Below are 288,358 nucleotides of genomic sequence, written 5' to 3'. Positions count from 1 at the left end.
TGCAAGTTTGTGTGTTTTTGAAGGGTTTTATATTCCTGATAATGAATCCTAGGGTCTTGTACGACTCAGCTACCATTTTCAGTATATGCGAATTGAATGTAAGCTTGTGGTCGAATAAAACCCCGAGGTCTTTCATCTCGCAAACTGATCGCAAATCACTGTCACCTAGTTTGTAAGTGTAGTGGACGGGAGTTTTCCTTCTAGTGAACGACATCGATACACATTTTTCTACATTTAAGTACAGTTTATTTTCAGTCGCCCACTCCAATACACTTTTCAAGTCTAGCTGAAGCTGTTCACAGTCGTTTATGTTTTCAATGGCTTTGAACACTTTGAAATCGTCGGCGTATAGCAGACAGCTGGAATATTTCACTTGTTCAGGCAAGTCATTGATGAATGCGAGAAAAACCAAAGGGCCTAAATTTGACCCCTGAATTATTCCTGAATTTACAGGGTATTCCCGAGAAGAATGTCTCTGGAAAGAAACGAACTGCTTTCTATCACCCAGATAGGAACTGAAAAAATGCAAGAGTTGTTTCGAGAAACCGAACAGGTTTAACTTACTTAGTAGAGCATCGTGATTAATTTTATCGAATGCTTTTGCGAAATCTGTAAATACTACGTCCATTTGTCCGCCCGTGTCAAGTTCTGTGGACACTCGCTGAGTGAAGTTAACCAAGTTTGTGACTGTGGAACGTCGTGAAAGGAAACCATGTTGTTTGTCTGATATAAGAGGTCTTAAAAATGTTGTTAGTCGATTACATAACATAAATTCGAAAACTTTTGCTATCGCGGATAAAATAGAAATAGGCCGGTAGTTGCTTATTAGTGTAGGATCCCCTGATTTAAGTATGGGGCACACTCGTGATAACTTCCAGGCGGATGGAAATATAGATGTTTTAATAATCAAATTATAAATAAATAGAAGTGGTTGCTTAAGAACTTCTGAACATCCTTTTATCACATACGGTGGTACATGGTCTGGTCCTGCAGATGCTTTAGGTTTCAGCTTTTTAAGTGCTACTTCAACCTCTTCTAAAGCAAAGTTGTCAATATGCAACGTATCGTTAGTGTAAGATGGAGCGTTAGGTATGCGATATTGTGCCTTATGCGGGGAATATACTGATTGGAAGTAGTCCGCAAAGCCTTCTACAATTTCATCTTTAGTATCTAATACTTTATTTTCATATTTATAAGAGTCGCAATCCCTACTATTCTTTCTCCTATTTTTAACGTATGCCCAGAAAGATCTAGTGTCATTGTTGATACCTTGTTCCACTGTCTCAATGTATCTTCTGTGTGCGGACTTAATTTCAGATTTAATTTGCGCTCTCAGAATTTTATATTGACTGTCATAATGTTCCGTAATGTGCTTCCGCTTTCTGTAATATTCTTTTTCTTTCAGTTTTCGAATTATGCTATCTGTAAACCAAATGGGGTATGTTTTGCCGTTACCTGTTTTTATCGTGGGAACCGATTCGTTTATAGCTGAATAAAGGTTGCCGTAAAAACAATCTACTGCAGCATCAACTTCAGTGCATTCATAGAGAGAGTTCCAATTCGTATCCCTAAGCCTCATGAACAGTCGTTCGTAGTTCGCTTTTTTAAAATTATATGAAGTCTGGGGAGTAGTGTTAGGTTTAGCCCGTTGCAATGTAAATCGTAGCTCTATTTCTAAGGCTGGGTGGTGTACATCCTCTGGCAGTAGCGGGTCTGTGCTCCTTGTGCATTCAATATTTGAAATATTTTGATTAGTCATTACTAAGTCTAATGTTTTTCCGTTACAGTTTGGAACTGAATTACATAAGAAGAGATTATGAAGATTAATAAAATTCCTTAATTGTTGACTTTGCGTATTTGTGTTCAAATCACTGTTAATGTTATTTATTGACGGTATGTTGAAATCACCGACAATGACGACATTACTGTCGTGTAGCTCGTAATGGGATTCTAGCCATCCAAATATTTCACTGTAGACAGCTGATTTTGAGGAAGGAGGTACATACACATTACCGAAATACCATACCTTTCCTTGAATGACAACTTTCAGTAAGAGCCCCTCAAAACTATTTGTGACCTGTTCGGCCTTGAGCACAGTTAATCCTCTCCTGACAGCAGTGAGCACACCCCCACCCCTCCTAGTGCTACGGTCAGCCCTGTACACTCTGTACTGCTCACTACAGATCTCACTATCGAACACAGTAGAGTCCAGCCAAGTCTCTGTTAGGGCCACGAACTGATATTCATTGGCCTGAATGTTCTGACTCAGTTCATCAAGTTTTGTTTTTAACCCGCGCACATTTTGATAATAAATATTAAGCCTAGTGTCATCCATTAATTTACAGCTTATTTAGATCATCCTGGTTGTTAATTACAACTACTTTGGAACCCTGAGTTTTACGCATTTTAATCACTCCGTTTCTTACCCATATGTACGCGTAGTCCTTCTCTCTGCGGATGACTCGGGCCTGGGCTAGCAGTTTTCTTCTCTGCGGTGACAGGCTCTCGTTGATGTAGATGACATTGTCGCCTGGAAGATCTGCGTGCCTGGTGGAGAGGTTTCTCTTCACTCGCCGTCTTTCCATGAACAGATCTTTGTCCATTCGCCTTACCAGCTTCACTATAATTCCGCAGTGTTGTTGGTGCGGGGCTTTGGGGAGGCGATGACACGCGTCCACCATTTCTTCTTTTACCTCTATGTCCAGAGCCCGTCCAATCTTCTTAACTGTGTCCAGTACACTTTCGTTTTGAATATCAGGAACCCCCTGGATTTCAATTGTGTTCCTTCTTGAGTACATTTCCGCGTCATTCACTCGGCACTCTAGGGATTTTATTTTTTCCCTTAAATTGCAGTTTTCCTGAGTCAGGTTTTCTATGTGATTAAAACACTTATCGAGATCAGTTTGTTGCTTTGAAATAAGCTGGGCCGTATCGTCCAACTTCTTATGACACAGTTCGAGTGAGTTCCCTAAATCAGTCTCTCTTGTCTTTTGGTCTTCTTTCATTTGACGAATTTCTTCGGTTAGCTCTTTTAGAAGAGAAAATATACTATCTAAGGATGGGATAGTGTTCCCCACTGATTTCCTTTTACTGTTGTCTCCTTCATTTACACTGCAACTTTCACAGGACCACACACTATACCTATTCAGGTTGTTCACACAATTCTTGTGGTACCACTTTTTGCACTGAGCACACTGTACCTTAAGGGCTCTTCCCAGCTCCAAACCACATTGCTCGCAAGCGCCCATTCTGCTATGTCCACAACAAGCTCCGGAATTAATACTATTACGGGATTCCCGATAAGTAAATTCGTGTTTTTCTTTAATCACTTCACAATAGATATCACACACTTGAACACGTTGTATGCGTACACTCAAAATCCCGCTGTTAAACACTTGAAATTACACACTTTCGAGGAGCTCGTTTCGCGCGTGCCACTCACTCAGACGCCATACAGTTATGTTATTTTTCTCAACCAATTCTTCCGTAATGTAATGTAAATTGCTATTAAGTCACCTCTGTAGTATGGGATTAGCCCTTGTATTAACGGCCTAGTGCCAAGTAGGTCTTAAGCAAAGTGTATTAGGAGTGCAAGTTCGCCTCCTCTCAAATTGTATTTTAGAGGTCATGTATTAACCTTCTTGTCATTTAACAGACCTCAGTAGGTTGGGTATTTTACCCCTGTGTATATGTCCTTTGAGGACAGCTTAAAGGTGGAGTTCGGAGTGGCCTATGATAGGCTTGTATTTTAGGGGGAAGTTGCCCTTTCTTGAAAATTGTGTTTCTGCCTCAAGGAGGCTTTTGGGTGTAATTGGAAGCAAATGTTTCTGGCATGTTTGGGGGTTTTCGGCCCCTTTGTTGTATGGTGTTCATTGTAAGGTTGGGCTCATTGCTCAAGAATTATGTTTCTGACTTTTGAAGCCCCAAATGGGATACCTATGTAAATGTATTTTTCAATCGTGTTTCGGCTACTAAGTACCTGTTCTATTTGTTGTTACCTAATTTTGAAAAGAAAATATAACCTTGTTAAATTTTAAAATTAATTTCACTTTAGTAGCTTGAGACCTATTCACCACCCCGCACCTTCTTTCATGCATAACTACCACAAAAACACGGTAACAAGTGGTAGCAGAGCGTGGTTGAATGGGTCTCAATTTAGCCCCTTTTGACGGCTAAATATTGTTTGTTCCGAACTCTAACTATTTTCCCAGTTGCTGGAATTTTTTGAGTTTTTCAAAATTGTTCTGTCACCATGCCCGGCCCTCGCGATGTTCTCCATCTTAATTATTTGCGCAAAGAGGAGTTGATCTATGAATTAACTATCAGAAATGTGCAATCTGGAGGCACGGTTGCAGTAGACACTAACAAGCTTAGAGAGTCCCTAGATTTGCCCATTTCCATCCCCAATTTGGGAGAGAAAGAAATTGATGACTCTCTTTCCACGATCGTCGAGAATATTACTGGGCTAGCTTCTGTAGTTAGTTTTTTTGATGAAAATGATCCGTCTCCTAATCAAATTAAGCGTGTGCAAGGCAGGCTATATCATTTTTCGAATAGGGTTAACGATCTGTTGTCTCTAAAACTGAATGACGTTCAGAGGAAGGAAGCTAGTACGCTCCTGGAAAATATTTCCGAATTATCTAGTAAGGTCACTCTATTGTTGACTGGGGAAGTTCCTCCCAAATCTGATCAACCCACCATAGTGAATGCAGGTAGTGAGGAAGCGCCTCCCAAGGGAGAAGTTAATAGGATAACCGTTGCTGCTCAAACTATCCCTGCCCCATTGGACAACGAATCTGAACGTCGTGCATCATTGAGTAACATCCGTTCTGAATTAACTTCCTTGCCATTGAAACCTTTACCTACTATGTCACCTGGGTTTAGCAGCTTGCCTCATCCATTGGCAATGTTGCTCAGAGGTATTTCTAAGTTTTCTGTTAATACCACCAGTGATGTATTTTCATTTTTAAGATTTCTAGTTGAATTTCAGGATCATGCCCTTGTGTTTTCTCTTTCTCCATATCAAATTTTGCAAATTATTTATCCGTATGCTATTGGTATTCTCTCAGATAAAATCGTAAGAGCCATTGCCGAGCAATCATCTATTGAGGATTTCCATGCCCATTTGCTAGCTAATTTCATCCCGGCTAGGGCCAGGTCCTCCCTTATTCAGAAGTACTATTATCGTGTACAGCGCTTGGATGAAAACTTGGCTGATTTCATACAGGACATTAAGTTTTACACTAGGGTGTTTGCCCTTCATTTTCCTGAAGATCAGATTGTACAGGCTATTGTAGAAGGCATTTCACCATCTTATAGGTCATACTTGTGTTTCGCGGCGTGCCCGCAAACTTTCTCTGAACTTGAAGCGTTGGCCGTCTCAGCGGAAGGAGTTAGGTACGCCGATTCCTTGCGTGTGGCAAAAGAACCCCCTCCTTCGTTTAGTAATACTCGGCCTCCACCTCGCCGACCAGTCACACCCCGTAAATGTTATGCTTGCGGGTCGCCTGACCATCTTCGCAATAAATGTCCATTGGTCAAAAGTAGTAGGGCAAATAATGGAGCTGGTTCAGCACAAGGCTGTTTTAAATGTGGGGCCTTCTCACATATCGCCAAGAATTGCCCAAACTCGAATAGCACCCCCTCCTGCTCAACTTCTGGTGCAAATTCTACCTATGCCAATAATAAAAAGTGACTAGTGGCTTCGGCTGAGTCGACTAATCCATCTTCCCGAGACTCAGCCCCTGGTAAACAGGTTGTAAATTCAGAGGACGATCAGCCTTCTAATTCATCTTTTGAATGCCCTAAAGAATGTCTTAGGATTGCGGCGGATACCCCCGCACCTGTTCCTTTTCTTAAGATTGAGTTAAATAACGAGCCTATAACAGCTCTCTTAGATTCAGGAAGTGTTTGTTCGATTATTTCGGCTGAATGGTATTCTAAATTGAAAACGGTTTGTAAACTTCCTGACTATGTCTCTTCTCCTGTTCAATACGTATCGGCTAATTCATCTCCATTAGAAATTCTAGGTTCCTTACTGTCAAAATTCGTATTTTTAAGTTTACATGGAAAGTTATATTGTTTGTGGCCAAGCAATTGCCTTGCCCCATTATATTGGGAGCTGACTTCATTTCTCACACTGGTCTTGTGCTCGATCTCCAGTCTAGGTCGTGCACATTCAAATTTGCTTCTAATTGTAAAATCCCACTATTAAAGTGTAATTCTGTGTCATGTTCGTCTATTTCGCCTACCCAGGATGAGATGTTGTTAGTCCTTAGACATCTAACTGAGGAGCAGGCTGATAGTATTCGCAAACTGTGTCAGTCATTTCCCGAGGTGTTCTCTGATACTCTTGGTGTTACTGACCTTATTGAATACAAAATTGAGGCCACGGATTCGATTCCTGTCCGTTTTCCACCTTATAGGCTATCTCCACCTAAAATGAAGGCTCTGAAAGAAATCATCGATCAGATGTTGAAGGACGGTATTATTAGGCCCTCTAAGTCAGCGTATTCTTCGCCTATTTTTTTGGTCCCGAAACCCCAAGGAGGCTTCAGGCCTGTCATTGATTACAGGGCTCTCAATCGGAAGGTGGTGTTGCAATCTGTGCCCCTTCCTGACCTTCATTCTTGTTTTTCATGGTTTCGTAAGGCCAAGTTCTTCACCATCTCGGACTTGAATCAGGCCTATAATCAAATTCCCCTTGCCGAAGAGTCTAAACACCTTACAGCGTTTGCCACGGACTGGAATTTATACGAATACAACCGCGTGCCTTTCGGGCTCCCCACCGGAGCAGCTGTACTCACTAGGCTACTAGATAGGGTCTTCTCCGACATCAAATTTGAGTACTTATATCACTACTTGGATGATGTCGTCGTATTTTCAGAGACTTTTGAAGAACATCTAGATCATCTGCGAGAAGTTCTCGATCGCCTTCGTAAGGCTGGGTTAACGGTTAAGTTGTCCAAGGTTGCCTTTGCTAAGCCCTCTATGTCTTTCCTAGGGCATATTGTGTCACCTGATGGTGTAGCAGTCGATCATTCTAGAACACAGGCCATTCGTGATTTTAAACCTCCCAAGGACATTAAAGGTATCGCCAGGTTCATTGGTATGGTGAATTTCTTCAGGAAGTTTATTCCTAACTTCGCTAATAGAGCGGCGCCCTTAAACCTTCTTCGTAGGAAAGGCATCAAATTCGAGTGGGGACCTTCTCAACAAGCCGCTTTTGAAGACCTTAAATTAGCTCTTTGTAATGCCCCTGTACTTGCTATGCCTGATTTCTCGAAGAAATTCATTGTCCAAACCGACGCATCGTCGTCAGCAGTAGCTGCAGTCCTTCTTCAAGAGACTGAACTAGGGAGGCGACCCATCGCCTATGCATCTAGGACTTTGTCGGCTCAAGAAGCCAAGTATTCCATCTATGAGCTCGAAGGTTTGGCAGTCTTATTCGCCTTAGAGAAGTTCCGTCTCTATCTGGAACATGTTAAATTCGACCTGGAGACAGATAATCAAGCCTTAAGCTGGGTCTTAGGTAGGCCGCGTCGTACTGGTCGTATAGCCCGTTGGGCCATCCGTATTTCTGCCTTCCAATTCGATGTCAGGCATATCAGAGGTACTGAAAATGTTGTTGCTGATGGACTCAGCCGTATGTTTTCAAACGACGTTGAGAACCATGAACCGGTCGACCGTTCATCACCTCCCGAGTCCACACTATTTGATGTTAATGCCATTTTAACTGATGCCCCCATGCTCTTTAGGGATATCGAGAAATACCAACATGAAGATCCGACGCTGGCTCCGATAATGGAAACCCTTTCTTCTGGGGAACATGTTGTCCCTTATGTTCTGAGGAATGGTGTTTTATGTTGCCCTTCGAGGCATGACAAGATGATGAAGGTTGTCGTTCCAGCTGTTCTTGTGCCTATGATCTTCAAGTACTATCATGAGACCCCATTAGGGGGGCATCTTGGAATCTTTAAAACTCGTGAAAAGATTCGTGAAATGTTCATCTGGAAAGGTATGGACGGTGAAATCCGTGAACTAGTAAAGGCTTGTAAATCCTGTTTGATTAGTAAACCAACCATGTCCACCAAGGTAGGCCTCTTGTCTTCTCAGCAAGCGTCGCGCCCCATGGAACGCCTGTATATTGATTACGTAGGACCATTCCCCCAGTCAAAGGGTAATGCCAACAAGTTCATCCTTGTGTGTGTAGATGGTTTTACCAGATTTTCTTGGTTATTTCCGACTAAGCTGGCTACCGCTCAGTCTACCATTACTTGCTTAAATTCTATTTTTGCTTCTTTTGGTCCGTGCCAATATATTGTATCTGATAATGCTAAGGCTTTTACATCTAACTTATTTCGTAAATTCTGTTTTGACTTATCCATCTCTCATGTAACTACTTCTGCTTATTACCCTCAACCATCTCTGGCTGAACGGGTTAATCGTAATCTCAGATCCGCACTTATTGCCTATCATCATGAAGATCATTCCAGGTGGGACACGTCCCTGCATTGGTTAGCTTTTGCTTTGAATTCGGCGGTTCATGAATCTCATAAGTTCACTCCAGCTTCCTTGATGTTCAAGTTTATTCCCAACACGCCGCTCTCTAACCTTTGGTCTCTGAGTGACATTCTACCCGAGACAATAGATCCGGATAATATTAAAGATCTTTGGAAGAAGGCTAAAGCCAATCTTATGGTATCTCATGAAAAGGTTAGAGAAAAGTATGATTGTGGACGGAGACCCACCACTTTGAAGGTAGGTGACCAGGTGATGGTCAAGAATTTTGTTCCCGCGGGCAAGCTTGCCCCCAGATTTCATGGGCCTTGTATCATTCTCGATTTTCTTACGCCAGTTACGTTGTTAGTAAGCAATCCAGCCACCGAGAGGATATTTAGGGTTCACCTGTCACAGGTGAAACCAGTGTAAATTTTGTGTCAACTTGCTTCATATAATTTGAAAGGATATGAAGGTTATATTTTTTTTTTGAGTTCAACTTTTAAGGCTTTCTGCCCCTTCTATAATATTTTGGTCTTATATGTAAGCCTCGTGTAAAACCTTCCCCGATCCGTTAAACTGCCATTCTGTCCTTGCCTCGGCCATTACCACGCTCCCGTCTCCTGCTTCAATACACACTGTGGCTTGATTTGAGTAAATGCCATGGATATCTGCACGCCGCTGACCCCTCAACCTCTTCACCAAGCCTGTGCCCTAAAAAAAAAATTATGATGGTCCAACAATATTCTGCCGCCTAGCTTTAATGTTTCAGTGCCCCCGCAGCCGCGCGGCGCCGTGCAGCAACTGGGTCCGAGGACGGGCCCCCTCGGCCCCAGCGAGGACGACGTGTGCACGGCGAGCCGGAGCTCTCCTCCCGGCCAAGGCTGATGTGCGGCGCACGACCTGCTACTTGCCCGCAGCCTGTATATGTTCACCGCGGGCGCGGCGTGCTTCAACACCTCTGCTCCCCTCATAGTGCGGGCGAGCGGTATCTCAGGGTACTTGAGGGGTCCGAGCGGCCTCCTTTGGACGCAAGCCGCAACGGCCGGTCTGGCCATCCCACTTCATCACCATCAACTACATGAACGGTTACTATAAGTAATGACTACACTTGGGAATTTAACTGCAATATTTGGTGGACTATGCAAAATTTTTCATCACTTTTAAGTATTAAAAGTTTATCTTCAGAACTCAACTTCTACAAACATAAAGACTGTACTTCACCTGCAACAACAAATGTTGAAACTGAATCAAACCAAATTAAGAAATCTTATAAATGCTTCTGCAATCAATCTTCATATCCACAGCATAACTTGGACCTTGTTTCAAACAATTTCATGTGTCACCCCTGGAGGAACTTTTGGGGGGGAGGTCTGTACCGGGCGGTACACCACCACGCCGCTAATTTAAAATGTGCGCCTGTTGAAACTCCTCTGCTGGAGGAGGGCTGAACTTTATCTACGCTGTTAATTCTTTACCTTCTCAGAAGATGTCACCACGTGGAAAATTTTGAGTTTTTGAACTGTGTCATTTTTGATGTGTTTTTGTTTCGCCTGAAGTAAGAAGTGTAAACTTTCTCTCCTAGAGGACACTACTGAAGATCAACAATAGTGCACCCTAGTGCGGAGTCAAAGAACTATTTTGTTGGAGAAATTTTTATTTCAAATGTTTGTTTCTTGTTAAATTTCTTTCTGTTATTGTTTAAGTTGGCTGTATACCCCTCTTTTTCCCCTTGTTTTAGATTTATCCAATCCCGAATTTCTTTTAGTAATTTCCGACCAATCCGATGTATTTCCCCCCAACTTGGATATGTTTCTGTAACCTAGCCAATAAAATAATTGTGGGCGGGTGTTTTCATTCCCCTAACGCCTAGAACCTTCCACGAGAGGATATAAACTGCTGATTTTTGGGTCTCTGCGCCACTTCTGTTCCATCTTTCAGTGTGTTAAGTACATAGCGGGGGGCAGGAAGCGCCTCTTTCTTCGGCAGCGGTCAACAACAAGGTAATGGCCGATTAATAACTTCTTTCTTTGCTAGCTCAGCAGTTTAACTTTCGGGGCGGGTTCTAAGCGTTCAACCATGTAACCTTTTCCTAAAATGTAACTACTCTTTTCATATATTCTCTTTTAAAACGACATATCGGGATAGAGAGTGCTTAACCCTCTCGAGCTCCCACTCACATCGTCTTGAGGTGAACTTATTTTTCTCAACCAATTCTTCCGTAATGTAATGTAAATTGCTATTAAGTCACCTCTGTAGTATGGGATTAGCCCTTGTATTAACGGCCTAGTGCCAAGTAGGTCTTAAGCAAAGTGTATTAGGAGTGCAAGTTCGCCTCCTCTCAAATTGTATTTTAGAGGTCATGTATTAACCTTCTTGTCATTTAACAGACCTCAGTAGGTTGGGTATTTTACCCCTGTGTATATGTCCTTTGAGGACAGCTTAAAGGTGGAGTTCGGAGTGGCCTATGATAGGCTTGTATTTTAGGGGGAAGTTGCCCTTTCTTGAAAATTGTGTTTCTGCCTCAAGGAGGCTTTTGGGTGTAATTGGAAGCAAATGTTTCTGGCATGTTTGGGGGTTTTCGGCCCCTTTGTTGTATGGTGTTCATTGTAAGGTTGGGCTCATTGCTCAAGAATTATGTTTCTGACTTTTGAAGCCCCAAATGGGATACCTATGTAAATGTATTTTTCAATCGTGTTTCGGCTACTAAGTACCTGTTCTATTTGTTGTTACCTAATTTTGAAAAGAAAATATAACCTTGTTAAATTTTAAAATTAATTTCACTTTAGTAGCTTGAGACCTATTCACCACCCAGCACCTTCTTTCATGCATAACTACCACAAAAACACGGTAACAATAATAATAATAATAATAATAATAATAATAATAATAATAATAATACGGTAATAATAATAATAATAAAAAAATTCTTTCTTTCTTTCATTCTTTCTTAATCTGTTTACCCTCCAGTGTTGGTCTTCCCCTCGAACTCAGCGAGGGATCACACCTCTACCGCCTCAAGGGCAGTGTCATGGAACGTGAGACTTTGGGTCAAGCGGATATAGCTGGGGAGAAGGACCAGCACATCGCGCAGGCGGCCTCACCTGCTAAGCTGAACAGGGGCCTCGTGGGGTTTCGGAAGACTGGAAGCGATAGTCAGGGAAGTTACAATAAGAAGTTTTCGTTCTTGGCCGGACTGGTTGGGAGTATTTGTTCCTTTACTTGAAGGGTGCATATACGCGGAGCAGAATTCCGCGATAACGTGCGCTACCGCTTATTCTTACAACTACAACTACTGAATGTCATTTAAGTTTGTTTGTGTGTTGGGTAGATAACAATTCTTGCACTTTTTTTTAGAAACGTAATTGATTGTGATTTAACTATATCGTAAGAAGAATGGCCGATTATGGTAGAGGAGTAAGAAGAATCCGATTCTCTTATTCTTTTTTTTGCTTTATGTCGCACCGACACAGATAGGTCTTATGGCGACGATGGTATGGGAAAGGCCTAGGAGTGGGAAGGAAGCGACCGTGATCTTAATTAAGGTACAGTCCCAGCATTTGCGTGGTGTGAAAATGTGGAAGCGACGGAAAACGGCGACAGTGAGATTCGAACCCACTGTCTCTCGAATGCAAGCTGATGGCTGCTTGGCCCAAACCATACAGCCACTTGCTCGGTAAAAATTCATTTTTGTGTAATTTTACTCCTTCTTTATAGCATTTTCACGAGTTTATCTACTGAATATCGACATATTTTTGTGTTTTTCCCCAATTAAGAGCATTGTGTAGTTCAGCCCATAAAGGTGACATCTAGCGGCGTATTCTGAAGTACTCAGCGAACCCATCAGCTGGCAAGCATTTCCAGGCTTTGTCACCCTATCACGTAGGCAACGTCCTTGCACAGAATTACCGTAGTCTGTACAGCTCTTCAAAGCATCAGTGCGTCCTTCCTGTCTCGCATAATGTAAATATCTAGGATTAGCTCATTCTTTCAATTACCACAGGATCATTATGCAAACGGCGGTGAATTTGTATATGGTGATGCTGGATTTAGAATGTTAAACTAGTAGTATACCTTGTAATATTTTCTTTCCATGGAATTGCTTGTTGTACTTTTGTTGTTATAGTTTTGTTGTTGTTGTTATTGTGTAATTATGTTTTAACTTTAATTTATTACCACACTACTGTAAGTGACCATTGCCAACGGGATATTTCCCAATTGCGATGTTTTTGTTAATAATAATAATAATAATAATAATAATAATAATAATAATAATAATAATAATAATAATAGAATTCACATAAAAGAGTGGTGGTGGTAGTGGTGGTGATTATTGTTTTAAGAGGAAATGCAACTGGGTAACCATCCAGCTGTCAGCGGAGAGATGGCGTGGAATGACATTAGTAGACGAATAAATTTGAGTGGCGTCTTTAAAAGTAGGAAAGATCACAATATGAAGGAAAGATCACAATGTGAAGATTAGGTTGGAATTCAAGAGGACAAATTGGGGCAAATATTCATTTATAGGAAGGGGAGTTAGGGATTGGAATAACTTACCAAGGGAGACATTCAATAAATTTCCAATTTCCTTGAAATCATTTAAGAAAAGGCTAGGTAAACAACAGACAGGGAATCTGCCACCTGGGCGACTGCCCTAAATGCAGATCAGTATTGATTGATTGATTGATTGATTGATTGATTGATTGATTGGACACTAATCAGAGAAAAAATGAAGGGGTCCGACACTTCAAAAATGAAGGTATCGGCCAATGAAAGACAAGGGTCACAAAGGGCGTGAAAATAAATGACTCCCTAGGATTTTTACTTTACAAAGGTGAAAAAAATGAGTGTAGGTATCCTCCTAATTCAATACATCATATATTCCATCATGAGACAGACTAATCAAATTCAAACTTGTTTCGGCTCGTTTGAGCCATCTTCAGTGAAAAAGGCGGGGGGGGGGGGAGGGAGGAAGGTTTGAAATAATTTACATAATACAAGCTAAAAATGCCAAAAAGCATAATGAAGGAACAAATGAAAAAACGAAAGAGAGCCCAGACGGAAACAAAATTAGCACAATATACAATATTCACATCATCACGTGGAGCAAAAAACAACTCGCTGCTATAAAATTCAGTGAAACGGGGGTTAATACAAAACATAATTGAAACTAAAAGCTGTGTTAACCTAATAAGAGAAATGAAAACAGATGATACAGATGGAAATGAACAATAAGTGCATATGGTGAGGTTGTGGACCTCTTAGTTTACAAAATATTGGTTTTGTAACAATACAAAACAGGATGAAATCACTGTCGAAAATTCAGGCAGAAAATCTATCTTTGTAGAAACCCATCGCATCGAATTGGCTAGGAGGGGAGCTGGAGCGAAAAAATTTGAGAAACCAAGCCTGACATAACGTCTGTGACAAGAAAAAACACCGATGAAATTTAAAGCTTTAGAACAGCAGCATTCTGAATATCTTCTCAATCTAGCGGTCCCATTCTTGATTATCGTTTCATAATATTGGCTGGTTGGTTTGCCTAATTATGAAAGGTCGGAAGGGATTGAGAAGCTGTGTTAGAGAGATGACAGATACGTGGTAAACTGTAAGTGACCTAGTGGAAACCGTCAATACGGAATGATTCTAATATTTTGTAATCCCTAGGATTCGCAACCTAATACCGTTGGGGTCGGAAAAGAACAAAAGTTGACTAAGGGATGTCGGATAGGATAAATGAAAGTGAGGAGCCTGGCACAAGTAAGTGGAAGCATGCCAGACTCAGCTAAGGGCCCGTGATCGCTAAACCACGCTCCCAAGTTAAGAGCCCATGGAGCTTCTTTCCGTCGCCTTACGATAGGCAGGAAATATTGTGGGGATGTATTCTACCTAGAGCAGCAGCATCTATCAGAGCGACATGTAAAATTAAAGACCTCCATAAACTCTCTGTAAGAGCAACGCAAAACTATTCCATGCTGCAATCAGCTCTATTGCTAACTGTGGTATCGAAATTATTTTGGAAAATCTATCATTACCCGATCTACGAACTTTAGAAAAAGTAAAGGCAAGATTCCTAAAGCAAATATAATACGTACGGTACCATTGAACACCCAAGCCGGCCCCGCGGTGTGGCGTATAGGGGTAGTGTGCCTGCCTCTTACCCGGAGGCCCCAGATTCGATTCCAGACCAGGTCGGGGAGTTTTAGCTGGATCTGAGGGCTGGTTCGCGGTCCACTCAGCCTAAGTGATTACAATTGAAGAGCTATTTGACCGTGAGACGGCGGCCCCATGAAGATTCGTCGTGCCGACCAGTCGACACCTCATAATCTGCAGGCCTTTGGGCTGACGAGGGGAACCCGCGAAGTGTAACAACCTGATTTCCCAAAAACTTCGCTCAGTAAAAAACGGGCCAAAATAAGCGAAAGCATGTTTCAGCTTGTCCGTAGACACTCGACCGTTTCCGAGAAAATGACGGTCGAAATTTCCAACGTGCTGTATGTGCCTCCACACTTTAGCACCCCGTGTTCAAATCCCGATGTCTACTTACGTCCATTGACGGTTACTACACGAATGTTTCTTATAAGTTAGTGGATACAAGGGCGTTATATTCATTGTAAAATTACAACTGTATTTCACAATAAATGTTATGCATTTATTGTATATATGGTATTTTCCAGGGATTACAATGTTTTTAAGTTCATTTTTATATTAACGCTTCAGGGAGATACGGTGCATTCTTATCTTGTATGAAACTGATCGTAGAAACATTCGAAACATATAAATTTCGCACACCATGAGAAATGCGCGAAGGCAGGTTTGCCACAGTTACATTTTTTGGGTGGAAATGTTAACATTACTGAAGATTTCACGTGCTGGCCACAAGTTTGCGACAAACCACAAATAACGGTTTTTTTTTCAAAAACCTGCGTTTGCAGTTGATTATGAATCAATGCGTGGATTTTTATTGCGTCCAGTCTAGTCGTAATACCATTTGCTGTGCAATGAGTGTAGAACAATTGAAGTTTAAATTTATTTACCAGACAGAACATTTCAAAATACATTCGTGTAGTAATTGTCAATGGACAAAATCAAAACAATTAATCGGAATTTGAATACGGGGCGCAAAAGTGTGAGATCGCTGCGCCACCGCTATGCGCTGTTAGGCACGTAAAGCACATCGGAAACTTCGCCCGTCATTTCTCGGAAACGGTTGAGTGTCTGCGGATAAGCCGAAACATGTGTTCGCTTATTTCAAAACCAGTAGCGACGCTAAGGAGCTCGAGGTCCCCCGCAATAACTGAAAATGGGCCCATCTTTTCCTGATAAGGAAAGTTACAAGATTATTTCGCACTTCAAGTTGTATATTATTACAATTGTACCCGATGCATTTACTGGACGTATTCAAAATGGCGCCTACGGAAGGTAGAGGCCAGCCAAGGCAAAGAAATGTATAACAAGATATCGATATTGATGTATGCTAGGAGGCCATGACTAACATAAACCTACCACTATGAAGGCGGTGTACAATGGTGCAGAATTGATAGAATTGTTTTTAAAAAAATAAGAAGGATAAAATATATTATTACAAAAAACTGACTTGAAAAATTGACGTGGTGAGAACAAGACGTTCCGAACTTCGCACTCGAAAATAAGCGAGATTGGCGATATTTAGCAAGAAGTATTAAGCTAAGAAGAAGGAAATACTGAGCGAATTGAATAGATAAGCGTTAAAATACTGGAAAGAGCAAGTAAAATCCTGAAGCTTTGAATAATACGTCCAGATACTCAGACGCAAAGCCGTTTGAAAATAGGAACTTGATTGAGACGAGAGAGCTCGAGATTAAGCCACTCTTAGTGAAAATAATCACTAGGAAAACCAAATAAGGAAGCAATCACCATAAAAATATATATTCTACGCAGAACTATGATGAGCTTATATTTTTCAGAATCATCGCATTTTGTCTACTGTCTTGCTGAGCAGATGATGGCTTGCTAAATCGGCATAGACCAACCTGGAGGGAGATGTCGTCCTGGCCGTTAAAACTACCCGACCCGTGTGGAGGAGGTCATTCTACCTGACATACCACTGGTGGAAATCCTACCCAGTTCCCGATCCAAGGACTACGATCACACCGAGGAGCAACTAAGGCCCGAGATATTGAATGGCGAGCTAAGTAATAGTATTAAGTAATATAATTTCTTATGTGGAGTATTACCAGTATATACAGTAGATCTGAATAGCCTAAGCATGAGATAATTAAGTGTGCTTATGAATATAAGAAAGTGCAGTGTGAAATATTTAAGTTGACATCTCGTTACGGAGTAATAGCGTGTTACTACATTACTTTATCCAAGGATGGAGGAATACCATTTAAAAGTACGACATAGTGCAACAGTTGTTTTCAAAGAATCCCGGTTAGTTAGGAAGGTCCATGTGTGATGTAGTACTAGTCAAACCCGGTTACGTCACAGAGGGACGCATGCTAAATTGGTTAAGATAAGTTACCATACTCTTTGCTGTATGATTTTATTGAAAGGAAAGATACTGAATTTGGGGTTATATACGGAATTGCTAGATTGAAATGCGTTTTTGAGGAACGAATACTGCGCTTTTGATGAGATACGTATCGTTGTGTAATTAATATTGGAGGTTAAACGCGCTAATTGTGAATGCTAAATGAATTAAATATGGGTTAATATTGAAGGTTAATAGTGAGATAATGGAAGTGTGTATAGTATTTGAAATGATATATTGCGCAGAGTAATAGGAAGTAAAGCGTATTTGATATATTTAATATGTAATGTTGGAGCACATGCAGTGCGATTACAGAATATAAGTATGCCCCAGGATGGAACTACAGCAAGGTATGAACAATAATATTACGTATATTTTAATGATGTGTGAAAGTGGTTTGACAATAATAACAACCGGTGATGGGTAAATGAATACATGATTATGTTATATACTGAACGAATGGATATTGCATGGAAGAATAAGCTTGTATGCAAGTAGTAACGTAATGTAGTGTCGAAATATCTTTGTGTTGGCATTAGCACACCTATATATGATAAATGCTTACTGGCTGTATGTATATCGAGCTGGAATATGATACATAAGAAATTATTTAGCTAGAATAGGGAATTTATTTGACATTTACGTAGGATGTCATCGATGTTTTGTTAATATGAAATATTATTAGAGCGAATACTTAGTTAAGAGCCGTAATTTAAGTGGCAATAGGACCGAGGTACTTAGTGCGTCATTCAATATTTCATTTTCTTCATGCTAACCTGCACCAACGAACTCAGATACTTTTCAACATAACTTAAGTCATTGATATTTGTACTCAGGACATATTATTCAAATTCAATTCATTTTCGCAGAAAATTAAACAACGTGATGGTTGTATTTTCAATGAGGTATATAATTATACCGTGAATGATGGAATAATTTATTGATATAACGAATTTCGTCCGTGGCCAAAAAACTGTGATTTAATATATTTAAATGACCAAATGTAATTTTTAAAGGAAAGATAATTCATTTCAGGAATACGTTACTCAGTGTATTAAGATGAAAGCTTAGTTTAGAAATAGGCAGCGCTGACCTAAAATATTTGATTCACTGATTAAAATATTTATTTATTAAGTTGATAATTGAAGCTTAAGAGTCAAACCTGATATTAACCATTTCTTTTGCGATACTTGACAATTTAATAAATGTGTTTCTTGATTAGTTTCTTATATAATGAAGTGAGTTTTCATTCATATTAGTAGTTAATAGATTTACTTAGTGTGTAAGGTTCTCGTTGTGCGCACATATTTTTTTTTAAGAGGATGACTGAAGTTTGCGTTCACAAAACAACTACTGAGCGTATGGTATCGTTACTTTCTCTGAACCGCGTATGATATCGTTACTTTTTCTGAACTGCGTATGGTACCGTTATTTCTCTTCGGACACACGTAAAACCAAACATAGAAAAATTAACCATTTTTCTGGAGGCATGGATACCCTGAGATATATTTAACTGACTAGTTGGGAATTACTGTGGTTACCCTGACCCGTAGGGTGCACAATGAACAGCAATAATAATAATAATAATAATAATAATAATAATAATAATAATAATAATAATAATAATAATAATAATAATAATTGTTACCGAGTTTTTGTGGTACTTATGCGTGAAAGAAGGTGCGGGGTGGTGAACAGGTCTCAAGCTACTAAAGTAAAATTAATTTAAAATTTAACAAGGTTATATTTTCTTTTTTAAAACAAAGAAATAACAAGCATGGCAGGTACAAAGTAGCAAGTCCAAAGGGTAGTTACAATATTTACAAGATTTGGGCTTCGAGCCCTGAAAACACAATGCTTGGGCAATCAGCCCAATTTTACCCCAACACAAGTTTCAACAGAGGGGCAGAAAACCCCATTCATGCCTAGGAGCCCTTGCCCCAAATTACACTGAAAAGCCTCCACGAGGCATACAACACTCAATTTTCAAAAGAGCCACTCGCTCTCAAATTTAAGCCTCTCCCAGGCCACACCAAACTCCACCTTCAAGTTGTCCTCAACGGACATAAACACAGGGGTAAAATACCCAATCTACTGAGGTCTATTAAATGAAAAGAAGGTTACTTAAATGACCTCTAAAATAACAATTTGAGAGGAGGCGAACTTGCACTCCTAATATACTTTGATAAAGACCTACTTGGCACTAGGCCGTTAATACAAGGGCTAATCCCATACTAAAGAGGTGACTTAAGAAGAGAACTATTTGTTTTACGTTAACGAAGAATAGGTTGAGAAAAATAAGTTCACCTCAAAACAATATGAGTGGGAGCTCGAGAGGGTTAGCACTCTCTATCCCAGTATGTAGCTTTAAAAGATAATATATAAAAGGAGTATTTACATTTAGGAAAAGGTTACATGGTGGAACGCTTAGAACCCGCCCCGAGAGTTAAACTGCTGAGCAAGCAAAGAAAGAAGTTATTAATCGGCCATTACCTTGTTGTTGACCGCTGCCGAGGAAAGAGGCGCTTCCCGCCTCCTGCTATGTACTTAATACACTGAAAGATGGAACTGAAGTGGCCCGGAGACCCTAAAATCAGCAGTTTATATCCTCTCGCGGAAGGTTCTAGGGGTTAGGGGAATGAAAACACCCTCCCACAAACTTTTTATTGGGTAGGATACAGCAACATATTCAAGTTGGGGGAAGATACCTATGACTGGTCAGAAATTAATAGCAGAAATTCGGGATTGGTTAAATGTAAAACAAGGGGAAAGAGAGGGGTATACAGCCAACTTTAACAATAACTGAAAAAAATTAACAAGGAAACAACATTTGAAATAAAAATTTCTCCAACAAAATAGTTCTTTGACTTCGCACTAGGGTGCACTATTGTTGATCTTCAGTAGTGTCCTCTAGAAGAGAAAGTTCACACTTCTTACTTCAAGCAAAACAAAAACACATCATAAATGACACAGTTCAAAAACTCAAAATTTTCCACGTGGTGACATCTTCTGAGAAGGTAGCGAATTAATAGCGTATATAAAGTTCAGACTTCCTCCAGCAGAGGAGTTTTAACTGGCGCAAATTTTAAATTAGCGGCGTGGAGGTGTACCGCCCGGTACAGACCTCCCCCCCCCAAAAGTTCCTCCAGGGATGACACATGAAGTCAGTTTGAAACAAGGTCCAAGTTATGCTGTGGATATGAAGATTGATTGCAGAAGCATTTATAAGATTTCTTAATTTGGTTTGGTTCAGTTTCAAAATTTTGTTGTTGCAGGTGAAGTAAAGTCTTTATATTTGTAGAAGTTAAATTTCTGAAGATAAACTTTTAATATTTAGAGATGAAGAAAAATTTTGCAATTGCCACCAAATATTACTGTTGAATTCCCAAGTGTAGTCATTGCTTATCGTAACTGTCCATGTAGTTGATGTTGATTAAGTTGAATGGCCAGACCGGCCGTTGCAGCTTGCGTCCAAAGGGAGGCCGCTCGGACCCCTCAAGTACCCTGAGATACCGCTCGCCCGCACTATGAGGGGAGCAGAGGTGTTGAAACACGCCGCGCCCGCGGTGAAGATATACAGGCTGCGGGCAAGTAGCAGGTCGTGCGCCGCACATCAGCCTTGGCCGGGAGGAGAGCTCCGGCTCGCCGTGCACATGTCGTCCTCGCTGGAGAAGAGGGGGCCCGTCCTCTGCCCCAGTTGCTGCACGGCGCCGCGCGGCTGCGGGGGCACTGAAACATTAAAGCTAGGCGGCAGAATTGTGTTGGACCATCCTCTTTTTGAGGGCACAGGCTTGGTGAAGAGGTTGAGGGGTCAGCGGCGTGCAGATATTCATGGCATTTAATATAATTCAGCCACAGTGTGTATTGGAGCAGGAGACGGGAGCATGGTAACGGCCGAGGCAAGGACAGGATGGCAGTTTAACAAATCGGGGGAGGTTTCACACAAATGCTTACATATAAAACAAAATATTATAGAAGGGGCAGAATGCCTAGAAATTGAAAACTCAAAAAAATATAACCTTCATATCCCCTTTCACAATAATATGAAGCAAGTTAACACGGAAATTACACCGGTTTCACCTGTGACAGGTGAACCCTAAATATCCTCTCGGTGGCTGGATTGCTTACTAACAACGTAACTGGCGTAAGGAAATCCAGAATAATGCATGGCCCATGGAATCTGGGGGCAAGCTTGCCCGCGGGAACAAAGTTCTTGACCATCACCTGGTCACCTACATTCAAAGTGGTGGGTCTCCGTCCACGATCATACCTTTCCCTAACCTTTTCATGAGATACCATAAGATTGGCTTTAGCCTTCTTCCAAAGATCTTTAATATTATCCCGATCTATTGTCTCGGGTAGAATGTCGCTCAGAGACCAGAGGTTAGAGAGCGGCGAGTTGGGAACAAACTTGAACATCAAAGAAGCTGGAGTAAATTTATGTGATTCATGAACCGCTGAATTCAAAGCAAAAGCTAACCAATGCAGGGACGTGTCCCACCTGGAATGATCATCATGATGATAGGCAATATGTGCGGACCTGAGATTACGATTAACCCGTTCAGCCAGAGATGGTTGAGGGTAATAAGCAGAAGTAGTTACATGAGAGATGGATAAGTCAAAACAGAATTTACGAAATAAATTAGATGTAAAAGCCTTAGCATTATCAGATACAATATATTGGCACGGACCAAAAGAAGCAAAAATAGAATTTAAGCAAGTAATGGTAGACTGAGCGGTAGCCAGCTTAGTCGGAAATAACCAAGAAAATCTGGTAAAACCATCTACACATACAAAGATGAATTTGTTGGCATTTCCCTTCGACTGGGGGAAGGGTCCTACATAATCAATATACAGGCGTTCCATGGGGCGCGATGCTTGATGCGAAGACAAAAGGCCTACCTTGGTGGACATGGTGGGTTTACTGAGCAAACAAGATTTACAAGCTTTTACAAGTTTACGGATTTCACCGTCCATACCTTTCCATATGAACATTTCACGAATCTTTTCACGAGTTTTAAAGATACCCAGATGCCCTCCTAATGGGGTCTCATGATAATACTTGAAGATCATAGGTACAAGAACCGCTGGAACAACAACTTTCATCATCTTATCATGCCTCGAAGGGCAACATAGAACACCATTCCTCAGAACATAAGGGACAACATGTTCCCCAGAAGAAAGGGTTTCCATTATCGGAGCCAGCGTCGGATCTTCACGTTGGTATTTCTCGATAGCCCTAAAGAGCATGGGGGCATCCGTTAAGATGGCATTAACATCAGATAGTATGGACTCGGGAGGTGATGAACTGTCGACCGGTTCTTGGGTCTCGACGTCGTTTGAAAACATACGGCTGAGTCCATCAGCGACAATATTTTCGGTACCTCTGATATGTCTAACATCAAACTGGAAGGCAGAAATACGAATGGCCCAGCGGGCTATACGACCAGTACGACGCGGCCTACCTAAGACCCAGCTTAAGGCTTGATTATCTGTCTCCAGGTCGAATTTAACATGTTCCAGATAGAGACGGAACTTCTCTAAGGCGAATAAGACTGCCAAACCTTCGAGCTCATAGATGGAATACTTGGCTTCTTGAGCCGACAAAGTCCTAGATGCATAGGCGATGGGTCGCCTCCCTAGTTCAGTCTCTTGAAGAAGGACTGCCGCTACTGCTGACGACGACGCGTCGGTTTGGACGATGAATTTCTTCGAGAAATCAGGCATAGCAAGTACAGGGGCATTACAGAGAGCTAATTTAAGATCTTCAAAAGCGGCTTGTTGAGAAGGTCCCCACTCGAATTTGATGCCTTTCCTACGAAGAAGGTTTAAGGGCGCCGCTCTATTAGCGAAGTTAGGAATAAACTTCCTGAAGAAATTCACCATACCAATGAACCTGGCGATACCTTTAATGTCCTTGGGAGGTTTAAAATCACGGAAGGCCTGTGTTCTAGAATGATCGACGGCTACACCATCAGGTGACACAATATGCCCTAGGAAAGACATAGAGGGCTTAGCAAAGGCGACCTTGGACAACTTAACAGTTAACCCAGCCTTACGAAGGCGATCGAGAACTTCTCGCAGATGATCTAGATGCTCTTCAAAAGTCTCTGAAAATACGACGACATCATCCAAGTAGTGATATAAGTACTCAAATTTGATGTCGGAGAAGACCCTATCTAGCAGCCTAGTGAGTACAGCTGCTCCCGTGGGGAGCCCGAAAGGCACGCGGTTGTATTCATATAAATTCCAGTCCGTGGCAAACGCTGTAAGGTGTTTAGACTCTTCGGCAAGGGGAATTTGATTATAGGCCTGATTCAAGTCCAAGATAGTAAAGAACTTGGCCTTACGAAACCATGAAAAGCAAGAATGAAGGTCGGGAAGGGGCACAGATTGTAACACCACCTTCCGATTGAGAGCCCTGTAATCAATGACAGGCCTGAAGCCCCCTTGGGGTTTCGGGACTAGAAAAATAGGCGAGGAATACGCTGACTTAGAGGGCCTAATAATACCATCCTTCAACATCTGATCGATAATTTCTTTCAGAGCCTTCATTTTAGGTGGAGATAGCCTATACGGGGGAAAACGGACAGGAATCGAATCCGTGACCTCGATTTTGTATTCTATCAGGTCAGTAACACCAAAACACCTCTGGAAACGACTGGCACAGCTTACGAATACTATCAGCCTGCTCCTCAGGTAGATGTCTAAGGTCTAACAACATCTCATCCTGGGTAGGCGAAATAGAAGAACATGACGCAGAATTACACTTTAATAAAGGGATGCTACAATTAGAGGCAAATTTGAAAGTGCAAGACCTACTCTGAAGATCGAGCACAAGACCAGTGTGAAAAATAAAGTCCGCTCCCAATATAATGGGGCAAGACAAGAGCTTGGCCACAAACAATTTAACTTTCCATGTGAATTTAAAAATACGAATTTTGACCAATAAGGAACCTAGAATTTCTAATGGGGATGAATTAGCCGAAACATATTGAACAGGAGATGAGACATAGCCAGGTAATTTACAAACAGATTTCAATTTAGAATACCATTCACCCGAAATAGTCGAACAAACACTGCCTGAATCTAAGAGAGCTGTAATAGGCTCGTTATTTAACTCAATCTTAAGAAAAGGAACAGGTGCGGGGGAATCCGCCGCAATCCTAAGACACTCTTTGGGACCTTCAAAAGATAAATTTGAAAATTGCTCGTTCCCTGAATTTACAACCTGTTTACCAGGGGCTGAGTCTCGGGAGGATGGATTAGTCGACTCAGCCGCAGCCGCTAGTCACTTTTTATTATTGGCATAGGTAGAATTTGCACCAGAAGTTGAGCAGGAGGGGGTGGTATTCGAGTTTGGGCAATTCTTGGCGATATGTGAGAAAGCCCCACATTTAAAACAGCCTTGTGCTGAACCAGCTCCATTATTTGCCCTACTAGTTTTGACCAATGGACATTTATTGCGAAGATGGTCAGGCGACCCGCAAGCATAACATTTACGGGGTGTGACTGGTCGGCGAGGTGGAGGCCGAGTATTACTAAACGAAGGAGGGGGTTCTTTAGCCACACGCAAAGAATCGGCGTACCTAACTCCTTCCGCTGAGACGGCCAACGCTTCAAGTTCAGAGAAAGTTTGCGGGCACGCCGCGAAACACAAGTATGACCTATAAGATGGTGAAATACCTTCGACAATAGCTTGTACAATTTGATCCTCAGGGAAGTGAAGAGCAAACACCCTAGTATAAAACTTAATATCTTGTATGAAATCAGCCAAGTTCTCATCCAATCGCTGTACACGATAATAGTACTTCTGAATCAGAGAAGACCTCGCGCGGGCGGGAATAAAATTTGCAAGCAAGTGTGCATGAAAATCTTCAATAGATGACTGTTCGGCTATGGCTCTTACTATTTTGTCAGAAAGAATGCCAATTGCATAAGGATAGATAATTTGCAAAATTTGACATGGAGAAAGAGAAAACACAAGGGCATGATCCTGAAATTCAACCAGAAATCTTAAAAATGAAATTACTTCACTGGTGGTATTAACCGAAAACTTAGAGATACCTCTGAGCAACATTGCCAATGGGTGAGGCAAGCTGCTAAACCCAGGTGACATAGTAGGTAAAGGTTTCAATGGCAAGGAAGTTAATTCAGAACGGATGTTACTCAACGATGCACGGCGTTCAGATTCGTTGTCCAATGGGGCAGAGATAGTTTGAGCGGCGATGGTTTTCCTATTTACTTCTCCCTTAGGAGGTTCTTCCTCACTACCTACATTCACTATGGTGGGTTGATCAGATCTGGGAGGAACTTCCCCAGTTAACAATTGAGTGACCTTGCTAGATAATTCAGACATATTTTCAAGCAGCGTACTAGCTTCCTTCTTCTGAACGTCATTCAACTTTAGAGACAACAGATCGTTAACTCTATTTGAAAAGTGATATAGCCTAGCTTGCACACGCTTAATTTGATTAGGAGAAGGATCATTTTCATCAAAAAAACTAACTACAGAAGCTAGCCCAGTAATATTCTCCGTGATCGTGGAAAGAGAGTCATCAATTTCTTTCTCTCCCAAATTGGGGATGGAAATGGGCAAATCTAGGGACTCTCTAAGCTTGTTTGTGTCTACTGCAACCGTGCCTCCAGATTGTACATTTCTAATAGTCAATTCATAGATCAACTCCTCCTTGCGCAAATAGTTAAGATGGAGAACATCGCGAGGGCCGGGCATGGTGACAGAACAATTTTGAAAAACTCAAAAAATTCCAGCAACTGAAAAAATAGTTAGAGTTCGGAACAAAACAATGTTTAGCCGTCAAAAAGGGCTAAATTGAGACCCATTCAACCACGCTCTGCTCCCACTTGTTACCGAGTTTTTGTGGTAGTTATGCGTGAAAGAAGGTGCGGGGTGGTGAACAGGTCTCAAGCTACTAAAGTAAAATTAATTTAAAATTTAACAAGGTTATATTTTCTTTTTTAAAACAAAGAAATAACAAGCATGGCAGGTACAAAGTAGCAAGTCCAAAGGGTAGTTACAATATTTACAAGATTTGGGCTTCGAGCCCTGAAAACACAATGCTTGGGCAATCAGCCCAATTTTACCCCAACACAAGTTTCAACAGAGGGGCAGAAAACCCCATTCATGCCTAGGAGCCCTTGCCCCAAATTACACTGAAAAGCCTCCACGAGGCATACAACACTCAATTTTCAAAAGAGCCACTCGCTCTCAAATTTAAGCCTCTCCCAGGCCACACCAAACTCCACCTTCAAGTTGTCCTCAAAGGACATAAACACAGGGGTAAAATACCCAATCTACTGAGGTCTATTAAATGAAAAGAAGGTTACTTAAATGACCTCTAAAATAACAATTTGAGAGGAGGCGAACTTGCACTCCTAATATACTTTGATAAAGACCTACTTGGCACTAGGCCGTTAATACAAGGGCTAATCCCATACTAAAGAGGTGACTTAAGAAGAGAACTATTTGTTTTACGTTAACGAAGAATAGGTTGAGAAAAATAAGTTCACCTCAAAACAATATGAGTGGGAGCTCGAGAGGGTTAGCACTCTCTATCCCAGTATGTAGCTTTAAAAGATAATATATAAAAGGAGTAGTTACATTTAGGAAAAGGTTACATGATGGAACGCTTAGAACCTGCCCCGAGAGTTAAACTGCTGAGCAAGCAAAGAAAGAAGTTATTAATCGGCCATTACCTTGTTGTTGACCGCTGCCGAGGAAAGAGGCGCTTCCCGCCTCCTGCTATGTACTTAATACACTGAAAGATGGAACTGAAGTGGCCCGGAGACCCTAAAATCAGCAGTTTATATCCTCTCGCGGAAGGTTCTAGGGGTTAGGGGAATGAAAACACCCTCCCACAAACTTTTTATTGGGTAGGATACAGCAACACATTCAAGTTGGGGGAAGATACCTATGATTGGTCAGAAATTAATAGCAGAAATTCGGGATTGGTTAAATGTAAAACAAGGGGAAAGAGAGGGGTATACAGCCAACTTTAACAATAACTGAAAAAAAAATTAACAAGGAACAAACATTTGAAATAAAAATTTCTCCAACAAAATAGTTCTTTGACTTCGCACTAGGGTGCATTATTGTTGATCTTCAGTAGTGTCCTCTAGAAGAGAAAGTTCACACTTCTTACTTCAAGCAAAACAAAAACACATCAAAAATGACACAGTTCAAAAACTCAAAATTTTCCACGTGGTGACATCTTCTGAGAAGGTAGCGAATTAATAGCGTATATAAAGTTCAGACTTCCTCCAGCAGAGGAGTTTCAACTGGCGCAAATTTTAAATTAGCGGCGTGGAGGTGTACCGCCCGGTACAATAATAATAATAATAATAATAATAATAATAATAATAATAATAATAATAATAATAATAATAATAATAATAATAATAATAATAATAATAATAATAATAATAAGTTACACAATTTAGTTTTCAAATCCGCAGTAATTCAAATAATAGACGAAACACACACAATAGAAATGATATTCCAATTATAGTAACCAAAACACGCTGACCGTCACAATATTACGAAAATCTCGTTCCTAGGACCAAATAATTTACTATTATTTACAACTCAACCTTCAATCGTAGGCCTACCTAGCTGCACTTACTGCCGATAGTTATAAACAGGCTCGAAACTTCAGTATTTAGAGTTTAGATAAGGAGGATATCTTTGTTATCGGATCTTCGCTGACAACCGGATTCTCAGAACTAGCTAATTACTTCAAAAGCCTTGTTGATTGTTGTGAGTGTCAGCAAGGGATGGTTATTATAGGAACAGGTTCGTAAAGCCAGATTCTTTCAGAAATAACTACTGTATCCGTAATGACGTCCGCCTCTGTGGTGTAGTGGTTAGTGTGATTAGCTGCCATCCCCGGAGGCCCGGGTTCAATTCCCGGCTCTGCCCAGGAATTTGAAAACTGGTACAAGGGCTGGAACCGGGTCCACTCAGCCTCGTCAGGTCAAATCAGTAGAGGTGGGCTCGATTCCTACGTAAGCAATCCTGGAAGTGTTTTTCCGTGGTTTCCCACTTCTCCTCCAGGCAAATGCCAGGATGGTACTTAACTTAAGGCCACGGCCGCTTCCTTCCCTCTTCCTTGTCTAACCATTCCAATCTTCCCATTCCCCCACAAGGCCCCTGTTCAGCATAGCACGTGAGACCACCTGGGCGAGGTACTGGTCATTCTCCCCAGTTGTATCCCAGACCCAATGTCTAACACTCCAGGCCACTGCCCTTGAGACGGTAGAGGAGGGATCTCTCGCTAAGTCCGAGAGAAAAACCGACCCTGGAAGGTAAACAGATTAAGAAAGAAAGATTCGTGTTGACGAAAGAAGGTTTGGAATAATCCTCTGTAATGCAAACAATAATATGTTGTGTTCTGTAGTTTTATCAATACGTAAAATTATTCTTCAACTACTGAATTAAGAAACAGTCATGGGCCCCTCACAAGCCATGGGCTCCCCCGGCCCGCGGGCTCTGCGGGGTTCATACCGCCGCCACTGTTACTCTTCCCGTCGTGGGCAGTGGTTGCTTGGTAGACTATGGCCCTTCGGGGCTGTTGCGTCAGGGGGTTTGGTTTGGTTTGGTTTGATTTGAACACGCAGTCGAGATTATTGTACGGGCTCTGTAACTGAGGAGTTCAGACTCCGCCTACCGTTGTTACTCACTAGGTAGTGTGTTGAACTACTTGAAGAAAGGAGGATGAAATGGGAACATATATGGCTCGATTTCTACGCCACGTACGCTGTGATAGAGTGGAAATGGACTGAAGCAAACTATGAACTTTGACATATATCAAAAGGATGGCAGTTCATGGATTCCTTCTTTATGCACGACACAACGATTTCAGGAAGCCAGTGACAACGGGAAAGTGTGATCGATATCCAACGTAAGATGTAAGCAAATTCATACAAACATTTGTATGTGAAGCATGTTATCAGAAGCCCTGATGTTATTGTAACTGAGTTTCCCAAACTAATACTTGACAAACATGCAAGGAATATTACGAATGACTGATTTCGTGCAGAATTTCATAAGAGCGCCTTTAAGTCGAAAGGTGCTAAAATGATCACTCACAGTATGCAGCAGAGTATTTACTTACATACTTAATTCGTTTACCCTCCAGGGTTGGTTTTTCCCTCGGACTCAGAGAGGGATCCCACCTCTACCACCTCAAGGGCGGTGTCCTAGAGCGTGAGACATTGGGTCGGGGGATACAACTGGGGAGAATGACCAGTACCTCGCCCAGGCGGCCTCACCTGCTATGCTGAAAAGGCCCTTGGTGGGGATGAGAAGATTGGAAGGGACAGACAAGGAACAGGGAAGGAAGCGGCCGTGGCCTTAAGTTAGGTGCCATCCAGGCATTTCCCTGGAGGAGAAGTGGGAAACCGCGGAAAACCACTTCCAGGATGGTTGAGTTGGGAATCGAACCCACCTCTACTCAGTTGACGTCCCGAGGTTGAGTGGACCCCGTTCCAGCCTTCGTACCACTTTTTAAATTTCGTGGCAGAGCCAGGAATCGAATCTGGTCCTCCGGGGGTGGTAACTAATTACGCTAACCACTACACCACAGAGGCGGACTAAATTAGTATTAATACAGTTATTTATTAAAACGCGAAGTGAAAGGTTTTTGTTCCCATAAGTGCGATGTATCTATTAATTCGATTCAAATGTGATGAAGTATTTATCCCCGCCTTATAAGACAATACCGTTTAACAGGTCTAAACACTGCAATCTAGCAGTGCATTCTTAATTAAACAACGCCGAGCCACTTCTCAGACCAGCTCTTTGACGGCCTTGAGTATAACGTAGGTAACGCATCAACATGACATGATGTAGCCGTCTGGTAAGTACCAAGTAACTGTTTTACCTGCATTCATGAAAGTATCTAATAGTAATATTATTATGTTAGTAGAAGTTGAGTGCCGTAAGTAACTGCAACATCTAGAGTTCCACTTTCCGTGTTATTATGAAAAGAACATAAGCATGTGATATTCAATGTAGTATGAAACAAGAAGTGCACTTTATTTGCCTTCGATACCTACTACATTCAAATAAAACTAGTCTTTACATTTTCTGACTCCTGTATCCCTCTTCCTCAATTTTGCTTTCTGGATAGCCCGCAGATTTGTGTATGTAAACTGTCATTCTGGTGTCCATTTTAAATGCAATATAATAATGGTCGGAAGCTAAAACAAGAGTAAATTTGGCGTATCTTCCACAACTGTTATTAATAGGCTAAAACATCGGGTGCAGAAAAACTTAGTTTCGTAAATTAAGGTAGTGTTAGATGACACAAATACAAGTATTATGAACATAGGAACCATAGGTCTAAGGTCATTTCATTAGTTTCGGCTCCCTGCCCCCCAGACGTCCCCAAGGGCTCTTAACTTTGGAGTGTGGGTTGGCGATCACGGGGTCCTTAGCTGAGTCCCGGCATTGCTTCCACTTAATTGTGCCAGGCTCTTCGCTTTCATCTATCCTATATGACCTCCCTTGGTCGAATCGTGTTCTTTTCCGATCCCGACGGTATTAGAGCACTCGAGGCTTAGGGAGTCTTTCATTTTCACGTCCTTCGTGGCCCTTGTCTTCCTGTGGCCGATGCCTTCATTTTTCGAAGTTTCGGATCCCTTCGATTTTTTCCCCTCTGATTAGTGTTATATAGAGGGCGGTTGCTCAGTTGTACTTCCTCTTAAAACAACAATCACCATCACCACCACCTACCTCCCAGACACTCGAGCGCTAACGAGGCGCTGTCCGCCTGGCTTTCTTCTGTCTTCGTTGTGTTCTTATGTCTGCCCGGCACCACTCCTGCACATCGTGTCCGAGAAGCACCGGGAATTTTCTCAAGAATATGCGAATCATTAATTGCGTCCATGTGAATTGTGCTGCCAAGTCAGATGGGGATATTTCGAACACCTGCTCTGAGCTACTATACGTTTGTCGTTTTCACTGTCTGCAGCTAAAATGTAAACTAAAAGCAAACAGTGTGTCATGTTTACGCTCGAAAACCTGGGAGTCTGGCAGCCGAACTCAGATATTTAAGCGCGCGTAGAGCTGAATCTGATCACTGCAGACCTGTGGTTCCTATGTTCACAATACTTGTATCTGTACCCCTCTAACGCTTCTTTAATTTACGAAGCAATGTTTCCTGCACCCTACATATACACACACACACCCAAGACTATTTCGCTGCACACTCGAGTTTCTTCACTGGAACTGCGCTGTAATGTGTCGCCTTTTGTTGCCTGTTCAGATCCAAGACTGTTGCACAAGAATGTCGAGTATTATACACTGACTGAGCAAATGTCATGGGATAGCGGAGCATTGATGCGCAGGTGTGTTGTCTGCGCACCACACGCCCCCTGTGCCAGCGGCAGTTGTATAAGAGACCTTGTGAGCAGTGGCTGTGCATGTGACAGATGTAACATGGAACGTCGTCGTGAGCTGACACCGTCCGAACGGGGTATGGTGGTCGGTGCCCGACGGATGGGAAGTGGGATTTCGGAAGTGGTGCGGGAATTCGGCTTCACACGATCAACCGTGTCCAGGGTGTATCGTGAATGGTTGAATGCGAGTGTCACCGTCCACAACAGACGAACGACCGGCCGTCCAGCCACCCTCGACGATAGTAACCGGCGATCTGAGACGGATTGTCAATAGTGACAGACGGGCAACCGTGCAACAAATCACGGATCAATTCAACACAGGCCGTGCTAGACACGTCTCTCAGTAGACAATCTGTAGGAACATGGGATCTATGTGGTATGGGAGCCGGCGCCGCACACGGGTGCCACTGTTAACCCAACGTCATCGGACACAACGACGCGCATTTGTCGCCACTCACCAGGGATGGACACTGGAACAATGGCGTAACGTGATATGGTCGGACGAATCACGATTTCAACTGCACCATGCCGATGGGAGGCACCGTGTATGGCGCAGACCACATGAAGCGATGGATCCCGCCTGCCTCGAAGGTGTGGTGCAGGGCGCTGGTGTCTCTGTTATGGTCTGGGGTGCATTTTCCTGGTATGGAATGGGCCCCCTAGTTGTTCTGGAAGAGACTTTGAATGGTACGCGGTATGTTGAGCTGCTCGGAGACCATCTCCACCCATTTTTGGCCTTCCACAGCCCAGACGGTTCTGCGGTGTTTCAAGATGATAACGCGCCGCCACATCGCTCCCACGTCGCCCGGGAATGGTTCCAGGGACATGCAGCGGAGGTCCAACGACAGCCATGGCCACCCAGGAGCCCCGATATGAACCCTATCGAGCATATCTGGGATGTCCTGGAACGCAGGCTCTGTGCCATGGATCCTGCACCCACGAACAGACCAGCATTGGCGACAGCTCTGCAAACGATTTGGTGCCAGCTCCGTCCAGAGGACTACCAGGGACTTGTCGACTCACTTCCACGGCGTCTCACTGCAGTCCGCAGGGCCAGAGGAGGCCCCACACGCTATTAGGTGACTATCCCATGACATTTGCTAAGTCAGTGTATATACATTATACATATGTGAAGTCTGGATATTAATTTAGTAATGCAGATTGCAGATTTCAGAGATATATCGTAAGGAACACAGCTGTTTTTTATATGCTGCACATCTCATTATAATGAATGAAACTTATTTCTTTCACACACACACACATACACACACACACACACACAAGTAAGAATTAACAAATTAGGTTTCAGAGATTTCACGTAGCTATCAGCTTGTACTCGGGAGATACTGGGTTCGAAGCTCCCCTGTCGGCAGCCCTAAAGATGGTTTTACGTGGTTTCCCATTTTCATATGAGGCAAATACCGGGGCTGTAGCTTAAATACTGTATGTGTTGAAGCGACGTAAAGCAAAAAGTGAAATTCAGAGAGAGATATCGTACGCAACACAACAGGTGTTTATAATATACCCTACATCTCATTACAGTTATTGAAAATTCATTATTTCACAAAAGTAAACATGTGCCCTGGAACAATAGCGCGAGATATTAACACATTATAGGCGTATTTTATTAAATTTTGTATGTCGTCATTTCGAGAATCAATGGTAAAACTGAAAGAAAGGACTTCACAAGAGCAGGACAGTTTACATGTTACGAAATATTTAGCAAAAGGCATGATAAAGCGCAGCGCCCCAGTAAAGAAAAGTCGTGTGCGATTTATTATGTATAAGTATTTTTAATAATAATATTTATGAAAGATAACCCTATTGTTTTAGCCTCAAACCATTATGATCTTCTATTCAAGTTACACAAAACCGTCAAAATTTACTGATAATAATGTACGGGCTACTCTCTCTTTTTCACTTCACCGTGTGCCAAGCTCTCTGAACACTGGGTAGTAACGTACAGCCGGTAGGGTCGGAGTCCATGTATACTCACTCAAAATAAGAATGAGCGCATAGTATTGTATGTTCACCGCATTTAATATTTTAACAGGCTTAATTTTAATTATTATCAAAATATAACTTGTTTCCTATGTAGTTAGAAATCATGTACAGTAGATACCCGCAAGAAAACATATATATAGGTTTAGTTGTTTTTGTGAAAAGTGCACCTGCCAGAAACGTTTGCTCTATCATGCGGCTGTACCTTAATCAATTCAGGCAGTCATAATTCGTAATCTACAAATTCATTGTCTAAGCTGCCTTCATTCAGGCCGACGCTGAGAAAATGTAGGTCTGGGTTCAGTGCCACTGTTGGACCAAACGTTGAGATGGGAGGGGGGGGGGGGGGGCGAATAGGGCACCACAATTTAAATTAATAAATTATTACTGTTATTGTGTGTCCGACTCGTTGGCTGAATGGTCAGCGTACTGGCCTTCGGTTCAGAGGGTCCCGGGGATTTTAATCGCTTCTGATTAATTCTTCTGGCTCGGGGACTGGGTGTATATGTCCGTCCCAACACTCTCCTCATCATATTCAGACAACATACTACACTACCATCCACCACAGAAACACGCAATAGTACTTACATCCCTCCATAGAGGGTTGGCGTCAGGAAGGGCATCCGGCCGTAAAACAGGGCCAAATCCGCATGTGCGACGCAGTTCGCACCCGCGACCCCACAGGTGTGGGAAAAAGCGGCAGGAAAAGAAGAAGAAGAAGATTACTGTTATTGTGTAAAGGAATACCTCATGCTGCTACAGTATTTCTTCATGTGTACAATATTTTTACATCTGTCTATTGGCAAACTGTAGCTTCCGCTGAAGTCGCAGTCTCATGTATGGGTGTGACAACACGGAAACTGCTGAGGTATGGGTAGCACTGGGTACTGACATTCAGAACACTAGTGCATCTAGATTTTATTAAAGGTGCTACTCATAGGGCTGCTTTTGCTGCAATAGCACTCTCTGACGTAGTGAGGAAAGCAATAGAAAACTCTCTCACTCTTCATCATGTTTGTATTGTACCTCACTATAGTGCTTCATAGGTTTTTATGGTTTACCAAGGTGACAGACAGACAGACAGACAGACAGACAGACAGACAGACAGACAGACAGACAGACAGACAGACAGACAGACAGACAGACAGACAGACAGACAGACAGACAGACAGACAGACAGACAGACAGACAGACAGACAGACAGAACATTAATTTCTTGACGATCAGAAATACACAGCCTTAGGCCTAGCCACCTAAGATGTTACATGGAAATTAATTCTAATCCATTGAAGATATCGATATTCTGCTTTCACATTCTTAAGTGATATTAGGGGTCTCGTGGATAAATATGCCACATTTTCTTGGGGGTTATTAATAACGAAGCTATCGACACCAATTTTGGATTAAAACTTAAAACAATTGTAATGTCTGACACTGATGAATCTGATTGGTAGTAGTGGTGATTATTGTTTCAACAGGAAGTACAACTGGGTAATCGTCCTCTTTTAACTCTAGTTAGGAGGAAACTGGAAATGCTCTGACACATTGAAAAATGAAGGTATCGGCAAAACAAAGGGAATGGCCACGAAGGGCGTGAAAATAAAAAACTCACTGCTCCTCGGAAATTAATACCGGGGCCAGAAAAGAACAAGAGTTGACCAAGAGAGGTCGGATAGAAAGGATGAAATGATGGAGCCTGGCACGAGTAAGTGAACACAATGCCAGGGCTCAACTAAGGGTCCCGTATTCGCCAACCCATGGTCCCAATTTAATAGAATCTGGGGCCCCTATCAGTCGCCTATTACGACAGGCAGGGAAGGTATTCCATTGCCCCCACCCACAGCACAGGGGGAAGCAATCTAATTCCTTTTCAGTCATGAATATAATATGTAATTATCGCGTGTGACTGTTAATTAATTATATTGTTAATGTAAAATGCGTAAATGAAGTCCTATCTTATGCATCATCTTTCCTACCGGGTGAGTTGGCGGCTTTGTTAGGGGCGCGCAGCTGTGAGCTTGTATCTGGGAGATAATTGGTTCGAACCCCACTGTCGGCAGCCCTGAAGATGGTTTTCGCTGCTTTCCCATTTTCGCACCAGGCAGATGCCGGGGCTGTGCCTTAATTTTGGCCACGGCCGTTTCCTTCCCACTCCTAGGCCTTTCCTATCTCATCATCGCCATGAGACCTATCTGTGTCGGTGCGACGTAAAGAAAGTCGTGAAAAAAATCATCGTTCCACTACTAGCAATTAACTCCACCTTTGTCGGTGTGTGTTGCATCGCCGCGCCGTTAATGTTGTGTTGTAAACCAGCGTGACTTGTACTTTCATATGGTGTATGTGTGTGTGTGTGTGTGTGTGTGTGTGTGTAAAAAGTGCGTACAGTGGGTTGTGACGGAGCGCCACTTGGATTAAATGGGTATAGCGAGCTTTCAATGTGAATACATTGTACACTTGTGTGCAAAAAATCGAAATAATGTTACTTCTTCCTTAATGTTTCACTTAACTAACGTCTGACTTCACCCAGCCATTATTGCTTCTCTCTCTGTGACTGGCTTGAAGTAAATCTGGAAAACAAATATGAACCAATGAACAACGTTGCATTCTGTGTAAAATGAAGAGTGGGCCAGAAATAGCTCCCCTTGGAGCTATCTCAGTGTACTATGATTAGAGACATCATGCCGCTAGAAGCATGCCAAAAGGGGAAACATATACATACATACATACATACATACATACATACATACATACATACATACATACATACATACATACATACATACATACATACATACATACATACATACATACATACATACATACATACATACATACATACATACATACATACATACATACATACATACATACATACATACATACATACATACATACATACATATCTTTATCACCCACCCTAGTGTACACCATCGGTTTACAGGTAATAGAGACAGAGCGAAACACAGAACAAACAAACAATAGGCACTACATCTCTCCTAAAACTACTTAACTAAATTATCTACCCCTACATCTACTCATTGTCCTCCCATACGTACGCGGATAGCCAGCATACGTGCAGGAAGCACCGCACTACAATCTATCCTATTTCTCTACTCCTACCTACCACCTAAAAAAGAAAACTTCAGTAGACTGGTCGCTGCGTCAGCCATGGTATGCAATACATGCCCACCAACCCGTTGACCACAGCCTCCAGCCTCGCCACGTGAGAACTGATCTCATATCTCACCTACACTTGCTGACAATGTATTCCTACCCTACCATGTGTGACAAGCCAGCTTGGCGGAAACCAGGCCCAACACATGGCCTGCCACACACCAAAAGGGGAAACGAGCTTGTCACTGGAGAAGGCGAGGCTATTTCTCGCTGGCAGTTGTAGATGGAACTGGAATCTTTGACGCTTTCCAACCTAGACTCTGTTTGTGAAGATTCTTCAGTTGAGTCGGATACGGATGGAGCATCATCTTCGAATCAGTCGAACAGTGGACAAATCTGTGACACTAACGCAGAACCAGATATATAAAAAAATTGGAATCTTCTGTTTTAATGCCAATACGGTAGATTTTGCGACGAAGAGTATGACGCTAAAGCTTGGTATGATTCGTGTGACCCTAGAATACGCTGTTCCCCAAAATAAGGCCTACATAGATTTGAGGCAACCGAGAGATTTGTTCCCTAAACTTGCTGAATAAATAAGAATGAAACTTGTTCCCTCTTTTTATTACATTCACAAAAGTATGTCAGTTCAATTCAGTGGTCATTGAAATACAGAGGAACTTGTTTACTTGAATTTGGCGCCCTGGTGCGATGGTTGCTCCTAAGAAGGTAGGGGAGGCTCATTCGAGAGGGCGGGGTGTAAAGTTGTCGCTCTGCTTGGTTTAGTGTGCATCATGGAGTGGACGAACGTTTGAGCGCGCGTTCGCTGTCGAGGCACACTTTTCTAATGGTCGCTCAATTATCGCCATGCAACATGCATTTCGTATCCATTTCAATATTGCGCCCGGTGGTCGTGTTCCTGGTTGACAGTCGATTTTTTTATGGGTAAAGAACTTCACGGAAACTGGTGATGTGAAGAGAAAGAACTGGGCTTCCATTAACAGCAAGGTCACCCCAAAGCATTGAAATGGTAAGGGCTTCTCATGTGCACTCTCCTGAGCGCTCTGCCCGCAAACATGACGCTGCTGTTCGGTTCTATGTTCGATCAGTGAGGCGAATCCTTCATGAAGAATTGAAATGTTATCTCTACAAAATGGCTGGAGTGCAGGAACTTAATCCATGTGATTTTGTTACTTGAGAAAATGCACGTGAGGCACTTCTTGGCATGCCTCACGACACACTTGTTTTCTTCAGTGATGACGCTCATTTCCATCTTATGGGATCAGTAAATAAGCAGAACATGCACTATTAGAGCCCTGAGAACCCCAGACTACTTCATTAGCGCCCCTTATATTCACAACGTGTAAATGTTTGGTGTGCACTATCGCGAGCTGGAATAAAGAGGTCCATGTTTTTTTGAATAAAAAGCGAACGGGCAATGTCAGTGACTGCTGCCCGTTATGTCCACATGATTCAGGAGTTTTTCCTGCCAGCACTAACGAGATGGATGTGGCAGATGTATGGTTCTAGCAGGATGGTGCCACACACACACTACATGTATCGGTGACTGTTTTGCAGCAACACTTCCCAGGATTCCTCATCTCCTTGAGGGGTGATCTGCATGGCCTGCTCGTGCGACTACTTTTTATCGGTCTATCTAAAATCAAATGTTTAGAACGATCGTCCTCAGACCCTGCCTCATCTGAAGAACAATCGTCAAACTGTCGCCAACATATACGTCGATATGCTGGAAAGAGTTGAACGAATGTTCCGAGTTTGATTAACGCATTGTGTTGAGAATAATGTACGCCATCTGCCTGGTATCATCTTTAAAACTATGTAAACGTAAAATGTACAATGTTGTACTTGATACTGTTCAAAGAATTAAATATATATCTACATTACTTTTAAAAAAATTAAATTTCTAAGCAAGCAAGTTGCTGTGCAAGAATTTCAGCGATCTCGCCGTCTTTTAAAAGCGCCTCCTGAAAAACCAAGTTTTTTGACATGCCGGGTTTTGCCTTAGTACCACAGAAATAATCTTATTAGAAGATAGGTGTTTTGAAAAGGTAATTGAAAATATATTTTGACACCTACAATTGCTAGGCCTATAAGCAAAAAATATACGCCAAATACAGTCGAAATAAGTGCCATTCAGTGAAGATACTGTAAACGTTCCTGTTGATTCAATTATACCTTTAAGCTGCATCAACATTTATGCAATATTTATTATAATTTAAAGATTGAGAAGCTTGTTTTAGCAATTATGAGTCAAAGAATTTTGAGAAGTAAATATCATAACAACAAATTACTACAAATAAAAAAACAGGTAGACAAAAAGAAATTTGTATTTACAGCGTCGGCCCCGCAGTAGCGTGCCTGCCTCCCACCCGAAGACCCCGGATTTGATTCCCTGTCACGTCAAGGAGTTTTACCTGGATGTGAGGGCTGGTTTGAGGTCCACTCATCCTGTGTGATTGCAGTTGAGGAACTATCCATTAGTGAGATAGTGTCCTCGGTCTAGAAGTCCAAGAATAACGGCTGAGAGAATTCGTCGCGCTGACCACGCGTCACCGAGCCGAGCAGCAGTCGCATGGTAGCCTATTGCCCATTAGGGCTGCAGTGCATGGAATTCGGGATTTTGTATAGACATTTTGTTTGTGCACAAAAGGATCTTTCCAGGGTATGACTGCACACCTGAATCGATGCTGAAACAGTGGCGGGAAAATCAAGTGTTATAGATTCATGGGACTTCATAATTTTGAGTGTATTCACAACAATTTTGGTTTAGATATCAATAAGGTACTACAAAAGCCGACAATGGGAGCACTTTTTAAGAGCAGGGGTTCGCCCTGAGGGCATTTACACATAGCATGCTATGGAGGAAGCAGGAAACGAAAGTTCTGATGACGAATGGAAACTTCTGTTGGTTGCTGAATATGAAGATGGAAGTGATAAAGCAATATTGTTCAAGTAATAACTACCTTACCTTCTCATATGCGGAGCTGTTCAAATACTCGTAACACAGCTGACAAGATGTGACAAGCGGTAAAAGTAATTACGTCAATACCTGAATAAACATTCTACAATAGTAATCATGAAGATGTTTCTCCGTAATAGTACAGATGAATGTGAATTCTTCGAAATTAGGTAATCATGAAAATAGGAACGTTAGTATCATCAGATAATGATTTCCCCCTCCATTAAGAAAGCAGTTTCTGAAAGTTGCATACAGGTCTTGGAACTTCTGTAAATATGAGTATCTCGATACTAGATCAAAATTATTTTTGATAATCGGAAGACATGCTTTATCTTTAGGCCCTATACATTTTTAACAGCTCTTTCAAATCAGTTGTTTGCACGCATATAATGGAAGTCACTCGAAATCAAGAAGTCTTACAAATTGAGATGTATGTTTAACGGTATTTTTCTGTAGATTTTTGGGAACTTCAACACTGATAGATATGGAGAAAGAGGGACACATTAGGCGTTTCCGCGCCGTTAGAGGACGGATGCACACGAGCTTGGTTAGCTCTTCCGTATGCAATGAGAACTTGGTTTTGTCTATTACACTTACTGCAATGGACTGAGCGTCAAAGTGCAGAACCACCAACATAATTCAGCACAAGTCGACACTGGACAGTGGATCTTGAAGAAATTATAACCTCCTACTTAGAATTATCCAACGTTCACCTGAGTGTAATAGACAAATGGAATTCACTTTGGCAAAGTGGAAATAGGCCAAATTCTATAGAAACTATTCAAAGTTTGCTGTGCCATTAATCAAGGAAAATGTATTGTAAGCTAGTTTGTGAAGCACTGCTTAAAAATATAGAAAAGAGATTCAAAAATGTATCGAATTTTTCTGATATTGAATAATCAAATGGCAATTTTGCATCACTGTCACACCCCCGTTTCAAAACTAAAATAATGGTTTTCTTGCATACCAAGAAGTGAACAAGCTCGGTTTAAGAATGTGTTCATTTCGGTTCTGCCGATTGAATTTAAACTGTATTCTCATCAAACAACGATTAGTGTATGTTAAATTGTTTGAGAAACAGGTGGTATTAAAAGTCAACATCAACTATAATAAATGAACGTAAAAATGATATTCTTCAATGTGAAGAATTTATTTGATGGTCAAACTTTATTCCACATCTTTGTATTCAAACATCAGTCCGACTTCTTGGCTGCTGAGCAGTTGGCATTGAGGCTTTAGGTTCAGAGGATCCCAGGTTCGATTCCGGCTAGATCGGACTTTTTAACCGCGTGTGGTTTATTTCTTGGACTCGGAGATTCCTCTTCATATTCAAACAAAATACATTAGACTACCTGTCACTATAGAAACACACAATATTTAATACATCCTTCCATATAGCTTTAGGGTCAGGAAGGGCTCGAGATCCGACAAGGGTGTGGGAAAAGTAGTAGTAAAAGAGAAGAATAAGAATAAGAAGGAATATTTCAACGCCAGTAATCTAAACTGTAATCGTATCAGAATATTATTACAGATTATTACAGATTAGTATAATTGAAGAACCCGCGCAAGAACCAGACAAATCCACTTTTTGGTAAGATATCATAAAATAGTTCTATCTGCCAGTGCAAGAACTGTACTGCTTCACTGATTTCGTGCGTAATAGGAGTGTAAAAGGAGCTGTCGGAGTTGTTTTAACTGTTTCTGCCGGCGCATGGACCCAGACAGCTCCTGGAGCTGTGGTTTTCTTGCAGCGGGTATAGTTCAATGTTCGACCAATGTTTGCCACAAGATTATCGTACCCTGGTACAGAATGCGAGTCGCAAGTTCATTGTTTAAGATACAACACGAACAATGTTTTTGGATAACACAACTCACTTCAAAACCTTCTTCAAAACAACTGTTAGTCCTCGTAAAGGTGCAACGCTGACTGCGTCAAAAAATAGATACGTTGTATACAGCAGCAATGGACTGTCGTGCAGTGTCAATACAAGTATCATGGTAAGGGATGTCCTTGTTTTGGAGAAAGCAGGAGCTACTCTTTCTTTACCAGACGCATCAAGTGTTCTACATCGCAATGTCTTTAAAGTCAACGCTAATAAGGCAAAAAACATTAAAGATATTCTGTAGCTTCAAAACATATTCCACCTGACTGTTCGTGGTCCTACAACCAGGTATAGTAATTTCCACTGGGAGTGTTGATGTTGATGGTAATGATGTTGGTGCTGAAAAATGATGAACTTCCTGTGAACCTCATTTCCTTGGTGTCTATAAACCATGTTTCATTGTAACGATATATATATATATATATATATATTTGCTATTTGCCTTGCGTCGCACCGACACAGATAGGTTTTATGGCGACGATGGGACAGGAAATGCCTAGGAATGGGAAGGAAGCAGCCGTGGCCTTAATTAAGGTATAGCCCCAGCATTTGCCTGGTGTGAAAGTGGGAAACCACGGAAAACCATCTTCAGGGCTGCCGACAGGGGATTCGAACCCACTATCTCCGGGATGCGAGCTCACAGCTGCGCGCTCCTAACCCCACGGCCATCTCGCCCGGTATAACGATATTTACTCTCACAGTAAGTCTGCTGCCTAATAAAATTTACATTGATAACTCAGGTAAAAAGTATTTGTTAGTCCATTCTCCATAGTGAACATAGTTTACCGGGGCATGAAACAAGACAGCTCCAGAGGTTGTGTGATTAAACTGAGAGGAGTCCAGTAACTCAGCCTGTATCATTTACACTTCAATATGTATCTCTCTACTGCTTCTAGCTACTGTACGTAGATACCCCTTACTTTTTCAACATATAAGTTAATTATTTTATGAAGTTTTTGTGTCTCCTGAAAATTTTTATATTTTGGAGCTATCTGGTTCTTGCGCCGGGCTCTTCAATTGTAATTTCCAAAGACTACAAATTACTTTGAACTCGTAATCGGACTTGTTAATGATTGCGATTACACACTAGTCATCGAATTTGGTGGCAAGACCTTGATTACATTCTGTAATCGTGTTATCAGGAATCTTAAGAGTTGATGTCAAAGTTCAGTAAATAGATAATGATTAATTTACTTGCATCTAACGAGCCGTTTCCGAGCGACGTTTGTATGGAACTTGGAGCCGACAAGTGTAGGATTCATTGCATCGGCAGGAGGAAACTGATTCACGACTTAGGAAAATCCTACGAATGATGATTTATTTTTTATTTTATTTTTTATTTAATTTACGTCACACTGCTGTCCCCTCGAAGGAGGATTAGCTTGATCGGAGGCCCAGGTTCGATTCCCGGCTAAGTCAGGGATTTTTACGTTGTTCTGAGGGCTTGTTCGATGGTTACTCAGCCTACGCGATTGCAATTGAAGAGCTATTTGACCGTGAGATAGCGGCCCCGGTCTAGAAAGCCAAGTATAACGGCCGAGAGTATTCGTCGTGCTGACCACACGACACATCGTAATCTGCAGACCTTCGGGCTGAGCAGCGGTCGCTTGGTAGGCCATGGTCCTTCGGGGCTGTTGCGCCATGAGGTTGGGTTTGGTTTTACGTCGCACCATCACAGATAGGTCTTAATGCGTCGATGGGGCAGAAAAGGCCTAGGAGTGTGAAGGAAGCGACCGTGGTCTTAATTAAGGTACAGCCCCAGGATTTGTCTGGCGTGAAAATGGCAAACCACGATAAACTATCTTCAGGACTAGCGACAGTGGGGTTAGAACTCACTATGCCCCGAGTGCAAGCTGGTAGTTCCGTGACTCAAACCACGCAGCTACTTGTTCGGTAACCTATAATCCGTCCTCAAGAGTGTGACGATACAAATACACTACTGTCGTGGTACCAACCGTGCAAACTGGAAATCCCTAGGGGGACGAAATTAGGTGAGGGGGCAGAATTTGGCAACTCACCTACATGCCAATAGAGTGGGCTAAATGATACGTGCGACTTGCTACGTTTACATTTAAACCTCTTAGTGCCTAAAATTCCTTTCCCTATCCGCCCGTTGAGGTTGACGTTAGGAAGGGCATCCGGTTGCAAAACTCGCTACGAAGATTCATCTCGCTTCATACCCGACCCCGTAAAGAAATAAGGCAAGGATTGGACCCACACACTATATTCGAGCATGTTTAATGTTTAATCCATTAAAACCCAAAAAGCCAGTCGGCCGCACGCTTCGGGGCGCGTAGCTGTGAGATTCCATTCGGGAGATGGTTGGTTCGAATCCCACCTTCGACAGCTCTGAAGATGGTTTCCGCAGTTTACCATTTTCACGCCGGGGAAATACAGGGCCCGTACCTTAATTAAGGCTACGGCCTCTTCATTTCCTAGCCCGCCCCATCCGTGCATCTCTGGAAACCTTCGATGTGTTAGTACCACATTAAACCACTAGCTAAATAAAGAAAATTAAAAGTCCTATCAAAAAAGAAAATTCAGCTTATAAACTTAAAATTCAGTTTTCTGCAGAAAGAAAAACTCCATTAAATTATTTTTGTAGCTCTAATAGTTTCTCCAGGAAATTGCGCTTTTATATGTTTACTCTTTGGGGTCCAATGTTGGACTCTTTCCGTTCCGGTCCTATGTCGTACCCAGTCCAACACAACTTTAAGGTTATATATTTCGTATGTTGGAGCGAAAATGGCGCCGAGCTTTACACAGTATTTAGCCTGGACATTTCTTGGTTCCGTGCTGTCATCTACTGTTAATTTGTTTTAATTGCGTTGCTTTATCCACGGCTGACTTGAAGCGTCACTCTAGCTAGCTCCTTACCGAGCTTGACAATCGGGTTCATGCACTGTAATCGGAGTAGTTTCATAGCTCGACACGTGGCGCCGGCGGCCTAAGTTTTTGCGGTAGAAATGCATACTCGTCTATGGAAAAGATATTTACTTTGATTGCCGATTTATCGTAGTTTAGAGGTATGGATAATGTTATATAAGTTAATACTGTTAAAATTATGAATCCTAAAGGTTACTTTTATTGATATTTGCGAAAAAATGCCCTGAAAGTAAACTGAGGGGAGATGGAGTAATCCTGCTGACGTTCTGATACTGACTTTGATTGCCGATTTATCTTAATTTAGAGAAATGAAGGACAATATTACATTGACTATTACTGTTAAAATGATTAATTCTAAAGGTTACCTTCGCTGATATTTTTCCAAACTACATCGTGAAATGAAACTGCGGAGAGATGGAGCAGTCCAACTGACGTTACTTAACTGTGAGGAATAGTAGTAATCACTTTTATTATCCATAGCATTTAGATACATAACATAACATAATTTACCAGGATACTTTTGTCCTCCGATACTCAACTTGAGATTAAGAGTCATTGTTCTATCAGAGTTTCAAAATTCTTCAAGTGCTGCTGTCAGAAAGAGGGCGTGTGCAGAATATAAAAGTCTTATTTTTTCTACTTAAATATTTGGTGTATGGATAACATAAATATTTTGACTTAAACATATTTCCACTTACAGCACGGTCGACTGGATCCCTCGCTGCACTCCTTATACTGGAATGTTATCAATAATTTTCTAAAGAAAACCGCACTGAGAATGTTGTCCACATGTAATGACATACTGCTAGTCTCAGACTGATGACGTTATAGAGTACGTAAGTCAGGGTGGATATATGGTTTACTCATATATCAACTTTAGATTCAAAATTGCCTGTACCTTCATTACTGGCTGTTGAAGAGCTTGCATCAGGATTTTGAAAATGAAAACAGCTTCCACTCTTTTGCATTTCTTGGGTAAGGGTGGTGTTGTTCTAGTATTTTTTTCTAGTATTCTGGTATGCCTGGTACTTGAACTTTATAACTAGGATAGTTAGGGAACGCTGGAGGTACAGAACCTTTCTTTAGTACTCTTCTGCTTTTGCCTACAAATGAATAATCATGTTCTTTGACACGAAAGCTACAGGTAACAGAAGAAGCAGAATTAGTGTTAGGGACACAGTTATTGAGAGAAATTGCTTTGAGCCACTCCTTAGTTTTGTCCTGATCTATAGGGAATTCGTGAAATGATAGTGTCTATTTGCTATTTTTCCTGTTCGAAGTATATAAAGGCACACATCAATGCATGTTCGAATATTTCCAAACACCGTTAAAGAAAAAAAAAATACTAAACAATCTAAAAACACAAATTAGCACATACATTATAATTCTTGTTTAGGACGAAGTTATGGTGAGAAATCACTATGAGCCACTCATTACATTTCTTCTTGTTTGCAAAAATTTCCTTTCGAAGTACAAAAAGGCGCACAACAATATCATATATTCCAGTATTTGTAAACACAATGTAAAAAACCAAATCACCACATTACACAATAAAAAAATAAACTAATTAGCGCATAACTATCAACTCTCAATAACAAGCCTACATATACCTCATTACGAACACATTACCAACACTTACAACAGCTAAAACATATAAATTAAACTCGAAATGCGGTAATTTGCGGTATACTGCTTCCCGTCAGTGGCTTAGGAGGCCAACTCTCCAGCGGCATTGTGGTGCAATATTGCAGCTTTAGCTGGGTTTCAAAAGCTATTGTCAAGACCGGTATAAGAAACGCAGCGAGGGATCCAGTCGGCCGTGCTTTTTCTTTGGAGATAGTTCATCGCTGTTGTATTATTTGTTATCACCATGACGTCCACCAGTCGTGGCATGGACCTGAAAATATTTGTGGAGAGTTGTGTGACAGTGGCGATATTGAAATGGACTTGTTGACTATTCTGAAAGGGAAATTAGTATTCCCGAATCTGAGAACAAGCTTTTGAGCGAGGAGGAGGAACTTTAGGCGGAAGACAGTGACGAAAACAGTGTTTAGTAGGGGTTGATGAATGAAGAAGACGACGATCGGCATTTTTCTAAGTATTCATAACATTGCTATGGAATACACGCATCCTAATACAGGAAAGAAGCCAGCAGATTTAGGGAACAGTTTTCGGATTTATAATATGCAGTAAAATCAGAAAATAAACCTGAAGTGAGTCACAAGTCTTTCAGGGATCTGATTATTATGGGGCTTATGGGGGACATTACGAAACAAATTACCTGTGAGGGCGGCCGACGGAGCAGCTGCGATCAACAATTTTGTCTGAATGAGAAGCTACGTATTATGTAGATGCTTGTGAGGCCAAAAAAAAAATAAGGATTGTGCCGTGTGTTCCGTCAGTAAATTGTAAGGATGTAGAAACGTGACATTATTTTAGTATGAAACTTGTCCAGGGAACCCAAGGTACCCTAACAAAAGCCTCCGGAAGTACCACACTTTCACAAAATATTGCTGATAATATTGTTAATATGATGGATAATAAAATGTGAAGTTCATATTTTTAATGTAAAAATTCAGCATTTTAATTATCTATTTCCTTCCCATACTTGCGTAATGTTAAATTGGACTTGTACCAGATGCAAGCGGGCAATTCATTGGACCTCACAGGGTTGAAGCACGTTCCAGAACCTCTAGAACTAATCAACGGCAGACTGTTGTTGAAGTATACTCTGTTTCTACTGCTGATCCTCTTCTCCGCTAGATGACAGCACTGCTGCAATTGTTCAAAACAGGAACTAAGTAGGTCGAGTCATAAGTCATGGCAACTATTTTGTTTTCTCGTGAATAGGGGAAAACACGGAAAAACTAAGATATGCATTTGATTGGGAAACGTACGGTATGCACTTGCGTATGATGCCACTAGATGGTGTATGTAAACAACAGTATGGGTTTAAGCATGCCCCCCAAGTTCAGTGTATGAGTGAGAGCGTCACAAAATGGAAGTCAACAAGCAGGATCAAGGATCGTATATTAAAATAGCAGTTCTCCGCGGCAGAAATGCACGCCAATGCCATGCAGAGCTGCGGGAAGCAAAGTCAAGAACCCATTACGTGGACAATGGTTTGCTAACAAAGAGGACATCGTAACAGCATTTCGGAGAGAGGTGTCACACGTTAGCGATACACATGCAGCGAATGGTATTCAGCGCCTGCCCCACCTCTGGCAACGCACAGTGGAAAACTTGGGTGATTATTTCGAAGGTCTGTAAGCAGTGGAGATCTGTCCTTTGTACGTAGTCTTATCTATTTGCTATCTATACCATAATAAAACAATGTTTACCAATGGCCTGTTTTCTATCACTTTCCTACGAGAATCTCCTGAAGTCAGAATTTGTCTTCAGGCATTATGCATAAGTACATGCCCAATGATTCCAAATGCACATCTCAGATTTTCCGTGTTGTCTCCTGTTCGCGAGGAAAAAAACATACAATTAAGAAAATGGAAATTGCAACACCATGAAGGCATTAGTCGTTTGTGTTGATTTTCAAGGTATGGAACGATGCCATGTAGGTATGTAAACGATCAAAGTGTCAGACCCATTGGATTGTTGCTACAGGTCTCCCCACATGATTGGTCGCGGAGGAATCAACTCCAGTATACGGACTCTGGTGTAGCGTAGTTGATTTGCAGCCTGTGCAGTGAAGTGTTCCCCGTCAGACATGCCCCGACGACAGAGAAGAACACGCTATCAACAACTGTCGCCGCTTGAGAAGGCTCAGATAATTGGGCTGTGTGAGGCTGGATTATCGCTACGGACTGTCGCTGCACGTGCTGGCCGACAGGCATCTACGGTACAACGTGTATGGCAGCAGTGGTCAAATGAATGTACCCACACTCGTAGACCTGGTACAGGCCCAGCGTGACAGACAACTGTGAGAGAGGATCGCCGCATCATTCGGATGGCCCAGATGGAACCCCATGCAACAGCAGCGCAAATACGAGCAGCTGTGGCACCCCACGTTACACAACAAACACTTGGTAATCGCCTGCGTGCAGCTGGCTTACGAGCCCGTGTCCCTGCAGAAGGTGTTTCATTGACCCCACAACAACGACGTGTAAGGATGGCCTGGTGTCGAGAAAGATCGACGTGGGTCGACGAATGGCGCTTCTGTCTTGCCCGCAGTGATCGCTAGAATCGTGTGCGCCGTCGTACCGGGGAGAGGGGCCGCCCAGATCTTATTGTCGAGAGGCACACAGGGCCAACACCAAGCATTATGGTCTGGGGAGCTATTAGCTTTAATGTGAAATCACAATTAGTGCTTGTTGAGGGCACTATGATTGCTCGACAGTACGTTGATAGAGTACTCAATCCAGTGGTTGTCCCTATGATGGCGAACATTGCTAATGGGATGTTTCAGCAGGACAATCCCCGGGTTCACACTGCACGCGTCTCCGGAGAAGCTCCCCACGACATCACAACCTTAGAAGGCCCGCCATATCCCCGGACCTCAGTCCTATTGAGCATGTGTGGGACATGATGGGTCGACAACTGGCCATCCGTCCTCAGCCACCCACAACTCTGGAACAACTGACCCGTGCAGTGCAGCAAGCATGGGCAGCAATTCCTCAGGAAGCGATCCAGAGCCTTATTGACTCCATGCCTCGACGAATTCATCATTGTATTGCAGCTCGTGGTGGGCACATCCTGTATTGATTGTTGTCCAAACTTGCGGTCAGAGGGGCCTGAAAGTGTAATCAACGAATCACAACCGAACACTCGTCCTGCATGTTCAATTGCAGCAATGTAGCACCACCCAGAAGGAGTGGACTCATTTTAACTTTACGTTTGTTACGTTTTTGATAGTATTTATTGGGATATAACGTATCAAGGTGGTCGGTCATCTAGTGACATGGATAGCTAATCATATAGACCGATCGTATGTTTTAATATATTTGGTTAGTTGAAAAATTACGCACATCATATTGATGTACCTAGAAGGAGTGGTGCAATTTCCATTTTCTTCAGTGTAGTTGCCATGACTTATGACTCGACCCTCGTAGCTAAAGCTTTTTACAATGAATACAATACACTACATTAACAACAACTTTAATAAGGAAAATGTATTATCACACTATACCCTGATGATGAAGAAACCTCAAACCGAAAATAAAGTACTGTTTAATACTTATTTAGTAGACTACAATACCCCTGCTCTAACTTACAAAGTCGTTAAATCATCATATATTTAAAATTTCTTGCGCTCTTATTACTTAATTTCTCATAGTTCATGCTTCAATATTGTTCCGCAATATAACACGTAAATGACATTCTTCATACAGTACATGTTGCCAGAATCACCAACATATACTCTTCATCGTGATTTGGTCCTTTCTGAGATACCTCCATTGAATTGTTAAAATTCCTGAAGACTTCATGTAAGAATGTTTCTAAATACAGTAAGATTGTCTATAAAAGAGGCGACTTTATGAACCTCAGAGGAACTCCTCCTTTGGGGGTAGTGACGACGCCTCTTGTGTTCATCTGAAGTGGAACTGGGGTGTCCTCACTGGCCTCGACCACGAACTTGGTGAGAATATGCAACACTCCAGCCTTGGCCGACATAAGTCCAAATCGCATTCCTGTGGACAATAAAACAATATAGAGTACATGCATTAGTTGGGTAACGGCCCACATTCGTCCAAATCTCAATTCTGCGGTTAATAACGCATCATTGTGATTATACAGTATATGTTACGTGTACAGGCAAATTGTCGACATTAAATGACCAATGTTAACATTACCTGAAAACAGCGGACGATGCTACGCGAAAGTTATTTCTTAAATTGTGTAAAACTATATTCCGATAAATAAATAAATTGATTAACTCATTTTAACTTTACGTTTGTTATGTTTTTGATAGTATTTATTGGGATATAACTTATCAGGGTGGTCATCTAATGACATGGATAGCTAACCTTATAGTCTGATCATAGGTTTCAATATATTTGGTTATTTGAAAAATTACGTACATCATATTGAACCTATAATTATACGATGATAAATAATTGCAGATATGTTTTATTGCGAGATTGTCTCACCCTTGGAATAAAACTCACAGCAGCGAGCGAGACACCCGCTCGTGAAATGCCGGAACGCTTCAGAAGATTTCGAGTACTGACTAATATAACAAAGTTATTCTGAGGAAACACAATTACCGCACTTTTCTCGGAGACAAGCGACGTGGTTTCTCCGCACAGATCTTCACATCGAGTGTGTAAATGTTGGTGGAGGGGGTTCCTTTTATACCATCTGAGATGACGCTACCCTGATCATGAAGTCTGGACCAATCTTCCTGAGATTTATTCCAAAAATTCTGGCAGAATTACAATTCACAATGGTGTTATTTTTATATCTTTCCCATACTTGCAACGGGCGTAATACATTTATTTCTGACATGTAACTTCGCGCGTTTTCTTAGGGATTGACCTCGGGACGTGTCGCAAATCCGCCAGAACAAACGCCAATTTCTCTCCAGGCTTAATTACATTTAAATTTACCCTGTGGATTCTGTCTTCATTTAATGTTTATTAATAATTTCAGTTCTTTATTCCTGGATTTACCGAGCTAGATAGCTGTAGTCGCTTAAGTGCGGCCAGTATCCAGTAATCGGGAGATAGTGGGCTCGAACCCCACCGTCGGCAGGCCTGAACATGGTTTTCCGTGGTTTCCCATTTTCACACCAAGCAAATTCTGGGGCTGTACCTTAATTAAGGCCACGGCCGCTTCCTTCCCATTCCTAGGCATTTCCTATCTCATCGTCGCCATAAGACATGTCTGTGTCGGTGCGACTTAAAGCAAATAGCAAAAAAAATATTCCTGGATTAACTATGTTGCCAAAATCTCTCGTTATGGAGGTTTCCTATAAATTGTTAAATTAGTCAGTACTCGAAATCAACCGAAGTGTCCCGGTATTTCACTAGCGAGTGGCTCGCTCGCTACGTAGAGTTCTGTCTCACGGTCTTGGAGGGTGAGATACTCTCGTCATAAAAAAACATGGCTGCACCCAAAAGTTATTTGTAGCTGAAATATTTATCTGTAATGTTTTATCAACGTAGAATTATGGGTTCAATATAATTTATACCCCAGGTGTCCTAAGTCTGCCGCAATGGCACCATTGTGCTGGATGTAACATTCTCTATTCAATGATACACACATCATGAGTCAGAGCTACATTCAGAATCCGATATTACACCCGCTCAACCGCTGAGTCTCAGATTAGCATTTATCTCAGGGGTGATCGGTTCTTTAGTAAATGTCTAACAGACATCTGTATACAAATAAGGCGCTCAAGTAACTATAGACTGGGGCATGCAAATTTAAGTAGGGTGAAGGGCTCATTCGTAGACCCTCAACTGAAAGACTCCACAATAGGACTAGGAAATTACGGAATTGATAACCATTGGCATGACTAACTATCTACAGTAAAAATATAATGTAAATGAAATTGCGACAAGGAGTAATTTATTCAAGTAATTTGGAAAATGTAATGACAAACTGTCAAATATTACACTTAACCAATCAGAAAAAGGAATGATTTTGCGCTTTCACCGTTTTACCACATTGATGGTGGGAATAAAATTATATGAGGTCGAACAGCGACCCGTATGCTTGTACAGGTAGACATGAATTGGCCGAACACTTGATCCATATGGATCGAATCAATGACTCGTGTGCTTAGACACGCAAACCTGAAACCATCTGAGGAGACGCGGGCACGAGCACAACCTGCCTTGCGGTCATCTTCACGTTCCATTACATGAGTTACCTCCGGGTATTTACATATAAGATGGTCCGGATTCCTATCTAGAAATATTATTGTAACAAAAAGGGAAAACTGCACGGAAGGATCCTAGTCTAACTATCCAGAGTCCCGAGCATGCCACTGATAGCTCGTCAAATTAGAGCTCAACTTAATATTTACCATTGTCAATGCGACAATAAAAGTATTAGAAGGTGATTCCAAAAATCTCATAACTTATAGTCCTGACATTTACCATCCATGCTCTCATTCACAAAGTTATGAGCCTAGGCATCCAAGAGTAGCCTAACTTGTTGGTCACCAACAACTCGACTCACGGCGGCTACATTATTATTATTATTATTATTATTACTATTTGTTATTCTTATTATTATTTACTATCGTCGAAACTTCGGTATCATGGTTATTATTACTGGTATACCACATTTATTATTATTGTTAATACGATCGTCAAAACAACAATATTACGATTTCTATTACCGGAGTCAAATATTATTATTATATTTATCATTAACATGTATATAATTGTCGAACTTCAGTATTATAATGGGTCCCTTCTAAATTCATTTAATCTGTCATGATTTATCATTCCACTTTACCCTACCAACCTCCCTGATCTCTGGGGTCGTAATATATCAAATAACTAAACATGCAGCCTCTACTTCTCATACGTACTACAACGGGGTGCGATCCCTACACTTTTCGTAACTCAGTCTTAATCTGCCTACGTCCCACGGGCTGATAATTCCATTTTCCAGTACCCAGACACTAACAATTCTCTGTGTTTCTCGAAGATTCATTATATATCTCATCTTAGCTGCACAATGGAGTGTACTTCATCGTAGTTTCCTCTTTAAGATCGCTGATGTGGACATCTCTCTATCCTCATACATCAGAGTAATATTACTCAAGTATCATTCACAGAGTTCACGACTGATTATTATCGACGACGTAGTACGATCCATTAATTCATTATCTACACGTTATTCCTAATTTCTCCCTTTACACTTGACTTGTTGTCTGAGGTTAGTCTCCTAGAATGATCGTCGGGGTGTAACTTTATATTCACATAAATTTTAACAATCATGAATACGTAATTATTACGTGGTTCCAAACCACTATTAGCACAATATAATTTAGACCATTACATTATTTAAAATTCATTAGAACCGCGATTCAAAAAATAAGTTTAGATCATTATTTAGCATTCATTATACCCGATGGCATTATGCTAACTCATTAATTAACACTAATTTAATTAAAACATCTTTTGGAACCCAATCAGAAATGTAGTACGTTATTAGTAATCCCTAGTCTCTGTAGTATTTTATACATTTAATGTTAAAATTTAACACCGTTTACATTTTATTATCGTGTTTTAATCCCGATAATTTAATCCATTTATAACTAGCTGCAAAATCTCGGCATTTATGTATTATTATTATTATTATTATTATTATTATTATTATTATTATTATTATTATTATTATTATTATTATTATTATTATTATTATCCGAGCTTCGGTACGTAAACCACACTTTTAAATACACCGTCATTTTCATATCTCTGGATTTATCGTGACAACTTGCCTAATTCCTGATACTAAAATGCAACTTTGAACCAAAGTGGTCAAGAAATTCATTCAAATACCTGAGTGAGCGTAACACTCTTCGCAATAAACAATAAACAAATGAATAAACCCAAAGCAAATTTATAAACAACAAACAATCATTAATTAAATGATTTAACCCATATTAAATTTATGTACAGCAACAAACTTGAATTAAGTGATTTAACCCATATTTACAGTTAATCTAATTATGTCCCTCCGTCTCATCTTATTTAAATCATGGAACCGAGAAGCGGCCCATGCGTTACGTTAAGTAACCTTTATTAATCTATTTATTTCCCAATTTCATCGCGATAACATTCCCACATGATTAGTCAAAATATGTACTCATCAATCTGTAGACTTCTTGCGTTGGAGGGACAAAGGGCTACTTACTCTTACTCTGACATGGTGTCGTGCGTCAGGAAGTGGAGCTCATTTAATCCTATGCACTGATACATCACACACAACTTAAACTAAATTTAATACAAGAATATATACATATTCTGACTCATAGGTGCCTAAGACCATCTACACCTTCACTGACACTTTCATCGTTCCTGCCCACACTAGGAACTACTGATACTAACGACGAAGTATCGTACTATGCGACCCGACGCGGTTCGCGACTATCAAACCCGGCACTCCCGGAAATCGTTGTCTAGGCCGTCTAGTGTTCGCTACGCTGACTCAGTTTCTTCCACATATGACGAAGTTTTACCTTCTGAAATGTAATAAGTACGAGCAAGGCACATTGCCTTCTTACAAATGTTACCGGCGTCTGCCGACAATTGATATTATTTTCAAAGACGTCCTACGTTTCAAAGATCATCCTAACAGTCAAACTGAACTGACCACCGTTTATATCACCAATATGAAGTGAAAGTATTCGTGTTATAAACTGTAACTAGCTTAAGTTCGGCGCGGAGATATTGTCAATAAGTGGCAGAGGTTCCACCTTAAGCTCTGTTCGCCTGTTGTGTGTCTAGTCGCTCCGGTCCGTCTTATTTATATTTATCTACCCTCTTCTTCCGGTTCATCAGATGTCAATCCCGAGATAGAGGGGGGTCTTCTTAAATTGGTATTTGGTAGCCGACCTGGATATTCAACTTTTTACCACAGAACGGTCTGATAATGTAACCTCACACGTCGTAATCTCATCACGAATCTATGATAGATTAATAAGATGTCAATAGATTTCAGTCTTCCACGTTTCGCGGGCTTATTAGCGTCTTAACTAGCGTGGTGTAGCTCTGGCCAATATCAGTTGAGCTGGGGAAAATTCCTACAAGTTGATACCTTAATTTATTAAAATTATTTTCGGTGATCATGAAGAACATCTTCTAAAATTCCCACATTTGAAGTTGTGTGATTCGAATATTTTGTTTATTATTAATTGGAAAGATGGCCGGATTCATATTTACAGATTCAAAGCTCGTACACCTGGAGAAGGTCCAGAAGTCACCAGAATTTTGTCATTGGCCAGAAAGGAAAGCGGGTCTTTTAAATGTTACCGTAGCCAACATTACTAATATATGCCCGTAGGCTAGAGAAAATTTGTTTCATCGTTTCTATGAATCTGTGACGTTGTGCCATATCGCCTTGTGCAGGATTAATAGCCTTCTTTTCCTGGTAGCAATTAGCGTCTTTGCTACATCTCGTAAATCAGAAAGCGGGCACTTCGTGTGAATTATGCTGAGATAAACAGCTTAACTAGCCTTCGGAATCTTCATTTCTATTGTACATATAATTTTCCTGGCTCCAGGTCCGTCTGAATATTCTTGCAGGTGTGGCAACATTTCACCGGTGAGCGTCTGCTTCCCAATATATATTTCAGTATTCCAATATCCTGTCAATCCATATCAAATCAATGTGAAGCAAATTGAGAAATTCTCACATTTTCGACCCCACATAACTTCGTGGACTCAGGGTGAGATTTCTAATGGTGTCCGACAAGAGACCGGAATTGATAATTAGGCGGTCAAAATGCCAATTCGTCAACAATGTATTCCAGCTTGTCTTTTTACATAGTCACGTAGGCGCAAACTATACTTGCATTTGCTGTTAGCACGTCTGTTTGCGAACGAAATGAGACCAGAATGTGTTATATTGGTTGACGTGTTAACTCGCTATGGTGTTCCGAAGTGCCCCGAGTACACGTAATGGAGTGCTCACAGGGGCAGCTTGCATGATCGCGGTAAATTTATATAGCATTTAGCTGAGGGCTTGAATTACCTAGCGACATCGGTATATAGAATATGTCAACTATAGTTTGCTGATTTTTGTAACGCCAATTTACCGTGCATGCACATCAATAACAACTCACTCGTCCCCATTGTGCCTAACTAGACATATTTCTTTACTCCCTCTAGTGATATGAAAATGTACTCACCAATGCAGTTGTGTGGTCCTTCCCCAAAAGGCATATATGTGAAGGGTACACGCGACTTCTTTCCTTCTTCATTGAAGCGCTCTGGATCGAAGCGTTCAGGGTTGGGGTAGTACTGCGGGTCTGTCTGAATGCCTTGCAGGGGGATGAAGATTGGAGTGCCCTTCTCAATAGTCAGTCCTGTTTCAGGAATGTGGTAGTCCTTCAAACATACGCGATCCAAGAACGGTAGCGTAGGATATTTCCTCAGCGTCTCTGGAACAGAGGTAACAAAAATATTATGTTAGGTACATGATGCATGATACGTGACCGTTGTTTTGGTATAATGCATTTAGTCGAGTAAGAGTATGACTTAATAACCAGACAGCTATTGGACATGTTCATTAGCATTGGAGAGTGAATGTTATCTTGACCTGGGGCTGTGTTATTGCTTGTCTTTAAGGCTTTAATCTGTTCTAGAAGCTCAAATGGACGAAATATTGGATGTAAGTTCCTTTCATGGCCATTGAATGGTGTGGCCTATATGAGATAAAACAGGTGGCATCTGTCGCAATATATATCGTATTTCATTGATGTGGTAGCAGAAGTAAATTTCGGGCAATTCTGTGCGTTTCCCAAACGACTAATTTTCCTCTACAATGTAGCAGGAGAGATGGACGAGTTGAGTGAGTTAGGATCTTAGCCCCAACAGTTTGTCCTTTTAAGTTTAAATAAGCGTTTTAATTTCGCTTGAGTTTGTTGTACGACGAGGAGGTTTACCTCAGAAGCACCCTGTTCACATTGAAGAAGTGCCTCACCCCTGTCAGGCAACGCAGCTTGACATTCTTTATCGCACCAGGGAGTTGGTGATCGTTTGCTGTAGGCATATGAAATTGGGTAAAACTTTTACTTCCTGCAGCCCAACGTTTATAACATTATAGGGAAGTGAAAATAATGTAAATCTTACTTGGAATTCCTTTTAGAGGAGAGATGTGTTCATTGCCATGTCTAGGAACCAACCAACCCGCCCCGAGAAATATATTTACTTTTATAACCTAATAAAGAGCAGTAGCCGCCATCATTCATGGCTCAAGTAGTTTCTTGCATTCTCATTGGTCATGGTGAACGGAATATGACGTCATTGCCATCAATGCTGATAAATACATTGCGTTACCAACCCCGGCTGAATAAAAGCACAAACAAAAAACACCATGTAAAATTACAATGCGGCTTTAACCGTCCGGACCAATGGTCTTGTCCAGGTCTTATCCTAACCGTCCGCACGGCAAGAACCAGTCCAGACCAATCGTGTTTCCACATGAAACTAGAGGCGTAGGGCCGCTTCGCGGCTTCTAACCGTCCAGACCAATGGCCTTGTCCACGGCAAGAATCCTAACCGTCCAGACCAATGGTCTTGTCCACGGCAAGAATCCTAACCGTCCAGACCAATGGTCTTGTCCACGGCAAGAATCCTAACCGTCCAGACCAATCGTCTTGTCCACGGCAAGAATCCTAACCGTCCAGACTAATCGTCTTGCCACCAGCTATCGAAGCACCTCACTCATTAGTTCCTCCGTACAGAGGTTGGCAGCTCTGAGCATAGCTTCACAACATCCTTCCCGAGAAGGCCGCGAGTGTGTAAACAAACGACAGTCGGTCCGCGCGCAGCTGAATGTAGCGAGTGCTGGGCTGCGAGAAGTAAAGCATTGATTGAAATTGTTCCAGACTAGCATTTATCTCAGGGGTGATCGGTTCTTCAATAAATGAGGCAACTACAAGGACGAACGGGGCATGCAAATTTAAATAGGGGAAGGGCTCATTACCATGGGCATGACTAAATATCTATAAAAATATAATTTAACTGTTTTCCTTTGAAATAGCAAAAATGAGCAATTTATTTTAGTGATTAGGTAATATTATGTTATGACATAAATTCAAATACGACACTAAACAACCCAAAACAAGTACAAGCTGTCTTTTCACAATCCTACCACTTTGATAGTGAGAATAATATTATATGTCGTCGAACAGCGACCCGTATACTTGTACATGTAAACATGAATCGGTTGAACACCTGATCCGTATGGATCGAACCACTGACCCGTGTACTAAGACGCGTAAACCCGAAACCATTTGAGGAGACGCGGACAAGAACACAACCTGCCTTGCGGTCGCCTTCGCGTTCCTTTAGATGAGTTACCTCCGGGTTATTCACATACGAGTTAGCCCGGAATCCTATCCTAGAAATGTTATCGTAACAAAGGGGGAAACTGGACTCAAGGACCCTAGCCTAACAATCCAGAGTCACGAGCATGCTAGAAGGAGCTCGCCAAATTGAGCCTCAATGTCTTTTCAGGAGGTAACTCTAAAAACCTCATATAATCCTGACATTCACCAGCCGTGGTCTGACTCACAAAGTTATGAACGTAGGCATCCAAGGCAAAGCCAAGTTGTTGGTCAAAACGAACCCCACTCACGGCGACTACAGCTATTATTATTATTATTATTATTATTATTATTATTATTATTATTATTATTATTATTATTATTAATGTCCTATTTACATTCGTTTACTCTGTCATGATTAATGATTCCAGCCTACGGTTACTCATGCGGACTATCAACCTCTCTGGTCTCTGAGGCTGTAGTACTTCAAATAACTAAACATGCAGAGCCTATCTTTCTTATACGCACTATAACGGGGTGCGATCCCTCAGACTTACTCTGCCTCTATCCCACAGGCTGATCATTCCATTTTCCAGAACCCGGGCACTGACATTCTTTGCGTTTCTCGTAGACTTATTTATATATTTCATGGAAGTTTCACATTATATTTCCTTGTAGCTTCATTATAAATATCCCTGATGCGGAAATCCTTATTTCCTCATACATCAGCGTAATATTCCTAAATTATTATTATTCACAGAGTTCACGACTGATTAGATTCCATCGACGACATAGTACGATCTATTTATTCATTAACTGCATGTTATTGATCATTTCTCCTTTACACTTGATTTGTTTTCTGAGGTTAGTCTCCACAAATGATGGTAGGGGTGCAACTCTATATTCCCATAACTTTAGCAATCGTGAATATGTAATTATTCCGTGATTCCAAACCACTACTTTTACAAGAAATTTTAACCATTATTTATAATTCAGGAGGACCGCAATTTAACCAATAAGTTTAGACCATTATTTAGCATTCATTATAACCGGCGGCAAAATTCTGACTCATTAAATAACATAAATTTAATTAACATAATTATCTTTTGGAACCCAATCAGAAATTTTAGTATGTCGTTAGTGTTTCCTAGTTAGCCAAGTATTTTATTCATTTAAGATTCAAAGTTTAACACTCTTCGTATTTGAATATCGCATTTTAAATCCCGATAATTTAATCGATTTATAACCACCCGCAAAATCTCGGCATCTCGGTATTCTTATTATCATTATCCGACCTTCCACACGTAAACCACACGTTTATATTGTTATGGAATGATTAATCGTGACAGAGTAAACGAATTTAAATGCTACTATAATAATATATACCAGTAATAATGACAGTAATACTGAAGTTTCATCGATCGTAAATATAATAATTCACTGGCAATTTCATATGTCTGGAATTAATGTAACAACATGCGTTATTCCTAACACTAAAAATATAAAATTGATCAAAGCAGTCCAGAAATTCATTTCAATACATTGATGAGCGCAACTCTCTCCGAAACACAACAGTAAACAAATGATAAACCCAAGTAAATTTATGTACAACTTTAATGAAAATATTTAATTCATGTTTACAGTTAATTTAATTATGTCCCTCCATCTTGTATTTATGTTTAGTCATCAGCCCAAAGGCTGGTTGGATCCTCAACAGTTCCACCATGAGCTGTCATAGATGGCCTAGGCATCACTGAAGAGGCGTACTAGGGAAATAAGGAGTGAGGTAGTTTCCCGTTGTTTTCCTCACCGAGCCAGAAGTTGCTATTACGTATCAGTCTGCCAAGCCCACTGAAATGCATGCACCAACCGACCCTATGAGCAACAGTTTCACACCATTCATAGCAGGGACTGGCTGCGGAAGGAATGGCATTACTAGCATCACGCATACCTCAGTCACTTTCATTTTGTCAAAGCCAAGGATAAGACAGAGACAGATCAATGAAAGTAACAAAGTTGCTCTAGCCCATACCTGAAGACTTAGTGCAGTGTAAACACTAGGTCCCGCCAGCAAAGGCATCCCTCCGTCTTATCTAAACTAAATCATGTAACAGAGAAGCGCTCCATGTGTTACGTCAAATAACTATTATTAATATATTTATTTCCTCATTTTAATGCGATAATATTTCGACATAAATAATCAAATTTTGGTACTCATGTCTTTTGTAAGCTTCTTGGCTTTGAACGGATAAAGGGCTCAGGCCCCCATCCGCCTTAATCTGACATGGTAGTTGCCTTCAGGACATGGAGCTGTTAACCTATGCACTTATATATCGCACACATCTTATTCAAAATTTTACACAAGAATATACAAGTATTCCGACTTCTAGGTGCGTAAGACTATCTACACATTCACTGAATTGTCTTCGTTCCTGCCCGAACTAGGAACTATTGATACTAAGCTACGAAGTATTTTATTATGCAATCCGACGCGCTTTGCGAGTATCGAACGCGGCACTCCCGGAAATTGTCATCGTCCAGGCCAGGGCCTCTCAAACGCCCAATATCTCACGCGTGCAAATCGAGGCGCGAGAGCTCTCTGCAATGTGCATTGGTACCGCTCGGCTTAGACCAACGCTTCGTCTCTGGACTACTCGGCTAAGCTCGGCTCAACTCGGCTCGGCTTTGGAGCGCTAGGGAGCAAGTAAGGAACAGGGAGACAGGGTGAGCGAGCGAGACAGGCGTGGGGAAAGAGAGAGGCAGCGCTATTGTACCAAATCGAGGAGTGGGGGTCTACACTCTGGTCAACAAAGCGAAGTCGTCTTTTGCACCGTGCGCAGTGCATGCACCAGGCGCATGTACCCTGAGAGGCCCTGGTCTAGGCCGTCTATTATTCACTACGCTGACTCGGTCTTCCTCCACGGATGAAATATTACAGCTAGATTGTTTTTACTAAGGCTATAGCCTAACTCCCCTCCAAGCGAATGCTGGAAATGTCTATTCAGAGTTTAAAGATTGATGAATTCAGGCTAGGCACAAGTGCTTCCGGTGTATGGTGGTAATTTATACCTAATTCAATCACTTTCTACGTGACGAGAATCATAATAACATCAAACTGAATTTATCACTATTGATTTAACCACTGCGAACTCAAAGTACTCGGGTTATACACTGTAGAGAGCTTAAGTGCGGAGCGGATAATTTTGCGCTGAGCGGCAGAATTTCCGCCCTCGACTAACTCATCAAGCGTTGTCTGTGGGGTTTGTCTGCAGGCCGTATTTATATTTTCCTGCCCTCTTCCTTCGGTCCATTTGAGGCCATCCCAGAGAGAGGGGGGGCTTTTTACGTAGGTATTTGGAGGCCGGCCAGGCTCTGCAAATTTTCACCACTGAACGGTCCGATATTTTTAACTCACACGTCGTAATTTTATCAAGAATCGATCATGGATTGATAAGATACCAATAGTTTTCCGCACTGGCGTAGCCAAGGGGGGAGGGGCAGTGGGGCCGGCCCCCACCCCCAAAATGTTCCCTGAAACTAGAGCGAGGATCAGCCGTTGTTTTACGTACGGTACGAACAACTTAAAAACTTACGCCGAAATGTTAAATTATCGTAGCGGCAAAGAATCTACTAGCAAGGCTCAATAGGACCATACATAACCATATCGATTGTTCTTAGTTCGGGAAGGAACGCAGATCAGCTATTGAATGTGTATAGAGTACATGAACGTCAGAACTATTATCATAGTTTAGGAAGTCATACAGTTTTCTGAGATCACAAGGTGGTCGCTTGGGCAGTGGTCACCACATCAGGGAGATACGAGCAGATAGCTGTCGCCATAGAGATTACTTCTAGACAGTAGAGCAAGGAATGTTCTTTCTGTTACAGGCATTCTCAGTTAAGAAGATCAGCCGGGCTAAAATCAGAAGAAAATACCGAGCCACTAACTGCTACAGGAAAACGGAGCCGAAATTTCTGCTCCATGCGAGCTGACACATGCGCTACCATTCATGGCAATAGAGCAACTGAAAGTTCCAGCGCTCGGGAAAAATATCGCAGACGGTGGTCACTGCTACTGTGCCGTTTCATTGTTCTGAGAGCAATTGCGCGGAGTCGAACTGCATACGATTACCGCTAATGAAATTAAATAGTACGCATAAGATGTTAAAACATGAAGGAAATATGGAATTGCACGAACACGAAACACGGCAAGACTCACCTAGCCAAATCATATGAAGAGCGCATTGAACAGGCTTTGGCTTATAAGAAGAAAGATTCGACTAGAATATACAATTTTAGTTAAGAAATACATTCATTAGCAATTACAATTGAGATAAATACGCAAAGCTAAAGCAGACATATTGGTGGACTGCACAAAATTAAAAAAAACATAAATATCTATCTAAGCCGATGCTTAAGACCATTATCATACAAGAAGGCATTGCATTTGTCAGTATGTTTTCACTAATCTCTTCTATGATTTCGTATTTCCCGATTGCGCAAGACACCTACGTCATGGACCTGTAAAGAAGAATATGGGGGAGCTGTCCCGAGGAAACCCAGCCGACTTGACGGGCAAAGCAGAGCTCGATTCCCGAGGAAATGCCGATGACTGGTGGCGGAACAACGAGGCTGACCAATGCAACTGATGGCTAAACAGAATTAACCCAATCCTGGCAGGCGGAGAATAAGATAAGTTTCAGAGTAATATCAATTGAATTCCATAGTGTTCATGACATATCAATTTAAGCTATTTTCTCGCGAGCGACCCAATAGTGTTTCGATTTTAGGAAGGAATTAGGCAGTTTTTGTAAGAAAATAAGATCACATCCAATTAGGGAATAGACTATATTATATGATAGTGTGATTTTTACGATATCAATGTTATAGTATGTCATGCCATAACATGTGTGAAATATTTTAAGAATATGATGCTGTATGAAGTTAGGGGAAATGTAGGATGTCGTATTTAACAAATATAGGTTACCTGTTGCCATAAATGAGTGAAATGAGGTTAGATAGGGATAAACAGATAGACGGAAGACATGTTGATATTGAAAATGTAAATATTGATCCAGAGATTGATTTACTTCAAAGATGAAGAGAATGTTTGCGTCAATGTGGGTTGTATAAGATGAATATTGAAATGTGTTACGTTAGATTTGAAGTGAAATATGAGAATTGTGATATGAGATGATGTTATATGAAGACAGGAAGGAAAGAATTGAGAAAAGATGTTAATGCTGCGAGGATATAATTGAAATGAATGAAATATGAGAAGTGAAAGAATAAAATATTGGCACAGACGCGGATCATTAATATTTATTGAAGCAGTAGAGATGTTTCGTTGGTAGACAGTCCATATCACATGATAAATGACACCATAATACGATACTTATGAACAATATGGCAGGAATTGGTCATCAAAATAAACCCTAATATGCATGATTATTCGTTTAAACGAATATTTCAACATTAGATACCTACTTATAGGTTGCATTTGATAGTATATCAAGTATGGCAGGCATTTATTGGCATTTATAGTCATTAATACATCTCATTAATAATATTGAGAGGTTGATAGTCATTCCCAAATCTTCATTCATGTTATTCCCTATACTTAGTTGAACTTTATAAGGTCATCCATTGGATTTCCAATTCAATTGAAAAGTTATTTGGTTATTTATGATATGTTTATTTGATTTTGAAACCTAAGAGGTGTTTTAATGCAATGCTAATCACTAGTAATATTTTAATTTCGAACGAATTGTTGCCCATGAATGCTACATAGGTACGAAACTGATATTATTTTTTATGCCAAGTTCATGAAAAGTTTAATATGAGCAACGAAAGTCATTGCCCTTGAAATCAAAGATGAACTTATGATCAAATGAAGAATGTTTTGTGTGAGTAAGATTGAACAATTAATTTAACTGGATTTAGCTCACGCGAATTTGTAAATAACTTATTTCTTTTATTTTCTTGTGTAATGTTAGACAAATATGAAGCGGCTATCCATTTCAATGACGATTATATTAATTCATACGACGACTAATGATTATATACAAATAACTTGAAGACTGTAATCAGAATCAATTGATTTATTTTGGGATTTTCAAGCAGACACTGTACCATTTGTCCATCATATTTCCTTTTAATGAATAAATATTAGTAAATAAGGTATAATTTCATATCATTTATAGTTAGTTGGAATAGTACGTAAGTTAGCGTTAAGGTAAATTTATGATAAACGATATCACTAGTGAACGTTTGGTGGAGACGTCCATCAATATATATATATTTGGATCGAAGAAATGCGTACTTGCGTATCTGCATCATCTAGAATCCACGTAAAAATACAAAAAAGGAAAATAATTAAATTTAACTTCGATATTTACCCTGAGATGTCTACCGACCCTGGCTGGAGTTTTCTTCCACGCCAATCATCTTGGACGCGGAAGATGGTGCACTACGAGAAGGAATATTTAAACTTCCGCATAGCCCCCCCCCCCCGCGACCAATCAGAAAATTCAGCATTCGCTAGGAGAGAAGACAGTAGGGCCAAGTCATGCTCTGCAAATACGCGGCTCGGCTAACTTTACTATTAATTAATGCTGATTACAGAACCACAACCGTGAGTATTTTCGAAGACCATCGCCATAAAGTATTGCAATAACTTCTATAATCTAATGTGTCGATTTCCATGAATCAACCCTAGCAATCTCAGAAATGGCTAGATCCCACAATCGATTCTTGATCAAACTGCAACAGGGTAGTTAAAGTAACCTGTAACCCCAGGTAACCCCATTCATTGATGCAAGTTTCAAGCTTCAGGTCGGTCTACAAAGGCCGATACCAGAGAACCATCATCTCTCGTTCTGACTTGATCTCAGATGAACCAGGTAAAATGGCAGGAATACTATAAAATAAGGCCCTTGCCGAACGAGACAACTACTTCCCAATAGTCGATTACGGAGTGAATATCTGCGCGCCGAGTCCCTTCAATCACTTCTGAACAGTCGATTGCAGGGTGAACCTCTACCCCTTTTCGAACAATTATCCACTACGCACTTAAGCTCACTTGTGAACTGTTCAGTTCGAACGTTATTATTAACATCACGTAGGGAGTGTTTTCAATAAATTATAAATTACTGGCAGACGCCAGAACTAGCAATAGTGATAAAGACAAGATGTTTAACCTGCATGTTTGTATAATTAGACAATGAATAGACATGTGTAGGGACTTTCCCAGCATTTGAAGGGAGTGGTCACGGTTCCAGCAAATATGATCTAGACGTATTAGTTAGACAGTGGAGCTTCATCATTTGTATGGGCTTGCGAGTCAGAGCGTGTCGGGCCGTATAACGTGATACTCGGCGTAGATCGATAGTTCTTGGTTTGGGAAGAAACAAAGGTCACCTAGTGAATGTGTTCAGGCTATAGGGTACATGAACGTCAGAATATTTGCAAAATTCTTGTGTAATTTGTTAGGTTAAGATATGTTTGATACGCGAGTGCCTGGGATTAATTCAGCTCCATGTCCTGAAGGTCAATACCATGATGGCTTAAGTGGATAGAGGGCCTCCGCCCTTCGTCTGTTCACCGCCAAAGAACCTAAACAGATTAGTACAGTGATTTGGTGAATTATGTAGAAGTATTATCGCCTTAACGGAGAGGGAAATAAAATGTATTGATAATGTTCACTGCACATGGACCACTTCCCGGTCCCATGATTTAGCTTTAAATAAGTCGAAGGCGCATGTTTAAATGAAAATAATGGGTTGAATAATTATTTGAAGCTGGCTTTTGTGTATAATTCACTTTGGGTTTATTATTAGTTTACTTTTTTTGGGGGGGGGGAGTTCACACCCGTCATGTATAGAATTAGACTCAGCTCTGTGCTGATTGGATTTGCATATTTGCACGACCACTTTGGTTAGCGCCATATTTACCTTTCTTATTGTTAGCAAGAAGGCATGTTGTTACGTAAAGTCCAGAGGTATGACATTGCCAGTGAATTTAAATGTGTGTTGTACGTGTGGGAGGTCTGCTAATAATAAATATAACTAATATGCCAATATGTTGTCGGTGGCGTTAAATAGCGTAAATTGTTGGGTTTAAAATATGAGATCTAAACGTAAACAGTGTCTAAAGTTTGGATTTTAAGTGGTTAAATATTAGAGTGATTGTGTCCGGCTCCATGGCTACATGGTTAGAAGTGCTGGCTTTTGGTCACAGGGGCGCCGGGTTCGCTTCCCGGCAGGGTCGGGAATTTTAACCATAATTGGGTAATTTCGCTGGCACGGGACTGGGTGTATGTGTCGTCTTCATCATCATTTCATCCTTATCACGACGCATAGGCAGGTCGGCTACGGGTGTCAGTTCAAAAGATCTGCACCTGGCGAGCCGAACTTGCCCTCGAACACTCCCGGCACTAAAAGCGATATGCCATTTCATTTAGTGTGATTAAGAATCATTAATGTTATGCTCAGTTCATGAACCCGGTTTCTAAAGTTTAGTGTAAATTAAAAATTTGTGTTTATTCATATGTCAGAACGCTGCCAGCGGTTATAATGAGTTGAATAATGATCTACTCGTAAATTTATTGTTTAAATTGTAGTTAGGGTACAAGGGGGAGTAATCACATATTCGCGATCGTTAAGATTTATGGGAGTATAAAGTCAGAATACGATCCGTTGTGGAGACTAACCTCTGGAAAACAAGCCAACTGTTGTGGGTCAAATTGAATAACATCCAGTTATGAATAAATAGATCGTAGTGTGTCGTCGATGGAACGTAGTCTTGAACTCTGGAAATGATAATTGAGGAATATTACTTTGATATAAGAAGAAAGAAGTGTTTCTGCATCAGGGATATTTATAAATGTGCTACGATGAGATAAATAAGGAATCTACGAGAGACAAGGAGAATATTTAGCGTCCAGGTGACTGAAATATGGAATTATCAGCCCGTGGGACGTATGCGGATTAAGACTGAATTACGGAAAGTGCAGGTATCGCACCCCACTGTGGTACGAACGAGATGAATAGGCTGAATGTACTACGACCGACAGATTAAACAGGTGGGACCAGTAATACCAGTAATAATAATACTAATAAAAATTAAAAACTTAAAAAAATATTTTGATGTTCGCAAGCTAATAAGAACATCAGTCACGTCTGCATGATCGTTAACTAATAAGAATAATAGTGATGTTGCAATTACCGTGAGATAATATTAATAATAGTAATTCAATGATCGTAAACTAATAATCACAATAATGATATAATCATATGGTAGTGAACTTATAATCGCGGTCATAAGATTGATGAGGAACCCTTACAACAACAACAACAACAACAACAATAATAATAATAATAATAATAATAATAATAATAATAATAATAATAATAATAATAATAATAATTTGTGGTTGCCGTGAGCCAAGGTTCACAAACCTCGTGACTGAGACCACGGCCAATGAATGTGAGGGACAAATTCCGAGACTTCCTGGGTCGAACTGACGGTGTAAAAATAATAAGACAAGGCTCGTTCTCGTGAGCTGATCCTGGCATGCTCGTAACTCTGCATGGTTAGGCTAGGGTCTCTCCGTCAAATCCCCTTTGTAACTCATCTAGGGAAACGTGGAGGCGACCTCAAGGTAGCTTAGAAGTGAAGCTTCCACGGTGTGAAGAATTATTTAATTTAATTTCCGGATTGAACCGTGTTGTACTTGTACGCACATCACGTACAGTTTGCCGGTGTTTCGAATACATTGCAGTATTCTTTGTCAAGGCGACTGAAATACCCCTACTCGATCCGAGGTAATCAATCTCCCAGGCAGAAATTACACTACTAGAGTGGCCTTGATCTTGGCCTTTTATATCCTAGCCTATCTGGCTGACGTAAGCCCTGGCTGTCTCGCGAGGATTCTGCAAAGTATGCGTCACAGCCAGGTAGTGGGGACTTGCCCGCGCTGTTATGTAATGGGGTTGCAGCCCGTGTGTTTATGTTGTGGTCTGTATGTCTTAAACTATGAATGATAGGCATCCAAGAATTAGTGATTTTATATCCTTCTTCTAAATTTATGTTGTTACGATGTTTCTTGATTTCGATAGCCTCGCGGATTTTTCTTTCCAGCAGCTATCCCTTGGAATCCACCTCAAGGTAGGTTTGTGCTCGCGCTCTCGTCCTCTCAAATGGTCATAAGTTCGACCCGATCTGTAATTGTGATTTTCGGGTTTGTTTAATTTGTTGTCGTTGTGTTTGAAATCTATGTCAGATCATAAACATTGCATAAGTAAGTTAAATAGACTATTCATTTGTGCATTTCAAAAGGGAACATTTCCATTATCTTTCTCTTGTAGATAGTCAGTCATGCCTACGGTGAGTAATCATGTCTTCTTCCCAGTCTTAGTGTGGAGTCTTTCAATTGAGTCGTCATGAATGAGCCCGAAGACCTGTTTAAATTCGCATGCGCCGTTCAACCCTGTAGTATTACTTGAGCGCATCATTTGAAATATACATTTGATTCCCGACTTCAAAAGATGAGCCGAACACTCTTGAGATAAATATTAGTCTGGGACTGAGATGTAAACGGGTACAATAGGTCCAAAGGAGTTGGCAGAACACTGACCGTTGTTCTATGTCTCCCACAGTCTGTGAACCGGAACTCTAGTCTTTGGGGAGGTAGGCCGTTTAGTTGTAAAACGAGATAAGATACCTTAGAGGTACTAGAGAAGGTAGAGCTTGGTAGGGTATTGGTGGGAATTTATTAAAAATGTATGTAAACGAAGGGATGGAAATTACTGTGTGATATACTTGCCGACTGAGAGTTGTACTGCTTCACTGCTATGTGCATGTGGATTTCATTTCTAGTGCATACTCAATAGTGATGTTAAAATGTGCCATATTGTGATTAATCCAACACTATCGTTGGTATTCTGGACAAGATCGGTCGTCTGTACGACGTGGACCAGAGCACTAAATACATCTTCGATTAGGTACCTAGTTATGTAAAGGGATTCAATGTACAAGTGGTATGTTGAGATTACGGCTGAAGTGCCTCACGATAGGCAATCCTCCATATTGTGAGTGTCAGTAGTAGTTGTTTTGTGACAGCTCTGGAGCCTCCTCCTCAGCAGGCTGCCCTTCCCGACGTCAGACCATTACGATCAAGGCGACAAGCAAGCGCAGGGTCAAGTGGGCAAGATGGCCACCACGCGCATTCCACCTCATGCCACGTGCTACGACCTCTGACACCTTCAAACAATAGGATGTCGTCATCTTATGGAATACTGTTGAAAGAGGCTACTGAAAGGGGCACCTGACGTGACATCCTATTGTCTGAAGGTGTCAGAGGTCGTAGCACGTGGCAAGAGGTTGAATGCGCGTGGCGGCCATCTTGCCCACTTGGCCCTGTGCTTGCTTGTCGCGTTGATCGTAATGGTCTGACGTCGGAAAGGGCAGCCCACTGAGGAGGAGGAGACTCCAGAACTGTCACAAAACAACTACTGCCAGTTGCAGGTCAGTCTAGATACAATTTTAAAAAGATAAATAAATGCGCACCGTGAATGAATCGCACAAGCACAAGAAATTTGCCACACAATACTGGCATAGGCTGACATGTATCCTATTTGCGTTTAATGCTGATTGGTTGTATGGCTTTGCCACTAGTGGTCGTGCATGCCCCTCACTCATTCATAGACACAAGAGACCAAATAACGTCTTAGCAGCAGTGTGAACCTAAAAACGAAGTTGAGTGAACGCACAACATGCCTCGATGGTTCATTTCACACAACTTTGACCTGTTTCAGAGTGGTCGCATCGTCGGTCTACGAAAGGCAGTTTGGATATTTCAGCGCATTGCCCGCCACTGTAACCATTGTCACTACACCATGTATTTGTGTTAGATGCATTGGAAGCGTGATGGTACACACACGCATCGTGAAGGCTCGGGTCAATCTGGTGCACCACCAGTATCAAGGTTCATTTCATAATGTGACAGGCTGTTAGCACACCACGGATGACGTTGCACACGATCCACAGACATATCACGGAAGCTGAGGATACGCCTGTGTCCATCAGTACCATAGTTGGGTGGCTAGCAGAACAGGATATGTCGTCGCAACATCCCGTACGACGTCTACCATTACAAGATGAGCATCGCCGAGCACATTTGAACGGGCAGCGTGGCAGGTTGCGGACTGACAACGAGTGGTATTCAGCGACAGATCACGGGTCTACTTGATACATCCCCCCCCCCCCCGCTCCGAATTCGAGGCTGGAGACGTTCTAGCCAGCACAGTGATCCACGTTTCAATGTGGATTGACACTCCGCCACTCCGTCCGATCGAAAGGTGTCACGGTGGGGCGTGGCATGTTCTTCAATTCATGCTCCCCACTGGTGGTGGCTGAAGGAACTGTGATGGCGCGGTGATAAGACCAGAAAATTCTGCGACCGTGTGCGACTCCCTTCGTGGTGAAGCGTGAGAGTCCCATTTCCAGAAGTATAATGCCTGGCCTCACATAACATGGGCCTATCATCGTGATGCCAATATGCTTCCTTGGCTAGCAAGGTCTGCAGACTTCTCGCCCATCGAGAACGTTTGGGAACAGGTTGAATGGTAACTTCGTCCAACGGCAACTACGGCAGATTTCGAGAGTCATTTGTGCCAGCTGTGACAATATCTTCCCCAGGAGAAGATCCAACGTTTGTACGCCTCCATGCTCAACAGTATTTCCGCTCTTCTCCTTGTTACGAGTGGTCCAACACCGTCGTGCGAAAGGCATCCTGAAAATGTTTGTTACTGTCTTATAAATGCTCTGTGTGGTACGATATTTTGATGTTTTCTTCATACTGCCATGTCCTATGCCTGTACCGACTTTCATGCCCCTGCGAAGGGTGCTTCATGGTACGCAATTTCTTTCGCAAGTGAATTTAGCTGGAATTATCTCCTCAGGCCGGCTGGCAAATCACCGCAGTGAATTGAAAAGCCGGATATTCACATATGGACTTTTCCTTTAACAAAGAATCAAATTTCCACATTCTTTATTGATAACTAACTAGATACATAAAATAGTTAAATATATCAACAAATAATTTTGTGATAATTGCAAGGCAGTCGCTGGATGATGGTGGATGGTGTATGCCGTGTATGGGAAGTTGAGTGTTATTGTGATGAAGGATGGTGTTGTATGCGACGTATGAGTTGCAGGAATGTTGGGAACAGGTCCCAGATCCTAGAAAATTTATCGTTTAAAACTAGAACTAGAATCTAGCCTGATACTGAACCCAGCACCCCGAGACCTGAACTCAAGACAGTGGCCTCTCAGCCGTACAGCCGGATAATACATTGAACAAATATAAATTTACCGGAGATCCCGAAGAAAACCTGCCTTGCCTCTGGTTTGTCTTATAAAAATTGCACATCCGGCTAAGGAGATTACCGAGCTCGATAGCTGCAGTCGCTTAAGTGCGGCCAGTATCCAGTATTCGGGAGATAGTAGGTTCGAACCCCACTATCGCCAGCCCTGAAGATGGTTTTCCGTGGTTTCCCATTTTCACACCAGGCAAATGCTGCGGCTGTACCTTAATTAAGGCCACGGCCGCTTCCTTCCCACTCCTAGCCCTTTCCTGTCCCATCGTCGCCGTAAGACCTATCTGTGTCGGTGCGACGTAAAGCAAAAAAAAAAAAAAAAAAGCTAAGGAGATTTTTGAACAACGGTGAAAGCTGCCACCAAACCATCTGAGACACGGAGAAATCTTGACTACATAAACCACCTATACCTTGTAATTTCCTTTAAAACAATGTGCTAAGTAGTACAAATTTTATTTATATACCATTTGGACGTTGATCATTTATCAAAGATGACAGCCTATTTGTTTTCTAATTCACCGAGCTCGATAGCTGCAGTCACTAAAGTGCGGCCAGTATCCAGTATTCGGGAGACAGTAGGTTCGAACACCACTGTCGGCAGCCCTGAAAATGGTTTTCCGTGGTTTCCCGTTTTCACACCAAGCAAATGCTGGGGCTGTACCTCAATTAAGGATACGTAAATGAGCGAATGATGTGGGTATATTTGGCAGTTGGAGGAATTAGGCCGAGAATTGTCTCAGTGTATTCACCATGTGAGGATGCAGATGAGGTTGAAGTAGGCAAGTTTTACGAAGCATTGAGTTATATAGTAGTCAGGGTGAACAGCAAGGATAGGGTAGTGCTAATGGGCGATTTCAATGCGAGAGTTGGAAATAGAACTGAAGGATACGAAAGGTAATTGGTAAATGTGGGGAAGAAAAGGAAGCTAATGGGAATAGGAAGCGTTTACTGGAATTCTGTCCTAGTATGGGTTTAGCAGTTAAAATACATTCTTCAAGAATAAGGCGCTACACATGGGAGGCTATGGATACCAGATTCTTAATACTATATTTTAACCGACTTCGAATTCGGGAAATCTGTTAGGAATGTGCGGGGTTTTCGGGAATTTTTCGATGATACAGACCACTATCTGATCTGTAGTGAACTAAGCATCTCCAGGCCTTGGGTAGAGAAAGTGAAATCTGTCTGCAAATGAATAAGGGTAGAAAATCTCCAGAATGAGGAAATTAGACAGAAGTACATGGATATGATTAGTGAGAAGTTTCGAAAAGTGGAGAGTAAGCAGGTTCAGGATATAGAAAGCGAATGGGTGGCATACAGGGATGCTGTAGAAACAGCAAAGGAATGTCTAGGAACGACTGTGTATAAAGACGAGATAAAGCGAACATCTTGGTGGAATGATGAAGTGAGAGCAGTTTGTAAACGTAAAAAGAAGGATTATTAGAAATGGCTCCAAGCAAGGGCCGATGCAAACAGAGAATTAAACGTAGGTGAAAGAAACAGAGCGAAACAAATAGTTGTTGAATCCAAAAAGAACTAATGGGAAGATTTTGGTAATAACCTGGAAAGGCTATTCCAACCAGAAGGGAAACCTTCCTGGACAGTAATAAAGAATCTTAGGAGGGGCGGAGGGCGGGGAAGGAAACGAACAGTGTCTTGAGTAATTCAGGTGAACTCATAATATATCCCAGGGAATCACTGGAGATGTAGAGGGAATACTTTGAAAATCTTCTCAACGCAAAAGGAAATCTTCCTGGTGGTGTCGCGAACAGCCAAGTTCATTGGGAGGAAAATTATGTATGATGTTGGTGAAATTACGCTTGAGGAAGGAGAAAGGATGGTAAATAAACACCATTGTCTTAAAGCAACAGGAATGGATGAAATTAAACCTGAAATGGTGAAGTATAGTGGGAAGGCAGGGATGAAATGGCTTCATAGAGTAGTAAGAATAGCATGGAGTGTTGGTAAGGTACTTTCAGATTGGACAAAAGCAGTAATTGCACCTATCTATAAGCAAGGGAACAGGAACGATTGAAACAATTATCGAGGTATCTCATTGATTAGTATGCCAGGCAAAATATTCACTGGCATCTTGGAAGGGAGGTTGCGATGAGTGGTTGAGAGGAAATTAGATGAAAACCAGTGTGGTTTCACACCACAGACGAGCTTTCAGAATCACATTTTCAGTATGCGCCAGGTAATTGAAAAATGTTACGAGACGAATGGACAGTTGTGTTTATGCTTCGTAGATGTAGAGAAAGCATATGACAGGGTACCGAGGGAAAATATGTTCGTCATAGTGTTGGACTATGAAATTAAGGGAAGATTAAAATCAATCAAATGCATTTATGTTGACAATTGGGCTGCAAGGAGAATTTATGGTAGAATGAGTTCTTGGTTCAAGGTACTTACAGAGGTTGGACAAGGTTGTAATCTTTCACATTTGTTGTTTCATAGTTTACATGGATCATCTGCTGAAATGTATAAAGTGGCAGGGAGGGATTCAGTTAGGTGAAAATGTAGTTAGCAGTCTGGCCTATGCTGACGACTTGGTCTTAGTGGCAGATTGTGCCGAAAGCCTGCAGTCTAACATCTTGGAACTTGAAAAGAGGTGCAATGAGTATAGTATGAAAATTAGCCTCTCGAAAACTAAATTGATGTCAGTAGGTAAGAAATTCAACAGAACTGAATGTCAGACTGGTGATACAAAGCTGGAACTTGTAGAAAATTTCAAGTGTTTAGGTTGTGTGTTCTCCCAGGATTGTAAAATAGTAAGTGAGATTGAATCAAGGTGTAGTAGTGAGCTCGCAGTTTCGATCAACAGTGTTCTGTAAGAAGGAAGTCAGCTCTCAGATGAAACTATCTTTACATCGGTCAGTTTTCAGACCAACTTTGATTTACGGAAGCGAAAGCTGAGTGGACTCAAGTTAGAAGTAACAGACATGAAAGTAGCGAAAATGATTGCTGGTACAAACAGATGTGAACAATGGCAGGAGGGTACTCGGAACGAGGAGATAAAGGCTAAGTTAGGAATGAACTCGGTGGATAAAGCTGTATGCATAAACCGGCTTCGGTGGTGGGGTAATGTGAGACGAATGGAGAATGATAGGATGCCTACGAGAATACTCCGTTATGGAGGGTAAGAGGAGTAGAGGGAAACCAAGACGACGATGGTTAGATTCAGTTTCTAACGATTTAAAGATAAGAGGTATAAAACTAAATGAGGCCACAGCACTAGTTGCAAGTAGAGGATTGTGGCGTCATCTAGTAAATTCTAAGAGGCCTGCAGACTGAACGCTGAAAGGCATAACGGTCTATAATGATAATGTATGTATGCATATAATATAATATAATATAATATAATGAACTCTTTAGGTCCATATTGAGGGATACCTACCTTCCTTACCTATCAGCAAAGCTCATGAGATCTGTCTCTTGGGTCGTTTCGGGTTCTTCGTCACTTGCTGAGGTAACGGTAGGGTTCATTAATTCTAATCTATCTACTGGAATGAAAGGTCTATTTAAACGATTCCTATTTATTCAGGGAAATGAAGTAATTTACTATGTCAACGATGTCATAGTCAATTGTGTCCACTGGACACCACAATCATTTTTACATAAATGTCAGAACACTGGTGTGAGACTTTAACGTAATTGCCTGATGGGCATTCTTACTAGAAACCATTGTCTCAATTATTAATCATTTAAGAAAGGAAAGTCTGGAAATCCTTAAATTCGGCTTCCATGTGAGACCACATGTACCATCATAGTGATTCGTTATGGTCCAGCCCTCGTAACACGAACTCTGGACTCTGAGTATAATTAAGGCCGTCCAATCGGTGTGTGCCACACAGTGGTTCTACGGCATGGACCCTTAATTGAATCGATGTGACCTGCGTCTATGTCATGGACCGACATCTAATCTTCTAAGTTACTTTAAAGTCATTGTGGATGATGACCGCAAGGAAATGATGCTACAATGGCATATGGCCCTAATCTAAGTCACTGAGGTTGATGACCCCCTGACCATCCAAGTTTCTAGGCTGAAGGCTAAACACAATTAAGTTACATCGGTTGATGACCAAAGTTTCCACTTTACTATCCCCAGCACATTCACTGCTCAATCAATCAAAGTTCAATAATTACAACAATAGCAATGCTCACAAACTTTGTGGCAGTAAAATCCATTTCCTTCGGATATGTCCCTTTAATCTTTACTTTTTATTTTTAATATTCCCCAGACAACAAACTAAAATTTCCAGAATGCATCTCCAAGTTATTCGCTTGATTAAAGTTATTTCAAATGCGGTTTCACTGAATTTAATAATTTAATAAATTTAAATGATTTAACGAAATATTAACAAACAACAAATTTTATCTCCGCGGACTCTGGTTTCCTCACAAATTTCTACGCAGCTGTGATGTGAATTCAATATTGCGATGTTTATCTGGCTGGAAAAGAATTTGTTACATCATTCATGTCCAGCTATATATCTCGTATCGTGATATCACACTTTAAAAATCTAATCTAATCCTAACCGTTATTAACACTTGGATATCCTAATAATCCACGTACAAACCAAACAACTCGCCATATAATTACGATGTCATATCTCGTCATTACCATTATGAATTTTGCACACCCCTCACAGACAAATCGATCATCACGACCATCGCTCTATATTTTGGACAACCCTGAAATTGGGTTACTCTGTTCCTTATACTCAAAGTTCGTGATTTCAAATGTTCATTACGTCCCCAATTACAGTATTTCACAATACTTAGATCATTACCGGCTATGAATTTTCAACTAAATCCAGCATTTTAACGTTTTCCTGGCCGAGAATACAGTCTCAATACCAAGCCTGTCCCGTTAGATAGCTGAGGTGTCTCACCCCCCTCGCTCGCTTGGCAGTTACAGGAACCACCTGGTTTATTCACAGATGACTGACTTCTCAAATGTTCCCTTTAAACTCTGCCGACATAATTAAACAAATACGATATTCTACCCAACAAAATGCACAGATATGCTTCAAGATGCCCACACTAATTATACGCGTCGCCAATTATACCGCTATGGATTTCTATGAATTTCTTTCCATTCCCAACATTATAAAATATTCCTCGGGCTATCATATCCCGGTTTCAATGACAGGACTCTAACCTGATTCGCACATCTCATCTCAACTCATATACAACACTCCTCGGGCTTCAGTGTCCCGGCTTCAATGACAGGTCCAACCTGATTCACAAACTAACCTCTGTTTCCCAGCTCCACAATTATCATCGACCAAGAACTGGAATAAAATCCCCACTAGAAATACCGACGTATAATATCGCACAATGCATTACTCATGAATAACTTCGCATAAATGATATCGTATTTAATAACTTGATTTTTACGAGAAATGACTGAAACATTCTACTAGATCTTTTATTTGTCAGTCAGACACAGTTTAAAATGGGCATAGAAAAACGTTTCTCTCCGTGACCAAATTCATCCCCTAGGTTCTCACCCGACAGCGCGCTTCCACTCGATTGAAAATGAGTGACCATGGATTATTATTATTAACGTCAAAATTGCAGACAGAAGAATTTTACGTCGAATGAACATCTTACTCCGACATCACAAAATACAGGCAGTACACTCACACGGATGACGATCTACATTGGACGTGATATCACTTCAGAACCCTATTCAATAACTTTTTACAACATTATACGGCCCTCGCAAGACTTCAAAAATTTATCCAAGTGGAAAATAAACAAATGACTCTTTCAGTCGTACTCTCACATTTACCAAAACTTAGTAGGGCGACCACTGCGTCGTATATCCCCATTCAAATACACTTTTAGCAATCACGATACGAGATATAATAGGTAGTAAGATGGAAAGTCACATTACCTTATGTAGTCACACCAATGTTCGTCATAGGGCTCACCTGCGACCCTGGCATTTTATTTAGCCATTTTTACATTCATGGCTGTACATATCATTGTGTTTCTTCAGGTTTCCTGGAATAAAGCATAAAAAAAAAAGAAAATACCCTTCACTTGATTGCTTGAACGCACACGATGGATTATAATTACTCCCGCACACGAATTACTTAATCACATTAGAATATTTCAGTACTTTGACCGTCCTATCTGATACACTTATTTCTCTCAAGAAAACTATCTCCCCATGGAGTCAAGACTTAGCCACACTGGCTAAAATCCGCAGTCGAACTCAGTCTACTTTCGTTGGTTTGATTTCGCAGAGCAGCTCAACAATTTTCGTCCGCTTTGTATCACAAATGCCGGAGAAGGAAACTTCGTCATGGCGTCCCTTCATATTTATAGCAGTTACCCCCTCTCTTCGGATCTCTCCCTTTGCCGCCAAGAAAATTTCTATAAATTTTCTGACTTACCTAAACTGCAATTTCAAGAGTTTTGAAAGTGACTACATGCTTGCTACATTTCTGGCGGTAGTGTTCATGGACATTTAAAATTTTTACGGGTTCGATTTGTGAGATGATTGACCCCCTTTGATAGGCACTATATTTTTTTGACTTGGCGTGGTCACGCCGTGTACACGCGCTTTGAAATAGTTCATAAAAATTACTTGAGATTCTTCCGCCGTCGACACGTGTGGTTGACGTCACGTACCCCAGAGCGTGGGACCGAAGGTAATCACCCCCTCGTCACGTGTCAAATCCATGCTATCAAGAATCCAACTTTTAATTATTTTGTTACACTATGCATAATGTTCTTAGGGCACAAAGGTCATGGGTTCAATAATATAATATAATATAATATAATATAATATAATATAATATAATATAATATAATATAATATAATATAATATAATATAATATAATATAATATAATATAATATAATATAATATAATATAATATAATATAATATAATATAATATTGCAAAACTGAAGTACATTATAAGAAAGTGATGAAATACTAACATTTATTAATTATTTTACTATGCTTCCACTCCCCATATTCAACCATTTAAACCACCGACTTGATTGCATAAGCAATAATACACTCGCGCTGAACTCGAAAAGAAAAAAAAACCACACGAAAAGTTGGAAACTGAAACAATGCCTCGGGTTGAGCAAGCATGAGTCCATTGTACTGAGAGCGTCTGCGCACATGCGCGATTCCAGGGAGCGAAGCTGCCGAGTCGTTGGAAATACTCCAACCCCTTAGCGGCGTAGCACACGATTCCGGACGGTGCTGAGAGTGACAACAGCGTATGGAGTGGAACAACGGACGATAACGAAAGGAAAACACACTATAATGTAACATTACATTTAAATAAAGGGAATCATTATTTTTCTTTCTATTTTATTTGGGCGTTGACACACAACTTACACACACTGAGAAAACGCCACTGATACAACGTAAGATAAGAAAAATGACTTACCTGATATCACCATATCCAAGTACTTGAGTCCAAAGACCAGTTCGTAAGTAATGTTACCGCCATTGTCCTTGAGGGCGTCTGCAATCTCATTTCGGAGTCTCTCCTGCAGCTTAGGTTGAAGGGCAAGCTCGTAGAGTGCGAAACTCATGGTACTGGCCGAAGTCTCGAAACCAGCCACGAAGAAGAGTGCCGCTTGAGCCACCAGATCATCCCCGGAGAAGTCTTGAGACAGAAAATAACAGTGATCAGGACAGGAAGCGTATCAAATTTTAAAAAAAAGGATCCTTTTCTCAGACCATCGACACCAACCACATTTATTGTGGTTGTACGGCTCCCTAACTAATTAACATAGTGGCCTTAGGTTAATATGACCCCAGGTTCGATTCCCGGCCAGGTGGGGAATTTTAACCGCATGTGGTTAATTTCTTCCCTTTGTTTTATCATCACCTTCTGCTACGCACTGCACGCCTCTGCACTCTCCACGCTCCCTGTGCTTTCAAGCGAACATGTGATAGTTACCGTATTCTCCGTAGGAGCGCTAGCAGGATGTCATCTCTGGGAACCTATTGCTTAACGCCGAGACCGTGGTTTTAAGTTGAAATTAGGTGGTGTTTTATACTGTAATAGTACGCATTGCGGATGATTTGCAGTGAAATACTGTAGTGTTAGTTTTCTTCAGAGTGGCCTACGAGAATATATCGTAATTCCGGACATAGTGAAAGGCACTTGTACGTATAGTAGTCTACGTATTTACATAAATTAAAAATGTTATAGTATCATGTGTATCTACAACTGCATGCCCGCTTAAGGTCGTGATTAATTCTCCCGGCTTTTACTTTGATTGAATTAAAACCCAGCAAAATAACCTCATACTGTAGAATAATGTGTATTCAGCCGATGCAATGCATACCCCCATGGCACTACAGCCTTTGAAGGGCCTTAGCCTACCAAGCGACCGCTGCTCAGTCCGAGGGCCTGCAGATCCAGGTAAAAATCCCTGACCTGGCCGGAAATCGAACCCGGGACCTCCGGGTAAGAGGCTGGCACGCTATCCCTACACCACGGGGCCGGCGATACAATACATGGCCCACTTATAAAATGAAAGCAGGCAATCATCTAATTAAAGTATCATTTTTCACTTATAGGTACCGATGCATTATTTACTCATTGGTGCATTGCTGTGTGCCGTATTGCAAAAGCCAGAACGGGAAATGTAAAGGTATTTCATTTCAGGAATTCCCGTAACAGAATTCCTAGAAAGAAGTGGCTGAAAAACATGTTATGGGACTGTTTTGTTTTAAATTTTGAATTAAGAACATCCTTTGTGTGTAGTCTATTTTTTGCCGAAGCAGTTACCGTCCCGGACTAAAAATAAGGAAATTGAAAAATGTTGTTTCTTCCGCATTTAAATATCCTGAGTATAAGATGCCAAAATCAAAATCAACACTAGAAAGGCGACACCAATAAAGAAACATGACCTAGGGCGAAACACTGGATAAAAGAGGAAGGGAAACGAGAATTTCTATGATGAATAAGGTGTTTATGATAACAATGGTTATGCTGATCAGCTGACAGATAGTGCCAGTAAGTCTATTGGACTAATTGGACCAATAAGTGTTTTGAAGCCGACAAAAACTGAAAATAAAGAAGCTGTAAGCTGATCTGGAAGTAGGGAAATTGAAGATGGATTAGTCAGCAATCAGTACCATACTAGTTTAAAACAATAATGTTCACCTGAGGACTTGAAGACCTCATTCATATTGAACCAAATTTTAAATTATAACAAGCTGTCAGACCGTTGGTCAGAAAACTGCATAAAACTGCGTTATCCGACAGTGTATTTCTCCTAAGGATTATGCTTATACACGAAATCATTTATCCAAGATGCCTTCTAGGAGCACATAGAGTCGTTACATAGGAGACACTTCGTACCAAACAAGGACAGATCTCGTCAAAGAAATACTTCTCGCAGAAATTGAAAGAATGAATGAATGAATTGTGCTCTCTCATTATTGATGAAATGACAAAAAAGCAGCAATTGTTATGTGTCAAGAAGTTGGACACATTTTTGGTCATAAGGATACATGAGCACTTGCCAAGCCTAGTAGAAATGTAGGCAGTTCTGAAAGTATGTCGATTTCAATAGAGAGCAGTGGAAAAGAGCCAGCTGTTGCCAATAGTTAATTATACATTTTTATATGTGGTGTATCAATCTCTTACAAACTTCCCTTTGCTTATTTCTTGTCGAAGAGGCTGTCTGGTGTTGAAATGTACAATCTGATACTATCAGTCATCAAAAAGGTTGAAACTATTTCTTAATTTTAAGATGGGTTACAGATAACCACAGGACAAATGTGAATATGATGAAACGACTATCCAATCGGAAAGTATTGAAGTCTCAGTTTCCTCGCTCTACCAATCAGACTGACCTCTATTCCTAGCCTTCGGCCAGAGTCACATTCCTACAAACGTCAGGACAACAGTTTTAGAAAAGACGATGCACGAGGAGGAAGAAGAAATTAGTGCCTGCCAGCGCGCCGACCAACATCCTAGTAGCGCTGAGAAGTGGGTAGGTAGTGTAGAAAGTGTTCACTAGTTCAGTATACGCAATCTCATCCGGAGTGGAAAGGCGTGTAGTACATAGCAGAAGGCGATGGTTTGTTTCGCTATATCATACAGAATCGGCAAGTCCGGCAGATGACTGGTCAGCGTAGTGCCGGTTTAGAGGGCCCTGACTTCGGTTCCCGACCAGACTGCTTTAGCCGCGTCTGGTTAATGTCCCTGGCTCGGAAATGTTGTTTGTCTACTTTTTAACACACATCTTCATTTACATCCAACACATCACAGTACTAACCACTGTCGATGCACACAATTATGAATGCATCCTTCTTCAGAGGTTGGTGTCAGGAAGCGCACCAGGCCGTAAATCTGGGCTCAATTACCATCAGTGCCGACCCCAGATAATTGTAAAAAGGTCAGAAAAGAAGATCTTGAAAAACATATTTTGCAGCTTTGTCACGAGCAACATTCCAATAAATGTACAGGCACTGCTCCTATCTCAGTGTCCATTTGCCTATGCCTAACTTTAATTCCGTGGCCGACCTCGAAGGCATAGCAGGGCGTTACATCCAAGTTTAATTCCTAGTAAATGCAACTAGCGCCCGTCGTTGGCTCCCGGCACGTTAGAAAACATTTGTGGGGCTAAATTCCGACACCTCGGCAACTTGGGGAACATTCTATTATTATTATTATTATTATTATTATTATTATTATTATTATTATTATTATTATTATTATTATTATTATTATTATTATACCGGGGGTACACATTCTCCGCGCAGTTAAACTGCGCGCCTTGTATAAGGCCATCTACGTAAACAAACTTGAACTGGTGCATGACAAGATACTTTGGTTTTCAATTGTTAGATGTCTCTACCATAGGTTTAATAGCTCCATCTAGCGGGATAAACTATAATTATTTGATAAATTAATTTGTATTTTTGATGTTTGTTAACCTGGTTCTTAGGATTGCTTCTTATGTGCCGATGTTGTTGACACTTCAGCTTGTTCCTTCTTTAATAGTAATCAACCTATCAGAAACTTGCAAACAGGAATCCAGCCTATAAGTAAAGAGTTCTGGAAGCTTCCCCTCAAAAAGACTATAATAATGGGCACTTTAGTAGAAGAGGATCTACTAAAATTCACTGTAAATTATCAAAGTCTTCTAAGTATGGCACTAATTCTTCATGGCATTTCTCTGTAAAGTTTTTCAATAGCCTTCCTGAGCATATTCGAGAAGCCGCTAAATTACCTATCTTTAAAACCAAGCTTGTTAATTTTCTAAAAGTAAAAATGCCAAGCCTATAGAGTACTGATTTAGTATACTAAATCATTGCTGTTCATATTTGATTTCTATCACTATGATACCTTATTATTATTATTATTATTATTATTATTATTATTATTATTATTATTATTATTATTATTATTATTATTATTATTATTATTATTATTATTATTATTCATTGTAAAGTATAGTATATTTTTGTCCTAGAAGCTGATATTCTCAAATCTCATCTTTGTTGCCAAATATAATTAATATTATTATTCATTGTACAGTATATTATATTTTTGTCCTAGAAGCCGATGTTCTCAAGTCTCCAAATGTAATTAATTGTACTGCAACATTATGAGCCTTGGCTCAGGTGCCTCTTTTGAAATAAAATTTAAAAAATGCTGTTATGTGTGAATTGTTCCAGTGTGAGGAGGGTGTATTGATGTGAACCACGAGGTGGGGGCGCGTGCGGCGTTCGGAAGGCCCCTCAACTAAAGGTAATGGCAGAATTTTCATAAACATGTGATAGCTCCTGGGGATAGCTTGAGGGGAAGGTTTCAAGCTATTTTATTTATGTAAAGTTCTAAATTTGGTGGTCTAAATGTAGAATTTTCGGCAAGTCTGAGGACTCTATTCTATTCCCTACTTGGGAATATGTTATGTAAGGGAACAAAGAGTGATTACCCTCTATTGGTTCCCATTCAACTGGGCGTTGAGTGACTGTAGTTTAAAAAACCTCTAATTTCCTTTAATTGTATTTGGCTAATATTTCTTTCTTAGTCACACCGCTGTAGAATAGTTTTAGCCTCGGTATCACTAAGCCATAAGCCCACTTACGGTTTTACCTGTTTTTATAAGGAGGGCAAGTGTTTCTCCTCCTACCTTTTCTAATTAAGGCCAGCCATATTGAATCTTTTCCTTTTTCTCTAAGGTCACTTAGGATAGGCAATTATGCCCCTGTACATTTATTGTTATGTGTAAAATTGTTTCTGGTGTGAAGTTTCCTTCGGGAAAAGAAAGTTACAATCTGCTGAAAAATAGATAAGCCCACCTCGAGGCTGCCTGGTGTAAACACTGATGGATTGTCAGGTGTAACTTGGTGCGCAATAAGAAATGTATGCCTCTGCGAGGCTGAACTATAGTACCTTTTGGAGCCCAGACTCCTATATCGTATAACTGATCGGAGCAAAACCTGCTGTCAGATAGATATATATATATTTATTTATCAATAGGTTATTTTCACAATTAAAGATGATTCAATAAAACATAATATACAACAAATACACCTTAAATAAATAACACTAATTTCCTAAAAAATAACCAAGTTGAAACTAAATTTAGAGACCTTCATATATGCATATTTACAACAACTTACATAAATAAATAAATAAATAAATAAATAAATAAATAAATAAATAAATAAATAAATAAATAAATAAATAAATAAATAAATAAATAAATAAATAAATAAATAAATAAATCTTCTTCTTCTTCTTCTTCTTTTCCAACCGCTTTTTCCCACACCTGTGGGGTCGCGGGTGCGAATTGGGTCGCACATGTGGATTTGGCCCTGTTTTACGGCCGGATGCCCTTCCTGACGCCAACCCTATATGGAGGGATGTAATCACTATTGCGTGTTTCTGCGGTGGTTTGTAGTGTGGTATGTTGTCTGAATTTGAAGAGGAGAGTGTTGGGACGGACACAAACACCCAGTCTCCGAGTCAGGAGAATTAATCAGAAGCGATTAAAATCCCCGACCCGGCCGGGAATCGAACCCGGGACCCTCTGAACCGAAGGCCAGTACGCTGACCATTCAGCCAACGGGTCGGACAAATAAATAAATAAATAAATAAATAAATAAATAAATAAATAAATAAATAAATAAATAAATAAATAAATAAATAAAACTAAATCTTAAATAATTGACATTATTAAACTACATTTAGTAACATTTACGAGTACATATTTTACAGATAGGGCCTTACACTCATGAGGTTAATAGGGCACGTCTGATTTTAGACGGGGGTGAGTGAAAAAGGTCCACTGGTTCACCTACCTCATTCAGTGATGTTAGTGCCCTCACAAGCTACGAATTAGCCCAAGCCACAGTTCTCACTTTACGTAGATTAAAAATATACCTTTGCCTAGTGTTGCGACGAGGAACATGTAATGAAATCAGCTCCAATGATGTTGAGCAATCCACTCTATTCGTCAGACTCTTACAAAGAAAGAGGGCATTGGCACATCTGCAGCGTGAGTGCAATGTCCTCATGCTCATAGTCTCACAAAAGAAAAGTAATCGGACGAAGAGAGAGAAATACCCAAACCCTTGTAGCTGATCGATTTCATGAACCTTATCTGGACTCTTACCAATACTGCTGAGAGGGTAGCCACACTTCACAACAGTATTCTAACGATGGCCTGATTAGAGTGCAAAACAAAGTTATTAGACTTCTAGGAGGAACTAATTCGGCACAGTTTCTTTTCAGAAAGCCAAGTAATTTAAACCCTTTCCTAGAAATCCTGTTTAAATGTTTCTCGAAGGAAAGACTGTAACAGTTTGAAAGTGCCACACCATGATCATTAATTTCATTTCTTGTCAAATACTATTCCTATCAAGAGCAATGATGCGATTTTCTATGTAAATCAACCAAGCTATTCACAATTGTAAATTTCGTACCTAATGTTCGGCCTTTATTGTACTTGCTAGAGCTAACGAGTTCATTAATATTGTTGTTACTCAATAAGATTTCCTATTTATCAACTTTAAATGAGAGAAAAAAGGAAATAAATAACATTTCAAAATTTGTTTAGTTATGCTCTAGTTAATCCCTTGTCCACCCATTCAAACCACGCGCTTCCTAAATCGCTGTGAGCCACGGAAGCCATGGAACAAATTATTATTATTATTATTATTATTATTATTATTATTATTATTATTATTATTATTATTATTATTTGTTTATGCCGGCCCCCTGGTGTAGTGATAGCGTGCCTGCCTCTTACCTGGAGGACCTGGGTTCGATTCCCGGCCATGTCAGGGATTTTTATCTGGATCTGAGGGCTGGTTCGAGGTCTACTCAGCCTACGTGATTAGAATTGAGAAGCTATCTGACGGTGAGATAGCGTCCCCGGTCTAGAAAGCCAAGAATAACGGCCAAGAGGATTTGTCGTGATTACCACACGGCACCTCCTAATCTGCAGGCCTTCGGGCAGAAGCAGTGGTCGCTTGGTAGGCCAAGGTCCTTCAGGGCTGTAGTACCATTGATGAAAAGGGGAACCTTAATTGGTGACAGAAGCAGCTACTGAGAGATTGAAAGAGTATTGCACACTACGCTATATTCAGAGGAAGTACTGTACATGGCTTCAGAGAGCAACAGAGGATCCAGGAACAGTCTTTCCTGAAGGAGAGCCTGCTTTTCTGCGCAGTGAAATGGAGAATTCTATAAAACTTCTAAAGAAGACTAAAGCTCCAGGAACCGATAATACGTATACATCAGGGGAAATGATCAAGGAGATGTGAGAAGAATGCGTAGACATGTTTAACAATACAGCATTTGGAACACTAGAAAATGTCCAAAGACTGAGCAAGCTCCATTCATCCGAAACCACAAGAAAGAATCAATCAAGAACTGTGCCAATTATCGCACTATCGTGTTGATGTGGCGTACAAGCAAGGCCATGCTGCATATCGTAAACTAACGTCTTAAATCTTGCATACAGCCTCACGTATGAGAAGAATAGGCTGGAGCTGTTGAAGGAAAAGGAACACGGGAAAAGATCCTCAACGTGAAAGTGCATAAGTCAAAATACTCGGAAATTCTGTACTCCTGTCCTTATTTTCTTTGTAGATTACAAAACTGCTTTTAACTGCGCTTCATGGAGGAAGTTATGGTAGATTCTAACAGAGATTGGTGTTCAGACTCATCTCATTTCTTTGATAAAAGTTTCACATGAGAACAAAATTTCATCAGTAAGAGTTGATGGGAATTTCTCTAAAAGCATTGCAATGCAGAAAGAAGTGAGAGAATAATAATTAATGGCGTATGGCCTCCGGAGCGGCTCGGTACAGGTTTTTCGAGCGACGCCCGTGGGCGATCTGAGACTCTGTGAGGATGAGGCCCTATCCAAGACGGTACACACACTCAACCCTCGAGAAAGAGGAATTAATAAACGAAGGTTGAATTCTCCAGCTAAGTAGGGAATAGAGCACGGAACCCCTCGGACCGAAGGCCAGCATGTCAATCAATTAGCCGTGGATCCAGATATCCCAGTAATCATTTAACGTCATACTTCGTGAGGAAAGCCATCGAACAATCATATTGGAAGCATCTGGATTGTTGGGAGGAAAGTGAACAAATTGCGCATTGCTGATGGCACCACAATTCTTGTTAGCAACGAACGAGAATTGATAGAGATTTTTGAAGAGGTGAATATGATAAGTTTTGGGTATGGATTAAAGATCATTCTTGACAAGTCGAAGCTAATGATAATATAATTTATCGAGCAGAACAACTTAAGCAGAATGCAGTATACGAGAACTAAAGGTTATGGATGATTTTGAAGATCTATTATCGCTCATCAGCAGCACGAGAAACTGTGAGGAGATAAAACGGAGTGTTGTCCTTGGAAAAGTTGCCATAAAATGTGTAATGAAGAACTGGAAGAACAGAATAATAATAGCAACAAACCAAAAAGCCTGACTGGTGGAAACTCTTGTTTTCATTCTTCTTTTGCGAATGTGAACATGAACTTGCAAAGAGTCCAATATGAAACGCATAAATGTACTTGGTATGTGGTGCTGGCGAAGAACGCTGCGCATTCCATGAACTGAATGAAGAACAAATGCCTCGATCATAGAAGATCACTTAACCTTTGTCATCCCGTCTGAACCAAAGAATTCTGGTCGCAGAACCAGGGAAAATACAGTAGAGTCAATCTTGAAAACGTCCATTTTAAAAGGAGAAATAGGAGTCAAGAAATCTAAAGGAAGGATTCCTGACATATGGACTGATCAGGTGAAGAAGATCAACGACTTTCACTTCGAGCAATGTTAAAGAATGATGTAGCTACGTCAAGATTGCGACAAAAATGGGTTGAAGAAAATAATATGAAGTTTAATGGAGGAAAATCAACTGTTACAACATTTACAAACAGGGGTTTTAAAACTGAATTTGAATATACTTTGGATGAGGTAGTTATCCCAAAAGATAGCAAGTGCAAATACTTAGTGTGAGATTTGAAAGTAATTTACATTGGAAGGATCATGTGGATGACATTGTTGGGAAAGCATACAAATCGTTACATGTCATAATGAGGCTACTTAAAGGATGCAACAAAGAATTAAAGGAGAAAAGTTACTTAAGTATGATTTTTGCATTATTGGAATATGCAAACAGTGTTTGGGATCCTCACCAAGATTAGCTAATAAAATACATACATACATACATACATACATACATACATACATACATACATACATATCTTTATTGCCCACCCTAGTGTACACCATCGGCTTACAGGCAATAAGGACAGACAGAGCGAAACAAAGGAAAACAAGCAATAATAACAACTACATATCTCTTAAAACTACTTAACTACATTTACTACCTCTACATCTACTCAGTATCATCCCACACGTACGCGGATAGCCAGCACACATGCAGGACGATACCGCACTACTAACTACCCAAAGCCCAACCCCTAACTACCACCTAAAAAAATAAATAAATAATTAGACTGGTCGCTGCAACAGCCCTGGCATGGAACACACGCCCACCAACCCGTCTACAGCAGCCACCAGCCTTGCCACGTGAGAACTGGTATCGTATCTCACCGACCCTCGCTGACAAACACTGTGTTCCTTTCCTTATCATGTGTTACAAGCCACCCTGGCTGAAACCAGACCCAACAGGTGGCCTGCAACACACTTCCGCTATGTACGTCACACATACTCTTGTCCCTTGTCAGCACACTACCTTCCCTATCCTTTTCATTTCCGTGCGGACATGCTCAAGTCTATCTTCTTTGGAGTGGGGTCAAGTCCCCCACCCCTCCCTATTCCCTTGATACGTCACCCTCACCTCTCACGCACTACTCCCGCTATTTACATCTCACCTTATAAAAACTTAAGACTTAAACATCAGCTAACAACCATTTAAAATCCCTCATCAACGCACCTAAAACAATTAACACATTTTTTTTTTTTTACACAGACAAACTTTCTTCATTCGAAGTCCATTAGTTCACTCAGTCTTCTCCACCTACCGCACCACACTTCATATATCAAACCGATTCACCTTATTAAGCTTCAGACTTAAACATCAACTAACAATCATTTTATATCGCACTTAAAACAATTTGACTTTTTTGTTTTAAACATTTCACTTACACACAAACAAACAGTTTCCATTCCAAATCCATTAGTTCACTCCGTCTTCTCAGTCTACAACACCTCAATTACATCAAACTGTTAGATCCCATTTCTTCCATCCTATTAAACTTAATACATAAACATCAAGAATCCCTCAATTTTTACACCCCTCATCAAGGCATCTACACCATTTAAATTCTTTTTAAAAGAATTTTTTTGACCTACTTTCATAATTTCCATACTGCCAACATTTTCTCCTTAACTACATTCCCACTTAATCTATCACAATTCTATCACATATACCTTCTTTATACTCCCTCCTCACACAAATACACTTAAACAATCCATTTTTTTTCACTCCTCATTTACACACCAACAGACAGTACTCCATTCCAAGTCCATTAGTTCACTCAGTCAACTCGCTTTTTTTTTTTTTTTTTTTTTTTACTTCCACCTAAGCTTTACACTACCCTCAAACCTACTCAACCTCCCTTTTTCTCAACGCTTACCTAATTTTCTCAGGCTTTCCCTTTGCCCCAGGCGGATCACCTTTCCACAGGGCAAGGTGTTCTCCCCCTTTCCCTTAACACTACAGCCCCCTCTTCTGATATCATGATTACCATGATACCCTTCCCGCATTTGCTCAGGGCGGATATCCATTCCTCTGAGCAGAATGCCTTCCCCCTTTCTCCCTCAGCACGAACCACATTATCTGCACAACCCCTGTTACTCCCTCAATTTCTTTATAAATATAGCTCTGGCCACATTTAAGAATTTCGCTATATTCGTTCCTTTCTCCCACTCTCTACATAACCAAGATGTTATCTTATAGCTTTCCCCTACCATATGCAGCTCCTTCTTACTTAGTAGTTTGATCTTTATCTCCGCCAAAGGTCGGCATTGATTAAAAATATGCAGGTCCTCCCACTTCTCTCCACATAACACACATCTATCCCTATTCTCACTACCAACCCACCCCCTATTCCTCGGAAGACCCAATACCCACCAATACAAACCTCTCTTATCCCTTCTACCCTCAAACTCCGTTTTCGGGTTTATTACTTCCACCAATTTATTTAATACTGATAAAGAGACTCTCTCTCTACATTCCTCTATTTAGCTCTGTCTTTCAATATCTAATAGTCTTCCCTTTATCCTTTCCCATACCAATTTATTCCTACCATCCCCCCAGACCTCTCCATATACCCCCAATCCAATCTTTTGTAACCATTTTTTGCACTTATTCACCCAGTAACCTTCATTCGTCATACCTTTCTGAAAATTCAACGTTTCTTGTACTAACGCCCCACCCTTCCCTTCCTCCAATCTCATCCAGTACTTGAACACCCTCTTAGCATTTTCAACCTCTATCGATTCTTTACAGACTAATCTGGCCCCGGCATTGGCAGTACAATTCGGTAGGTCCATCATGATCTTGCTAAATTTCGCCACCACCTGGTTTAGTTCACTCCTGCCTTCCTCCATTCCCCATACTTCAACCCCAAATAGCATTTTGCCCATTACCAGTGATTTAAACACCGTTTTCTGAATTTTGTATTTAACGTCTGGAAATTTCTTTTCTAATACTCCTACTACAGCAAGCGCTCCTCTTCCTTTAAGTTTTGCCTTCTTACACTGATTTTTCCAAGAAGCATTCTTACTAATTATTACACCTAGGTACTCAATTTTCCCCCCTGGTTTAATTTCTTCCTGCTCAAGCCTCCAGACTTCCTTATTCTTTCTCCCACCCCTTTTCCTACACACCATTATCTGAGTCTTTCTTACATTTACTCTGAGAGACCATTTCCTAGTATATTCAACTACCTTGTCCAACCCTTTTTGCAAGCCATTTGCCGTCAAAGCCAAAATCAATAGGTCATCCGCGAATAGCAACCCCGGAACCTCCATTTTCCCTACCCAAGGGCATTGCCATGCGTCTCCACCATGACCCTCTAAAATATTATTTATAAATAATATAAATAATATCGGGGATAGCTTACAACCCTGTCTCACCCCGCTTTTTGACTCAAAACACTTACTCAACCTTCCATCCTGCAATTTAATCATCACAAACACTTCCTCATAAATAGTTTCAATTGCCACCCTCATTTTTTTCGACATTCCAACCTCCCCTAATCTCAAAAATAGCGCCTCCCTACTGACCGTATCAAAGGCTTTTTCTAAATCAATCGCTGCTATAAATAATTTACGCCCTGCTATCCTCACATACTTTGTAATCAAAGTGTCCAGAATCCAAACATTATCAACTGTATTACATCCTTTCCTAAATCCATTTTGGAACTCAGATATCCTACCGTAGTGTTCCGCCCAATTTGTTATCCTATTCGCCAAAACCCCTGTGTACACCTTTGATAGCGAGTCTAGGAGTGTAATTCCTCTATAGCTGTTTGGATCACTACTAGCTCCTTTATTTTTATAAATAGGCCATAATACCCCCTTCCTCCATTCTCTAGGAAATTTCCCCGTTTCCAGCAACCTATTAAAGAATTTCACAATCCCTCTCAACATCGGTTCATTTGCCCCTACCTCTTTCCATACACTATTGGAAATACCATTCACACCTCCTGCAGCCTTGGGTCTAGCATTTTTTAATACTGTAATTACCTCCTGCCTTGTTATCTCCCCATCCAATATTGTAATGCCTACTTCCAGTTCCCTTCCAATTTGTGACTTGTCTATTTCTCTACCCAATTTCCTCTCCCCTTCTAAAAGCCTTTTAAAATGCCTAACCCACTCGTTTTCTCCTATTTTATCCCCCTTCCCCTCCGGTTTCGTTCTTCTAATCTTGTTTATTGACTCCCAAATTCTCTCAAATTTCTTCTCTCTACAATATATATTTATTTTTTCAGCTTCCGCCTCCTTCCATCCTCTTTTCTTCTCATTCAATACCTCCTTATATTCCCTTCTCAATTTACAATATTCCTTCCTTTTTTCTTGCATACCCTCCTTCCTAAACTCCGCTAGGGCTCTCATTACAACCTCACGTTTTCTCGTACAGTCTTCATCAAACCATCCATTCATTTTATTCTTTTTTCCCTCTACCCTTCTCCTCACTTTCTTCCCCACCCTCCATACAGGGAGTTCAATTAATTTTAGCACGTTATCCATATCATTCCCTTCTACCGCCCTTTCAATTCCTACCCTTAATATATCTCCCTCCTCTTGCAAATGCCGTCTTAATTTCTCTTTAGTATTATCATCCCATACATACTTCCATCCTCCATTCCTATACCTCTCCTTACTTTCCTCCATCTTTCCCTTCTCATCAGCGACCAACGTTCTCAATTTTATTTTGATAGGCATATGTTCTGTCAACCCATATTCTAACACCTCAAAACTTGTTATTCTCCTTAACGCTATCTCTGAGCTTATTCCTATGTCCACCACACTCCCTCCATTTGTTGTAATATACGTCAAATCTCCCACACTATCCCCCTTCATCCACCCATTTAAAATAAATAAATGTTCTAGAGCACATAACTCTAATAACCTTTCTCCATAACTATTTACAACATTATCCTTACTCTTCCTTTGCAGTACCCCGTCTACTTTTACTTCTTTCTCGTATACCGGTACTCTATTGCTCACTCTCGCATTCCAATCCCCCAATAAAATCATCCCATCTTCTACATACATTCCTTTAATTGTGTTTATTTCTTCAATCAGTTCGTCAAAAAAATGTTTATTTGCATACACTGAATCGCTCGGATGGTTATAAAGCAGTGCCAGACAAATTGCTTCCGCTGCCCCCTTCCCCATTTTTACTCTCAACCACACTACCCCTTCTACCCTAGTCTGTAACGTCTCCACCCATTCAGCTATCTCATTTCTTATTAAAACTACTATGCCCCCTGGGTTTCGGCCCCTCTTCCCTATTTTTTTCCTTAACACGTTAACTACTCTATAACCGTCCCATGTAATTTCAACCCCCTTCCCTAACCACGTCTCTACTAGAGCAATAATCTCAAAATATTTCACTAAATCCACAATTTCCTTATTCCCTAACTTCCCCATCAACCCCTCAATATTCAGCATCCCTATCACCATATCTAGTTATTTATTTCCGCCCGCTCCCTCCCTATACTTCTGCATTTCACCACTTCCCCCCTTACTTCTCGTAATTCTTCCTTTTGGCTCCACCCCACCCCTCTCTTTCTTCTCACCCCCATCCTTCCCCTTTTCCGTGCCAGAGCCTTTTTTCCCACCCCATAGATCTTTTAAGCTTAAGGATCTCGCCTTATTTAACGCCTGCTTTCTCTCCAGGTTTATTTCTGCATTATTCCTATTCGGGGAGGTTGAGTCACTACCCTGACTCCTTTCCCTTCCCGTCACCTCTTCACTACCTGTATCCACTTCACTTCGGTCTAGTGTCCTACTTGTTGATTCACCCCTTCCTGGGCTGTTCTGACTCACCAAGGACTCTGCTGTCTTCGCTACCTGCCCGCTGACACCGCAGTCCCCTCTTCTCTCTTCCTTCTCCGTACTGATGTCGCCCTGCTCTCGATTTCTGCAACTCATTTCCTCCTCACAATTTTCCATCCTCAGCAGTTCCTCCTGTGTCCACGATCGCGACCAATTTCTGCCTGAAGTAACCAGACACCTCCCCACTATCTTGACTCGCAATCCCTGCGCTCTAGCACGCCACATATGCCGCTTATAGACATCCGACCGCATCCTGTCTTCTTTCTCTATCTCAGCCTTCAAATAAATGTTCGATCCTTTCAAATTTCCAGCATTCCTCAGAAGTATATCAGCCATCAGGGTTGATATTAATCTTAACTTCACCGGCCTATGTCCCTTGTTCCTTCCCACTCTATATATATCATCTATATCAACTTCAGAAAAGTTTATTTTCATTTTGTTCGAAACTATGTCCACCACTTTCAATACTAATTCCACTTTTGATTCTGTTCCTTCCTCAGGTACACCATACACAAACACATTTTTTCTTGCTGATTCGTTCCTCGCTAACCTCACTTCTCTCTTCATTGCTGTTAATTCCTCTTCCAGTACTACCACCTTCTTTTTCAAGCTCCCTACCTCATCTTCTATCTCCGCTAACTTGTCATTTACACCTCCAATTTCTTCTTTTATAAAACTTTTTAAGTCCTTCATCTCCTTCATTTGGGTTGCCTGGTGTTCCTGCATCATTTCCTTAATTTCTTCTCCTTTGCTTGCTTCCTTCACCACTCTCTTGATCTCTTCAAGCTCCTCCCAGCCGAACGGTCCCTGGTTTGGACCCGGATTTTTTTCTATACCTCCTACCACCAGCAGCGTCGCAATAACCGTCGCACACAACATAATCTCCAACAGTCCTTTATAACCACTATTTTCTCTTCCTCTCTCAACTCCACCTTCCTTCCAACACTGCCTTGCACCATGCCATCTTCCAATTCTTAGCCTGTATTGCTGTATCGTTATTCCCATATTGCGCACCTCAGCTCATTCACACGTCCGCACTTCCCGATGTCTCGCTCGTGACTGTAATAAAATAAATAGATAGTGTGCAGAGGAAAGCAGCAAGATTTGTAACAGGGGATTTCAAGAGAAAGAGTAGTGTATCAGAAATGTTAAAGGAACTTGGGTGGGAAACTTTAAGTAAGAGAAGGGAGAAAACTAGACTTACAGGATTATATAGAGCCTATACAGGAGAAGAAGCATGGGGAGATATCCATGAGAGGCATCAGTTGGAAAATAATTATATCGACAAGACTGACCACAAGTATAAAATTAGAAGGAATTTTAGCAGAAGCGATTGGGGTAAATTTTCATTCAATGGGAAAGACGTGAAGGAGTGGAACAGTTTACCAGGGGTAGTGTTTGATCCTTTTCCAAAATCTGTACAGATATTCAAGAAGAGAATAAACAGCAACAGAGAAAATAAATGAAATGTTAGAGGGCATTCGACCAGTGCAGGTTATTGTAAATAAAAAATGTGTGTGAATAAATTAATTCCATCCCCTGGTCTAAGGAGTTTGGACAGCCGAAGTAGGGGACTGCCTGTAGGGGTGAAGTACAGTGGGGACTTCGAGGGCCCTGGGACCGCTACGGTAGCTGTGAAGGCCCTTCAGGAACTCTGAAAAGTGGTGGCAAAAGGGGCTCTGGTTAAGACGCAGCAGGTCGTTATGCTACTTAGGTTCCAAAATGGGTAATAAATAAATAAATAAATGCAATGTAAATTTTAATCTTATACCAGTTGTATAGTATTGTTTGGAGTACTTCCACGTACTGTATATGAGTTGACTGTATTTGTAAGTAGAGGAGATATTATAAGTAGAATTTTGTAAACAATATCAATTTATTAAGGATGAGCGGTGTGTTTAATAGAAAAAAATTGTTAGCATAAATTTTATAATACTGTATTCTAGGTAAATTTTCTTCTCTTGTTAATCTAAAATTTAGTGCATAACAATAATGTATTTTAGTGTAGCATTTGCCACCGAGGTAGATACCTCATTTGCAAATAAAGAGATTTTGATTTGATTTGATTTGATTTGATTTGATTTGATTTGATTTGATTTGATTTGATTTGATTTGATTTGATTCGATTCGATTCGATTCGATTCGATTCGATTCGATTCGATTCGATTCGATTCGATTCGATTCGATTTGATTTGATTTGATTTGATTTGATTTGATTTGATTTGATTTGATTTGATTTGATTTGATTTGATTTGATTTGATTTGATTTGATTTGATTTGATTTGATTTGATTTGATTTGATTTGATTTGATTTGATTTGATTTGATTTGATTTAGGACGATACCTGAGGACCTTTGTGGGGTCACAGACTCCGGAGAGCATTGAGTGTACTTATGCCTTTGTTTACAAGAGATATGCTCCATCATATGTGTATTAAGTGTTGTTTGTGTCATATATATTTGGAGTGTTATTTCTGGAGTCGACTTGTCACAAGCGTTTGCGATGACCACATTGTAAATATTAGTAATAAGTTTGTCATCCCGGTGGGACATGAGTATTCAATAATATAGTCATTTGATTGTATGACTATTAGGAGTAGGCGACTACGATTTTTCATGATTAGGTATTTTGATGATTCATGCGGAACACTTATTAAGTACTTGTTAATTACTCTCACAAATACGATAACTCGTTTAGAAGTATCAATTATTAAGACGGTGGTAAGAGTTAAATTTAGTGTATTTGTATAATTTATATTTATTTTACTGCAATCACCGGAAAGTGACGGTAAATTTCCCATAGGGGCAGGTAAGGTCATTGAGTTTTGTAATGACGTGTGAACATCAATATCAAAGTGAAAATGTAAGAATCCATAACATTTATCAGAGAATGAGACATATAGATGATATTAAGTATTTACGACCTGGGAATGTCTAAAACGCAAGAAAGAGTGAATAACGAACTCATCAAAACATTTGATGGCATTACTCAGGCGATATGTTAAGCATAATGCCTCTTAAATTGGCCACGCAAACAACTTAATTGGCATTTCATGTCTGTACGAGTACCTGGTTTTTCATAGATGTTTCTCTCAGTGTATAAATTATATTTTGAATTAGATAAAAATACATTATTATTCTTTAGTAGAATACTGTATTCATCTTACTCTATGTACCCTACTTTCAGGATATATCAGTTATTTGCCCACATTATTTTCGTCGGACAGACCACGGCCCGTATGCTCTGAGCCTAGCCGGTGCTTAACATGAAAGTAGGAAGGATGGGGCCTCAATGCCCGGTATTGCTTTTATCCACAAGATCTTCATTCGTAACATATGCTGTGAGGCCTGCTGACACTTTCGGTACCCTGTCGAACTCCGGGACCGGTACAAAACACACACACACATCCCACGAGCCACCGAAATTAACCAAATGTATCTTTATTTTGCAAAATATCACAACATATGGACAAACATTGACTCCAAAGTTATCAAGGACTAACTCTAGTGGATAGAGTGGTATGTCATAATTACGAAAAACCGATGTCGACCGGCAATATGCTTATAGGGAGCGTCTCAAAGGTGAGGCAATCGGGCGTCGTGAGGCAAATTCCGTGCTACTGGGGCTCCAGCCGAGCACATGCACTTTCCCATGGTCAAGTGGTCTTGAAGATTTGTAAATTGTTTAGAATAACAAATTATCATGTCAAGAATAAATCTAATTAGGTATTTAATTTTATCAATACGGTCCGGCTTTTTGGCTGAATGGCCAGTGTAGTCGCCTTCGGTTCAGAGAGTCCCAGGTTCGATTCTCGGACCGGTCGGAGACTTTAATCTTAAAATGGTTCCTTCACTGACTAAGTAACTGAGTGCTCCTACTCTCCCCAATATTCCTGCAACTCACACACCACACACAACACTAAAATACACGCAGTTCCCATATACGGCAGATGCCGCTCACTTTCGCCGGAGGGTCTGTCTTACAAGGGCTGCACCAGGTGAACTGAACATGTCCTCAGTCACTCCCGGCACTAAAAGCCATACAATAAAATAAATAAATAAATAAATAAATAAATAAATAAATAAATAAATAAATAAATAAATAAATAAATAAATAAATAAATAAATAAATAAAATTCGACAATACCTATCACACGGTACGTATTCTACACAAAAAAATAAGAAATAGTGGGAGACCAAAGGTTTGAATCGAATTTCAAGTTGCACTCCATAACCCCTCCTATTCTTGAGGTGGAGTAGCTATTTTCGGGCACATCTCTAATGCAGGTGAGCTGCATGGTTATGTCACGCCACATCCCAACTTCTCTTGTCATTCTTAAATTTCTGATAGAACCGGGAGCCGAACGTGGACTTCCGATGATGTCAGATAATGGTAACCGTTCCGCTACGGAGCCAGACTAAGTTCCAATATGAGTTCCAATTTCTACTCTTTCGCCTTGGACACACAAACTGCGACTGATCATGTAGTAGAAACTATAATGCACTTACCAAACTTCTGCACCGTGCTGGCGTCATGATCATAGTGCTCCACTTCTGCCTTGTCCTTCTCCTCCACATCAATACTTCCCTTGTTCTTCAGCTCAATCAAGAAGTCAACCAAGTCATTCCGCTTTGTTTTGCTCTTCTCTCTCTGATCAATCGTGTCCCAGAACACTTTACGGAGGAAGTTACTCGCATCTTTCTGGAAGAAACTTAGGTTTGCAAGTTTGACGAATGAAGGCACGAAGAAGAACACAATTACTTCCAAAGCTCGAGCAATGTTGTATTCAAACGTTTTCTTGCCGAACTCGCGGAATTCTGCGTTCGGATCTTGTAGAGTATTGCTCGCGATGCCAAAAGCACATGTGGAGATGACATCAGTCGTGCATTTCGCTGCAATTTCTTTAATGTCTATGGTTTTGGTGGGATTCTTGTTAGTCAGTCCCTCTAGATGATCAACCATCTGCTTGTCACAGTTAGCTACCAAACTAAACATTTTCTTCATCCTGCCAGAGGTGAATGTTGGAGAGAGTTTCGTTCTAAGGTATTTCCACAGCTGCCCCTTAATTACAAAGAGATTCTTGTGGCCCAACGGATCAACATGGACATCGGAATTCACATGCCTGTCAGCGAAGTAGTTAAAGTCTTTGACTAGTACTTTCTTGATTAAATCTGGATCTCGTATTACAAGAGCAGGCCTGAAACAAAGAAATGTGGTAACAGTGTTATAATTGACATTTTATTCATAAATTCTTATTCCTATGTAACTAATATTAAAAAAAAGACATGATCCAAACTTTCAAATATTACTTGTATGAAATTAGGTTGCAAAATCGAACATTTTCGAACTCAGAAAAGAGAGATGTATTAAAAATGACTGCAATACTTGTACATATGATATGATCTCCTATTTGATGTCCTAATCAGGCTGACCACATTCTTAGATGCAAAGGTAAAAGCCGATAGTAAAATCGATCAACGCCAACCCACCTTATATATATTAGTAGCAACTTTCACACTGAAGAATTGAAGTATATGGGATGCGAATTACAAATGAGTAATCTATTATAAACACAACTATATAACTTCACCTTAGAGGGAAGCGACGTAACTGACAAAATACAACCACACCTTAGACAGTTGTTCGTTGTCAAAAGGGCGATAAGCAGTTATATGGAGATGAATGCTCTCATGTTTTCAACATTAAAGTTCAGATTCAGATATTGTTCTTACAAGCAGGCTTATCCGCTTGTTGAAATTGGTGTTCTTTAAAGAGAAAAAATAGTTACAGGTTACTGAAATATTATTTTATTTGAGTTTCCTTCTTCTTTTACTCCGCCTTTCCCCGTTTAGAGAAGTCAGCATTTCTGGTGAGTTTATTCTATTTTCCTCGGTCACAAACTTCCATTAGACAATTTCGTTGTATTCTTCTCACATTCAGTGCATCCACCTTCTCTTTGGTCTTCATATCTTCCAACCCCATCGACATTCACTTCAAATACTGTCACCCTGTCTCAAATTGTTCTCATACCACTGCAAATAGTACTTCATTCCTTATCCAGGCCATCCTCGTTGACCTTAGCAACTTCAAGTTTTTTCTCCTCATGTTTTCTGATTGTCCATGTTCCTTTTCCGTATAGCATTGCAGATCTAGTCACTGTATTATATATTATACCCTTTACTTTAGCGGTATATCTTTAGCAATAGAACATATCTGATTCTTTGATCTGTTAATCCATGCAATATGCATACTAAGGGCTACTTCTGCACTTACAGTGTTGATCTACATCTTTGGCCACCGTTGATACTATGTACAGGAGATGTCAGCGTTCTTCAATACGCTCTACTAATCTTAATACATCTGTCCCCAAAATCATAAACTAGAAATCCCATGTACTCATCTTTCTTTCTAGTTAATATTTAGCCCTCTGTCGTCATGGGCCATTCTCCAGTTTTCCCGTTTCCCTTCGAACTCTGCTTTCTTCATACCGCACATATTTAAATTTCTTATTCCTTTGAAATCAATTAATAAAAAACTAGGTAAACAACTTATAGGGAATCTACAACCTGTGCGATAGCCTTAAATGCAGATCAATGATGGTAGATTTAGTGACATTTTTCACCAATGTGCTGGGTCTCTGATTCCCTCAGATATGATATCCTTTGTGATAGCACATGTATCACACCCTCACACTGTATTTAGAAGTGAGATTTTATTATTGTCACTATGCGATTATTATTATTATTATTATTATTATTATTATTATTATTATTATTATTATTATTATTATTATTATTATTGTACCGGGCGGTACACCTCTACACCGTTTATTTAAAAGTTGCGCCAGTTGAAACTCCTCTTCTGGAGGAAGGTTGAACTTTATCTACACTATTAATCTACTAATTTCTCAGAAGATGTCACTACCTGGAAATTTTTGAGTTTGTGAACTGTGTCATTTTTGATGTGTTTTTGTTTCGCTTGAAGTAAGAAGTGTGAACTTTCTCTTCTAGAGGACACTACTTAAGATCAACAATAGTGCGACCTAGTGCGGAGTCAAAGAACTATTTTGTTGGAGAAATTTTTATTTCAAAAGTTTGTTCTTTGTTAAATTTCTTTCTGTCATTGTTTAAGTTGGCTGTATACCCCTCTTTTTCCCCTTAGTTTGGATCTAGCCAATCCCGAATTTCTTTAATTAATTTTCCACCAATAATGTGTTTCTTTTTCCTCTATGTAGGGGTTTCTTTTCCCTATCCAATAAAAAATTTGTGGGACGGTGTTTTCTTTCCCCTAATGCCTAGAATCTTCCGCGAGAGGATATAAACTGCTGATTTTGGGGTCTCCGGGCCACTTCTGTTCCATCTTTCAGTGTATTAAGTACATAGCAGGAGGCGGGAAGCGCCTCTTTCCTCGGCAGCGATCTACTACCAGGTAATGGCCTATTAATAACTTCTTTTCTTGCTAGGTCGGCAGTTTAACTCTCGCGGCGGGTTCGAAGCGTTTTCCATCATGTAACCTTTTCCTAAAATGTAACTACTCTTTTCTTCTATTCTCGTGTAAAGCTACATAATGGGATAGAGAGTGCTAACCCTCTCGAGCTCCCACTCACATTTGTTTTGAGGTGAACTTATTTTCTCAAACTATTCTTCGTTTATGTAATGTAAAGTGTTCTTCTCTAAGTCACCTCTGTAGTATGTGATTAGCCCTTGCGTTAGCGGCCCAGAGCCAGATTAGGTTTTAAAAACAAAGTGTATTAGGAGTGCAAATTCGCCTCCTCTCAAATTGTTATTTTAGAGGTCATGTAATCAACCTTCTTTTCATGTAATAGACCTCCGTAGGTTGGGTATTTTACTCCTGTGAATACGTCCTTAGAGGACAGCTTGAAGGTAGAGTTTGGTGTGGCCTTTGAGAGGCTTAAATTTTGAGAGCGGATCGCTCTTTTGAAAATGGAGTGTCATATGCCTCGTGGAGGCTTTTCTGTGTAATTCGGAGCCAGGGGCTCCTAGGGATGAATGGGGTTTTCTGCCCCTCTGTTAAAACTTGTGTTTGTGGTAAAACTGAGCTGATCGCTGAAGTCAGGGCGTGAAGCCCAAAACCTGTAAATATTGTAACTCCCCTTGTTTGCTACATTGTACCTGCCATGTCGGTTATTGCTTTGTTTTTGAAAAGAAAATATAACCTTGTTAAATTTTAAATTAATTTTACATGCACTATAATTTCGTAGCTTGAAACCCATTCACACCCGCACCTTCTTTCACCTCTACCTACCACGGATATCTCCGTAACAAGTGGTAGCAGAGCGTGGTTGAATGGGTCTCAATTTTGCCCCTCTTGACGGTTAAACATTGCTTTAATTCAAACTCTAACCATTTTCTCAGTTGCTGGCATTTGTGAGTTTTTCAAAATCGTTCTGTCATCATGCCCGGCCCTCGCGATGTTCTCCTCCTTAACTATTTGCGCAAAGAGGAGTTGATATACGAGTTAACTATCAGAAATGTTCAATCTGGAGGCACGGTTGCAATAGACACTAACAAGCTTAGAGAGTCCCTTGATTTGCCCATTTCCATCCCCAATTTGGGAGAGAAAGAAATTGACGACTCTCTTTCCACGATCACGGAGAATATTACTGGGCTAGCTTCCGTAGTTAGTTTTTTTGATGAAAATGATCCGTCTCCTAACCAAATTAAGCGTGTGCAAGGCAGACTATATCACTTTTCAAATAGAGTTAATGATCTGTTGTCTCTAAAGGTGAATGACGTTCAGAGGAAGGAAGCTAATACGCTCCTTGAAACTATTTCTGAATTGTCTAGTAAGGTCACTCTATTGTTAACTGGGGAAGTGCCTCCCAAATCTGATCAACCCACCATAGTGAATGCAGGTAGTGAGGAAGCGCCTCCCAAGAGAGAAGTTAATAGGATAACCGTTGCTGCTCAAACTATCTCTGCCCCATTGGACAACGAGTCTGAACGCCGTGCATCGTTGGGTAACATCCGTTCTGAATTAACTTCGTTGCCATTGAAACCTTTACCTACTATGTCACCCGGGTTTAGTAGCTTGCCTCATCCATTGGCAATGTTGCTAAGAGGTATCTCTAAGTTTTCTGTCAACACCACCAGTGAAGTTATTTCATTTTTAAGATTTTTAGTTGAATTTCAGGATCACGCCCTTGTGTTTTCTCTTTCCCCTTGTCAGATTTTGCAAATTATCTATCCGTATGTTATTGGTGTTCTCTCAGATAAAATAGTAAGAGCCATTGCTGAACAGTCATCTATTGAAGATTTTCACGCACACTTGCTTGCAAATTTCATTCCTGCCCGCGCGAGGTCGTCTCTGATTCAGAAATACTATTATCGAGTACAGAGGTTGGATGAAAACTTGGCTGATTTCATACAGGACATTAAGTTTTACACTAGAGTGTTTGCCCTTCATTTTCCTGAAGATCAGATTGTACAGGCTATTGTAGAGGGAATTTCACCTCCCTATAGGTCATATTTGTGTTTCGCGGCGTGCCCGCAAACTTTCTCTGAACTTGAAGCATTGGCCGTTTCAGCGGAAGGAGTTAGATACGCCGATTCTTTGCGTGTCGCGAAAGAACCCCCGCCTTCCTTTGGTAACACTCGGCCTCCACCTCGCCGACCAGTCAATCCCCGTAAATGTTATGCTTGCGGGTCGCCTGACCATCTGCGCGACAAGTGTCCACTGATCAAGTCAAGTGGGACAAGGAATGGAGCCGGGTCATCACAAGGCTGTTTTAAGTGCGGGGCCTCCTCACATATCGCCAAGAATTGCCCAAACTCAAATAGCACCCCCTCCTGCTCAACTTCTGGTGCAAATTCCAGCTATGCTAATAATAAAAAGTGACTAGTGGCTTCGGCTGAGTCGACTAATCCATCTTCCCGAGACTCAGCCCCTAGTAAACAGGTTGTAAATGCAGAGAACGATCAGCCTTCAAATTCATCTTTTGAATGCCCTAAAGAATGTCTTAGGATTGCGGCGGATACCCCCGCACCTGTTCCTTTTCTTAAGATTGAGTTAAATAACGAGCCTATAACAGCTCTCTTAGATTCAGGCAGTGTTTGTTCGATTATTTCGGCTGAATGGTACTCGAAATTAAAGTCTGTTTGTAAACTACCTGTCTATGACTCTTCTCCTATTCAATATGTTTCGGCTAATTCATCTCCATTAGAAATTCTAGGTTCCGTACTGGTCAAAATTCGTATTTTTAAATTTACATGGAAAATTAAACTGTTTGTGGCTAAACACTTGTCTTGCCCCATCATACTGGGAGCGGACTTTATTTCTCACACTGGTCTTGTGCTCGATCTCCAGTCTAGGTCGTGCACATTCAAATTTGCGTCCAATTGTAATATTCCCTTGTTAAAGTGTAATTCTGTATCATGTTCATCTATTTCGCCTACCCAGGATGAGATGTTGTTAGACCTTAGACATCTACCTGAGGAGCAGGCTGATAGTATTCGTAAATTGTGTCAGTCGTTTCCCGAGGTGTTCTCTGATACTCTTGGTGTTACTGACCTTATTGAATACAAAATTGAGGTCACGGATTCGATTCCTGTCCGTTTTCCACCTTATAGGCTATCTCCACCTAAAATGAAGGCTCTAAAAGAAATCATCGATCAGATGTTGAAGGATGGTATTATTAGGCCCTCTAAGTCAGCGTATTCTTCGCCTATTTTTCTAGTCCCGAAACCCCAAGGGGGCTTCAGGCCTGTAATTGACTACAGGGCTCTCAATCGGAAGGTGGTGTTACAATCTGTGCCCCTTCCCGACCTTCATTCTTGCTTTTCATGGTTTCGTAAGGCCAAGTTCTTCACTATCTTGGACTTGAATCAGGCCTATAATCAAATTCCCCTTGCCAAAGAGTCTAAACACCTTACAGCGTTTGCCACGGACTGGAATTTATACGAATACAACCGCGTGCCTTTCGGGCTCCCCACGGGGGCAGCTGTTTTCACTAGGCTACTAGATAGGGTCTTCTCCGACATCAAATTTGAGTACTTATATCACTACTTGGATGATGTCGTCGTATTTTCCGAGACTTTTGAAGAACATCTAGATCATCTGCGAGAAGTTCTGAATCGCCTTCGTAAGGCTGGGTTAACTGTCAAGTTGTCCAAGGTTGCCTTTGCTAAGCCCTCTATGTCATTCCTAGGGCATATTGTGTCACCCGATGGGGTAGCTGTCGATCATTCTAGAACACAGGCCATCCGTGATTTTAAACCTCCTAAGGACATCAAAGGTATCGCTAGATTCATTGGTATGGTGAATTTCTTCAGGAAGTTTATTCCTAACTTCGCTAATAGAGCGGCGCCCTTAAACCTTCTTCGTAGGAAAGGCATCAAATTCGAGTGGGGACCTTCTCAACAAGCCGCTTTCGAAGATCTTAAATTAGCTCTCTGTAATGCCCCTGTACTTGCTATGCCTGATTTCTCGAAGAAATTCATCGTCCAAACGGACGCGTCGTCGTCAGCTGTAGCTGCAGTCCTTCTTCAAGAGAGTGAACTAGGGAGGCGTCCCATCGCCTATGCATCTAGGACTCTATCGGCTCAAGAAGCCAAGTATTCCATCTATGAGCTCGAAGGGTTGGCAGTCTTATTCGCCTTAGAAAAGTTCCGTCTCTATCTGGAACATGTCAAATTCGACCTGGAGACAGATAACCAAGCCTTAAGCTGGGTCTTAGGTAGACCGCGTCGTACTGGTCGTATAGCCCGTTGGGCCATCCGTATTTCCGCCTTCCAATTCGATGTCAGGCATATCAGAGGTACCGAAAATGTTGTGGCTGATGGACTCAGCCGTATGTTTTCAAACGAGGTCGAGACCCATGAACCGGTCGACAGTTCATCACCTTCCGAGTCCATACTATCCGAGGTTAATGCCATCCTAACCGATGCTCCCATGCTCTTTAGGGATATCGAGAAATACCAACGTGAAGATCCTACGCTGGCTCCGATAATGGAAACCCTTTCTTCTGGGGAACATGCTGTCCCTTATGTTCTGAGGAATGGTGTTCTATGTTGCCCTTCGAGGCATGATAAGTTGATGAAAGTTGTTGTTCCAGCGGTTCTTGTACCTATGATCTTCAAATACTATCATGAGACCCCATTAGGAGGGCATCTTGGAATCTTTAAAACCCGTGAAAAGATTCGTGAAATGTTCATCTGGAAAGGTATGGACGGTGAAATCCGTGAACTTGTAAAAGCTTGTAAATCATGTTTGCTGAGTAAACCCACCATGTCCACCAAGGTAGGCCTTTTGTCTTCGCATCAAGCGTCGCGCCCCATGGAACGCCTGTATATTGATTATGTAGGACCCTTCCCCCAGTCAAAGGGTAATGCCAACAAGTTCATCCTTGTATGTGTAGATGGTTTTACCAGATTTTCTTGGTTATTTCCGACTAAGCTGGCTACCGCTCAGTCCACCATTACCTGTCTAAATTCCATTTTTGCTTCTTTTGGTCCGTGCCAATATATTGTATCTGATAATGCTAAGGCATTCACATCAAATCTTTTTCGTAAATTCTGTTTTGACTTGTCCATCTCTCATGTAACTACTTCTGCTTATTACCCTCAACCATCTCTGGCTGAACGGGTTAACCGTAATCTCAGGTCTGCACTGATTGCCTATCATCATGAAGATCATTCTAGGTGGGACACGTCCCTGCATTGGTTAGCTTTTGCTTTGAATTCGGCGGTCCATGAATCACACAAATTTACTCCAACTTCTTTGATGTTCAAGTTTGTTCCCAACTCGCCGCTCTCTAACCTCTGGTCTTTGAATGACATTCTACCCGAGACAATAGATCCGGATAACATTAAAGATCTTTGGAAGAAGGCTAAAGCCAATCTTAAAGTGTCTCATGAAAAGGTTAGGGAAAGGTATGATCGTGGACGGAGACCCACCACTTTGAAGGTAGGTGACCAGGTTATGGTCAAAAATTTTGTTCCCGCGGGCAAGCTTGCCCCCAGATTTCATGGGCCTTGTATCATTCTCGATTTTCTTACGCCGGTTACCTTATTGCTAAGTAATCCAGCCACCGAGAGGATATTTAGAGTTCACCTGTCCCAGGTGAAACCGGTGTAATTTCTGTGTTAACTTGCTTCATATTATTTTGAAAGGATATGAAGGTTATATTTTTTTTTGAGTTTCACTTTTAAGGCATTCTGCCCCTTCTGTAATATTTTGGTTTTAGATGTAAGCCTTGTGTAAAACCTGCCCCGACCCGTTAAACTGCCATCCTGTTCTTGCCACGGCCATTACCACGCTCCCGTCTCCTGCTCCACCTTACACTGTGGCTTCATAATAGTAAATGCCATGGATATCTACACGCCGCTGGCCCCTCAACCTCTCCACAAGCCTGTACCCTCAAAGAAGATGATAGTCCAACACAATTCTGCCGCCTAGCTTTAATGTTTCAGCGCCCCCGCAGCCGCGCAGCGCCGTGCAGCGACTGGGGAGGGGGATGGGCCCCCTCCTCTCCAGCGAGGACGACATGTGCACGGCGAGCCGGAGCTCTCCTCCCGGCCAAGGCTGATGTGCGGCGCACGACCTGCTACATGCCCGCAGCCTGTATCTGTTCACCGCGGGCGCGGCGTACTTCAACACCTCTGCTCCCCTCATAGTGCGGGCGAGCGGTATCTCAGGGTACTTGAGGGGTCCGAGCGGCCTCCGTTGGACGCAAGCTGCAACGGCCGGTCTGGCCATCCGACTCAATCTACATCAACTACATGGACAGTCACCATAAGCAATAACTACACTTGAGAATTCAACAACAATATTTGGTGGACATTGCAAAATTTTTCTTCACCTTTAAGTATTAAAAGTTTATCTTCAGAAATTCAAATTCTACAAACATAAAGACTTTCATTCACCTGCAACAACAACATTTTGAAACTGAATTAAGAAATCTTGTAAATGCTTCTGCTATCTATCTTCGTATCAACATCATTACTTGGACTTTGTTTCAAACTGATTTCATGTGTCACCCCTGGAGGAACTTTTGGGGGGGGGGGAGGTCTGTACCGGGCGGTACACCTCTACACCGTTTATTTAAAAGTTGCGCCAGTTGAAACTCCTCTTCTGGAGGAAGGTTGAACTTTATCTACACTATTAATCTACTAATTTCTCAGAAGATGTCACTACCTGGAAATTTTTGAGTTTGTGAACTGTGTCATTTTTGATGTGTTTTTGTTTCGCTTGAAGTAAGAAGTGTGAACTTTCTCTTCTAGAGGACACTACTTAAGATCAACAATAGTGCGACCTAGTGCGGAGTCAAAGAACTATTTTGTTGGAGAAATTTTTATTTCAAAAGTTTGTTCTTTGTTAAATTTCTTTCTGTCATTGTTTAAGTTGGCTGTATACCCCTCTTTTTCCCCTTAGTTTGGATCTAGCCAATCCCGAATTTCTTTAATTAATTTTCCACCAATAATGTGTTTCTTTTTCCTCTATGTAGGGGTTTCTTTTCCCTATCCAATAAAAATTTTGTGGGACGGTGTTTTCTTTCCCCTAATGCCTAGAATCTTCCGCGAGAGGATATAAACTGCTGATTTTGGGGTCTCCGGGCCACTTCTGTTCCATCTTTCAGTGTATTAAGTACATAGCAGGAGGCGGGAAGCGCCTCTTTCCTCGGCAGCGATCTACTACCAGGTAATGGCCTATTAATAACTTCTTTTCTTGCTAGGTCGGCAGTTTAACTCTCGCGGCGGGTTCGAAGCGTTTTCCATCATGTAACCTTTTCCTAATATGTAACTACTCTTTTCTTCTATTCTCGTGTAAAGCTACATAATGGGATAGAGAGTGCTAACCCTCTCGAGCTCCCACTCACATTTGTTTTGAGGTGAACTTATTTTCTCAAACTATTCTTCGTTTATGTAATGTAAAGTGTTCTTCTCTAAGTCACCTCTGTAGTATGGGATTAGCCCTTGCGTTAGCGGCCCAGAGCCAGATTAGGTTTTAAAAACAAAGTGTATTAGGAGTGCAAATTCGCCTCCTCTCAAATTGTTATTTTAGAGGTCATGTAATCAACCTTCTTTTCATGTAATAGACCTCCGTAGGTTGGGTATTTTACCCCTGTGAATACGTCCTTAGAGGACAGCTTGAAGGTAGAGTTTGGTGTGGCCTTTGAGAGGCTTAAATTTTGAGAGCGGATCGCTCTTTTGAAAATGGAGTGTCATATGCCTCGTGGAGGCTTTTCTGTGTAATTCGGAGCCAGGGGCTCCTAGGGATGAATGGGGTTTTCTGCCCCTCTGTTAAAACTTGTGTTTGTGGTAAAACTGAGCTGATCGCTGAAGTCAGGGCGTGAAGCCCAAAACCTGTAAATATTGTAACTCCCCTTGTTTGCTACATTGTACCTGCCATGTCGGTTATTGCTTTGTTTTTGAAAAGAAAATATAACCTTGTTAAATTTTAAATTAATTTTACATGCACTATAATTTCGTAGCTTGAAACCCATTCACACCCGCACCTTCTTTCACCTCTACCTACCACGGATATCTCCGTAACAATTATTATTATTATTATTATTATTATTATTATTATTATTATTATTATTATTATTATTATTATTATTATTATTATTATTATTTCATTTTTATATTCATTCTTTTATTGTAAGATGGAAGGTCTCCATACGTGGTATGAGTAATTTGTTTAGTACAACGGCTGGGAAAATCATTGCTATCATAACTCATAAAATGTGTATGACGCATGCGGACATCACAGAGTCTGATGAGATGGACTTGTTGATGTAGTCGGAAACTTCCGATGACTCATGTGAAACACCCCAGAGTCTGTTTATCTTGTGATTGTCTTGTGACACGGGAGAGATTCAGAGCGTGGTCTTCATAAGGGGATCTACTCCTGATTGGCTGGCCAGGATCAATCTCGACGTATCTTCTGAGAGGAAGCGGAAGGCTGATATCTATATATGCATGTGACAAGACACACGATACGGGAGTGAAACTTGACAGTACTGTACTGGAGTGACACTGCTGCACTATACTGGACTGGACTTCAGACGTTTGTAGAATGTAGTCCTTTTATGTTTGTTGAACGTGACTGACCTACAAACTGTTGAGTGCTTAGACACTTGGTATCGTATCACTTGTGGCGGCTTGGTACTATATGTCGGTGAGAGATATGCAGTGCTGTCTCTCAGACTTTCCATAATGTGGGTTTCGAAACGACAAGCGTGTGTTGCTCAAGTGAATGAATCATTAAACCAAGTGTTACAGTCAGTGAACACAGTATTATAAAGGTACAGTATCTGTGTGATATCATAAGTGGCGATTATGAGTGTACCGGGTGGTACACCTCCACGCCGCTAATTTAAATGCGCGCCAGTTAAAACTCCTTTGCTGGAGGAAGTCTGAACTTTATTGACGGTATTAATTTTCTACCTTCTCAGAAGATGTCACTACCCGTAAATTTTGGAGTTTTAGAACTGTGTCACTTTTGATGTGTTTTTGTTTCGCTTGAAGTAAGAAGTGTGAACTTTCTCTTCTAGAGGACACTACTGAAGATATACAATAGTGCAACCTAGTGTGGAGTCAAAGAACTATTTTTTTGGAGAAAATTTAATTTCAAGAGTTTGTTCTTTGTTAAATTTCTTTCTGTCATTGTTTAAGTTGGCAATATTTACCCCTTTCTTCCCCTTGTTATGAATGTATCCAATCCCGAATTTCTTCTATTAATTTCTGACCAATCTGGTGTATCTTCCCCCAACTTGAATCTGTTGCGGGGTCCTACCCAATAAAGAGTTTGTGGGAGGGTGTTTTCTTTCCCCTAACGCCTAGAACCTTCCGCGAGAGGATATAAACTGCTGATTTTCGGGTCTCCGGGCCACTTCTGTTCCATCTTTCAGTGCGTAAGGTACACAGCAGGGGGCGGGAAGCGCCTCTTTCTTCTCCAGCCGTTCAACACAAGGTAATGGCCAATTAATAACTTCTTTCGTTGCTAGATCAGCAGTTTAATTCTCGGGGCGGGTTCTAGGCCTTCCACCATGTAACTTTCCTTTAAAATGTAAAAACTACTGGTATCTATTCTATCTTTCAAACGACATATCGGGATAGAGAGTGCTTAACCCTCTCGAGCTCCCACTCACATCGTCTTGAGGTGAACGTATTCTTCTCAACCAATTCTTCCGTAATGTAATGTAAATTGTTATTAAGTCACCTCTGTAGTATGGGATTAGCCCTTGTATTAATGGCCTAGTGCCAAGTAGGTCTTAAGCAAAGTGTATTAGGAGTGCAAATTCGCCTCCTCTCAAATTGTATTTTAGAGGTCATGTATTAACCTTCTTGTCATTTAACAGACCTCAGTAGGTTGGGTATTTTACCCCTGTGTATACGTCCTTGGAGGACAGCTTAAAAGTGGAGTTCGGAGTGGCCTATGATAGGCTTGTATTTTAAGGGGAAGTTGCCCTTTATCGAAAATTGTGTCTCTGCCTCAAGGAGGCTTTTGGGTGTAATTGGAAGCAAAGGTTTCTGGCATGTTTGGGGGTTTTCGGCCCCTTTGTTGTATGGTGTTCATTGTAAGGTTGGGCTCTTTGCTCAAGAATTATGTTTCTGACTTTTGAAGCCCCAAATGGGGTACCTATGTAAATGTATTTTTCAATCGTGTTTCGGCTACTAAGTACCTGTTCTATTTGTTGTTACCTAATTTTGCAAAGAAAATATAACCTTGTTAAATTTTAAAATTAATTTCACTTTAGTAGCTTGAGACCTATTCACCACCCCGCACCTTCTTTCATGCATAACTACCATCAAAACACGGTAACAAGTGGTAGCAGAGCGTGGTTGAATGGGTCTCAATTTAGCCCCTTTTGACGGCTAGACATTGTTTTGATCCGAACTCTAACCATTTTCTCAGTTGCTGGAATTTTTTTTGACTTTTTCAAAATCGTTCTGTCACCATGCCCGGCCCTCGCGATGTTCTCCATCTTAATTACTTGCGCAAGGAGGAGTTGATCTATGAATTAACTATCAGAAATGTGCAATCTGGAGGTACGGTTGCAGTAGACACTAACAAGCTTAGAGAGTCCCTTGATTTGCCCATTTCCATCCCCAATTTGGGAGAGAAAGAAATTGACGATTCTCTTTCCACGATCACGGAGAATGTTACTGGGCTAGCTTCTGTAGTTAGTTTTTTTGATGAAAATGATCCGTCTCCGAATCAAATTAAGCGTGTGCAAGGCAGGCTATATCATTTTTCGAATAGGGTTAACGATCTGTTGTCTCTAAAACTGAATGACGTTCAGAGGAAGGAAGCTAGTACGCTCCTGGAAAATATTGCCGAATTATCTAGTAAGGTCACTCAATTGTTAACTGGGGAAGTTCCTCCCAAATCTGATCAACCCACCATAGTGAATACTGGTAGTGAGGAAGCGCCTCCCAAGGGAGAAGTTAATAGGGTAACCGTTGCTGCTCAAACTATCCCTGCCCCATTGGACAATGAATCTGAACGTCGCGCATCATTGAGTAACATCCGTTCTGAATTAACTTCTTTGCCATTGAAGCCTTTACCTACTATGTCACCCGGGTTTAGCAGCTTGCCTCATCCATTGGCAATGTTGCTCAGAGGTATTTCTAAGTTTTCCGTTAATACCACCAGTGATGTAATTTCATTTTTAAGATTTCTAGTTGAATTTCAGGATCATGCCCTTGTGTTTTCTCTGTCTCCATGTCAAATTTTGCAAATTATCTATCCGTATGCTATAGGTATTCTCTCAGACAAAATAGTTAGAGCCATTGCCGAGCAATCATCTATTGAGGATTTCCATGCCCATTTGCTAGCTAACTTCATCCCGGCTAGGGCCAGGTCCTCCCTTATTCAGAAGTACTATTATCGTGTACAGCGCTTGGATGAAAACTTGGCTGATTTCATACAGGACATTAAGTTTTATACTAGGGTGTTTGCCCTTCATTTTCCTGAAGATCAGATTGTACAGGCTATTGTAGAGGGAATTTCACCTCCCTATAGGTCATATTTGTGTTTCGCGGCGTGCCCGCAAACCTTCTCGGAACTTGAAGCATTGGCCGTCTCAGCGGAAGGAGTTAGATACGCAGATTCTTTGCGTGTCGCGAAAGAACCCCCGCCTTCCTTTAGTAACACTCGGCCTCCACCTCGCCGACCAGTCAATCCCCGTAAATGTTATGCTTGCGGGTCGCCTGACCATCTGCGCAACAAGTGTCCGCTGATCAAGTCAAGTGGGACAAGGAATGGAGCCGGGTCATCACAAGGCTGTTTTAAATGTGGGGCTTTCTCACATATTGCCAAGAATTGTCCCAACTCAAATAGCACCCCGTCCTGCTCAACTTCTGGTGCAAATTCCACCTATGCCAATAATAAAAAGTGACTAGTGGCTTCGGCTGAGTCGACTAATCCATCTTCCCGAGACTCAGCCCCTAGTAAACAGGTTGTAAATGCAGAGAACGATCAGCCTTCAAATTCATCTTTTGAATGCCCTAAAGAATGTCTTAGGATTGCGGCGGATACCCCCGCACCTGTTCCTTTTCTTAAGATTGAGTTAAATAACGAGCCTATAACAGCTCTCTTAGATTCAGGCAGTGTTTGTTCGATTATTTCGGCTGAATGGTATTCTAAATTGAAATCGGTTTGTAAACTTCCTGACTATGTCTCTTCTCCTGTTCAATACGTTTCGGCTAATTCATCTCCATTAGAAATTCTAGGTTCCTTACTGGTCAAGATTCGTATTTTTAAGTTTACATGGAAAATTAAATTGTTTGTGGCCAAGCAATTGTCTTGCCCCATTATATTGGGAGCTGACTTTATTTCTCACACTGGTCTTGTGCTCGATCTCCAGTCTAGGTCGTGCACATTCAAATTTGCTTCTAGTTGTAAAATACCACTATTAAAGTGTAATTCTGTGTCATGTTCTTCTATTTCGCCTACCCAGGATGAGATGTTGTTAGACCTTAGACATCTACCTGAGGAGCAGGCTGATAGTATTCGCAAACTGTGTCAGTCGTTTCCCGAGGTGTTCTCTGATACTCTTGGTGTTACTGACCTTATTGAATACAAAATTGAGGTCACGGATTCGATTCCTGTCCGTTTTCCACCTTATAGGCTATCTCCACCTAAAATGAAGGCTCTGAAAGAAATTATCGATCAGATGTTGAAGGATGGTATTATTAGGCCCTCTAAGTCGGCGTATTCATCGCCTATTTTTCTAGTCCCGAAACCCCAAGGAGGCTTCAGGCCTGTCATTGATTACAGGGCTCTCAATCGGAAGGTGGTGTTGCAATCTGTGCCCCTTCCTGACCTTCATTCTTGTTTTTCATGGTTTCGTAAGGCCAAGTTCTTCACCATCTTGGACTTAAATCAGGCCTATAATCAAATTCCCCTTGCCGAAGAGTCTAAACACCTTACAGCGTTTGCCACGGACTGGAATTTATATGAATACAACCGCGTGCCTTTCGGGCTCCCTACGGGAGCTGCTGTGCTCACTAGGCTACTAGATAGGGTCTTCTCCGACATCAAATTCGAGTACTTATATCACTATTTAGATGATGTCGTTGTATTTTCAGAGACTTTTGAGGAACATCTAGATCATCTGCGAGAAGTTCTCGATCGCCTTCGTAAGGCTGGGTTAACTGTTAAGTTGTCCAAGGTTGCCTTTGCTAAGCCCTCTATGTCATTCCTAGGGCATATTGTGTCACCCGATGGTGTAGCAGTCGATCATTCTAGAACACAGGCCATCCGTGATTTTAAACCTCCCAAGGACATTAAAGGTATCGCCAGGTTCATTGGTATGGTGAATTTCTTCAGAAAGTTCATTCATAACTTTGCTAATAGAGCGGCGCCCTTAAACCTTCTTCGTAGGAAAGGCATCAAATTCGAGTGGGGACCTTCTCAACAAGCCGCTTTTGAAGATCTTAAATTAGCTCTCTGTAATGCCCCTGTCCTTGCTATGCCTGATTTCTCAAAGAAATTCATCGTCCAAACGGACGCGTCATCGTCAGCTGTAGCTGCAGTCCTTCTTCAAGAGACTGAACTAGGGAGGCGACCCATCGCCTATGCATCTAGGACTCTATCGGCTCAAGAAGCCAAGTATTCCATCTATGAGCTCGAAGGGTTGGCAGTCTTATTTGCCTTAGAAAAGTTCCGTCTCTATCTGGAACATGTCAAATTCGACCTGGAGACAGATAATCAAGCCTTAAGCTGGGTCTTAGGTAGGCCGCGTCGTACTGGTCGTATAGCCCGCTGGGCTATTCGTATTTCCGCCTTCCAGTTTGATGTTAGACATATCAGAGGTACCGAAAATGTTGTTGCTGATGGACTCAGCCGTATGTTTCATAACGACGTCGAGACCCACGAACCGGTCGACAGTTCATCACCTTCCGAGTCCATACTATCTGGTGTTAATGCCATCTTAACAGATGCTCCCATGCTTTTTAGGGATATTGAGAAATACCAACGTGAAGATCCGACGCTGGCTCCGATAATGGAAACCCTTTCGTCTGGGGAACATGCTGTCCCTTATGTTCTGAGGAATGGTGTTCTATGTTGCCCTTCGAGGCATGATAAGTTGATGAAAGTTGTTGTTCCAGCGGTTCTTGTACCTATGATCTTCAAGTATTATCATGAGACCCCATTAGGAGGGCATCTTGGAATCTTTAAAACCCGTGAAAAGATTCGTGAAATGTTCATCTGGAAAGGTATGGACGGCGAAATTCGTGAACTTGTAAAAGCTTGTAAATCTTGTTTGCTCAGTAAACCGACCATGTCCACCAAGGTAGGCCTCTTGTCTTCTCAGCAAGCGTCGCGCCCCATGGAACGCCTGTATATTGATTATGTAGGACCCTTCCCCCAGTCAAAGGGTAATGCTAACAAGTTCATCTTTGTGTGCGTAGATGGTTTTACCAGATTTTCTTGGTTATTTCCGACTAAGCTGACTACCGCTCAGTCTACCATTACCTGCTTAAATTCTATTTTTGCTTCTTTTGGTCCGTGTCAATATATTGTATCTGATAATGCTAAGGCTTTTACATCTAATTTATTTCGTAAATTCTGTTTTGACTTATCAATCTCTCACGTAACTACTTCTGCTTATTACCCTCAACCATCTCTGGCTGAACGGGTTAACCGTAATCTCAGGTCCGCACTTATTGCCTATCATCATGAAGATCATTCCAGGTGGGACACGTCCCTGCATTGGATAGCTTTTGCTTTGAATTCGGCGGTTCATGAATCTCACAAGTTTACTCCAGCTTCTTTGATGTTTAAGTTTGTTCCCAACACGCCGCTCTCTAACCTCTGGTCTCTGAGTGACATTCTGCCCGAGACAATAGATCCGGACAACATTAAAGATCTTTGGAAGAAGGCTAAAGCTAATCTTAAAGTATCTCATGAAAAGGTTAGGGAAAGGTATGATCGTGGACGGAGACCCACCCCTTTAAAGGTAGGTGACCAAGTAATGGTCAAAAATTTTGTTCCCGCGGGCAAGCTTGCCCTCAGATTCCATGGGCCATGTGTTATTCTCGATTTCCTCACCCCGGTTACGTTGTTATTAAGCAATCCAGCCACCGAGAGGATATTTAGGGTTCACCTGTCCCAGGTGAAACCGGTGTAATTTCTGTGTTAACTTGCTTCATATTATTTTGAAAGGATATGAAGGTTATATTTTTTTTTGAGTTTCGCTTTTAAGGCATTCTGCCCCTTCTGTAATATTTTGGTTTTAGATGTAAGCCTTTTGTAAAACCTGCCCCGATCCGTTAAACTGCCATCCTGTCCTTGCCACGGCCATTACCACGCTCCCGTCTCCTGCTCCACCTTACACAGTGGCTTAACTTATGCCATGGATATTTGCACGCCGCTGGCCCCTCAACCTCTCCACAAGCCTGTACCCTCAAAGAAGATGATAGTCCAACACAATTCTGCCGCCTAGGTTTAATGTTTCAGTGCCCCCGCAGCCGCGCGGCGCTGTCCCGCGGCTGGGTTCGAGGACGGGCCCCCTCGGCCCCAGCGAGGACGACATGTGCACGGCGAACCGGAGCTCTCCTCCCGGCCTAGGCTGATGTACGGCGCACGACCTGCTACTTGCCCGCAGCCTGTATATGTTCACCGCGGGCGCGGCGTGCTTCAACACCTCTGCTCCCCTCATAGTGCGGGCGAGCGGTATCTCAGGGTACTTGAGGGGTCCGAGCGGTTCCCTTTGGACGCAAGCTGCAACGGCCGGTCTGGCCATCCAACTTAGCCTACATCAACTACATGGACAGTCACTATAAGAGATGACTACACTTGGGAATTCAACAACAAATTTGGTGGACATTGCAAAATTTTTCATCACCTTTTAAAAGATTATCTTCAGAAATTCGCCTTCTACAAACATAAATACTTTACGTTACCAATTACAACAAAATTTTGGAACTGAATCAAACCCAATTAAGAAATTTCTCAAATACTTCTGCAATTTATTTTAATATCAACATCAAAACTTGGACCTTATTTTCAAACAAAAGTTTATGTTCTTCTGTGTTACCCCTTGGAGGAACTTTTGGGGGGGGGGAGGTCTGTACCGGGTGGTACACCTCCACGCCGCTAATTTAAATGCGCGCCAGTTAAAACTCCTTTGCTGGAGGAAGTCTGAACTTTATTGACGGTATTAATTTTCTACCTTCTCAGAAGATGTCACTACCCGTAAATTTTGGAGTTTTAGAACTGTGTCACTTTTGATGTGTTTTTGTTTCGCTTGAAGTAAGAAGTGTGAACTTTCTCTTCTAGAGGACACTACTGAAGATCTACAATAGTGCAACCTAGTGTGGAGTCAAAGAACTATTTTTTTGGAGAAAATTTAATTTCAAGAGTTTGTTCTTTGTTAAATTTCTTTCTGTCATTGTTTAAGTTGGCAATATTTACCCCTTTCTTCCCCTTGTTATGAATGTATCCAATCCCGAATTTCTTCTATTAATTTCTGACCAATCTGGTGTATCTTCCCCCAACTTGAATCTGTTGCGGGGTCCTACCCAATAAAGAGTTTGTGGGAGGGTGTTTTCTTTCCCCTAACGCCTAGAACCTTCCGCGAGAGGATATAAACTGCTGATTTTTGGGTCTCCGGGCCACTTCTGTTCCATCTTTCAGTGCGTAAGGTACACAGCAGGGGGCGGGAAGCGCCTCTTTCTTCTCCAGCCGTTCAACACAAGGTAATGGCCAATTAATAACTTCTTTCGTTGCTAGATCAGCAGTTTAATTCTCGGGGCGGGTTCTAGGCCTTCCACCATGTAACTTTCCTTTAAAATGTAAAAACTACTGGTATCTATTCTATCTTTCAAACGACATATCGGGATAGAGAGTGCTTAACCCTCTCGAGCTCCCACTCACATCGTCTTGAGGTGAACGTATTTTTCTCAACCAATTCTTCCGTAATGTAATGTAAATTGTTATTAAGTCACCTCTGTAGTATGGGATTAGCCCTTGTATTAATGGCCTAGTGCCAAGTAGGTCTTAAGCAAAGTGTATTAGGAGTGCAAATTCGCCTCCTCTCAAATTGTATTTTAGAGGTCATGTATTAACCTTCTTGTCATTTAACAGACCTCAGTAGGTTGGGTATTTTACCCCTGTGTATACGTCCTTGGAGGACAGCTTAAAAGTGGAGTTCGGAGTGGCCTATGATAGGCTTGTATTTTAAGGGGAAGTTGCCCTTTATCGAAAATTGTGTCTCTGCCTCAAGGAGGCTTTTGGGTGTAATTGGAAGCAAAGGTTTCTGGCATGTTTGGGGGTTTTCGGCCCCTTTGTTGTATGGTGTTCATTGTAAGGTTGGGCTCTTTGCTCAAGAATTATGTTTCTGACTTTTGAAGCCCCAAATGGGGTACCTATGTAAATGTATTTTTCAATCGTGTTTCGGCTACTAAGTACCTGTTCTATTTGTTGTTACCTAATTTTGCAAAGAAAATATAACCTTGTTAAATTTTAAAATTAATTTCACTTTAGTAGCTTGAGACCTATTCACCACCCCGCACCTTCTTTCATGCATAACTACCACCAAAACACGGTAACAATGAGAATCGGCAAGTCGTGTTGATACAGAGACAGTGAAGGATACACGTCTACATATATGTGCATTGTTCAACGGACTACCTGCAAATGGTAGCTTGGTCCTCGCTTTCGTTTTCCCACTGCTTTCATTGTTGTTGTTGTAAATATGGAGTCTACCAGCAATGTTTTGTGTGTGTATTATATGTATATTTTGTTGTGTTGATGAGGTGCTCATGCACGGATTTTATTGAGAATATAGTTAGTTATTTTAGAATCAGTGGAGTTATTGATGAGCTTAGGTGCAGTTCCTACCTATTTAGTCGTTTTCAGAATATTAGGTAAGGTCTGAAGCAGATGTACCAGTACTCAGCTTTTACGTTCACGCCCTACGAGAGAAAGAATAATTATAATGCTCTATCAAAATTCGAGGGATCCATTCTGGTGAACTCTGGCGTCCATACTACGGACTTTTCGATTATTTATTAATTTAATTTATTTTGGTAAATTATTTAGTTATTTATTCAGATATTTGTATTATTGTTATTTTCATATATCACACCTCTATCAGGAAAAAGATGTATGGATGTAGTGATGACCCATGCTGAAATATATTTTAAAATTACAGTATTTTTACTTTATGCTTAAAATTGAGATAACAGTGTATAAAATAAATCTGCTAAATATTTACAAAAAATGCATGCTTAAGATTGAGATAATTGAAAACTGAGTAAAATTAAACCTGCTTAATACTTACAAAAAACACAAAATAAATTGAACAAGAATTGAAACGATGACTTCTACAGTGTGGCGCACGAATAGTTGACACATTTACTTTTAGAATAACAACTTCATTTTTCACAGGACACTAATAAAATTGTAGACATAGGTCGCTTGGACTCTGAAAATACATTTCACTATATCACATGTTGAACGTGGCCTCCACTATGGCAGACAACCTCTTCGAGACGAGTACGCATGTTTCTGACGACTTTGCGGCACAGGTCTGCACGAATTTCACTGCAGATCTGCACAATCTGAGCACATATTTCCATGTGACCTTGAGGTCTTGAAGCGAAGGGTTTTTCTTTCGAATAGCTCCACAAAAATAAATCACAATGATTTAAATTAGGGCTTAAAGGAGGACAGAATATCCGCCATTATTGTTGTACTGTGGGTAACGATGAGACATTACACGATCACCATATACTCCCCTCAAAAACTCAAGAACATCGTTAGCTGTGTGAGGTATTGCACCATCTTGCATAAACCGCTGCATATAAATAGGAAGTTCTGTGGCAAGAAGTTGAGGTATGAATTCATTCTCTAGCATGTCCTTGTATCGCTGTGCATTAACTGTCTTACTGAAGAGAAATGGTCAATTTAACCCATGACTTGACGGAGCTACGCACACACTTTTTACCCATACGTGTTTTTTTATTAATAATGTATAGTTTGTCTGTGGCCCATAATTGCACATTTTGTTTATTAACTGCCCCGTTGAGATGAAAATAGGCTTCATCAGATAACCAAGTGTTAAACAGTACTTCATCTTTATCTTGAGTCCATAAGGCGTACTGCAATCTCTTCTGCCTGTGAAAATTTGTTAGCTTGTGCAGTACAGTCATTTTGTACGGGTACGATAGAAGGTCACCGTGTAACGTTCTTTGAAATGGACGGCTTGATATTCCACTTTTTCTTGAAGCTCCCCGTGTTGACTTGTGTGGGCTCCGCTGCATGGCGATCCTCAGTGCAGCGATGATTTCAGGAGACCGAACTGCTGGTACATGTGGTCGCTTTTCTTCCTTCACACTGCTTTGTTCTTCAAATGTTTTGTATAAGCTAAGGATAGTGTTCTTTGCTGGTGCCCACACAGTCTGAAATGCAGCTCGAAATTTCCTTTGTGTCGCCGTAACACCTTTTGATTCGCAATGAAATATATCTGCTTTGGCGCGCTGCTGAACAGACAGTCGGCCGTAGACGGCCATGGCAGAAAGCTCACTGGAATGCAGGCATTTGAAGACAAAACAGCAGTGTCAACTCTGCAGTTATTTCCATGAAACAGGGAAGGTGCGCGCGAAATTTGAACAACATAGTACATTAATTGCATTTTATATTTGCTTTTCAAATTTGTCAACTATTCGTGCGCCACCCTGTACTTGAGTTGGCAGGGGTCGGGGGATTATAATATTTTCTTTCGAGATCAACATTAGGTGACGCCGACTGTACTTACCGGTCTAATATGAAGAATCCCACGTACGGTTTTCCTGGCATCTTTTTGTAAACGTCCATGCAAAAGCCCCCCAAAGAGAACTTCAGTAAGAATAGGTCCTTGACATTTCCCAGAAAAGGTATTGGTTTGATGTACGGTACTCCCCTCTTAGCCCAGTAACTGAAGTGACGAGTGGCGTAGAGGTAAGCGACTGTGAAGACCACTGTGAGGACGGCAATGGCCTCCCAAAGCCACGAGTCGAGCACCAGACCCATGGTAATCCTGCAACACAAAATGTTTCTTTATAATTCATAAACTATCTGAAATGGCGCTGTCATAGTGAAGGAATATTTTACAATATTATCGGATCTGAAAAAAGCGAGTAAACTAGAGAGATCCAATTTGTGTTGCCAACTTAAATGATCTTTTATCATATGTAGCTTTTATTAACAACTTATTTCGTGCTCGTATTGCTTTACTGTGCGAAATGTAACAGTGTAGAGTTTCTCAGTCTGTAGTACGCAAGCTCAAAAAATGCAGAAAATTTATGCAAAATCTATTGTATTTACTAAAGTAAATTTTTTTAACTTTAGCTGTCATATTAATTCGACGTAAATATTTTTGTTCACGATACAAGAGAAATAACTTCTTGTTTCTTAGAACGGTAATAGTTTACTGGGGGAAAATTATCCAAACACAAAGAAGGGTTGTGTTAGAGTGACGAACGTTGGCAGGCGTGATTATACATCTTAAGGATGACGGTGATTCATAGTTCCCACGAATCGCATTAGCGTGGTGTTAGTAGCGGCCCCATGACTTTGCATATCAGGTTTGCTTTAAATACGGGCTGTACTGTGTGAGAGCGTTAGTTACCTGTGAGACTGGGCCGAGCGACAGTGAGTGAGTCAAGAATGCCTTTACGACGACGAAGAGGCCAGTATCAACAGCTAACTGCGGTTGAACGAAGTCATATAATAAGACTACGTGAAGGTGAATTTTCCTCCGCGCTATTGCAGAACGACTTGGCAGGAATGTCTCTACTGTGCACGCGTGCTGGCAGCAGTGGTCACGAAAAGATACGCTCGCAAGATAACCAGGCTCCGGACGTCCCCGTGGCACCACCGAGAGGGAGGAATGCCGTATTCGGCGTATGGCTGTGGCGCAGGGGACTGCGTCTGCAGCAGCAATTTGAGCGGCAGTTGGCACCACAGTGACACAACGAACTATTGGAAATCGGTTACCTGAAGGACAGCTCCTAGCCAGACGCCCCACTTACCCCAAACCAACGCAGTCTGGGAGTTCAGTGGTGTCAAGCGAGAGCTCATTGGAGGATGGAGTGGAGGTCCGTTGTGTTTTCGATGAAAGCCGGTCTGCCTTGGTGCCAGTGATGGCCGTGTGTTGGTTAGAAGGAAGCTAGATGAGCGCCTGTTTTCCAGCTGTCTGCGGCGTCGACACAATGGACTTACGCCGGGAGTTCTAGTCCCGGAAGAAATTTCCTATGACAGTAGGAGCACTCTCGTGGTTATCCCACGCACCCTGAATGCAGATGTGTATGTCCATCTGGTGATTCGACCTCTTGTGCTGTTATTAATGAACAGCATCCCGGCGGTGTTTTCCAACAGGACAATTCACGCCCCCATGCCGCTGTTGTAACCCATCGTGCTCTACATGGTGTCTACATGTTGCCTTGGCCTGCTCGATATCCCGATCTGTCCTCAATCGAGCACGTATGGGACATCATTGGACGACAACTCCAGCGTCATCCGCAACCATCCCTCTACTGCCCGAACAAGTGCAACAGGCATGGAACTGCAACCCACAAGCTGTCATCCGGCACCTGTACGTTTTCACGCCTGCATTCAACAGTCAGGCGATTAGATCGGTTATTAATGGACCAGCATGGCACATTTTCAATGGCTTTTCTCGCGCGGATATTAACCTATAGTCTTGTACCTTCAGTTAATTAAATATGTTACCTCGACAAATACACTGCCAAAATTTCCATATTCTACATTCCTTATTTTATGGTGCTTGGTTATTTTTTCCACCAGTGTATTTACAACGTGCACCCATTGTATAGAAATTAACATGAGGGCACGGAAGTTAAATGAGTGAGCGCTAACAAGCTTTGTTAGCCGTGTGAGCTTGTATTTGTGTAATGGACGAACGTTGTGCAACGTTTTACGATATTTTGAATCGTAAACCTTAAAGAAAAAAAAATCATTTTATTTTTCATGCTACTTAAATCAGCGCTGGGGAACAAAAATGCTTTTTTAGGGTGGTGTCTAGAATTTTGAAAGTGATTAAAAAACGCCGTTCATTTTGTTCTAGCAGCTCTAGTGTTTTAGATATTGTTAATTTTGTGATAATGTATTCATTTATTTCCCACCAACGTTCTTGTATTGTTTCTACACATAATACATGTGCATGGGTAAATTACGAATCTGGAATGTTTTATTTCTTTGTAAGTATATAATTGTAAAAATGTCTTCATCAAGAACAAAATTTATTAACACCCCTCTTGGGTTTTTTGTTACATTTGTGGGGAGTAGGTATACATTTTCTCAGTGGAGACAAGTTATAACGGACTTAAGTGAAAAGAACCTGGGTATTTTTCTTACTTCAAACTGAAACTGGGGGACCAAGATAAGTCATGGGCACCACATTTTAGGTGTAAAATGTGTACAGAGCACCTGCGACAGTGAAAAAATGGGCAAAGGAAGAGCATGAAATTTGGTATTCTGATGGTGTAGCGTGAACGGAACTAGAACACTGATGACTGTTATTTTTGTTTAGTAAATGTAAAGGGGTCCGCCTCTGTAGTGTAGTGATTAGTGTGATTAGCTGCCACCCCCGGAGGCCCAAGTTCGATTCCCGGCTCTGCCACGAAATTTGAAAAGTAGTACGAGGGCTGAAACGGGGTCCACTCAGCCTCAGGAGGTCAACTGAGCGATACAAAGGAAACACTTTTTACCGCGTCCTCAAGACAAACTCATACAAATAATAATAATAATGTTATTTGCTTTACGTCCCGCTAACTATTTTTAAGGTCTTCGGAGACGCCGAGGTGCCGGAATTTAGTCCCGCAGGAGTTCTTTTACGTGCCAGTAAATCTACCGACACGGGGCTGTCGTATTTGAGCACCTTCAAATACCACCGGACTGAGCCAGGATCGAACCTGCCAAGTTGGGGTCAGAAGGCCTGCGCCTTAACCGTCTGAGCCACTCAGCCCGGCAAACTCATACAATTAGCCTACTTGTATACATAAGTAAAACTCTTAAGAGATTTCTCGTAAAAATTTTTTTTCCATTATTCCTTTTATATTTGTAAAGGAGTGAACACCTTCCGTAGACCAATACAACATTGCGGAACAGAGCACGGGTTTTCTAGGAAGATATAAACACTTCCTGTACATTTTCTGAGTTATTACTCGTTGTAACTTATGGAAATATATTACATAACCAATATTCAAGATTGTCTCATTCTATGCATTTTTTATTCTAGGACTTGAAATGATAGAAGAAATATGTTGCTCTAGTTATGTACATAGAAAATAAACCGTGACTTTAAGCCTGCGTCAGTTCTAAACGACTGAACATATTTCAACTAAAATTCCTACTTAGGATCAATAGAAGTCTTGAAGATCCTTTTATTCAAACAGGTATAAAAATTATTTGCACCTCATATTATTTTTAAATTCTGAAATAGTGCGAACAACATGTTGACTCCACAAAACTGATTAATATATAGAATACAACTTGAAGAACAGGAAAACATCCAGTGATGTGTTTTCCAGGTTGCGCGATAAAATAATTAAGGCTAATGCAATAAACTATCGATACAGCCAATAACGTCCCCCGTCTAAAATATAGTATGAAGAGCTAAACTTCGATTAAAAAGATAACCTAAGTATACACCAGTTCTTCTCCTACCATGTACACACAAACCATACTATAGCCTCGCTTGTTTCTGACAAAAGTTTACCTGTGAGCAGCATGCGACTGTACATCTACAGTAGTAAAATAGACAATTTTAAAATTACGAAATAGACCGGGAGTGGCCGACGCGTTGAAGAGCAGTGCAGTCACTTGGCAGCTAGATAAGTGTACATGCATACTGAATGCGGCTGGATTAGAACAGCCTTAGTCTCATTTGCAATAACAATATTTATATTAAAAAGAAAAAAAGAAAAAGCTTTCCGTCATTTCTTTTATTATTTCGGAGCTGTTCGTTATTTGTCCATTAGTTGGTTCGATGTCATGGATGTATTTTTGACGTCCTTTCCTGCAATTTCTTATAAGGTGGTAACTGGAAGGAGACTCGTTCCAAGAATTTGATGATCTTGCGCTTGAATTTTCAAACCTTCCGCTTCTCGTCGCTGTATCGTTAGTAGCTGCGCTCTTGTTTTCTTTATTCTTCGATAGGTAGCAGGGTTGATAGGATCCTCCTTATATAGCTGTCTTAAGCATTTATAATAGAATTCTGTCGTTTGATTTAACTGCCTTCTCCTCTCAGCACTGTATGGCTTCAATAGCGAGATTGTGCGAGGTTTAGCGTATAACAGCCACCAATCAAGAGTATCTCTATATCTGGATATGTATGTTTTCCATTTTTGCTATTCAGCGAAAAATCTTTCTTTTAAGTCCATGTTCTTCAAAATAGATTAATTTAACCTCCAAATTCGTCGTCCGCGTCTTTATCCCCACTCGGGTCGTCGGATCTTACAGATAAACGCACAATGGTTTGATAATTCCACTGGACATACACCTGTTTCCTCCACTTGGTCTTTCAGTCCCCCGCTAACATATATTCTATCTAGTCGAGAAGCGCCACCTTGGTAATAACACCTCTGTTGCTTCACTTCTCATGTGTCTTTTAGACGTGGCCCTTTTATTAAATGAGATAGCGCGGGACATACCTGGAACTGTCCTATTTGGTCTTTGGGTGATAATGCTGCATAAAAATCACCTGCAAGGATCATATTGTCTCTATGTCTGTAAATAAGTGGAAGGATTTCTGTGGTATAGAACAGCCGTCTTTGCGTCCTTGCTTGTGAGCCGGATGGGGCATAGATGTTTACAATTAGTAAGTCCCGAATACGTATTCTGATTCCTCGAGAATTTGGCAGTAGTGCTGTGTCTGAGTATGGTATATTGTCCTTAATGTACATGGCTGTGTCGCGTTTGTGCTCGTTAACATTAATCATTTTATCGTATCCAGGAATGGGAGCAAGGTCTTCAGTTTCCACGTCTTGCAACATAACTGTATCCACGTCCTGATCACGAATGCTCTGTTTAAGAAGCGACTGTTTACTTGCAGTTTGAATACAATTTATATTTAGTGTCATCCGCGTGTATGTTAACAGCGTACTCGTGAAAATATGCATGTTTCTTCTCCTAATAAATTCAACGGGGATGGGGGGAGGGACTCTATCTATCTCCTACTTTACTCACCTGTAGCCGCGGGTCTCTGTTGTTTGTATGGCTTCTGTGTTTCCTCCGTCGAGGTTCGATGTGTTTTCACTTTTGTTTTGCTTTTCGAAATGGCAACTTCTTGGGTTGGTGTTTCGTTTGTCTTCAAGCTATCTTAATTCCCTGACCTCGTCTCTTGTATTTCCATAAGATTCTAGGTTTCCGCTTCGATCCCATCGGCCCATTGCATGCTATTAGTTGCAGTGTCTTGAATAACGCTCTTGTTCAGTGGTTGAATACTTATGTCCCTCTTTCCTCGTTTCTCTAGTGTATTCTCCGCTTCAATGCTTACAGGTGTGTTTACAATTTCATGTTCGTGGTTGTGTATTACAGAAAGTTCTGTTCCGACATAACCTTCATTCTTATCTTGACTATTATCTGATGTTTGTTGTTGCTCGTATTCGTCTTGTTTTGAGAGCTGTATTTGTTGCTGTGTGGATATGTCGTTCGGTGAGGCTGCCTGGCTTACTTATGTTGGCGATAAGGCATTGGAGTGACTAATAAGTGATTCATCCACTTCGTGTTGTTCTGCAGCCTGTCTTTGTACTGGGGCAGGTTTGTCTGTGTGTGGTACGCTCGAGGGTATAGTATCCAGCTCTAATACAGTGGCTGAATCAGTGTGACATTCCTCGTTCGAAACTACGTATATCACTGAGTAATCTGGGCCCTTTCTTCTTGTCGTTCTCGACTCGCCTTTTATGGGGCAATTTTGTCTAAAGTGATCCGTAGCTTTGCAGTAAGATTTAGGTTCCCTTCATATATTACCTGTGCTTTATATCCCTCTATGGCCACGATTGGTGGTATGGCAGTTTTGAGTTCTATTCACATTGCTTTGATACCACTGTAAATGTTATAGATGTAGGTTGAAGACCATTTTTCATTTCTGATTTCCCTGACTTTCCGATACTTACTAAAAAAGGACATTATTTTCTCGTTCGGCATTTCTTTTGGTAGGTTCATTATTCTGACCAATTTACTACCAACATCTGCACATGTTATAGCAACATCAGAGAAGGAGCCATTCAATTTTCGTACCTGTGATTTTCCGTTTGTAGTTAGTAATATGTTCTCCATCAGGAGTTTACTGGGCAGGTTGATGTAGTCAGCGGTTTCCAGATTGTCGAGTTGAATGGCTTCCAGTTGATCAATTGTAAATTTTAAGGTTTGCTGAATCCATTTATGAATTTCTGCAGGCCCTGGTTTATTTGTCTTTTCGGTAAATGGACATTTTATTGTACTTCTCCTAATGATATTGGTTGTCATTTTCATTTTACTTTATTTTACTGGAAAATATTAACGCACCAACGACACACGCAATGAATGCAGAGTACAGCGAACCGCTCTCTGCCACAGCTGAAACCGGATTCTGTATTTTTCGTTTGGGCAGTACTATGCTCTCATCATAGCATGTGGTGTGTTCGAGAGCTGTTGTTTACCTTTCCGCGCGGCCAAAATTGCAGTAACTAATTCTCCCATTCACAGCCGATCCGGTCCACCAACCAGCTCGTAACGTTATGTGTGGTGAGGATGTTCGTGGTTCGTTTCGAAGTTGCATCGGTGTTGGTGGTTTGACAAAAATACTGGCCAGCCCGACCATTCCATCAACTCGCCTGATCGACGTCAGTGTGTGTGTATGGCCCACTTCCGACTGGTTCGCCATTTTATGTCTATAGCTGGCCAGGCTGAGTGGCTCAGACGGTTGAGGCGCTGGCCATCTGACCCCAACTTGGCAGGTTCGATCTCGGCTCAGTCCGGTGGTATTTGAAGGTGCTCAAATACGTCAGCCTCGTGTCGGTAGATTTACTGGGACGTAAAAGAACTACTGCAGGACAACATTCCGACACCTTGGCGTCTCCGAAAATTGCCAAAAGTAGTTAGTGGGACGTAAAAACAGTAACATTAATATTATGTTTATAGTTGCAATTGTTTAACAGGTTTTTGTTGTAAGTTAAATTATTTGCCAGTTGTGAAATTAATTATTCTAAAATTACAATATGACTTTTGAGGAGAATAAGCAGTTTTGAGAAGAATTAACTGAATGTGCTGGATGCGTCCCTGTTTGTGGAAGGTAAAATTTGAAGATCTAATCGTAACTTCCGAAACATTGCTTACGAATCACTCATTCAAAAAGTAAGGAAATTAAGCCTGATGCCGACAAAATTTATGTCACGCCAGGACGTCTCAGGGATGACTTTTCCTAGTAGTTGAGGAGATATTATACAGCTAAATTTCAGATCTTAATAAATTCTCCCTGTCGCTAGAAATTGCATTGTTACGATTAACATCTTTATCACTAATAATGTGTATGCTGCTTCCCAATCTTTGGCTGAATAATTTCCGATAGTTCGCAAAAACTGTTTAAGCCCATACGCAAAATGTTCTTGTAATGTGCAGGCTCTTGCAAGTGCGCAAGAGTTTGACACGAGAAAATTGTGGTTTACCTCCCGACCATTCCTACATTCACACGTGTTTCTTCTTTCATGTTCTTATTAACGTACAATAACGCTGCAACGGCAACAGCAACTTTCGATTTTTTTTACTCGGGGCCATAATGAAAAACTAAACGATGTTACATTATTTTCCGATATGTTGTTTGCAATAAAAATAAATGAAACTGCAAAGCACAGAAATTTCACAGGATATTTTCTCTTCCTTGCATTCTCTTGAAATGTGACCGGCCAGGCTGAGTGGCTCAGGCGGTTGAGGCACTGGCCTTCTGACCCCACCTTGGCAGGTTCGATCCTGGCTCAGTCCGGTGGTATTTGAAGGTGCTCAAAAACGTCAGCCTCGTGTCGGTAGATTTATTGGCACGTAAAAGAACTCATGCGGACTAAATTTCGGCATCTCGGCGTCTCTGAAAACAGTAAAAGAAGCTAGAGGGACGTAAAGCCAATAGCATTATTAGAAAGTGAATGGGGTCCTTCTATTAAATACAAGGAAGTTACTTGTACAGAGCTTAATTCTGCCCATCTTCGACAAGGATGTCGTTGTTTAGCCTACAGCAGCCTTAACAGCACACAACTTCAGTGGCGTTCGATACTAAATGCGTATTGTCCTGCCTTGAACAACTGTTGTAGTTATACAATGAAACCTCTTTAATGCGCTCCCGCGAAACTGCGGGAAGCGTAGCGTAGATGGTTTGGACACGTGGTACGCGCATTTGCCAATCAGTGGCAAAAATAGGCAATAACAGTCTTGAGCTTTGACCCTGGTGGATGGAGACGGCCTGGTAGACCCGAGAAGCGGTGGATGGATCGCTTCAGGGAAGACATGGAGTATGTGAGCATCACCCATGAGGATGCCTTGGACAGGGCCTAATGGAGAAAAATGTTCGGCAATTGGATCCCGCCACAGTGCGGGAAATGCTAGGAAGATTATTATTATTATTATTATTATTATTATTATTATTATTATTATTATTATTATTATTATTATTATTATTATTATTATTATTATTATTATACCAGGGATACAACTTCCACGGCTATTTAAACTGCACACCTTCTTTACGGCCATCTATGCCAACTGACTTGAACTTGCAAACTCCCAAGAAATTTCATTTTCCTCTGATAGATGGCTCTATCATCGATTTATTAGTGCACTCTTAAGGACTAAAGACTAACCCAGAGCTTAGGACATTTAATTTTTGTTATTGGTAAACCTTTTCTGAAGATTTTTTTATGTGTCTAAGTTGTCAACACATCAGCTGGTTCCTCCTCTGTTGTAATCTATCTATCATAGGCTTGTAAATAGGTTCTCTAGCCTATCAAAACCGGGGGTGTGTACAGGAATCCAGACAATAAGCAAAGTATTCTGGAAGCTTCCCCTTATGGAACTATAAAAGCAGGGCACTAGAGTGATTTCCGACAAAAGAGTAGCGTTACAAAAATGTTGCAAAGTTTGGGCTGGGAAGAATTGAGAGAAAGAAGGAGAGCTGCTCTACTAAGTGGTATGTTCCGAGCTGTCAGCGGAGAGATGGCGTGGAATGACATTAGTAGACGGATAAGTTTGAGTGGCGTTTATAAAAGTAGGAAAGATCACAATATGAAGATAAAGTTGGAATTCAAGAGGACAAACTGGGGCAAATATTCATTTATAGGAAGATGAGTTAGGGATTGAATAATTTACCAAGGGAGATATTCAATAAATTTCCAATTTCTTTGAAATCATTTAGGAAAAAGCTAGGAAAACAACAGATTAGGGAATCTGCCACCTGGACGACTGCCCTAAATGCAGATCAGTATTGATTGATTGATTGATTGATAGGGCCGTTTTGTCTGAATTGCTCCAGTGGTTGGGAGTGCGACTTGACGGGAGCCCAGGAGTAAGGGGCGAGGCCTGCTTCAGGAATATCCAGCGACACAAGGTAATGTCAGAATTTACCTAGACATGTGATAGCGCCTGCAGATAGTTAGAGAGGAAGGTTTCAACCATTTTCTTTTAATACAATTTTGTAAACTGGTGGTTTTAATGTAGAATTATCGGCGAAGTCTGAGGACTCTATTTCTGTTCCCTACTGGGAAATATGTAATATAAGGGAACAAGAGTGATGACCCTCTGCTGTTTCCCATTCAACCTTGCACTGGGTCACTAAAGTTTTCAATACCGAGCTCGATAGCTGCAGTCGCTTAAGTGCGGCCAGTATCCAGTAATCGGGAGATCGTGGGTTCGAGCCCCACTGTCGGCAACCCTGAAGATGATTTTCTGTGGTTTCCCATTTTCACACCAGGCAAATGCCGGGGCTGTACCTTAATTAAGGCCACGGCCGCATCCTTCCACTTCCTAGGCATTTCCCATCCCATCGTCGCCATAAGACCTATCTGTGTCGGTGCGACGTAAAGCAAATAACAAAAAAACAAAAAAAACAAAGTTTCTTCTCTCGGCGTTAAATATTTCTCCTTTAGTCACACCTTTTAGTAGGCTATAGTATTAGCCTTTGTATCATTGGGCTTTAGCAATTTCTATAAGGAGTGCATGTGTTTCGCCTCCTTGCCTTTTGTTTATGGCCGATTATGTACAACTCTTTCCTTTTTACCTTTACGGCCACGTAGTATGAACATTTATGTCCCTGTTTATTCTGTAACTGTTTCTGCGTTTTGGTTCCCTTTGGAACAGTACTTAACGTCATTATTGTGGAGCAATTGATGAACACTTTAAAGTGGGGTCTCCCGATGGGTTGTCTAGTTCAATTGCAGTGCATTTAATGAAACTGAGTGCCTCTGCGAAGCTAGACCAGGGTATTTTGGAGCTCAGACCCCGGTGTAATGTAACTGGCAGGAGCAAAGTTTGTTCTTGTATAATATTGCACCTTTCTGGAGGAATTTTGCTTTTCTCTATGTAATACTAACTAGGCCCCTACCTTGTAATTATAGCAAGTTTTATACCTGATGTTCGAACTTCTAAGTCACCGATATTGTTAAAACTGACGAGCTAATTAATATTGTTGTTATTCATTCATATTTTTTATCTCTCAGTTTTAGAAAAGGAAAGAAATAAAATTTCCAAATTTGTTATGTTGATTTCTGCTCTATTATTATTATTATTATTATTATTATTATATCAGCAAAGTTTAATAGAACAATATTCCAATTTATTGTTTTATTTACCTTTTATGTGAATTATGAATTAATGGTATTGTAAAGTCATATTCATGTTGAGTTAATACTCCAGTTCCCAAATAACTGCATTTTCCACAATTGCCACCAATCTCCGCCCAGAGTGCAGGAACATAGTTCAGAAGATTTTTTTTGGTTATTTGGTTTACGTTCCACTAACTACTGTTACGGTTTTTCGGAGATGCCGAGGTGCTGGAATTTTGTCCTGCAAGAGTTCTTTTACGTGCCAGTAAATATACCGACACGAGGCTGACGTATTTGAGCACCTTCAAATACCACCAGACTGAGCCAGGATCGAACCTGCCAAGTTGGGTTCAGAAGGCCAGCGCCTCAACCGTCTGAGCCACTCAGCCCGGCAAGTTCAGAAGAAGTGGGTCAAAATATCTCTCTCTGGTATCCTAAAAGTGGCTTAGAAACCCTACACGAAACAAGAACCAAGTACCCGTTTCCAATAATCTTCGCTGACATCAAAACATAAATCATGATAAAAATCAATCTCCATAAATGCCTATCCCTGTCTGTTGGTCTACACACGACCTGACTAGTGACAAAACCCACTGTTCTAACATGTCAGGGCTACGTAACATTGAGCTCCTGGCACTGCTTTGTATAAGACCAAGTATAAAAATATTGTACCGCGGCTGTGAGCTTGCATCTGGGAGATAGTGGGTTCATATTCCACTGTCGGCAGCCCTGAAGATGGTTTTCCGTGGTTTCCCATTTTCACACCAGGCAAATGCTGGGGCTGTACCTTAATTAAGGCCACGGTCGCTTCCTTCTAACTCCTATGCCTTTTGCTATCCCGTCGTCGCCATAAGGCCTATCTGTGTCCGTGCGACGTAAAGCAACTAGGAAAAGAAGAAATATTGTAAACTAGCAAGATACCCGTGCTTCGCTATGGCTTTAAAATGAAAGTTATTATTCAAAGTTTTACATGTTGGAGAGTCCACTGAAAGTTGAGCCTGTAAAATACGCCCTCAGTTCATACGTCAAACGGTTTTGGGCGAATGATTATTTATTTTATAATCTACCACTCACTTGAACCCCTTACGGAATAATTTGAATGATTTTAACCATTTCTGATTTAACATCTAGGAGGTAAAAGTGACGAACCTGTGAAATTTTGATTTTATACGTCGAACAGTAATGAAGGAATGAATAATTTTTTAAAGGGTGAATGTTCTGAAATATTTATTAACATCTAGGATATAGAAGACAACCCTTCATAAAGAAAAAGTTATGCTTGTGCCTGAAACGATTTCGGAAGAATGGATATTGAGCTTTTGAGAGTAAATTACCATCTAAACCTCTTAGGGGAGAAATGTATTGAAGTATACGGTATTTTACACCTAGGACATAAAAGAAGACCCTTCTCGTAAAATTACAACTTTGTACGCCAAACAGTTTTGGAGGGATGAATAATTTAGTTTGCGGAGCTAACCTCATTTGACACTTTAGTGGTGGAACGTTTAAAAATATTTCCTATTTCGGATCTAGGATTTAAAATATATACCGCTATTTGGAATTTTGTCGTCGTGCGTTAAATAGTTTCGGAGGAAGGAATTTATATATATTTTTGTTCGGATCTTAACCCCATTTAACTCTTTCAGTGGTTAAATTTGTTTCAAACCTTCTGTTATTTAACACCTAGGATATCATTTGACACTTTAACTGCGTAATCCAAACGGTTTTATATAGGCCTAAACAGAGCTTTTTGTCATTATTCCCCATTCTCCAGTCAAAACCCCCTTAGGGATGTATCGTTTTAAGTCCACTTCTTATTTGTATCCTCATAAAAATAATTCAACTCCTTTACACCCCCTCAAGTTGATTCCCCTCCCCCAAAAAAGAATCGTGTTTTTATTTTTAAAGGAAATTCCAAATACCAATTTTCACGTCCGTAAACATAATTTTTCTATTCATTTACCCAACCTTAATTGGATTTTCCCCGAACAAAAAATGCATTTCTTTATTTCCAAAGAAGATTCCAAATACAAATTTTCATGTCTGTAACATCTTCAGTTTTTGAGAGATATTCATAAAATTCAACCCCATTTCAGTCCTTTTTACACCGCCTTTTAGTGGATATTACGAAATAAAAAAAATACGCGTTTCTTTATTTTAAAAGGTGATTCCAAATACCAATTTTCACGACTGGAATATCTTCAGATTTTGAGATACCAGTATCGTAATAAAAATAATTCAACCCCTCTTTCAGTTCTTTTTACCTCCCCTCCCCCAAGCGATTTTTCCGGAAACAAAAAAGTATGTGTTTATTTTTGAAAGAGAGTAAAAATACCAATTTACACGTCTGTAACATGTTTCGTTTCTGAGATGTACTCATTTTAAAAATTCACCCCATTTGTCAGTTCTGTTCATCCCTTCCCCCTTAGGTAGGTTTTCCAAAAACAAAAACATACGTGTTTCATTATTTTTAAAGTAGAGTCCAAATACAACTTTTCATGACTGTAACATCATCCGTTTTTGAGATATAGTATCCTCAAAATGGTATTCAAACACTTTCTCACCTTTTTTCACCCCCTTAAGAGGATTTATCCGAAAAAAATACGTGTTTCCTTATTTTTAAATTAGATTCCAGATACAAATTTTCACGTCTGTAAAATCTTCAGTATTAATAATAATAATGCTATTTGCTTTACGTCCCACTAACTACTTTTACGGTCTTCGGAGACGCCGAGGTGCCGGAATTTAGTCCCGCAGGAGTTCTTTTACGTGCCAGTAAATCTACCGACACGGGGCTGTCGTATTTGAGCACCTTCAAATACCACCGGACTGAGCCAGGATCGAACCTGCCAAGTTGGGGTTAGAAGGCCAGCGCCTTAACCGTCTGAGCCACTCAGCCCGGCAATCTTCAGTATTTGATGTATAAGTATAACCATAAAAATAACTCAACTAAGTTCACTTCTCTTCACACCCCCCTTAAGTGGATTTTCCGAAAACAAAAAATTGCGTGTTTATTTTTAAAGGAGTTTCTAAATACCAATTTTCATGTCTGTAACGTCTTCTGTTTTTGGGATACAAGTATCCACATAAAAAGTATTCAACCCATATTCACCTTCCCCCCCACCTTAACAGGATTTTCTGAAAACAAAAGAGTACGTGTTTATTTATTTTTAAAAGGAGATTTCAAATACCAATTTTCATGTCTTTAAACTATTCAGTTTTCGAGATACAGATACACTCATTAACATTCATCCCACTTTTCACCCGCTTAGCGACGGAATATCCAAAAATCCTCCCTTAGTGAGTACCTACATTTTAATATGAATGTATCCCCAACATTTAATTTCTTTATGTCCAGTAGATTTGGTTCGGCGTTGATAAATGAGTCAGTCAGTCAGTCAGTCAGGGCAAGGTATTTTATATACCTGTATACAGTAGATATATTTATAATGAAAATGTTCTCCGGATATCTTAGGGTTTTATCCCTTTTGCCTTATTAATACCGGAAAGTTGATAATCGGTGCAATTCCTCTGACCATCAACGCAACACAATATGAACCATGAGTCTCACAAGAGACAAGAACACTGTTGACGGCTGATAACAGCTCGGTCAATGTTAGTGCTATTTGTCGAAGCAATAATATTATGCTGTGTAATGATACGAAGTCAAATGAACATATTTACAAGTCTTATCTGAAAAAGTGTCACTCTTTCAGTTAAATGCAGTTCATCCCTGAAATGCGATATATAATGACCTAAGTAGTATATGGGATACTGATAAAATCGAGGACTATGAAACCGATAATCTAAAGTGACACTTTTCTGGCTATAGATTATTTACCTACCGGGCAAGTTGGCCGTGCGGTTAGGGGGCGCGCAGCTGTGAGCTTGCATCCGGGAGACAGTGAGTTCGAACCCCACTGTCGTTAGCTCTGAAGATGGTTTTCCGTGGTTTCCCATTTTCACACCAGGAAAATGCTGAGGCTATACCTTAATTAAGACCATGGCTGCTTCCTTCCCACTCCTAGCCCTTTCCTATCCCATCGTCGCCATAAGACCTATCTGTCTCGGTGCGTCGTAAAACCAATAGCAAAAATAAAGATTATTTTTCACCGATGCGGCTTTAGTGAACGTGACACGGTGACATGATACTCCCTAGATTCATGAAAAAGGAAAGAAAATAGGTATTTGTAGTTATAATTTATACGACATTGTCAAACAGCGGAGAAGTTCTTACGAGGGAACACATACATGTGTTACACTCGGATTCGGTTGAAATTTGGTAGGAATATTCGTGGGAGGCAGTAGAATGCTAAGGTGAAAACTGCATGTGCCCAAGTTCTTGTTACTCATTGTAATTTTTCAAACCTTATTGGGATCGTTGTTCAAACATCGTCCTTTGCACACTTGTTTCATGTGCTATTTTCATATTTACATTTTGCACATCTGATCGGGAAGTTACGGGGAACGCGCTAACTATACGCTGCCTGGCTGCTGGCGCAGCTCGACGCAGCCCGGCTGGTTCACGTCCGCTGCTTCGCTCCTCCCTACCTCTCCGCCACACCCCGATACTCCCGCGACACTTCTAATTTTACGACTATTTATTTGTTCAATTTTGGCGTTTAAACTTGCGCTGGGCACATGTAGTTTTCTCCTTAGCATTCTACTGCCTCCCACGAACATTCCTACCAAATTTCAATCGAATCCGAGTGTAACACATGCATGTGTTCCCTTGTTAGTAACAGCTTCCCTCCGCAACACTTCACATTCGGGCGACTGTCAGATCCGCATTCTGATGGCTCTAGCCAAGACCAACTACCTAGGGGTACAATAATACTATCAGACATGAATGCATATACGATACATGACAAAATGGCCGCCAAATCGGTCGGTGAGGACATGTTTACACTGAGTTTGGTTTATGCTGCGTACGTTTCTGGTTGGTTGAGATTACCAGGTGTATGCATACGTTTTTGCCGGTATTTGTGGTAAAGAAAACACTTAATTTTCAAGGGAAATTCATTTTTTTTAAAATTCAAAATATTGCCCATTGGCTTCTACACACTTCGCCCAACTTTCCGGTAAGTTATGAATACCATGCCAGAAAAACTGGTTGTCTTTTGCGGCAAACCATTCGTCGAGCATTTTCCATCTTCCTCGAAATTGCGAAGTGCTGCACCGGGCGAGTTGGCCGTGCGGTTAGGGGCGCGTGGCTGTGAGCTTGCATCCAGGAGATAGTGGGTTCGAACCCCACTGTCGGCAGCCCTGAAGACGGTTTTCCGTGGTTTCCCATTCTCACACCAGGCAAATGTTGGGGCTGTACCTTAATGAAAGCCATGGCCGCTTCCTTCCCACTCCTAGGCCTTTCCTATCCCATCGTCACCATAAGATCTATCTGTGTCGGTGCGACGCAAAGCTAATAGAAAAAATGCTGCTCTGCGAGCGCGTGCACCATTGATCCGAAGAGGTCATAGATGGCGCCAGGTCGGGGCATTAGTACGACGGGTGCGGAAGGATGTCCTATCCAAGCGATTTTTATGTGTCTTTCACTGTTTTGCTGTGTGAGACGCGCATTGTCGTGTAACAAAATCACTTTGCCATGTCTTCTGGCCCATTCCGGTCGTCTTTCGATCAATGCGTGAATTAAATTATTCATTTGTTGGCGATAGCGTTGTGCATTGACGGTTTCGCCGGGCTTCAAGAGTTCATAATACACAATACTGCTCTGGTCCCATCTGACACAAAGCATGGTCTTCTTGCCGAAGCGATTTGGTCTTGGTGTAGAAGGACCGACTTCGCCAGGTGACAGCCACGATTTTCTCCGCCTCGGGTTTTCAAAATAAATCCAGTTTTTGTCACCCTTCACAATTCAGTACAGAAATTATTTTCTTTCGTGGCGTTGAAACAGCATTTCACAAGCGACTTCTGCGATTTTCCATTTGCCGTGTGGGACCCATTTACCGAGTTTACTGATCTTCCCCATTGTTCGTAAACGTCTCCTGATTGTTTCTTGTGACACATTTAACGCTTGTGCCAATTTTTGTTGAGTCTGAGTTGGGTCATCATCCAGTAAAGTGCACTGTCTTTCACACTGATATCACCACGTTTAAATGGTCGAAACCATGTCCCACATGCTCTAACCGAAGGAGCGTGTTCATCATATGTTTCTAGCAACAAACGATGACTTTCCACAGATCTTTTTATTACATAAGAAAAGAAATGCGTGTCGCTAATGTTCTTTTTCGGGCACAAACGTCGCCATGATCATTGAACGATACAACACAGACGTTAGTGTCTGGCGGACTCAACTTGTGTGTGTTGGTAGGTTAATCTCAGACAAACAAATTGACGTATGTGTCAAATTCATACGCTGCGTACTGTTCGCTGGCGCCATCTTTTAGTGAAACCGGAAAAGACTTATGCATACACCTGGTATCTTGTTCGCGATTTAATTATCCACCAAATATTTTTGGGTGTTAAATAGTGTTTCAGTGCCCTCTTATTGGTTATCTACTTATTTTTAACGTGTTAGTGATGCAGTTAGTTTTAGTATTTGGAGGGTATTAGTGTCATATATTATTTGCTGTGCTTCAGTGACCATGGTCTGGTGGAGTGCTTAAATGTGTTAGATAAGTAGGCCTCCATTGGGTCGCAAATGCTCTGTGCCTGGTTGTCGATCAAATCATGTATCTTCCAATACTACAACTGTTAGGTTTCCTAAGGACAAAGTGTTACGAGAAAAATGGTTAGGAATATTCATCGTGACCATTTTGAACTAATAATAATAATAATAATAATAATAATAATAATAATAATAATAATAATAATAATAATAATAAAATTTAAAAAATAATAATAATCATCGTATGGCCTCAGCTACCGTGTGCAGAAATTTCAATTTGACGCCATCTGGCTGACTGCTTGTCAATTTCGACGTTCCGTTTTACTCTAGGCCTACTAGATGCAGACCGAGTAAACCGAAACTCTCTTGGGCATCTGTGGCTGAGATTTAATGAATTTTGTCGGGTAAACACCAAACGTGTCACCAGAGATCTTTTACATGCCGACATCGTATGGCATGGAGTGTCGAATGGACTTTTTTCCGCCCTCCAAAAATCCGACTACCTCTGCCGGGTTTGAACCCGCTATCTTGGGATCCGGAGGCTGACACTCTACCACTGATCCACGGAGGCAGCTACCATTTTGAAGTGACTGGTGGTGGTTGTGGGGGGAGGGGGTGATTATTGTTTTAAGAGGAATTACAACTAGGCAAACATCCTCTGTGAATGTGTCTTTGCCTACAGAGCATTATAGGTTTCTGTTGGAATCTGATGATTGTTAAGACCTGAAATATGACAAATGGACGAATGTTGACACTTTGGTCACTTTAGCCTCACTGATAAATTTTCTCTTTTGATGAAGCTTTTGGAAAATGCTCTTGAGTTACACTGTAAGTTTAGTAGAGAGGGAACTTGCAAGATAAAATCAAAACTTTATTATACCAAACGTTAATGAGACATTTGCTGTTTTAAGTGAAGTTGTCAATGTTGATGTTGGTACAGAGTCAGTCTGTAAATTTACAGCTGCTGAGGCCTAATTTTCAGAACTGAAAGAGTACTTTCAATCAGAGTAGAGATTGTTGCTAAAATGGCTCAAAATTTATTTAGGAAGGCTCTGTATCCAACACTAACAGAGAGACAGAATATAATTATGCTCCCAACATTCCTGCGACTTACACACCACACACAAATACTATCTACTGGGCGAGCTGGCCGTGCGGTTAGGAGCGCGCAGCTGTGAGCTCGCATCCGGGAGATAGTGGGTTCGAACCCCACTGTCGGCAGCCCTGAAGATGGTTTTCCGTGGTTTCGCATTTTCACACCAGGCAAATGCTAGGGCTGTACCTTAATTAAGGCCACGGCCACTTCCTTCCCGCTGCTAGCCCTTTCCTATCCCATCCTTGCCATAAGACCTGCCTGCGTCGGTGTGACGTAAAGCCACTAGCAAAAAAAAAAAAAAGAAATAAAAAAAAATAATAATTGCGTACGTAGCCTCCGGAGAGGACTGGTGCAGGTTTTTCGAGCGAAGCCATGGGCGACCTCCGTGTCTGTTAGGATGGGGCTACCTCGGATGAAATGTAATGTTGAAGACGGCACAAATAACCAGAAAGCGAGCCACGAGGAAATAATCAATTTTAAAATTCCTGACACCGAGCTCGATAGGTGCATTCGCTTCAGTGCGGCCAGTATACAGTATTCGGGAGATAGTAGGTTCGAACCCCACTGTCGGCAGCCCTGAAAATGGTTTTCCGTGGTTTCCCATTTTCACACCAGGCAAATGCTGGGGCTGTACCTTAATTAAGGCCACGGCCGCTTCCTTCCCACTCCTAGCCCTTTCCTGTCCCATCGTCGCCGTAAGACCTATCTGTGTCGGTGCGACGTAAAACAACTAGCAAAAAAAAATCCCGACCTCGGTGGTGAACTGAACCCTTGGACTCAAGGCCAGCATGCTAACCAGTTAGCCAAGGAGCCGGCCGACCTCTTCAGAAACATATAATATCTTAGCACAGGACAATCGAATGAGTTGTGACGTTTGTGAAGGAAGTAGCGCAAAAACGTTAGTCCGTGTGACATCAGACAAGAGCTCGAGATTGAATGCATTAGGCTGCGGTTACGAAACAACTAGCGCCCACTAGCGCTACATTTTGTAAGCATTGCTCGGTGTTGAAGCATTTGAAATTTTCATTTTATTACGCGCAAATTGGCGCTGTCTTGCGCCAGTAACGCGAGTGAAACGGCCCTCAGTCGGTTTAGCCGCACCTGTTGAAGCTTGTCAGCACAGTGGTAATCATGGATTGTGAAATGTGAATAAACGAAGACAATTTGATTTCATTCCATTCCAGTCAGATTTTAACATTTTAAAATAATTATGTATAATATGAAATAAAATACAAAAAATGAAATATTATTATAGCCACCCCCGGAGGCCCGGGTTCGATTCCCGGTTCTGCCACGAAATTTGAAAATTGGTACGACAGCTGGAACGGGGTCCACTCAGCCTCGGGAGTCAACTGAGTACAGGTGGGTTCGATTCCCACCTCGGCCATTCTCGAAGTGGTTTTCCGTGGTTTCCCACTTCTTCTCCAGGCAAATGCCGGGATGGTACTTAACTTACGGCCAGAGCCGCTTCCTTCCCTCTTCCTTGACTATCCCTTCCAATCTTCTCATACCCCCACAAGGCCCCTTTTCAGAATAGCAGGTGAGGCCACCTGGGCGAGGTACTCGTTCCCTTCCCCATTGTTACCACCCAACCCAAAGTGTCAAGCTCCAGGGCACTGCCCTTGAGACGGTAGAGGTGGGATGGTGGTCGTGGTGGTGATTATTGTTTTGATGATGATGATGCTTGGTGTTTTAAGGGGCCTAACATCGAAGGTCATCGGCCCCAATTATTGTTTTAAGAGGAAGTACAACTGGGCAACCATCCTCTATATAACACTAATGGAAGGGGTCCGACTCTTCGAAAAATGAAGGTATCGGCCAAAGGAAGACACGGGCCACGAAGGGAGTGAAAATGAAAGAATCACTAGCCTCCATACGTAATACCGTCGGGGTCGGAAAAGAACAAGAGTTGACCAAGGGAGGTCGGATAGGATAGATGGAAGTGAGGAGCCGGCACAAGTAAGTAGAAGCAATGCTAGGACTCAGCTAAGGGCCCCGTTGTCGCCAACCCACGCTCCAAAGTTCAGAGCCCCTGAGGCCCCTTTTAGTCGCCTCTTACGACAGGAAGGGGATATAGTGGGTGTTTTTCTACCGCCCCCACCCACAGGGGGAGTAGAGGTGGGATCCCTCGCACTCAGCGAGGGTAAACAGATTAAGAAAGAAAGTACCTCAGTGTTACCGTAAGCTCCTCTTCTGCTGAAATGAAATGTATTGTTGTGCCTTGTTGGAAGGTCCTTTATATTATCTAAAATATAGTAAAATGTAACTGGCCTCATCCGATAATATTCAGGATTTTTGGTTCGTCTTTAAGCATTCTCTGCAAATGATAGAATTCACGTCAATTTTCATAAACTGGGTGCACTGAATACCTTCGTCTGTGTAAATATCTAGATTTCAGAAAACTGTTTTCATATTAAAAAACTCTTCACCTACAGATAACTCTATCGCTTGTAAAGAACTCGCTCAGACAGGCATCCACTCAACTACTGAAAACATACGCGAAGCGTCCATTAGCTTCTAGCATGTTTAACCCTTTCACTACCAGAATATGAAAAAATTGTAAGAAAATTCAAAGTTTTACATAAAGTGAATAAAACAGGCCAAAGACGGCAAAAATACCAAAAAAATAGGTTTCATCGATTTCGAAAGTGAAAATCCAGATTGTACATGATGATGTACAAATGTATTCAAAGGAGTCAATTCAACCAAAATTAAGATTGTACTTGTTTCCTGCAGTGTTCAAAATTAAGGCTTGGAAATAAATACAGTATGCTATTAATTTTCACAAAATTATATATTTACCACATTACAAGTTAAATTTAGCTCAATTCAGTAAAAAGTGAATGCCCCATTGATTCATAATCCAACATAAGAAATTACAACTAAGGAACATTCGAGTCATAAAACACTACAAAGTATTTACAGCGTATGCACAATGCGGAAACTGAGTGAAACACACAAAACTGTTCACTTTGTGTGGAAATCAACAAAACAATTAAGGTCTTTGTTCAATCAAAGATGGACGTCACATTTAGCACAGAGGAAGTGAGACCTACACTTTCAACCGATGGCTTTACACCTTCCTGCTTCTTTTTTACCAGAGTGTATTGGAAGATGATCTGTGGTATCGTGTCGAACTCGAGTTGAGGGCCGACTTTCAGACACTTTTCTCTTTGGTGCTGCTGGTACAGGCATATTATCACCATCCAAACTTGGCCGTCCTCTCTTTCTTCCAGGGAAGGTCTTGCCTTCTTGCACCAAAAAGTTGGCTATGGCTAGTCTAAAATGGAGTAAATCCAAGCAGTCTCTCACTGGGACTTTGAGTGTCTCTGCATCTCTTCTGTACTCCAACCAGCTATTACAAAAAATTGCCAAGTCAATAGCGTGAAATATCATTCGAAGCGTCCACTTCTGAGATCGAATGAATATTCTGTACAAACCAATAAGGAAATCTAAGAGGTCGACTCCGCCCATCGAAGCATACAATTTCACAACTTCAGGTCTCCTTACTTGAATGTATTTCTTCTCAGATTTGTCCTATCGCCTCACTTCGTCACTGACTCCTATCCCAACAAAGTTTGAAGCTAGTGTCACTGCTCTATTGTCGAACCACCTAACCAGAACAACGTCTTTGTCTTTACTGGTGACCTCTTCCTGGAAACCGCGTTCTTTCTTCTTCAACTCTTTTTCAGGTAAAAATGGCGGATTTGAGAAGCGGTTTACCCGTGCGGTGCCTGCAGCCAAAATTCCCTTTTGTTTCAGGACTTGGAGTAGGTGGTATGAATTGAAAAAGTTGTCAAAATACAAATGGGAATGTGGAGTGTGAATGCGTTCGCTTAGTTGTATAACAACTCCTGGCCCCAAGCCGAAACTATTTTGCAGTCCTTGATTCAATTCTGTGGTTTTTCCTTGGTATATCAAAAAATTGTATACCAATCCACTTTCCCCACACAAAAAAATAACTTGATACCCCAAGGGATTGGCTTTCCACGCATATATTGCTTTGCAGAAAAGTGTCCTTTGAAAGGAACCATCTGTTCGTCAACGCACAGCCTTTTCTCCAGAACAAGTTCATTGCATCGTTTTAGAACAGCATCGTAAATTGGTCTCACTTTATAGAACTTGTCCTTGTTTTCAGGATTACGTTCAAGATTGTTTACAACATCCAAGTTTGTGCGCAGGCTGTAAAATCTATTTCTTGTCATAGAAGACTGGAAAAGGGACATACCAAAACTTTTATCCCAATAGAGACTTATCCGGGGAAATCCAAGTGAACCCATGTCCTATCAACACATCAATTTCTCGCTTATTAGTGGGCTTGAAATTCTTATCTCCTTTTTGAAGGGCATATATATTTGTTTTTTCTGCTATTTCTCCTGAAATTGTTTCAGTGATATATCTTCTGAAATATTCTACAGGTTCCATTACTACATTGCAATCCATATCAAACTGTTCCCAATCGTCAGGAAGCGGATCAATAGTACTATGACGCCATCTGATGTATTTCTTTGCTGTTACAACGAACTGCGTTTCAAATTCAGATTGTGTAACGGTGGAATTTGTAGTCCCGATACTTTCGTGGGTTCTTGACAACTGGTCTTCTTCTCCAGTATGTAGTTGTCCTCCATCCATACCTGCAACCATATGGTCTACGGACGAAGTATCCGACTCGTCATCTTCCGCTTGCAACTCGTCCACTGCAACAATAAAATATCACTGATAATACACAAACAAAGCAGATACAATAATATCACTATTCTTATTTTACTTTCTTGGCTGTTATATTTAGGAACATTTACAAATTCCCGCTTATGTCATTCAATTCAGGAACGAGGTAGTTCCAGTTCACCCAACGGCAAGCCAGAAGATAGTTTTCTGTGGTTTCCATTTTCAGTTCAGACAAATGCTAGGGTTGGTCCTCAACTACAGGTCACAGCTGATTACGTGTTATTCATAGCGCTTATAATTACACCATAATTACACATAACACCTTCTCACAAAAATTACCATTTGTTACGATAAAACGAAAAAATAAATAAATGAACTCACCTGCAATAGGTGCAATTGAATTGTGAATGCCTGCTATATCTTCCTCTCCGTCTCCATCATCCGACAAATCAGACAAATCGGATAATTCACCACTCATCAATTTATCAAGTAGATGCATAGCTGATTTCTCCATATGTATACCAACACTTTCCGAAGCTGATCGCCATGATGGACCTAATAAACATATATCACAGGCGTAAGTAAACAATAATGGATAAACTCACATATTTTCAACAATAAATGTCAATAACGGTAGCTAATTATAAAAATAAACATCACGAAGGAGCACTGAACATAGCTCTAATAATTGCAACCATTGAGTACAAATGTCCACGAAAATGTACATTGAAGTTTGACTGTTGGTATACAATCTAGGTTCGGAAATTAATCTCAAAAATTGTTGCTCTAATATGAAACATCTATTCTATTTTCAAATTACATTGGGATATTGTAAACTTTTAAGATATTTAAATAGGTAATTTTGAATGAACTTGGCACTAACCTGGTTTGGAAGGATCTCTGTCTGCCATGTTGAAAACAACTGACTGTATACATCAGCGCTGTCGATTGCCAAGGTTGCCAACCTGACAATAGTGAAGACGGAAGTGCATTATTGCAGATAACAGAAGTCAAAATATCTAATACTTCATATTCACTAATAGAATAGCTGTAGAAATTGATGTACATGATCATGTACAGCAGTAGTGAGAGGGTTAAGCGCTGGCAGAAGCGAGATGTTCGTTAACCGCACCCTTAGCTACTCAAAAATCTTGTATTTTTGGATCGACGTAATTCAAACTGTCTGGACTGAAACTTCTATCTCTCTCATCATTAAATTACACCTGTGTACGCTATCGTTGTGTCAACTGCCATCCGTGCGAGCGAAATGTGGGAAATGTTTAATGTTATATCATCGTTGCTTGCGGAGTATTCTGAGGACACGGTACTCAGACCGCGTTACGAATGAGGAAGTTCTGTGGCGTAGTGGCGTGCCTACCTTACATGTCTGGCCATGTTCAACGTATGCACCAACAACACATAAAAAAGTTGAGCATGGAATACCTAGCGGCGAACGTTCACCAATGACCTCGAACTTGTTGGCATAACTTTGAATAAAGCGGAAATCCTTACGAAAGGCCTTTAAATGCATTGTTATAGGAGATCTGGAGCATATTGTAGATTTCGGAACTGAGGTTGAGATCAATCTTGCCATTTATTTCACGCTGGCTTTTCTTTTTAGTGTCAATCTGTCACTGCCAATGTTTGGCTTGCCTGAAGCAGATTTTTCTATATGACGCCCATTGGCAACCTGAACGTCTGAGTGAGAAATGATAATGAGATAGGAGAGGGTGAAACCAGGTCATTATTCCATATAGGGTTGGCGTAAGGAAGGGCATCCGGCCATAAAAGAGGACCAAATCTACATGTACGACCTCACAGGTGTGGGAAAAATGAAAGAGGCAGAAAAAGAAGAAGTATAGGGTGAAACCAGGTGTCCGCATATAGCCTACTCCTGTTGAATAACACCAAGCCGTCTGCTCAAAGCTTAACGTCTCTATCTAATGGACTAATCACCACCAACAGCACCATATGTCCCCACTCCAAACGAACACTGCGGCCATGTTTTGGAATTGAATATAAGAATTTGGGGTTCATTCTAGAGATTAAAAATTGTAACCACCACCTCTCCTACCTTTCCGGCCAACATTCTGAGTGATTTCTTTCCACCAGCGGGTCTCGAACCGGGCAACATCAGAGTCAAGCCATATAGACTTGACGTGTTAACGATGGTGGTGTTCGGCGGAGTTAATCTTGGTATTATCTCTCCTAAATAGACTTGCTTAGTACATACGATTTTCATGCTCTCACAGACCTACTTTTAATAATAAAATTAATTTCCGAACTCAGATTTAATGCAGGAGGTCATGGCCCCCTTCCGCTCATCAGAAGATGTTACTATTTCAGGCGGGCCAAGGACCTTCGATGTTAGGCCCCTTAAAACAACAAGCAAGCAACTATTTTAGGCACTCACTGAGGAACCAATGCTAAATATACTGCCGGAAAAAATGCAACATCCTCAGGGACTGTGTTCAGTGGCACCAGGGTACATGTACATACTAGGGGGTTGTTGTGTTAGTGATTCATTTGTCACGGACACCTCAACGATCAGATGGCGTTCAGGAGGCCTGTCCATTCGCACTCTGTTTTGACTCTGCAGGCAGTACTGTGCTGAGGTTAGAGGTGAGCAGTGTTTGGAACATTCATTCTAGGGTACAACCATGCCCCGCCGACAAGTACGTGCCCCTGTTGAACAACTGCAGCCATTTGTGGGCCTGTGGGGAGCTGGACCGACGTATCGACAGATTGCTGCACATGTTGGGTACAATGTATCGGTGGTGTGACGCTGCTTTCAGCAGTGATCTGTGGAACATTCCCACACCCGTATACCAGGCTCTGGACGTTCGCGTAGTACGGACGCACGTCAATATCGACGCATTATGCGAGCTGCGTTGGCTGACCGAACATCATTCAGGAACGAAATCCGGTCACTTGTTGCACCTGCTGTGTCACCGAGGACCATTGGGGACCGTCTGCTTGCAGTCAAGCACGGCTACTCTGGTGTCGTGAAAGAATCGATTGGAGCGAGGAATGACGCTCAGTGACGAGACTAGGAACTACATGTGTACACTGTAGACCTAGTGAGCGTCCTATTCCAGGGTGAATTCGCCCACGATATTCAGGTTCCATCCCAGGCTTCCTGATGCGGGGGCCATCAGTTACAATTCGCGGTCACAGTTAGTGTTTCTGCACAGTAACGTAACCAGTGCCCGCTACATTGCACAGGCTGTTGTCCGCGTACTTCTGACATTTCTTCGACAGGGTGGTGGTGTGCTTATTCAGCAAGACAGTGCACGTCCACATACAGGTGCTGCGACGCTCTACGTTGTGTACAACAACTGCCCGGCCAGCGAGATCACCGGATCTCTCCCCAGTTGAACACGTATGGGACATGATGAAGCGGGAACTTACGCGTTCTCGAGAGCCTGCATGAACCATTACCGAATTGCATCGAAAGGTGCAAGAAGCTTGGGATAATCTACCGCAGGATTCCATTCGGCACTTTTATGATCGTTCGCATGAGCGAATACACACCTTCTTTGCCTCCAGAGGAGGGGAGGGGGAGGGGTTACACTGTGTATTGATGGGACTGTTTGGGCGCCCTTTACTGTGTCATGTGTGCTTCATTTGGTGTGGATTTGTAAACATATTCTCCTGCATTGACGAACTACCTGTCACATGGCTTGTGAATAGAATAACCTTGTCCTTGAGGATGTTGCATGGGTTTTTTTCCGGCAGTCTATATTGCAGACTATTTAGCACATGCGAAGCGTGTGTTAAATCGCTGAATTCCATCCAGAAGAATATAAATCATTTCTTTAAATGTACAGTGTTTTCCAGATCGTATATAACAATTTCATTTAAATGGTTTGAAAACGTTATTTTGTATTGATTTTTGGAATAAAATGGGATAGAGTTGACTAAGTGGTACATGCTTACAAATCTGTTTTACTTAGGATACATATAGACCTAGATCATGTCTAACATAACCATCAATAACCTCAGTCTTCGTATTAGCTTCAATGTTATTCTCTGGATGGTGAGCAACTGACGCTGGTTAGGATATGGAAAAGAGGAATCCTAAATGTGCCACTCTTTAAGGCTGAAAGGTCTTACGGAGCGCGCAAGTGGTCCGACGTCGTAAAAGCAAAATGAAGCAAAAATCAGCGATCTACCTACGAAAACTCATTGTTATACGAAGACTACAGGGGTGAAAATTGCAAGTAAATAGAGTTATTTCGACAATAATGATTCTCCACTTTCAAGATGACCGCTCCATCTTGATGAAACTTAATAGACTTGAATTCCCGCCAACTACTCAGAAATTGCACAGTAAGATGAACTGTAATCAAACAACCATCTTAGAACATCTGTATTCCCACGGAACTTTTCAGAAATTGGGTGTACGGCCACCGTACGTTTTGAGTGAAAATTACATCTCAGCGCGTTTTCATTTTTCTGATTATTTGCTTTCTGGTTAATATAATCGATCCTTTTTGTCCATACTGATTTTGGTAGCGAAGAACGATGACTTTATGCTAACATTAAGAAGAAAAATACTTTTCATATTCACACAACACACCACACAAACACGCAATAGGGAATGCATCCGTTCATATAGGGTTGGAGTCAGGAAGAGCATCCACACATAAAACAGAGCCAAGTCCACATGTGCGACACATTTCACACTCGTGACCCTACCAGGATGTGAGAAAAGCGGTAGAAAAAAGAAGAAGAAAATAAATAAAACGCTGAGTTCTCAGACAAAAGCAACTCTCAAACTAAAGCTGTGTGTCCATCCACAGAAGATAATGTGAGCCAGTTACGTTCGGACCATTTCATTGTAAACACGGCATTTGCATTCGAAGTATATTTATCTTCAGTAAGTGGCGACACTAACCATTAAGACTGTTTACTACTGTGGAAATATGCAGCACGCTTGTAGCTTGTTCAGATGTGCCAGCCTGGAACAGTCTCCAATCCTCGTACGATGTTCATTCACCATGGATGTTAAATGATTATGGATACTATTGAATGGCATAGAACATGCTAATAGATTCAATCCAAATTATATATTTAAAAAACGCAAACAGTACGTTGAAGAACTGATTCCTCGACATAAACAAGCAAATATTATAACACTACATTGCTTCAGAAGCATTATTTGTTATTATCATAAGCATAAAGATGAATTCTTTTTTTTCTTTTTTTGCTAGTTGCTTTACATCGCAACGACACAGATAGGTCTTATGGCGACGATGGGACAGGGAAGGGCTAGGAGTGGAAGGAATCGGCCGTGGCCTTAATTAGGTACAGCCCCAGCATTTACCTGGTGTGAAAATGGGAAACCACGGAAAACCACCTTCAAGGCTGCCGACAGTGGGGTTCGAATCCACTATCTCCCGAATACCGGATACTGGCCGCACTTAAGCGACTGCAGCTATCGAACTTGGTAAGATTAATTCTTCTCCAATTATTTTATTTTGGTGAGTACCAAGCTACCGGTACATTTATTTTAAATACCTTGACGAGTACTAAATTATTGGTCCGATTACTTTAGCCATACCTGTTGTTACCAAGCCTGCTCCACGGAAAGTTCTCTCTATAAAATAGAATGGGAAATGCTGCCGCGCGGAAGCTGTCCACCGCGAGCAACTGATGTAGACCCAAATATGATAACCGAGGGCCGTTTATGTGTTCCGATATTAATTAATTAATTAATTAATTTTATTCATTTTTATTGGTTAAACGTCACACAAACACATCGAAGGATGTAGGCGACGCGAGGATTGTAAAAATAAATTCATTTTCAAAATTGTACGAAACAGATATTGTTTTTATAAATGAGTACAATATTTGGGAAATTCACACTTATTAATAACATGGGAAGTTGCAAGAGTCACCAATGAGAATACTAAAGATTACCGAGTCAAGTCCGTGGAAGTTATGATCTACTAAGGCATATGTAAACACAGAAATTCTCTCTCTCCAGATTGGACCACCATTACCCACACCTTGTCCAGCTATAAAAGGTTAGCGTGCTGGCCTTTGGTCCGGAGGGTCCCACGTTCGATTCCCGGCCGGATCGGGGATGTTGGCGACGCGAGGATGGGAAAGTGTTAGGGCTGGGTGTTAACGGTCGTGGCCGTAATTAAGGCACAGCTCCAGCATCTGTCACACTCGCCTTCTTCCCAGTTCTAGTCCTTTCCTATCCCATTGACATCATAACGCTTGTGCCGGTGCGACACAAATAACAAGAAAACCTTCAGATTTATACCGACTAGTTCGTACATTATAAGCTGCTATTTTCAAATACCTCTAATGCGGACATGATACACCTTATTATACTTAAGGACATGTTAAAAACTGAGAAGACTGAATTGCTCATGAAGGCACAACCCCTTCCCAACTTCTCCTACGAGGGCGAATCATAAAGTAAGTTACACTTCCAAGTTATGGTCATGTATGAAACCACCTAAACATAGACAACGCGGCTATGCCAACATACAATATCAGTTCACTTTTCCACGTAGTCCCCAAGAGACTGTAAATATTTCTCGGAATGGTCAACCGACTATTCGAATCCGTATGCGTAGGATCACCTCCAGCGCTATGTAACCACATGCAGACAGTTGCTTCCACCTCGTCATCGTTTTGGAATCGTCGTCCACCGAGATCTTTTTTCAGCCTACCAAACACATGATAATCACATGGCGCTAAGTCTGGACTGCATGGAGGATGTTGCCATACCTCCCACTTGAATCACTGCAGCAGTTCGGACGTTTGGCAGGCCGTGTGAGGTGTTGTGTTATCGTGCAACAAAAACACACCGGCGCTCATTTTCCGGCGCCGCTCTTCTTTAATTGCCTTACGCAACCGGTTCTACGTTTTGCAATACGTAGCCAAGTTGATTGCCGTGCCTTTCGGCATAAATTCCACGTGCATCACACCCTTCATGTCAAAGAACACTGTCGCCATTACCTTTCCTACTGAAGGTTGGACCTTGGCCTCCTTTCGTGGTGGTGATTCCACCGATGTTCTCTTTGTTTCGGCGGTAATGTGGTGGACCCACGTTTCGTCGCCTGCAGTGATTCGCCGCAGAAACTCGTTGCCCTGCACAGAATTCCGTTACGAAAATGCCGGTGACGATTGAAAACGCTGTCCCTTGTGAATATCAGTGACCAGACACAGTTTACGAAATCCAAGGTACTGGTCAACAATGGAGAACACACTGCCATACGAAATTTTCAGCATGCTGGCAATTTCCTGCAGTGTTATGCGCCGATTCTCTCTAATGTTCCCATCCGCACGGACAACATTTGCAACGGTACTGGACGTTGTGGGCCTGCCTTTCCGATATTCGTCCGTGAGATCCGTGCGTCCGGCGTCAAATTGCTTACACCACTTTACAATACCTGGGCGAGAAATTGCACGCTCGCCATATACAGCAGTAATTTCGCCATGAATGACCGTGTAATTGAGCCGTTCAGCCCATAGAAATCTGATCGTTGCACGTACCTCCAATTTTGAGTGAACATCCAGTTGACGCGCCATTGAACCTAGTCCGCTCTGCACACACAACACGATCGGATACATCACCAACCTTCCTATCGGACGTGTTACCAGTTACCCTATCTTGCTCCGCATTGTCCATGGTCAAGACACACAGCGTGCTCTCGCGGCGAGCTAGTGTAACACTTTTTGATTCGCCCTCGTATAAAACTCTCGTTGGCCCACAAATAAAGATTTACTTCGTTAGGACAGGTCCGTAATAAAGAAACAACATTTTGGACCAAAAATCTCAAGTAAATACCTGTTCGGCATCAAAATTAAAGAAATGACAATTATCTATACATTTTAGCACAATAATTAGAGAGAGAATGGATCTCAAATACTAGTTTCAAACATACCACTACCTAGTGACACTCAGAATTCATTTTCTTCCCGGCCGTTTTCCCAGTAATTTGCAGTCGGAAATATGGCCCAATTTTATCTCCCTGTGGGTGGGGGGTAGAATAACACCCATGGTATCCCCTGCCTGTCGTAAAAGGCGACTAAAAGGGGCCTCAGGGGCTCTGAAATTTGGAGCGTGGGTTGGTGACCATGGGGCCCTCAGCTGACCCCTGGCATGCTGCCACTTACTTGTGCCAGGCTCCTCACTTTCATCTATCTTATCCGACCTCCCTTGGACAACTCTTGTTCTTTTAAGACCCCGACGGTATTACATATGGAGCCCTAGGGAGTCTTTCATTTTCATGCCCTTCGTGGCCCTTGTCTTCCTTTGGCCGATACCTTCATTTTTCGAAGAGTCGGCCCCCTTCCATTTTTTCTCTCTGATTAGTGTTATATAGAGGATGGTTTCCCAGTTGTACTTCCTCTTTAAACAACAATCACCACCACCACCACCTGTCCCAATTTTACGGTCGGATACGCGTCCTGCGTGGAGGGAAGTATTCACTATTGAGTGTTTCCGCGGTGACTAGTACTGTGGTGTGTTGTATGTAGACGAAAAGAAGTGTATTACGACGAGCACATTTGGAATCACCAGGCCCGCCGGGAATCGAACGCCCGACCCTTTGAACCGAAGACCAGCACAATGACCATTCATGCAGGTGGCATTATTCCAGATAAAAGTGGGAGCCAATGAGTTGGCGTAGATCGAATTATGCCAGTTATTATACGCATAGTGGAATTCAATTCATAAAGAACCACCACACTAATATCCGCAAGCCCTAAATAAATGCTGAGAAATGATAACACCGAAACAAAGAAATAAATAACTGAAAATAAAATTTAAAAGCAACGTATGCTCACATTAATTGCAATAGCTGCCTCTGTGGATCAGCGGTAGAGTGTCGGCCTCCGGATCCCAAGATAGCGGGTTCAAACCCGGCAGAGGTAGTCGGATTTTTGAAGGGCGGAAAAAAGTCCATTCGACACTCCATGTCGTACGATGTCGGCATGTAAAAGATCTCTGGTGACACATTTGGTGTTTACCCGACAAAATTCATTAAATCTCAGCCATAGACGCCCAAGAGATTTTCGGTTTACTCGGTCTGCCATCTACTGGGGGCCTAGAGTAAAACGGAACGTTGAAATTGACGAGCAGACAGCCAGATGGCGTCAAATTGAAATGTCTGCACACGGTAGCTGAGGCCATACGATTATTATTATTGTTATTAATTGCAATGAACATCAAGCACAATGAATAAGATATGCAATAACTAGAGGCCCCGTGCTGTTACGCAGCGGTCGTTATAAATAGATCACATAACTCGTCTTGATATGCCTGTCCCAGTCATATTGTTCTGCCTGCCTTTTCGAATATATTTATGAACATTTAAAACTGGTAATATAGTTTATAAAACTTCTTTCCTGGTGGCAGGTTTTTCGAATTGACACATATAGGCAACCTGCGAATCTGTGAAAATAGGACCCTAAATATCTAGTGCTGAAGACCACATAATATAGGCCCAGGCCCCGAGCCGAAGGAATAAGCAATGAAGATTTATAAATCCCCAACCTGGCCAAAGGCCTGCAGGCTGACCATGTAGCCACGGAACCGGACAAACACACAACGAAGGATATGTTCAGTAATGAACACATCACCGCACTAGCAGAGGAGCTATATCAAGCACCGGTACCAGTAGCTATATCCGAGTCTACGTCGAAGTCTTTGCTAAAGACTCACGTTTCTATATTCGTCAGTAAGGAGACTGCTGTTTCCACAAAGGTATGTAGCCGTAGAGTTGTCTCAGTGCAGAAATGAATGTATATGCATATTGCAGTCTGATACACGCGCGATTCCCTTTCTTCAAAGTTACCAGCTGATAAGTGAGTGTTATCATTGACGCACTGTCTCGGTCATAATCGTGTTACATAACGTAGAGATATTTTTGCTATGTAATGTTATTGCGTAATTCGTACATATGTACATGTCTGCTTTGAAATGACCGTTGCTTTATGTTTTAGATCGATTAAATATTGCACTTCATATATGTTAATTGACTCGATTGCCTCTTGAATTATGAATTGCTATTATGACAAAGCATATCGTATAATGCTTGTCTGAGCCTAAGTAATATTCTGTTTACAAAACGATCATTGTAAAGATGTAAAGTGTCTATTTAGTTAATTACTGATTACAGCGTTAAATAAATGTTATCTTTGAATCTTCAGAGTCGATTTAGCTATCCCTTATCCTATTTCGTATGGTTATAGACACAATTACACACATCACTTTCATAATAGAAAAAAGTACTGCAAAATATAACATGAAGAGCTTTTATCAGCAATTCTAGTGAATAATACACAAGTGAATAGCGACTTTGTCAGAACTGAATGCCCAGAGATGTAAGCAGCTGATGGCTTCTTCTGTGGCCGCTTGCAAGTCATGAATGTTTCCTTCAAAATACCTCAGGGGTCACGTGTAAGTTATTTTGAGGTTGAACAGTCATCACACAAGACTTATTGATTCTGAATTGAATTCCACTATGCACATAATAACTGGCATAATTCGATCTACGCCAACTCATTGGTTCCCACTTTTATCTGGAATAATGCCACCTGATTTATGCAGGGATAGCTAAATCGACTCTGAAGATTCAAAGATAACATTTATTTAACGCTGTAATCAGTAATTAACGAAACAGACACTTTAAATCTTTACAATGATCGCTTTGTAAACAGAATATTACTTAGGCTCAGACAAGCTTTATACGATATGCTTTGTCATAATAGCAATTCATAATTCAAGAGGCAATCGAATCAATTAACATATATGAAGTGCAATATTTAATCGATCTAAAACATAAAGCAACGGTCATTTCAGAGCAGACATGTATATATGTACGAATTACGCAATAACATTACATAGCAAAAATATCTTTACGTTATGTAACACGATTATGACCGAGACAGTGCGTCAACACCACCGTCACAAGAAGGGCTTTCCTTCCTCTACCCAGTTACTCTGCCAAAACCTTTACCTGCCCTGATTGGTTCGTACTCGTTTCAATGATGCCCACATCTTTCGTGGTAAGATGAAACCAAGGGCCAGAGATTAACCCTTGTGGGTCAGGGTTTGATATAGCCCATTCTTTACGTCTATCTCGGTTCATGCTGAACTGGGATTCGAGGAACCTCTTGCCTAGTTTCCATGAGAGATTTCTTGATTTTAGTCTCCTTTGATAATGTTTATTTATTTAGCGTATGGCCTATACAATGAAGATGAATAGAGAAATAAATTACATACATAAAAGGAAAACAATGAACAAGAAAAGACTCCTTACAATTGAATGTCAAGATCATTGATCCACTGTGTTGCTTCTGGAGTTGCCATCAGAACATCCACTTTGCTGCCTGTGTATGCCCGCGTTTCACACTCTCTGACAGTATGGTGTATGGTTTGTCGTGCAGCTCCGCAGTCACACACGGGTGTCGGCAACTAGTTCCATTTAAACAACATGTCTCTCCATCTCCCATGACCTGTTCTTATTCTGTTCAGAGCAGTCCATGTTTTACGTGGTTTCTGCGATCCACTTGTACGTTTGGCATTCGAGAACATACTATGCAGGTGCATCTCCGTTGCTGCTTCCCACCGTCTTTTTCACTCTGTTGCTGGGTTGTAGCCTCTAGCAACCATGTCTAAGGCGTTACGTAAAGTTGGATCGCGTGGACGTGATCTGTTTTGAGTGACAGTTCGTAGGTCTTCATGTACAGGTAGATCGGGGTTCCTTAAGATTTTACTGAATTCCTTGATGAGAGCGGTGGATCTGCGTAAATCAGGTGGCATTATCCCAGATAAAAGTGGGAGCCAATGAGTTGGCGTAGATCGAATTATGCTAGTTATTATACGCATAGTGGAATTCAATTCAGAATCAATAAGTCTTGTATGATGACTGTTCAACCCCAAATAAACTTACACGTGACTCCTTGGTGGTGCTAAGCGAGCAACATTATACAGGGTTATTACACGGAAATAACGTCTAAACCATTAAGAATATCGGTATTCTGTCTTCATATTCGTAAATGATACCCAGGGGCATTTAAAATAATATGCTACTTATTCTCATGGGGTGATTAATAACCGAGATATTGATACTAACTCCATACTTTTAAATGGAATGACAAATTTATAATCGTGGCCTTAGCGCTCAACTGTGTACAAGTTCAAATATGCAAGTATTTTTAAAATCGGGCAGTTACTTTTTGAGATACCAATAACAACCGCATTTGGGCATTTGCGCGCCCCATCAGACAGCGTGAGGACGGCCAAAGACGTATTGGCACGCAAGTTGTTTCCTAACATTGATTCCAGCCACAGAACGGATACCAGTCATGTACTGTAAACTATCGTACACATAATGTGATGTACCGTAACATACTCTGGGTTTGCAACGTTACTGTATGTCTGGTGAACACACAACGGGGAAGGGAGTTCGTTTTGAAATCAATGTGTAAAAGGTTGCGCTCAGTTTGGCGTCTTTCCCCACGGGTGGGAATGGGAAGGATTTGGAAAGGATATCGGTCGTGGCCTACCTCAAAGGTACCAAGTCAATGTAATTATGTTATTCCTTATAAAAACGTCAACCCTTCCTGTCCTGTTATGAGTTCGCCTGTCATACACACTTTGCTAACCCATCACATGTGTACGATATGCTTACATGCCTGGTATCCATTCTGTGGATGGAATCACACCAGGAAAACTGCTTGTGCGTCAATATGTCCTTGCCCGACTGAACGCTCTCTGATGCGGCATGCAAAACCGCGCATGCTATTCTTATCGATATCTCAAAAAGTAACTGTCCGATTTTGAAAATGCTTACATATTTGTACTTGTACACAGTTGAACTTTTCTGTCTTAATTTGGTCCATTCCGTTGCAAAATATGGAGTTAGTATCAATATCTCGGTTATTAATCACTCCATGAGAATACATAGCACATAATTTTACAAGCCCTTGGGTATCTTTTACGAAGATGAAAACAGAACACCGATATCTTTAATGTTTTACAAGTTATTTCCGTGTAACATCTTAGGTGAATAACCCTGTATTTGGCAGCCACTGCGATTCCTGACAACGGCATATCAAACGCGTCTGAACATCTATTTTAAGAGCTCACTAACAAGAAACATTTGATAATGTTAGGTATGTCTAGCCTAAACAAGCAACGCGTGCGGGCGTGCTGGATCGAGTGTGCCGGTAGAGCGGGAGTGGAGTGTAAGCGGTGAGTCCAAGAGGGAAGCTGAGAGTAACGAGGAAGATGATTGGTGTGGAACAATATCTGGTAGTGATCGGAAGACGGCAGGGAAGAAGCAAGAAGAAAACAGACAAAAAAGAGGGAGATTACGTGGAAATGGGAATGAAGGGTGAGATGATGTTGGTAGCAGCAGTGATTATGTTACTGCTAGTTATAGGGGCGTGGAAGTTAACCTCGGCCCGATTTCCAGTGGTAACATGAGCTGGAAAGATGTGGAAGATATAAGGATGGTGGTAAAGGAGGTTGTGGAAGAAGTGTACCCATTTGAGCAGATTATAAAACATGATAAAGGAACAAGTGAAGGAGTTCGAAAATGTGAGGCAATGGATACAGGAATAAACGGACGGAACAATGACAAAAGTGGGAAACAACGAGAGAGAAATTGTGTTACTCAGAGAAAAAATAAGAGATATGGAAGAGGAGGTGTTGAAGATGAAAATAGAAATAGAAGACCGTAGTCAGGAACGCAGCAACAAATGCTTATTTATATATGGACTGCCGGAAGAAAAGGGAGAGGACTAAATGGGGACAATTCACAAAGTTGTGAACGTAATCCAGAACAAAATGAAAATTAATTTCAGCGAAGTTGTTATAGATGATGCAGAAAGGATAGGTAAAGCACATGGTAACAGGCCTATAAAAGAGAAGTTCTAATCCTCATTGACGGCTGAAATAGTGATAAGAAACGCGGGTAATCTACAGAGTGAAAACAATTGGAATAAGAGATACATGGGAAGAGAAGGGAATAAGAATCTAAGAATCCTAAAGAAACATTTAGTGTGGGCCAGATTTCAAGGATTAAGAATGCACATTAGGGGACAGAATTAGTGGCAACCAATGGGAGATGGGTTAGATTCTGTACTGTGACGAAATTAATGGTACTAGAAGTGAGCTTGAAGCAGGAAGAAGTGATGGGGACGAGAGTGAAAGAAAGGCAGGTATACAAAAGCAGTGCCGGAGATGTCAGGCGTGGTGATAAAGAAAGAACAAAGGGAAGCAGTGAGTTGAGTGAGCTTAGTATAGCGTCGAGATCGGATGAAAGGCAGGTAAGAGAATACAACATCGGAATGGACGTGTGAAAGCTTAGTGAATGAATGATTGAAGTAATTAGTGCATCAACAAGAGAAATGGAAATGCTGCAAGTGGCGTTGAGAAAACCTCAAGAAATGGCAAGTGGTCCAAGGCATAGTGAAAATGAAGGTTCGAGGAAGAGAGAAAAAATAAGAGAGACTATGATATAAGGAAAGAGCCTAAGTTTAAAGGAGCTGTGGGGAAAGAAAGCAAATAGTGGTGAGGGCATAGTGCGGAGAAGTCAAATAGCTAAGTAAAAGTGGAGGTTTGTAAAGAGTGATTGCAAATATAATTAGCCTAGAAGATATAGTGCAAAGATTATGGGTTTATGAAAGTTTGTAGGTCAAATGAGTTTTCAGGGGTGGATGATAAGAGTGATTATGATTAAGAGATGGATTTGGTGGATATACTGTAATTGCAAGAGTGATTATGATTATTGCTGCTTGTAAGTATTTATAGTTGATTGTATATAAATGATGAAAGGTGGTTATGAGGGCATAGTAACGAGAAGTAAAAAAGCTAAGAAAAAGTGCAGGTTAGTAAAGAGTGATTGCAAATATAATTAGACTGGAAGATATAGTGTAAAAGTAGGGGTTTATGAAAGTTTTTAGGTAAATGAGTTTTGAGTGGTGGTTGATATGAGTGATTATGATTCAGAGATGGATTGGTGGATATAATTGTAAGAGTGATTAAGTTACAGAGACTGGTGATATAAAGTTATAGAAATTGGCATATTAGTGAAATTATGGATAGTTGAGTATATAAGTTAATATGAGATTGAATTGGAGGGATGAAATTAATATGAGATTATGGCTAATATATGTATGAATTGTAAGATGGTTATTGCTGATTGTAAGTAATTATAGTTGATTGTATGTATATTATAGGGGCTGCCTGGTCGAGGCGGTAAAGGCGTGCTCGGTTCGCCCGGAAGGACGTGGGTTCGAATCCCCTTCAGGAAGTCGTAAAATTTAAGAAACGAGATTTCCACTTCCGGAGGTGCATATGGCCCTGAAGTTCACTCAGCCTACACTAAAAATGAGTACCAGGTTAATTCCTGGGGGCAAAGGCGGCCGGGCGTAGAGCTAACCACTCTACCCCATCACGTGCCGAGGTTGCGGATAGTGGAAGCCTTTACCTTCCACTCCTCCAAGGGCCTTCATGGCCTGTACGGAGGTGACTTTGCTTTTTTGTATGTATATTATGAAAGATGGTTAGGAATGATGTAGTGGATGAGAATGGTGGTATAAGGAAAGGTGGTTCGGTTTGCTAAGAGTGACAAATTATTTAAATGGTAAGAAGTTGGACGATGATGTCATAGTAAGTAACGAGAGATAACATGAAAGTAGAAAAGTGCACAAAGTGGAAACATGAAAAAATAGAGGACACAGACTCAGCAGATGACACAACGTTATGGCTGCATCAGCAAGTTGTAGTAGGTCGTGAGTGAATATGTAGGGGTCGAATGTATAATGACTTGCTGTGTCAGTCAGGAGAGGAAAGGTAGGGCATTGCCCTCCATATGGATGGCCATACGCCATGATGCTGTAGTGCCGTTTAATTTATTTTAATTTTTCTTGTTTTTATGTCACTTTATTTTTCTGTTTATCCAGTTGCTGTATTGCCATGGCCATCGGATCTCCGATAAGGAGTTGACGGTGGGCCATATGGCAGTGCCTATACATTATTTTATGTTAATTTATTTTGGTCTGTTTGATCATTTGTGTATTTGTCCAGTAAGGGCTATTGAATTAAGTTCAAGGGCTTTTCTATGTTGGACATTGTTATTTCCCCCATTAACAGATCAATTAGTTAAAATACTGTACATCTGGAGGAAAATAAAGAATAAAAAATAAAGGAAAATATTAGGTACAGTTTGGTGTATCGGAAGGCATCGATTTTTTAAGCATTTTTTCCTTTCACTTTCCGGGACAGTTTACCTTCTATAATCCGAAGTAATGCAAAAGATAAAAAGGTAAGTCCTGATGTTTGAGGTAATAGTTAATCATAAAACAATTTGCTGTGGGCTCACGAATCACACCTTGTTTCTTTTTCAAAGTGGTACCGCAGGTCAAGTGATCCAATGCGTGAGATAGCGTGGTTCAAGCCTGCCATTCACTTATGGCTCCGAATGGAGCACTTCCATTCGGATGACATCCCAACAACTGACGTCCAAAAGCAGGGGCCACTCACTGCCGCGCCACAACTTGCCACTCGCTTCCTCATCACCAAGAGGTATAGGCCTGGTCGTTACTCTGCGTTTAGTTATTTAATCAACTATTGTGCTTGACGTAAAGGAATGGATGAAGGAGTTATAATCACTGCTGCCTGTTGCCTTTGGTGAAGATAAGGAAAAAGAAGAACAGGGTGAGGGCAAAGTAATGGTTGTTCAATCGAATTAATAATTCGCATGTGAACTTGATACATCAGTTTTCATTGGGTCGTTTGGCTAAATAATATAGAATTGACGAGCCAACATATTTTCATTTACTGGATTTGTCCTTTTATTCAAAATCCAAATACACATTTCAGACAGGCATTAAGCCCCCTTGAGATGCTTTCATCGACTCTCCGATTTTAGGCATTTGGATGTACATATGAAGAACCGAAATAACCAACTGCAATCTGATTCCAAATGCTGGGTGTAATAATACCCGAGACATGTAGAGTTATTCTGTTCCGCTTACAATAATATATGGAGGTAATCTGAATTGTTAAAATGTTTGATTTTCTTCACAACAACCGGTTTATTCCGTCATAAAATGCAAAGTTCAAAATAATACAAAAACAATAATGTTTGGCATTTTGTGGCATGCATAAAAGCTGCCATGATGGAATTGGGAACTTTATTGGTAGCGTCGATAGCACCCTTGAAATTGCCTTCAGTTTGCCATTTAACGCAAGAAAAAGCACGTCAGTCATCAAGTTCACACAGATAGGAACCATTGTAGGATTCATTGACAACAACTACCCCGCTAAATGTTCACTAAAAAGCGACGTGACGGAACTTCACCCTCTTCGCAGGGCCTTATGTGGAAGCTTCCATCCTTTTGGCTATTTTCTCCAAACCTTGGGCGGGTTTTAACTTCAGTCGTTTAATACATTCGGCGCTGGTGACTCTTATAAGCGTCAGATCATGCTGCAAGCCCATATTACCGATGATTATAACCGTCTCTTCCCTACACAAATCTTTACACAATAATGGTGTTTGTAACACTAAGTCCTTGTTCGCTTCATGTTCTTTGGCCTTTCCTTGGCTTTAGCATTTGTTTTCAGTTTTTGTGTGACAGTCACAACTCGTAACGTGCCATAGGCATGACAACTGTCTAAATTTTTCAGTCACCTCCTAAACAAAGTCGCGCCAGACATACTTCGAAACACGTAGAATATCCGACGGTATCTTCCCATTGACTGACGCTACATGAACGACTGTTTTCTCACTGACTAGCAGGTTTGCGCGGTGGCTTGGAACCGCTTTACGTACGATGTCCTCATTCCTTAAGCAACGGCGTGGTGGCTGGCGTGTAGGAGCGGTCTTCTGGATTTTGAACGAGACAGAAATCCCCCAGACTCATCGCACTACCCCAAACAGACGGTGGTTTGCCCTTTCGGTTCGGGAGTTTAGAGTGCCACTACTCCATTCGGACGTATGGAGCGACAGTGAATGGCGACCTTTACCTTTCCTTTGCGGCAATATTTACCATACCATTGTTTTTATGTCGCTTGTGGGCTGTAATAGTGACACAACTCATAAAATACGAATTCGCAGTTAATGCACGCTCCAGCATTGCAGAATAGTCTTCCTTCCAGAAGGAACAGTGGCATATATTGTAGTTCAATATTCCATGAACAAATGGCAGAAATGCCGCTGTTGCATTCTCTGCTTTGTTGTTTACTTTGGCTGCAATACTGACTCTGCTCACTTAGCACTTGGAGGTCGGCAGTCGCGTAGCGCATTCTGTTCATCAATATTATAAGTTGTGCCAGTATTGGATAAGAATGTAATTATTCTCTGCGGCTCGTCTCTAATTGTGCCGTTGTTACTGTATTATGTAAAGAGAAAATATTCGCAATTTCCCTGTGTTGAGTTAGTCGAACGGCATAACAAAATAAATGCGTTGTTGCTTGTTATCTGTATGCTATGGCAAGATTTCGAATTAAAAATATAAAACTACATTTTTCTTTGTCGGACACCCATAAAATTAAGGTGATTGTGTTCACTCTGTAATAGAGGACACTGCTCAATGATCACTGAAATCAGGTCCAGTCTACGTCCCATCACAATATGCCACTTTAATTAGGATAGCAGGGGAGAAAGGCAAACCCTTTCAAACTGTTCGAAATGGGAAACGATAACATTATTGATGCAAAGGACCTCACAGACAGGAGTTATCACGATTCTTGTAAACACTAACGATGACAAATTTCTCTTCAATAACATTTCTGTACTGAAGGTAGAAAGACAATCATTGGATTGCTGTTTCTAGAATCCTTCTTTCAAAGAAACAGATTTTAAAACTGTAAACATCAAAGCCTCAAGATCCAGAAAGAGTTTGCAGTCGTTCCAGGAAGAAACAATGAAAAATCTTACAGCAAACCTCTTCCTATATCTAAGAAAAAAATTAACGATCTACAAAGTACCAAGATGATACATCAAGGTATTATTCAACATTTTACAACAATCTAAAATTTCAATCCTAAGAAAAGGCTTTACTTTGAAACGTATGTAAAGTTATGGACTTCATTGCTGTTGTTTCCGTTGTTTCCTCTTTATGCAGTGCTGATTCCAGTATTGGAACATTAAGAATTCAATGAAAAAGAATTACAGCAATGTGCTCACTATATCTATGAACGATTTAGACTGTATTCAAAGTTTAATGATTATTCCTTAATTCTGGTATTTGTTGAATCTTGGTTACTGATTGCAAGTGATAATAATTCTGTATTATTCATTTGTTTAAATCTATCTCTATATATAAAAGAACATGTCCTGACTGCCTGACTGAGTGACTGACTGACTGACTGACTGATTAATCATCGCTGAGCCAAAACTACTGGACATAAAGAAATGAAATTTTTAGGATTTTGGGATATTCTGTCGCTAAGGGGGTGAAAAGGGGGATGAATATTTAAAATGAGTGTATCTATATCTCACAAATTTAAAAGTTTACAGATGTAAAAATTGGTATTTAGAATCTCCTTTAAAAATAAAGAAACACGTATTGTTTTGTTTTCGGAAAATCCCACTAGGAGGGGTGGAAAAGGGGTTGAATGCCTTTAATGAGGATACTTATATCTCAGAAACTGAAGATATTACAGACCTGAACATTAGTATTTAGAAACTCCTCAAAAATAAAGAAACGCGTAATTTTTGTTTTTTGGAGAATCCAATTAATATGGGTTAAACAGTGACAAATGGGGTGAATTTTCAGAAAGACTATATCTACAATATATCTCAGAAACGTAAAATGTTAGACGTAAAAATTGGTATTTGGAATATCCTGTAAAAGTAAAGAAACATAGGTGATTTGTTTTCGGAAATTCCACTTAAGGGAAACTAAAAAGGGAGTGAAATTTTAAAATGAGCATGTCTACAGTATATCTAAAAAACTGAACATGTTCCAGAAGTGAAAAATGGTATTTTCTTATCTCTATTAAAATGAACAAACATGTATTTTTTTGTTTTTGAGAAAACCACTTGGGTTTGAAAATGGACTGAAAATGGGGTTGAATTATTTTTATTAGGATACTGATATCTCAAAAACTGAAGATGTTACAGACGTAAAATTTGGTTTTGGAATCTTCTTTAAAAGTAAGGAAATACGTATTTTATTTTGTTTTCGGAAATCCACGTACAGGAGGGTGGGGGTAAAGTTGAAAAATTATTTGAATTATTTGTATGAAGGTACTATTATCTCACAAATGAAAGGTGTTGCAGACGTGAAAATTGGTATCTGGAATTTGCTTTAAAAGTAAAGAAACACGTATTCCTTTGATTTCGGAAAATCCAATAAAGGTGGGGTGAAGGATTTGAAAAATTAATTGAATTAATTGTATGAGGATACTTTAATAAAAACTAAAGTTGTTACAGACGTGAAAATTGGTATTTGTATCTTATTTAAAAGCAAAGAAAAACGCATTTTTTGGCGGAAATCATCTTGGGGGGGGGGCGGGGGTGAAAAGGAGTTGAATTCCTTTTATAAAGACACATATTTCAAAAACTGAAGGTGTTACAGTCGTGATAATTGGTATTCAGAAGATCCTTTACTAATAAAGGAACAAGTATTTTTTCCGGAAAATTCACTTAATGGGGGGGGGGGGAGGAAGTGAAAAACTTAATTATTGTTATGGGGATACTTACATCTCAAAACTGAAGGTAACTGACGTGAACATTGGTATTTGGAATCTCCTTTGAACATACAGAAGAACGTCTTCTTTTGGTGGGGGGGGGGGGTTAAATCAACTCTACGGTGGTGGGGTTAAGAAGGAGTTGAGACCAATTGATTTTACCGTTCATAACGTACTTGATTCTGATCATAAACTGATCATTTTTAATCTTTCCTGGGTTCGTTTACAAGAGCCGTCTTTTCCTTTGGAGAACTTAAAGTTAGATTACAGTAGATTCTCCTGGCATATAAATAAAACTTTAAACACATTGAAATAAACGATAGGAACGATATTGACCATGCAATTGTTTACCTCTATAATAAGGTCAATAATGCCACTGCCTTCGTAAAGTACAAGCCGTACTGTAGCAAGCGCGGGAAAGTAATCAGCTGATCGTTAGGGGGGAAGTTTAGCACGTGAGTTAGTTGAGTTACATGCAAATTCTCCGCTGTTTTATGGAAATTTTAACTTTGGCCGCATGTTTACTCAGACATATATCAGACTGAGTCGTTATCGACTGCATTATTAAGCGAAAAGTCCTCAATTAGTGAAGAAAACTTAGTGTGAGCGGGTATTCATGTGAGGTTATAGGTTAAGAATATCGCTCTGCAGTGTTTTCATTTTGTTTATTTGTGTAGTGTTATATCCATAGTGTAAAATGAATTGAGCGTTTTATTATCAACCACGATGTGTACATAATTGAATTAAGGTTATCAGTGAGAGAAATCACCATGCTAAGAGTTGCTGTGTGCCTGGCTACAAAGCCAATTATAAACGAAGAGAGTACACTACAGTATTTGTGTTTCCTTCTGATGAAGAAAGAGTTAGGTTATGGAAGAAGGCTATTCCTACGGAGAAATTAATAGTTAATCCCCACACAGTTGTGTGTATTTTCCTGAAGACTAAATCCTGAGGGAAATAAGAGTGTCTCGTTCAGATGGTGAGTTAAAATTTCTTATGTCAAAAACATGGGTAACATTAGATATATTTTTATGTAATCAGACTTACGGCTTATTTGAATTCATTTTATATGAAAATTCACGCCCAATTTATGCATTTTACCATCTTAGGTAGAAATGTATTGTGAAGTAACATTGCTGAGATTTTTCCTATCAAATTTCATACCATCGGCAATGGAACAGGGTTATTCCATGAAAATTGAATATGAAAATAATTGTATAGGCATTATTTTCTGTTTAAAGTGTACATTTTTCAAACAATAACTGCATTTCATGACAGTGGCAGTAAATGGCTTGTTATTGTTGGAGGTTAGCTTACTCGTAATATTTCTTGTAGGTAGTGAATTGGTGGTACAGAAATAATTTACATTTGTGGTATATTATGCCGGGCTCCGTGGTGTAGGGGTAGCGTGCCCCTGCCTCTTACCCGGAGGCCCCGGGTTCGATTCCCGGCCAGGTCAGGGATTTTTACCTGGACCTGAGGTCCACTCAGCCTAAGTGATTAGAATTGAGGAGCTATCTGACGGTGAGATAGCGTCCCCGGTCTAGAAAGCCAAGAATAACGGCCAAGAGGATTCGTTGTACTGACCACAAGACACCTGTAATTTGCAGGCCTTCGGGCTGAGCAGCGGTCGCTTGGTAGGCCCATGCCCTTCAAGGGCTGCAGCGCCATGGGTTTTTTGTGGTATATTGTATTGGTAATTGGTTGCTTGTTTTCTATCAGTGTATATGATGTGAATGTTCCAGTTTTTTTTTTTTTTTTTTTTTTTTTTGCTAGGGGCTTTACGTCGCACCGACACAGATAGGTCTTATGGCGACGATGGGATAGGAAAGGCCTAGGAGTTGGAAGGAAGCGGCCGTGGCCTTAATTAAGGTACAGCCCCAGCATTTGCCTGGTGTGAAAATGGGAAACCACGGAAAACCATCTTCAGGGCTGCCGATAGTGGGATTCGAACCTACTATCTCCCGGATGCGAGCTCACAGCCGCGCGCCTCTACGCGCACGGCCAACTCGCCCGGTAATGTTCCAGTTGACTAGAAAAGGGATAACTTAGAATTCGCAAGAATATGTCTCGAATGTTAGCCTGTACTCACAGAAACGAACGGATATACGCGAGAAATAGAACATTACGGGGAAGGATATGCATTGTATGTCAGAATTAACAAATATTTATGAATACTTTTTTGGTTTTATAAGGTGTTATCAGCTTCTTAAGTAATTTAAACAACTGTGTTATTGAAGCGGAGCGGATGCGTATCGCCTCGAAGTCCCACCCAAAACGTGCCGTCATCAGACCTACAGTACGGCCTGTATATCACGAAGGCAGTGGTTGGAGACGGTTTGGAATATGAGATGACGTTGCCAACGCTGTGGAACATGAAAGTGAAAAACTCACACACGGCTTTTCGATCCAGCTGATATTAACGGAGAAATTTGACATTTCCTGTTTTGGTCCCTATGGCATTACTACGCTACTGTAATTTAATGAAATAAATAACATGCAGCCTAGAGCATACCTTGGTTATCCTTGAAGATATATACCGAGTTTCGAGAAAATTTGTTCAACCGCTTTCCCGTAATGCAGATACAAACAAAAATTGAACTGAACCTATTTTCGAGTTTTGAATACTTAATTCGTCCGCCTCTGTGGTGTAGAGGTTAGCGTGATTAGCTGCCACTCCCGGAGGTCCGGGTTCGATTCCCGGCTCTGCCACGAAATCTGAAAAGTACCATGAGGGCTTGAATTGGATCCACTGAGCCTCGGGAGGTCAACTGAGTAGAGAGGGTTCGATTCCCACCTCAGCCATCCTAGAAGTGGTTTTCCGTGGTTTCCCACTTCTCCTCCAGGCAAATGCCGGGATGCTACCTAACTTCCTTCCCTATTCCTTATCTATCCCTTCCAATCTTCCCATCCGCCCACAAGGCCCCTGTTCAGCATAGCAGATGAGGCCGTCTGGGCGAGGTACCGGTCATCCTTCCCAGTTGTATCCCCGATCCGATGTCTGACGCTCCAGGATACTGCCCTTGAGGGGATAGAGGTGAGATCCCTCGCAGAGTCCGAGAGAAAAACCAACCCTGGAGGCTAAACATATTAAGAAAGAGAGAAAGAAAGAATACCTCATTCGAGAGAAAAACGAAGTACGGGGCAAAAATTGAAAGTGTACTGACAAAATCATAATTTTATTTATATAGATGATATTTAACTAAATTCTTGCTTGATAAGGGCGTTGTTATAGTAATTATGAAACTGCAGAACACGTGGTGTTGTTAAACAGCAAGAGCAACTCCCGCAAAAATACTGTCCTTGTAAGTCGCGACTGATCAGTTTGTGCACTATTGGTGTCTCAATTAAACTAATAAAAGCTAGTGTTAAATAGTGTGTGTATATTTATATCAGGATTATTATTTCAAAGTAAACGTGTAAGTCCGCCTCTGTGGTGTAGTGGTTAGTGTGATTAGCTGCCACCTCTGGAGGCCTGGGTTCGATTCCTGATGAGGTCGCCTGGGCGAGGTAATGGTCCTCCACTCCAGTTGTATCCCCGACCCAAAATCTCACGCTCCTTGACACTGCCCTTGAGGCAGTAGAGGTGGGATCCCTCAATGAGTCCGAGAGGAAATCCAGCCGTAGAGGGTATACGGATTAAGAAAGAAAGAAAACTTTTAAACTGTAGCGCAGTACAGGATGAAGTAGCGAATGTTTTTGCAAAAGGCTGTAACACTAAACGCACGTGGGTAGGCTGCGTTTAGCCGAGTCCCAACTTCTTTGAAATAGAGAGTATTTAATTTCTTCATCGTGCATCTAAATAGAATATGTTCCTTCTTCTTCTTCTTGACCCCGATTCTTCACCATAGGCTTGCGTAACAAACCGGTCATTGAACCAACATTTGACCTGATTTTTCCGGAGGCGTTTTCGCAGAAGAATGATAGTTACCAAGGTTGCCAGATAATTGCAGATCAGAGATGCCTACTCTACACCAATACAGTGCTCAAAATGAGTTTTGCATATTCTGGGTTAGTGTACTTTTTATCTGTCTGATTGTATGTACGTACATTACACACTACGAAAGGTATATACAGATAAAAACAATATGCAGTCAGCTTTACAGAAACAACAGAAACTCAACACAAATGCTAAGTTGGTAACGTGGGATTTTGAACACAAGATTATCGTTCATTTTGGGGCAGATCAATACCACGCCTAAATAGTAACCTAACTGTTCTTTTAGCGAAAGTTTGATTCGTCATTGCTGTTTGGGCCACCAGCCTAATCGATAGTCTTGTCTGATGCAGCTCTCTATGCTACCCTATCCTGTGTTAAGCTTTCCATTTCACTTAGCTACTATACCCTACGTCTACTACCGAACGCGTACCCATGTGGTTAGGGTTGCGCAGCTGTGAGTTTGCATTCGGGAGATAGTTGGTTCGAATCACACCGTCGGCAGCTCTAAAGATGGTTTATCTCAAAGGTTCCTCCCCACTTATATTGCCCGAGGGGGGATTCTTTGAAATGAATGTGTTTAACGGTGCATTTATATATCTATATATATAATGTTACCGTGTTTTTGTGGTAGTTATGCGTGAAAGAAGGTGCGGGATGGTGAACGGGTCTCAAGCTACTAAAGTAAAATTAATTTAAAATTTAATCAGGTTATATTTTCTTTTCAAAAACAAAGAAATAACAAGCATGGCAGGTACAAAGTAGCAAGTCAAAGGGTAGTTACAATATTTACAAGATTTGGGCTTCGAGCCCTGAAAACACAATGCCTGGGCAATCAGCTCAGTTTTACCTCCAAACACAAGTTTCAACAGAGGGGCAGAAAACCCTATTCATGCCTAGGAGCCCTAGCTCCAAATTACACTGAAAAGCCTCCACGAGGCATACAACACTCAATTTTCAAAAGAGCCACTCGCTCTCAAATTTAAGCCTCTCCCAGGCCACACCAAACTCCACCTTCAAGTTGTCCTCACTGGACATAGACACAGGGGTAAAATACCCAACCTACTGAGGTCTATTAAATGAAAAGGGGCAATTACATGACCTCTAAAATAACAATTTGAGAGGAGGCGATCTTGCACTCCTAATACACTTGTTTTTAAAACCTAATCTGGCTCTATTCCACTAATGCAAGGGCTAATCCCATACTACAGAGGTGACTTTAGAAAAGAGCAATTGGTTTTACATTAACGAAGAATAGGTTGAGAAAAATAAGTTCACCTCAAAACAATGTGAGTGGGAGCTCGAGAGGGTTAGCACTCTCTATCCCAATATGCAGCTTAAAAGAGAATAGATGAAAAGATTGGTTACATTTTAGGAAAAGGTTACATGGTGGAAACGCTTCGAACCCGCTCCGAGAGTTAAACTGCCAACCTAGCAAGAAAAGAAGTTATTAAGAGGCCATTACCTGGTGTTGAACAGCCGGAGAAGAAAGAGGCGCTACCCGCCCCCTGCTATGTACTTTACACACTGAAAGATGGAACAGAAGTGGCCCGGAGACCCAAAAATCAGCAGTTTATATCCTCTCGCAGAAGTTTCGAGGCGTTAGGGGAATGAAAACACCCTCCCGCAAATTCTTTATTGGCTAGGGTACAGAAACATATCCAAGTTGGGGGAAGATACATCGGATTGGTCGGAAATAACTCAAAGAAATTCGGGATTGGATAAATCTAAAACAAGGGGAAAAAGAGGGGTATACAGCCAACTTAAACAATAACAGAAAGAAATTTAGCAAAGAACAAACATTTGAAATAAAAATTTCTCCAACAAAATAGTTCTTTGACTCCGCACTAGGTTGCACTATTGGTGATCTTCAGTAGTGTCCTCTAGAAGAGAAAGTTCACACTTCTTACTTCAAGCGAAACAAAAACACATCAAAAATGACACAGTTCAAAAACTCAAAGTTTTCCATGTGGTGACATCTTCAGAGAAAGTAGAGAATTAGTAGCGTAGATAAAGTTCAGACTTCCTCCAACAGAGGAGTTTCAACAGGCGCACATTTTAAATTAGCGGAGTGGAGGTGTACCGCCCGGTACATATAAAATAAGAGTTTTGTCTGTACATTGCCCATAATTTTAAAAGGATGGTATTTCTGTATCGGTCGTGTTCATAGTAACAAGGAAATGCACTTTTTAATTTTCCGTAATTTCTGTCTGTATGTATGTACACGCATCACGACAAAACGACTGGAGAGATATTCATGAATTTTGATTTTTTTTTTTTTTTTTTTGCCAAGTCCATATCCATACTTTTCGGGGTCGCTGAGATGAATAGTGGCACTCCGAATTTTTTAAAAGTCCAAGTTCAGCCCTCTTTGGGGTGAAGGTGAGGGGGGAGTGATATGTATACAAATAATGGAAAATAGTGACGATTACATAGTTTTCGGGGTCGCCAAAGTGAATAGCGACACTCCGGATTTTTAGTATCAGGAGACAAACTACGTGGGGGTAGGACACCCCAGGAACCCTTATGGGTGGGGGGCGAGGGGGTCATATATAAAAATAACGAAAATAGTGTCGAATCCATACTTTTCGGGGTCGCTGAGATGAATAGTGACACTCCGAATTTTTTAAAGTCAAAGTTAAGCCCCCTTTGGGGTGGGGGGCGAGAGGGTAGTGATATATACACATAATCGAAAATAGTGTCCAATCCATACTTTTCGTGGGCGCTTAGATGAATAGTGACATCCCGGGAATTTTTAAATTCCAAGTTCAGCCCCTTTTAGGGTGGGGGTAAAGGGGGAGTGATATATTAAAGTAATCGAGAAGAGTGTCGAGTACTCTTCGGGTTCGCTGAGATGAATAGTGACACTCCGGATTTTTACTATCAGGAGACAAACCACGTTGGGGTAGGGCACCACAGGAACCCTTAGGGGCGGGGGGCGAAATGGTGAGGTATAAAAATCATAGAAAGTAGTGTCGAATGCATAATTCTGGGGTCGCTGAGATGAATAGCGGCAGTCCAGAATTTTAGTATCATGAGACAAACCACGTGAGGGTAAGGAATCCCAGGCGCCCTTAGGGGCAGGGGCGGGGGGGGGGGCGATGGAGCTGACATATAAAAATCATCGAAAGTATTGTCCAATCCATACTTTTCGGGGTCACTGAGGTGAACAGTGGCACTACGGAATCTTTTAAACCAAGTTCACCCCCTTCGGGGTAGGGGGCGAGATATATAAAATTATCGAAAATAGTGTCGAATCTATAGTTTTCGGGGTCGCTAAGATGAATAGTGACACTTATAATCTTTCTAAGTCCACGTTCAGTCCCCTTTGGGGTTGGGGACGAGGGGTGAGTATATATAGAAATAATCGGAAATAGTATCGAATCCACAGTTTTCTGGGTCGCTGAGATGAATAGTGGCACTCTGGACCTTTAAAGTCCAAATTCAGGCCCCTTTGTGGTGGGGAGTTAGGGGGGAGTTAGATATAAAATAATCGAAAATAATGTCACATCCATGGTTTTAGGGGTCGCTAAAATGAGGAGTGACACTCTGGTTGTCGTGTAAGTCCAAGTTAATCCCCAATTGCCAGGCGGGTGAGAAAGAGTCAAGAACAGAAAATATCCAAATGACCGAGATTAAATATGTTTTTTGTACTTTCCAGTATAACTGTCAGCAGAACAAATATTACCTACTACCTGTTTACTGAGGGGGAAAGACATCCCTAGAAGCTATAGATAAGGGGACGAAATGTAATTATGACTGAAAATGACCGATATTAGTGTTGAATCCATACGTTTCGGGACTACGGGAGCAATTTCAAACAAACTTGGTCACTTATGACTTATTATCAGGAGACAAACTGCGTGGAGGTACAACAACCCTAGCACACCTACGACGGGGTGAGATGTAGAAATAATCGAAAACAGTGTCGAATCCATTCTTTTCGGGGTCGCTGAGATGAATAGAAGTCCAATTTCTGCCTCCTTTCGCACAGCGGTGAGAAAAAGTGAAAAACAAAATTTCGAAAATGACCGAGCGAATGGACGCATGTGTGTATACTGGACCTACTGTCTGGGGTAAGAGACTCCTAGCCTCTAAAGTAGGGGCGAAATGTAAAAATTAACCGGAAACAACCGAAATTTGTGCCTAATCCATAGTTTTCGGGGTCGCTGAGATGAACTGTGACACTCTGGATGCCGTTTAAGATAAAGCTCAGTCCTAATCGACAGGCGGATGAGAACTGGCAAAAAACTGAAAACGTCCAAAGGGACAGAGTTTAAGGATGTATGTGTGTATGTTCTAGCATATCTCTCAATCAAACTTGATATACACATGCCTTACTATACAGAAAACATTACTGTGGAGGTCAGATACACTTAGCCCCCGCTGGTGTTGGGGAATGAGAGGGACTGACGTGCAAAAATAAGGAAAATAACCAATATTAATGTCGAAATCCCTTGTTTATGTGTCGCTGAAACGAACTGTGACGCTGTGGATACCGTTTAAGTCCACGTTCAGCCTCCATCGAGGCAGGAGCTGAGAAGAGCTTAAAAGTAAATAGTATAAAATGACCGAGATTAGTGTTTACTCGATAAATAAATAACCTAAAACTTGAAGTCAGATACATCCAAATAACTCTAAAACTACATGATAAGTCGTAAAATCAACATCTCAAAAAGAACTCAATAAGCTTTCACTTCGCACTTAACTAACTGGTAATACAAATATTAAAGGTAAACATTCAAAAACTATCCGGGCAACGCCAGGTACTGCACCTAGTGTGTATCTAAAAACGAATGTATGTTTGAATGTATATAAATGGCACATCTCCTCCTAAACCACTGGAGCAAAATCAACGAAACTTGGTACAATCATAACTTACTATCTGGAGACGAGCACCGTGGGGGTAAGCCATCTCCAGCATCTTAGGGGTGGGGAGTCAGGGGGAGTTGTATATGAAATTTATCGAAAATAGTGTCGAATACATTTTTTCGGGTTCATTGAGATGAGTAGTGACACTGCGGATTTTTTACAAGTCCAAGTTCATCCTCCTTCGGGAAGGGGGGCGAGGGGAGAGTGATATAAAAAATAATCGAAAATAGTGTCGAATCCATAGATTTCGGGGTCGCTGAGAAGAATAGTGACACTCCGGAATTTTTTTAAGTCCAACTTCAGCCCCCTTTGGGGTGGGGGGCGAGGGGTTAGTGATATATAAAAATAATCGAAAATAGTGTCCAATCCATACTTGTCGAGGGTGCTGAGATGAATATACCGTTTAGAGCAGTTAATCATTAAATGATAGTAAAAATGCACATACTTTCGTCTATATTTATTCATTGAAGTCGATTTGCAGAGATCCAGAAAGGGTGTGTTTGCCTTTGAAATTAATACCGCACTTTACAAATTGATAATGACTCTCAGCAGGAGGGCGTCTCCTATTGTGGTGGTGGTGGTGATTATTGTTTTAAGAGGAAGTACAACTAGGCAACCATCCTCTATATAACACTAATCAGAGGGAAAAATGGAAGGGATCCGACACTTCGAAAAATGAAGACATCGGTCAAAGAAAGATAAGTGCCACGAAGGGCGTGAAAATGAAAGACTCCCTAGCCCTCGCAAACCTAATAGCGTCGGGGTCAGAAAAGAACAAGAGTTGACCAAGGTAGGTCGGATAGGATAGATGAAAGTGAGGAGACTGGTTCAAGTAAGTGGAAGCAATGCCAGTACTCAGCTGAGGGTCCCGTGGTCGCCAACCCACGCTCCAAAGTTCAGAGCCCCTGGGGCTCTCCTATTGTAATCAGTACAGCCCACATTGACTTTGTACCATTGTAATGAATAATTTCCTTCTCGATTTGACTGGCAGATGGTTAGGGAGCATGCAATTTTCTTCAAAACTCCTTTCCCGAATGTGTTTGGCAGTAGGCAAGGGTGCCCACCATTATAAACAAATTTACCCATCTAAAAAGTGACTGATGTTAGGCATAATGGCCCTCTATTATAATGGAGACTCACCAACTCGGCGTGACTGGCAGTAAGCTGCCTGGCATTAGGAAAAGGGACCTGTCACGATATTGATAACAGCACAACTCAATTTTGACTGGCTGTAGGGAAGGTGCCTGTCATTATAATGAAAATTCCTCAATTGTTATCTGTCTGGAAGTAGGAAATGGGGCCTGGTATTGCAATGAAAACCCCCCAAATCGATTGTGACCGCGCAGCAGGCAATGGGGCCCGCCATTATAATGAAAATTCCCTATTCATTTGCGAATGGCAGTCGGCAAGTGAACTTGCCGTTATCGTCAAAACTCCGCAACTTGCACTTCACTTTGAAAACAACGTATGTGGACCTCCCAATGCTGTTTCTCGGATAACGCTAAGAGACATGGAATTTAAAGAAATCTTATTCACTGCATGTACAGTAATTTACTTCGATATCCGTATACAATATAGAATACCGTAGCGAAGCACGGGTAACTTTGCTAGTATTTTCACATAAACATCAGCAAAAATACACATAATATAGGAATAATAGAATGACTGCCAGACCTTGAGCAATAAAGCAATGTAGCGGTGGCAATCCTCCCTTTCACCCCACGATTTCGTGCCCTGTTACACACAACACATCGTGCACACCAGCGAGTTTCGAATCAGAGATGTTTAATTTCAGAAACACACTATTCGCAATGCCGATTCTAGTTTCGATTTCTACATCCAGGCCCTATTGCGTTTGCCAGCATCATAGGTTCTTGGAATGTGTTTCATTCCACGTAGATAATAGCATCACCGAGCGAGTTGGCCATGCGGTTAGGGGCACGCAGCTGTGAGATTGCATTCGGAAGATAATAGGTTCGAATCACACCATCGGCAGCCCTAAAGATGGTTTTCCCTAGTTTCCCATTATCACACCAGGCAAATGCTGGGGCTGTACGTTAATTAAGGCCACGGCCGCTACCTTCCCAATACTAGCCCTTTCTGTTCGTTCCGTCGACGAGAACTTTCGGCGTGTAAGGGCCACATTAAACAAGCAGCTAAACAAATAAAATAAATAAATAAATGAATAAATAAATAAATAAATAAATAAATAAATAAATAAAACAACAGCGTAACAGTCACGTAAAAGTACGAGGTTGCTTTCATGTTAGGACCTATCTAACATTGTAATTTGACCCCTGTGTGTGGGGCGGTAAAATAACGCCCACGGTATCCCCTGCCTGTCGTAAGAGGCGACAAAAAGGGGCCCCAGGGGCTCTTATTTTGGGAGAGTGGGTTGGCGACCATGAGGCACTTAGCTGTGTCCTGGCATTACTTCCACTTACTTGTGCCAGGCTCCTCACTTTCATCTATGCTATCCGACCTTCCTGGGTCAAGTTTTGTCCTTTTCTGACCCCAACAGTGTTAGGTATCGAGGTCTAAGGAGTCTTTCATTTTCACGCACTTCGTGGCCCTTGCCTTTCTTTAACCGATACCTTCATTTTTTGAAGTGTAGGACCCCTTCGATTTTCTCTCTAATTAGTGTTAATAGAGGATGGTTGCCCAGTTGTACTCCCTCTTTAAATTATCATCGCCATCATCTATCACACTCTTGTTCTTTTCCGACCCCGACATTATCAGATTACGAGGTCGAGGGAGTCTTTTATTTTCATGTTCTTCGTGGCCCTTGTTTTCCTTTGGCCGATATCTTCATTTTTCGAAGTGATGGATCTCTTACATTCTTTCTTTGTAATTAATATTATAACCTTCCAATGGATTCCGGATCGGAAATTTAGGAACCATTGAAGTTTATGATAACGGAGAAATCTACGGAAATCGCATAATGGTATACGCCCAGACACACTAGTAAGTCGAGAAAACTCGCTCAATTGGATAACAAATGGAACAGAATTAATAAGCTCAGAACCTCGTGGTATACATATACCTAATTCATGTCCAGAAAAAGTAACGCCTGTGTAAGCAAATACTACTACATGAAGTATCATAGCTCAACGGAAGAGTAAATATCTATGTGTGACGTCTAATTTCGATAACAAGATATACGATGGAGGCCATGGAATGGATTAAATGGCCGGGCGAGTTGGCCGTGCGGTTAGGGTCACGCAGCTGTGAGCTTACATCCGGGAGATAGAGGGTTCGAACCCCACTGTCGGTAGCCCTGAAGATGATTTTCAGTGGTTTCCCATTTTCACACCAGGAAAATGCTGGGGCTGTACCTTAATTAAAGCCACAGTCGCTTCATCAAAGAAATCATCCATAAATGTCAAAGACTTACGGAAAGGAGTATACTGGCCAATGAAATGGCGTATGGCTTTTAGTGCCGGGATGTGTCCGAGGACTTCGGCTCGCCAGGTGCAGGTCTTTCGATTTGACTCCCGTAGGCGACCTGAGAGTCGTAATGAGGATGAAATAATGATGAAGACGACACATAACACAGTGCCCGTGCCAGGGGAATTAACCACTTATGGTTAAAATTCCAGACCCTGCTGGGAATCGAACCCGGGTCTCCTGTGACCAAAGGTCAGCACGCTAACCATTTAGCCATGGAGCCGGACGGCCAATGATTTATGATGAACTAAAAGAACGTAAGTTGATGCTATTATTGAAAATCGGAATAGGGTTTTGTTTCAATAAGAAAACAGTTTGTTTATGAGGAGATTGAACATCAACTACGACGGTTACGACGGAAAGAGATCTGATTATAAATTATTCAAATCTGAGTAGCTCAGTTCTAGGAAATACGAGAATTAAATTGTAAATCATAGGATGGAATTTAATTAAGGATAATAGGGCGAGTGTTGAGTTAAAACGCTGGTAGGTATTATTACTATTGTACAAGTTTCAAGCCATGATGCCGATGTAGGTAATGGATTATTATTGTAAGACGTCAACCAACAAGATCATGCAGGCCTAAACCCAGGATGGTGTCCTGGAGGGTCTGGAAATATGTTGAAAGTATCCAATCCATAATACTTAACAGTCGAGATGATGGAGCTGCATTTCCTGAATCCATCAGCACGGTAAGTACCCCACAGAGATTGTCTTTCATTATTCTATCATGTAGCTATTTTATAACAGAGTAGTTGTCAGAATGAGACACGATTTAAAGAAGACAACTTGAGTGATATAATAGGATCGTCGCTAAATAATTTCATGATATTTTCGTGGAGTGTGATGAGTTCTTCTTCGGAATCCTCTTTATCCGTGTGCTACTTATTTGTTTTTGCACGCCATCGTGAGTGCTACGCAGGAATTTTACTAACATATGTCTATTATATTTATGAAATATCGTCTTCGTAAATTTATTTTCCAACAGACCATTTATTGCGTAGATGTTTCGTATTGGAATGATAATAATGTAATCATATGTGTCAAGGTTGAGAATCTTTCACATTATAATTTCATGTCAGGTATGCGAGTCTTCGCTAGAGAAATGCAGTACTTACATTTACCGCTTTGATTGTGCTGATTTTCACGCGCATTTTAAATGAAAGAGTCTTCTTCGGAGATGCTTTTATACTGTGGACAGTGGATTAGTATTGAGCCTGACGTGCATGTAAAGAAAAGGATAGGAATGATGAAGATAGGGTCGTCAATATAAATGAAAGGATAATGTGTGTGATATTTTGTTGTGTAAATAGTTCATTGGGAATAAAGCAATATGAATAGGGCAATGCAATCTTTGAGAATTGCAATGAGATTAATGTGAAAAGAGTAGGTTTGGTGTTCATCGTACGAAGGAGTTCAGTAATGTAGAGAATAGACAAGCATTTGAACTATGGTGTTGGAGAAAACTCCTTAGAGTTCCGTGGACTGCGAAGAGATCTAATAAGTCCATATTACAGGAAATCAACCCAGGCTGTTCACTGGAAGGTCAAATACTCAGGCAAAAACTAAAGTACTTCGGTCATATCATGAGAAAACATGATTCACTGGAAAAGACCTTAATGCTGGGGAAGACTGATGGTAACAGGAGAAGAGGGCGACAACGGATGAGGTGGATTGATGACATCAAGGAAGCCACGGCTCTCAATTTAGAAAGACTTCGGAAAATTGTATACGACAGGAAGAAATGGCGCACTTTGGTCTATGGGGTCACGGAGAGTCGAAAGCGACTAAACGACTAACAACAACAACAAGTTGATTTTCAAAAATGATATTTTCCCGAAGGATATTGATGTAGATCATGTGAATAGTCGTTATATACGATAATCTGTGATGCGGTTATGAGGCGAAATTTTTGCATTTGAGTACCATAATTAATTGAGGTTAGAAGATCCTCGATACCGAATGATATCACTTAGAAATGCGGATGATGATGTAATTGGACATGATGTTAATGTCATATAATGTACTGTAATGTATAATTTAGTATTTCCTGCTAAGTAGTCGTTTATGTAGTACGTAGCATTCATAATCATTGGTAGGAAGTTAGATTTTTCAGGAGGGGTCACGGACAATGCCGAATGCTATGGAATCATCATAATTCCAGATCATTCTTATTTTAGATGATATTGGTATTTAGATACATGTTCATTTAGGTGCAGGAATTTACAATTCCAGGAGTATGCTGATCCCGTCCTACAACTTGGTTTATTATTTGTTAGAAATGAGCTACGATCTTATCCTTGGATATTCATGAATTAATGATTATGTTATTAATGTATAACACAACGTTGGATGTAGACTATTGTGGAACACTCAAGATGTTAACTAGATTTTATTAAACAATGCGATGATTTTGATCGTAATAGAACACCGGAAGACATGATTTTCGGGCCAACAAAAACAGATATCAACGAATGAATATTTATATATTTATTGTCATGGATTGAGTCGGATGATGTGGTTGATTAAAGTCATCATCAATTATTTAAGCCTTCAGCAAATCTAGTTAACAACTGACGACAACTTTGACGAAAATAAAAATCAGCCAAAGTAGGAGACGGGAGAGAACTACCTAACCATATCTTCAGTATTGCTTAAATGATACTCAGGGCCGAATTCATAGACAGCAGTTATACATATGTCATATTACCTAACTTAAGTGTCCCACTTATTGTTACAAGTGGACCTCCATACACACACATAAATGACTTATTTATGTTGCAGCAAGATGGAGGATAATGATTTTGCTGAATGTGTTTCATTTCTTCACAGAATGCTTTCCGTACACACAGAAGAGATGGAAAATCCTGTAGAAATGTATTGTAAATAACAATTTAAAAAAGGTTTCGTTTCAGTAAAGTGACAGTTATGAATATTCTTGTTCCTTTGGTTGAGAGAGTGAACATAACCTAGAGTACTCACTAGTGTACGGGCTGTGGATATACTTGTCAAATCAATAAAACTGTTGGAAGGATAGATATTTTACATTTGTATAGGTTCGAGTACTTGGATAACTATAAACATATTATATTAAGAAGAAAATTATACTCTGGTCATTTTCGTAGTTTGCATTATCCGCAACAAATTTTTCACAAGCCATTCGTATTTTGCTGAGAAACTGCTTCGGTCCACTTGTTCTATATAATACAGTATGCATGCACTAAGACACATGTTCTTGCAGGTGTCGTCTCTCCAGCTCGCTGTATTGTTATCCTTTAGGCATTCTGATAAACAAATACAATATAGATAATATTATAACCTCAAAAACGGCTACAAATGTAGCGCGATGTCCTTCGATAAATAAAACACAATAGATCATCCCACTATTCGACAGCCTCACCCCCCAAACAAAAACCCCACATATGTAATGCGCGAATGTCTGTTAATATAAAACCTCGCAAAAAAGATTTACCAGGTTTTGAAGTTTTAGTGCATGAAAACGAAACCTTGCAAATTCATGACCAGGACATGAAGTTGTCACAAAACCTTGAATCTCAAAATTAGGTACCTGACAACGAATTAATGCCAGATCCTCGTATGTATAGTACATTTGCTTCTATATAATATTCAATTTTGAATTATTGCACGAGAATAACGCTTTTTATGTGCACTAAAAATGACATTGATTATGTTTCTTCTATTTATCACGGAGAAAATCACGTTCTATCAGTATTTTGTCTTTCCAGAAAACTTTAGATTCCTAGAGATACGAGGTTTCAGATTAACACCGACGATGTATTTTTTGTATTTCCGATACTTGTCGAGTGATCTTAGAGCTCGAACAACTTGGAACACGACATCATGACACGAAGATAGTGCGTGCTCATCTATTGCCGATGTAATTAATAATAATAATAATAATAATAATAATAATAATAATAATAATAATAATAATAATAATGAATTATCATTAATGATAATATCAATTCAATTATGATTAATAATTAATAATATCAATTATTAATAACGAATTAGTATTTCCCTTTTAATCCGTTTATTCTACAGGATTGGTTTTCCCTCGGACACGCCGAAGGATTCCACCTCCATCGCCTCAAAGGAAGTGTCCTGGAGAGTGAGACTTTGTGTCTGGGGATACAACTTGGGAATAGGACCAGTACCTCGCCCAGGCGGCCTAACCTGCTATGCTTGTGGGGAGATGGGAAGATCGAAAGGGATAGACAAGGAAGAGGGGAGGAAGTAGCCGTGGTCTTAAATTAGGTATCATCACGGCATTTGCCTGGAGGAGAAGTAGGAAACCACGTAAAACCACTTCAGTTGACATCCGAGATTGAGTGGACCCCGTTCCAGCCCTCGTACCACTTTTCAAATTTCGTGGAAGAGTCGGGAATCGAACCCGGGCCTCGGAGGGTGGCAGCTATTCACACTAACCACTACACCACAGACGCGAACAATAATAATAATAATAATAATAATATAATTATGGGTTTATGACCACGGTGTGCTATCTCATTAATGATATCAGTCGTTTTAACATCAAAGTGGTCTGGGTTCAGATGCATGTAAATGTACCTGGGATTTTAGAGATGTTTTTGCTATTTGTTTTACGTCGCACCGTCTCAGACAGGTCTTATGGCGACGATGGGATAGGACAGGGCTAGGACTCTGAAGGAAGTGATCGTGGCCTTAATTAAAGTGTGAAATGGGAAACCGGAGCCGTCTTGAGGGCTGCCGACGGTAGAATTCGAACACATTATCTTAAGAGTACAAGATCACAGGCAAACAGCGTAATCAACACGCTTGGTGGTTTTAGAGATAGTCACATTCTTGTATTTCGTATGTTATGTAAAACTGAGGGTTTAAAGGTTAACATTCACGTGAGTCTGCCGGTCTGCTCTGCTTTTTTCTCTTTATGGAATTGCGAACTTTAATCGATTACGTCATCCACACTAAACACACCAGTGCCAGTGCAGAACTGTTCCATGACTTCATCCGCCTGTGCATCGCAGTGATCAGCATTTTCTGTGTGTAATAAAACTGCTCACATTCAATATGTGAGAAGGACGTTCTTTTCTCTTATTGTTGTTGTAATGCTGTGTCATGTTTACATCGGAATTAGTGCCGAGATAGCGTATTATTACAGCACAGCAAAAACCGTGCAGTACAGTAATTTGTTACATAACCACGTAACATATAAATCTGGGAAACGATTCATATTCTTCGGTACAAGAACGCAAAACAGTTTCACTTGCAAAGGAACTGTTTGGGTTCGGGTTGGACCAGATTGATAGCAAAGAAACTTTTCTTTTTCTTTTTACGATTTGCTTTATGTCCGAGTTTGGGTTGGATCAGATCGATTGCTAAGAAACTTATTCTTTTCGATTTGCTTGATGTCACACTGACACAGAGAGGTACCGTATTATGGTAACGAAGGGGTAGGAAAGGACTAGGATTGGGAAGGAAGCAACCGTGGTCTTAATTAACGTACAGACATCATTAGCCTTGTGTGAAAATAGGAACCATGGAAAACCATCTGGAGGGCTCCCGACAGTGGGGTTCGAATCCACCATCTCCCGAATGCAAGTTAACAGCTATTTGACCCAAATCAAGCAGCCACTCGCTCAGTGCAGTGAACTTGGAAGGATGACCAATTATGACATCATCAACTTAAGGGTATTAGTCATTCTGCCGTTAAACAGGAATATTTACATTCTGAAAAAACAGCAGTTACTTGCCGCAGTACTAAATGGAACGTGGTGTATACGAAAATCAGTCAGTCATTGATCTGCATTATGAGCCATCGTCCAGGTAGCAGATTTCCCATCAGTTTTTTACCTGATATTTTCCCAAATGATTTAAAAGAAGTTGGAAATCTATCGAACGTCTCCCTAATTCCTCTTCCTATAAACGAGTATTTGCCCCAATTTGTCCTCTTGACTTCTTGTGATCGGGCACGAAACAATATCCACACACTCCTTTGGAGAGGCTCTATGCAATGCACTCCTGACGAGTCAAACCAATGGGTTTGTCATTAAGTAGGGTGTCCGCTTACCTATAAAACTAGTACATGAGTACTATGCTGGTCTGCACATATCCTGGCTAGTGAAAAAAGCCATTGGTCCATTGTGTCCGTGGGTGCATTGTGGTGTCTTTTTTCCTGATTGCCGCCTTAATAAACAGACAACCAGAACATGAATCTGCGTGTGTGCAGTTGATACAAGAATGGTTCTACTTGGGCATCTTGCATTTGTGTGGTGGTGGTGGTGGTGGTTGACACTGCGTCTGCTGCATCTGATAAAGATAAGATGCGTGCGGTCCCTGGCTGGACGTTAAGTAGTAATAGCCGCTGGCTCTTGTGTAGCACTGAAGCCGGCCCCTTGGTGTAGGGGTAGCGTGCCTGCCTCTTACCCGGAAGCCCCGGGTTCGATTCCCGGTCAGAACAGGGATTTTTACATTGGCCTGAGGGCTGGTTCGAGGTCCACTCAGCTATCTGACGGTGAGATAGCGGCCCCGGTCTAGAAAGCCAAGAATAAGAGCCGAGAGGATTCGTCGTGCTGACCACACGACACCTCGTAATCTGCAGGTCCTTGGGCTGAGCAGCGGTCGCTTGGTAAGCCAAGGCCCTCCAAGGGCTGTAGTGCCATGGGGTTTGGTTTGGTTTGGTTTTTTCTTGTAGCACTGAATTACTAACTGGGGCGGCTTTGAGTTTGACAGAGCTGTAGACATGTGTACAAAGTGACTCTGAAGGGGAAGAGGCCTCTAGGAAGACCAAGAAGCACCTTGAGGACGGGAAATCCCCAGATTCTACAGGAACCTCCCAGTCGAAGTCTGAGAAGGGTGCGTTGAAGACTGACATCGCACAGTATGGGCAGGGTAATTAACTTGAGAAGAAGCGATCGAAGATAAACATACTCTGCATCTCCATCATATACCGCTATTCCCACACCTGTGGGGTCGCAGGTGCGAACTGAGTTGCTGATATTGATTTGGCCCTGTTTTACGGCCGGATGCCATTCCTGACGTCAACCCCATGTGGATGGATGTAATCACTATGTAGTATTTCTGTGGTGGTTGGTAGTGTGGTGTCTTGTCTGAATATGGAGAGGAGAGTGTTGGAAAAAATACAAATACACAATCCCCAAGCCAGAAAAATTATTCACACGCGATTAAAATCCCGGCCCGGCCGTGAATTGAACTCGGAACCCTTTTGAGAAGAAGGCCTCAAAGCTGACCATTCAGCCAATAAGTCGGACTAAACATACTCTACACCATGGTTAGTTTATTTCATAATTGACTATTAGCCCTGAAAGCTGGATTCTCAAAGTCCACCACAACTGGCCGGAGACGTGATAAAAAAAATGTATTCTCTCTCCTTTTAAGTGAGAAATAATTTGGGTTTTTAGAGTCTATAATTACTGGTTTGCTACATAAGCTGCCCGATGGCTATATAAAAGGAACATTTCAGTTCTATCTTGTGGAGGTCATATGTTTGCTGTGATAATGCTGAGGATCTGCAGGGTATCGCAGTGTAGTGACCTTGTTCGTGACTAAGCACAGTACAGTACTTTGTTTGTCTATGAAAATCACTTCTGGCTCGTGTCCTTCTGTGTGTACCTCCAGTATCACTGTATTATTCTGAGCTCCCAGTTTAGCTTTACTGAAAGTATTTTCCTCCTCTGGTAGAATACATCTATGGTATGCCCTGCTTGTTGTAAAAGGCTACTAGAAGGGGAAACCCAGGGTCTCTCAGCTTGGGAGCGTGGGTTGCCGACTATCGGACCCTTAACTGAGTCTGGCATTGGTTTAACTTACTTGTGCCGGACTCCTCATTTCAATATATCCTGTCCAGCCTTCCTTGGCCGACTGTTGTTCTCTTCCTGTCCCGATGGAATTAGGTTTGTGGGGCCTAGGTAGTCTTTCATTTTCATGCTCTTTGCAGCCTCTCCCTTTCCTTTCTGATGTTCTTCAAAGTGTCAAACCTCTTTCATTTCTTCCTCTGATAAGTGGTTCTTCCTCTAAAAGCAATAATCACCACCACCACTAATAGTTATTTATGCAACAGCCACGGAAAGTTATCATTTACGTTACAAGTGAGATGTTTACATCCGGAATTTCGAAACCTGCAATGCAAACTTATCACTGTAGTGGTTGTTGCCTACAATATTTTATTTAAAACTATGGTGAATCTCCTTCTTTTAAATTAAATGAACTTCATTATAAATAATTTTCATTCGTCGCGAAGCAGATCGTCCATGTTTGTTCCATGCATTGACGTTTTAATAATAATGATGTTATTGGCTTTACGTCCCACTAACAACTTTTACGCTTTTCGGAGACCCCGAGGTGTCGGAATTTAGTCCCGCAGGAGTTCTTTTACGTGCCAGTAAATCTACTGACACGAGGCTGACGTATTTGAGCACCTTCAAATACCACCGGACTGAGCCAGGATCGAACCTGCCAACATTGACGTTTTTTAGTTTTGTTGCTCGTGTCTCGCTATGAAAGATACAATATAAGTTGTATAGGCCTACATAGGGTTATGTCGTAATAAAACGTATTTGAAGCAGCGAGCAGGCCACTAAGCTACCAGAGCCGTAAACATGGTCCTCTGCTCCTGGATTAATGAAGATAATACAAACTTTATGATATACTGTGATACATGCGATGTTTATCTGTTGGAAATGTGTTAACCTATACATTAATCAGTATTGTGATGACGGCAAGGTTATTAGGCCTACTCGGACACTTTTTAGTGATAGATTTTTGTACAGGGGTGTGGAGTAAGGAGGGAGCTCTCCCGGTTCCGGTAATACTGCCAACCGAACGGAAATGAAGTCTGAATTGAATCGATAATATGATCGATCAATATGAATTTTCTAAACCTTTATTATCTCAAGACCGACTCCAATTCTCAGACCTTAATGCTACTCTCTATCGTTCAAAGATGGCGAATCGAGTAGCCGGAATTGTTGAAAATCTGGGTTTGGTTTGGTTTGTTGTTATCGTATGTAGTCGGTGTAATTTTATGAAAGTTGACGACAAATGTTAGTTTCTTTGTGGAATATAAGTGTGCGAGTGTATTCATATGAATCGGTGGACACATAGGATCTGTAATTATACACAGTAATGTGAGAATGTGCTTGTTTTGATCGTGTTTTTACCCATTAAAGAACATGAGTGCACTTGGTGGACCACGCTTTAGTCTAACTATGGCAATGCCTCTCATACAACTATTCTTAAGTTTTCTACGGAATAGAACATTAAGAAATAAATGAATTAGGAATATACATCGTGATTATTTTGAAGTCCATGAGACAATTGTAGCGTGCATACATCATTTTGAGAATAAGTCTGAGGTTAGGAAAGCCGTTTCTCTACTTCCAAACTATTCGTGTTCCTCGAAAAATATTATTTTATATAGAATATAACTGATATTGTGTTACTCCGTCAGTGGCGGTGTGCTTCAAAATGTCGAGTGATGTAGATGCAAGTGTATTTTACAGTAATCTGTGCTTTGCCTGCGGAAATGTTTCGCTGGATCTTGGAGTATAACAAAACTTATAAGTGTGACAGATGGAGCAATCTGTATACTGTTACACAGAAGAAATAGTGACCTGAGGGATTATCTGGGTTTGTAACGTAGGGTTTTACACTACCAACACATTCCGATTCATGCTGTGGTTATCTGTTATCAAGCAGACAGCGCCGAACTGAAGCTCGTCCAAGTGGTTAAATGTCAATGTTTAGTCAATAGAGTTTTCGCACCCATGTTCTTTAATGGGTAAAAACCTATTATATTTTTAGTGTCTGAACGTTTCATTACTAAGGTTACCATCATTATGTGAAGTGCTGTTATGCCATATTTCAACATTATGTTAACATTACCAGGGCCGTTCGTTGGATTAACATGGTAATTTCGGGTGTACTTGGGCTGAGTGACTCAGACGGTTAAGGCGCTGGGCTTCTGATCCCAAGTAGGCAGATTCGATCCTGGCTCAGTCCGGTGGTATTTGAAGGTGCTCAAATACGTCAGCCTTGTGTTGTTAGATTTACTGGCACGTAAAAGAGCTACTGCAGGACTAAATTTCGGCACTTCGAAGTCTTCGAAAACCGTAAAAAATGTAGTTAGTGGGACTCAAAGCCAATAACATTATTATTTCGGGTGTACTTCCCTTTCATTGGGTGCTGAATTTAAGAAATTGTCCACCACTTCAAAACTAAGGTAACAAATTATGTTTCAAAGTTCTCATGAGACCGAATAAATCGAGGATTTCCGCACCTTAATTTATTTTGAAACATTCAAAATGATGTTAGAAATATCACTTTAACAGTTTTATCATCCAGCGAAGTGAAATCTAAGAGAAAACGTTATTTGACGAATTGAAATTTCTAAATAATCACCTTGTTGGGCTCTTTTCTAGTAGAATATATGTAATTCTAGTTGATTATATGTGGTGTGTACTTGTTGGCGAAGCATTTTCATAAGTGTAAAAGTGATTTTCCCTATGATGTTACATTTATCACGTTAAATTATCGCCGTTTATATAATATGTACGTGATATTTTTGTGTTACCCAATAAAAGCAATCCGGCTACTTCGGCCGCCATGTTTTTTTAATATTACGGCCTGAGGATTGGAGTGGGTCTTGATTATCTTAAGCCAACAACTGTGTCACACACACACATTATATAACATTATATAATATTCCTCGATGCGAATCTTGTTCCTAACATGAATTCTATACTTTGGCTTTAGCTGTGTAAACAACAAAAGTACTAATAAGATAGAGTTTGAGGGATGTTCCACCATTCAACACATTGTAAAATATATTAGATTATAAGAAGATGGTTTCGACTCCCTTAGAGTCATCATCAGTTCTGGTTGAAGATCAAATCAAGGGGAATCTGATAACAATCATCATAATAAAAAATTATGTATCTTTGTTAATGATAGTTAACTTTTTCCTCAGATTTAAATATTAAATATTTAAATATTTGTAACAACAGTACTAGCACGCAAAGTGTACGCCAGATGTCGCACAGCGACGCATAAGCGATTCATAGTTTGTGTTTCAAAGGTTGCCAATACGAATCTCGAAGATTGCCGACCAATTCAGCACTAGGGTGTCCATCTATCACTAAAAAGTGTGTGAGTAATACTTGAGCTGGGAATGGAGAGACGCTGTTCTTGCTGTAGATGAGTACGGAACCACGGTGACGGTACTGCAACCAGGCCGAGGAACAATTCAACAAGGTTAAGTTAGATGTTCTCTGATTCAATCTCTCCGACTATCCGTGTTTGCATTACTGTGAAGTGGTGTTCAACTAATCAGAGACGACCAGTATTGAAACAGTATGAAAAATAATTACAGTACGATAAAGTGTAATTTTTCGTGCACTTTTGAGCACGGAAAGGAAGCAATTACGTCATAGTATGAAATAAAAGTATTATTCTTCCGATTCTTGTAGATTTACCATTCATAACGCTGACTTCGAGACATCAAGTACGACTAAACGTTGTGTAATATAGCAGCTTTGAGATATAGACGATTAGCTCTCAAGGATGAAAGGACAAAGACAGTTAAAAGATATATCATCACTGGATAATCTGTTATCTTAAGAGCACTCCGTAACTTACAAGTTCTGGAGGAAAGTGGACACTGATCTAAGCTCGGATTCCTTCCACAGTACTCAAAAAGATGTTTTGCTTATTCTAGTTTAGTATACTAGTTTAGTATAGTTTAGTATATATTAAGAAGCGTGTATATAAAGAAAAGCAACTCATAGTCAGCTATGCAAAAGCAGCAGAAACGCAAGAAAATCACAAAGTTTGTAACGTGCGATTTTGAACACAACTTTATCGTTCATTGTGAGGTAGATAAGCAGGCTATCGTGTACGGTATGCTTGAACATGACGAGGCATACTCAGAGCCAAAGAATCAAAGAATTCAACTTGTTTTGGGGCAAAATATCCCACCATTGGATAATATCTTAAGTCAGTTGCTGAATGTTAGCAGGGGGTTAGAACGGTGAGCAATTGCTCTCTTTATGCATGTTTAGCCCGCAGAATACGCCGGCCGCATAATTCGCTGAATGCCATGTGTCTCGACGAACTGACTGACCACTCTGGTCCGATGTACACGAGCATTATTAGCAACTATGGTAAAGCCCTCACCAACAGGTTGAGGGATGTTGTCTCTGTATACAAGACCAATAATGTTACCCTGGATAGGTGCGTAAGTTGACCAAATATTATCCTACCGCAAAACATGACGGATGCTGACTGCTCTCAAGGATGAAGGAGCCGTTCCATCTCTAACCGGATCGTCTCCAGACTGTAATGCTCCTGGTTCTATAGGTCCAAGCTCATAGTGAGATCGTCAGGACGAAGCGTACACTTCTACTGTTGGTAATGCCCTGGGCTGAATTGTTGCACTGTGATGTGATTTAAGACGATCTTTTGGCACAGGCCTCCTTGATATTAGCCCTCCATCGCGCAGCCGGTATCGCACTGTCAAATATAACACATTTACTCCGGTGGTCCTCCCAAGATCCTAGTGAATCGAGGAAGGAGTAGCAGTGGCCCTACGACGTGTTGAAAGAAAATAAATACAGATCTCCCTTCGACCTGTTGTGCGTGGGCGTCTCGCCCGGTACGTTTTCGATCAGTAATGGTTTGTGTCTCCTGGAACTTCTTGTCAGACTCTGGAGACAGCACGTATAAGACTGACGTAAACATTACAAGAGTAACCATTTCTGCTACTGACCGCACTCTTATATTTTGGCAATGCTGCTAAGAAATATGACGGCAAGTGGATGTCACCTCTCCTGTCTGAGTGAGTCAGAGTGATGTCTCCAGAATACGGAAAATGTTCATTGAGACGCAATCGGTTGATGATCGATAACGGAGGGGTCGCCAACGCAAAATAACTCACAGGGAGAATCGGTATTATGTTTTCAGTACATCGTAAGCCAACTGCTACTACCAGCTAGTTCCACCAGGATCTTCGGAGGGCCACCGGAGTGAATGTGTCAGATGAGTGTGAAATCGGTAGCACGACGGAGGAATGATGTCAAGGAGGCCTGTGCCAAAAGCTCCTCTTAAACCATACCGCAGGGCAGCTCGTGTGAGATGGAAAACAACAACAACAACTCATAGTCCATGCTATCAGGAACAATGGAAGAGTACACTCTGTCCTGATGAAGTCTCCATAAGCTTGCACCCATACAATAAGTGCATTACAGTCTGAAGACGATCCAGTGAGAGATGGAAAGAGCTCTTCATCCTTGAGTGCTATCAGCAGTGAGGGTGCTTCGTCATGTTTTGTGGGGGATTATGTTTGCTTTACGTATGCCTCTAATCCTATCCAGGGTAAGGTAACTGGTCTAGTATATAGAGGCAACATCTTTCAAACTGTAGTTACATTATTTGCTGCCATTATGGGTGGTGACTTTACACTAGTTGATGATAATGTTCGTTCCCATCGAACTAGAGTAGTCTATTAGTTCCTCGAGACGCATGGCACACAGCGAATTGCATGGCCGGCATATTGTGTGGACATGAACTTTGCTGAACTTGCATAACATGAACTAAAAAGAGCAATTGCCGGCCGCCCAAATCCTCCACCTAACATTCAGCAACTGACTGAAGCTTTATCCAAGAGTGGGATAATCTGCCCCAAAGTAAGTTGAATTCTTAAGTACTTCAAGCATGTCTCAGGGCCCGCGGTATTGATCTGCTACACAATGAACAATAATTTTGTGTTCAGAATCCCACATTCCCAAATTTTCGTTTTTGTTGCGTTTCTGTTTTTTTTGTTATAGTATTTTTGCATAGCTGACCGCATGTTTTTCTTTGTAAATACCGTTACACACACACCCAATAAGTACACTAAACCAGAATATGCTAAACTATATTTGAGCACTGTTTTACAGATCATAAGAACTCGATTGCAGTTGACTTAATATGCTGAAGTGTCCTTCCAATGGGCAATGCTTGTCTGACGTTCCAGTCATCCGTACCTCATTGTGAAACTGATCGGAAATTCAGTCGTCAACATCGATTAGTTCACATGAGTTCCATGTTGAAATCGTGTTCTCCTTTGTAATGTACCTGAAAAGGCTGTTAGAAGATCAACATATCAAGACGTAGCTGAAAATAAAATGTATGTTCGTCAACAAAGAGAAAGGAGATAGTTGAATCATTCATTATAATTTTATTGTCCGCTTCAAATTTTTGCCTCACTTCACTTTTTTGCCTTCGCTGGTGAGATGTAGTTTTTACATTGCACTATGTTTCCGGGTATGGCCTCGAACAAGTTTGTTATTTTAATGAATCTGTCTCAGTCTTATCCTTGGATTTGACTATGAAGGTGACCGAGGTATGATTGATGCAAGTAGACCAGTTCTTTATATGGTCACTCCCTGTTATGAATGATGTAAATATTTCGCTCATATGCATCTGCTGACCGTGCATTTCAGTGGGCTTGGCAAAATGATAGTTATGTAATAGGAAAGCCCTTGTGCGTTTGTTCAATGACACCTAGGCAATCTATGACAACTGATGGCTGAGCTGTTGAAGATGGGTAAAAAAAAAAAAGAAAGTAAATAAATGCAATGTAAATTTTAATCTTATACCAGTTGCATAGTATTATTTGAAGTAATTCCACATACTGTATATGAGTTGACTATGTAAGTATAGGAGATATTATAAGTAGAATTTTGTAAACAATATAAATTTATTAAGGATGATCCGTTTGTTTAATAGAAAAAATTGTTAGCATAAATTGTATGTTATTGTATTCTAGAGAAATGTTTTTCTTCTCTTGTTAATTTAAAATTTAGTGCTTGACAATAGTGTATTTTAGTGTACCATTTGCCACCGAGGTAGACACCTCATTTGCAAATTAAGAGATTTTGATTTGATTTGATTTGATTTGATTTGATTTGATTTGATTTGATTTGATTTGATTTGATTTGATTTGATTTGATTTGATTTGATTTGATTTGATTTGATTTGATTTGATTTGATTTGATTTGATTTGATTTGATTTGATTTGATTTGATTTGATTTGATTTGATTTGATTTGATTTGATTTGATTTGATTTGATTTGATTTGATTTGATTTGATTTGATTTGATTTGATTTGATTTGATTTGATTTGATTTGATTTGATTTGATTTGATTTGATTTGATTTGATTTGATTTGATTTGATTTGATTTGATTTGATTTGATTTGATTTGATTTGATTTGATTTGATTTGATTTGATTTGATTTGATTTGATTTGATTTGATTTGATTTGATTTGATTTGATTTGATTTGATTTGATTTGATTTGATTTGATTTGATTTGATTTGATTTGATTTGATTTGATTTGATTTGATTTGATTTGATTTGATTTGATTTGATTTGATTTGATTTGATTTGATTTGATTTGATTTGATTTGATTTGATTTGATTTGATTTGATTTGATTTGATTTGATTTGATTTGATTTGATTTGATTTGATTTGATTTGATTTGATTTGATTTGATTTGATTTGATTTGATTTGATTTGATTTGATTTGATTTGATTTGATTTGATTTGATTTGATTTGATTTGATTTGATTTGATTTGATTTGATTTGATTTGATTTGATTTGATTTGATTTGATTTGATTTGATTTGATTTGATTTGATTTGATTTGATTTGATTTGATTTGATTTGATTTGATTTGATTTGATTTGATTTGATTTGATTTGATTTGATTTGATTTGATTTGATTTGATTTGATTTGATTTGATTTGATTTGATTTGATTTGATTTGATTTGATTTGATTTGATTTGATTTGATTTGATTTGATTTGATTTGATTTGATTTGATTTGATTTGATTTGATTTGATTTGATTTGATTTGATTTGATTTGATTTGATTTGATTTGATTTGATTTGATTTGATTTGATTTGATTTGATCCAACCAGCCTTCGGGGTGATTACTATACATACAGACTTCACTTTTACCTCGGGTTAGGTATACACAAGTCGAAAGTAGGATCTGTCAGTCTATTTATCTGTTTATTTGTGAACGACATCACAGGAAAACAGCGATACAGAGTTTCTTGAAATTCGGAATTTTATTTAAACATTGTGCAGTAGCGTAGCAATATTAAAGGGGCCAAACATGAAATGTCAAATGTCTTCATTAACATTGGCTGTATCTTTAAACTATACATAACAGAAGTTGCTAAAGGTATAATATCCGGTGTTTTATGTTTCATGCAGGTTTACCATGCAAGGAACATTAACGGATATGTTCGTGACTAGCTGAATGACCGTTCTTCGCAGGGAATATTGAATTATTTTTATTTTTGGACGAAAATGAGGAATGTTTATTTGAAGCTTAATAGCATGGTTCTTAGCGCTACTCGAGGAACATCATGATGGGGTGACTATGTATCGTTTCTCATGAGGAGTTTTACTTTTGGCAGTTCTCCTTACCTACTGCATGGGGAATTTTAGTTTCGGCAGGCTCCTATCCTACTTCCGTGTTTACTGTGAGCTTGCATCCGGGAGATAGTAAGTTCGAATCCCACTATCGGCAGCCCTGAAGATGGTTTTCCGTGGTTTCCCATTTTCACACCAGGCAAATGCTGGGGCTGTACCTTAATTAAGGCCACGGCCGCTTCCTTCCAACTCCTAGGTCTTTCCTATCCCATCGTCGCCATAAGACCTATCTGCGTCGGTGCGACGTAAAGCCCCCAGCAAAAAAAAAAAAAAAAAACTTCCGTGTTTGGAGCTTAATAGCGTTGTTCTCAGTTTGCTCAGTGTATCGTTTCTCATGAAGAGTTCTACTTTTGGCAGGTCGCCTTGCCTGCTGCCTGGGGAGTTTCAGTTTTAACAGGCCCTCTTGTCTACTTCCGGACGAAATCATGAGTCCTGGAGTAGTTGTATCTCAAAATTTAAGTTATACTTTAGAAGAACTGGGTTTAACGGGATTCGTTTCGTTTACAATACCTCTCGGTAAAAGACAATGGATGTTCTCGTGCTGAAATTACGAAGTTGGACTGGCCTGAGAGAGGGTATCACCTTCTAGGAGGCCCACCACACCCCATCAGGGTTTGGAGTGAAAGCGTTAAGAAATTTGAAAACGATTTTAGATAGTTTTCCAATCCTCGAACATGCTGCATACAACTGCCCATGTGAAAAAACAATTTTCTCGTACATCGATACCGGCCTTTGTCAGCGACTGTCCCTGTGATTTGTTTATATTCATGTAGAAGCAAACTTAACAGGAAACTGGAGACATTTATATTCAAAAGGATAATATGTTGGAATGATTAAAATTCGTGGTATAAACACGGTATCATTCTCAGCAATCCCTCTCAAAAGTGTAGTCTCAACATTATAATCTCAGTGTCGTTCGGTTGCAAAGGCTTAACCTGAAACCGTGTTCCATTTCAGAGCTTTGGTGGAATTAAGTTTCTGAGAAACATCACTGGAGCACCGACTTCTGGGTAGTTCATGAAGTAATATCACAAAACATCGGAATGAAACGTCTTTACATTTCTTAAAAGAGACACATATGCCATTATTTCAGCCCTCTAGCCCTGTAGAAAGTGTGAGAAGAGAATCTGTGATATTTTTTATTAGGGTAGTTACTCCCTTAATTACAGAATATCGGAATATAATATCTTTAATTTTTCTAATTAACTTATAAGGAACTGCTATGCCAAATTCCAGACCTCTGCTTTTGTGGTAAATATGCGATTTAGTGATATTGTGTTTAGGGTAGTCACCCCGATTTCACCTCATTTATCACAAAACCTATGTATAAGACATCTTTGCTTTTCCTAATTAGCTTATAAAAAACACCGGTGCCGAATTTCAGCCCCCTGGCTTCGTGGAAAATGTGATAATTAATTATATTGGAACAATGGCAGAGGAGTATTCACGACTGTCTGCGGCCTGGTCATCGTGATTAAGGCAGTTCCCCCGGTTTTCCCTCTTTCGTCACTAAATATCCTAATGATGCCTTTAATTCACGTAATTATCTTACAAGAGCACATCGCAAGTGACTGCTCTACACTAGCCTCTGCTCAGCACACCCAGCGATATGAAATTACCAAAGTCATTTATCAGTGGATATGTTTGAACAAGGGTCTTATCACTGCCATAAATTGTTTTCATTCCGTACGTCCTGTCTTAAGGCAAGGAGATCTGAAGCGGTTATTATTACAATTTGCTTTACGTCGCATGGTGTCTTATGGCGACAATGGAATAGGAAAGGGCTAGGGGTGCAAAAGAAGCGGCCGTGGCCTTAATTAAGGCACAGATCCAGCATTTGCCTGGTGTGAAAATAGGAAACCACGGAAAACTATCTTCAGGGCTGTCGATATTGGTGTTCGAACCCACTATCTCCCGAATACAAGCTCACAGGTGCGCGACCCTAACCACACCACCAGCTCGCTCGGTATTTGAAACGGTGATTGGGTGCGGTGAAGGTGAGGGGCTGGTGGCTGTGGCCCATAAAAGGACCTGTTCCGGAATTTTCCTTAGTGGCGGGGAATGGAAACCCACGTAAAACCATTCTCAGGACAATCGGCGGTGGGGACCAGCCCCTCCGACTCCCGACTGCAGAGCTGCTAGTTTAGTAAACTAGCCGCTGCTGAGGCGAAACTCACTCTGCTCGTTGGTCTTATCAGCGATCATATACCCTTCTAGAGATAGTAGCCGCGACCTGCTTACAAAAAGCAGGAGTGAAAAGTGTTCTGGAACAGGAGAGTACGGACTGATAGAACAAATAATAATAATAATAATAATAATAATAATAATAATAATAATAATAATAATAATAATAATAATAATAATAATAATAATAATAATTTATTCTATCTTAATATGTTTATCCTCCAGGGTTGGTTTTTCCCTCGGACTCAGTGAGGGATCCCACCCCTACCGCCTCAAGGGCAGTGTCCTGGAGCTTCAGACTTTCGGTCGGGGGATAAAACTGGGTAGGAGGACCAGTACCTCGCCCAGGCGGCCTCACCTGCTATGCTGAACAGGAGCCTTGTGGGGGTGGGAAGATTGGAAGGGATAGACAAGGAAGAGGGAAGGAAGCGGCCGTGGCCTTAAGTTAGGTACCATCCAGGCATTTGCCTGGAGGAGAAGTGAGAAACTACGGAAAACTACTTCGAGGATGGCTGAGGTAGGAATCGAACCTCTCTACTCAGTTGACCTCCCGAGGCTAAGTGGACCCGGTTCCAGCTCTCGTACCACTTTTCAAAATTTCGTGGCAGAATCGAACCCGGTCCTCCGGGGGTGGCAGCTAATCACGCTAACCACTACTCCACAGAGGCGGACAATATTGGTTTTACGTCCCACTAATTACTTTTACGGTTTCCAGAGACACCGAGGTGCCAGAATGTTCTCCCGCAGTAGTTTTCTTACGTGCCAGTAAATCTACCGACACGAGGCTGACGAATTTGTGCACCTTCGAATACCACCGGACTGACTCAGGATTGAACCTGCCTAAGTTGGGCTCAGAAGAGAAGGCCAGCTCTCTATCGCCCGAGTTAATCGGTGTCTTCCCATTTGCGACGGATCGTGAAGTGACCATTAAGTGTTCCATTAGCGACGAACTATAAATTCTCATGGTCCTGAATTCACCGTTAGCGACGTGGTTGCGTGTTGATTGCGGACACAAAATATTTGGGAAGAGTGCCACCTCGTTCCAGGGTTTTTTCCTTTTCAACCCCTTTCAACGCGTCGTACCAATCCAGTTCTGCTCTAGTTGTCATACAGAACGTTAGCTCTACCACAGACTTGAGATTTTAGTTTCTGTTCACTAATCGTTTATGTGCTATTACAGAATTTATGGAGATGGAGAAATATAAGCCACGTGCTTTATTGCATGGTTATAGTTACAGACAATTTGCATGTAGTCAAAATGGTGTTACCACATGGATTTGTTTGAAGGAGAAAACGGAGAAGTGCAAAGGAAAATTATGTACTAAAGGTATGTAACAGAACTTAATTTTAACAGATTTTAATAATTTCAATAAATAAACCTCTCTGTTAAGTTTCAACTCTGATTCATTTAAACTCTACGTGCAAATGTGTTAAAACATATTATATTTACTAATTTGTGACCCAATTGCATTTGTTTCCAAATTGACAAACTTAAAGTCTCTCTGCACATGTCATGAAGCTTGTAAAACGGTTTTTAACTGAATTTGGTTGTATTTATTTATTTATTTATTTATTTATTTATTTATTTATTTATTTGCTATGGGCTTTACGTCGCACCGACACAGATAGGTCTTATGGCGACGATGGGATAGGAAAGGCCTAGGAGTTGGAAGGAAGCGGCCGTGGCCTTAATTAAGGTACAGCCCCAGCATTTGCCTGGTGTGAAAATGGGAAACCACGGAAAGCCATTTTCAGGGCTGCCGTTAGTGGGATTCGAACCTACTATCTCCCGGATGCAAGCTCACAGCCGCGCGCCTTTACGCGCATGGCCAACTCGCCCGGTGGTTGTATTTATTAGCAGCCAAAGAAATTGTCCTTTTCTTATTAAATATTTAATTATTATATATTTGTTTATTTATTTATTTACTTTATATTAGGAAATAGTGTCTGCAATCGAGGCACATCGAGACTATTAATGGGGTTTCCGCAATAAAGACGCAACCGAAAGGGGAAAGCATTGGAACGAGCTGGCATTACTCCCAAATATTTTGTGTCCGCAATCGAGACTATTACTGGCGTGTTCCGAACCGAGACTGTTCGTATTCGGGACATCAGCGACGTAACGTTGATTAATTGTGACAGCTCCCTGGAAAACCCCTGGTGGAGAATGCAGTCAGTACACATTTGGTTTGATAACCCGTCATTCGGTCTGTGTCTGTTGGTTCAGTCCGATTTAAAATGGAGTTTATTTCAACCAAGAGAGGTATAAACCTTGCTTTTTATAGGAGGGATATACAGTAGATATAGGCGATTACAGCTAAACGTGGATGTGTGTCAACGAAAAAAGAGGATATAAATGTAGTAAAAATAATGAATTAGTAAGAGTGACTGATCATCAGTGTGTTCCAAACGAAGCAGCGATGGAAATAATAATAAAAGGGTATAGAACTGTGCACATGGTTAATTTTTTTTTTTGCTAGGGGCTTTACGTCGCACCGACACAGATAGGTCTTATGGCGACGATGGGATAGGAAAGGCTTAGGAGTTGGAAGGAAGCGGCCGTGGCCTTAATTAAGGTACAGCCCCAGCACTTGCCTGGTGAGAAAATGGGAAACCGCGGAAAACCATCTCCAGGGCTGCCGATAGTGGGATTCGAACCTACTATCTCCCGGATGCAAGCTCACAGCCGCGCGCCTCTACGCGCACGGCCAACTCGCCCGGTCATGGTTAAGTGGGTATTTAGGGGTTGTAGTAAGGATGTAAAGGAGAGGGCATATACGTCTGTGGTAAGACACCAACTAGAGTATGGTTCCAGTGTGTATGGGACTCGCGCCAAATTTACTTGATTCGAGAATTGGATCAAAATCCAAAGAAAAGCAGCTCGATTTGTTCTGGAAGATTTCCGACAAAAGAGTAGCGTTTCGAAAATGTTGCAAAGTTTGGGATGGGAAGACTTGGGAGAAAGGAGATGAGCTGCCTCGACCAAGTGGTATGCTCCGAGCTGTCGGTGGAAGGATGGCGTGGAATGACATTAGTAGACGAATAAGTTTTTTTTAACAATTTGTTTTACGTCACACCGACACAGATAGGTCTTATGGTGACGATTTGATGGGAAAGGCCTAGGAGTGTGAAGGAAGCGGCCGTGGCCTTAATTAAGGTACAGCCCCAGCATTTGCCTGGTGTGAAAATGGGAAACCACGGAAAACCATATTCAGGGCTACCGACAGTGGGATTAGAACCCACTATCTCCCGGATGCAAGCTCACAGCTGGGCGCCCCTAACCGCACGGCCAACTCGCCCGGTACGAATCAGTCTGAGTGGTGGTGTTGAAAGAAGGAAAGATCACAATCTGAAGATAAAGTTGGAATTCAAGAGAACAAATTGAGGCAAATATTCGTTTATAGGAAGAGGAGTTAGGAATTGGAATAATTTACCAAGGGAACGAGCAAAACATTTTCAAATTCTTGCAATTATTAAGAAAAAACTAGGTAAAAAACAGATAGGGTATCTGCCACCTGGGCGACTGCCCTAAATGCAGATCAGTGATGATTGATTGATTGATTGATTGATTGATTGATTGATTGATTGATTGATTGATTGATTGATTGATTGATTGATCGATCGATTGATTGATTGATTGATTGATTGATTGATTGATTGATTGATTGATTGATTGATTGATTGATTGATTGATTGATTGATTGATTGATTGATTGATTGATTGATTGATTGATTGATTGATTGAGGTACTAACGAAAAAGGGGCACACAGTCCTGGTTAGCGCTAACAAATGACATTTTCGCATTAATTTTTTCCTTGTAAAGTTTTATAGTATCAAAAACATTTCATTCTTAGATCTCTTCTATCACTTACAGAGAATTTTACACTCGTAGTGCTGCGTAGATATTCTATCAATCGTCTTAATCGCTTCATTAAACCTTCAGATTGTATGTTATGTAAATAAGCGGCGGCATTCTTTGTAGGCTAGTAACACTATGACTCAAGTGTCAGAACTAGTTCTTCCTTCCATAGGAAGCCGTTCGTCGCTAATTGGAATTTGTCGCACACGCCACTGCCCCAGCTATTCAGCCCAGCGACAGAACAAGTCAACAACCAGACAGGTTTTCTACTGACAGACAAGGCATCAAAGGTCACATATCTTATCGACATTGCAATTGCCTCCGGCCAATGAAATGAGAGAGATCTACCATAAGGATGAAGTTGTCATTGTTCTAGTACTGATGGGAGCACCAGCTGTGTGATTCACTTCACCAGCTAAAGTTGAACGAGAACATCTACGTTGAACTGCAGAAGATAATGGTATTAGAAACTTTGACTAGACTATTATGCGTAAAGTACAAAGTGGAGATTTGAAGGATCTATAAATGTATTCAGAAGATCAATAGTATTTCACTAGGCTAGGATAGTAATCCAGCCTAAGGTAACTGAACAACGGGGAAACCCGAGGAAATCTGAATAATAATAATAAGAAGAAAAGGAGCAGGAGAAGAAGAAATAAATACCTAATTATACCACATAAATTATGATCAGAATTATATTAATTTTTATAATAATTTATTATTAATAATACTAATGACCACCTCTGCGATGTTGTGGTTAGTGTAATTAGCTGCCACCCCCGGAGGTCCGGGTTCGATTCCCGACTCTGCCATGAAATTTGAAAAGTGGTACGAGAACTGGAATGTGGTCCATTCCGCCTCGGGAGGTCAAATGAGTATAAGTGGGTCCGATTCCCACCTCAGCCATTCTCGAAGTGGTTTTCAGCGGTTTTCCACTTCTCCAGGGAAATGCCAGGATATATCTAACTTAAGGCCACGGCCGCTTCCTTCCTTCTTTCTTGCCTGTCCCTTCCGCTCTTCCTATCCCCCACAAGGACCCTGTTCAGCATAGCAGGTGAGGCTGCCTGGGCGAGGTACTAGTCCTTCTCCCCAGTTTTATCCTCGACCAAATATCTCACGCTCCAGGACATTGCCCTTAACGCGGTAGAGGTGGTTACCGGAGGGAAAACCAATCCTGGAGGGTGAACGGATTAATATATAATGTATTATTATTATTATTATTATTATTATTATTATTATTATTATTATTATTATTGCTAGTGGCATTACGTCTCACCGACACTGATAGGTCTTACGGCGACGATGGGATAGGAGTTGGAAGGAAGCGGCCGTGGCCTTAATTAAGGTTCAGCCCCAGAATTTGTCTGGTGTGAAAATGGGAAACCATGGAGAACCATCTTCACGGCTGCCGACAGTGGGAATTGAACCCACTATCTCCCAGATGCAAGGTCACAGACGCGCTCCCCTTACCGCACGGCCAACTCGCCCATTATTATTATTATTTTTATTATTATTATTATTATTATTATTATTATTATTATTATTATTATTATTATTGAATGACGCTTCTCCGTGGCTCAGACGGCAGCGCGCCGGCCTCTCACCGCTGGATACCGTGGTTCAAATCCCGGTCACTCCATGTGAGATTTGTGCTGGACAAAGCGGAGGTGGACAGGTTTTTCTCCGGGTACTCCGGTTTTCCCAGTCATCTTTCATTCCAGCAACACTCTCCACTATCATTTCATTTCATCCGTCAGGCATTAATCATTGCCCCAGAGGAGTGCGACAGGCCTCGGCAGCCGGCACAATTCATACCCTCGCCGCAAGTTGGGGGCTTCATTCATCCCATCCCTGACCCGATCATTGACTGGAAAACAGGTTGTAGATTTTCATTGATTATTGAATGTCACAATACCAAATGAAATACACTAAATCACAAACATGTTATAGTATTTCAGTGTCATGGAACCTTTACCCAGTGAGAAAAAATAAATGTCTGGTTACTTTAGTTGGACAACAAAGTTAGAGTACTCTGCAATAGCTTTTTAATATACTCTGGCAAGATGTTACATTTTTTGTCAGTTAGTATTGTTTTGTACGATGCAAATTATCGCTCCACATCACATGATGTAACATTTTGTATCGTGCTGCATTTGGTAGCTTAATATTTGCTGATATTTCACTGCTTTTACTTTCAAACCCCTTATAACTTGATAGCGAGTAGAGTGCGATGGATGAGATTTTCCAGACGTGGTTCCTGAAAACTGTCTCCATACAATATCTGAAAAGTTGCATTCATTGCAAATGAAAATATTAACGGAGAGAGAAAAATATCGTGCAAAGTATGAAAGAAGATTAATTTTAAAAGTGAAAATTTGCTAATCTTACAAAATATCAAGTGATATGAAGATTTTCTTTCTTCCTTAATCCGTTTTAACCTCCAGCGTTGGTTTTCCCGTCAAACTCAGCGAGGGATTCCACTTCTATCGCCTCAAGTGTAGTGTACTGGAGCGTGAGACTTTGGGTCGGGGATACAACTGAGAGGGAGGACCAATAACTTACCGGGGCGGCCTCAGCTGTTATGCTGAATAGGGACCTTGTGGGGTGGGGTGGGGGGAATGAGAAGATCGGAAGGGATACGTAAGGAAGATAGAAGGAAACAGCCGTGGTCTTAAGTTTGGAGAAGTGGAAAATCACGGAAAACAGCTTCGAGAACGGTTGAGTTGGGAATCGACCCCCCCCCCCTCTACTCAGTTGACCTCCCGAGGTTTAGTGGACCTCGTTCCAGCACTCGCACCACTTACCAAGTTTCGTGGCAGAGCCGGGAATAGAACCCGGGCCTCCGGGGCGGACATGAAGATTTTCATGAAATGATAATGTTTATCAAAATATTCTTCTGCTTAATCAGTTTGCCCTCCAGTGTTGGTTGTTCCCTCGGGCTCAGCGAGGGATCCCTCCTCTACCGCCTCAAGGGCAGTGTCCTGGAGCGTGAGACATTGGGTCGGGGATACAACAGAGGAGAATGACCAGTACCTCGCCCAGGCGGCTCCACCTGCTATGCTGAGCAGGGGCCTTGTGGGGGTGATGGGAAGATTGGAAAGGAAGGTGCCGTGCCCTTATGTTAGGTACCATCCCGGCATTTGTCTGGAGGGGAAGTGGGAAACCACTTCGAGGATGGCTGAGGTGGGTATTGAAACCACCTCTACTCATTTTGACCTCCCGAGGCTGAGTGGACCCCCTTCCAGTACTCGTACCACTTTTCAAATTTCGTGGCAGAGCCGGGAATCGAACTCGGGCCTCCGGGGGTGGCAGCTAATCACAGTAACCACTATACCACAGAGGCGTACTGTTAAAATATTATGTAGTATTAATATTCGTTTCGCACGAATCGAATTAGACACATTGCAAATAATAAAACATGATTGTTCCCATGTTTTATAATATAAAACTTCCTATTTTGTCTGCCTTTAGTTATCATATTAAACTCATTCTAAACGCTTAGAAGTGCACCCTTTTATTGGCATCGTGCAGATAAACATCCGCGTGACTAGCCACTATAGCTCTGTGATAATCTGCTGCCTCCTGGACACTTTTCGTCTGAAGTGAACATACACTACATTTGAGGAAAGAGTTGAAATAGGTTCTCCAAGTTTACTTTGCTACTGTGAGTACTCACCCGGACGAACGGTAGTTCTTGTCGCTGCGAAACCAGCTCTTAGACTGACGTTTCTTCCTTTATCTCGGTTCATTTAAGCATAACCTTGACCAGAAAGCTCTTCACTGGATGGCGCTAGCACTTGAAGCCTGTCAAGAGGCCTTCATTGTATTGTTGATCCATGTTAGGGGCATAGGGCATATTTGATCATGAGCTCTGTTACCTTGTGGGAGCATCTGAATCGCGGGGTTCTATGCAACCTCCTTTTGTGAAATTGTATTCTATTCCGACAGTATTAGCATACGTTTGCCCGGCTTCTTGGGTAATGGTTAGGGTGCTGGCCTTTCGTCACAGGGGTCCCGGGTTCAATTCCCGGCAGTGTCGAGAATTTTAACCATCATTGGTTAATTCCGCTGGCACAGGGGGTAGGTGTATGTGTCGCCTTGACATCAATTAATTCATCCCAATCACGACGCGCAGTTTGCCTACGGGAGTCAAATCAGAAGACCTACACTAAAAGCCATACGCCATTTCATTTTTCAGCGGATGTTAGTCAGGCCGAAGGAGTCTTTCCTTTTTCCATCTTCCATTCTTCTTACCCATACCCTAATTCTTCCAGGAATAGGGTCGACGGTTGCACAGTACGCTTCGGCCTATAATAAGTGGTCAAGGCTGATCCGTGTTCCGACAGCTCTACACTCCGACCGACCAACCGAGCAGATGAGAGTTCTGCCGTGGCTCTACGCCTCTGCATTCGGGAGACGGATAGGGGCTGGTCTCCACCGTCAGCTGTGCTGAGAATGTTTTCGTGGTTTTCCATTCCCCTGCGCTAAGGCGAATGCCGGAATAGTTCCCGCACGGCCACCAACTCTCTCACCTTCTCCGAAGCATCTTCTTCACCGCAACAAGTCTCCTGCCTGAGAGTCGGCGTCACCGTCCAATAGGCCCGCCATACCCTGATCGGCTACGGAATGAAAACACCCCCACCTTTCAGGGATTGGAGCGCGAAAGCCGAGCATTGCCACTGGCTTCTTACCAAGACGGCCGTGGTTCGAATCCTCGCCAATGCATGTGGGATTTTTGAATAAGAAGTCATCAGTCAATCAAACGATCAGTCATCACTGATTTACTTTTAGGGCTGTCACCCTGATGGTGGAGTGGTTTCGAAACCCAGTGTTGGCAGCCTTAAATATGATTTTCCGTGGTTTTCCATTTTCACACCAGGCAAATGCTGGGGCTGTACTTTAATTAAGGCACGGCCGCTTCCTTCCCGCTCCTAGCACTTTCCTGTCCTGTAGTCGTCATAAGAACTATCTGTGTCGATGCGACGTAAAGCAAAAAAAAAAAAAAAAAAAAAAACCTTGCTAACTTTACAATTTATCTCTTCCGTTACCTACGCTCTTTAAGACTATAACATTGTACAGAATGGCACCGCGACCACTATTCTGGAAAACTGACTTTGTCAGTTTCATGGTGTCTTGGTGTATTGACGTGTCTGTGTGATTAAAACAAGTGTTAAAACGAAAATAACTTTATTTTTAGAAAATGAGAAATATTAAGGAAGCATAAGAACACTGTTCTTAACGAGGAACACATCGCTGATTAATTAGGCATTACATAGTCAAAATGAAGAACAATAGTAAAGAATCGTGATTTAATCATCACAGCTGCAGAGGGATTCAAAATACGGGGAACGTAAGGATTTGGAGATGCTAGTTGAATGTCATCATCGGTCCCGGAACTTAACAATACTTCGTATAGCTGCAATACTCTTATATAACATGTACCGGTAATAATTTTTCAAACGTATCCTCCTGTTAAATACAATACAATATCGTTGCACTTAAAATCTATACATGTTTCGGGGCTATGCTTTGGGTTATCTGCAGTAAAAAAGTATTAAAATACGAAAATATATTCATTACATTAGGTGACTAAATGAAAATATTAAAATAGTGTTGGGAAATTACACATTAATATGACAAAGTATGTGGAAGCAAAATGTCCATTTGTCCGCCTCTGTAGTGTAGTGTTTAGTGTAAGTAGCTGCCAACGTCGGAGTCCCGGGTTTGATTCACGGCTCTGCCTCGAAATTCGAGAACGAGGGCTGGAACGGGGTCCATTCAGCCTGCGGAGGTCAACTGAGTAGAGGAGGGTTCTATTCCCACCTCAGCCATTCTCGAAGTGGTTTTCCGTGGTTTACCACTTCTCTTCCAGGCAAATGCCGGGATGGTACCTAACTTAAGGCCACGGCCGCTTCCTTCCCACTTCCTTGTCTACTCCTTCCAATGTTCCCAACCCCCAACAAGGCGGCTGTTCAGCATAGCAGGTGAGGATTTCTGAGCGTGGTACTGGTCCTCCTCTCCAGTTGTATTCCTCCAACCCAAAATCTGACGCTCCAGGACACTGTCCTTGAGGCCGTAGATGTGGGATCCCTCGCTGAGTCCGAGGGAAAAACCAACTCTGGAGGGTTGTTTTGATTAACGTCGCACCGACACAGATATGTCTTACGGCGACCATGGGACAGGAAAGGTCTAGGAAGTGGAAGGAAGCGGCCGTGGCATTAATTAAGGTACAGCCCCGGCATTTGCCTGGTGTGAAAATGGGAAACCACGAAAAACCAACTTCGGGGCTGCCGACAGTGGAGCTCGAACGCACTATCTCCCGATTACTGGATACTGGCCGCACTTAAGCGACTGCAGCTATCGAGCTCGGTAAACCCTGGAGGATAAACGGATTAAGAAAAGAGAAAACAAGAAAGAATGAAAGAAAATATCCATGTCATAGACCTACCATACTTTGAAGGAGAATAAATAATAATAATAATAATAATAATAATAATAATAATAATAAATGGCCATTCCATTAATGCTGAAAACTGTTTATCAGTTAAAAAGATGAATATATGGTAAAATGAATCATCAAACCTAAATTACAAACGCTGTACTGATGTGCAAGTCCTTTTGTGCTGAATCTTGAAATACTATGGACGAGCCAACCTACATTTATTTGCTGGAGTTAGTAACTACGTTTATTAAAAATAAGATTCTACTTTTTCAGATAGCAAATAAACCCCGATGAGAAACATTCATCGATTCTCCGATTTTTTTTTTTTGCATCCGGATGTACATATAAAGACCAGAGATACCCAACTTAAATCTCATCCCCAAAGGCTGATGGTGGTGGTGATTATTGTTTTAAGAGGAAGTACAACTAGGCAACCATCCTCTATATAACACTAATCAGGGAGAAAAAAATGGAAGGGATCCAACACTTCGAACAATGAAGGTATCGGCCAGAGAAAGACGAGGTCCACAAGGGTGTGAAAATGAAAGACTCCCTAAGGCCTCGAACGCACTAATACCGTTCGGGTCGGAAAAGAACAAGAGTTGACCAAGGGAGGTAGGATAGGGTAGATGAAAGTTAGGAGCCTGGCACAAGTCAGTGGAAGCAATGCCAGGACTCAGCTGAATGCCCCGTGGTCGCCAGCCCATGCTCCCAAGCTAAGAGCCCCTGGGGCCCTTTTAGTCACCTCTTACGACAGGCTAGGGTTACCGAGGATGATATTCGACTGCCCCACCCACAGGGTGTTCCACAGGCTGAGTGATAATACCAGAGACATGCAGAGCTATTCTATTCTGCTTAAAATAACACATGAAGTTAAGTTGAATTGTTCAAATGTTTAATTTGTTTCGTAACAAGTTCATTCCATATCAAAAATACAAAGTGCAGAAACAAAAAAATTAATGCAATGTTTGGTAGTTTGTGGCATCCAAGGAATCCGTCATGGTGGTACGGAGACCTCATTGGTAGCGTCGGTTACAACTCCAGAAGTAGCATTCAGGTTGCCAATTGTCGCAAGGAAAAGCAAGTCACCAGTCAACTTCTCACATATTCGAACCACCGTAGGATTCATTGACCGCAACTTCTCCGCTTCATATTCACCAAAAGCTTCATGAGGCAACTCCAACATTTCCATACGGCCTTTTGTAGGAGCTTTCATCCTTTATCTGTATTCTCCAGAACTTAGCTGGGTTTTAACTTCGGACCACCTGTGGGTGGGGGCGGTAGAATAGCATCCAAGGTATCCGCTGCCTGCCGTACACTGGCAGAAAAAAGTCAAAACATCTAGAAGGAATTGCACTAGATTAACGAACGTTGGTAGCTGTGTTTATACATCTGAAAGATGACGTTGATTCAAAATTCCCGCAAATCGCATTAGCGAGGCGCTAGTAGCGGCCCCATGCCGTTGCACATCAGGTTTGCTTTAAATACGAGCTGTACTGTGCGAGAGCGCTAGTTACCTGTGAGATGGGACGGAGTGACTTCAGTGGGTCAAAAATGCCCTTACGACGACGAAGAGGCCACTATCAACAGCTCACTGCGTTGAACGAGGCCATGTAATAGGGCTACGTGAAGGTGGATTTTCCTTCCGCGCTGTTGCAGAACGACATGGCAGGAATGTCTATACTGTGCATGCGTGCTCGCAGCAGTGGTCACTGGTCAGGGAAAGGTACGCTCGCAAGAAAACCAGGCTCCGGACATCCCCGTGGAACCACCGAGTGTGAGAAGCGCCATATTCGACGTATGCCTGTGGCGCGCTCGAATTGCTGCGGCAGTTGGCACCACAATGACGCAACGAACTGTTCGAAATAGGTTACTTGAAGGACAGGTCCTGGCCAGACGTCCCACTTACCCCAAACCACCGTCGTCTACGACTTTAGAGGTGTCAATTGAGGGGTCATTGGAGGGTAGAGTGGAGGTTCGTTGTGTTTTACGATGAAAGCCGGTTATGCCTTGGTGCCGTGTGTTGGTTAGAAGGACGCCATGTGAGCGCCTGCATTCCACCTGTCTGCGGCGTCCACACATTGGACCTACACCGGGAGTTCTGGTCTGGGGTGTAATTTCCTATGACGGCAGGAGCACTCTAATGGTTATCCAACGCACCCTGACTGCAGATGTGTACGCCCGTCTGGTGATTCGACCTGTTGTGCTGTCATTCACGAACAGCATTCCCGGGGGTGTTCAACAGGATATTGGAAGCCCCCATGCCGTTATTGTAACCCAACGTGCTCTACAGAGTGCCGACATGTTGCCTTGGTCTGCTCGGTGCCCTGATATATCCTCAGTCGAGTACGTGTGAGACATCATCGGACGACAACTCCAGCGTCATCCACAACCGGCATTAACCGTCCCTGTATTGACCGAACAAGTGCAAAAGACATGGAACTCCATCCCACAAGCTGACATCCTGCACTTGTGCGACACAATGCGTGCACGTTTGCATGCCTGCATTCAACAGTTGGGCGATTATATTGGTTACTAGCAAATGTACCCGTGCTTCGCTACGGTATTCTACATTGTATAGGCCTACGGATATCGAAGTAAATACTATACGTGCAGGAAATAAGATTGTTTTAAAATTGCTTGTCTCTTAGCGTTATCCGAGAAATAGCATGTGGAGGTGCCCATACTGTATTGCGATTGACCTGTCTAAAGCATTTGATAGGGTGGATCATGGGAAACTACTGGCAAAAATGAGTGCCACTGGACTAGACAAAAGAGTAACTGAATGGGTTGCTATATTTCTAGAAAATAGAGAATTACAGTAGGCGAAGCTTTACCTGACCCTGTAATAATTAAGAGGGGATTTCTTCAGGGCACTATTATTATATATATAAATGATATGAGTAAAGGAGTGGAATTAGAGGTAAGGCTTTTTGCAGATGATGTTATTCTGTACAGAGTAATAAATAAAGATTGTAAGCAACTGCAACGTGAACTTGATAATGTTGTGAGATGGACAGCAGGCAATGGTATGTTGATAAAAGAGGTTAAAAGTCAGGTTGTGAGTTTCACAAATAGGAAAAGTCCTCTCAGTTTTTATTACTGCGTTGATGGGGTGAAAATTCCTTTTGGGGATCATTGTAAATATCTAGGTGTTAATATAAGGAAAGATCTTCATTGGGGAAATCACATAAATGGGATTGTAAATAAAGGGTTCAGATCTTTGCACATTGTTATGAGGGTGTTTATGGGTTGTAGTAAGGATGTAAAGGAGAGGGCATATAAATCTCTGGTAAGAACCCAACTAGAGTATGGTTCCAGTGTATGGGACCCTCTCCAGCATTACCTGATTCAAGAACTGGAAAAAATCCAAAAAAAAGCAGCTCGATTTGTTCTGGGTGATTTCCGACAAAAGATTAGCGTCACAAAAATGTTGCAAAGTTTGGGCTGGGGAGAATTGAGAGACAGAAGACGAGCTGCTCGACTAAGTGGTATGTTCCGAGCTGTCAGCGGAGAGATGGCGTGGAATTACATTAGTAGACGAATAAGTTTGAGTGGTGTTTATAAAAGTAGGAAAGATCACAATAGGAAGATAAAGTTGGAATTCAAGAGGACGAACTTGGGCAAATAGTCATTTATAGGAAGGGGAGTTAGTGATTGGAATAACTTACCAAGGGAGATGTTCAATAAATTTCCATTTTCTTTGAAATCATTTAAGAAAAGGCTAGGAAAACAACAGATAGGGAATCTGCCACCTGGGCGACTGCCCTAAATGCAGATCAGTATTGATTGATATAATTGATTGATTGACTATCAACTCTCAATTACAAGCCAACAAATATCTCATTACGAACACATTACCGACACTTGTGACAGCAAAACTATTAAATTAAATTGGAAATGCAGTAATTTGCGGTATACAGCTTCCTGCCAGTGGCTTTATGGCGGCATTATGGTGAAACTTTCCAATTACAGCTATAGCTGGGTTTCAAAAGGTATTGTCAAGACCGGTATAAGGAACACGGTGAGGGATCCAGTCGGCCATGCTTTTTCTTTGGAGAAAGTTCATCGCTGTTGTATTATTTGTTATCAACATGGCGTCCACTAGTCGTGGCATGGACCTGAAAATATTTGTGGAGAGTTGTGTGACAGTGGTGATATTGAAATTGATTTGTTGACTATTCTGAAAGGGAAATTAGAATTCCCGAATCTGAGAACAAGTTTTTGAGCCAGGAGGAGGAAATTTAGGTGGAAGGCAGTGACGAAAACACTGTTTAGTAGGGCGAGATGAATGAAGAAGACAACCGCGCTTTTTCAAAGTATTCATAACGTTGCTATCAATCAATCAATCAATCAATCAATCAATCAATCAATACTGATCTGCATTTAGGGCAGTCGCCCAGGTGGCAGATTCCCTATTTGTTGTTTTCCTAGCCTTTTCCTAAATGATTTCAAAGAAATTGGAAATTTATTGAACATCTCCCTTGGTAAGTTATTCCAATCCCTAACTCCCCTTCCTATAAATGAATATTTGCCCCAGTTTGTCCTCTTGAATTCCAACTTTATCTTCATATTGTGATCTTTCCTACTTTTATAAACACCATTCAAACTTATTCGTCTACTAATGTAATTCCACGCCATCTCTCCGCTGACAGCCCGGAACATACCACTTAGTCGAGCAGCTCTTCTTCTTTCTCTCAATTCTTCCCAACCCAAACATTGCAACATTTTTGTAACGCTACTCTTTTGTCGGAAATCGCCCAGAACAAATCGAGCTGCTTTTCTTTGGATTTTTTCCAGTTCTTGAATCAGGTAATCCTGGTGAGGGTCCCATACAATGGAACCATACTCTAGTTGGGGTCTTACCAGAGACTTATATGCACTCTCCTTTACATCCTTACTACAACCCCTAAACACCCTCATAACCATGTGTAGAGATCGGTACCCTTTATTTACAATCCCATTTATGTGATTACCCCAGTGAAGATCTTTCCTTATATTAACACCTAGATACTTACAATGATCCCCAAAAGGAACTTTCACCCCATCAACGCAGTAATTAAAACTGAGAGGACTTTTCCTGCTTGTAAAACTCACAACCTGACTTTTAACCCCGTTTATCAACATACCATTGCCTGCTGTCCATCTCACAACATTTTCGAGGTCACGTTGCAGTTGCTCACAATCTTGTAACTTATTTATCACTCTATAGAGAATAACATCATCCGCAAAAAGCCTTACCTCCGATTCCACTCCTTTACTCATATCATTTATATATATAAGAAAACATAAAGGTCCGATAATACTGCCTTGAGGAATTCCCCTCTTAACTATTACAGGGTGAGACAAAGCCTCACCTACTCTAATTCTCTGAGATCTATTTTCTAGAAATATAGCAACCCATTCAGTCACTCTTTTGTCTAGTCCAATTGCACTCATTTTTGCCAGTAGTCTCCCATGATCCACTCTATCAAATGCTTTAGACAGGTCAATCGCGATACAGTCCATTTGACCTCCTGAATCCAAGATATCTGCTATATCTTGCTGGAATCCTACAAGTTGAGCTTCAGTGGAATAACCTTTCCTAAAACCGAATTGCCTTCTATCGAACCAGTTATTAATTTCACAAACATGTCTAATATAATCAGAAAGAATGCCTTCCCAAAGCTTACATACAATGCATGTCAAACTTACTGGCCTGTAATTTTCAGCTTTATGTCTATCACCCTTTCCTTTATACACAGGGGCAACTATAGCAACTCTCCATTCATCTGGTATAGCTCCTCTGACCAAACAATAATCAAATAAGTACTTCAGATATGGTACTATATCCCAACCCATTGTCTTTAGTATATCCCCAGAAATCTGATCAATTCCAGTCGCTTTTCTAGTTTTTAACTTTTGTATCTTATTGTAAATGTCATTGTTATCATATGTAAATTTTATTACTTCTTTGGCCTTAGTCTCCTCCTCTATCTCGACATTATCCTTGTAACCAACAATCTTTACATACTGCTGACTGAATACTTCTGCCTTTTGAGATCCTCACATACACACTCCCCTTGTTCATTAATTATTCCTGGAATGTCCTTCTTGGAACCTGTTTCTGCCTTAAAATACCTATACATACCCTTCCATTTTTCACTAAAATTTGTATGACTGCCAATTATGCTTGCCATCATATTATCCTTAGCTGCCTTCTTTGCTAGATTCAATTTTCTAGTAAGTTCTTTCAATTTCTCCTTACTTCCACAGCCATTTCTAACTCTATTTCTTTCCAGTCTGCACCTCCTTCTTAGTCTCTTTATTTCTCTATTATAATAAGGTGGGTCTTTACGATTGCTTACCACCCTTAATGGTACAAACCTGTTTTCGCATTCCTCAACAATTTCTTTAAACCCATCCCAGAGTCTGTTTACATTTATATTTACCGTTTTCCACCGATCATAGCTACTTTTTAGAAACTGCCTCATGCCTGCTTTATCAGCCATGTGGTACTGCCTAACAGTCCTACTTTTAAGACCTTCCTTTCTATCACATTTATTTTTAACTACCACAAAAACAGCTTCATGATCACTAATACCATCTATTACTTCAGTTTCCCTATAGAGCTCATCTGGTTTTATCAGCACGACATCCAGGATATTTTTCCCTCTGGTTGGTTCCATCACTTTCTAAATCAGCTGTCCTTCCCATATTAACTTATTTGCTATTTGTTGGCCATGCTTTCTGTCGTTCGCATTTCCTTCCCAATTGACATCTGGCAAATTCAGATCTCCCGCTACAATCACATTTCTTTCCATGTCGTTTCCCACGTAGCTGACTATCCTATCAAATAATTCTGAATCCGCGTCAGTGCTACCCTTTCCCGAGCTGTACACTCCAAATATATCAAGTTGCCTATTATCTTTAGAAATGAGCCTTACACCTAGAATTTCATGTGTCTCATCTTTAACTTTTTCGTAGCTTACAAATTCTTCTTTCACCAGAATGAACACTCCGCCTCCCACCCTTCCTATCCTATCTCTACGATACACACTCCAGTGCCGTGAGAAAATTTCTGCATCCATTATATCATTTCTCAGCCATGATTCAACTCCTATTACAATATCTGGTGAATATATATCAATTAAATTACTTAATTCTATTCCTTTCCTTACAATACTTCTATGCGTGTATCTATGATATATAGCTTCTCATTTAGACACAAACTGAGCTCGATAGCTACAGTTTGCTTAAGTGCGGCCAGTATCTAGTATTCGGGAGATAGTAGAATACACGCATCCTAATACAGAAAACAAGAAGCCGGTAGATTTAGTAAACAGTTTTCAAATATATAATGTGCAGAAAAATGCAGAAAATAAACCTGAAGTGAGTCAAAAGTCTTTCAGGGATCTGATTAGTATGGGGATTATGGGGGACGTTACGAAACAAAATACCCATGAGCGTGGCCGACGGAGCAGCTGCGATCAAGAATTTTGTCCAAATACTTGTTGCTTTACGTCGCACCGACACAGATAGGTCTTATGGCGACGATGGGACTGGGAAGGGCTAGGAGCGAGAAGGAAGCGGCCGTGGCCTTAATTAAGGTAGAGCACCAGCATTTGCCTGGTGTGAAAATGGGAAACCACGGAAAACCATCTTCAGGGCTGCCGACAGTGAGGTTCGAACCTACTATCTCCCGAATACTAGATACTGGCCGCACTTAAGCGACTGTAGCTATCGAGCTCAGTTTGTGTCTAAATGAGAAGCTATATATCATAGATACTTGTGAGGCCAAAAAATAAGAATTGTGCTGTGAGTCCCGACAGTAAAGTGTAAGGATGTAGAAATGTGACATTATTTTCTTGTGAAACTTGTCCAGGGAACCCAGGACTTCACCCAAACAAAAGCCTCCGGAAGTACCACACTCTCATAAAATATTGCTGATAATTTGGTTAACAAGGTGGATTATAAAGGAATGTGCAGTTCATATTTGTAATGTAAAAATTCAGCATTTTAATTATTGATATTTCCTTCCCATACTTGCGTAATGTTAAATTGGACTTGTACCAGATGCAAGCGGCAATTCATTGGACCCCAAAGGCTTGAAGTACGTTTCAGAGCCTCTAGAACTAATCAACGGTAACGTTACACCAACTGACTGTTGAAGTATACTCTGTCTCTACTGCTGACACTCTTCTCCGCTAGATGACAGCACTGCTTTTTACAACGAATACAATACACTGCATTAAAAATAACTTTATTAAAGAAAATATATTATCACATTATATCCTGTTGATGAAGAAACGTCAAACCTAAAATAAAGTACGGTCTAATACAATTTAGTAGACCACAATACCCCTGCTCAAACTTACAAAGTCGTTAAATCATCATATATTTAATATTTCTTGTGCTCTTATTACTTAATTTCTCATAGTTCATGCTTCAATATTGTTCCGCAATATAACACGTAAATGACATTCTTCATACAGTACATGTTGCCAGAATCACCAACATATACTCTTCATCGTGATTTGGTCCTTTCTGAGATACCTCCATTGAATTGTTAAAATTCCTGAAGACTTCATGTAAGAATGTTTCTAAATACAGTAAGATTGTCTATAAAAGAGGCGACTTTATGAACCTCAGAGGAACTCCTCCTTTGGAGGTAGTGACGGCGCCTCTTGTATTCATCTGAAGTGGAACTGGGGTGTCCTCACTGGCCTCGACCACGAACTTGGTGAGAATATGCAACACTCCAGTCTTCGCCGACATAAGTCCAAATCGCATTCCTGTGGACAATAAAACAATATAGAGTACATGCATCAGTTGGGTAACGGCCCACATTCATCATAATCTCAATTCTGCGGTTAACAACGCATCATTGTGATTATACAGTGTATGTTACGTGTACAGGCAAATTGTCGACATTAAATGACCAATGTTAACATTACCTGAAAACAGCGGACGATGCTACGCGAAAGTTATTTCTTAAATTGTGTAAAACTATATTCCGATAAATAAATAAATTGATTAACTAATTTTAACTTTACTTTTGTTATGTTGTTGATAGTATTTATTGGGATATAACTTATCAGGGTGGTCATCTAGTGACATGGATAGCTAATCATATAGTCCGATCATATGTTTCAATATATTTGCTTAGTTGAAAAATTACGTACATCATGTAATTTTTACCCCAGGTGTCCTAAGTCTGCCGCAATGGCACCATTGTGCTGGATGTAACATTCTCTATTCAATGATACACACATCATGAGTCAGAGTTTACATTCAGAAGCCGATATTGCACCCGCTCAACCTCTGAGTCTCAGACTAGCATTTATCTCAGGGGTGATCGGTTCTTTAGTAAATGTCTAACAAACATCTGTATACAAATAAGGCGCTCATGTAACTATAGGGATGAACGGGGGCATGCAAATTTAATTAGGGGGAAGGGCTCATGCGTAGACCCTCAACTGAAAGACTCCACAATAGGACTAGGAAATGATGGAATTGATAACCATGGGCATGACTAACTATCTACATTATAATAATAATAATAATTTCGTGTGGCTATTTCTAGCCGAGTGCAGCCCTTGTAAGGCAGACCCTCCGATGAGGGTGGGCGCATCTGCCATGTGTAGGTAACTGCGTGTTATTGTAATGGAGGATAGTATTATGTGTGGTGTGTGAGTTGCAGGGATGTTGGGGACAGCACAAACACCCAGCCCCGAGCCACTGGAATTAACCAATTAAGGTTAAAATCCCCGAATCGAACCCGGGACCCACTGAACCGAAGGCCAGTACGCTGACCATTCAGCCAACGAGTCGGACACTATCTACATTAAAAATATAATGTAACTGAAATTGCGACAAGGAGTAATTTATTCGAGTAATTTGGAAAATTTAATGACAAACTGTGAAATATTACACTTAACCAATCTGTACAAGAAATAATTTTGCGTTTTCACCATTTTACCACATTGATGGTGGGGATAAAATTATATGAGGTCGAACAGCGACCCGTATGCTTGTACAGGTAGACATGAATTGGCCGAACACTTGATCCATACGGATCGAACCAATGACTCGTGTGCTTAAACACGTAAACCTGAAACCACAACCTGCCTTGAGGTCGTCTTCACGTTCCATTAGATGAGTTACCTCCGGGTATTTACATATAAGATGGTCGGGATTCCTATCCTAGAGATATTATTGTAACAAAAAGGGAAAACTGGACGGAAGGATCCTAGTCTAACTATCCAGAGTCCCGAGCATGCCACTAATAGCTCGTCAAATTAGAGCTCAACTTAATGTTTACCATTGTCAATGCGACAGTAAAAGTATCGGAAGGTGATTCCAAAAATCTCATAACTTATAGTCCTGACATTTACCATCCATGCTCTCATTCACAAAGTTATGAACCTAGGCATCCAAGAGTAGCCTAACTTGTTGGTCACCACCAACTCGACTCACGGCGGCTACATTATTATTATTATTACTATTTGTTATTCTTATTATAATTTACTTACTATCGTCGAAACTTCGGTATCATGGTTATTATAACTGGTATACCATATTTATTATTATTGTTAATACGATCGTCAAAACAACAATATTACGATTTCTATTACCGGAGTCAAATATTATTATTATGTTTATCATTATCATGTTTACAATTGTCGAACTTCAGTATTATAATGGGTCCCTTCTAAATTCGTTTAATCTGTCATGATTTATCATTCCACTTTACACTACCAACCTCCCTGATCTCTGGGGTCGTAATACTTCAAAAAACTAAGCATGCAGCCTCTACTTCTCGTACGTACTATAAAGGGGTCCGATCCCTACACTCTTCGTAACTCAGTCTTAATCTGCCTACGTCCCACGGGCTGATAATTCCATTTTCCAGTACCCGGACACTAACAATTCTCTGTGTTTCTCGAAGATTCATTATATATCTCATCGTCGCTTCACAATGGAGTGTACTTCATCGTAGTTTCCTCTTTAAGATCCCTGATGCGGACATCTCTCTATCCTCATACATCAGATTAATATTACTGAATTATCATTCACAGTTCACGACTGATTATTATCGACGACGTAGTACGATCCATTAATTCATTATCTACATGTTATTCCTAACTTCCGCCTTTACACTTGACTTGTTGTCTGAGGTTAGTCTCCTAGAATGATCGTCGGGGTGTAACTTTATATTCACATAAATTTTAACAATCATGAATACGTAATTATTACGTGGTTCCAAACCACTATTAGCACAATATAATTTAGAATATTATTTATAATTCATTAGAACCACGATTCAAACAATAAGTTTAGACCATCATTTAGCATTCATTATACCCGGTGGCAATATGCTGACTCATTAATTAACACATCTTTTAGAACCCAATCAGAAATTTAGTAAGTCATTAGTAATCCCTAGTCTCTTTAGTTTTTTATACATTTAATGTTTAAAATTTAATAATGTTTACATTTTAATATCGTGTTTTATTCTCGATAATTTAATCCATTTATAACTACCGGCAAAATCTCGGCATTTCGGAATTATTATTTTTATCCGACCTTCCGTACGTGAACCACACATTTAAATACACTGGCACTTTCATATCTCTGGATTTATCGTAACAACATGCCTAATTCCTAATACTAAAACATAACATTGAACGAAAGCGGTCAAGAAATTCCTTCAAATACCTGGGCGAGCGTAATAACCTCCGAAATAAACAATAAACACAATAATAAACCCAAAGAAAATTTATAAACATCTAAACAATCATTAATTAAATGATTTAACTCATATTAAATTTATGTACAGCAACAAACTTTAATTAAATGATTTAACCCATATTTACAGTTAATCTAATTATGTCCCTCCGTCTCATCATAATTAAATCATGAAACCGAGAAGCGGCCATGCGTTACGTTAAGTAACCGTTATTAATCTATTTATTTTCCCATTTATCACGATAACATTCCCACATGATTAGTCAAAATATGGTACTCATCATTCTGTATGCTTCTTGCGTTGGACAGACTAAAGGCTACAGGCCCCCATCCGTCTTACTCTGACATGGTGTCGTGCATCAGGAAGTGGAGCTCATTTAATCCTATACACTGTTACATCACATACATCTAAAAACTAATTTTAATACAATAATATATACATATTCTGACTCATAGGTGCCTAGGACCATCTACACCTTCACTGATACCTTCATCGTTCCTGCCCACACTAGGAACTATTGATACTAACGACGAAGTACAGTCTCATACTATGCGACCTGACGCGCTTCGCGAGTATCAAACACGGCACTCCCGGAAATCGTTGTCTAGGCCGTCTAGTGTTCGCTACGCTGACTCGGATTCCTCCACATATGACGAAGTTTTACCGTCTGAAATATAATAAGTACAGGCAAGGCACATTGCCTTCTTACACATGTTACCAGCATCTGCCAATAATTTATATTATATTCAAAGACCTCCTACGTTTCAAAGATAATCCTAACAGTCAAACTGAACTGACCACTGTTCATATCACCAATATGAATTGAAAGTATTCGAGTTATAAACTGTAACTAGCTTAAGTTCGGCGCGGAGATATTGTCAATAAGTGGCAGAGGTTCCACCTTAAGCTCTGTTCACCTGCTGTGTGTCTAGTCGCTCCGGTCCGTCTTATTTATATTATTCTACCGTCTTCTTCTGGGTCATCAGAGTTCAATCCCGAGAGAGAGAGAGGGGTCTTCTTAAATTGGTATTTGGTAGCCGACCTGGATGTTCAACTTTTTACCACAGAACGGTCTGATAATGTAACCTCACACGTCGTAATTTTATTACAAATCTATCATAGATTAATAAGATATCAATATATTTCCGCCTTCCTCGTTTTGCGGACTTATTTGCGTCTTTACTGGCGTGGTGTAGCTCTGGCCAATAGCAGTCGAGCTGGGGTCAATTCCTAGTAATCGATACCTTAATTGATTAAAATTATTGTCGATGATCATGAGGAAGATCTTCTGAAATTCCCACATTTGATGTTCTGTGATTCGATTACTTTATTTATTATTAACTGAAAAAAATAGTCGGATTTCATATTTACAGATTCAAAGCTCGTACACCTGGAGAAGGTCTAGAAGTCACCAGAATTTTGTCATTGGCCAGAAAGGAAAGCGGGTCTTTTAAATGTTACCGTAGCCAACATTATGAATATATACCCGTAGACTAGGGAAAATTTGTTTCATCATTTCTAAGAATTTGTGACGTTGTGCCATATCGCCTTGTGCAGGATTTAACAGCCTTCTTTCCCTGGTAGCAATTAGCGTCTTTGCTACTTCTCTCCCCTTTCCGGCTTCGTAAATCAAAAAGCGGACACTTCATGCGATTGAAACAACTTAACTAGCCGGGCTTTCCGCCTTCGGAATCTTCATTTCTATTGTACATATAATCTTCCTGGCTCCAGGTCCGCCTGAATATTCTTGCAGGTATGGCAATATTTTACCGGTGAGCGTAAGCTTCCCAATATATATTTCAGTATTCCAACATCCTACCAATCCATATCAAATCAATATGAAGCAAATTGAGAAATTCTCACATTTTCGACCCCACATAACTTCGTGGACTCAGGGTGAGATTTCTAATGGTGTTCGACAAGAGACGGAATTGATAATTAGGCGGTCAAAATGCCAAGTGGTCAAAAATGTATTCCAGCTTGTCTTTGTACATAGTCACGTAGCCACAAACTATACTTGCATTTACTGTTAGCACGTCTGTTTGCGAACGAAATGAGACCAGAATCTGTTATATTGGATGACGTGTTAACTCGCTATGGTGTTCCGAAGTGCCCCGAGTACACGTAATAGAGTGCTCACAGGGGCAGGTTGCATGATCGCGGTAAATTTATATAGCATTTTGCTGAGGGCTTGAATTACCTAGCGACATCGGTATATAGAATATGTCAACTATAGTTTGCTGATTTTTGTAACGCCAATTTACCGTGCATGCACATCAATAATAACTCACTCATCCCCATTGTGCCTAACTAGACATATTTCTTTACTCCCGCGAGTGGTATGAAAATGTACTCACCAATGCAGTTGTGTGGTCCTTCCCCAAAAGGCATATATGTGAAGGGTACACGTGACCTCTTTCCCTCTTCACTGAAGCGCTCTGGATCGAAGCGTTCAGGGTTGGGGTAGTACTGCGGGTCTGTCTGAATGCCTTGCAGGGGGATGAAGATTGGAGTGCCCTTCTCAATAGTCAGTCCTGTTTCAGGAATGTGGTAGTCCTTCAAACATACGCGATCCAAGAACGGCAGGGTAGGATATTTCCTCAGCGTCTCTGGAACAGAAGGAACGGATATATTTGTCAGGTACATGATACATGATCGTTGTTTTGGTTTAACGCATTTAGTCGAGTAAGAGTATGACTTAATAACCAGACAGCTATTGGACATGTTCATTAGCATTGGAGAGTGAATATTATCTTGACCTGGGGCTGTATTATTGCTCGTCTTTAAGGCTTTCACCTGTTCTAGAAGTTCAAATGGACGAAATATTGGATGTAAGTTCCTTTCATAGCCATTGAATGCTGTGGCCTATATGAGATAAAACAGGTGGCATCTGTCGCAATATATATCGTATTTCATTGATGTCGTAGCAGAAATAAATTGCGGGCAATTCTGCTTGTTTTCAAAACTACTAATATTCCTCTACACTGTAGCAGGAGAGATGGACGAGTTGAGTGAGTTAGAATCTTAGCACCAACACTTTGTCTTTTTACGTTTGAATAAGCGTAAGACTAGCATTTATCTCATGGGTGATCGGTTCTTCAATAATTGTCTAAAACAAAATAACGTATTTAAATGAGGTGCTCAAGTAACTACAGGGATGAACGGGACATTCAAATCGGAATAGGGAAAAGGGCTCATCCGTAGACCACAAATGAAATACTCCACAACAGCACTAGGAAAAGACAGAATTGATTACCATGGGCATGTCTACATATCTACAATAAAAATATAATATAACTGTTTCCTTTTGAAATTGCAAGAAGGAGCAATTTATTTTAGTGATTAGGCAAGAATTTCAAATACGACACTAAACAACCCAAAATAAGTACAAGCTGTCTTTTCACAATCCTACCACTTTTATGGTGGGAATAATGTTACATGTCGTCGAACAGCGACCCGTGTACATGTACATGTAAACATGAATCAGTCGAACACCTGATCCGTATGGATCGAACCACTGACTCGTGTACTTAGACACGTAAACCCGAAACCATTTGAGGAGACGCAGACACGAACACAACCTGCCTTGCGGTCACTTCCACGTTCCTTTAGATGAGTTACCTGCGGGTTATTCACATACGAGTTAGCCCGGAATCCTATCCTAGAAATGTTATCGTGACAAAAGGGGAGACTAGACTGAAGGTCCCTAGCCCAACTATTCAGAGCCACGAGCATGCTAGAAATAGCTCGCCAAATTTAGCCTCAATGTAATATTTACCACTTTTCAATGCGACATAGAAAAATATCGGAAGGTGACTCTAAAAACCTCATATAATACTGGCATTTACCAGCCGTCGTCTCACTCACAAAGTTATGAACGTAGGCATTCAAGGGACTCACGGCGACTACAATTATTATAATTATTATTATTATTATTATTATTATTATTGTTGTTATTGTACCGGGAGGTACACCCCAACTCCGCTCATTCAAAATCAGCGCCTTTATAACTCCTGTATCGATCAAAACGTGAAACTGATACTATATGAAGTTGGAACTTTAATCAGAAGATGTCACCACTGATATATTAAGTAATTGTGTTATTGTGAAGTTCCCTAAACTGATTGAATTTCTCCTTGTTTTGTTTGCTATACATCAACCAGTGTGGACATTTTTCCACAGATAAGACTACCAAAAAGTCTATGATCATGCACTCTGGAGTAAGGTGGAAGAACTTATAACTTAAAGAAGTTTCGTATTTCTAGGTTTTCAATAACTGAATCTATGTTCATTTATTTCTGGGTTGGCAATACTTCTTTTTCTTTTTTCTTTCCGCCAGTTTTGAAACTGGCTCGTTTGGTGCTAATGAGGTAGAAGATTTGGCAACTGACTACGGCAGACGTAGTAAATCCTATTAGCCTCTAATAGAAAACGAGCTGCCGCTTGAGGGTAGTGGTGTGAGGCGAGGTCATCATGTTTTGTCCCCAACTATATGGACAATGGCAGGAGGGTACTCGGAACGAGGAGATAAAGGCTTGGTTAGGAATGAACTCGGTGGATGAAGCTGTACGCATAAGCCGGCTTCGGTAGTGGGGTCATGTGAGACGAATGGAAGAGGATAGGATACCTAGGAGAATAATGGACTCTGTTATGGAATATAAGAGGAGTAGATGGAGACCAAGACGACGATGGTTAGACTCAGTTTCTAACGATTTAAAGATAATAGGTATAGAAGTAAATGAGGCCACAGCATTAGTTGCAAATAGAGGATTGTGGCGACGTTTAGTAAATTCACAGAGGCTTTCAGACTGAACGCTGAAAGGCATAACGGTCTATAATATAATATAATATAATATAATATAATATAATATAATATAATATAATATAATATAATATAATATAATATAATATAATATAATATAATATAATATAATATAATATAATATAATATAATATAATATAATAATTGTAAAATTGAAGTACGGAAAATTAACAAAGCAGCGTATGCAGCCCTGAAAATGACTAGGCTTAATCGGCCACTGTCAATCAATGATTTTTTCATTATAAGAAAGTGATGAAATACCAGCTTTTATTAATTATTTCACTATGATTCCACTTCCCATATTCAACCATTCAAACATCCAACTTGATTGCGTAAGCCATAATACACTCGCGTGAAACTCGGAAAAACACAAAAAGTTGGTGGAAACTGAAACAATGCCTCGGGTTGAGCAAGCATGAGTCCATTGTACTGAGAGCGTCTACGCACATGCGCGATTCCAGGGAGCGAAGCTGCCGAGTCGTTGGAAATACTCCAACCCCTTAGCGGCGTAGCACATGATACCGGACGGTGCTGAGAGTGACAACAGCATATGGAGTGGAACAACGGACGATAACGAAAGGAAAACACACTATAATGTAGCATTACATTTAAAGAAAGGGAATAATTATTTTTCTTTCTATTTTATTTGGGCGTTCACACACAACTTACACACACTGAGAAAACGCCACTGATACAACGTAAGATAAGAAAAATGACTTACCTGATATCACCATATCCAAGTACTTGAGTCCAAAGACCAGTTCGTAAGTAATGTTACCGCCATTGTCCTTGAGGGAGTCTGCAATCTCATTTCGGAGTCTCTCCTGCAGCTTAGGTTGAAGGGCAAGCTCGTAGAGTGCGAAACTCATGGTACTGGCCGAAGTCTCGAAACCAGCCACGAAGAAGAGGGCCGCTTGAGCCACCAGATCATCCCCGGAGAAGTCTTGAGACAGAAGATAACAGTGATCAGGACAGGAAGCGTGTCAAATTAAAAGAAAAAAAGGATCCTTTTCTCAGACCACCAGCACCAACCAAATTTATTGTGGTTGTACGGCTCCCTAACGTATGAACATAGTGGCCTTAGGTTAATATGGCCCCAGGTTCGATTCCCGGCCAGGTGGGGAATTTTAACCGCATGTGGTTAATTTCTCTGATACGGGGACTAAGTGTTTTGCTTTGTTTTATCATCACCTTCTGCTACGCATTGCACGCCTTTGCACTCTCCACGCTCCCTGTGCTTTCAAGCGAACATGTGATGGTTACCGTATTTCCCGCAGGAGCGCTAGCAGGATGTCATCTCTGGGAACCTATTGCTTAACGCCGAGACCGTGGTTTTAAGTTGAAATTAGCTGGTGTTTCACTCTGTAATAGTACGCATTGCGGATGATTTGCAGTGAAATACTGTACTGCTAATTTTCTTCAGAGTGGCCTACAAGAATATATCATAAATTCGGAAATAGTGCAAGGCACTGGTACGTATAGTAGTCTACGTATATGCATAAATTAAACATGTGATATTATTCATGTGTATCTACAACTGCATGCCCGATTAAGGTCGTGATTAATTCACACGGCTTTTACTTCGATTGAACTAAAACCCAGAAAAATAACCACAAACTGTAGAATAATTTGTATTCAGCCGATACAATGCATGGCCCACTTAGAGAATGAAAGCAGGCAGTCATCTAATTAAAGTATAATTTTCACTTACCGATACATTATTTACTCATTGGTTCATATCTGCGTGCCGTATTGCAAAAGCCAGAACGGGAAAAGTAAAGGCATTTCATTACACGAATTCCCATGACAGAATTCCTAGACAGAAATGGTTGAAAAGCATGTTTTGGGACAGTTTTGTATAAAATTTTGAATTCAGAACATCCTTTGTGTGTAGTCTTTTTTTGCTGAAGCAGATAATCGTCCCGGGCTAAAAAATAAGGAAATTGAAAGAAAATGTTGCTCCTTCGGCATTTAAAGATTATCCTGAGTATAAGATGCCAAAATCAAAATCATCACTAGAAAGGTGACACCAATAAAGAAACACGAACTAGGGAAAAACACTGGGTAAAAGAGGAAACGTAAACGAGAATTTCTATGATGAATAAGGTGTTTATGATAACAATGGTTATGCTGATCAGAGGAAAGAGGAAATGTAAACGAGAATTTCTATGATGAATAAGGTGTTTATGATAACAATGGTTATGCTGATCAGGTGGCAGACAGTGCTAGTAAGTCTATTGGAAAATGGACAACCAACAAGTGTTTTGAAGCTTCAAAGATCTGAAAGTAAAGAAGCTGTAAGCTGATTTGGAAATAGAGAAATCGAAGATGGATGAGTCAGCAATCAGAATCATACTAATTTAAAAACAAAAATGGTCACCTGAGGACTCGAAGACCTTATTCATATTGAACCAAATTTTAAATTACAACAAGCTGTCAGCCCGTTGGTCAGAAAACTGCATAACACTGCGCTATCTGGCAATGTATTTTTCCTAAGGATTATGCTTGTACATGAAATCATTTATCCAAGATGCCTTTTAGGAGCACATAGAGTCTTTACATAGGAGACACTTCGTGCCAAACAAAAAGAACAAATCCCGTCAAAGAAAGACTTCTCGTAGAAATTGATAGAATGAATGAGGCCGAAAAATTGTGTTCCCTCATTATTGATGATATTGCAAGAAAGCAGCAATGTGTCAAGGAGATGGACAAATTTTTGGTCATAAGGAGACAAGAGCACATGCCAAGCCTAGCAAAAATGTAGGCAGTTCTGAAAGTATGTCCACTTGAATAGAGAGCAGTGGAAAAGGACCAGCTGTTGCCAATAGTTAATTATACATTTTTATATGTGGCACATCAATCTCTTACAAACATCCCTTTGCCTATTTCTTGTCGAAGAGGCTGTCTGGTGTTTAAATGTGCAATCACCGAGCTCGATTGCTACAGTCGCTTAAGTGCGGGCAGTATCCAATATTCGGGAGACAGTAGGTTCGAACCCCACCGTCGGCAGCCCTGAAGATGGTTTTCCGTGGTTTCCTATTTTCACACCAAGCAAATGGTGGGGCTGTACCTTAATTAGGACCACGGCCGTTTCCTTCCCACTCCTAGCCCTTCCCTGTCCCGTCGTCTCCATAAGACCTGTCTGTGTCGGTGCGACGAAAAGCAAATAGCAAAATGTACAATCTGACACTGTCAGTCATCAAAAAAAGGTTGAAACTATATGTTTCGTAATTTTAAGATTGGTTACAGATAACCACAGGACAAATGTGAATATGATGAGACGACTATCCAATCGGAAAGCATTGAAGTCTCGGATTCCTCACTCCACCAATCAAGATTGACCTCTATTCCTAGCCTTCGACCTGAGTCACAACCCTACAAACGCCAGGACAACAGTTTTAGAAAAGACGATGCACGATGGGGAAGAAGCAATTAGTGCCTGCCAGCGCGCCGACCGACATCCTAGTAGCGCTAAGAAGTGGGTAGGTAGTGGAGAAAGTGTTCACTAGTCCAGTATACGCAATCTCAGTCGGAGTGGAAAGGCGTGTAGTACATAGCAGAAGGCGATGATTTGTTTAGCTATAGGCTATTATACAGAATCGGCAATTTCGGCAGCTGAATGGTCAGCGTAGTGCCGATTTAGAGGGCCCTGACTTCGGTTCCTGACCAGACTGCTTTAGCCGCGTCTGGTTAATGTCCCTGGCTCGGAAATGTCGTTTGTCTACTTTTTAACACACATATACATCCAATACATCACAGTACTAACCACTGTTGATGCACACAATTATGAATGCATGCTTCTTCAGGGTTTGGTGTCAGGATAGCGCACCAGGCCGTAAATCTGGCCTTTATTACCATCAGTGACGACCACAGATAATTGTAAAGAGGTCAGGAAAGAAGATCTTGAAAAAATATTTTGCAGCTTTATCACAAGCGACATTCCAATAAATGTACAGGCACTGCTCCTACCTCATTGTCCATTTGCCCATGCCTAACTTTAATTCAGTGGCCGACCTCGAAGGCATAGTTGGGCTAGTTAAGTGTCGTGTTCAAAAGCGTTACATCCCAGTTCAGTTCCTTGGTAAATGCAACTACCGCCCGTCGTTGGCTTCCGGCACGTTAGAAAAACATTTGTGGGGCTAAATTCCGACACCTCGGCAACCTAGGGAACATTAAATTATTATTGTACCGGGGGTACACCTTCTCCGGTCAGTTAAACTGCGCGCCTTGTATAAGGCCATCTATGTAAACAAACTTGAACTGGGGCATGGCAAGATACTTTGGTTTTCAACTTTTAGATGTCTCTACCATAGATTTAATACCTCCAGCTCACGGGGTAAACTATAATTATTTGATAAATAAATTTGTCTTTTTGATGTTTGTTAACCTGATTTTTATATTTTTATGTGCCGATGTTGTCGACACTTCAGCTGGTTCCTTCTTTAATAGTAATCAACCTATCAGACAATTGTAAATATTTTCTCTAGCCATTTAAAACTGGGGGGGTATGTACAGGAATCCAGCCTGTAAGTAAAGAGTTCTGGAAGCTTCCCCTCAAAAATACTATAGAAGCCGGGTACTTTAGGGCCGTAATGTCTGAATTGCTCCAGTGTGAGGAGGGTGTATTGACGTGAACCATGAGCCAGGGGCGCGGGTGGCGTTCGGAAGGCTCAGCAACTCAAGGTAATGGCAGAATTTTCATAAACATGCGACAGCTCCGGATAGCTTGAGGGGAAGGTTTCAGGCTATTTTATTTATGTAAAGTTCTAAATTTTGTGGTCTAAATGTAGAATTTTTGGCAAGTATGAGGACTCTATTCTATTCCCTACTGGGGAATATGTTATGTAAGGGAATAAGAGTAATTACCCTCTATTGGTTCCCATTCAACTGGGCGTTGGGAGACTGTACTTTACAAAACCTCTCAATTCCTTTAACTACATTTGGCTATTATGTCTTTCTTAGTCACACCGCTGTAGAATAGCTTTAGCCTCGGTATCACTGAGCCAATAGCACACTTAGGGTTTTATCTATTTCATATTGAATCTTTTCCTTTTTCTCTAAGGTCACTTAGGATGGACAATTATGCCCCTGTAAATATATTGTTATGTGTAGAATTGTTTCTGGTGTGAAGTTCCCTTGAGGAACAGAAAGTTACAAACTGCTGAACAATAGATAAGCCCGCTTCGGGGCTGCCTGGTGTAAACACTTTATTTGAGGACAACTGATGGATTGTCAGGAGTAACTTAGTACGCCTCTGCAAGGCTGAACTATAATACCTTTTGGACCCCAGACTCCTATGTCGTATAATTGATCAGAGCAAAACCTGCTGTTTGTAAAATACTGTTCCTATCAAGAGCAATGATCCTCTTTTCTATGTAAATCAACCAAGCTATTCACAATTATTGTAAATTTCGTACCTAATGTTCGGCCTTTAAGTTACTGTTCTTGCTAGAGCTAACCAGCTCATTAATATTGTTGTTACTCATTAAAATTTTCTATTTATCATTTTTAAAAGAGAGAAAAAAAAAAGGAAAAAATAACATTTCAAAATTTGTTATGTTAAGTTATGCTCTAGTTAATCCCCTGTCCTCCCATTCAAGTCAGGCACTTCCTAAACCACTGTGAGCCACGGAAACCCTGGAACGATTATTATTATTATTATTATTATTATTATTATTATTATTATTATTATTATTATTATTATTATTATTATTAGATTTTCCTGGCCCTCTGGTGTAGAGGTAGCATGCCTGCCTCTTACCCGGAGGCCCCGGGTTCGATTGCGGGCCAGGCCAGGGATTTTTACCCGGATCTGAGGGCTGGTTCGAGGTCACGGCCAAGAGGATTTGTCGTGATTATCACACGGCATCTCGTAATCCGCAGCCCTTCGGGCAGAAGCAGCGGTACGCTGGTAGGCCAAGGCCCTTCAGGGTTGTAGTGCCGTGGTGTTAGGGGAGGGGTATTATTTGTTTATGATGAAAAGGGAACCTTAATTGGTGATAGAAGCAGCTACTGAGAGATTGAAATAGTATTGCACGGTACGCTATATTTAGAGGAAGTACCATACATGACTTCAGAGAGCAACAGAGTATCCAGGAACAGTCTTTCCTGAAGGAGAGCCTGCATTTCTGCGCAGTGGAATGGAGAATTCTATAAAACTCTTAAAGACTAAATTTCCAGGAACCGATAATACATCAGGGGAAATGATAAACGAGATGTGAGAAGAATATGTAGACATATTTAATCTGTAGTCTTATAGCATTTGGAACACTGGAAAATATCCAAAGACTGAGCATGTTCCATTTCCATCCGAAACCACAAGAAAGAATCAATCAAGAACTGTGCCAATTATTGCACTATCGTGTTGATGTGGCATTCAAGCAAGGCCATGCTCCATATCGTAAACCAACGTCTCAAATCTTGCATACAGCCTCACGTATAAGAACAGGCTGGAGCTGTTGAAGGAAAAGGAACACGGGAAATGGCCCTCAACGTGAAAGTGCATAAGTCAAAATACTCGGAAATTCTATACTCCTGTCCTTATTTTCTTTGTAGATTACAAAACTGCTTTTAACTGCGTTTCCTGGAGCAAGTTATGGCAGATTCTAACAGAGATTGGTGTTCCAACTCATCTCATTTCTTTGAAAAAGTTTCACATGAGAACAAAATTTCATCAGTAAGAGTTGCTGGGAATTTCTCTAAAATCATTGCAATGGAGAAAGATGTGCGAGAATAATAATGAATGGCGTATGGCCTCCGGAGCGGCTCGGTACAGGTTTTTCGAGCGACGCCCATGGGCGATCTGAGAAACTGTGAGGATGAGGCCCTATCCAGGACGCTACACACATTCAACCCTCGAGGAAGAGGATTTAATAAACGAAGGTTGAATTCCCCAACTCGGTAGGGAATAGAACACGGGACCCCTCTGATCGAAGGCCAGCATGTCAATCAATTAGCCATGGATCCAGATAACCCAGTAATCATTTAACGTCATACTTCGCGAGGAAAGCCATCGAACAATCATATTGGAAGCATCTGAATTGGTGGGAGGAAAGTGAACAATTTGCGCATTGTTGATGGCACCACAATCCTTATTAGCAACGAAGGAGAATTGATAGAGATTTTTGAAGAGGTGAATATGATAAGTTTTGGGTATGGATTAAGGATCATTCTCGACAAGTCGAAGCTAATGATAATATAATTTATCGACCAGAACAACTTAAGCAGAATGCAGTCTACGAGAACTAAAGGTTATGGATGATTTTGAAGATCTAGTATCGCTCATCAGCAGCACGAGAAACTGTGAGGAGATAAAACGGAGTGTCGTCCTTGGAAAAGTTGCCATAAAACGTGTAATGAAGAACTGGAAGAACAGAATAATAATAGCAACAAACCAAAAAACCTGACTGGTGGAAACTCTTGTTTTCATTCTTCTTTTGCGAATGTGAACATGAACTTGCAAAGAGTCCAATATGAAACGCATAAATGTACTTGGTATGTGGTGCTGGTGAAGAACGCTGCGCATTCCATGAACTGAATGAAGAACAAATGCCTCGATCATAGAAGAGCTGAAGATCACTTAACCTTTGTCATCCCGTCTGAACCAAAGAATTCTGGTCACAGAACCAGAGTAAATAGAGTGAATCTTGGAAACGTCCATTTTAAAAGGAGAAATAGAAGGCAAGAAATCTAAAGGAAGGAATCCTGACATATGGACTGATCAGGTGAAGAAGATCAACGACTTTCACTTCGAGCAATAGTCAAGAATAATGTTGCCACGTCAAGATTGGGACAAGAAATGGAGTCACGAAACTCAGATATAAGCAACACGACTAATGGTGATGATGACGATGATGATGGCGATGGCATATGGCCCCCTAGAGGCCTGGTGCAAATCTTTCGATTTTGCACCTGTAGGCGACCTGCGTGTCTGTGAATCTAGGGTCCTACCTATGATAAATTATAATGCTGAAGACAGCACATATACCAAGTTCCCTGCCGGGAATCGAACCCGGGACGGCTTGGACCAAGGCCAGTAAGCTAACCATTTCAGTATGGAGCCGGGCATGATGAAGGATATTATTATTATTATTATTATTATTATTATTATTATTATTATTATTATTATTATTATTATTATTATTATTATTATTCTTTCTTTCTTCTTTCTTCGTTTCGGCCTGTTGTGGACCACGTTATTTCAACCGTTTGCATCCTTGAGCTTTAATTCTTCCCCAGCACTCACGCATTCTCGTTCTGTGAGCCTCCTTCCTTTCATCAGTCCACTTCTTGCCTGTTTTCAACTTTGGCCTTTCTTGGAACCTCTTGTATCCCTGGAGCTTTTTCTGGAGAGGAGCACGTTTCTGGATGTCTTCGAGTGTGATTCCTATTTCTTGAAGGTCTTTTTCAACTTCGATAAACCAGGGTCCCTTGGTTTTCTTGTTAAGAAAGTAGGAAAAGATCCTATTGGTTTGTCTCTGTGTGCTCATGCGTGCTATATGGCCATAAAAATTAATCCTCCTTTTCCGAATCGTTTCCGTTATCCTCTCCATATGCTGGTACAGATTGCTGTTGTGTCGTCTCCTGTACTCACCATTTTCTTTGATTGGTCCAAGAATCTTTCTCAGGATTTTTCTTTCTTTAGCTTCTAGCTTCTCCATCAGACCTTTTCTGTTCATTGCAAGGCATTCTGCTGCGTACAGTGCTTCCGGGTGTACAACCGAACAATAATGCCTAAGCTTGGCGTTGATGGACACTGATCTTTTGTTGTAGACATTCCTAGACAGCTGATATGCCACCTCCATCTTGTTGATTCTGCACATGATTGCTTCTTTCTCAGAGTTGTTAGGTACTATCCACTCGCCTAAGTACTTAAACTTTTCCACCTGCTTGCTTTTTCCCTGTTCCACAATGAGCGCTCTGGGGGCTGGCTTGATGTTGGTTATAAACTCTGTTTTTTGGAAAGAGATTTGGAGGCCAGCTTTTGCTGCTTGGATTCTCAGTTGGTTAATTTGTTTTTCAACAGTATCTAGGGAATCAGAAAAGATCGCTAGGTCATCTGCAAAAGCTAGGCAGTCTATGATAAGATCATCTTTCTTATATCCTATTCTAAGGCCATTCTCAACCTCTTCCTTGCACATCTCCTTGCGCTATTCCCGAATGATTTTCTCCAGAGCGCAGTTGAAGAGAAGCGGTGATAGTCCATCCCCTTGCCTAACACCAGTCTTGATTTCAAAGACGTTCGAAATTTCTCCCCTGAATTATTATTATTATTATTATTATTATTATTATTATTATTATTATTATTATTATTGTCTTCGAGGCGCGAAGAAAGTATCTTAAAACACAGAGTGCTTCGAAACGGCTTGTTAGAAATCCCGCCATATCTAAAGCGAATGTGCTGAAAAAGTGACCATCCTCGAAACTCGAAACAAATCCGTCGCTATGCATATATGGATGCATTAACCGTTTGCAATAGGACAGTCCTTATATGAAAGGATTACTTCCAGCTGTTTGATACTAGGCCTAAATAATTTGCCAATAGACATACATACAGGCTATGTGCAGAGTCAATATAAATTCACTTTGTGATGCCTTGAGGCCTCTGTCAGACTCCTCAGACACTGACTAAATTTTTGAAACGTAGTAAACTTGATCCATACGCATGATTTAAGCGATTTGGTGGGGGACACGAGAGAAACCACCCAGAAGGGTGTATGTACATGTGATATTGTCATACATCCGGGTGTCTCCTGGGCAACGGACTAGGACTACTCCTAGACGTCTGATTCTCTCACTCCAGTAGCACTATTGCAAACTCAGTATGGTTAATAAATATTTCAAAGGGTCCTTTTCAGCACCAAAGCTAACAATCCTGTCAGTAAACATAGAGGACATGACATCGGATAAAGGGGACATATTATAGCAAATGTGACGTTCTTTGTGTTCAGAAAACTGATAGAAGTAGTACACGAAACCGACCAAAAGTACCAGGAATGCGACTTACCGCCGAGATACCTCACGGAAAATACGGCAGTGCCATTTTTGCAAGCCGTGAACTTAATATACTATCAACCTCCGTTTCTGAAGATGATGATATAGTACTGATATCAATAGAATTAATACACTGTATAATAACGTCAGTTTATAAACCACCAAATGTTCCATTTCCCTTCTCCCAGTCCGTTAATCTCCTAGAAAGTAAGATCCATTTTCTTATGGGTGACTTCAATAGCCACTGTTCCAATTGGGAATATAGAGATGACAGCGAAGATGGACTAGCTGGTACAGATTGGGCTGAAAGGAATCACTTGTCTTTAATTCATGAGAGCAAGCTTCCACCGTCCTTCAATTGTGGCAGATGGAGACCCGGATACAGTCTTGATCTCATATTTGTTACCGATACCATATCCCATCAATGTGTAAAGGAAGTCTGTGAATCTATTCCTCATACTCAGCACAGACCAATTAAGTGTCGGGTGTTCTCAGTGGTTCTACCTCAAATGATACCCTTTCGAAGAAGGTACAATTTTCAGAAAGCTGACTGGGATAACTTCACCAAGAGTCTAGATGAAGCGATCTTGAACATTGATCCAAAGCCAGAATCACATGATAAGTTCACTGATGCTATCAAGAAATGTTCACGCAAGTCAACCCCACGTGGTTGCAGAACACAGTACATACAAAGTTTAGATCCTTGTGCCAGTACAAGATCTGGAAAAGTACATTTCGCTTTTTGAAGTGGGTCCTTTTAGTGAAGAAACAATACAGGCTGGCAATAAACTGATAGTGACTGTTGGTAAATTGAAAAGGGGACGTTGGATTAATTTGATGGAAGAACTGTATATGTCGCAGAGCAGCATGAAAGCCTGGACACTACTAAAACGTTTGAATAATGACCCCACCAAGGCATCTGTTCATTATAATGTATCCCCAAATGAAATCGCCCATCAGCTCTTGCTGAATGGCAAAGTTAAACGCAGAGCTAAACCACCAAAATTTCTAAGGAATATTGAAGTTGAAACCTGTGAAATATCCAAACCTTTTTTTTGGAGAGCTGGAAAACGCCATCAAGATGTGCAGGAACAGAAACGCACCTGGTCTAGACGACATTCTTATAGAGCAAATTAAACATTTTGGAAATGCCACCAAAGAATGGATACTCCAACTCTTCAATAACTGCTTGGAGCGCTGTCACATTCCAAAAATCTGGAGGAAGGCCAGAGTAGTTGCTATCCTGAAACGCGGCAAGGATCCTAATGACCCTAAGAACTTTCGACTGATCTCCCTTTTGGGTCACCTCTGCAAAATCTTTGAAAGAATGCTTCTTAATCGCCTTGCACCATCTGTGGAGCCTTTGTTAATCCCAGAGCAAGCTGGTTTTAGGCCAGGCAAGAACTGTACTGCACAAGTAGTAAACCTAAAACAGTATATAGAAGATGGTTTTCAATCCCGAAAAATCACAGGAGTTGCATTTATAGACCTTTCTTGTGCTTATGACACCGTAGAACATCAAGTCATGTTACAAAAACTGTAGAGCCTTGCAAAGGATTTCAAGATTACCAGAACTGTATCGCGTACTTTCAAGGAGGTATAGCACGATAGTATTTGCACGACCATGAGTAGTATAAACAAGTAAATTCCCAATAGAAGGTCGTAGCAACACGTGGAAAATACTAGGGCCCACCAAGGTCAGGTGGATAAAGAATAAATAAATTACTACTAAGTAAATAAGTTAATACTGACTAAAATAAAAACAACAGATTTAAGTTAAACAGGAACTTTAATAATAGGAAAGAAAGGGTTGACACAAATCAAATAATAAGTCCTGCATATAAGATACAGGGAAGATTAAATTAAATTAGGAAGCCTAGGACATCAAGTTAGATTCAAATTAAAATTAAAAGAAACTGCTTTCACTATTCAAATCGTAGGATAAATCCGGAATATATTTCAGAATAAATTAGGAAACGTAGTACTTAATGAAAGTTCCAACCCTAAGATCTTGGTTCGATTACACTATGGTAGTAGAGTAGAAAAATGCTTTTCTATGACTACTTCAGAAGTCATTCAACATAAATCAGAAAAGCCTAGTTACAAATCCCCAAAATGCACAAAGAGCAGATCAGGCGCGCGTAATTAAAATAAAACATAGAGGGGAAATTAGAAATTAAAGCCACCAAATAAAATAATTATTTAGATTTAAAATGTTAATACATTAGAACACCAAGAACCGCAGAAATACGAAGCACGAACTCAGACTCGCATACTACAACCAGAACAAAAAACACAATCAACCAACGTCATATGTCCACCAGCAACAGTCGTATCAGACGTCAAATGTCAAAATATAATAATTACATTCACCTACCATGGGTTGTGAATGTAACCAAGGTAACCGGTCACATGACCAAGAAAATGGCTACCCTTACAAGATAATCAACTAAAGCTAGAACCAGTCATTTAAAAACAAATTTTCTACTCGTACATTCACCCATTTTCACACAATGCTTCGGATAGTAAGATATTAAAGATTTTCCAGACAGGATTAATGCATAATACCCCTTTTTTTAGTTAAGACGTACTCTCGAAGGTATAGTAGAAGTATGGAGACGAACTTGTCATAAAATCATTGAATACATTAATTTTCGTTTTAAAAGAACATCTCTAGCGTGATTAACAACCCAAAATCATTCTATGAGTAATTAGATTAAAGCTCCACGAAATGTTTACAACCTATTCACAATAAAGATAACCAGAAATTCAGTCTCTTTGGTTAATCGAAAATTTCACTAACAGTGATAATAATAATCGTATGGCCTCAGCTACCGTTTGCAGACATTTCGAATTGACGCCATCTGGCTGTCTGCTCGTCAATTTCGACGTTGCGGTTTACTCTGTCTGCCATCTAGCGGACCTAGAGTAAACCGGATCTCTCTTGGGCGTCTATGGCTGAGATTTAATTAATTTTGTCGGGTAAATACCAAATGTATCACCAGAGATCTTCTACACTTTTTTTCCGCCCTTCAAAAATCCGACTACCTCTGCCGGGTTTGAACCCGCTATCTTGGGATCCGGAGGCCGACACTCTACCACGGATCCACAGAGGCAGCTTACTAACAGTGATAATTGAATTTTACTTAGTACAATTTAGGTGTAGATATACCCCACGACACAGAACAGCTCGCTGATAATTACTGTTATCACATCCATATACTTCCAGGATCAAAACGAAGAGTGTTGCTACTTACAGTTTCCCAAGTTGACAAATAAAATACAGCAAAACTGATTGGTGACTATCACCACACGGCAATAGAATTACCCCGGATCAAAAGGGTACATTTTCCTCCTTTTTTTTCTCTGCCAAGACGTAATTTAAAGATCCAACAGCAAGAGCAAGATTTTTCTTCTTCTATCCTCCATTCAGGAAAAAAAAAGATGAAGATCGAAAATATTGTCGTTGCGCACAGAAACAATGCAGCACAAGTTCAGTTGGGTACATGCTACAAGAGGGCAGCGCAATACATGTCTTCAAGTTCACTGGAGGCTACCGCCTGCGGGAGGCACCAGTACTACTACCACTTTGCAGGATGATAATATGGCTTATTTTAAATACCCTTAAACTGTCCAATTTCCGTCAGAACTGTTGCTGCCCTTTTACAGAACCGACGATTCTTTGTTGACGCTCAGGGTCAGCAAAGTCGATGGAGAACGCAAAAGAATGGTGTTCCTCAAGAAAGTGTACTAGCTCCTTTACTTTTCAATATATATATATACCAACGACCAGCCACATCCACCTCATACTAAAAGCTTCCTATACGCTGATGATCTGGCCTTGGCTACTCAGAGTGAATGCTTTGAAAGAGTATAAAACCATCTCACTTCGGCATTGGATATTTTGTCTCACTACTATGAGACCAATAATCTCAAAGCAAACCCATCAAAAACTCAAGTATGTGTTTTCCATCTGAAGAACAAACAAGCCTCAAGGAAGGTGCAAGTGAAGTAGAAGGACAAAGTTCTAGAACATAATTACACACCAAAATACTTTGGTGTTACTTTGGATCGTTCTCTAACTTACAGGGAGCACTGTTCAAACATCAAGGCAAAAGTCTCCCCTCGGAGCTCCCTGCTCCGTAAATGAAATGGCGTATGGCTTTTAGTGCCGGGAGTGTCCGAGGACATGTTCGGCTCGCCAGGTGCAGGTCTTTCGATTTGACACCCGTAGGTGACCTGCGCGTCGTGATGAGGATGAAATGATGATGAAGACGACACATACACCCAGCCCCAGTGCCAGCGAAATTAACCAATTATGGTTAAAATTCCCGACCCTGCCGGGAATCGAACCCAGGACCCCTGTGACCAAAGGTCAGCACGATAACCATTTAGCCATGGAGCCGGACCCCTGCTCCGTAAAGTGACAGGTTCAAAGTCGGGCGCCCACTCTCATACGGTAAGGACAACAGCCTTAACACTCTGTTACACGGCAGGGAAGTATGCTAGTTCCGTTTGGTTTAAATCCACAAATGCCAGAAAAGTCGATGTCTCCCTGAATGAAACATGCAATTATATTACAGGATGTCTGAAACCAACACCAACAGACAAATTGTACTCCCTTGTAGGAATAGCCCCTCCTGAGATCAGACGCGAAGTAGCTGCAAATGTGGAGAGGTTAATGGCTTCTACCAGCTCAGCCCACCCCCTGCATGGACACAAACTACCACCAACTCGATTGAAGTCCAGGAACAGTTTCATGCACTCCTCATCCGCCGCTAGTGCAGATACAAGGACGACCAGACTTCTACTCTGGAATCAGAAGATCCCTTTCCATCCAGAACGCTTAAACGCTTAAAATTGGAGGAAAAGCTTCCCCTGGTCGTGAAGAAACCTGGACTACATGAAAGGCACTGAACAGACTAAGAGCAGGCGTTGGAAGATCAAAGGACAATAGGAAGAAGTGGGACCTCCTGAAGGGCGATCAAACCCTATGTGAATGCGGCGTGGTACAAACGACAAGGCACCTTATTAATTGCCCTCTTTACCCTGTTAAATGCATAGACCTTGATTTGGAACAGGCCAGTATGAGCGCTGTTAACGTGGCCAAATTCTGGGCCAATATCTTGTGAATAACTGTTTAATTTTATGTAATATTGTAATTACATTTATTTTGTCTAATTTGCATCAGTAAACTATATTGTGCTACTGACATGAATAAATAATAAAATAATAGTGATTTGGTAGAATCTGAGGATGTCCTTGTAGAAGGAAATGTGCCATTCTTTTCTTAATAGTGTGTTTTAAGGTATATTGTAGTGTTATATTATATATATTGAACTTATGTGTTTGACAGACTGAACAGTTCTTAAGCTACATTTTCCTCAGTCGCCAAAGGAATATATTGCTTCCTTATTAACAAAACAAAGAACATTGTTTTCAGTGGTGAGGTGTCGCTCCAGAAAAAGCTCATGAAATGGATATCGTAACAATTTTTATATTCAAGTGGAAATTTCAAACATTATTTATAATGATGATGATAGTGATGGTGTATAGCTTCCGGAGAGGCCTGTTATTGCAGCTTTTTGCAGCTTATAAAAAGAACTGAACAGTATTAAAAGGTGCTATTTCTACCATAAGAAAATTGTGGGAAAATGCAAGTAATGTATACTAAGAAAAGGCGCAGCGAACATACCTATGATCGGGTACTGTACAATTTTAAAGGAAGTGCATCCTTCTGGCTGTAGGTGACCTGCGCGTCTATGAGGCTGGGGCTTTACATTTGATAAATTACGGTATTCTAACGTTGAGGACAGTACACAAACACACACACACACACACACACACCGTTCAATACCATGTTAATAGACATGTAAGAGTACCTAGTAAGTCATATATGCTGTTTTCCGCACCTTTATTTATTGCCCTAAGTACCTGTTTGGTTGTGGCTCGTAGAATTGGCTGCAATGTTACAAATTTCGACAATATGTTAATGATGACAACTATGTTGCTGATGGTAATTTACCGAAAATGTCTACTGCATAGATTTCTCTTGGGGCTGTCCGTAATTGGTTCTCGTAGACATGCATAACACACATGTTTAAAAGCATCGTTCATTTCACAATCTTGCTATTTACAAATCTTTCTTAAAGTAAGTCTTTGTTTTTCAAGGTAGTTTATGACGTTGAAACCTTGAATACTTTGGTTTGAATGACATGAAAGGTCTCATAAATATCTTCTTGGTTTATGATAAAATACTTAAAGTTATCAATTTTCAACGTCTTCTCTAATAAATTGTTGACAATCTCTGATTCAATTCGAATATGTGCGTAGCTATTCCCTCTATCCAATGTTGGATATTCCGCTTAGGATTTCTTTTTACGTATACGAGAAATATTGCGTTATGACTTTATATTCCGACTTGTTTTCTCGTTAATTTAGGAATTATCCTCTTTACATAAGCTATTTTTCTTGAGTATGAATCCTCTTGTAAATCTTCGTCTCGTCACTCGGTGCGATGTTCCCTTGTTCCTACTGTTGGTTCAACAATCTGAAACCAGCGCATCTATCCCAATCACGTCCACTTGGGTTCCGTTTGTGTATACTTTCTTACTTCATATTTACGGCTTCTTTGATTCCACATGTCTGTATGTTCCAATTCGTATTTTCTGCCGCATGATTTATGACACTTTATCGTTATTCACGGCAAAATGACGACTTTAACCTTTCGTTTCGAAATAATCAGGGCAATGAAATGGTACAGTATTTATTAAATACTCTAAAAATACGATAACTAATTTAGAAGTACCAATTATAAGACGGTGGTCAAGAGTTAAATTTAGTGAATTTGTATAATTAATATTTATTTTACTGCAATCACCGGAAAGTGACGGTAAATTTGCCAGTGGTGCAGCTAAGGTCATTGACTTTTGTAATGAAATGTGAACAACATTATCAAAGTGAAAATGTAAGAATCCATAATATTTGTCAGAGAATGAGACATATAGACTATATTAAGTATTTACGACCTGGAAAGGTATAAAATTCAAGTAAGAGTGAATAACGAACTCATCAAGACATTAGATGGCATTAGCCAGGCGATATGTTAAGCATAATGACTCTCAAATTGGCCTCGCAGACAACTTAATTGGCATTTCATGCCTGGACGAGTACATGGTTTTTCATAGATGTTTCTCTCAGTGAATAAATTATGTTTTGAATTAGATAAAGATACATTATTATTCTTTAGTAGGAAACTGTATTCCTCTTACTCTATGTACCCTACTTTCAAAATATATCAGTTATTTACCCACATTATTTTCATCGGACAGACTACGACTCGTATGGTCTGATCATAGTCGGTGCTCAGAATGAAAGAGGAAGGATGGGACCACGATCCCCGGTATTGATTCTCCGAGGTTCTTTTATCTACGAGATCTTCATTTGTGACATATGCTATGAGGCGTGCTGACACTTTCGACACCCTGTCGAACAAAACACACACATCCCACGAGGCACCGAAATTAACCAAATGTATCCTTCTGTTGCAAAAAGTCTCCACACATGGAAAAACAATGGCTCCAAAATTATCAAGGACTAAATCTAGTGGATAAAGTAGCATGTCATAATTACGGAAAACCGATGTCGACCGGCAAAATGCTTATAGGGAGCGTCTCAAAGGTGAGGCAACCGGGCGTCGTGAGGCAAATTCCGAGCTGCTGGGGCTCCAGCCGAGCACATGCACAGCCTCATGGTCACACAGTCTTGAAGATTTGTAAATTGTTCAGAATAAGAAATTATCATGTCAAGAATAAAGCTAACTAGATATTTAATTTCGCTTTTTGGCTGAATGGTCAGTGTAGTCGCCTTCGGTTCAGAGGGCGCTAGGTTCGATTCTCGGACCAGTCAGAGATTTTAATCTTAAAATGGTTACTTCCCTGGCTAAGGGACTGGGTGCTCGTACTCTCCCCAAGATTCCTGCAACTCACACACCACACACAACACTACCCTCCACTACAAAAACACGCAGTTCCCATATACGGCAGTTGCCGCTCACTTTCGCCAGAGGGTCTGTCTTACATGGGCTGCACCAGGCGAACTGAACATATCCTCGGACACTCCCGGCACTAAAAGCCATACAATAAATAAATAAATAAATAAATAAATAAATAAATAAATAAATAAATAAATAAATAAATAAATAAATAAATTCGACAATACCTATCACACGGTACGTATTCTACACAAAAAATAAAGAAATAATAGGAGACCAGAGGTTTGAATTGAATTTCAAGTTGCAATCATGACCCCTCGTATTCTCGAGGTGGAGTAGCTCTTTTCGGACACATCCCTAATTGAGGTGAGCTGGATGGATCTGTTACGCCACATCCCAACCTCTCTGTCACTCTTAAATTTCTGATAAAACCGGGAGCCGAACCCGTACATCTGATGATGGCAGTTAACCGTTACCATACGGAGGCGGAATAAGTTCCAATATGAGTTCCAATTTCTACTCTTTCTCCTTGGACACACAAACTACGACTAATCATGCAGCAGCAACTATAATGCACTTACCAAACTTCTGCACCACGCTGGCGTCATGATCATAGTGCTCCACTTCTGCCTTGTCCTTCTCCTCCACCTCAATACTACCCTTGTTCTTCAGCTCAATCAAGAAGTCAACCAAGTCATTCCGCTTTGTTTTGCTCTTCTCTCTCTGATCAATCGTGTCCCAGAACACTTTACGGAGAAAGTTAGTCGCATCTTTCTGGAAGAAACTTAGGTTCGCAAGTTTGACGAATGAAGGCAAGAAGAAGAACACAATTGTTTCCAAAGCTCGAGGAATGTTGTATTCAAACGTTTTCTTGCCGAACTCTCGGAATTCTGCGTTGGGATCTTGTAGAGAATTACTCGCGATACCAAAAGCACATGTGGAGATGACATCAGTCGTGCATTTCGCTGCAATTTCTTTAATGTCTATGGTTCTGGTGGGATCCTTGTCAGTCAGTCCCTCCAGATGATCAGCCATCTGCTTGTCACAATTAGCTACCAAACTGAACATTTTCTTCATCCTGCCAGAGGTGAATGTTGGAGAGAGTTTCGTTCTAAGGTATTTCCACAGCTGCCCCTTTATTACAAAGAGATTCTTGTGGCCCAACGGATCAACATGGGGATCGGAATTCACATGTCTGTCAGCGAAGTAGTTAAAGTCTTTGACCAGTACTTTCTTGATTAAATCTGTATCTCGTATCACAAGAGCAGGCCTGAAACAAAGAAATATGGTAACAGTGTTATCTTTGAAATTGTCTGCATAAGTTCTAACTCCTATGCAACTATTATTAAAAAAAAGACATGATGCAAACTTTCAAATATTACTTGTGTGGAATTATGTTGCGAAATCGAACATTTTCGAACTCAGAAAAAGGGGATATGTTGAAAATGACTGCAGTACTTGTACATATAATATGATCTCCTATTTGACGTCCTAATCAGGCTGACCACATTCTTAGATACATACATACATACATATATTATCAATAAAGACTGTTATGCCTTTCAGCGTTCAGTCTGCAAGCCTCTGTGAATTTACTAAACGTCGCAACAATCCTCTATTTGCAACTAGTGCTTTGGCCTCATTTAGTTCTATACCTCTTATCTTTAAATCGTTAGAAACTGGGTCTAACCATCGTCGTCTTGGTCTCCCTCTACTTCTCTTACCCTCCCTAACAGAGTCCATTATTCTCATAGTTAACCTATCCTCCTCCATCCACCTCACATGACCCCACCACTGAAGCCGGTTTATGCGTACAGCTTCATCCATCGAGTTCATTCCTAAATTAGCCTTTATCACTTCATTCCGAGTACCGTCCTGCCGTTGTTCCCACCTGTATGTACCAGCAATCATTCTCGCTACTTTCATGTCTGTTACTTCTAACTTATGAATAAGATATCCTGAGTCCTCCCAGCTTTCGCTCCCGTAAAGCAAAGTTGGTCTGAAAACAGACTGATATAAAGATAGTTTCGTCTGGGAGCTGACTTCCTTCTTACTGTATACTGTTGATCGCAACTGCGAGCTCACTGCGTTAGCTTTACTACACCTTGATTCAATATCACTATATTACCATCCTGGGAGAACACACAACCTAAATACTTGAAACTATCGACCTGTTCTAGCTTAGTATCACCAATCTGACATTCAATTCTGTCGAATTTCTTACTTGCTGATATCAATGTATGTTTCGAAAGGCTAATTTTCACATCATACTCATTGCACCTATTTGCAAGTTCCAAGATATTAGACTGCAGGCTTTTGGCACAATCGGCTATTAAGACCACGTCGTCAGCACAGGCCAGACTGCCTACTACATTTCCGCCTAACTGATTCGATCCTTGCCATTTTACACCTTTCAACAAATGATCCATGTAAACTACGAACAGCAAAGATGAAAGATTACATCCTTGTCTAACCCCTGTAAGTACCCTGAACCAAGAACTCATTCTACCATCAATTCTCACTGAAGCTCAATTGTCAACATAAATATCTTTGATTGATTTTAATAATCTACCCTTAATTCCATAGTCCCCCGGTATGGTGAACATCTTTTCCGTCGATACCTTACAATATGCTTTCCCTAGATCAACGAAACATAAACACAACTGCCTATTCATCTCGTAGCATTTTTCAATTATCTGGCGCATACTGAAATTCTGATCCTGACAACCCCTCTTTGGTCTGAAACCACACTGGTTTTCATCCAACTTCCTCTCAACGACTGATCGCACCCTCCCTTCCAAGATGCCAGTGAATACCTTGCCTGGTACACTAATCAATGAGATACCTCGATAGTTGTTGCAATCCTTCCTGTTCCCTTGCTTATAGATAGGTGCAGTTACTGCTTTTGTCCAATCTGAAGGTAAGTTACAACACTCCATGCTAATCTTACTACTCTACGAAGCCATTTCATCCCTGCCTTCCTACTATACTTCACCATTTCAGGTCTAATTTCATATATTCTTGCTGCTTTATGACAATGGAGTTTATTTACTATCCTTTCCACTTCCTCCAGCGTAATTTCATCACTATGATTTTCCTCCTCCCCATGAGCTTAAATGTTCGTAACACCACCAGAAAGATTTCCTTTTACGTTGGGAAGCTGTTCAAAATATTTCCTACTCCTCTCCAGTGATTCCCTGGTATTTATTATGAGTTCACCTGAATTACTTAAAACACTGTTCGTTTCCTTTTCCCTCCCTTCCTAAGTTTTATTATTACTGTCCAGAAAGGTTTCCCTGCTGCTTGACCTAGCCTTTCCAGGTTATTACCAAAATCTTCCCACGACTTCTCTTTGGATTCAACAACCATGTGTTTCGCTCTGTTTCTTTCATCTACGTACAGATCCCTGTCTGCCTCGGCCCTTGTTTGGAGCGATTTCTGATAAGCCTTCTTTTTTACGTTTACAAGCTCCTCTCACTTCATCATTCCACAAAGATGTTCACCTTTTCCCATCTTTACACACAGTTCTTCCTAGGCATTCGCTTGCTCTTTCTGCTACAGCATCCCTGTATGCCACCCATTCTCTTTGTATATACTGAACCTGCTTACTGTCTACTGTTCGAAACTTCTCACTAATCATTTCCATGTACTTCTGACTAATTTCCTCTTCCGAAGATTTTCTATCCTTATTCGTTTGCAGACAGATTTCACTTTCTCTACCCTAGGCCTAGAGATACTTAGTTCACAGATCAGATAGTGGTCTGTATCATCGAAAAATCCCCGGAAAACTCGTTCATTCCTAACAGATTTCCTGAATTCGATGTCGGTTAAGATATAGTCTATTATGGATCTGGTACCCCTAGCCTCCCACGTGTAGCGATGAGTAGCCTTATGCTTGAAGAATGTATTCGTAACAGCTATAGGTGGGCCGGCACAAGGTTGCACTTGACAGTTGCAAGTCATGTTGGCACCACTACAAAAATGAAATGAAGAACGTCACCCGTCAGTCAGAATCACCAATCCACTACTTTTTATGTCAGATACAGTTACGCATTTTATTCATGTTAATTCGTATTTAATTCCGTATAGTGTTCATAATCTTTTATTTGCCTACACAAATATGAGCATTTAAAATATATTATAAGGTTTAAGCGAGCTACAAATTAAATACGAACTATTTTCAGTTGATTGTTGTTGGCAATATAGGTAGTATAGTGGTGCCATCTATAAGTAGCTTGACTACTGTATTGAAGTGTTGCTGTTTTGTCTGTCGCCGCTAGCACGTGGTCAGGTGTGATTCGCACGTTTATGAAAGTTTTGTTTTCATTTTGAGATAATTGTGAAATTTTATTTTAACGAATGCAGTGCGATGTCTCGGAAATGACAACATAGTCATGAAGCGCGAAGTGATAATCCTTTGAGCCGCGGAGTGTCCCTTAATAGTCAGGCATTAGAATTAGTGCGGAGAACTCGTGAGTTTTACGAGAGGGAGACGAAATTCGTACGCTTGTATAGTCGTCTCTCCGTTCCTGTAGATCATGTTGTGGATCGCATATCTCAAACATTAGGGCTTTCAAAGCGTACTGTCATTCAAACAGGTGTTCGCCTCCAAGAACAGAAGGAAAATGTGACTGGGGTACATAGCAATAGCGAAAACGGGGCTGATAGTAGGGACTTGTTTCACAGCACTCCGGGAAAGAAACGAATTAAGCTATCTCCTGTAATAGGAATTAATTCTTTCCAGGCTGATGCAATACGAAGACACGAGTACGATTTTTACAGCTCAAAGTCCCTTCTGTCATTGTTATGGACAATGCACGTTGGCACTCCGTAATAATGGACAAGACCCCTTCTTCGAGCGCCCGTAAAGAACTGTAAGTGGAATGGCTGCAGTAAAGAAATATCCCAGCGCATATGTGTACGACTAAATTAGTCGACACCGGGCGAGTTGGCCTGCGGTTAGGGGCGCGCAGCTGTGAGCTCGCATCCGGGAGATAGAGGGTTCGAATTCCACTGTCGGCAGTCCTGAAGATGGTTTTCCGTGGTTTCCCATTTTCACTCCAGCCAAATGCTGGGGGTGTACCTTAATTAAGACAACGGTCAGTTCCTTCCTATTCCTAGGCCTTTCCTGTCCCATCGTCGCTATAAAACCTAACTGTGTCGGCGCGATGTAAAGCAAATAGAAAAAAAAAATAGTCGACGAGGTAGCGAAGGAACAAGGGCACGAGGTTATTAGGTTGCCGCCGTACCACTGTCACTTCAACCTCACTGAGTTGGTACGGTATAGGGTGAAGTAAAACATTACGACGCACTTATAAAACGTCCTTCACAGTTACTGAAGTGGAAGGACTGTTCCGGGAGAGTATTGCTCCAATGGATGCGGCTTTGTGTAGGAAGAAATTTATCCATGTCGCAGCATTCATTAATTCGGCAATGGCAATACATGGCATCATCAGTGACTCTCAGGAGTTGATGATCTGCCTAGACGATGATGACAGTTACAACGAAGGCGACGGTAGTGATGGCAGTGAACTGGAGGGTATCGACCCTCTGCCTTTGTGAATCAGGTATGAAAATAAGGTTTCTGAATTTTCGTAAATTTTATAGAATTTACTTGAAACATTTTGTGTTAGCACCGGTGTATATTATTCTAACATTTATTGGTGAAGGTGTACATGAAGTGAGATCCTTGTCGGCCGATTTCTTCCGTGTTTTCTAACATCGCGATAATAAGAACTTCGTAGTATAATTATCTCGTATAATTTTGTGCAATGAATAATCGGTGAGTTGAAAGTTCAATTTTTGTCGGCAGATTTCATTTGTATTGTGTATCATCGCGATGACATTAAAAACATTTCTCCCATGTTTTTAAAAACACATGTGTCGTGCAATGAGCTGTTGTTACAGCGGCAACATCGCTTCGTGCGCCATTGCAGTGTGACCAATATTGTGCGCAGCTGTCATGTGCAACCTTACGCCGGCCCACCTATAAACACATACTAGCACAGAAGTCCAGCAAACGCTTCCCATTCCTATTAGCTTCCATATCTTCCCCAAATTTACCAATCACCTTCCGTATCCTTCAGTTCTATTTCCAACTCTCGCATTGAAATCGCCCAATAGCACTACCCTATCCTTGCTGTTGACTCTGACCACGATGTCACTCAATGCTTCATGAAACTTTCCAACTTCATCCTCATCTGCACCCTCACATGGTGAATACACTGAGACGATCCTCGTCCTGAATTCCTCCAATTGCCAAATCTACCCACACAATTTGCTCATTTACATGCTTAACAGAAACTATGTTGCGTGCAATGGTATTCCTGATAAACAGCCCTACCCCGTCAAGTACACTTTATAATCTACTATCTCTTCCTCGTTATCTCCCCTTACTGGTATATCACTTACTCCTAGCACATCCAGATGCATCATCTTTGCTGACTTAGCCAGTTCTACTTTCTTTCTTCCTTAAGCCGCATTAATATTGATAGCTCGCCATCGAATTCCATTTCGTTCACCAAGTTGTTTCCAAGGAGGCCCTCTCCTATCAAATGAGAGTGGGACTCCGTTACTCCCATAGGTCCGAGGCTTGCTTAAAATGTTCTGAGCTCGCTACATTCATGAAGCAGGATGCTACCCTACTTACACATAGTCCAAGTGAGGATCTGTCCTCTAACGGGCTAGGGACCAACCGTGGATTGCATAATCCTAGCCGCCTGAGCACAAGGAGGGCCAGGACTCAGAATATGTCCGAGATGCCCACTCCCATTCCAAAGCAACTGGTATCCCGACTCTCAGGACCACTTACTAGGCCACTCAGCCGTTGCCCAAGGTTCACGAACTAGGACGTGACTACAGTAACCCACACCATGAGATGCAAAGGTAAAACCCGATAGTAAAATTGATCTTACGCCAACCTACCTTATATATATATTAGTAAGTCATGTAACAGTGGCAACGTTTGCACTCAGAACTGATATCTATGGGATGCATATTACAGAGGAGTAATCTATTATAAACACAAATATATAACTTCACCTTAGAGGGGAGCAACGTAATTGACGAAAAAACCCACACCTGAGACAGTTGTTCGTTGTCAAAAGGGCAATAAGCAGTTATATGAAGATGAATGCCCTCATGTTTTCAACATCACAGTTCAGATTCAGATATGGTTCTTCAAGCAGGCTTACTCGCTTGTTCTATTTGTTTTCTTTCAAGAGAATAATTAGTTACAGGTTACTGAAATATTATTCCATTTGATTTTTCTTCTTCTTTTATTCCGCCTTTCCCCATTTCGAGTAGTCAGAATTTTCTGGTGAGTTTATTATATTATCCTCGGTCACAAAATTCCATTAGACACTTTCGTTGCATTCTTCTCACATACAGTTCATCCACCGTGTCTTTGGTCTTCATATCTTCCAACCCCCATAGGCATTCATTTCAAATACTGTATTGTCCCCCTGTCTCGAAATGTGCTCATACCACTGCGAAGTCCTGCTCTATGGCTAAATGGTTAGCGTGCTGGCCGTTGGTCACAGGGTCCCGGGTTGGATTCCCGGCAGGATCGGGTATTTTAACTATAATTGTTTAATTCCGCTGGCGCGGTGGCTTGGCGTATGTGTCGTCTTCATCATCATTTCCTCCTCACGGTCGCCTACGAGAGTCAAATCAAAAGTCCTGCATCTGGCGAGCCGAACTTCTCCTCGGACACTCCCGGTTCTAAAAGCCATACGTCATTTCATTTTCAATTCACCACTGCAAATATTATTTCAATCATTATCCAGGCTATTCTCGTAGACCTCAGCATCTTCAAGTTTCTTGTCATCAGGTTTTCTGATTGTCCATGTTCCTTTTCCGTATAGCATTGCAGATCTAGTCACTGTATTATATGCTATACCCTTAATTTTAGAGGTATACCTTTAGCAACAGAACACATCTGATTCTCTGCTCAGTTCATCCAGGCAATATCCATTTTAAGGCCTACTTCTGCACTTACAGTGTTGATCTACATCTGTGGCCACCGTTGATACTATGTACAGGAGATGTCAGCATTCTTCAATACGCTCTACTAATCCTAATACATCAGTCCCCAAAATCATAAACTAGAAATCCCATGTACTCATCTTCGTTTCTAGTTAATATTCATGGGCCATTCTCCAGTTGTCCAGTTACACTTCCAACTCTGCTTTCTTCATACCGCACATATTTAAATTTCCTATTCCTTTGAAATCAATTAATAAAAGAATAGGTAAACAACTGATAGGGAATCTACAACCTGTGCAATAGCCTTAAATGCAGATGAATGATGGTAGATTTAGTGATGTCGCCTACGAACATTTTTCACCAATGTGCCGGGTCTCTGATTCCCTCAGATACGACATCCTTTGTGATAGCGCATGAATCACACCCTCGCACTGTATTTAGAAGTCAGATATTATTATTGTCAGTATTCGATTATTATTATTATTTCATTTTTATATTTATTAATATTATAATCTGGAAGGTCTCCACATGTGGTATGAGTAATTTGTTTTGTACAACGGCTGGGAAAATCATTGCTATCATAACTCAGGAATTTTGTATGACGCATGAGGACATCCCAGAGTCTGATGAGATGGACTTGTTGATGTAGTCGGAAACTTCCGATTATTCGTGTGAAACATCTGTTGATATTGCGATTGTTTTAGGACACGGGAAAGATTAAGGGCGTGGATCTACTCGTGATTGACTGGCCAGGATCAATCTCGGCGTATCTTTTGAGAGGAAATGGAAGGCTGATGTCTATAAATGCATGTGATCATACTTCGACAAAACACACGATACGGGAGTGAAACTTCACAGTACGAATCTGGAGTGACACTGATGTACTATACTGGACTGGACATCAAAAGTTTGTGGAATGTAGTCTTTTTATGTTTGTTGAACGTGACTGACCTACAAACTGTGGAGTGCTTAGACACTTGGTATCGTATTACTTTTGGCGGCTTGGTACTATATGTCGGTGAGAGATATGCTGTGCTGTCTCTCAGACTTTCCATAATGTGGGTTTCGAAACGACAAGCGTGTGTTGCTCAAGTGAATGTATCATTAAACCAAGTGTTACAGTCAGTGAACACAGTATTATTAAGGTACAGTATCTGTATGATATCATGAGTGCCGATTATGAGAATCGGCAAGTCGTGTTGATACAGAGACAGTGAAGGGTACATATCTACATTGTTGTACGGACTATCTGCAAATGGTAGCTTGGTCCTCGCTTTCGTTTTCCCACTGCTTTCATTGTTGTTGTAAATATGGAGTCTTCCGGCAATGTTTTGTGTGTATTATATGTATATTTTGGTGTGATGATGAGGTGCTCCTGCACGGAATTTATTGAGAATATAGTTAGTTATTTTAGAATCAGTGGAGTTATTGATGAACCTAGGTGCTGCTGCTACCTATTTAGTCGTCTTCAGAATGTTAGGTAAGACCTGAAAGCAGATGTACCAGCACTCAGCTTTTACGTACACGCCCTGGGAGAGAAAGAATAATTATCATGCTCAATCAAAATTTGAGGGATCTATTCTGGTGAACTCTTGCGCCCATAATACCGACTTTTCGATTAATTATTTGTATTAATTTATCTTGGTAATTTATTTAGTTATTTATTCAGATAATTTTAGTATTGATGTTTACATATATTACACCTTGATCAGGATAAGGATGTATGGATTTAGTGATGACCCCTGCTGAAATATATCTTAAAAACAGTATTTTTACTTTATGCTTAAAACTGAGATAACTGAGTAAAAATAAATCTGCTAAATATTTACAAAGAATGTACGCTTAAAATTGAGAAAATTGAAAACCGAATAAATTAAACCTGCTTAATACATACAAAAAAAACAAAAAACTGAACAAGAATTGAAACGATGGCTTCTACCTGAGTTGGCAGGGGTCGGGGGATTATAATTTTTTTTCGAGATCAACGTTAGGTGACGCCGACTGTACTTACCGGTCTAATATGAAGAATCCCACGTACGGTTTTCCTGGCATCTTTTTGTAAACGTCCATGCAAAAGCCCCCCAAAGAGAACTTCAGTAAGAAGAGGTCCTTGACATTTCCCAGAAATGGTATTGGTTTGATGTACGGTACTCCCCTCTTAGCCCAGTAACTGAAGTGACGAGTGGCGTACAGGTAAGCGACTGTGATTACCACTGTGAGGACGGCAATGGCCTCCCAAAGCCACGAGTTGAGCACAAGACCCATAGTAAACCTGCAACACAAAATGTTTCTTTATAATTCATAAACTATCTGAAATGGTGGTGTCATACTGTACGAATATTTTACAGTGTTATTGGATCGAGTAAACTAGAGAGATCCAATTTGTGTTGCCAACCTAAATTATATTTTACCACATATACCCTTCATTAACAACTTATTTCGGGCTCGTATTGCTTTACTGTACTAAATGTAACAGTGCAGTTTTCTCAGTCTGTTGTACGCAAGTACAAAAAATTCAGAAAATTAATTCAAAATCTATTGTATTTACTCAAGTAAATTTCTTTAACGTTAGGTGTCATATTAATTCGCCGAAAGTATTTTTGTTCACAATACAAGAGAAATAACCTCTTGTTTCTGAGAATGGTAATAATTATACTGGCGGAAAATATGTCCAAGCACCAAGGAGGGGTTGTGATAGATTGACAAACGCTGGTAGGCGTGTTCATACTTCTGAAAGATGACGGTGATTCAATTTTCCCACAAATCGCATTAGCGTGGCGTTAGTAGGGACCCCATAGCGTTGCACATCAGGTTTGCTTTAAATACGGGCTGTAGTGTGCGAGAGCGTTAATTACGTGTGAGACTGGACCGAGTGACAGTGAGTGGGTCGATAATGCCTCTACGACGACGAAAAGGCCAGTATCAACAGCTCACTGCGGTTGAACGAGGCCGTATAAAAGGGCTACGTGAAGGTGGATTTTTCTTCCGCGCTATTCCAGAACGACTAGCCCTCAACTGGTATCATACGTCTGTAAGACGGCCGAAAATTTTCCCAAGCCATCCCCTCTCCTATCCTCAGCCTACTGCTTTCTTCCCTTGTGTACCTCTCAGTTGGAGTGTTGTTTCCCTGCAGGGAAGGTGATGTACCGCTCGCTTTGTTTGACCTTAAGTAAGTGCGTTTTAAACTTATCGCACCGTCTGACAGACGTATGATACCAGTTCCGTGACTACTGTTCGCGAATGACGTTATTCAGTATTGAGAATGGCTAGGCTTGATTTTATGAAGACACTTTCCAAGTCACTGGTCTATCCTCAAATGCATCGGAAGCTTACTGAGGTGAAGAAAATTCCACGTGAACTGACATTCTGCATGAGGAGGATTCATCAGATTGATGACGAGCAAGAGGAACCTGAATTCTTCGAGGTTCGTAAAACGTGATACTTTTGCGAACCTCAAATGAAAATAAGAACGAAGTATCAGTGCCAGAAGTGCGGAAAACCTATCTGCTTGGGGTGCGCCAAAAAAAAAAAAGTAACATATCCTGTGATAAGGAAAATTGTGCTTCCTAACAAACATTGATTTTGAACCTTAAAATTTAAATTTATATTTAATTTTTCCAGTAATTTTGTGTTTTATTTGTTTGTATGGTCTTTATATAATACTGATATATCAACGAAATAATCGTAATAATATTTTCTAGATTTTTACGAAAAGCAGAAGTGTCCACATTTTTGGAGCATCATTCTAATATTTTATTCTTTTTTTTCTGGGTTTGTAATTTTTTCTTCTACTTTTTGCACTGACATGTTTGCAAACATATATTTAAAGGAATTAAGTTGAATAAATAACAAAAAATTAAGAACAAATTGTTTAATTTAAAAGTAAATATCTGGAGTCTGACAGACGTATGATACCAGTTACGTTACAAACATAGATGATACCAGTTGAGGGCTAGGCAGGAATATCTCCACTGTGCACGCGTGGTCATGAGAATGTACGCTCGCAAGTAAACCAGGCTCCGGACGTCCCCATGGCACCTCAAAGAGGGAGGACCGCCATATTCGGCGTATGGCAGTGGCGGAGCGGACTGCGTCTGCAGCAGCAATTCGAGCGGCAGTTGGCACCATAGTGACACAACGAACCGTTCGAAATCGGTTACTTGAAGTACAGCTCCTAGTCCGACGCCCCACTTATCCCAAAACCACCGCCGTCTGCGACTTCAGTGGTGTCAAGCGAGAGCTGGGAGTGGAGGTCCGTTGTGTTTTCCGATGAAATGAAAAGGCGTATGGCTTTTAGTGCCGGAATGCGTCCGAGGACATCGGCCCGCCAGGTGCAGGTATTTTGATTTGACTCCCGTAAGCGACCTGCGCGTCGTAATGAGGATGAAATGATGATGAATATGACACATAGACACATTTTCCGATGAAAGCCGATCTGCCTTGGTGCCAGTGACGGCCGTGTGTTGGTTAGAAGGAGGCCACCTGTTTTCCATCTGTCTGTAGCGTCGACACACTGGACCTACACCGGGAGTTCTGGTCTGGGAAGAAATTTCCTATGACAGCAGGAGCACTATCGTGGTTATCCCACGCACCCTGACTGCAGATGTCAACGTCCTTCTGGTGATTGGACCTGTTGTACTGCCATTAATGAACAGTGTCCCGGCGGTGTTTTCCAACAGGACAATTCACTCCCCCATGCCACTCTTGTAACCCATCGTGCTCTACAGAGTGCCTACATGTTTCCTTGTTCTGCTTGATCTCCCGATCTGTCCTCAAGTCGAGCACGTATGGGACATCACTGGACGACAACTCCAGTGTCATCCACAACTGGCATTCACCGTCCCTGTACTGCCCGACCAAGTGCAACAGGCATGGAACTCCATCCCACAAGCTGACATTCGGCACCTATTTGTTACAATACATGCACGTTTTCACGCCTGCATTCATCAGTCAGGCGAATAGATCGGTTATTGTGGACCCGCGTAGGACATTTTCTCGTCTGTCGGGTGAGGCCCGACATTACGATATTCCCGTTCCGGTCGCATGTCGAGGGAGATCCGACATGGCATTTTATCGCCCACCGCTGGTCTTCCGTCTCTTAGCCGACAAAATACACAATGATATACTGTACTGCCATCTTTTGGTTCTGCGTAGAACTTTGTAGAATCCAGATACTATTTGACAGTCAAAAATCTATTATTTAGATGGCAGTGTAGACGTCAGCTGTCCACTCACGCTCATGAAAGCTCCAGCGATAGTAAACAAACATGGTTGCCATGTGCTATCTAGTCGTATATATGTTGTATATGTCAGGCAACACACAAAGCACAGTATTTTCGCTCCTCTACTCCTAATGAATATAGCTAATAGTATTTCACGATGCCTAAAAGTGAACTGACGATGGTCGGTGTGTGTACCGTAACCCAACATGCACCTGATGCTGACGGCTAGCACAATTATAAATCAACGGATTCAGATTTCAAGAAATTGCCGTTTACAGTGGTTTCAGCCTACGAACTACCGCGAGGTATAAAAACAGAGGTTACATCGCGCATTCCTATCTACGATATGTCACTGTAAATTTTGTCACAAATGGAACATAATAATTGCTTTTACTTAAATGAAGTGAAAAATCTGCGGTAAATTAAGAATACCGTCGTTATTAGAGAAATATGAGTACATACTTAAGGCCTGTATACAGGACACCTTTAAGTCGTATTTCGCTGCTGGTGCCGTCTTTTGTTAATTTCTTGAGATCCAGGGCTAGCACCGAGAAATGGGAGTGCTATGTCTGTGGATTCTCATTATCTTTGTCCATATGACTAGAGCGGCCAGTTGAAACAGCAAAATGGAGGTCAATAGCATTCACGATAAGAAAAATAGCATGATCCCTGGTCCAATAAATATTTTTTTTTATTCGAACGAAAATAGCATGATGCCTGGACCAGTAAATCACTAGTCCACAGAATTCTTCTTATGTACATTGGCCATAGGTTTTTGTTGCCTATTAAATCTTGCACATCGCGATACAATTCAGGAAATGATGTCATTGACACCTGAAGCAATAAAACGAAAGCAAAGAACGTCAGTGAACACAGACATAATACACGAAATTGTTGAAAGTGTAAGACAAACAAAAGATATGCGTGTGTTACTGTGAACGTAGCACCAAAAGTACTTGTAAAGTAGTAAAATAGATATACATAATATTCACCAAAAATAAAATATTTCTTAATTTATCGCAGATTTTGGACTTCAACTGTGTAAGAGCAATTATTATGTTCCATTTGTGACAAATTTTACAGTGACATTTCGTAGATAGGAATGCGCGACGTAACCAAAACAGAGACTGAATAGAGTTTTCAATTGCTTTTTAGCGATAATTTGTACACTAAATTATTAACGAAACCAATCGGCATGCGATAACGGCAATAATAATAATAATAATAATAAAGCAAACTAATTCGTCTTAAATTCCACATATTGTTTTTATTTGCTCCAGTATAGCTTGCTGCAAACGTGTATAGCCTAACTACATCATTTAAAAGCAAGTGCTATCTCCAAAATTGTGAAAGATTAATACAGGTCATATAAGATAAAAATGTACATTTATATACGAGTAGTAGAGGCAACAGAGAGAACTTTAATTCGAGGGGTAAGGGTTAACCTGTAGTCTTGTACCTTCGATCAATTAAATATGTTACCTCGACAAATACACTGCCAAAATTTCCGTATTTCACATTCCTTATTTCATGGTGCTGGGATATTTTTTCCATCAGTGTATTTACAATGTACACCCATTGTATAGAAATCAACATGAGGGCACGGAAGTTAACTGAGTGGGCGTTAAGAAGCTTTTTTAACCGTGTGAGCTGTATTTGTGTAATGGACGAACGTTGTGCAACGTTTTGCTTTATTTTGAATCGTAAACCTTAAAGAAAAATAAATCATTTTTATTTTTCATGCTACTTAAATCAGCGCTGGGGAACAAAATTGCTTCTCTTAGGGTGGTGTCTAGAATTTTAAAACTGATTCAAAAACGCCGTCATTTTGTTCTGGCAGCTCTAGTGTTTTAGATATTGTTAATTTTGTGATGGTGTCTTCATTTATTTCCCACCAAAGTTCGTGCATTGTTTCTACACATAATACATCTGCACGTGTACATTATATATCTGGAATGTTTTATTTATTTGTAGATATATAATTATATAAATGTCTTCATCAAGAGGAAAATTTATTAACACCCCTGATGGTTTTTTTTGTTACATTTGTGGGGAGTGGGTATACGTTCTCTCAGTGGAGACAAGTTATAACGGACTTAATCGAAAATATTCTAGGTATTTTTTCTTACTTCAAACTGAAACTGGTGGACCAAGATAAGTCATGGGCACCACATTTCATGTGTAAAATGTGTACAGAGCACCTGCGACAGTGGACAAATGGGCAAAGCGAGAACATAAAATTTGGTATTCTGATGGTGTGGCGTGAACGGAACTACAACACTGATCACTGTTTAGTAAATATAAGGGGGTCCACCTCTGTGGTACAGTGGTTAGTGTAATTAGCTGCCACCCCCGGAGGCCCGGGTTCGATTCCCGGCTCTGCCATGAAATTAGAAAGTCGTACGAGAGCTGGAACGGGGTAAACTCAGCCTTGGGAGGTCAACTGAGTAGAGGTGGGTTCGATTCCCACCTCAGCCATCCTGGAAGTGGTTTTCCATGATTTCCGACTTCTCCTCCCGACGAATGCCGGGATGGTACCTAACTTAAGGCCACGGCCGCTTCCTACCCTCTTCCTTGTCTATCCCTTCCAATCTTCCTATCCTGCACCAAGATCCCCTGTTTAGCATAGCAGGTGAGGCCGCCTGGGCAAGACACTGGTCATCCACCCCAGTTTGATCCCCTACTCAGAGTCTGAAGCTCCAGGACACTGCCCTTGAGGCGGCAGAGGTGGGATCCCTCGCTGCGTCCGATGGAAAAGCCAACCCTGGATGGTAAACAGATAAAGAAAGAAGGAACGAAAGAAATATAAAGGGCATCAATGGGACAAACCGGAGCCAATGGAAATATGCAGTGTTAGCCTCTGCAAGATGCCCTATTGCACATTCAGCGGAGATACTTTGTCCAACTTACTCTAGTCTTCCTTAGCTTTGTGAACCGACAGATGAATCGAATAGTTATACAGAAGGTTGTGATGTGTAACGTGATAGTCATTTATACTGCAAAGCGTTTCAGTCAAATTGAATGATCTCATTAGAGAACAAGGAATGAGTAAAACCAGGTTAAAATTAATAAACATTTGTCCAGAAAGTACTTGTTATCTTGATGAAGTACTGGTGTTCCTTTGTCTATGTTGCAGGCCAGGCGCGCCGATTTCGGGTAATTATTGCGGGAGGGCATGATTCACATGAACACAGGCATGTGAAATGAGGAACAACTGTTTATGCAAACATTCCTATATAACAACAATATTCACAAACACACAAAATAAAACGAGCTTGTTTCTCAAATAAATTTTTGAACTAGTCTTATGCACTGTAACCGTTCATCACCATGCTATAGGCATTTTAGGAGGTTTAGTCAACCATATATGCCGTTTTCCGCAACATTCTGCGACATATAATGTCGTAATTAGCAGTTTACGTCAAAAACCGGGATACGAGTTGCGGTACGCAAGATCGAAGGGAGAAGGTCACTGTGCTGTACCGAGAGAAGGACAGTGTGTTACCGCGGAACCTTGAAATTGCGCTCTTACTCGGAACGAGAAAGAAGAAGGGATTACGTTACGCGTAAAAGTGTATTTTGTCAGAGAGTGGGGTGAATTAAGGTGTGTTAACCCCCAAAAATATTTCTTTACTGATTCAACACCGCATTCATTGGTGCTAATCCACCATATTTGACTAGTAAGAAGAAGAAGAAGAAGAAGAAGAAGAATACCTTTTTCTGAGGTAATCTATGGAAACTTATAAGTCAGGACTCATTCGAACCGGCGTATTTTATGCAGATTGTTGGTGCATTGTGAACGACCCGCTGATCAAACAGACATGAAAGTAGATCAGTATGAAACAGGGGTCAAGAGCTATAATTTGATTACTCTCACGTCACTGAAAGATTAGGCTACGTTTAGCGGAGCGAAATTTCGATTAGGGGCGTGGTTTACCACCTCTCCGACCACTCAGCCAAAATACTATAAATAAAACCCAGACCTAGATGCAGGAATCCATTGTAATTAGTGCGGCCGCGGTATTTACGTGCATAGTGTGTGAGGTGCTATGTCGAAGAAAACATGTAAATATCGCGAAATACGCCGTATGGTACGAGACTAAGTCCGGTTGTGATTAGTAGAGGTGTTATTTCAACATTTACTCCTTTAAATATTTGTGACTTCAATGACGGCTTATGATGCATTTATCAAAGAACGGGCAAACACATCAGGTTGCTTAAAATTAGTGAGACAGCCGATTACATTCAGTAATATATAGTGGCCGATTTTAAGGCATTTGAACAGTGAGTGACGCTCAGTAAATTAAAAGATCGGTGTTCGTGGTAGGAAAACGTTTGCATACTCCATGGACACTCGTGGCAACAATTAGTCAGGCTGTGTGATAAACGGGAAATGAATAGTGATTAATACAAACTTACCGCTATCCGGATTAGTCCATTTGAATTAATAAGTGGATCTAACCACCAGTAGGTTCTTTGAAAACACATAAACAGTGTTCATTAATCAATTTCCCATTTTTGCCTGTATGTTCCTGAGTAATTGTCGAACCCAGGATTGGAATCAACTAGAGTCGCGCCTAGTACCAGCATTCATCTCCTCAGGGAACGTCGGGACATTCCAACAGTAGAAGACCTCATTTCGAGATATGGATGGTATCATGAGGACGAGGAACCAAGGACTGTTTAAGAGTTAAGCTGTCGTAATGGAGACCTAAGACTCCTAGGTGTACCCTCAAGATGACAGCAAACCACACGCAATATCGATAAGCACAAATTTCTTAAATATACTAAAGCATGAGATCTGCACGTTTACATATCGACATATTTGTAAATACTAGTTTGTTGATTTTATGTAATTAATAATATTAAATGTAGGGAGCATTATACGCGTGTGACTGGGAAAGATTATTTTATTAATTTAATTAGGATGTCTTCTGTGGTTTATGGATAATCACTAATATTTCAGCGGGCTTATTTCCATGAATTAGTATATAAGTTCTTACAAAATTCAACTGCGTGTGAAACATATGTTTTAAGGGAGAACAGTACTTCAGCTAAATTTATAAGTTCTTCCTAATATTACTAACTGGTAAGGATCTTCATAATAATTTGAATATATATTACGTATTCGCTTCACATGGTAATGCATGTATTTTATAAATTCCATAATAATTAAAAATATGATCATTGAAGATGTTCAAGCCCGAGGTGCAACTTGCGAATTATATAGATATGCGAGTGAGACGGAATTAGTTAAATGACCTGTGGGAATAGAGTCTTCCATATAAATAAATAGGGTGGATTTGAGATGCAGTAGCGTAACAATGAGAAAAGTGAGACTTGTGAAATTTCCGAGATGAGAGAATGATGAAGAATTAGAATAATGATGGTTATCGCGACGTATTGAATTAGGCTGTATATGGCCCGAACAATAAGGAATAAGAATTGGTGGCTCTTGAATAATATTGTACTTGGAAACGAGCAAAATGAGAAGAAAGAAAGAAAGAAAGAAAGAAAGAAAGAAAGAAAGAAAGAAAATAGAAAGTGTCTCTGTGGCCGCAAGGCAGGACACTGACCACAACAAGAAGGACAGATTTATGATGAAAGGGGATTTGTCTGGTCCCATGTGCGGACGGAGTTGTCTCTAAAAGCCTTCAAAATTTTAGTCTTAGTAAGTCCCCTCCATTCACCACTGCAATATCAATCCCATGCTAATAATATATTATGACTGACGTTGAAAATTTTATGGTTCTGTGAAGGACGTATTCCTCCCCATTTTTATTTATTAAATTAGCTCGTGATAGGAGTTTCAGATTTTTGCACCTTGGAAGCTGGAGAACGTGGGTTAGAACCACGTTAGGACGATGGATTTGAGCTGACATCATATGGCTTGACTAGGCCATATCTTCAAGACGTATTGTTTGCTAATGTGTTTAATATTTCTTTGTGTAATGTATTAATGTATTTATATCGTCCTTAAGTGTTTATGGTGATGGGTAGGAAACCAACGTTGTGTTGATTCGCATCGTATATAACAGGGTCAGGTAAACCCACAATGCGTGTATGTGTTCAGTATAATATGTAATTGATGTGGTCAAATAGACCATGTGTTCGATATGCGGCGATGTAATCTCATGGGTAAAAAAATGAACGAATTTATCTGCCTAAATTCCATAATCATGATGGCCAACTAATAGTATGGCTTAATGAGATAATGTCATCCTGACCTTGTGGTTAATCCATTCAAATAATAGATATCATCGAGTATCATTGCTCAGAGATAAATAAACTTGCATTTGTGAAAAATGTATATAGTATTAGTGCACGCCAATAAGGTGATGCCAAGCGATTGCCAAAACAGTGTATGAACTGACTAAGACGTTGAGACATACTGTATACAAATGATTTCTTTACTATTGTTTTTATATGTAATAATGTGGCATTATCTCGTGTATTTTATCGTGTGGTTCTATCAGTTTAATAAAATTCTTAGTAATTATTGGGAACAAAACTCTCCTCATTTAATAATATTAATGTATTCCTCTTACATTATAGAGAACCCTACTGTCGTTATAATTAATGTAGTGACCATTTTTCTTTTACGAACATTCCATTAGCCGTATGCTCTTGAGCTTTAGCCGTTGACGCAATGAAAGTAGGAGAATGGGACTTCGAACCCGGGAAGTGATTTCCGAAGGTTTTTGTCCAGGAAATCCATTTATATATTTATTTGTGAAGCCGAATTATTTAATTGATGTCCTGATATGCCCGGGATGGGTACAGTGCGGAGTATTCAGTAATATTCACAAGTAAACATAAAAATAGAACTTGATTCATAATTGTAGGAATATTTCATGTACGATGTCATCAAAAATATTCACAAGTAAAGAAATTAGAACTTGCTTCATAAATGCATTTTCTTAATAACTGTCATACTGCTGTATATTAAGCATTATATGATACCAAATGTGAAAACTACTTGATGTACTACCTCAACAGTTTCCATTGGGAAATGCAGTTCCCTGAAGGAATGCCCGCTTTCTAATATAATTTCTTGATATAAAACCATTTCCAGTTTTAACGCCCTAGCAGCCTCCGAAGACTATCAAACTTCACGTTTTAAGGGGACTCAACATCTAGGAGGAGAAATTTTTGGGAAGCAAAATGGCACTTTGTCTCCTAAGATCATTTGGGGAGCTGGGCAGCAGAAAACTCCTTGCCGCACAAAGTCGGCACCATTGCTGTAGGCTTAATTTAATAACCTAATATGCCACAACGTAAAAAGGAGAACTGATATGAAGAAACAATTGCCATTTTCAGAATCTACGACCGAAGAACACACCAAAAAGGGGACACCAAACTTCCTGCTCCCCAGTGTAATGTATAACCATTAGGTTCTTCAGTTACCGAGCTCGATAGCTGCAGTCACTTAAGTGCGGCTAGTATCCAGTATTCGGGAGATAGTGGGTTCGAACCCCACTGTCGGCAGCCCTGAAGATGGTTTTCTGTGGTTTTCCATTTTCACACCAGGCAAATGCTGGGGCTGTCCCTTAATTAAGGCCACGGTAGCTTCCTCTCCACTCCCAGGCCTTTCCTGTCCCATCGTCACCATAAGACCTAAGTGTGCCGGTGCGACGCAAAACAAGTTGTAAAAAATGGTTCTTCAGTTCTGACATTTTTTTTACAATCTGCTTTACGTCCAACCGACAAAGATAGATCTTACGCTGATAATGGGTCGGAAAAGGGCTAGGAGCAAGTTGGAAGCGACTGTGACCAGACATTTGCCAGTGTGGAAATGGGAAACAACGGAAAACCACCTTCAGTGTTGCCGACAGTGGCATTCGAGCCCTCTACCTCCTGGACGCAAATTGATAGCTACGTGACCCAACCCCTGCAGCGACTTGCTCGGTGTTCTTCAGTTTGTCGAAACTAATTTATAAATAAATACATTTTTGAAAATACCTTAATATATACGGTATATAGAGGATGGTCGGAAGCAACGTGAGCCGGGTATATGAGCGATATAGAGTGGGTCAAATTGATAAATAATTTGAAAAAATATTCCATATCTTGCACTGTTGTGATTTTATCAGCTGCTGAAGTTAGCTAATTCGATCGCTTCGCGGGATAATTCAAATGGGCTTTGTAAGGAGGAATTGTTAAATCTGAACGTGGCTAAAGACTGGATATAGACCACCAATGAAGACAAATTTCGCCCGAGGAATGATTGAAACACGGACCTCGGAGTTGAAGGGATCGCACCATAGTAAGTGCGCTACGGTGTATTTGTATTTGGTACTAATTTTTCGGCATGGCTTTCAAGCCGGTTTTAAGTCACGTGTAGATTCAGCAACATCACCTCGCAAAGCCCATTTGAATTCGCCAGCAAAGCGATCTGATTGCCTAACTTCAGAAACTAATAAAATAACTTCGGCGTGAGATATCGATTTTTTTTTCAGATTATTTATTAGTATGACCAATCGTGTAACGCTCATACACCTTGTTCACGATGTTTCCAATCAGCCTGTATTTTTCAAGATGACATCAGTTCATAAACGTGAGTGACCACAAGGATCCTAAATTCTAAATGAAACCAAATTATTAGAAACGTACATACTACTCTATAGATTAAATTGGCCCCCAACAATAATGTTTGTTTGTCCAACATTTGACCCGTTTCTCTGCGGGGTCGGGTATGAGGTGAGATGAATCTGTCGTGGTGGGTGAGTAACACAAATCAAAATCTGTAAAATGCCGTGACCTATGCATAATAAAGATGATGATTTATGATGCTGAGTCTTTTGTGATACACAGTATGATGTTCTCGAATGTAGGGTGATGAAGACCCAATACCTTCGTGAGACTCCCTGTGTTCTTGGTTACTGCCTCCGCAACCGAAGAACAAGCCTATTACAGACCATCTGTCTGGGCGGATGTTGTTCGGCTACATGGCTAAATGGTTAGCGCTTTGGTTTTTGGTCACAAGGGTCCCGGGTTCGATTCCCGGCAGGGTCGGGAATTTTAACCATAATTGGTTAATTCCCCTGGCACGGGAACTGGATGTAGCCCTATGTGTCGTCTTAATCATTTAATACTCATCACGACGCGCAGGTCACCTACGGGATTCAAATCAAGAGACCTGCACCTGGCGAGCCGAAGTCCCCGGACGCATCCCGCCATTTCATTTGGACGGATGTTGTTGAGGTATGGAATGCACGGTTCGTAGATGTTTCTTTTCAGAATCGACATCATTGGCTTGTTTAACGTCTATTTCAAAACGGACAGTTGGATCGACAATGCGATTGACAATGGATTGCAATGATGTCGGGTGGTGATTATTGTTTTAAGAGGAAGTATAACTAGGCATCCATCCTCTATTAACACTAATCAGGGAGTAAAAATGGAAGGAATCAAACACTTCGGAAAATGAAGGTATCGGCCAAAGAAGACAAGGGCCACGAACGGCGTGAAAATGAAAGACTCCCTAGAATTCGCATACATAATACCATCGGGGTCCAAAAGGAACAAGACCAAGGGAGGTCGGACAGGATAGATGAAAGTGAGGAGCTTGGCACAAGTAAATGGAAGCAATACCAGAACACAGCTGAGTGCCCCGTGGTCGCCAACTCATGCTCCCCAAGCTAAGGGCCCCGGTGCCCTTTTAGTCGCCTCTTACGGCAGGCAGAGGATACCGTGGGTGTTATTCTAACGCCCCCACCCACAGGGGGTACAATGATGTCTGCCCTTCTCAGAGATCCAATAGAACAGAACCACTTTCAGAAACAAGATACACACATTTGAGGGGTTCCTAGAGCCAGAAACAACCACAGCCGAAGTAGGGGACTGCCTGTAAGGGTGAAGTGCAGTGGGGACGTTGAGGGCCCTGGAACTGCTACGGTAGCTGTGAAGGCCCTTCCGGAACTCTGGAAAGCGGTGGCAAAAGGGGCTCTGGTTAAGATGCAGCAGGTCGTTATGCTTGTTAGGTTCTAAATGGGTAAAAAATAAATAAATTCAATGTAAATTTTAATCTTATAGCAGTGGTATAGTATATTTGAAGTAATTCCACATAGTGTATATGAGTTGATTACGTTTGTAAGTACAGAATAAGTGGGTTTTTTGTGGTTTCCCACTTCTCCTCCAGGCAAATGCCGGGATAGCACCTAACTTCCAACCTTCCCAACCTCCGAAGGCCCCTGTTCAACATAGCAGGTGAGGCCACCTGGGCGTGGTACTGGTCATCCTCCCCAGTTGTATCCCCGAACCAGAGTCTGAAGCTCCAGGACACTGCCCTTGAGGCGGTAGAGGTGGGGTCCCTCGCTGAGTCCGAGGAAAGAAACAGAACCTGGAGGGTAAACAGTTAAAGGAGAAGAAGAAGAATATTTTTTTAGCTATTGGCTTTACGTCGCACCGACACAGATAGGTCTTATGGCGACGATGGGACAGGAAAGGGCTAGGACTGGGAAGGAAGCTGCCGTGGCCTTAATTAAGGTACAGCCCCAGCATTTGCCTGGTGTGAAAATGGGGAAACCACGGAAAACCATCTTCAGGTCTGCCGACAGTGGGGTTCGAACCCACTATCTCCCGAATACTGGATACTGGCCACACTTAAGCGACTACAACTATCGAACTCGGTGAAGAAGAAATTAGAACTGTCTCCAAGAAATGTCTGAACACTGATAAAAATTTGGACTTGGAAGACTTGGGAATAAAGAGACGATCAGCTCTACAAAGCGGAATGTTCCGAGCTGTCAGTGGAGAGAATTACATTACCAGGTGTATGCGTAAGTCCTTTCTGGTTTCACTAAGAGATGGCACCAGCGAACAGTACGCAGCGTACGTCAGTTTGTTCGTCGGACATTAACCTACCAACACACACAAGCGTCAGTGTCGTATCGTTCAGTGATCATGTTGACCTTTGTGCCTGCAAAAGAACATTTGCGGCACGCATTGATTTTCTTATTAAATCAAAATAAAAATATTGTGGAAAGACATCGTTTGCTGGTAGAAACATATGGTGAATACGCTCCATCGATTAGAACATGTGAGACATGGTTTCGACAATTTAAACGTGGTGATTTGCGTCTCTTGGGACCAGAGGGTTATTGTGTATTATGAACTGTTGAAGCCCGGCGAAACTGTTAATGCACAACGCTATCGCCAACAAATAATTAATTTAAATAGTGCATTGATTGAAAGACGACCGGAATGGGCCAGAAGGCATGGCAAAATGATTTTATTACACGACAATGCGCCATCTCACTCGGCAAAGCCAGTGAAAGACACCTTGAAATCGCTTGGATGGGACATCCTTCCGCACCCACCGTACTACTGCCCCGACCTGGCGCCATCTCACTATCACCTCTTCACATCAATGGTGTGCGCGCTCGCAGAGCAGCACTTCAGCAATTTCGAGGAAGTTGGAAAATGGGTGGACGAATGGTTTGCCGCAAAAGACAAGCAATTTTTCTGGCATGTTATTCATAACTTACCTGAAAGGTGGGTGAAGTGTGCAGAAGCCGATGGTCAATATTTTGAATAAACAAAAAGTGAATTTCCCTTGAAAATTTCTTGTGTTCTTTACCACAAAAACCGGCAAAATATTATGCATACACTTGGTAGTAGACGAACAAGCTCGAATGCAGGTTTTGAAATTAGGAAGGATCATAATATGAACAAAAAAATTTAGAATTCAGGGTGACAAATTGTGGCAAATATTCGTTTAGAGCAGGTCCTCTTAGGGTGCATGCACCATTGCATTGTGCGGTGCGCGGTGCAAAAGACTTCGCTTGGTTGACCAGAGTGCAGACCCCCACTCCTCGATTTGGAGCAATAGCGCTGTGTTTCTCTTTCCCCACGCCTGCCTCGCTCGCTCCACCTGTCTCCCTCTTCCTCACTTGCTCCATAGCGCTCCAAATCCGAGCCGAGTTGAGTCAAGCTTAGCCGAGTCGCCCCTAGACGACGCACTGGTCTGAGCCGAGCCGAGTGGGACCTGTGCACAGGACCATTGCGCCTCAGTTTGTACGCGTGGGATTTTGGGTGTTTGAACGGCCCTGGTTTAGAGGAAGGGGAATTAGGGAATGGAATAATTTACTAAGGAAGTTGTTTGATAAATTTTCAACTTCTTTGATATGATTTAAGAAAAGACAAGATAAACAACCGAAGTGGAATCTGCCACCTGGACGACATCATTAAATGCAAATCACTGGTGATTGATAGATAGATAGATAGTTAGATAGATATCATTTAAACCCCTGCTAAGAAAAATTAAACAATGTTTTCTGTTTACAGCGGTCCCCAGATTGCTTTCTACTTCTTGTGCGATTTATTCCGGAGGCATTTTATGTGCTTATCACATAGCCTACAACAATTTGAGCCTTGTTGACTCTGGAGCCATGCTAGGATGTTTGGCCGTACTTGAGGGGGTAGGATAAATCGTAGACAATCAGATTGACCCGACACCACATAATTTTCACCTTGTATAGTTAATCATCATCATCATCATCTCTTTACCCTCCAGGTTCGGCTTTTCCCTCGGACTCAGCGAGGGATCCCACCTCTACCGCCTCAAGGGCAGTGTCCTGGAGCTTCAGACTCTTGGTCGGGGGATACAACTGGGGAGAATGACCAGTACCTCGCCCAGGCGGCCTCACCTGCTATGCTGAACAGGGGCCTTGTGTAGGGATGGGAAGATTGGAAGGGATAGGCAAGGAAGAGGGAAGGAAGCGGCCGTGGCCTTAAGTTAGGTACCATCCCGGCATTCGCCTGGAGGAGAAGTGGGAAACCACGGAAAACCACTTCTAGGATGGCTGAGGTGGGAATCGAACCCACCTCTACTCAGTTGACCTCCCGAGGCTGAGTGGACCCCGTTCCAGCCCTCGTACCACTTTTCAAATTTCGTGGCAGAGCCGGGAATCGAACCGGGGTGGCAGCTAATCACGCTAACCACTACACCACAGAGGCGGACGTATAGTTAATTATCAGCAATATATACAGATATTATATACAATTTTACTGCTTGAACAATACTGAATTAGAGGGAACTCCTAACTCACAGTGCAACAGTAATGTTAATAGTCCTTTAGTTTCCTTTTGCATTTATCTTGATGCACAACTGTGTAACGTTGAGCTCATGAAATTCAGTTAATATTTAGGTCAGTTGGATATTTTCTCTTTCCTCTCTTCTATCTTGCTCCTTCCGGACCCTGACCTTCTGCTGACGCCCAGTTTCCTATCGAGAAGAGTAATGCAGTCCACAGACTCGTACTCGAAACAACTGGGTGAGTTGGCTGAGCTGTTAGGGGCGTACAGCTGTGAGCTTGTATCCGCGAGATAGTGGGTTCGAGCCCCGCTGTCGGCAGCCCTGAAGATAGTTTTCCGTGGTTTCCCATTTTCACACCAGGCAAATGCTGGGTCTATACCATACTTTTTTCTGCTATTGGCTTTTCGTCGCACCGACACACATGGGTCTTATGGCGACGATGGGACAGGAAAGGGCTAGGACTGGGAAGGAAGTGGCCGTGGCCTTAATTAAGGTACAGCTCCACCATTTTCCTGGTGTGAAAATGGGAAACCACTGAGAAACCATCTTCAGGGGTGCCGAATACTGAAAACTGGCCGCACTTAAGCGACTGCAGCTATCGAGCTCGGTGTACCACAATCAAGACCACGGCCGCTTCCTTCACATGTCCTCAGTAACAAGGAAATGCACTTTTTACTTTTCCGTAATGTCTGTCTGTCTGTCTGTCACGAGAAAACGGCTGAAGAGAATTTCATGAAAATCGGTATGTAAAGTCGGGGGATGAGCCACTACAATCTAGGCTGTCATTTTATTCGCGCCGAGTGAAATGGTAGTTTAGGGGAAGACCTGAAATTAATTCTCAAATATTTATATTATTAATGGTCCTATTGATAAATACTACATAACTAATCTTATATAGAATTAAATTTCCGATCATTTATGCCTTATACATTTTTACCGTACCGGCTATGATACAGATATTCATGAATTTGTATTTTTGTTGCTATGTAGCTAAAATGGATCAACAGAATTTAATGAAAATCGGTATATAGAGTCGGGGAATAAGAAACTACAGTCTAAGCTATAAATAATTTTATTCGCCCTAGATGAAATTGTAGTTTAGGGGAAGGCACCTAATTTTTTTTTTAAATACCTATGTTATTGGTCCTATCGAAAAGTACTAGGCCTACATAAGGAAAGTTTTAGATAACACAATTTCCGATCATTTATGTTTTATTCAGTTTTACCGTACTGACTATGACAAGAGTGGTATTTCAGAGTCGGGAGGAAACTGAATGAGAAGGTCTACAATATCGAAAGCACATAACATTGATCAACAATACCATAACCTTGACCATTGTTTGTTGTGATATTCTTTGTCTCCATTCCTCTGGTTCATACATTTCCTGATACTACTGGTATGTAACACACTGGTTCATCATAGTACCGTATTTCAGTTATTCGATCCCTACTCTGACGCACTGTTTTGAATGAGCAGTGCGGACATTTACGACAGAGACTCACTTAGTAGTAGTATGCTCTGGTCTAGAATTACAATTTACCGGGCAAGTTGGCCGTGTGGTTAGGGGCGCGCGGCTGTGAGCTTGCATCCGGAAGATAGTGGGTTGGAGTCCCATTGTCGGCAGCCCTGAAGATGGTTTTCCATGGTTTCCCATTTTCCCACCACGCAAATGCTGGGGCTGTACCTTAATTAAGGCCACGGTCGCTTCCTTCCAACTCCTAGGCCTTTCCTATCCGATCGTCGTCAGCGGGCCTACCATTACAATGAACATTCCCTAATCAGGCCTTCATATGAGAAAAGACGTTTGGTCACTTCCCCGTCGCGTTTCTAGGGTAACGTTGAGAGCTATGCAATTTAATACAGTCTTGCTCACAACGTGTACACTACCTAATTTACAATTCTTTATACAATGTTCCGTAGCGAAGCACGGGTACAAAAGCTAGTTGTAAAATAGATAAAAAAGAACTCGGAACCTCTCCTCAAGTATGAAGGTTGAAATTTGCCTTATAACTAAGTCCATTCTTCACCGAGTCTACTCCTCCTTACTATTTGAGCACCTTGCTTCTGGTTCTTCAATAACCCTAATATCTTCCAACTGAAGAATACTTGACTTCGCGGACTGCCTTTCCTGTAAGGGCTCACTTATCACCCACTGCTAATGGTTAGTGACTTTAACTGCCTCTCATGGCCCTAGTGACTTAATTCAGAGCATATGTTCACGGCCCTCAACAATCTTCCCGTACGGACTCTACTCCGACACTTCTTACAGGGCATTTCTCTCTAACACAGCCTTCCCGATCTCGTACTCCTTTAGTACGGTCTCTCGATCTTTGCGCTGCGTAGTATAATGTCGTACCCATTCGGTGCAGATTCTCGTTCTACACGCTGCCTAGAATTATGTCGTTCTCCCTCGGCACGCCCAAAACTAGAGTTATTACATCTTAGTCTCTCCTTCTGGAAGTTACTGGCGTTCACCCAAATAACAAACCCCACTACTGCACTACTCTGATGTGTTTCAACCTGATTGGGTCACGTGATCCTCCCACCATCTAAGGGCATTGGTCCACGCAATTGTTCTAAACGCTATTCGATTTTTTCCACGACGTCATAATACTGCGTTTTTATTCCATGGTTTACATAACATACTCGGTCCTACTGACTAGTTTGGCGACACAGTATTTCACCCTATTACACAAAACACTGTTTCCACTGAGGCTTTGCTTCGTAGTGAATTTAATGCATTAAATAATGTTCCATTATTCTCAATTATAATCGCGACACACTTGCTCACTGCATTAACACTTGAAGCACTTTTCTTCAATGACGCTGGAGTACACTTTCCCTTAATTTTAGGTACGGTACTATTTTCTAGACTTTTGTCTCTTGGATATAGCGGACTCGACGTCAGCCTCGTGTCTGTAGATTTATTGGCACGTAAAAGAACTCCTGCGGACTAAATTCCAGCATCTCGGCGTCTCTGAAAACCGTAAAAGAAGCTAATGGGACGTAAAGTCAGTAACATTATTAGAAAGTGAAGGGGGTCCTTCTATTAAATACGGGGAAGTTACTCGTACATAACTTAATTCTGCCCATCTTCGACAATGATGTCGTTGTATAGCCTAGAGCAGCCTTAACAGCACACAACTTCAGCAGCCTTTGTCCGTTTGATACTAAATGGGTATTGCCCTGCCTTGAACAACTGTTGTAGTTATACAATGAAACCTGGCTAATGCGCTCCCGCGAAACTGCGGGAAGCGTAGCGTAGATGGTTTGGACACGTGGTAGGCGCAATTGCCAATCAGTGGCAATAACAGGCAATAACAGTCTTGAGCCTTGACTCTGGTGGATGGAGACCGCCCGGTAGACCCAAGAAGTGGTGGATGGATCGCATCAGGGAAGACATGGAGTATGTGAGCATCACCGAGGTTAATGGAGAAGAATGTTCTGCAATTGGATCCCGCCACAGTGCGGGAAAAATGCTAGCAAGATTATTATTATTATTATTATTATTATTATTATTATTATTATTATTATTATTATTATTATTATTATTGATGTTGTTGTTGTACCAGGGGTACATCTTCCACGGCTATTCAAACTGCGTGCCTTCTCTACGGCCGTCTATGCCAACTGACTTGAACTTGCAAACTCCCAAGAAATTTCATTTTCCTCTGTTAGATGGCTCTACCATTGATTTATTAGTGCACTCTTAAGGACTAAAGACTAACCTAGAGCAGTTAGTCTTTAAATGATAGTAAAAATCGTTGCCTACGTTATAATACAAGGCCTGGAAATAGAGCCCGTAAAGCGCTATGGAAGTGGTTACACTGAAGTTCAATGCCGGGCCGCTAGGATTGCTTTCTTGCCCCCTGTCTACCAGATTCGCGCCTTTAAACGTGTTCATTAACTGAGTTGGTTGTGAACGTATTATGTATTCGTCTGATGTTAAGCATTCGCAGTTCCAGTCATGGTTTATTCACGAGAAATTAAAGGTAGTGGAATTTCGTTTCACAAGTTTCCAGTGAGTGTTCAATGTTCGAAACATTATACAGGGAAAGTATTGCGCATGAGATACGAATCCAAGCTGATCGAAATAGGCTTCTATTCCAAAGTTTTGATCCGAGTTACGTCATAAGAATCGGGCGATCCCAAAATTTGTCACTGGACTTTTTTGTAAACAATGCTACCGTGACCGGCAATCATTTGAGAGGCCTCTTCAAACTCAGAAATCTTAAATTAGGAAACCAACGAGGAAAATAATTTGCCCAACAAATTTGGCGAAAATGAATGTAGCAAGAGCTAAAAAAAAAATGTATTTTCCCACGAAACAGTCTCTGGTTTGATAAGTATGGAGGTGGTTTGTCCCGAGAGCATTAAATGCAGTTTAAAATAAGCCATTTGTTTTATGGAGAATTTTATGAAATTGTTCGATGCGCATGACGTCTGCAACATCTCACATGGGACATATTCCAGGAACGAGAACAAACGATAATCTTTTAATCGGGCGAGTTGGTCGTACGGTTAGGGGCGCGCGGCTGTAAACTTGCATCCGGGAGATAGTGGGTTCGAATCCCACTGTCGGCAGCCCTGAAGATGGTTTCCGTGGTTTCCCATTTTTACATCAGGCAAATGCTGGGGCTGTACCTTAATTAAGGCCTCGGTCGCTTCCTTCAAACTGGGGCAAATATTCATTTATAGGAAGGGGAGTTAGGGACTGGAATAACTTACCAAGGCAGATGTTAAATAAATTTCCAATTTCTTTGAAATCATTTAGGAAATGGCTAGGAAAACAACAAATAGGGAATCTGCCACCTGGGCGACTGCCCTAAATGCAGATCAGTATTGATTGATATGATTGAACTCCTAGACCTTTCCTTCCCCATCGTCGCCATAATACCTATCTGTGTCGGTGCGACGTAAAGCCACTAGCAAAAAAAAAAAAAAAAAAAAAACATCTTTTAATACTGAAGATGAACTCCTCAGTTGGTTAATTAATGATTTCCTGTCACATATTAAGAAACTTCAACTGCATTCAGAGAAAGTAAAAAAGATTCATGAGAGAAATGCATCAGGCATAGATCTCGACTACCCAATCCACTGTGGCCTCCGTAAAATACCTCGTAAGTATACATTTGCATTATGCATTGACGGGAAACCTAACGAGCTATGACATCGAGCTCTTCTTCAGCTACCTAAGACGCCAAGCGGAATAAAATGACACCAACCATAAAATGACATTATGGTTCGTGTGGCAAAAGAAAAAACAGACTGTAAAGGCTGTTTAGAACATATCTCTTCTCCAGCTACTCAAAGTCCAACATTGTGTCTTATTTGTTTTCAAGATCGAGGAGCCCTCAGATACCGAAAATCATCGTCTGTGGCACTTTTGCAGTGAACGACGGAATTCGTCACCTCCGCTACCCAGTACTTGTCCCGAAGAGAGTTACTAAATGGTGTACGTTTATTTTTTCGAAAGACATGTTCAACAGTGAAATTAAGTGTGTAAAGTGTATTATAGCGTAGGCAACGGTAAAAATGCACGTACTTTCGTCTACATTTATTCATCGAAGTTGATTTTTAGAGATGTAGAACGGGTGTGCCTGTTTTTGTAATTAATACTTTATGAATCGATAATGATTCTGAGCAGGAGGGCGTCTGCTATTGTAAACGGTACTGCCCACATTGACTTTTTACCACTGTAGTGAATAATTTACTTCTCGATTTGACTAGAAGAAGGCTAGGGGGCATACAAATTCCTTCAAAACTCCTTTACCCGAATGTGTTTGGCAGTAGGCAAGGGTGCCCACCATTATAAACACATTTACCCATCTAAAAAGTGACTGATGTTAGGCATAGTGCCTGCTATTATAATGGAGACTCACCAACTCGGTGTGATTGGTAGTAAGCTGACTGGCATTAGGAAAAGCGGCCTGTCATTATATTGATACACAGCACAACTCAATTTCGACGTGCAGTAGGGAAGGTGCCTGTCATTATAATAAAAATTCCTCAATTGTTATCTGTCTGGAAGTGGGAAATGGGGCCTGACATTGCAACGAAAACTCCCCAAATCGATTGTAACCGCGCAGTAGGCAATGGGTCCCGCCATTATAATGAAAATTCCCAACTCAATTGCGAATGGCAGTCGGCAAGTGGACCTGCCGTTATCGTCACAACTCCGCAACTCGCACTTTACTTCGGAAACAACGTATGCGGACCTCCCTATGCTGTTTCCCGGATAACGCTAAGAGACATGGAATTTAAAGAAATCTTATTCACTGCATGTACAGTAATTTACTTCGATAGCCGTATGCAGTACAGAATACCGTAGCGAAGCACGGGTAAATTTGCTAATATTTTCATAAAAACATCAGCAGAAATACACATAATATAGAAATGAGAGAATGACTGCCAGACCTTGAGAAATAAAGCAATGTAGCGGTGGCAAAACTCCCTTTCACCCCGCGATTTCGTGCCCTGTTACACATAACACATCGTGCAAGCCAACGAGTTTCGAATCAGAGATGTTTTAATTTCAGAAACACACTACTTGCAATGCCGATTCTAGTTTTGATTTCTACATCCAGGCCCTATTGCGTTTACCAGCATCCTAAGTTCTTGCAATGTGTTTCCTTCCACGTTGATAATAGCATCACCGAGCGAGTTGGCCATGCGGTTAGGGGCACGCAGCTCTGAGATTGCATTCGGAAGATAGTGGGTTTGAATCACACCGTCGGCAGCCCTAAAGATGGTTTTCTCTAGTTTCCCATAGTTACACCAGACAAATACTGGGGCTGTACCTTAATTTAGGCCACGGCCGCTACCTTCCCAATACTAGCCCTTTCTGTTCGTTCCGTCGACGAGAACTTTCGGTGTATTAGGGCCACGTTAAACAAGCAGCTAAATAAATAAATAAATAAATAAATAAATACATAAATAAATAAATAAATAAATAAAATACCAGCGTCAACAGTCACGTAAAAGTACGAGGTTGCTTTTATGTTAGGACCTATTGAACCCATGACCTTTGTGTCCCAAGAATTTTGAGTCTTAAAGTTACCACATGAGGGCCCATGTCAATCGTAATCAGAAGCTCTAATATATATTTATATCACAGAGGCGACACGAGGCAGGAAGATGGCTGCTTTCTTTCCCACGCTATGCGATGTGACGTCATCCGCACGTATCGAAGGTGGATGGATACAGAAGGAGGTTTCGGTTAAATAAGTATATTTAAATAAAGGAATTAGCAGTGAACGGAGTACAAAGAGTGTCCTGTAATTATCTGTAAGACAATTGGTCTTTAGTAAGACAGATTTGAGATTGCTAAGCCATTTCCTTGGAGTATCCATGAAGGACGCGCGTGTCTATTTTACCCACGCTGAGTCGTCAGAATATAGTGCCTATTATTTGAGGTCAATTAACCAGTTAATTTGGTACGAGATGATTTTAAATTTCCATAAACAATGTCACTAGTAAGTTAGCAAGTACTTGGTTACAGCAATTTTTTAAATACATATCCACAAAGTCAGAAAAGTACGCAGATTTTCTTGGCGGCAAGAAAAAATTGCCTGAGAGGGAGGACAGACTCTATAAGTAAGAGGGGACGCCATCTTGAAATCATCCTACATTGTATCATTGAAGCTCGCGAGAGAGGGTTATGCTGTTAAGCAAATCGATCGTCGAGAAATAGACTAAGTCCAGCAAACATAGATTTTAGCCAATGTGGCCGGGGTTTTGACTCCAAGTGGAGGTAAATGTTCATCGCAGAATTAATCTTATGTAAGGACGTCAAGATACCGAAGTAGTAGTATTGAAATTATAATAATATTGTGTTGTAAAGAAAAGTATTTCGTGTGCGGGCAACAATCCAATCATTCGAGTTCGGTCAGCGAAGATACCGAGTGAAGGGCATTTCTTTTTTATATGCATTTAAAGTAGGGGTAATGCCATCTCGCCGTCCTTTGTACCTGTTTTATGATGTCACACTAATATGTATTTGTAATGGGTACTTATGACGCAGTTTGGTCACCCATTTGTTTCGTGAATGTCAGAAATATCACGAAAGGTCATTTGTTTTCCTTTTCTGCTTGGATACATTTCATAAATTATTACGAGTGCCGTGTAATGTGTTGTAAATAGTCAGAGGGGGTTACGAAGTGCTATAACGTCCAAAGTAGATCGTCATTTCCGTGAATTTATTGCCTGCATTTTGTGGTGTCAAATTAAGATGTTTTTATCTGACGTAAATTTTTCTGTTTGAATTGATGGAGGTGGCGCAAGATATCCGTGGTTACCCAGTTTCAATCGGTATAAGCGCGCTGTCGTGTTGAGTAATGCAGATCGGTGAATATCTGTCACGAAGGGGAATGCTATTCTATGTCCATTTAAACTGTGACTGATTGACAATAAATAACAGTAAATTTTGTCAGTCATTTTTGTGAAAATCCAATTTTTAAAATACGAGGTCATGTTATGAGAAGTTGTTCATTATTAAAGTATTGTGCTTAATTATGCGTCGTAGATTCTAAGGATTATTATTCCATTCTTTTGTCAGTGAGATTCGTCGAGTTTAAGGCAAGAGGTTACATTTGTCGTATGAATTGAGGTAGGATTTGTGAATCAGGTGATTGGAAGCCTGTAACGATGCCGGGATTTCTGCGTGAGCCCGAGGAAGATATTTGTATAATGTTTGAGATGGAAAAGTGTGAGATCCACGTAAGTGTTAATTTGCGACGTGTATAATTATTGAATGACATCTTAAAGTAAATCTATGTGCATATCTGTTTGGGTCAGGAATGTTATATTTATAATTCTATTAGCGAAGTCGAACATTTCATTCTTTCAAGACCAGTTAAGCGTGAACATAGGACAGCTGTTTTATTTCAAAGCGCTGACAAGGAGAGTCGCTTGGGTCCGATGCCTCCAGCCGATCGAGGGTTTGCAGCTCGAACATAGCGGCATTTGTTCTGCCTGTTACGTGTTGAAAATGAGGTTGAAGTCTTTAGAATGGAGATCATAATGTACGAGAACTAGTTGAAATTTTCATCCGGGAGTAACGTGTAGGTTATTAGATAATATTAATTTGCTTAACCGAGATCTGAATGTATATTTGAAACAACCAAGTTAGACTATAATGAGCGAAGTCAGCAAATTCCAGGGTGTCCAAAATATAGTGATGGTAGTAGTGATTGATTTATTCTGAGGGGTGCACAAGGCTTTATGAAAATGTCATGATTGGATATGACATAGTAATTGGCTTACATATTATGGCGAGTTACTTATGCAGATTTTTCTATACTTAATTATTAGGGTTATCCAAGTATTAATAATTCCTAGTATTAGATTAAACTTGTAGTGTAATGTCATGAAACAAGATATAATACTAGAAATCAATTATGTAAATTTTCATCCAGCTGCACGATAATATACGACGATAAAATTATAAAGGAATTAAAATTTATTACGTCAGAATTTGAGTAGGGGCTTGTTAAAGAAACCATTCATCCGCGGAGATAGAATTTGTTGTTTATTAAGATTCATTAAATCATTTAAATTTATTATATTATTAATCTCAGTGGAAACCGTATTTGTGAAATAACTTAAAACCAAATGAATTACTTGTAGGTGCATTCTGGAAATCTTAGTTTATTTTTTCTGGGGAAGTTCAAATATTAACGTAAAGCAGGGGACATGTCCGAAGGTGATGGATTTTACTTCCACAAAGTATTGTGAGCGTTGTTGTTGTTGTTGTATTATTTGACTTTGATTGATTGAGCATTAAATGTACTGGGGATAGTAAAGTGGAAACTTTGGTCATCAACCGGTGTAACTTAATTGTGTTTAGCCTTCAGCTTAGAAACTTGGATGGTCATGGAGTCATCAACCTGAGTGACTTAGATTAAGGCCATATGCCACTATAGCATAATTTTCCTTGCGGTCATCATCCACAATGACTTTAAAGTAAATTAGAAGTTTAGATGTCGGTCCATGACATAGTCGCAAGTCACATCGATTCAATTAAGGTCCATGCCGTACAACCACTCTGTGTCACACACAGATTGGACTGCCTTAATTATACCCAGAGTCCAGAGTTCGTGTAACAAGGGCTGGACCATCACGAATCATTATGATGGTACATGCAGTCTCACATGGAAGCCGAAGTTAAGGATTTCCGGACTTTCTTTTCTTCATTCATAATATGAGACACTGGTTTCTAGTAAGGATGCCCATCAGGCAGTTAAGTCAAAGGCTCAAACCAGAATTCTGCTCCTCTGTGTAGTAATTAGTGTGGCGTCGATTGGACAAGATGAGTCCCAATTATATTGATTTCTAAAATTTTCCTCGTTATTTCTTTAAAAAACACAAATATTTCTTGAGTAGACCTTTCATTCAAGTAGCTAGATTCAATAATATAAAACCCCACCTTACCTCAGCAAGTGACGAATAGCCCGTAACAACCCAAGAGACAGATCTCATGCTAATTGCTGATAGGTAAGGAAGGTAGGTATCCTTTATGGATCACCAAGGGTTTACTATTTAACATTGTAATTTGACCCCTGTGGGTGGGGCGATAAAATAACGCCCTTGGTATTCCCTGCCTGTCGTAAGAGGCGACTAAAAGGGGCCCCAGGGCTGTTAATTTGGGAGAATGGGTTGGCAATCACGAGGCACTTAGCTGTGTCCTGGCATTAGTTCCACTTACTTGTGCCACGCTCCTCACTTTCATCTATCCTATCCGGCCTTCCTTGGTCAGTCTTGTTTTTCTGACCCCAATAGTATTAGGTATCGAGGCCTGGGGAGTTTTCCATTTTTACGCCCTTCGTGGCCCTTGTCTTTCTTTGACCGATACCTTCATTTGTGAAGTGTCGGACCCCTTCGATTTACCCTCTAATTAGTGTTAATAGCGGATGGTTGCCCAGTCGTACTTCCTCCTTAAATAATAATCACCATCATCAATCACACATTTGTCCTTTTCCTACCCCGACATTATCACCTTACGAGGTCGAGGGAGTCTTTTATTTTCATGATCTTCGTGGCTCTTGTTTCCTTTGGCTGATAACTTCATTTCTCGAAGTGACGGATCCCTTCCATTCTTTCTTTGTAATTCAATTCTTCCAATGGATTCCGGATCGGAAATTTAGGAACCATTGAAGTTTATGATAAAGGAGAAATCTATGGAAATCACATAAAGGTATACATCCAGTCATTTTACGTCCAGACACACTAGTAAGTCGAGAGAACTCGCTCAATTGAATAATAAATGGAACAGAATTTTGGAGATATAGATAAATTCATAAGCTCAGAACCTCGTGGTATACATAAAATTCATGTCAAAAAAAGGTAACGTTTGTGTAAGCAAAATACTACTACATGAAATATCGTAGCTCAACGGAAGAGTAAAGTAAATATCTAAGTGTGACGTCTAATTTCGATAACAAGATATACCATGGAGGCCATGGAATGGATTAAATGACCGGGCGAGTTGGCAGTGCTGTTAGGGTCGCGCAGCTGTGAGCATGCATCCGGGAGATAGTTTTCCGTGGTTTCCCAATTTCACACCAGGTAAATGCTGGGGCTGTACCTTAATTGAGGCCACGGCCGCTTCCTTCCCACTTCTAGACCTTTCCTATTCCATGGTCGCCATAGGACCTATCTGTGTCGGTGCGACGTAAAGCCAATTGTAAAATAAATGGAATAAATGATACAGGGTAGTTCGGTTTTATCTACTTTGGTTATATATGTATCTAGTTGTCACGGAATAAATCCGAGTACTCGAATAGTCATCTTATGAAGCAATCGATTGGTACATAAGTATATAGAGAAGATGAAACGGATTGTTAAGCGTGTTTCTTTACTTTGGTTCCCAATTATAAGAATGTTTAATATCAAAGAGATTATCCAAAAAATTCACAAACATATGGAAAGCAAGTTACTGGCCAATGATTTACAGTATGATGAACTGAAAGAACGCAAGCTGATATTATTATTGAAAATCGAACTAGGATTATGTTTTAATAAGGAAACAGTGTGTTTATGAGAAGGAGACTGGACATCAACTAAGACGGTTACGACGGAAAGAGATCTGATTATAAATTATTCAGATATGAATAGCTCATATCTAGGAAATATGAGAATTGAATTGTAAATCATAGGATGGAATTTAATTAAGGATAATAAGGCGAGTGTTGAGTTAAACCGCTGGTAGTTATTAATACTATTGTACAAGTTTCAGGCCATGATGCAGATGTAGGTAATGGATTATTATTATAAGACGTCAACCAACAAGACCATGCAGGCCTAAACCCAGGATGGTGTCCTGGAGGGTCTGAAAATATGTTGAAAGTATCCAATCAATAATACTTAACAGTCGAGATGACGGAGCTGCATTTCCTGAATCAATCAGCACGGCCAGTACCCCAAAGGGATTGTCTTTCATTATTCTATCATTTAGCGGTTTTATAACAGAGTAGTTGTCAGAATGAGACACGATTTAATGAAGAGAACTTGAGTGATAAAATAAGATCGTCGCTAAATAATTTCATGAAATTTTCGTGGAGCGTGATGAGTTCTTTATAAAGATACCGTCGGAATCCTCGTTATCCGTGTGCTACTTATTTGTCTTTGCACGCCATCGTAAGTGCTACGCAGGAATTTTACTGACATATGTCTATTATATTTATGAAATATCGTCTTCGTAAATTGATTTTCCAACAGACCATTTATTGCGTAGATATTTCGTATTGGAATGATAATAATGTAATCGTGTGTCAAGGTTGAGAAGCTTCCACATTATAATTTCATGTCAGGTATGCGACGCTTCGCTAGAGAAATAGTTACATTTACCACTTTGATTATGGTGATTTTCACGCGCATTTTAGATTAAAGAGTCTTCCTCGCAGATGAATATGCTTGGATACTGTGGATAGCGGATTAGGATTGAGCCTGACGCGCATGTAAAGAAAAGGATAGGAATGTTGAAGATAGGGTCGTCAATATAAATGAAAGGATAATGTGTGTGATATTTTGTTGTGTAATAGTTCATTGGGAATAAAGCATTATGAATAGGGTAATGCAATCTTTGAGAACTCCAATGAGATTAATGTGAAAAGAGTAGGTTTGGTGTTCATTGTGCGAAGGAGTTCAGTAATGCAGAAAATAGACAAGCATTTAAGGGTGGGTAGTTGATTTTCAAAAATGATATTTTCCCGAAGGATATTGATGTAGATCGTGTGAATAGCCGTTATATGCGATAATCTGTGATGCAGTTATGAGGCGAAATTTTGCATTTGAGTACCGTAATTAATTGAGGTTGGAAGATCCTCGATACCGAATGATATCACTTAGAAATGCGGATGATGATGTAATTGGACATGATGTTAGTGTCATATAATGTAATGTCTAATTTAGTCTTTCCTGCTTAATAGTCGTTTATGTAGCACGTAGCACTCGTAGTCATTGGTAGGAAGTTAGATTTTACTGCACGATTCACGGACAATGCCGAATGTTATGGAATCATCATAATTCCAGATCATTCTTATTTTAGATGATATTGGTATTTAGATACATGTTCATTTAGGTGCAGCAATTTAGAATTCCAGGAGTATGCTGATCCCGTCCTACAACTTGGTTTATTATTTGTTAGAAATGAGCTACGATCTTATACTTGGATATTCATGATTATGTTATTAATGAACAACACAACGTTGGATGTAGACTATAGTGGAACACGCAAGTTGTTAACTAGATTTCACTAACCTATGCGATAATTTTGACAGTAATAGAAAAGCGGAAAACATGATTTTTGGGCCAACAAGTACAGATATTAACGAATAAATATTTTCATATTTCTTCTCATGGATTGAATCGGATGATGTGGTTAATTAAAGTCATGATTAATTATTTAAGCCTTCAGCAAATTCTTGTTGGTTTTTGATCCATTATTTGAAATACGAAGTTAATGTTAGAATAATCACCAATGTGTTTAACCATTGTATAATGTTACTGAATTTGTTGCGGTTGATACAGTAACAAACAAAAGTATAGAGACATTTAATTATTTGCGTTTATTACTATCACATTCAATTTTACTGACTAACCAATCATGTTGTCAGACTAAATAAATATTAGTGGTTATATTTTGTAGAGAAATGACTGAATTAAATCGGAATATCCTTCCAAATGAAAATGATACACGTTATTCTTATTTGAAGATTAAGATTTAGAATAATTTCTAGTAGTTAAAAGAAAATGCATTCTCGTGACGTCGATTAAGGCTCAACAGCAAACGGTGTGACCCGTGACCAATACTCGTCAAACTTACGCGTCCACGAGTGGATTTTCATGGATCTCCGCTGACACCAGCCGAGGCATACCTATAATTTCATTCGAACCATTACTCAACGTAACATGAAAAGTCACACTATTATATAGAGGATGGTTGTCTAGTTGTACTTCCGATTAAAGCAATATTCACCACCACCACCACCACCACCCCCACCACCACTGCAATTTGTACACAGAAACATTGAGTCAATCATATGGTACAGAGGAGAGTATGAATTTAAAAACCAGGAAAATAAAAATGGAGCCAAGGTAGGAGAGGGAAGAGAATTACCTAACCATATCTTCAATATTGCTTAAATGAAAGTCAGGGCCGAATTCATAGACAGCAGTTATACATATGTCATATTACCTACTTAAGTGTCCCACTTATTGCTACAAGTGGACCTCCATACACACACTTAAATGACTTATTTGTGTTGCAGCAAGATGGAGGATAATGATTTTACTGAATATGTTTCATTTCATTCACAGAATGCTTTCCGTACACACAGAAGAGATGGAAAATCCTGTAGAAATATATCGCGAATAACAATTTTAAAAAAGGTTTCGTTTCAGTAAAGTGACAGTTATGAATATTCTTGTTCCTTTGGTTGAGAGAGTGAACATAACCTAGAGTACTCACTAGTGTGCGGGCTGTGGATATACTTGGAGGGATAGAATTTTACATTTGGAGGAATATTTGTATAGGTTCGAGTACTTGGATAACTATAAACATATTATATTAAGAAGAAAATTAGACTCTGGTTATTTTCGTAGTTTGCATTATCCGCAACAAATTTTTCACAAGCCATTCATATTTTGCTGAGAAACTGCTTCAGTCCGCTTGTTCTATATAATACAGTATGCATGTACTTCGACACATGTTCTTGCAGGTGTCGTCTCTCCAGCTCGCTGTATTGTTATCCTTTAGACATTCTTATAAACAAATACAATATAGATAATATTATAACCTCAAAAACGGCACCAAATGACGCGCGATGTCCTTCGATAAACAAAACACGATAGATCATCCCACTATTCGACAGCCTCACCCCCAACAAAAAACCCACATATGTAATGCGCGCATGTCTTCGTAAATAAGATTTACCAGGTTTTGAAGTTTTAATGCATTAAAACAAAACCTTGCAAATTCATGACCAGGACATGAAGTTGTCACAAAACCTTGAATCTCAAAATTAGGTACCTAACAACGAATTAATGCCAGTTCCTCGTATGTATAGTACATTTGCTATTATATAATATTCCATTTTTTATTATTGCACGAGAATAACGTTTTTATGTGCATTAACAATGACGTTGATTATGATTCTTTTATTTTTATGGAAAAAAGTACGTTCTTTCAGTATTTTGTCTTTCCTGAAAACTTTAGATTCCTGGAGATAAGAGGTTTTAGATTAACACCGAAGAGATATTTTCGTATTTCAGATGCTTGTCTTGCCTCCGGCCAATGAAATGAGAGAGATCTACCATAAGGATGGAGCTGTCATTGTTCCAGTACTGAAGGGAGCACTAGGACAAATTCTCCACCAGCTGTGTGATTCACTTCACCAGCTAAAGTTTATCGAGAACATCTACATTGAACAGCAGAAGATAGTGGTATTAAAGACCTGCACTAGTCTATTATGCGTAAAGTGCTAAATGGAGATTTGAAGGATCTATAAATGTATCCAGAAGATCAATAGTATTTCACTAAGTTAGGATAGTAATCCAGCCTAAGGTAACTGAACAGCAGGGAAACCCGAGGAAATCTGAATAATAATAATAATAATAATAATAATAATAATAATAATAATAATAATAATAATAATAATAATAATAATAATAATAATAATAATAATAATAATACTACTACTAATAATAATAATAATAATAATAATAATAATAATAATAATAATAAGGATAAGAAGAAGAAGACATAAATACCTAATTATACCATGTAAATTATTATTAGAATTGTATTCATTTTTATACAGTAATAATTTATTATTAATAATACCACTGTCCACCTCTGCGATGTTGTGGTTAGTGTAATTAGCTGCCACCCCCGGAGGTCCGGGTTTGATTCCCGGCTCTGCCATGAAATTTGAAAAGTGGTACGAGAAGTGGAACGTGGTCCATTCAGCCTCGGGAGGTCAAATGAGTAGAAGTGGGTTCGATTCCCATCTCAGCCATCCTCGAAGTGGTTTTCAGCGGTTTTCCACTTCTCCAGGGAAATGCCAGGATAGTAATAACTTAAGGCTACGGCCGTTCCTTCCTTCTTCCGTGCCAGTCCCTTCCGATCTTCCTATCCCCCACAAGGCCCCTGTTCAGCATAGCAGGTGAGGCTGCCTGGGCGAGGTACTGGTCCTCCTCCCCAGTTTTATCCCCGAGCAAATCTCTCACGTTCCAGGACCCTGCCCTTGAGGCGGTAGAGGTGGTTACCGGAGAGAAAAGCAATCCTGGAGGGTAAAAGGATTAATAAATAATAATAATGACACTTCTCCGTGGCTCAGGCGGCAGCGCCGGCCTCTCACCGCTGGATATCGTGGTTCAAATCCCGGTCACTCCATGTGAGATTTGTGCTAGACAAAGCGGAGGTGGACAGGTTTTTTTCTCCAGGTACTCCGGTTTTCCCAGTCATCTTTCATTCCAGCAACACTCTCCACTATCATTTCATTTCATCTGTCAGTCATTAATCATTGCCCCAGAGGAGTGCGACCGGCCTCGGGAGCCGGCACAATTCATATCCTCGCCGCAAGTTGGGGGCTTCATTCATGCCATCCCTGACCTGATCTTTGACTGGAAAACAGTTTGTAGATTTTCATTCATTACTGAATGACACAATACCAAATTAAATACACTAAATCACAAATATGTTATAGTATTTCAGTGTCATAGAACCTTTACCCAGAGAGAAAAAATAAATGTCTGGTTACTTTAGTTGGACAACAAAGTTAGAGTACTCTGCAATAGCTTTTTAATATATTCTGGCAAGTTGTTACATTTTTTGTCAGTTAGTATTGTTTTTTTTTTTTTTTTTTTTTTTTTTTTTGCTATTTGCTTTACGTCGCACCGACACAGATAGGTCTTACGGCGACGATTAGTATTGTTTTATACGATGCAAATTATCGCTCCACATCACATGATGTAACATTTTGTATCGTGCTGCATTTGGTAGCTTAATATTTGCTGATATTTCACTGCTTTTTACTTTCAAACCCCTTATAACTTGATAGCGAGTAGAGTGCGATGGATGAGATTTTCCAAACGTGGTTCCTGAAAACTGTCTCCATACAATATCTGAAAAGCTGCATTCATTGCAAATGAAAATATTAACGGAGAGAGAAAAATATCGTGCAAAGTATGAAAGAAGATTAATTTTAAAAGTGAAAATTTGCATATCTTACAAAATATCAAGTGATACGAAGATTTTTTTTCTTTCTTAATCCGTTTTTCCCTCCAGCGTTGGTTTTCCCGTCAAACTCAGCGAGGGATTCCACTTCTATCGCCTCAAGGGCAGTGTACTGGAGCGTGAGACTTAGGGTCGGAGGATACAACTGGGAGGGAGGACCAATAACTTGCCGAGGCGGCCTCAGCTGCTATGCCTTGTGGCGGGGGAGGGGTGTGAGAAGATCTGGAGGGATATTTAAGGAAGAGAGAAGGAAGCAGCCGTGGTCTTAAGTTTGGAGAAGTGGAAAATCACGGAAAACCACTTCGAGAATGGCTGAGGTGTGAATCGACATCCGCCGCCCCCCCCCCCCACCGTCCCACTCAGTTGACCTCCCGAGGTTGAGTGGACCCCATTCCAGCACTCGCACCACGTACCAAGTTTCGTGGCAGAGCCTGGAATAGAACCCGGGCCTCCGGGGCGAACATGAAGATTTTCATGAAATGAAAATGTTTATCAAAATATTCTTCTGCTTAATCAGTTTGCCCTCGAGTGTTGGTTGTTCCCTCGGACTCAGTGAGGGATCCCTCCTCTACCGCCTCAGGGGCAGTGTCCTGGAGCGTGAGACATTGGGTCGGGGATAAAACAGAGGAGAATGACCAGTACCTCGCCCAGGCGGCTCCACCTGCTATACTGAGCAGGGGCCTTGTGAGGTGATGGGAAGATTGGAAAGTATAGAAAGGAAGAGGAAAGGAAGCGGCCGTGCCCTTAAGTTAGATACCATCCCGGCATTTGCCTGGAGGGGAAGTGGGAAACCACTTCGAGGATGGCTGAGGTGGGTATCGAACCCACCTCTACTCATTTGACCTCCCAAGGCTGAGTGGACCCCCTTCCAGTCCTCGTGCCACTTTTCAAATTTCGTGGCAGAGCCTGGAATCGAACCCGGGCCTCCGGGGGTGGCAGCTAATCACAGTAACCACTATACCACAGAGGTATACTATCAAAATGTTATGTAGTATTAACATTCGTTCCGCACGAATCGAATTAGACACATTGCACATAATAAATCATGATTGTTCCCATGGTTTATAATGTAAACTTTCCTATTTTCTCTGCCTGCAGTTATCATATTAAACTCATTCTAAACGCTTAGAAGTGCACCCTTTTATTGGCATCGTGCAGATAAACATCCGCGTGACTAGCCAATATAGCTCTGTGAAGCTTACTTTCAGTCACGCTTGTTACTCGGACACTTTTCATCTGAAGTGAACGTACACTACATTTGAGCAAAGAGTTTAAATAGGTTCTCCAAGTTTACCTTGCTACTGTGAGTACTCACCCGGACGAACAGTAGTCCTTGTCGCTGCGAAACAGCTCTTAGACTGGCGTTTCCTCCTCCATCTCAGTTCATTTAAGGCTGACCTTGACCAGAAAGCTCTTCAATGGATGGCGTTAGCACTTGAAGTCTGTCAAGAGGACTTCATTGTATTGTTGATTCGTATTAGGGGCTCTGTTACCTTGTGGGAGCATCCGAATCGCGGAGCTCTATGCAACCTCCTTTTGTGTAATTCCATTTCGACAGAATTAGCATACGTTTGCCCGGCTTCTTGGGTAATGGTTAGCGTGCTGCTCTCTGATCACAGGGTCCCCTGTTCAATAATATTCGTTTTAGAGTAGCATCGGCGGAATGGAATAATTTTAACGGCAATATGTGTATATAGTTGGGGACAAATCATGACGACCTCGCCTCACACCACTACTTTCCAGCGGCAGCTCTGTGTCTATTAACGACTTATAGGATTTACTACCTTTCTGTAGCCAGAGTTGCCAAATCGGCTACTGCACTCTACATGAAGAAAGGGTAAATAGTACAGAGAATGAAGAAGAAAATGGTTTAGCAGCCTCTCCAAAACAAACAAGGATCACTTAGAGCTCGTTAACTCAGCAGGGTGCAGGGTGTGATTGGCTACTGGCTTTCAGCTCGCTTCCAGGAACTGAGGTCATCATGTTTTGTCCCCAACTATACTGATGTTTTAGGAACAAATATCTGACTAGCATAGTTCCTATATGGACAGCAGGTGACCATGCAAACTGGTGGAAATAGTACAGACCGCAGACAGACCTACACAAAATATCGCAATATTTCGCACAGTACGTTCCCAGGGTAAAAGGTCCAAATCAGCAAGAACTTAAATTAAAGATAGAACCACAATTATTAGTAGGCAGAGTTAGCGCATAGCGTTGCTGAGATGAATCCAGAAGGGCTTGCGTGGTAAGTACAGAGTTCACACGGAAAAAAGGGGGATTGATAGAACTATCAGGAATATTCGTATGAACAGAGTTGATTTGTACGATATATTTTACAACACATTAAGGAAAAACAACGAGATTACAGTAAGTTTGACATAGTTTAACATCATAGAATACGGTGGGTAACATTCTAAAAGTGAACATTTATACAAATTTGGAAAGAGCAACAATGATAGAATAGAATACTCCCGTCTCCCAGTTCTGAATCGCAGGAAGATGGGGAGAGAGCATTCGTTTATTGCAATTCATTAAATTCGATACATGCCTTACGTTTCCCTCCCACAATTATTGACTATTAATATACGAAATATAATTTGTTTTGTCCTAGACGTTAACAATATTATATAGTCTAGGACAACATGTATCTTCCCCTACCTTAGCTTACTTAATACAGCAATTTCTATATTACTGCATTTAAAGTAAAAGGTAAAATTAAAATGACAAAGTTTAAAAGAATTAAGGCAGTACGGCACACTGCACCCTGGCGCAAGGCCACCCATATGGAGGACAGTACCCTCCTTCATCTCACCTGACTGACACAGCAAGTCATAACATTCCACTTCTACCCCTCTCAACACGATCCACTACCACTTGTTGTACAGTCATCATATTACATCACTGCTGAGATTGTGTCTTACATTATCTTCATGTTACTACTTTGTGCATTATTCTGTACTCACTATACCATATATAATTCAAGTCTACTTGTCTATCATCACACCCATCAAAATCACATTTAATCACTACATAATCTCTCTTCCTTCCCCCACTATCTACACATACATTCAATTATTTAACCATCTTTGGCCACACTCACTCTTAGCTACAGTCACTCAAATACCGACACTCACCAACAGATCAACCTCTTGTATTAATAACAACTCCACTCCGTCACCTTCCAACTTACATATCATTTATAAACACTTCCGCCTAATAGTTCAAATCTACTTAAGTATAGACCTCAAAATCATCCTTAATCATTAAATTCACTATACATCTCAAAAAGAAACCATTAACAAGTGCACTCCACCACCTACTAATTTCTACAAACTCTTTACAAACCAGACCATCTTTCTTAATTTATAATCACTCTAGCTATCACTCCAGATAACACCCGGCCAACTCCCACCCCTAATAAAATCACACTTCACAACTAAATTCACTATACATTTTAAATCCAATTCACCCTACATATCGAATCCTCACAGTCACTATAACTTACTCCTTCTTAACCAATCGAACCATCTTACCT

General features: G+C 40.9%; 2 protein-coding genes across 2 annotated transcripts; both read right to left on the bottom strand.

The window, feature by feature from the left end:
- Window positions 1-49,392: 49,392 nt before the first annotated feature.
- LOC136877417 (cytochrome P450 6k1) lies at window positions 49,393-203,631 on the bottom strand. Its single transcript, XM_067151438.2, has 6 exons — window positions 203,531-203,631; window positions 120,956-121,216; window positions 98,229-98,917; window positions 79,070-79,291; window positions 56,124-56,375; window positions 49,393-49,941 (listed from the first exon to the last, which is right to left on the bottom strand). Exons 2-6 carry the CDS (start codon window positions 121,207-121,209, stop codon window positions 49,769-49,771), a joined length of 1,590 nt encoding a protein of 529 aa, XP_067007539.2. The 5' UTR covers window positions 121,210-121,216; window positions 203,531-203,631; the 3' UTR covers window positions 49,393-49,768.
- Window positions 203,632-214,562: 10,931 nt separating this feature from the next.
- LOC136877011 (cytochrome P450 6k1-like) lies at window positions 214,563-286,161 on the bottom strand. Its single transcript, XM_067150801.2, has 6 exons — window positions 286,136-286,161; window positions 250,833-251,093; window positions 241,417-242,105; window positions 223,571-223,792; window positions 220,385-220,636; window positions 214,563-215,070 (listed from the first exon to the last, which is right to left on the bottom strand). Exons 2-6 carry the CDS (start codon window positions 251,084-251,086, stop codon window positions 214,898-214,900), a joined length of 1,590 nt encoding a protein of 529 aa, XP_067006902.2. The 5' UTR covers window positions 251,087-251,093; window positions 286,136-286,161; the 3' UTR covers window positions 214,563-214,897.
- Between the last annotated feature and the right edge of the window lie 2,197 nt (window positions 286,162-288,358).

The sequence above is a fragment of the Anabrus simplex genome, chromosome 7 (assembly GCF_040414725.1).
Source record: "Anabrus simplex isolate iqAnaSimp1 chromosome 7, ASM4041472v1, whole genome shotgun sequence".
NCBI lineage: Eukaryota > Metazoa > Arthropoda > Insecta > Orthoptera > Tettigoniidae > Anabrus > Anabrus simplex.
The sequence above is the reverse complement of the archived record's forward strand: the minus strand, read 5'-3'. Positions and strand labels throughout refer to the sequence as shown.

Bases quoted from the DNA above. Each gene is read 5' to 3' on its own strand.
- LOC136877417 (XM_067151438.2), bottom strand. From the start codon at position 121,209: ATGGGTCTGGTGCTCGACTCGTGGCTTTGGGAGGCCATTGCCGTCCTC. The intron at 98,918-120,955 runs GTAAGTACAGTC...TCTTTGTTTCAG, and splicing joins GGATTCTTCATATTAGACCG to GCCTGCTCTTGTAATACGAG. The intron at 79,292-98,228 runs GTAAGTGCATTA...TTCTGTCTCAAG, and splicing joins CAGCACGGTGCAGAAGTTTG to ACTTCTCCGGGGATGATCTG.
- LOC136877011 (XM_067150801.2), bottom strand. From the start codon at position 251,086: ATGGGTCTTGTGCTCAACTCGTGGCTTTGGGAGGCCATTGCCGTCCTC. The intron at 242,106-250,832 runs GTAAGTACAGTC...TCTTTGTTTCAG, and splicing joins GGATTCTTCATATTAGACCG to GCCTGCTCTTGTGATACGAG. The intron at 220,637-223,570 runs GTAAGTCATTTT...CTTCTGTTCCAG, and splicing joins CTTGGATATGGTGATATCAG to AGACGCTGAGGAAATATCCT.